The sequence below is a fragment of the Heterodontus francisci genome, chromosome 33, assembly GCF_036365525.1.
Source record: "Heterodontus francisci isolate sHetFra1 chromosome 33, sHetFra1.hap1, whole genome shotgun sequence".
Lineage (NCBI taxonomy): Eukaryota > Metazoa > Chordata > Chondrichthyes > Heterodontiformes > Heterodontidae > Heterodontus > Heterodontus francisci.
Window position 1 is genome coordinate 17100786 of NC_090403.1, and position 212537 is coordinate 17313322.

Genomic DNA, 212537 nt, shown 5'->3' on the forward strand with positions numbered 1-212537 from the left:
ACCCACCCCCAAAATACCCAAACTCCACATCACCCACCCCAAAAATACCCAAACTCCAAAAATACCCAAGCTCCAAAACACCCACCCACAAAATACCCAAACTCCAAACCACCCACCCCCAAAATACCCAAACTCCAAAAATACCCACCCCCAAAAATACCCAAACTCCAAAACACCCAAACCACCCACCCCCAAAATACCCAAACTCCAAAAATACCCAAACTCCAAAACACCCACCCCCAAAATACCCAAACTCCAAAACACCCACCCCCAAAATACCCAAACTCCAAAACACCCACCCCCAAAATACCCAAACTCCAAAACGCGCAACCCCAAAAATACCCAAACTCCAAAAATACCCAAGCTCCAAAACACCCACCCACAAAATACCCAAACTCCAAACCACCCACCCCCAAAATACCCAAACTCCAAAAATACCCACCCCCAAAAATACCCAAACTCCAAAACACCCAAACCACCCACCCCCAAAATACCCAAACTCCAAAAATACCCAAACTCCAAAAATACCCAAACTCCAAAAATACCCACCCCCAAAAATACCCAAACTCAAAACACCCAAACCACCCACCCCCAAAATACCCAAACTCCAAAAATACCCAAACTCCAAAACACCCACCCCCAAAATACCCAAACTCCAAAACACCCACCCCCAAAATACCCAAACTCCAAAACACCCACCCCCAAAATACCCAAACTCCACATCACCCACCCCCAAAATACCCAAACTCCACATCACCCACCCCCAAAATACCCAAACTCCAAAACGCGCACCCCCAAAAATACCCAAACTCCAAAAATACCCAAGCTCCAAAACACCCACCCACAAAATACCCAAACTCCAAACCACCCACCCCCAAAATACCCAAACTCCAAAAATACCCACCCCAAAAATACCCAAACTCCAAAACACCCAAACCACCCACCCCCAAAATACCCAAACTCCAAAAATACCCAAACTCCAAAACACCCACCCCCAAAATACCCAAACTCCAAAACACCCACCCCCAAAATACCCAAACTCCAAAACACCCACCCCCAAAATACCCAAACTCCCAAAACACCCACCCCCAAAATACCCAAACTCCAAAACACCCACCCCCAAAAATACCCAAACTCCAAAAATACCCACCCCCAATACACCCACCCCCAAAAATACCCAAACTCCAAAACACCCAAACCACCCACCCCCAAAATACCCAAACTCCAAAACACCCACCCCCAAAAATACCCAAACTCCAAAACACCCACCCCGAAAAATACCCAAACTCCAAAACACCCAAACCACCCACCCCAAAAATACCCAAACTCCAAAACACCCAAACCACCCACCCCCAAAATACCCAAACTCCAAAAATACCCACCCCGAAAAAATACCCAAACTCCAAAACACCCAAACCACCCACCCCAAAAATACCCAAACTCCAAAACACCCAAAACACCCACCCCCAAAATACCCAAACTCCAAAAATACCCACCCCCAAAAATACCCAAACTCCAAAACACCCAAACCACCCACCCCAAAAATACCCAAACTCCAAAACACCCAAACCACCCACCCCCAAAATACCCAAACTCCAAAAATACCCACCCCGAAAAAATACCCAAACTCCAAAACACCCAAACCACCCACCCCAAAAATACCCAAACTCCAAAACACCCAAACCACCCACCCCCAAAATACCCAAACTCCAAAAATACCCACCCCCAAAAATACCCAAACTCCAAACACCCAAACCACCCACCCCAAAAATACCCAAACTCCAAAACACCCAAACCCCCAAAATACCCAAACCCCCAAAATACCCAAACCCCCAAAATACCCACACTCCCAAAATACCCAAACCCCCAAAATACCCACACTCCAAAATACCCACACTCCAAAATACCCACACTCCAAAATACCCACACTCCAAAATACCCACACTCCAAAATACCCACACTCCAAAATACCCACACTCCAAAATACCCACACTCCAAAATACCCACACTCCAAAATACCCACACTCCAAAATACCCACACTCCAAAATACCCACACTCCAAAATACCCACACTCCAAAATACCCACACTCCAAAATACCCACACTCCAAAATACCCACACTCCAAAATACCCACACTCCAAAATACCCACACTCCAAAATACCCACACTCCAAAATACCCACACTCCAAAATACCCACACTCCAAAATACCCACACTCCAAAATACCCACACTCCAAAATACCCACACTCCAAAATACCCACACTCCAAAATACCCACACTCCAAAATACCCACACTCCAAAATACCCACACTCCAAAATACCCACACTCCAAAATACCCACACTCCAAAATACCCACACTCCAAAATACCCACACTCCAAAATACCCACACTCCAAAATACCCACACTCCAAAATACCCACACTCCAAAATACCCACACTCCAAAATACCCACACTCCAAAATACCCACACTCCAAAATACCCACACTCCAAAATACCCACACTCCAAAATACCCACACTCCAAAATACCCACACTCCAAAATACCCACACTCCAAAATACCCACACTCCAAAATACCCACACTCCAAAATACCCACACTCCAAAATACCCACACTCCAAAATACCCACACTCCAAAATACCCACACTCCAAAATACCCACACTCCAAAATACCCACACTCCAAAATACCCACACTCCAAAATACCCACACTCCAAAATACCCACACTCCAAAATACCCACACTCCAAAATACCCACACTCCAAAATACCCACACTCCAAAATACCCACACTCCAAAATACCCACACTCCAAAATACCCACACTCCAAAATACCCACACTCCAAAATACCCACACTCCAAAATACCCACACTCCAAAATACCCACACTCCAAAATACCCACACTCCAAAATACCCACACTCCAAAATACCCACACTCCAAAATACCCACACTCCAAAATACCCACACTCCAAAATACCCACACTCCAAAATACCCACACTCCAAAATACCCACACTCCAAAATACCCACACTCCAAAATACCCACACTCCAAAATACCCACACTCCAAAATACCCACACTCCAAAATACCCACACTCCAAAATACCCACACTCCAAAATACCCACACTCCAAAATACCCACACTCCAAAATACCCACACTCCAAAATACCCACACTCCAAAATACCCACACTCCAAAATACCCACACTCCAAAATACCCACACTCCAAAATACCCACACTCCAAAATACCCACACTCCAAAATACCCACACTCCAAAAATACCCAAGCTCCAAAACACCCACCCACAAAATACCCAAACTCCAAAACACCCACCCCCAAAAATACCCAAACTCCAAAAATACCCAAGCTCCAAAACACCCACCCCCAAAATACCCAAACTCCAAAACACCCACCCCCAAAATACCCAAACTCCAAAACACCCACCCCCAAAAATACCCAAACTCCAAAAATACCCAAACTCCACAACACCCACCCCCAAAATATCCAAACCCCAAAACACCCACCCCCACAATAACCAGACCCAAAAACACCCACCCCCACAATGCCCAAACCCCAAAAACACCCCCACAATACCCAAACCCCAAAAACACCCACCCCCAAAATACCCAAACCCCAAAACACCCACCCCCAAAATACCCAACCCCACAATAACCAGACCCAAAAACACCCACCCCCACAATGCCCAAACCCCAAAAACACCCCCACAATACCCAAACCCCAAAAACACCACAATACCCAAACCCCAAAAACACCCACCCCCAAAATACCCAAACCCCAAAAACACCCACCCCCAAAATACCCAAACCCCAAAAACACCCACCCCCAAAATACCCAAACCCCAAAAACACTCACCCCCAAAATACCCAAACTCCAAAAATACCCAAACTCCAAAACACCCACCCACAAAATATCCAAACCCCAAAACACCCACCCCCAAAACACCCAATCCCCAAAATACATTATGCTTCTCCATAGTGAACACAGATGACAAGTAATCATTTAAAACTTCACATGCGTCCTCTGGCTCCACACATAGATTGCCACTTTGGTCCTTAATGGGCCCTACTCTTTCCCTGGTTATCCTCTTGCCCTTAATATACTTATAAAACGTCTTGGGATTTTCCTCTATCTTTCCTGCCAGTGTTTTTTCATGCCCCCTCTTCGCTCTCCTAATTCCTTTTTTAAGTACCCCCTTACTTTTTCTATACTCGTTGAGGGCCTCTGCTGTTCTCAGCCCTCTGAATCTGCCATAAGCCTCCTTTTTCCCCCCGTATCCAATCCTCTATATCCCTTGACATCCAGGGTTCCCTGGACTTATTGGTCCTACCCTTCATCTTTATGGGAACATGTTGGCCCTGGTAAGGTGGGCAGAGCAGTGGCAACTGGAATTTAATCCTGAAAAGTGTGAGGTAAAGCATTTTGAGAGGACTAACAAGGCAAGGGAATACACAATGGATGGTAGGACCCTAGGAAGTACAGAAAGTCAGAAGGACCTTGGTGTACTTGTCCATAGATCACTGAAGGCAAGGCATATGGGATACTTGCCTTTATTAGCAGAGGCACAGAATGTAAGAACAGGGAGGTTATGATGGAGCTGTATAAAACACTAGTTAGGCCACAGCTGGAGTACTGTGTACAATTCTGGGCACCACACTCTAGGAAGGATGTGATTGCACTGGAGAGGGTGCAGAGGAGATTCACCAGGATGTTGCCTGGGCTGGAGCATTTCAGCTATGAAGAGAGAGTGAAAAGGCTGTAGTTGTTTTCCTTGGAGCAGAGAAGGCTGAGGGGGGACATGATTGATGTGTACAAGGTTATGAGGGGCATTGATAGGTTCGATAGGAGGAAACTTTTTCCCTTAGCGGAGGGTTCAAGAACCAGGCGGCATAGATTTAGGGTAAGGGGCAGGAGGTTTAGGGGAGAGTTAAAGAAACATTTTTTCACCCAGAGGGTGGTTGGAATCTGGAACGCACTGCCTGAAGGAGTGATGGAGGCAGGAACCCTCACAACATTTAAGAAGTATTTAGATGAGCACTTGAAATGCCATAGCATACAGGACTACGGGCCAAGTGCAGTAATATGGGATTAGAATAGTTAGGTGCTGTATGGCCGGCACAGACACGATGGGCCGAAGGGCCTCTTTCTGTGCTGTATAACTCTATAGCTATAACGTAAAATACCCACCCTCCAAAATACCCCCACCCAAATACCCACTGCACCAAAAATAATCGCCCCACCAAAAATACCCACCCGCAATATTTACCCCGCAATAATAACCCTCCATCCCAAAAATATAGATCCCCCAAAATACCAAATACAACCCCTCAAAAATACCCACCTCCAGATATTAACCCCCAAAATACCCACTCCCCAAAAATACTCACCCTGATACCCCTAAAATACTCAACCCCAAAAATACCTATCTCCAGATACTGAACCCCTAAAACACCCACCCCCAGATACTCACACCTCCAAAATATACTCCCTTCCCCCAATACAATGGATACAGTTGAAACTGACCAGGAATGCAATTCGCAGGGCCGAACGAGAGGTGCAAAAAACTTTAATTCCACCAGTAAGTAATTCATAACTCACTGAAGTTGTCCTGATAACTAATGGTAATACTGGTAACACTCAGATTTCCGTTAGAACCAACAATACTGAAACAGTTCTGATCAAAGTCACAATCTATGTGACTATGACCGTGGTAAACTATCCCTCCGTCCTTCTCGATGCATCTACAGCCTTTGACACGATTGACCACACAGTCCTCCAACACCTCTCCACTGTCATCTAGCTAGTTAGGACTGCTCTCGCATGGTTCCATTTTTATCTGTCGACACGTTGCCAGAGAATCACCTGCAATGGTTTCTCTTCTCTTGGACAGTTGCCTCTGGAGTCCCCAAGGATCTATCCTTGGCCCCTTCCTATTTCTCTTCTGCATGCTGCTCTTGCCAAGATCATCTGAAAACATGTCAGTTTCCACATGTACACTGGCGACACCTGGCTCTACCTCACCATCACCTCTCTTGACTCTCCACTGTCTCCGATTTGTCACACTGCTTTTCTGACATCCAGTACTGGATGGGAAATTTCCTCCAACTGAATAGGAGAAAGCCCAAAGCCACTGTCTTTTGTCCCTGGCACAAACTCCATTTCCTCACCTTTGTTTTCATCCCTCTCCTTGGCAAATTGCTGAAGCTGAGCCAGACAGTTCGCAACCTTGGTGTCATATTTGACCTCAAGATAAGCTTGCGACCACATATCCACTCCATCACCAAGATTGCCTGCTTCCTCCTCCATAACATCACCCAGCTCTGACTCTACCTCACCTCATCTGCTGCTGAAACCTTCATTCACACCACTCTCTAGACTTCAGTGCTTTTCTGGCTGGCCTCCCGTCTTTCACTCCACATAAACATACGCTCATCCAAAACTCTCCCCATATCATAACTCACACTAATTCCTGTTCACCATCAACCTGTGCTTGCTGACCTACACTGGTTTCCAGACCAACACCTCAATTTTGAAATTATCGTCTTTGTTTTCAAATCCCTCCCTAGCCTTGACCCTATCTCTGTAACCTCCTCCAGGCCTCCAAGCCTTCGAGATTTCTGCACTCCTCTAATTCTGGTCCTTTGCACATCCTGATTTTAATCACTCCACTATTAGTGACCATGTCTCCAGCTACCCAAGCCTTAAGTTCTGGAATTCCTTCCCTGTCCTCCTTTAAGATACTACTTGAAAACTACCTCCTTGGCCCAGCTATTGGTCATCAGTCCTGATATCTCCATCTGGACTAGTTGTCAAATGTTTATTAATAATGCTATTGTAAGCATTTTGGAATGTTTTGCTAAATTAAAGGAGCTACATAAGAAAGACTTGCATTTATGTTGCGTGTCTCATGACCAGACGCCCTAAAGTGTTTTATAGCTAATAAAGTACTTTTGATCTGTAATCACTGTTGGTTCCGTGCGAATGTGACAGCTCTCAACTGGGTGCCTCAGTCAGCGCCAATCTGTACTTCATACGTAAAAACCGAGTGGCACAGACTGACCTGAACCAAACCGGAAGATCGCACAAAGGGCAGTGGGCTTGATGTTTGGAACAGTTTGCACAAAGCACATTGTCCTAAACTCAACTCAGCATCAAAATTTCTAAACCTAGGGCGCAGACTCAATAAAGGAGAGTTTCCATAGAATGGTAGAAACTACAGCTTAGGCGGAGGACACTCAGCCCCCTGGTACTGGTGCTGTCTCCTGTAACCCAAGTCTCTTATTCTGTCCGAACCCATCCCCTGCTCAAGCCTCAATTGCCCCGGCTCCATCTCCCTCTCTACCCCCAGCGCCCCCATTCCCCTTCTCTACCACACCCACCCCCCACCCCCCCCCAAGCCCCTACTCCCTAGTTTCCCTCTCTCCTCCAAGCCCCCAGTCTCTCTCTCTCCCTCCGTCTACATCTCAGTTGGAAGCTATATTCATCTTCACAATTAGGCTTTCCCTGACATCTTCAGGATAACTCCATTAAGAGTGGTCTAAATGCAGAGGAGTGCCTCAACAATGTTGGTCATTAAGAGGATCATCATTTTCACTGCTTGGACATGTTCGAAGGAGTCCACAGTGTGCTTCAGATCGTGTATTGTCATATGGTGCAGTGCCCTTCACAACATGGCCATATAACAAAAGGGCTGACCTTTGACGCTGGCGTGGAGGCCTCTGGATGCATTGCAGCCAGCACTGCATTGGGGGTGCGGAGGGGCTGCATCACAATGATCCGCACTCCGAAGGCTCTTCAGTGACAGCTGCAAGGGGCATTAGATCCTCAGCACTGATATTTACAGTGTACCTTTGATACCACAGCCTCACCTCCTCCCTTCCATCCCCACTTTAAAACAAAGACAGATTCTGACAAATAAGAATCATCCATTGCTCAGTGGTAGCATTGCCATCTTGGAGTTAGAAATTGTCAGTTGAAATCCCACTGCAGAGACTTGAGTACACAATCTCTGCTGCTGGTCCAGTGCAGTACTGAGGGAGTCCTGCACTATTGCAAGTGCTGTCTTTTAGAAGAGGCATTAAACCAAAGTGGTTGGCTACTCATATTCTGTAAAAGCAGTAGGAGTTGCCCTTCCTGTTTTGATATCTGGTTCTTGACAGGGAGCTGTTCCTGGCTGCATCTCTGCAGTTTGTTCCAAGGCAGCTTGGTGTTGCCTGCTATGTGCTATTGTTGTACTGCTCGGAGGGTGAAGGCCAGAGGCCTGAATCTGTTGCCAAGACATGGCATTATCAGATAGGTGTACTCAAACTGTCACTGTTTCACTGGGCCTTGTATCTTGCCCCTCTGATCAACAGAATAGATGGCCTACTAGCATTGATCAGATTTGAAAGCCCCAGGAGACAGCCAACATGGTCTGGAAGATACAATGCAAAGTTCTGTGTATTCTCTCCCCTGATGCTACTAGAGCTACAGTTTGTGCCTCCATGGAGGTGGAATCACCGATCGATTCCAGGCCATTTCTTAGGTTATGATCTGCTGCAGATTCCAATGAAGGTGCCATGCACTCTATCCTTTGAAGAAAAAGCTTCCCTGATGTTGGCACAAATAAGAGTTGTGGACTATTTAACTCCTCCCAATTGAAAGTATCTGAGCTGGTGCATGGGACTGTGAAAGCAAGCAAACCAGCAGGCAACATTGAAGAGGCTGGGGCAGAGGAACACAGGCAGGATTATGCTCCATAGGGTCTTGTGTGACCAGGTCTTCTTCAGTCTGATCATTATACTCAATGAGGAAGAAATTTAAGGCCTGCTGCTCAACATTATCTTCCTTCTTTTCTCCTGCTGTGGTGGATCTGCAGGAAAGGATATAAACCAAGAAGCAATGAACATTACCTTGTTGGCATTAACAGGACAGAGGGTGTGGATGCTTGTTCCTGTGTGGTTCACAGCTGCAGTAACAGTGTAAGTAGTCAATCACTAACTTGGTGCTGGCAACAAGCCCCCCCCTTACCACACCATCTCCCACAGCAAAAGGGGGAGGGGGGAGGGGGTGGAGAAAGGAATGTGATATTGGTGGGAGCTAGTATAGTCAGGTGAATAATGTTCTCTGCAGCTGTGACCACAAGTTCCAAAGGTTGTGTTGCCTGTTCAGTGCCATGGTTATGTATATCTTGTTGCAGTTGGAGAACTTGGAGAGGGTGGGGAAGATCCACTTGTCGTGGTCCATGTAGGAATTAATGACATAGGTAGAACATGGACTCCAAAGGAATCAAGGGATATGGGGGAATCAGCTGAGAAAGCAGAGTTGAGATCAAAACCCTGCCATGATCTTATTAAATAGCAGAGCAGGCTTGACAGGCCTTACGGCTCACCCCTACTCCGTTCCTTTCTTACAATATCACCAAAAGCCTGCATTTCATTAAGTTTAATTAAGGCTGAGCCAACAGATGCAGTGTCAACTTCTCTTTGAAGGATGGATGTTTGGGCATTCCTTTTAAAACTGGAATCTTCTTCAAATTATAATAGGGAATTAATTAAAATATACCTGCATTGTGTTTTGAGCTTAGCACCTTTGCAGGCTAGCAGTGCTCATAAAAGCACAATAGTGGCAGATTAACTTTAAGGAAGATTTGCATTTATATCATAACTTGTTTCACTTCAACCACAATCTGTAACCTCATGGCCTGGCATATCCCCCACTCTACCATTACCATCAAGCCAGGTGACCAGCCCTGGTTCAATGAAGAGTGCAGGAGGGCATACCAGGAGCAGCATCAGATTTACCTCAAAATGAGGTGTCAACCTGGTGAAGCTACAACACAGGACTACTTGCATGCCAAGCAGCATGCAATAGATAGAGCTAAGCGATCTCATAACCAATGGATCAGATATAAGCTCTGCAGTCCTGCCACATCCAGTCGTGAATGGTGGTGGACAATTAAACAACTAACTGGAGGAGGTGGCTCCACAAATATCCCCATTATCAATGATGGGGGAGCCCAGCACATCAGTGCGAAAGATAAGGCAGAAGCATTTGCAACAATCTTCAGCCAGAAGCGCCGAGTTGATGATCCGTCACGGCCCCCTCCTGAAGTCCCCGGCATTACAGATGCCAGAGTTCAGCCAATTCGATTCACTCCGCGTGATATCAAGAAACGACTGAAGGCACTGGATACTGCAAAGGCTATGGGTCCTGACAATATTCCGGCAATAGTACTGAAGACCTGTGCTCCAGAACTTGCCGCACCCCTAGCCAAGCTGTTCCAGTGCAGCTACAACACTGGCATCTACCCGGCAATGTGGAAAATTGCCCAGGTATGTCCTGTACACAAAAAGCAGGACAAGTCCAACCCGGCTGAATTACCGCCCCATCAGCCTACTCTCAATCATCAGTAAAGTGATGGAAGGTGTCATCAACAGTGCCATCAAGCAGCACTTGCTTAGCAATAACCTGCTCAGTTCCACCAGGGCCACTCAGCCCCTGACCTCATTACAGCCTTGGTTCAAACATGGACAAAAGAGCAGAACTCAAGAGGTGAGGTGAGAGTGACTGCCCTTGACATCAAGGCAGCATTTGACCGAGTATGGCATCAAGGAGCCCTAGCAAAACTGGAGTCAATGGGAATCAGAGGGAAAACTCTCTGCTGGTTGGAGTCATACCTAGCACAAAGGAAGATGATTGTGGTTGTTGGAGGTCTAACAGCTCAGCTCCAGGACATCACTGCAGGAGTTCCTCAGGGTAGTGTCCTAGGCCCAACCATCTTCAGCTGCTTCATCAATGACCTTCCTTCAATCATAAGGTCAGAAGTGGGGATGTTCGCTGATGATTGCACAATGTTCTGCACCATTCGCAACTCCTCAAATACTGAAGCAGTCCGTGTAGAAATGCAGCAAGACATGGACAATATCCAGGCTTGGGCTGATAAGTGGCAAGTAACAGTTGCGCCACACAAGTGCCAGGCAATGACCATCTCCAACAAGTGAGAATCTAACCATCTCCCCTTGACATTCAATGGCATTACCATCGCTGAATCCCCCACTATCAACATCCTAGGGGCTACCATTGACCAGAAACTGAACTGGAGTATTCATATAAATACCGTGGCTACAAGAGCAGGTCAGAGGCTAGGAATCCTGCAGCGAGTATCTCACCTCCTGACTCCCCAAAGCCTGTCCACCATCTACAAGGCACAAGTCAGGAGTGTGATGGAATACTCTCCACTTGCCTGAATGGGTGCAGCTCCACCAACATTCAAGAAACTCGACACCATTCAGAACAAAGCAGCCCGCTTGATTGTCACACCATCCACAAACATTCACTCCCTCCACCACCAACGCACAGTGGCAGCAGTGTGTACCATCTGCAGGATGCACTGCAGCAATGCACCAAGGCTCCTTAGACACCACCTAGAAGGACAAGAGGAGCAGATGCATGGGATCACCACCTGCAAGTTCCCCTCCAAGTCACACACCATCCTGACTTGGAACGATATCGCCGTTCCTTCACTGTCGCTGGGTCAAAATCCTGGAACTCCCTTCCTAACAGCACTGTGGGTCTACCTACCCCACATGGACTGCAGCGGTTCGAGAAGGCAGCTCACCACCACCTTCTCAAGGGCAATTAGGGATGGGCAATAAATGCTGGCGTAGCCAGTGACGCCCACATCCCATGAATGAATTAAAAAAAAATCACCAGATCGTCCCAAAGCACTTCACAGCCAATGAAGTACTTTTGTTTTTAAATTTTAATTCTTTCATGGGACGGAGCATCACTGGCAAGGCCAGCATTTGTGGTGGTGAGCCATCTTCTTGAATCACTGCCGTCCATCTGGTGTAGGTACACCCATTGTGCTGTTAGCAAGAGTGTTCCAGGTTTTTTGACCCAGCCACAGTTAAAGAACAGCGATATAGTTCCAAGTTGGAGGAGAGATGCAGTCTTGTTGTCATGTAGGAAACACATTTTAGATTGTAAGCTCAGTGTTACGGCCAGGTGAGGAGGGGCTCTCAAGCTCCCCTTCCTCTTGTTTGACTGCAACAGGTTTTATTCCTTTTTAAAACAGTGGTTGTGCTTACCACCTCAGTGAATGCGTTACCCTTATTCCTCGAAGGTGATTGCAAAAGAACCAATTGGACAGGTTTTCTTGAGTTTAACCAAGAAAGAAAGAAATTTATTATACTTAACGCTCTAATCTGATTTAAAAGTACTAAAAAAATGCTACCCATTCATGCACACATTTACAGGACAGTCACACACACACACATATAGATTACAGAGGGAAACAGATTTGGTGGTTGGATTAAAGCCCAGAATAAACGGAATTTAAATACAGTCTGTAAATCCAGCAGTCCTCGGTTGGAGCTCTAATCTTGAAGTTCTTGCTGGTCCAAGTGTACTGTGGTTGGCTTGCTTTGCTCAGAGTTCCTGAAGGCAGAATTAGTAGTTGATTCTCTTCCCCTAGTTGCTGGCTGTAGCGGTCTGTGGGCTTGGGGGTGAGGAGTCTTGACGCAGCTTGACAATTTCTGGGGAGGAGGAAGGAGACACACACAGGGGGAAGCAACTGCCATCTTCACTGCTGTACCCTCAGTTACTGCCTGTCTGCTGTCTGTGTCACAAAACTTTAGTTTCTTCAGAGAAGAGCCAGCAGTCAGATGGTTCTATCAATCCCCTTTGTTTCTAATGAGGTTTTTTTCTGGAATATTCTAATGAAATTCAAGGTGCTACATGCCCCAGGGTGTCCATCCACACTTGGAGGGGATTGGCTCTTTCAAAGTCAATGGGTGGAAATGGCCTTGACGGCTCTGCTAATAAACCCATTCTAAGTAATGCAAATCACTTCGAGCAAACCTGTTGTCCTGCCTGAGCTTCTGTTAGATTTTTTTGTCTCCAATCCAATCTCCTGGTATTTCAAATGTAAATTTCAGTAGCCATCTTGGCTGCTAGTTTTTTTTTTAAAGTTAGCTTGTAGGATTATTTTCCATTAACAGTCTCTGCTAAATTTCCAGCTGATGAAATTAATATGTCCCATTTGGTATATTGGGTTTTCCTGACATCAAGAAAAGCAAAGAAGCCAGCTGCTCCTTTCCTTAAGGATCTGCAATAGAATGAATTGAGTAGCAAACAGTGCAGTGAATCTGGATTTCAATGGTGTGTTCATGGAGAGAAGAGGAAGAGCATGTAGGATGGCATGATTGGAGCTTGGTAGTGTCAAGCTTGGTAGTAAATGACAGAGCAGGCTCGAGGGGTCAAGTGGCCTACTCCTGCTCCTAATGTGTATGTATGTTCGTAAGAAAACATGCTATGCCAAATGAGCATTTTTAATTCATCGGTTGGAAACTTACATTAAACTTAAAAAAAGGAAAGCCGGAATATTACAGACAGCTTTTACAAAGACTTTGCACAGCTAAAAATGGCTGTCATTATTTGCATTTGAAAACCTTGCACATTTCAAGGCATCAAAAGTGGAGGCACATGTCTGATTAGCCTTTACCCAAAACAATGGCTCGCCCTATTGATTGAACTACAAATAATTGTTTGGTAATACAGAACTTAAATATTGCTGAGAATAAAGTCATGTTGTCGAAGCTTTTCGTCTTGCATTCATCAGGACAATTTGTAAGAATACCAATGTAAGGAAAAGCAACCACTTTATACTGTACGAGAAGAGAAAGATTAAACTACCTGAGATTGCTTTCATTAGCAAGACATTCAAAGCCATCCTGAGACATGAACATTGAAAAGGCAAACCCTCCAGGGGAATTCATTAGCACCATGAGGCTTGAGAGACAGAAATTCCTGAATTTGAATCTCATTAGAAGGTACCAGAGAAGAGATTGAGACAGTCGTGTGACTGTCTGCCCATCTCTGTGAAAGCGAGGATTTCCCTCAGACAAGCAGACAAGCCAGAAACTCAATCCATACAGAAGCCAGAAGGGCTGTCTGTCTCTCTCTCCAGAAGTCCTGATGCGGCACACGAAGCCTAGCTGCCAGCTGCTAGATCCAAGACAAAGACACCAAGAAGGAAGCCCTCTGCTCAACTGTCTCTAAGGACAACTATCAATGCAGAACCTCAGGGCCACGAATTTAACCAGATGGCCACTAAAGTTACCAGACCACAGACTATTATTTTTATTTGTTCTGGACTCTAATCAAACACAAATCTATTCCTCAATACTCTGTAATCTATTTGTCTATGATTCTCGAGTGTGTGTGTACGTGCGTTGAAGTGTAGTGTAATTTTATCCTATTTATCTAGATCGTGATTAGATTTTTAAGTATAATAAATTCACCTCTCTCTGGTTCAAACTCAAGAAAACCTGTCCGATTGGTTCTTTACAATCACAACAAAGGTAAAAGGTAAAACATTCACTGAAGTGGTAAGCACAACCACCGTTTAAAAAGGAATAAAACCCTTTTTTTTATTCGTTTGGGGGATGTGGGCATCGTTGGCTATGCCAGCATTTATTGCCCATCCCAAATTGCCCTTGATAAGGTGTTGGTGAGCTGCCTTCTTGAACCTCTGCAGTCCTTGGGGTGTAGGTACAATAATAGTGCTGTTAGGAAGAGAATTCCAGGATTTTGACCCAGCAAGTGAAGGAACAGCGATATAGCTCCAAATCAGGATGGTGTGCAACTTGGAGAGGAACTTGCAGGTGGTGGTATTCCCATGCATCTGCTGTCCTTGAACTTCTAGGTGGTAGAGGTTGTGGGTTTGGAAGATGCTGTTGAAGCAGCCTTGGTAAATTGCTGTAGTGCATCTTGTAGATGGCATACACTGCTGCCACTGGAGTGAAAGTTGAAGGTGGTGGATGGGGTCCTAATCAAGTGGACTGTTTTGTCCTGGATGGTGTCAAGCTTCTTGAGTGTTGTTGGAGCTGCACCCATCCAGGCAAGTGGAGAGTATTCCAGCACACTCCTGCCTTGTAGATGGTGGCCAGGCATTGGCGAGTCAGGAGGTGAGTTACTCGCTGCAGAATTCCCAGCCTCTGACCTGATCTTGTAGCCATAGCATTTATGTGGCTGGTCCAATTCAGTTTCTGGTCAATGGTGATCCCCAAGATTTGATAGTGGGGTTTCAGCGATGGTAATGCCATTGAACATCAAGGGGAGATGGTTAGATTCTCTCTTGTTTGATATGGTCATTGCCTGGCACTTGTGTGGCACGAATGTTACTTGCCACTTATCAGCCTAAGCATGTTACATTCAAATAAGATAAAGGACAAGAAGGGAGCCTTGTGATCCCTCCTCACCTGATCATAATGGTAGCAAGAAAGAAAGGAAAGAAAGTCGGAGAGGCGAAAATAGAGACAACGCAAGGGACACCCAGAAAAGCATGGGGGAGTGGAACAGACAGATTGAGACACTAAGATAGGCAGAGATGGAGGGAGAGGCAGAAGACAGAGGAGGAGGGTGACTAAAAGACAGACAGAAAGGAGAATAACTAGATTGTTGCAGAACGAGCAGTTTTGTACCAACACGGAACCGGGTTGAAGTTCATTTCATATGGCCAGAGAGGCAAGTTTCACCTCACCAACATGAGCTAAGGTTGAACCCAGGTTTCAGAGGTGGAATGGACAGTGTGACTGATCCCAGAGTTACAGATTTCCATAAAGTGCAAAATTGAGAAGTTGATTGATGATAGGTGTGTGCTGAGTTGACCAAGCTTGTAATGGAACACTGCTTTTCCATTAGGAACAATACATCATTATTAGATAGGCCTAAAGATTTGAGTTAGGTGGAAAAAACACTTTCACTTGCTGTATTAAACCTGGGATAACCATGCTTCCTAATAAAATTTCGTTGCCTTCTCTTGCTGCACAGAACATATCATTGAACCCTCAGCTTGATGGGCTCTGTGCAGCAGGGCTGGAAATGACTCATCATGAGTGCCACTGTACAAGAAAAGGGAGAAAAAGAGACAAAGCTAAGCTGCAAAAAAACTCTAAACAAAGAACAGCAGGATAACTTTTTTCCTATATTTGTAAAACTTTTAAAAACATATGTAGTGCTACGTACAAGCATCAATAAACAATTGTATAAAATACTGTAATCAGGGAATAGAACATGAAAAACTATATTACACCAATACAGAATACTGTTTAATTTATACAGTCATTTAAATGCTGAATGTAAGAGCTTATCAAAATAAACTGCATTAGTGTATGTAGTGCATATATTAGTACGCAGAAAGCATTTAAAAAAATACAAGCATTAAACATACATTTGCTGTAATGTGGGTCACACTTACAAAATACATCAAATACTTCACAACATGGCATTCCCCAAATAGGAGTTATCGCTCTTCATTCTCACCTCAACCTGCATCGTGCAGTTCAGTGCGGCTACAGATGGTAATCACCTGACCTGTCTGCAATCATATTCTGGTAGTTCGGCGTTAGTGGTCTGGGGTGCTTTGGTGTTAAAGAAAGAGAAATGCTGCAAGTCCATTGGGTTAGTGCCTCAGAGTGGAGACCCTTGATCTGACTGTTAGTGATCCTTCCTCAGATCCTAATAGAAGATCTCCGGCTTCCCTCTTACAGAAGCCGAAGGGACCTGCCCCTGGCTGTTCTATGCATTATCATACTCTCATTTGTATAAATGTTGAACCGAACTTAAACCTGGGATTGGATAAACAGACAGTTTGGCGTCAGTTTCAATCCAAGGGGAGGGTCACACTTTTGGTTCCTTTCAGCTTTGAAGCTTTAGGTGGGCTTCGTACTGAAGCTTAACTTGCCCCCGATTGGAATGGGTAACAATTCATTCTCAGTAAGTGGATAATGTTGGCGAGACTGGCATTTATGTGCAGAGGAGATGGAAGGAGGAGGAATAAGACTAGGCCAGTATGAGGAGAAGTTCCTGCAAATACCCCAGAGATTCAGCAGCTGCAGTGACGTTCACACTGTGGATGGAAAGCCCAATCTGCTCCTCGCCACACCCTCACTGATGTTTCATAGATTAAGCCTTCCCTGTACTTGGCTGCAAGTTTGAGTTAGCAGACACTACTGGACCTTCTACAAATGCAGCATGCTCACTCACCTCCTTCCAGCTTATGCCGCAGAGACACAAAGGTTAATGTGGGGGTGGGGGTGTGGAAGAAAGCTGAGGTAGGATGTATGTGGGTACAGCAGAGATAGACTGCAGCAGACTGGTGACTGTTGAGCATTACTGCTACTGTTGCTTGGGCTTTCTTAAAGCCTTAGCGAAAATAGCTAAAGAGCAGTAAAAATGTGAGCGATTGGGGTTTTCTTTCGTTATGTGGTTTGCACTCCCCAGTTAAACAATGAGAAGCACAAACACTTTCAGAACACACAAGTCCCCACTGTAATAGGATAGGATATGAGCATCCTACCCATCCCAATGGAAAGGGACACTACTCAAATGACCCACAATCCGGACTGTTGTCTGAATGACTGTAATGATTCCTTCAGCCGGTAAGAGGCCGAGAGTCTAGACGGTAAAAGCTGCAGCAAATCACTGCATTGTGGCACTTCATAGTACAAATATATAGAACTGTACAAGCATATATTCTGCAAAACATATAAAATTATATACACCAAAGTGTCAAACTATGGCAATCTTTCTCCAGCCTGGGAGTCTGCAATATGCAAAGGTTCTCTTTCTGACAAACAATACTCAGTTTGTAACATTTGCGAATAGTATTAAATAGATAATTGACAGTGTTCACTTTTTCATTTCTGCAACCAAGAGTTCAAGCTGTTTGAACAGAGTGCATCACGGAGCAGTTTTCCCCAAGAAGGGTTTGTACAACACACAACTTGGTTTCCCCCTCTTGAAAGCAATAAAAAGCATATACAAGTTTGCTATATGGTGTGCATATACTTTTAACACTTAAAAGAAAAATATTCCTGGGTCACTGAAGTGCACCAAAACCATGGCATATTTTAGGAGGTCTCCCTCCCATCCATTTCCTACAAATCAGCCTGATGATACAAGCATACCCAGATGTTCTGTCCAAATACTTTTCAGTTTCAGGTGGGGATTCACACTTGGGTTAAAAATTTTGGCAAATTACGCTGAAACAATCTGGGCACTCTGATCTTGGCCTGGATCATCAAGTGCAGACTCTTCCCCACAGGCTGTACAGAAGACAACTGGGAGGATGGCCCATTTGAATCAGTCTCTCAACCTTCTCCAGTGGGCAGTCTGCACTTTTAATGGGTAGTGGTGTGTGGGGGAGGGGTGAGGGGTTGAAGGCAAGAAAGGACACACAGCACATGATTCAATATGTTCCAGGCTCACCAATGTAATAATGTCTTTGGCTACGCAATTGTACATTTGGGCATTAGCTTAGAGTGTGATAGTGTGCAGGGCACCATCTGCTGTTGCTTCTCCTACTTGATGGAGACCAGCGCACTTTTGGCATTAAAACATTCAGTGGGTAATTCACACAACCGTTAGACAGATATGGGCCTTTGAAGACGCAGGATCTCTTACATTTGCAAATGTACAATAATCTGCATTGTGATATTTAGGTATTTTGATTATTTTGCATGAGAAGTAAATGTTTATATCTGGAGGTTAGCATTTATATTCTGTTTTCCCAGGTCAGGTAATGTACCCTGACTGTGAAGGCAAGTTTGATGCCCCTCATTTACACCTCTGCAAAGTCTTTGTTAAGCTAGGTGTGCAAGAGATTCTGGAGGTGATTCTGCCCCACTCCGCACTCGCAAAGTCTGTGTAGAAGTGGTTTGCTCCTGCTCAGCCCGTTCCCATTGACACGCACTCGATGGGGAATTGTGCGTCCTGGACCTCCCCCAGGCCAGCTTTCCAGTGCACTGCAGCATCCACAGAAACAGTTGAAGTGGTTCAGCAGGTTCGCCTTTCAGACTTTGCTGCTGCATGAACAAATGCTGCAATTAACAACTGTCCAACAGTAATTGAAGCAAATAAAAACGGAGATGGAAATTTAACTCAGATATTGCAACACCAACTGAGCAGCTCCTAGTGTAAGCATTTTGCTTCCACCTCTGGTCTCTACGGGTGAACGGGGGGTTTGGATGGGAGGGGGGACATCCGGGTACGTGAATCTCTGGGTATCCCAGCATTGACAAACTTCCTTGCACTCTGGCCTGCAGACCGATATTTTTACAATAGGCCTTCACCCTGTGACTTGTCGGTCTAAGCCAGTCCTAAAGCTCCCATCTGCAGCTTGTGTTGTCTCTGGAACAGGAATAAGACAGGTGGAGTCCACAAGTTTTGCCAGATGATTACAATGGTGTTCAGTAGTTGCTGGACCCGATGCGGTGCGAGGGTTCAAAGAACTTGGGAGAGGTTGTTGTTCACTGGGCTCCCTCAGAGGCAGATTCTAAAGTCCAACTGAAGGAAGTGCTAGGACCGTTGAACAAATGTCTCACTTAATAGACAAACACTATGGAACAGTTATACTAGAGCGGAATTGGAGCCAACAGGTTAAAGGAAAGTAGACCAACCTTGGCTGCCTTTCATTTCAAAGAAAACATTCAAGTACTCTGAAAAATAGTCATCTGAAAAAAATCTGTATAAATGTATTTTCCCTTTTTAAAAATATGGAAAAATGATCCGGCTTTAGTTTAAAAACACAATCTATTGGAGTGGCTCTGCACTGCAAGCCTTTAGCGCTTCTTTGGGTCTGACAGGGGGCTCCCTGCCATGCCTACGTGATTGAAGACTTTGTGCAGACGTTCTGTGCAGCCCAGAGCCAGGAATGAATCATTTCCCCCTTCCTGCCAACAGCTGTTGAGCATTACAAGGAACAAAATACTCAAGACTGTTCAAAAGCCCAGATATATCAGTAATGTTCCCAATTCCAATTTCTTTTTTAAGGAAAATAAATGGAAGAACCTGGAAACAGTGGTTTTTGCTAGTCTACGGGAAGATACAGTAAACAGTTTGCTACAATACAATGGGCTATTCTCTACCCACCATCTGATTCAGTATTTAACCATCACTGGTCTAAATTGTGCACCTGGAGGGTGTCCTAAATGTTGTGAAATACTTACTGGTGAATTTTATGGGGGAGTCGGGGTGCAGCAAATAAAGAGCAGGAGTTGGGAGAATAGGCGTGAAGTGATCGCAGGTGCTTTTGGACAAAGGGTTTGAGGAGCTTTGTGAAGGTGGGAAAATATGTGTTAAAGAGGAGAGGGTTAGGAGAGAAAACTGCAAAGTGTGGGGGTGAGGTGGCAAAACAAACAGTAACTGAAGGAAATGGAAGATGGAGGAGAGTTGCATAACTTGTCTAAAACAAAACATCAGAATAGTCAGTTTGACAAAGTGATGAACAGGACAAGAGAATCTTCCCTCATGCTGCTTACAACAGTTATATCAAGGCCAGCATCATCTTCAGCTGATCCCTCAAAACAACAGTAAAAGAAAAGGGCTTGCACCTATATCTTGAATAAAGAACGTTCCCTGGTATCTGTTCCAAGTATATGTTTCTCTCATTTCCATTCTTCTGGGACAACGGTTTCTAAGTAAGCCACATCTGACAGCAGGTGCTTGCTGCTCTGACAAGCCTTGCAGAGCTAAGACAAGACTACCAGGAACTTCTGCCATGACCACAAAAGCCTGGCTTCCCTCTATTCTTTGGTGAAAATAAAGATGGTTGAATGCATCCATCACTGCATGATATGCTGGGCAGCACAGAACTGTACTCAAAGTCTTCCGCCTACTCCTGCAAAACCAGCTGCTTTTTCTTAAAGGCACCATACTTGCATTAGATTTATGCAACAGTCTCAAGTCTTATATATAAATATATATATATATAAAACCAAATAGCATCTCTCGTATAAATAAAAAAATAAAATAAAAGTATAAAGAGGCATAAATTACATCAGCAAAGAGGAAGTTAAAAAATAAGTTCAGTACAAAATACATTCAAGAAAGTGCATCTTGACAGAGCTGAGAGCAGTTGGCATAAGTCTTATACAGAAAGTGGGATACAGTTCTTTGTCCCTTTGTCTCAGTCTTAGTACTGGTTCTTATGATGGGCAATACCTCCAGTGCAATCATTTTGGGGATATTTGGGATTGCCTGCACTTTAAGGGTCATGTGTTAAGGAGTGTTGATTTTTTTGGGAAGGTTGGGGTGGCAACAGTTCACAAAACTGGCTTAAAGTAGTCCCAGCCATATTCCACGGCAGACTAACTGGTCCCTGAATGTGCAGATAAAGCCTCTGATAAAGTATGGCTACCTGACCCGAACCTGACCAGACCAGAGTACGTGTCGGGTCTCTCTTCCGGGTCCAGCATTCGGGCTCAGGTCGGGTCGGGCTACACGTGGACAGTGCTGCCCTGCTCTGGGAAGTAATCTTCAATTGAATTTTCAGGATGTCAGAGCAGGAGACGTGCATTCTGCAGTAAAACCTGGCTACCTGACCAAACCCGACTACGTGTCGGGTTCAAGCATTTAAAAAAATTCAAGGACTCGGGCCTGGGTCAGGTTCGGGTTGGCTGTTGTCTGGCCGGGCCTGGGTCGGGTTTTAATTTTATACCTGAGCCAGGCTTTAGCCTCTGATGGTGTTACTGAATCCACTGCTGCTTACAATTTCACAACAAAGGGAGAATACAGAACAAATGTTGGCCAGGTGGAGCTCTTCTCATGATCAGTTCTTGATTCAAGAATACAACACTGATCAGAGCTGGAACTTGTTAGGTAGAACAGAAGATATTGACGCTGTCTGCAGGGGTCCCCCTAAGGCCCAGCCACTCAGCTGTCACATGTTGGGGTTCCCCTAAAGCCCAGGTATTCAATTGCAACACACATGGGTTCCCCTAAAGCCTGGTCACTCAGTTGCCACATGTAGGGCCCCTTTCCCTCCACCAAAAAATTGGCCACTTGCCCAAGTGCAGGGGTCTCCCCCATACAAGTCGATATCCAGCAATTTGATCACATCCCACATTGAATGCAGAGGGTCTCCTAAAATAAAAAGTTTAAAAAAAAAAGTTAACTAAGGACTGTCAATCTCAGGTAAAAGTAGCTTTTGCCCTGATGTGATTGCCACTCTAAATGGAAATCATAAAACAACAATGAGCGACATCAACAGTCATCATGGCTCCCGTTCTTCTTGACTGCGATATTTGGCTCAAGTTGTCAATAGGGTTTTGTTTTTACAAATAATGGCATTTATAATCGAAAACCATCAACAGTATCAAATGAGGACACTGTAAGCATGATAGCAACAGAGACCAGACACTCATTCACAGCACAATAGGTATGGAGAGGAAGTGACTCTTGCCATTAAGTAATACTTTGAACAAGTGCTGCAGCAAGAAGCACTGTGAAATACTTTTCTGCAACACACATGCAGGGGTCTAGCAGCCTCGACTAAAATTGGCGCAATAACCGGTCACCACCCGAAGCACTTGTGTGATTGGAAGAGCATTGCAAAATGTTGTTTGTGCGATTTCTTGGGCACTGTGTTCAATTCCACTGTGGAAAAGTCTGTAAAACTGTAACACTAATTCAACTGCACAAAGATGTGTTGCCCATCACTAACTGCAGATATCAAAGAATCGCCAAAACCCTGGCTACTACAAAGCCAATGCTGTGACTCAGTCACATGAAAAGGCAATAATACTGAATGAGGTTCTCTCTACAGATGCATGCCTTATTCAACCGTCTCAAACAAGATCTAGAGTTAATTTCAGCGTCATCACTTTGTTCAACTGAAGGAATCACTGGCAGAACACCATAACACTTAGAAAATAAGAAACTTGCATTAAATTAGTTTTTTTTATATATAACAAACCTAAAGGCACAAAGTTTCAAATGGGAGAGAACACCTGTTTCAGTTCTAAGAATTAGCACCTTTTAAGAAATGAAACAAATAAAAAGTGACATTCGTCTCCCTCCTGCCAGCCCCCAAAATATGGAGACTGGATGCCTTGTTAAAAGCACATTGGTTTTGGCGATTGCTGAATTCTGCAGGTCCAACCAGTTACCAGACACTTAACTAGGTTAACGGTAGTTTGCCTTGATATGGATCTTGTCTCATCAAGTAGGACATTCAAGGTTGGGTAAAATAAAGGAAAAAAATGATCAGACTTTGGTATACAATATATGTATGTGTATATGCACACACACATATATATAATAAAAATATATCACTCCTGACTGAAGCATGAGTGACAGGTGAGGTGGATTTCCAGCAGGCTGAAGCCCAGACCTCACCAGAACACCTTAAGTACGGCTCCAGGTATAAGGCTCTGCCTACAATGTACATGAAACTAGATGGAGATAGCTGGACGGAGAGTTGACAAGGCGCTTTTGTAATATACTCCCAAGTTCTATTCCTCAGAAAAGCTGCACTACTTCCACTTTGCACAAGAAGCTATCATATTTTGCACGATATTTGTAACCTCTAGTTCTGTGTAACACTACTAGAGGTTTTAATGAGGCATTCCACGCACTGTTGAAATGCTACTCTCTGTCCAGCTTTTCGTTGGTGGCACACAGTGCTGAGATGAGACCCTCTGCTGAAGAGCCTGTCAATGGTGTCCGCAGTTGCATCGGGAATCACGCAGTTGTCCAGGACTAAACTGCTGCCTTGGGTACAGACACTTGTGTTGTGATCTGTGTTACTGAGTATACTGACTGAATGGAACGCTAGGCATAATAACCTTTAGACAGTTTAGAAAATATACTATTAAAAAAATCCCAGCTCCAGAGCCAGCTACCTCCATCAGTGAGTGATCTGGACAAATGGGTTTCTGAACAGCTCCTCTGCTGATGGTCTTTGCTTTGCATCCACAAATATTTTCTTCAGAAAGTCTCTGCAATGATCTGAAATGTGAGGAGGCAGCTGGGGGTTTGTCGGCTGAGTGGCGATTTTGAAAATGGCAGCCATAGCTTCGTACTCGGCCCAGGGAGGTTTCTCTGTGAGCATCTCCACTACCGTACAGCCCAGACTCCTAAAGAAAGGCAAACAAAATGACAAATGGTAATCAAGTTGGAATCACAGGCTTTTCAGTGAAGAAAGCACCAACTAAAGAAAGACAGAAAATGCTGGAAATACTGAGCAGCTCAGGTAGCATTTGTGCAGAGAAACAGAGTTAACATTTGAGGTCGATGACCTTTCGACAGAACTGGGAAAAAATTAGAGATGTTGGAACTTTTTCCAGCTCTGATGAAAGGTCAATGACTTAAAACGTTAACAGTTTCTCTCTCCACAAATGCTCCCTGACCTGCTTTGTATTTCTAGCATTTTGTTTTTATTTCAGATTTCCAGCTTTTGCAATACTTTGCTTTTGAAAGGAAAGAATGTATTTACATTTCTATAGCACCTTTCACAAGGTCAGGATGTCCCAAAGCTTGTTGCAGCCAATTAAGCACTTTTGAATTTTAGTCACTGTTGTAATGTAGAAAACGTAGCAGCCAACTTGTGCATAGTAAGGTCCCACAAACAGCAATGAAATAAATGACCAGATAATCTGCATTAGTAATTTTGGTTGAGGGATAAATATTGGCCACGATACTGGGGACAGCTCCCCTGTACCCCTTTGAATGGCGGCAAGGGATCTTTTATGCCCACCCGAGAAGGCAGAAGGGTGTATGGTTTAAACTCTCATCCAAAAGACAGCACCTTTATAGTGCAGCACTCCTTCAGTACTGCACTGGAATGTCTGCCAAGAGTTTGTGCTCAAGTCTCTGGAGTGAGACTTAAATCTGTAATCTTCTGATTCAGAGGTGAGTGTGCTACCAACTGAGCCATGGCTGTCACCTGTCAACAGGGATGAGAGTGGGCCTGAATCACAGACTTGTTCCGACACTGAGGCGAACAGATGTGGTCAAAAACTGGCCAATTCCACAAATGGCAGACCTTCAAACATGTAAGCATCACAATTGTTCCAGCATGGTGACCACAGAGTCAATGCAGTCAAACCTAGACAACAAAAAGGACATTCAAGCCTTCAGTGCTCAGGCGCACATCCAACAAATTAACCACCCCCCACCCCATGGACTGTAACAACCCTCCCCACCACATCCATCCCTGCTCAGATATCCAACTGACTCTACACACACCACTTCCAACCAGCCCACCAACCTCCCTCGCTGACTCCTCCCAGCCTCAATCAAGTACAACTAATAAACTGACCCCACCCTGTAAGTATTCAATCTCCCCCAGCAACCAACTGCTTCCAGCCTCTAACTAGCCAACCTGCTTGAGCCTCTAACCAACCAACCATGCCCAGTCCACATCAACGCCAACCAACCGTCCCCATTGACTCCAATAAACCAATGTCATCTCCAGCCTCCAATTAACCAACTGCCCGTCAGCTCCTGCCACTCCAACCACTGGAAATCTCTACGTAAATTACTTTGACGTGGGAAAGAATAGTTTTGTGTGCAATGCCTTAAAATTAATACCCGCCACAAAGTTTCAAGTACGCCTCAATGACTTGAGCTTCCAACCTGCCGCCTGCAGCCGTTGGGAATTCCGGCAGTACCCAACAAACCAGTTGAAATTCGGATCAGTTGAGAGACAATTTGACAACAATTTGCATGCAGCATTGCAATAATACAATGCTAGCTGCAAGTCTATGTACAGTAAGGACACCATCATGTACTAGGTGAACTGACTTTCCGATTGTGTGCGATTACAAACATGCCATAACCATTTTAAAAAGTCCAGTCCGACATTCTATCAGACGTAACTTATAACATAAAATAGTAGGTAGTAGCTGTGGACGACAGGTGGGAAACCTGCCTGACGTGTTGGAACACTGGACCAGTGTTCTTCAAGTGGAAAATTCCTTTTAATAATGCAGCAAAAACACCAACATATTGATGTCACTTGGAATAACAGAATCATTTGGCACTGTGTCCAATTCCCTGCCAGGTTTGCCTTTATCTTTACTGTACTCCCAGGACTGGAACATGTGAAAGCGGAAAATTCCACCCTATAAATAGCCAGCACACCACTTACTCCTGGCTGACTGCCAGTCCTCAGATCTCCTGATGGGAACCTATCAATCCACCAAGACATTACACAAGGAACAATATCAAAGTAAGCTGACCAAATGTGCAGACCAATCACTTTCTGTGAAATGATTCTAGACTGCACTAGCTCCTGGGGCTGGGCCTCTCTTGAACTACACTTCTATATTCTTTAGGCTCAGTTCAATAAAAGCACACAACAGGAATAGATTACGAAATCCTTAGTCACCAGTCTTGCACTGAGATCAGAAATGGTCATGACATTCACTTGTGCAATTAAGCCAGGGAAAAGTGCAAAAGGTCTGTATGGGATGGTATGCATCAATGTAATTTAATTTATACTGGCCAGCAAGCATCTGCTTAGTGTTGAATTTGGGAATGTGCTGGATTTGTACTCCAGTGCGGCATTGCAAAGTTGGAACATGGGAGTGATGCTATGGTGACATGCACAGATGGGGTGCAAGTCAAAATCAAAACAGAAAGCCTGGATATGTTTAAACTTCACACTAAACCATACAGCCTCTCAAACTCTAGTACATGGACCATATATACAAGTACCGTCAATTTCTGATTTCATTAAAAATGTATCTACAAGGCGCAGGTCAGGAGTGTGATGGAATACTCGCCATTTGCCTAGATGGGTGCAGCCTCAACAACACTCAAGAAGCTCGACACCATTCAGGACAAAGCAGCCCGTTGGATTGGCACCTCGTCCACCACCTTCAACATTCACTTCCTCCACAACCGACACACAGTGGCAGCAGTGTGTACCATTTACAAGATGCACTGCAGCAACTCACCAAGGCTCCTGCGTCCTGCACCTTCCAAACCCGCGACCTCTACTACCTAGAAGGACAAGGGCAACAAAGGCATGGAAACACCACCACCTGCACGTTCCCCTCCAAGTCACACACCATCCTGACTTGGAACTATGTCACCATTCCTTCACTGTGGCTGGGTCAAAATCCTGGAAATCCCTTCCGCACAGCAATGTGGGTGTACCTACACCACAAGGACCGCAGCGGGTCAAGAAGGCAGCTCATCACCACCTTCTCAAAGGCAATTAGGGATGGGCAATAAGTGCTGGCCTAGCCAGCGACACACACGTCCCACGAATGAATAAAAAAGTCACAGTTATAATGTAGGCAATGCAGCAGCCATTTTGTGCACAGCAAGTTCCCACAAACAGCAACTGACAATGACCAGATAATCTGTTTTCGTGATGTTGAGGAATAAATATTGTCCATGACACTGGGGATAACTCCCCTGCTCTTCTCTGAAATAGTGTTGTGGGATCTTTTACATTCATCTGAGAGGGTAGACAATGCCTTGGTTTCACTTCTCCTTTGAAAGACAGCACCTCTGACAGAGCAGCACTCTCTCAGTACTGCACTGGAGTGTCAGTCTTGATTTCTGTGCTCAAGACTGGAGTGGAACTTGAACCAACAACTTTCTGACTCCAACTGAGCCACAGAAAACAGAAATAATGTGCTGCTAAGCTAAAGCAGATACTGGGAGCAGGATCCAATACTTAGCCGGACAATACTTACAACTAAATAAATAAAATAAATAAAAACAAAGTGCTGGAAATACTCAGGAGGTCTGGCAGCATCTGTGGAGAGAGAAGCAGAGCTAACGTTTCAGGTCTGTGACCTTTCATCAGAACTGGCAAAGGTTAGAAATGCAACAGGTTTTAAGCAAGTGGGGGGGAGGGGGGGGGGGGTGGAGAGAGAGGAAGAGAACAAAAGGGAAGGTGTGTGATAGGACAGAGGGCCAGAAAGATTAACTGACAAGGAGATCATGAGGCAAAGGCAAAGAGAGTGTGCTAATGGTGTGGTGAAAGATAAAGCATTAGTGCAGTGAGAGTGTTATTGACAGAATAATGAACAGCCCTAGCCAAAAGCACAAACATGAGAAACCCAGTACATATTTATATTCAAAACTATTTTGTGCACCATATATATTGTATACACTAAATACAAATGTCATGCCAATGTGCTTTGTTGAATGCTAATTTTCTTTAATCCACTGACTGGAGATCTGAATTAATATCTTTTTTTTTTATAAAAGAACAGTAAAAGGATGACTTTGCTGGCAGCTTAGGATGGCCACCTAATTTGCAACACTATCCTACACTGCAAGGCCTGTGAGGAGGGAGACGAAATGTCTGCTCATTTCCTAGCAAGAACCAAGACCCAGGAGGTTTAAGGGAACTACCTGTTCTTTCAGCATGAAGAAATACTGCTAACTGCTATGTTTGAATCACTGAGTGACTGTCATGTGACAAGACCGTCCCCATCTGTGATTTTAAGTTTGTGTTTCTCTGCAGCCGAAAGGAGAAGCAACTGGACTCTGACACGTGCAGACCCAAGTTGGGCCCCCACCCTCTCTCTCTCTCTCCATTTCAGTTTGTAAGCTTTGAACTCTGCCTGTTGACTGACCAGCTTTGCATACTCCAGCTACAATCAGAAGCCCTGCTGGAGGAAGTCATGCGCATCAGTGTCCAAGAAACCCACTGAACCAGTCATCTACCGCTTCAAACTAAAACCCTCAGGACCACTGAATGCAGCTAGAAGCCAGCCAAATCACCAAACCCCTTTTTCTACAGACTCTGACTCAACCAATCTACCTTGCTCCACTCTGTAACCTATTTGTATGTGTATGTAAACCTCTAGTGCGCGTGTATGTACTTGCGAGTGAAAGTTGGCGTGTAGTTTATTATTTTCATTAGTTCAGTTTAGGTACAATAAAGTTAACCTCTTTCTTTGTTAAACTGAAGAAAACCAGTCCTATTACTTACTTGCTATGATCATAACAAGAACCAATCAAACACCTACTGAATTGGCCAGTACATCCACTTTAAGAAAGAAGTAAACCTGTTGTGGTCAAACATGGCGAGGGAAAAGATGGAGCCCTTCAACCCCTCCTCACTTGACTGTAACACAAGGAAGAACTTTAGATTACGAATCCAAACAGCTGAGCTGCTGCTTGACTGCATTTTGACCAGACTCCCCTTTAGATGGCGCTTTAACACTGGAAAGTTGAAATGCACATTAACCAGGATAGACCAACAAGATTAAAATTTTGTATGTTCCACAAAACTCCTGGTACCTTGTATCGCCGCCGCATCAATCCTTGCTCAGCATCCACACGCTTGCACATTCTAGTAGGGATCTCAGAATAATTAGCAACAGCAGGCTGCACAGCTGATTTTTGTTCCCTTCCCTAGCCCAGGTGCTTTGAGGACTATTGATCTGGTTTGTATGATGTCTGTTTGTATGGTGTAACCAGATGATGCCTTTATTCACAGGGTTCAGTTTTTGATATTTGATTAAATTAATCCAAAGCCTACATGCTGCACATTTTGTAAAATATATCGAAAAACTAAAATACCTGTTGCAAATTATTGACTTAAATAAACAGCTCTTCCATCAGGAGAGTTGGACAATATTAACCAAAGATCTGAAGGACTTCAAAAATTCTTATGGCTTTTACATGAGCCTCCTCTCTCAATCTCTGGTCCAGTGAAATGGACAGTTTGAAAAACACAAGGAAATTAGTGGTATGAAGCAATGTGTGTGCACCATTCAGCTTAGCTATACTCTTTCACCATAGCCTGTAACTTTGCCTTTGCAGACACATTCTTTATCTGTTTAGACGGTTAAATTAAAAATAGAAATGGAGGTTTTGCGAAAGGAAATCTCAACCAATTTTTTGTTGTAAATTAAATAGCCTGGAGAACTGGAGAGCCCCTCTACTCTTCAAATGTTGTCATGTGAGAACAACCAGACAGAGTTTCGGCTTAATGTCTCACCTTAAGTTGGCACCTCCGACAGTGCATCACTCCCTCAGTACAGCACTGGAGTGTCAGCCTAGATTGTGCGATCAAGTGGGGCTTGAGCCCACAACCTTCTGACTCAGGTGAGAGCGCTACCATTGAGCCAAGGTTGCCAAGTCGGAGAGTACAAGTTACAGACAGATGTCAGGGCTGGGTGAGGTGGAATACTAGAGGGAATTTCAGATGGCCAAAATGCCTTTTCACGTTCTTGACTTTTTATGCTTCTATATTTTATTAGTAAAATAATATATAATACATGGATTCCTGGCTATGTGGTACAGTGAAGGATAGGATTACACATATTTACTGCCCAGAAATAGTTGAAATAATGGCCAACAACAGTGCACTGTTAGATTAATATTGTGTCTGGTTTCTGTAACAGGCAGGCAACTAGACCATTTATCCTTACCAAACATCTGCTTTCCTTCCGTAGCCTTCACCGCTGATGACCTCTGGGCTCATCCAATACGGTGTCCCAGTGACTGAGCGGATCCCAGTCCCCGACATGCATATCGTCTGCAATCGTTTGCTTGCTCCGAAGTCGCCCAGCTTCACATTCCCTGCAGAGTCTCGTAAGATGTTGGCTCCTGGAACCAGATTGAACACATTTGTAAGACCAAAGGATGCCACAGGCAGAGAGCAAACTCTACAACTATTCGACATAAACAGAGCAGCACCTTGGCAGACAAAGGCAGAGCTATACAATGGACTGATGTAGGCTTGCTGTCTTATCAACTCCCTAACTCAGCTCTGTTACCCAGGAGGAGACATCAAGCCAAGGGCAGGCACCTCTTCATGGAGGAGGAAAGGGAAACCCAAAGGAAATCACCATGCGTGATGTAACTGACCAGCCCCCAGGAAAGAGGGGTGGGCGCGGTGTGAATCTGCCTGTATCTTGGAGCTTCTCCATTTATTTAATGGAGAGGGAGATGGATCACAGCGTCAGATTGGCTGGGGAGTCACCAGGTCAGGAACAAACAAGCTGACAGGCTTTCCCTGACCTATAGAATACTGCTTCACTTCAGTAGCTGAGCACATTATCCAGCATATTTCAGTGTAGTACGGTATTCTCCTCGTGTCCTGGCCAACATTCCTTCCTTAACCAACACCAATAGCAACTAGAATATATGGATAGATGTATGCACAACTGACATTCATACTGCAACTTTAACATAAAAAAAAAATCCAAGGTGCGTCACACTGCAAACAATTGACTCCAAATCAAAGGAGATATTAGAAGGTCAAGAGCTCGGTCTTAAAATGAGAAAAAGGATGCTGAGAGGAGTGCAGTGTTGCACAAAGAACCAGTTACAGGAACTGTGAATTATGGGGGACGTGGGGTGCATCACTGGAGGAGATATAGAAAGAAAAAGGTGAGATCATGGGAGCAGAACCAAGCGAGGGCAGACCCACTGAGTTGAATAATGGAGGGAAGGCATGAGAGGAGCTGCCAGTAGCTGCAAAGAGAATAAGGTAGGTTAATCCACCATGCTAACAGTCTCATAGAATGGTTTTTGTGTCTTTGGTCAGTGCGGTGGGAGAAGCAGATATCTGTTTGGAGACATAAATAAGGATCTGGGAGGCACCATGATCATGGAATTGGAAATGGGAACGCTTTCAGAGACAGAGGCGTTGCAGGGGCAGCTTTGAAGAGGAAGTGCTGACCTCGTTTTTGAAAGCAAGGGGACAATGCCTGAGGAAAGGGAACCATTTACAACGTCAGTTAACAGAGGGGCCAACAAGGGAAGTTAGGTGGTCCGAAGTTTAGTAGGAACGAGGTCACAGGAGCTGGAGATATTTCTTATGTCTGATGAGCTTGAAGAGGACATGGAGAAGTAGAGAAACTAGAGAGAGATGGAGGTTCAGGTTCGGTAACGGAGAGCCTGAGGCTAATTTTGGCACGGTAGAGGAAGAGGGAAGCAGCAGAGACAGCCGAAGGGATGATTTCTAACTTGGTAAGTGCTCCTCACACTTTTTTTTTTAAAAAGAGGCGAGGGCAGAGGAGGCAGGAGAGAGGGCTTCAAGGAGTGGTTTTAGTAGAGAAGAGAAGCTGGGAATTATCTTTGCTTTCTAGGAGGATCCTGAAATTATGAGAGATTTTGGCAAAAGAGAGTGAGGCTGAGTAGATCTTGAGGTGGTCTAGCCAGATGACTAAGCTTGTTGTGCGTCAGATACTGACAAGTGCGTCTCTTGAGGAAGTGAAGATGTGGACCAAACCAGAGAGAACGATCAAGATGGGAGGCAGTGACGATTTTATGATGGGCAAGAACAAAGATGAGGGAATGGTTGAGTAAAATGACAACTGCAGAGGTATTACAGCGAATGGAAAGCCAAAGGTTAGGCAGTTGAGAGTTTGACAGTTCTGTTGTAAGTGACTCAGAGTCATAGAGAGATACAGCACCAAAACAGGCCCTTCAGCCCAACGAGTCCGACCATCAACCACCAGTTTATACTAATTCTACATTAATCCCATTTTCCCTCTCACATTCCCACCTTCCCTCAATTCTCCTACCACCTACCTACACACTAGGGGCAATTTTTACAATAGCCAATTTACCTATCAACCCGCAAGTTTTTGGCATGTGGGAGGAAACCAGAGCACTCGGAGGAAACCCACACGGTCACAGGGAGAACTTGCAAACTCCGCACAGGCAGTACCCAGAACCGAACCCGGGTCACTGGAGCTGTGAGGCTGCGGTGCTAGCCACTGTGCCGCCCAGACTCATGGGGAAGGTTTTATTTCCCCAAGAGTGGACACAAACAGAAGTGGGCTCGGATAGTCCTAGGGATTGCAGGTGTGAGAGATACAAGGAAGTGGTTGAAGATGGCCTCGTCAAGTGATCTGAATCACGAGACACCATGGGAAATGGCATGTTTGAGCTGTGGCTGTGAATATGGGTTGAAGAATCTATACACAGGGATAGATTAAGGCAGGATAGGACAGTGAATTCTGAACAGAGGGAGTAACAGGTGTTTGACAACAAGCATTTTAAAGGAGAAGTGAAAGATGTAGGATAAGGTGAGATGCCCAAAGGAGAAGGAAGCTAGAGGAGTAGGGGTAAAGGCCAAGGTGTGATGGGTGATTTGGACCAAAGCAACATCACGTAAGGAGGATTCAGTAAGGGGCAAGATGATGCCATCCAGAAGCCAAGTTGCAGTAGAAGCCAGGCTCTCAATGCAATTTATCCACAAATATTGTGGATGGCAAGGGCTTTGTTCATGAGCGAGAAATGCAGACAGGATGGTGATTATTGATTCATTGACAGGGTCTATGGGAACAGTAGTGGCTGGGTTGAGCGGGACAGGTAGATGGCTGATGTTAGCCCCAATGGTAAGGTTGGCCAGAGAGAAGGATGGGGCAGTTGGGGTTGCTGCCTGTAAGAGGCAGCATTGGGAGCCTTGCTGAGCCCTTTGAAAAATGCTAAGAGGAACACTGAGGATAGCCATGGGCCTATTCAAGGGGGATTTTGAGCCTGGAATTGCAACAGGAGAATTGGAAGGCAGAGGGATAGTGATAAGGGGGTGGGGGCAAAGTAGCCAAGAGGGGAGAGATGAAACATGTCTTGCCCAGGTAACAGGAAGGAGGAAAGAGCTCAAGATGCGAAGGCAAAAAAGGACAGAAATGATGGACTGGAATCTGGAGCTGCAGTCAAAATGCTCATGCTAATGGATAGTGTATTTGGGTTATATAGGCTTGGCAGAGAACAGGAGAGATTGGTTTTGTTTGTAACCAGAGGTCGAGATATGAAATAGTTCAAAGGTAAAGTCCATGGCACTGCGGGCATATGAATTCAGTCTATAGACTGGAGTGTTCATTAACTGATATTCAGACTCAAGTAAATACAAAATACTGCAGATGCTGGAAATCTGAAATAAAAACAAGAAATGCTGGAAATAGTCAGCAGGTCTGGCAACATCAGTGGAGAGAGAAGCAGAGTTAACGTTTCAGGTCAGTGACCCTTCATCAGACTCAAAATTAGTTCTAAAGAGGGATAGATCCAGGTGCCGTTCAAGGGCTAGAGCATCAGTTGAGGGCCTGGTTGGCTTAACCCAGTGCAACCCGAGGACATCACTCAAAGGACCTTGCTGAGAGAAATCTGGCTGCTGCATTTGCCTAAATACCATTGACTACACTTCAAAATTAACTCATTGGGACATTCCGAGGTAACGAAAGGTGCTAAATAAATACAAGTATGTTCTTCAGGTACTCAGCAGTTCGTGCCTAAAATACGGTAAAGGAAATGAGTGGTGCCCTCATGCTGGTCCTGTACAGCAACACTTAAAATCAATGGGTTTGTTGTGCTGGTTGAGATTAACAATGAGCACAGTGGCAGGGTGTTAGCAGTGACACTGCTGTGTGCTGCATGGCCTTATATTTAAACAGTCAGCAACACTGCGGCACGACCCCTACTTCCTCCACACTAACAGGTCATGAGGTCAGGAGTTCTCTGTGCAGATATCTTTCAATTCATCAGTGTTGAGGGTTGATGAGTTTCGTTTCATTAGTCAAGACTTCCAAGTCAGGAAATGCACAATACCTCAGGAATTAAGCTTGCTGCTGCACTTTGCCTGCTTCCCAAAGCCTTTTTGCACAGGGCTTGGGGCTGTGATAGACTCCTTCTCGAGCCAATTCACCACTATCTTTACAAATAGCTTCAAACTTACCCTAACTGTTTCTCCCTGCCAAGTCCACTGCCAAATTTAAAACACTACCCCAGGATCTCACCCCCTCGCAAATCACACGCCATCATTGTTCCTTGTAGATTTGAAAATGAAACCTTCCTCTGCCTCCCTTCCCTCCACCCTCCCAAAATCCTCTTGCGGCACAGTGGCGCAGTGGTTAGCACCGCAGCCTCACAGCTGCAGCGACCCGGGTTCGATTCTGGGTACTGCCTGTGTGGAGTTCGTAAGTTCTCCCTCTGACCGCGTGGGTTTTCGCCGGGTGCTCCGGTTTCCTCCCACAGCCAAAGACTTGCAGGTTGATAGGTAAATTGGCCATTATAAATTGCCCCTAGTATAGGTAGGTTGTAGGGGAATTGAGGGAAGGTGGGGATGTGAGAGGGTAATGGGATTAATGTAGGATTAGTATAAATGGGTGGTTGATGGTCAGCACTCAGTGGGCTGAAGGGCCTGTTTCAGTGCTGTATCTCTAAATAAACAAACAAACACAGAGAGGCAGCAATGCAGAGTAAGCGCTTTTATCTTGCAGCAGTCCAGCTATACCTCAATGCAGCACATCATCAGTTTTTTAAAAATAAAAGGCTACTTGTTAAGATTGGTTGCCTCCTCTAGAAATTTGCACTTATCACCAGAAGGGCAAGATGGGTCGAGCGCACTTACAACTCTCCCAAGACAGTGTATCCATGGCCTCTGCAACTTAGACAATCATTTTGCTCTGCATTTCCTCCAGCTGGATTGTCTGCATTATTCTGTTCCACGCCCCCCTCTGGTTGGAATGATCTACACTTATTCACTGCCCTGCATCCTCCTCCAGCTGGGAGGGTCTCCAAACCAGACAGTCTCTGCCTCCTCTGACACATGCTCCACCAAATGAGATCCTCTGCATCTCCTCATCTCCCCACAACCTTCTGCAGACTGAGACACAGTAAGTGGCTACTGATGTGACCTTGATTCACAGAAGTCCAGCTGGCTAATGTGACTGCTGTATATTTGTTCCAACTAATGCGCAATGTAGCTCACCAAATTGAATAATTCAGCATTACAAACAATAAATCCCATTAAAACACTGCAGAAGGCATCTCAGTGCATTGTCTTTAGGGCGGCACAGTGGTTAGCACCGCAGCCTCACAGCTCCAGCGACCTGGGTTCGGTTCTGGGTACTGCCTGCGCGGAGTTTGCAAGTTTTCCCTGTGACCACGTGGGTTTCCGCTGGGTAATCCGGTTTCCTCCCTTAGCCAAACACTTGTAGGTTGGTAGGTAAATTGGCCATTGTAAATTGTCCCTAGTGTAGGTAGGTGGTAGGAGAATTGAGGGAAGGTGGGGATGTGGTAGGGAATATGGGGTTAATGTAGGATTAGCATAAATGGGTGGTTGTTGGTTGGCACAGACTCGGTGGGCCAAAGGGCCTGTTTCAGTGCTGTATCTCTCTATGACCCTTATCAAGGCATCGCCACCATCACATGTAAAACCTCAAATGTTCCAGATCATATTCATATACTTCATTCCAATCTTGGTTATAAAACAGGCTGTTTAATGTGGCCTATTCTTGCCTCGATTACATGCCGGCAAAAAGAATACGCACCACCTAAATAAGACTGTCAACTGATCTTGGCTGCACTTCAGATTTTTGTTTAATCCATTTACTTCTCTCCTGAAGGTGCTGACTCATGCTGAGCCAAGGTTCCACTGATGTCTGCGAGTCCTCTGATTACTCATCTAAGGGCCCATTCCTCAATGTTGGAAGCTGAACAAGCAGCGGGGAAGAATATTCAACAAGGGTGAGGGCATGCTGAAGAGGGAAGTCTCAACCGAAGCCAGTCACGTCCTCCTAAGAAGGGCACATTTTCTAAGTAGTAGGCACTGAATAGTGAGCAAGAGCACAAACACTGAATGATTTTGCGCTCCACAATGCAAGGGGTTTAAAATTATACATAGCACTCTATCACTGTCAATCTGAGGTCAACAAACTCACTAGGGGACCTTTTGATCTCTACAGTTCAGTACTCTACTGGGTGGTAATCCTCATCAACAGCATTGGAGCAGCACTATCATATATTTTAATAATAACCTGCAGCCAGATTCCAAGAAAGTCTTTCCTGGAAGCCAAGCTCGCCAAATAACCTGCGTCACAGTAAAACACAAAGCAAAGCACGGTAGCATTGCAGTATCACTTCCAAATGATTAAACACTTCCTGACTGGCTCCCAGTCAGGTTGCAAGGGGAAGGAGACAGAGAATCGCAACACTTAATATAAAATTTAAATCACCATTTATTGAACGACTTGAATAGATCACAAACAATTAAACAGTTCCTTCTCAGTTGAGTTTTTATCAAACCTGATTTGTAATAACAATGGGATCTTGCAGTATTTTCTTTCTATTGCCTCCCTTTTGTACCCTTCACACAATGTGTCAGGGAGCTGTTGCAATAAATTGGGTGGACCACTCACTTATTGTAAGGAAAAATATTACGGATCTTCAACGAAATCCAGACAATTTCATCAACTAACAGCAATAACTGAAAATAATGGAGTGAGTTTATTGTAGGTTGCTTTAGAATAGTACTTTTCTCAGTAATTTAGTCTCAGTCTGTGGTCGGAGAAGTTCTGCTATTCAATGGTCACAGTTAAGATCCATCATCTAGTCTACTGTTGCCTCAATAAGATCTGATCTGTAAAACCAGCACTGACTGAAAGTATAAGGATTTATCTACTTCAGACTAGAGCAGTTGATCAGCTGTTTAACCAAATATTTATTTTATGGAGGATGTGAACAGGTTTAAAAGAAATGGTTAAACAGTGGAAAGTAGAGGAATAAATAAAAGCAAAATACTGCAGATGCTGGAAATCTGAAATAAAAACAAGAAATGCTGGAAATACTCAGCAGGTCTGGCAACATCTGTAGAGAGAGAAGCAGAGTTAACGTTTCAGGTCAGCGACCCTTCACCAGAAAGTAGAGGAAAGTTGGTGGCTGTGCTGGCAAAGTACAGGGCTTCCATTTAGCAATGTTCCTTTATAGAAAGGTTCACTGCCTTTTAGTTCTATAAGCTCCCCAGCATGATGGAGGTAGCAGGGACGGAGGAAAAAGGGCTGCTGACTGGTCACAGACGGATCTTCTTCTTTGGCCTCCTTATCTTGAGAGACAACGGGTAAGCGCCTGGAGGTGGTCAGTGATGTGTGGAGCAGCGCCTGGAGTGGCTATAAAGGTCAATTCTAGAGTGACAGGTTCTTCCACAGGTGCGGCAGAACAATTTGTTTGTCGGGGCTGTTACACAGTTGGCTCTCCCCTTGCGCTTCTGTCTTTTTTCCTGCCAACTGCTAAGTCTCTTCGACTCACCACACGTTAGCCCCGCCTTTATGGCTTCCCGCCAGCCGTAAAGACGGATAACAGCTACAAAACAGTCCATAAGTTAAATATTAGGGATAATTGGTAATGGTAACACGTTTGCTTGGTGATGGATATTATCATATCTGTGCCATCATCAGACCATGCTCATTAACAAAGACCAACAACCTAGAGAAAGGAGCAATTGGTAAAGTAAGCTCTGAGCAAAGCTCATAATAAAATATTCTAACATGTTAAATATAATAAATATTCAGGGACATGGAGGTGGTGCTATGCTCTGTGACAATGTAACATGTGCAGCACATAACAGACCATGGCAGCATGATAATTTGAATTTACTTTAACAAAGAAATGGAAATAAGTAGTTTCATGGTCACCATTACTGATACTCACATTTTGTTCCAGGTTTAATTAAGTAATTAAAATTAAATTTCCAGCTGCTATGGTGGGATTTGAACTCATGTCTCCAGGTGTTTAGTCCAGGCATCTGGATTACTAGCCCAGTGACATAATCACTATGTTAATGTACCCCTATATATGTGCAGTTGTACCCAGGAGAGACTTGAGACACAGCTGAGGTGTACTACCTGCCATTTCCTGGGAGCTGCTGCCAAGCTTGGCTATGACCAAATGTTGGCGACATTCACCAGTAAAATCTGAGTGTGTGAAAATCATTTGATCTTTTAAAAGTACTTTTTATCCAGGCCCTAGGTGAGAAGAAAAATGCCTATTTTTGCTTTAAATCTCAATGTGACACTAGTGCAATTTAATCGGAAAATTATTTGTAGACAAAAAAGAAATTGAGGATGCAAATGCACATCGCTATTTCCAATACTCTGAAGCCTGGTGTTCGGCAAGTTTTCTCCTGGTACCCAGTTAGAGTTCACCTGAACAATACCTACAAAAGCAGCCAGTGGGTTCTGACCTGGTTATTCTTTGATTTAATATCCAGTTCAATCGAGGCACTCAAGAGGGAATTGGATTATCTGAAAAGGGAGAATGTGCAGGGCTACAGGGAGAAGGCCAGGCAGTGGCACTAGATAAACTGTTGTTTCGGAGAGCCAGTGCAGACACAATGGGCCAAATGGCCTCCTTCTGTGCTGCAAAAATTCTGTAATTCTGTGAAAAAGCTGGTCTCAGTAGCTGTCAGATTGTTGTGAAAAACCTAATGGTTTACTCATATCATTTAGGGAAGGAAACTGGTCACCCTTACCTGGTCTGGCCTCTATGTGACGCCAGTCTCTCACCAATGTGCTTGACTCTTATAACGGGAAAAAAATCCCAGTGACACACTCACCCTTTATGTCCCGATGTACAATCATGTTACTGTGCAGGTAGGACACTCCCTCCAGAATCTGCCTGGTGTATTTGCGGGTTACATTCTCCGTCAGGGCTCCATATGCTTTCAGTTGGTCCTTCACTGAGCCCTAGAGAGAACAGGAACATGGTTAGCGGAACAGGATTAAGGATTTTTGGATTTGGGAGGATCCTTCCAAACTCACTATAGAACACGGTAATACCAGCTGCAGCGATATCGACTAGTAGCTAGTAATGTTACAGAGGCCAAGTCCAACACAACCAGTTAATATTAAATACAACACTCATTTAAGTTTTCTTCCCAAACTTTGCAGTGTCATCTCTGTACATTTTCATTGGGGTCAATTCCATGGAAAAGGTAAGTGGAGCAAAAGTTAACTGGGCAAATAAGAGAAAGACAAATTAGTAAATTTAAAGAATAAGACCATTATTAAACTGGCAGATTTCTTCTGTATCAAAATGGGGGTTGGTGTTGTGAAAAGAAAGGCTTGTGTAGACCACCTTTCACAACCTTAGGATGACCCAAAGCACTTTACAGCAAACAAGTGCAGTTACTGTCATAATGTATGAAACTTGGCAGCCAACTTGCACATAGCAAGCTCCCAAAATCAGCAATGAAGTAATCAGATAATATAGTATTAGTGACTTTAGTTGACGGATAAATAGGGCGGCACAGTGGCACTCACTGCAGCCTCACAGCTCCAGCGACCCGGGTTCAATTCTGGGTACTGCCTGTGCGGAGTTTGCAAGTTCTCCCTGTGACCACGTGGGTTTTCACCAGGTGCTCCGGTTTCCTCCCACAGCCAAAGACTTGCAGGTTGATAGGTAAATTGGCCATTATAAATTGCCCCTAGTATAGGTAGGTGGTAGGGGAATTGAGGGAAAGTGGGGATGTGGTAGGAATATGGGATTAATGTAGCATTAGTATAAATGGGTGGTTGATGGTCGGCACAGATTTGGTGGGCCGAAGGGCCTGCTTCAGTGCTGTATCTCTAAATATAAATAAAAATAGATAAATATTGGTCAGGACACCGGGGATAATGGTGCTCTTCTTCAACATAGTCCCATATGATATTTTACATCCAAGTGAGACAGCAGATGGAGTCTTGGTTTAATGTCCCAATGGAAATGTCTCACTCTTTTCTACAGTGCAGAACTCCCTCAATATTACGGTGGAGTGGAATGCAATACTTTTACATGTTAGGCACTCAATGCCAGCAATGAAAAGCTCCTTTCACAATAGTGATGTCTAAGACACAGCCTGCAGGCGACCTGGCTAGCTAGCTCCCACTATCAGGCCTTTGAGATCATGTTCTGGTTGCTTTCTATTTGCTCACTTCTGAGTGTAAACCTCTTCTGCAGTTGGTTTCAGCTCTTTTGAGCTTTTCAGAACTGGAGAACTGCAAAAATAAAACAAAGAGTACAACCTCATTGAGACCAAATCTGGGACCAGCTTGCTCCAATTCTTTGGGCTGGGAAGGTTCAAAAAGCTTCTTCATTTCATTGCAAACTTCGGAGAGTGGACAGTGGTGGAGCAGATTGCAGGGGTGGAAACAGCAGTGGAGTTGAAAGAAACTGGACTAAACCAGACCAGGAGGAAGAGAGCAAGCAACAGCTGGAACTGAGATATAGGGCAAGGAGCACCAGCCAGCAAAAAAAAACTCCAAGGATTTTTTACCTATGGGTAATTGACTTCCTACAAGTCATTGATTTATTTTGAATATCAACAGGAAGCTGTTCCATTAAATGCTTGGAGTTAGATGTCAGTAAACGTGGAAATATTTTATTGAAAAAGTGATTCTTTTGAACTGCCTTACCCAAAAGTATTTTGATCATACACAGCCCCCAGTCACTACTTGTGGCACAGTGATCTGGTTTTCTGTTCCAAAAGGTTGAAGATCCCCTGTCTATTAAGCCCCAACAACTGCCCTAATCTCACCCTCAAACCAGCACCTTCTACTGCAGAGTGATTCCTTCCTCCATTATTTCCCACCTCTTGTGCTTTCAATGAAATTTCCAGTTCAGTGCTAAATCCTGCAGGATAACTGACAGTTCTACCCCTTGAGCACATCCAGGAACTGAGAAAAGACTGCCCAAATTCACTTTACACCTGCAGTCAACAGAAAGAGGAAATTGTCAGACACTGGCTTTGGCTGGATTCAAACCCAGGTCCCAGAGGTAAATGACAATGTGCTGATATATTACCACCTATTCCTCAACAATAGAAGATCTCTACGAGAATCACTCAGGTATTAAGCTAGAGCAATCAATTAGGTTAACTGAATTGCAGAAGTGCAGCTGACTAGGCATATAAAAACAATATAAATAAAAAATATTGACGAGAAATGGCAGGGGGATGGGAACCTTTGCAATGAGTCAGAGGAGGGGGGAATCAAAGACAAGAATAAAAGACAGTAAGGAGAATAAGAAAATTGATAGGCAGAGAAATCAAGGGCCAGAATCAAACAGGGCCGCAGTGAAAAATAGTGGGAAGGGGACAAGTAATGTCAAAAAGACAAGCCTTAAGGTTTTGTGCCTTAACGCGTGGAGCATTCGCAATAAAGTGGATGAATTAATCGCACAAATATATGTAAATGGGTATGAAGAAGTCGGGAGACATGGCTGCAAGGTGACTAGGGAGGGGAAATGAACATCCAGAGGTATTCAGTGTTTAGGAAGGACAGAAAAAAAAGCAAAAGGTGGTGGAGTTGCATTGCTGGTTAAAGAGGAAATTAACGCAATAGTGAGGAAAGATATTAGTTCTGACGATGTGGAATCTGTATGGGTAGAGCTGAGAAACAATAAGGGGCAAAAAACATTAGTGGGGGTTGTATATAGACTCCCAAACTGTAGTGGTGATGTTGGGAATGGCATTAAACAGGAAATTAGAGGCGCATGCGATAAAGGAACATCTGTAATAATGGGGGACTTAAATCTGCATATAACACTTCCTTTTTTTTTTACATTCTTTTTTACATTTTTTACAATCTTTTTTTGCATTTATTTCATTTCATCTTAGTTTGTTCAGTTTGCTTACCCACTGTTTTTTTCAGGTTTGCACTTGCTGCTGTTCAATATTCAGTGTATTCACACCTAATCTGTACTAATGCTTTGTCTTTCAACACACCATTAACATATTGTTTGCCTTTGCTCCGTGACCTTTTGGTCAGCTATGTGGCCTGGTCCAATCTGCACCTTCTCCTTTGTTATCTCTTGCCCCACCCCCACCTCACTTGTTTATAATCTGTGACTTTTCTAATATTTGTCAGTTCCGAAGAAGGGTCACTGACCCGAAACGTTAACTCTGTTTCTCTTTCCACAGATGCTGCCAGACCTGCTGAGTGATTCCAGCATTTCTTGTTTTTGTTTCAGATTTCCAGCATCCGCAGTATTTTGATTTTATATTAATCTGCATATAGATTGGGCAAATCAAATTATAATACCGTAGAGGAGGAATTCTTGGATTGTATACAGGATGGTTTTCTGGACCAATACATTGAGGAACCAACTGGAGAACAGGTCATCCTAGACTGTGTACTGTGTAATGAGAGAGGAATAATTGACAATCTAGTTGTGCGAGACCCCTTGGGGATGAGTGACCATAATATGATAGAATTCTTCATCAAGCTGGAGAGTGACGTAGTTGATTCTGAGACTAGGGTCCTGAATCTTAGTAAAGGAAACTATGAAGGTATGAGGTGCGAGTTGGCTATGATGGATTGGGAAACGTTACTTAAAGGGATGATGGTGGAAAGGTAATGGCAAACATTCAAAGAGTGCATGGATGAACTGCAACAATTGTTTATTCCTGTCTGGCGCAAAAGTAAAACAGGAAAAGTAGCCAAACCGTGGCTTACAAGGGAAATTAGAAATAGCATTAGATCCAAAGAAGAGGCATATAAATTCACCAGAAAAAACAACAGACCTGAGGATTGGGCGCAATTTAGAGTTCAATAAAGGAGGACCAAGGGATTGATTAAGGGGAAAATAGAGTACGAGAGCAAGTTTGCGGGGAACATAAAAACTGACTGTAAAAGTTTCTATAGGTATGTGAAGAGAAAAAGATTGGTGAATACAAACGTAGGTCCCTTACAGTCAGAAACAGGGGAATTTATTTATGGGGAACAAAGAAATGGCTGACCAACTAAATGCATACTTTGGTTCTGTCAAAGGAGGACACAAATATCATACCAGAAATGTTGGGGAACACAGGGTTTAGTGAGAGAGAGGAACTGAAGGAAATCAGTATGAGTAGAGAAATGGTGTTGGGGAAATTGATGAGATTGAAGGCCGATAAATCCCCAGAGCCCGATGGTCTGCATCCCAGAGTACTTAAGGAAGTGGCCCTAGAATTAGTGGATGCATTGGTGGTCATCTTCCAATATTCTACAGACCCTACAGATTGGAGGGTAGCTAATGTAACCCCAACTACTTAAAATGGGAGGTAGAGAGAAAGCAGGGAATGATAGACCAGTCAGCCTGACGTCGGTAGTGGGGAAAATTCTCGAGTCCATTATCAAAGATTTTCTAGCAAAGCACTTGGAGAACAGTGGTCGAATCAGACAGAGTCAGCATGGATTTACGAAAGGGAAATCATACTTGACAAATCTACTAGGATGTAACTAGTGGAGTTGATGAGGGGGAGCCAGTGGATGTGGTTTATTTGGACTTTCAGATGACTTTCGACAAAGTCCCACATAAGAGATTAGTGTGTAAAATTAATGTGCATGGGATTGGGGGTAGTGCATTGCGATGGATAGAAAATTGGTTGGCAGGCAGGAAACAAAGAGTAGGGATAAATGGGTCTTTTTACGAATGGCAGGCAGTGACTAGCTGGGTACTGCAGGGATCGGTGCTAGGTCCCCAGCTATTCACAATATATATTAATGATTGAGATGAGGGAACTAAATGTAATATCTCCAAATTTGCAAATGACACAAAACTGGGTGGGAGGGTGAGTTGCAAGGAGGTTGCAGAGAGACTTCAGGGTGATTTGGACAAGTTGAGTGAGTGGGCAAATGCATGGCAGATGCAGTATAATGTGGATAAATGTGAGGTTATACTTTGGTAGAAAAAAAGGAAGATTATCTGAACGGCTATAAACTGAGAGAGGGGAATATGCAACGAGAGCTGGGTGTTCTCGTACACCAGTTGCTGAAGGTAAATATACAGGTCCAACAGGCGGTAAAAAAAGGCAAATGGTATGTTGGCCTTTACAGCGAGAGGATTTGAGTACAGAAGCAGGGATGTCTTGCTGCAATTATATTGGGCGTTGGTGAGGCCACACCTGGAATATTGTGTGCAGTTTTGGTCTCCTTATCTGTGGAAGGATGTGCTTCCTCCAGAAGGAGTAAAGCGAAGGTTTACCAGACTGATTCCTGGGATGGCAGGACTGACATATGAGGACAGATTGAGTCGGTTAGGATTATATTCACTGGAGTTCAGACGAGTGAGGAGGCATCTCATAGAAACCTAGAAAATTCTAACAGGACTTGACCGGGTAGATGCAGGAAGGATGTACCTGATGGTGGGGGTGTCCAGAACCAGGGGTCATAGTCTAAGGACACGGGGTAAACCATTCAGGACTCAGATGAGGAGAAATTTCTTCACCCACATAGGTGAACCTATGGAATTTGCTACCACAGAAAGCAGTTGAGGCCAAAACATTGTATGCTTTCAAGAAGGAGTTAGATATAGCTCTTGGGTTTAAAGGGATCAAAGGATATGGGGCGAAAGCAGGAACAGGTTACTGAGTTGGATGATCAGCCATGATGATAATTAATGGCGAAGCAGGCTCGAAGGGCCGAATGTCTACTCCTGCTCCTATTATCTATGTTTCTATGAGTCTATTAACACAACGGTATGACTATTATAAGCTTTTATGGATTGGACAGCAGCATGTTAAAATATAATACATCCACGGTTTAAGCTGTCTGCTAACAACCAGGTGTATTAATTACTGTAAACTGGATTACTACATTTATTATAGAGCCATGTACATACTATGTACAGGCACATTTAACTCGGTGTAATATCTCTATAAGACACTCTTCCTCTCAACTGAGTCCACTCACTACGAGATTGTAAACAGCATCCTGTCATATGACATGCAATTATAATGGCGAAACTTGGCAGTCGTAATGGTACCAGCAGTGGAACACACAAACTATTGCAGGACAAAGCCAAAGCTCCAATTAGGACTGGAAAAACACTATCCTTCTAGAAAGTAAACAATGATTTTCAGAGCATTAAAGAAGCACTCAGGGGCTTAGATGACCAGGCAAACTGATCACGCTTCATTCTCCAGCATCCAAGTTACTCGGCCTCATTACACACCTCCAGTCATCATTCACTCTGTGTATACATGCCCCTAATCACCAGTAATGGTGAGTAAATCATAATGAGGGGCTATTACACTGTTCGAAGTTTGTAAATTGCTTGTTATCTTCTATGCAGACCAGCAGCTCATAACTCCCCTCTCCTCTATATTTCACACGCTGGATTGCCCTAGCCTCCTTCAGAACAAAACAAGGAAGGATAATTAAGTAGCTCCTTGGGGTTGCTTATATAAACTTACTTGCAGGATCAAACAGAAATTAGCAAACTATTATTTAAAAGTTTTGGAGTAGATAAAACAACAAAGTAGAGTGCGATGTTATCAGTATTTGACTCTACCACCAGACAGCAAATAAACATCAAAGCTAATCTAGAAATTACAACTCCATGTAACATTTTAGTGAGTTTAAAGGACCATTTACACCATATTTAAACAAATACAAAATTCTAGTTCTTTGAAAGTGCAGCAATTGCATTCTACTTGAAAACAACCAACAGTGGCAATGATTCAGACAGTGACATTACCAGGCAAGGCACACAGAGTTGCCACCAATCCGCATTTTGACTGGTCAGTCTGGTTTTGATTCAAGCGTCCTGACATTTCTGAACTATAAGCCAGACAGCAAAGATTCAAGAATTTCAATGAACTTGGGATTTTTTTCCTCCATTACAGGTGTTATAGAAATGCAAATCATTGTTTCAGAAAACACCAGAACTCATCCACAATCTCACCTCTACCCTGTTCTCTGCCCATATTTAGACTTGGGCAAAGTTAGAAAGCAGAGAGACTTGGCTATTTGTTGCAGCTACTTAGAATTGTTACTACCACTGCCATGTGGCAGAGTAACACCATCTGCAACTGCTCTCATTTTTATGCTCATTTCCTGTTGTCCAAAATCACTCCACATTCACTTTTTATGTAAGAGCAGCCCGGCATTACTAATTGCCCCTCTCTATGGAGAAATACCTGCCTTCCCCCTCACCCAAAACTTGGATGCGATTAGCTCATTGTGGGGAATAGCAATAAGCATCCTACCTCTCTGCACCACATCACCACAGCTGCTATTGTGGAGAACCAAAAAATGGAAATTACAGTGGGATTGATTGGCATGTTTATAGGCAGTTTAACCCCAAGCCCCCTTAAGAAGCTAATACAGCATACCCAACATCACTGCCACTACTTGATTATTTACTTGGTTGGCAAGTTAGAAAGGACAACAGATCGTTACTGTACTAATGCAGCAGTAACAACTTCAAAATACTAATTACATATAGTCACAGATGCCATAAACTGAAGATACCATTTACTCTGCTGGACATGACCCAAGACCATGCCACAACAGTAAGCATTTTACATTCACTCAATGGAACAAAATTTACCGTACAATAAAAAGCCAGCTCACTACAGACACCCAAATATAAAAAAACGGCAACCCAATAGGCTGAAGTAGTTCAGCAAGTGGCTACGCACAGAGCTGGCTCATTTGGGCAAAGTTTGCAAGTTCTGGGGCTTGGGCCACTTGACTCCACAAGCGCATGGGACACATGGGCGACTGGATAAAGGGTATTTTAAAAAAAAGACAGCACTGCCACAGAACTGTAGGATGCATATCAGCTAGACTAAATTAAATGGAAAATGATTTATCTCTTTAAATCTGAGGTCCACTTCTCCTTTAGTTCTGTGCACTTAATTCAAGTGTCAAGGCTCAACAGTTAAGGTCAGGTTAATATTGCCACTTAACATGCGGGTATTCATGCCAGGATCCAACAAACTGTGTTGATTACAAGGCAGTATCAGTTCCCACGCTCTGCTGCTAAAGTACTGGGTGCTAACTAAATGCTGTCAAGCGTGAGACACAAAATCTCATGATGCAAGCTATTTCTCAAGATTTGTCTGCTAGTTACTTACTCCACCAGAAGACATATCTGGCCCATATGATGGAGGGGAAAGAGTGAGTGAGTGACAGGGGGAATGAGGAAGGGAATAAAGGAGCATGGGAGAAGGGAAGACCAAAAGAATAGAGGGGAGACAAAGAACAGAGGTGGTAGGGAAGAGGGATTATGAGGGGAGAGCACACAGTTGGTAGAACAAAGAAAAGAACAAGGGGAATAGAGGAAGAAATGGGAAATAGCATTAGAATTTCCAAATTTATAGAACTTTTCATTAAATAGAAAGATACTCCATTCATGTCAAGTACTTGGGATATCCCAAAGCACTTTACAATCAATGGGATTCCTTATAAATTATGGTCACTGTTGTTACATAGACAAACATGGCAGTCAGTTTGCACACAGACTAATCCCACAAACATTAAATGCCCAGATAATTTTCTTTTGGCCGTATTGGGCAAGCAAGTATAACAAAAGAAGAACAAAGAACAGTACAGCACAGGAACAGGCCATTCGGCCCTCCAAGCCTGCGCCGATCTTGATGTCTGCCTAAACTAACACCTTCTGCACTTCCGGGGCCCATATCCCTCTATTCCCTTCCTATTCATATATTTGTCAAGATGTCTCTTAAACGTCGCTATCGTATTTGCTTCCACCACCTCCCCTGGCAGCAAGTTCCAGGCACTCGCCACCCTCTGTGTAAAAAACTTGCCTCGCACATCCCCTCTAAACTTTGCCCCTCACACTTTAAACCTATGTCCCCTAGTAACTGACTCTTCCACCCTGGGAAGAAGCTTTTGACTATCCACTCTGTCCATGCCGCTCATAACTTTGTAAACCTCTATCATGTCGGCCCTCCACCTCCGCTGTTCCAGTGAAAACAATCCGAGTTTTTCCAACCTCTCCTCATAGCTAATGCCCTCCAGACCAGGCAACATCCTGGTAAACCTCCTCTGTACCCTCTCCAAAGCCTCCACGTCCTTCTGGTAGTGTGGCGACCAGATTTGCACGCAATATTCAAAGTGTGGCCTAACTAAGGTTCTGTACAGCTGCAGCATGACTTGTCAATTTTTATACTCTATGCCCCGACCGATAAAGGCAAGCATGCTGTATGCTTGAATAATGTAATGCTTTAATAATTTAATAATAATGCAATAAGTAATGCTTGAAAGGAGTCCAAAGAATTTTTTAAAAATGTATTTGTTCATGGGATGTGGGCATTGCTGACTATGCCAGCATTTAGTGCCCATCCCTAACTACCCTTGAGAAGGTGGTGGTGAGCTACTTCTTCAACCGCTGCAGTCCATGTGGGATATGTACACCCACAGTGCTGTTAGGAAGGGAGTTCCAGGATTGTGGCCCAGCGACAGTGAAGGAACGGCGATATAGTTCCAAGTCAGGATGGTGCGTAACTTGGAGGGGAACTTGCAGGTGGTGGTGTTCCCACGCAACTGCTGCCCTTGTCCTTCTAGGTGGTAGAGGTTGTGGGTTTGGAAGGTGCTTTCGAAGGAGCTTTGGCGCGTTGCTGTAGTGCATCTTGTAGATGGTACACATGGCTGCCACTGTGTGTCAGTGGTGGAGGAAGTGAATGTTTGTGGATGGGATGCTAATCATGCGGGCTGCTTTGTCCTGGATGTTATCGAGCTTCTTGAGTGTTGTTGGAGCTGCACCCATTCAGGAAAGTGGCGAGTATTCCGTCACACTCGATTTGTGCCTTGGAGATGGTGGATAAGCTTTGGGGAGTCAGGATGTGAGTTACTCACTGCAAGATTCACAGCTTCTGACCCGCTCTTGTAGCCATGGTATTTATATGGCTACTCCAGTTCAGCTTCTGGTCAATGGTAACCCCCAGGATGTTGATAGTGGGGGATTCAGCAATCGTAATGCCATTGAATGTCAAGGGGAGATGGTTAGATTCTCTCTTGTTTGAGACAGACATTGCCTGGCACTTGTGTGGCGCGAATGTTACTTGCCACTTATCAGCCCAAGCCTGGATATTGTCCAGGTCTTGCTGCATTTCTACACGGAATGCTTCAGTATCTGAGGAGTTGCGAATGGTGCTGAACATTGTGCAATCAGCAGCGAACATCCCCACTTCTGACCTTATGATTGAAGGAAGGTCATTGGTGAAGCAGCTGAAGATGGTTGGGCCAAGGACACTATCCTGAGGAACTCTTGCAGTGATGTCCTGGAGCGGAGATGACTGACCTCCAATAACCACAACCATCTTCCTTTGCACTAGGTATGACTCCAGCCAGCAGAGTCTTTTCCCCGATTCCCATTGACTTCAGTTTTGCTCGGGCTCCTTGATGCCATACTCGGTCAAATGCTGCCTTGATGTCAAGGGCAGTCACTCTCACTTCACCTCTCGAGTTCAGCTCTTTTGTCCATGTTTGAACAAAGGCTGTAATGAGGTTAAGAGCTGAATGGCCCTAGCTGAACCTAAACTGAGAGTCACTGAGCAGATTATTGCTGAGTAAGTGCCGCTTGGCAGCACTGTCTACGACACCTGCCATCACTTTGCCGATGATCAAGAGTGGTCTGATACGGTGGTAATTGTCTGGGTTGGATTTGTCCTGCTTTTTGTGTACAAGACATACCTGGGCAATTTTCCATACTGCCAGGTAGATGCCAGTGTTGTAGTTGTACTGGAACAGCTTGGCTAGGGGCGCAGCAAGTTCTAGAGCATAGGTCTTCAGTACTGCGGCACAGTGGCGCAGTGGTTAGCACTGCAGCCTCACTGCTCCAGGGACCCGGGTTCAATTCTGGGTACTGCCTGTGCGGAGTTTGCAAGTTCTCCCTGTGACCGCGTGGGTTTTGGCCGGGTGCTCCAGTTTCCTCCCACAGTCCATCAGTATTGCACTGAAGTGCCAGTCTAGATTATACGTTCAAGTCCTAGAGTGGAACTTGAATCCACAACCTTCTAGCAGAAGGACAGCAGAAGGGCGGTGCAGTGGTTAGCACCGCAGCCTCACAGCTCCAGGAACCCGGGTTTGATTCTGGGTACTGCCTGTGTGGAGTTTGCAAGTTCTCCCTGTGACTGCGTGGGTTTTCACTGGGTGCTCCGGTTTCCTCCCACAGCCAAAGACTTGCAGGTGATAGGTACATTGGCCATTGTAAATTGCCCCTAGTGTAGGTAGGTGGTAGGGAATATGGGATTACTGTAGGGTTAGTATAAATGGGTGGTTGTTGGTTGGCACAGACTCGGTGGGCCGAAGGGCCTGTTTCAGTGCTGTATCTCTAAATAAAAAAATAAAATAAAATACTATTGCCGGAATGTTGTCATGGCTCATAGCCTTTGCAGTATCCAGTCCCTTCAGCTATTTCTTGATATCACGTGGAGTGAATCGAATTGGCTGAAGACTGGCATCTGTGATGCTGGGGACTGCAGGAGGAGGCTGAGATGGATCATTCACTCGGCACTTCTGCCTTATCTTTTGCACTGGTTTGCTGGGCTCCCCCATCATAGAGGATGGGGATATTTGTGGAGCCTCCTCGTCCTGTCAGTTCTTTAATTTAACCACCATTCATGACTGGATGTAGCAGGATTGGAGAGCTCAGATCTGATCCGTTGATTGTGGGATCGCTTAGCTCTGTCTATTGCATGCTGCTTATGCTGTTTGGCATGGAAGTTGTCCTGGGTTGTAGCTTCAACAGGTCGACATCTCATTTTGAGGTATGCCTGGTGCTGCCCGTGGCATGCCCTCCTGCATTCTTCATTTAAATAGGGTTGATCCCCCGCTTGATAGTAATGGTTGAGTGAGGGATACCCTGCACCGTGAGGTTACAGATTGTGGTTGAATACAATTCTGCTGCTGCTGATGGCCCACGGCATCTCATGGATGCCCAGTTGAGTTGCTAGATCCGTTCGAAGTCTATCCCATTGTGCAGTGGGAGTGCCACACAACATGATGGAGGGTATCCTCAATTTGAAGATGGGACTTCGTTTCCACAAGGACTGAGCGGTGGTCACTCCTATCAATACTATCATGGACAGATGCATCAGCGACGGGCAGATGGGTGAGGACAAGGTCAAGTATGTTTTTCCCTCTTGTTGGGCCTCTCACCATCTGCCGCAGACCCAGTCGAGCAACTATGTCCTTTAGGACTTGGCCATCTCAGTCAATAATGGTGCTACCGAGCCACTCTTGGTGATGGACACTGAAGTCCCCCACCCAGAGTACATTCTGTGCCCTTGCCACCCTCAGTGCTTCCTCCAAGTGGTGTTCAACATGAGGGAGGGCAGTAGGTGGTAATCAGCAGGAGGTTTCCTTGCCCATGTTTGACCTGATGCCATGAGACTTCATGGGGTCTGGAGTCAATGTTAAGGACTCCCAGGGCAACTCCTCCCTACTGTATACCATTGTGCCGCCACCTCTGCTGGGTCTGTCCTGCTGATGGGACAGGACATACCCGGGGATGGTGATGGCGGTGTCTGGGACATTGTAAGGTATGATTCGGTGAGTATGACTATGACTGTGGGACAGCTCTCAACTTTGTCACCAGACCCCAGATGTTAGTAAGGAGGACTTTGCAGGGTCGACAGGGCTGGGTTTGTCGTCGTTTCTGGTGCCTAGGTCAATGTCGGGTGATCCATCCAGTGTCCCGTTTTATTCCTCATTGACTTTGTAGTAGTTTGATACAACTGAGTGGCTTGCTAGGCCATCTCAGACGGTATTAAGAGTCAACCACATCTGGTCACATGCAGATTGCCTTCCCTAAAGGACCGCAGTGAGCCAGACACTTGAGTTTTGACAACAATCAACAATGATTTCATGGCCATCATTAGACCAGTTTTTAATTCCAGATTTGTTAATTGAATTCAAATTCCACCTTCTGCCACGGTCGGATTCGAACCCATGTCCCCAGAGCAATACTCTAGGTCTCTAGGTTACTAGTCCAGTGACAATACCACTACTCCACTGCCTCCCCTTAATGTCCTTTTCTTCAAATAGTGTCACGGGACCTTACATTCTCCTGAACAGGCAGTCAGGGCTTTGGTTTGATGTCTCATCTGAAAGACATCAGCACTAAGTACTGCACTCAAGTGTCAGTTTGGATAATGTGAACAGTTCCGAAGAAGGGTCACTGACCCGAAACGTTAACTCTGCTTCTCTTTCCACAGATGCTGCCAGACCTGCTGAGTATTTCCAGCATTTCTTGTTTTTATTTCAGATTTCTAGCATCCGCAGTATTTTGCTTTTATTTGGATAATGTGAAGTTTGTCGTGGGGCTTGAAATAATTTTCTGTCTCAGAAGTTACAGTGTTACCAAATGAACTAAAGGTGTGTACAACAATGCTACAGTTGTGACAGGAATAGACTGCACCAAGTTAAAAACACCGACATCATACGTTGTCATGTGAACTTGTGATTCAAAGATGTATTGGAATCTTAAAATGGACCACTGCCGACGAAGACATCCTTTGCCTTGGAAGCATGCAGGTAGAGTGAATATTCAAGAGTGGGTGGAACTTGTTTCATATGGATCAGATCAAAATTCTGCAGTCCTGCCACATCTAGTTGTGAATGGTGGTGGACATTAAAACAACTAACCGGAGGAGGAGGCTCCACGAATATCCCCATCCTCAATGATGAAGGAGCCGCACATCAGCTCAAAAGAAAAAGCATCACAGATACCAGTCTTTAGCTAAGTCGATTAATTCTATGTGACATCAAGAAACGGCTGAAGGCATTGGATACTGCAAAGACTATGGGCCCTGACAATATCCCGGCTGTAGCAGTGAAGATTTGTGCTGCAGAAATATCTGCGCCCCTAGCCAAGGGGTTCCAGTACAGCTACAACACTGGCATCAACAAGACAACCTGGAAAATTTCCCAGGTATGTCCTGTCCACAAAAAGGACAAATCCAATCCAGCCAATTAACACCCCATCAATCTGCTTGCAATCATCAGCAAAGAAATGGAAGGTGTTGTCAACAGTGCTATCACGCGCCACTTAAACAAGCTGCTCACTGATGCTGAGTTTGAGTTCTGCCAGGGCCACTTGACTCCTGACCTCATTACAGCCTTGGTTCAAACATGAGCAAAAGGGCTGAACTCAAGAGGCGAGGTGAGAGTTTCTGCCCTTGACATCAAGGCAGCATTTGTCCGAGTATCGCATCAAGGAGCTCAAGCCAAATTGAAGTTAATGGGAAAAATCTCCATTGGTTAGAGTCATACCTAGCACAAAGGAAGATGGTTGTGGTTGTTGGAGGCCAATCGTCCCACTTCCAGAACACTGCTGCATGAGTTTCTCAGGGTAGTGTCCTAGGCCCAACCATCTTCAGCTGCTTCATCAATGACCTTCCCTCCATCAGAAGGTCACAAGTGGGGATGTTCACTGTTCAGTACCATTCGCAACTCCTCAGATACAGAAGCATTCTATGTCCATATGCAGCAAAACCTGGACAGCATTCAGGCTTGGGATAAGTGGCAAGTAACATTCACATCACTCAGGTACCAGGCCAACAAGAGAGAATCTAAATCTCCCCATGACATTCAACGGCATTACCATCGCTCAATTCCTCATTAACAACATCCTGGGGGGTTACCACTGACCAGAAACTGAACTACAGCAGCCACATAAATACTGTCGCTACAAGAGCAGGTCAGATGCTGGGAAGTCTGGGGTTGGTAATCCACCTCCTGATTCCCCAAAACCTGTCCACCATCTACAAGGTACAAGACATGATTGTGATGGAATACTCTCCACTTGCCTGGATGTGTGCGGCTCCAACAACACTCAAGAAGCTTGACACCATCCAGGACAAAGCAACCACTTGATTGGCACTCCATCCAGCACGTTTAACATTCACTTCCTCCACCACCGACGCACAGTGGCAGCAATGCCTACCATATACAAGATGCACCACAGCAACTCACCATGCTTCCTTCGACAGCACCTACCAAACCCGTGACCTCTTCCAACTAGAAGGACAAGGGCAGCGGATGCGTGGGAACACCGCCATCTGCAAGTTCCCTTCCAAGCCACACACCATCCTGACTTGGAAATATGTCATAATTTCTTCACTGTTGTTGGATCAAAATCCTGGAACTCCCTCCCGAACAGCACTGTGGGTGTACCTACACCAGATGGACTGCAGCTGTTCAAGAAGGCGGTTCACCACCACCTTAAGGGTAATTAGGGATGGGCAATGTCCACATCCCATGAAACAAATTAAAAATAAAACTTGAGCTGAATAGTGGGGATGTTCCCTCGAAGGGGAAATGTAGGGCAAACAAATCCAGAGCTCCCTGGATGACAAAAGAGGGAGAGATTAAGATAAAGAAGAAAAAAATGTGCTTATGACAGATGCCAGATGGAAAATACTATTGAGAACCAGGCTGAATATAGAAGGTCCAGAGGGGAAGTGAAAAAGCAAATAAGAAAAGCAAAGAGAGAGCATGAGAAGAGACTGACAGCTAACATTAAAGGAAATCCCAAAGTTTTCTATAGGCATATAAACAGTAAAACGGTGGTAAAAGGATGAGTGGGGCCGATTAGGGGCCAGAAAGGGGATTTACACATGGAAGCAGAGGGCATAGCTGAGGTATTCAATGAATACTCTGCATCTGTCTTTACCAAGGAAGAAGATGCAACCCAGGCAATGGTGAAACAGGAGATAAGTCAGATGCTAGGGGCGGTTTAAAATTGATAAGGAGGAAGTATTGGATAGGCTGTCTGTATTTAAAGTGAATAAAGCACCAGGACCAGATGAGATGCATCCAAGGGAAGTGAGAGTGGAAAACGCAAAGGAGCTGGCCATAATTTTTCAGTCTTCCTTAGACTCAGGGTAGTACCAGAGGACTGGAGAATTTCAAACGTCACACCCTTGTTCAAAAAAGGGTGTAAAGATAAGCCCAGCAACTACAGGCCAGTCAGTTTAACTTTGGTGGTGGGAAAACTTTTAGAAAAAATAATTTGGGACAAAATCAATAGTCACATGGACAAAGGAGAGTTAATTAAGGAAAGCCAAAATGGATTTCTTAAGGGAAAATCATGTTTAACTAACTTGCTGGAGTTTTTTGAGGAGGTAACAGACAGGATTGATGAGGGCAATGCTATTGATGTGCTGTACTTGGACTTTTCAAAAGCCATTTGATACAGTGCCACACAACAGACCTGTGAGCAAACTTGTAGCTCATGGAATAAAAGGGACGGTAGCAACATGGATAAGGAATGGGCTGAGTGACAGGAAACAAAGAGTAGTGATTAATGGATGTTTCCCGGGCTGGAGGAAGGTTTGTAGTGGAGGTCCCCAGAGATTAGTGTTGGGACTTACTTTTCCTGATATATATTAATACCTAGACCTTGGAGTACAGGGCACAATTTTAAAGTTTGCAAATTATACGAAACTTGGTAGCACTGTGAACTGTGAAGAGGATAGTGTAGAACTTCAAAAAGACATCGACAAATTGGTGGAAAGGGCAGACAGGTAAAGATGAAGTTCAATGCAGAGAAATGTGAAGTGATTCATTTTGGTAGGAAGAACATGGGCAGACAATATCAAATAAAGGGTACAATTTTAAAGAGGGTGCAGGATCAGAGGGACCTCGGTGTATATGTGCATAAGTCATTTAAGGTGGCAGGACAGGTTGAGAGAGCGGTTAATAAAGCATACAACATCCTGGGTTTTATTAACAGGGGCATAGAGTACAAGAGCAAGGAAGTTATGTTGAACTTGTATAAGACCCTAGGTTGTCCTCAGCTGGAGTATTGCATCCAGTTCTGGGCGCCGCACTTGAGGAAAGACGCGAGGGCATTGGAGAGAGCACAGAAAAGATTCACGAAAATGATTCCAGGGATGAGGAATTTCAGTTATGAAGATAGATTAGAGAAGTTGGGACTGGTTTCCTTGGAGAAGAGAAGGCTGAGAAGTGATTTGATAGAGGTATTCAAAACCATGAGGGGTCTTGACAGAGTAGATAGAGAGAAACTGTTCCCACTCGTGAAAAGATCGAGAATGAGAGGGCACAGATTTAAAGTATTTGGTAAGAGAAGCAAAAGTGACATGAGGAAAAACTTTTTCACGCAGCGAGTGGTTAAGGTCTGGAATGTGGTGGAGGCAGATTCAATTGAAGCATTCAAAAGGGAATTAGACAGTTATATCAAAAGGAAGCATGTATAGGGTTATGGGGAGAGGATAAGGAAACCAAACTGAGGGAATTGCTCTTTCACAGAGCCAGTGTGGACATGATGGGCCAAATGGTCTCCTTCTGCACTGCAACGATTCTGTGAATAACGTAGATGCACTTAAGGGGAAGCTAGTTCAGTACATAAAGGTTAAAGGAATAGGATATGTTGATGGGGTTAGATGAAGGAGGAGGAGGCTTGCGTGATGCGTAAACACCAGCTAGACCAGTTGTGCTGAATGGCCTGTTTTTGTGCTACAAATACTATGTATTGTAGTTAGGGGCAGAAAATAAAACGAAGTGCCGATGATTGCTAGATAGACATTGCAGTTACGCCACCAAAACCACCTATTTCCCTAACCTCCCGCCCCATAACATTACCCTAAGACCCTGCCTCAGCTCATGTGCTGCTAAAACCCTCATCCATGCCTGTTACCTCTAGACTTGAGTATTCCAATGCTCTCCTTGCACCCTCCATAAAGTTGAACTTGTCTAAAACTCTGCTGCCTGGCTCAGAAAATCAAGAAGTAGAATCAGTTTGGGTGGAGCTAGGAAACAGCAAGGGGCAGAAAACATTGGTGAGTTGTTTACAGGCAGGCCCCCTAACGGTAAATGCAGTATCGGGAAGAGTATAAATCAGGAAATCAGAGGCATATGAAATAAGGTTTATACAATAGTCATGGGGATTTTACTCTTCATAAAGACTGAGCAAAGCAAATTTGCAGTAATAGTATGGAGGAAGAGTTCATGGAATGTATGGATGCTAACTTTCCGGACAGTATGTCGAGGAACCAACTCTGCAACAGGCTATTTTGGACAGAGTACTGTGCAATCAGAAAGGGTTAATTAATAACTTTGTTGTAAAGGGGCCTCTTGGGAACAGTGATTTAGTTAAGTCTGAAACTAGGGTCTTAAATCTCAACAAAGCAAATTATGCAGGAGTGAGGGGCGAGTTGGCTAAGGTAGATTGGGAAACTACATTAAAAGATATGACAGTAAACATATAAACATAGACAAGCCATGGCTAGTATTTAAAGAATTAATATGTAATTTGCAACAATATACATTGCTTTAAGGCACAAATCTCACAGAAAATGAGCCAGCCATGGTTAATAAGACAGACAGTATCAGATGAAAGGAAGAGGCTTATAATGTTGCCAAAAAGAGTAGTAAGCCTGAGGATTTTAGAATTCAGCGAAGGAGGAACAAGTAACTGAAGAGAAAAGAGGATATGAGAGCAGACGAGCAAAAGACAAAAACAGACTATAAATGCTTCTATAGCTATGTAAATAGGAAGAGTCGTGAAAGTAAAGGTAGACCCATTAGAGGCAGAGACAGGGGAAATTATAATGGGAAATAAGGAAAGGGCGGCACAGTGGTTAGCACCGCAGCCTCACAGCTCCAGCGACCCGGGTTCAATTCTGGGTACTGCCTGTGTGGAGTTTGCAAGTTCTCCCTGTGTCTGCGTGGGTTTCCTCCGGGTGCTCCGATTTCCTCCCACATGCCAAAGACTTGCAGGTTGATAGGTAAATTGGCCATTATAAATTACCCCTAGTATAGGTAGGTGGTAGGGAAATATATAGGGACAGGTGGGGATGTGGTAGGAATATGGAATTAGTGTAGGATTAGTATAAATGGGTGGTTGATGGTCGGCACAGATTCGTTGGGCCGAAGGGCCTGTTTCAGTGCTGTATCTCTAAACTAAACTAAAAAAAAACTAAGAAATGCCAGACACATTAAACAAATACTTAGTATCTGTCTTCAAGATTTTTTTTTTATTCATTTGGGGGATGTGGACATCGCTGTCTAGGCCAGCATTTATTGCCCATCTCGAATTGCCTTTGAGAAGGTGGTGGTGAGCTGCCTTCTTGAACTACTGCAGACTGTGGGGTGTAGGTACAGCTGCAGTGCCGTTAGGAAGGGAGTTCCAGGATTTTAACCCAGCGACAGTGAAGGAATGGCGATATAGTTTCAAGTCAGGATGGTGTGTGACTTGGAGGGGAACTTGCAGGTGGTGGTGTTCCCATGCATCTGCTGCCCTTGTCCGTCTAGGTGGTAGAAGTCATGGGTTTGGAAGGTGCTGTCGAAGGAGCCGTGGTGAGTTGTTGCAGTGCATCTTGTAGATGGTACACACTGCTGCCACTGTGTGTCGGTGGTGAAGGGAGTGAATGTTGAAGGTGGTAGATGGGGTGCCAATCATGCAGGCTGCTTTGTCCTGGATGGTGCTGAGCTGCTTGAGTGTTGTTGGAGCTGCACTTGTTCAGGCAAGTGGAGAGTATTCCATCACACTCCAGATTTGTGCCTTGTAGATGGTGGACAGGCATTGGGGAGCCAGGAGGGGAGTTACTCGCCCCAGAATTCCCAGCCTCTGACCTGCCCTTGCAGCTACAGCATTTATGTGGCTGGTCCAGTTCAGCTTCTGGTCAATGGCGACCCCAAGGATGCTAATATTGGGAGATTCAGCGATGGTAATTGCCTGGCACTTGTGTGGCGCCAATGTTACTTTTTGCCACTCATCAACCCAAGCCTGGATGTTGTCCAGGTCTGGCTGCATTTGGACAGGGGCTGCTTCAGTATCTGAGGAGTTGCGAATGGTGCTGAACATTGTGCGATCATCCCCACTTCTGACCTTATGATAGTAACGTCATTGATGAAGCAGCTGAATGAGGTTGGGCCTTGGACACTACCGTGAGGAACTCCTGCAGTAATGTCCTGGAACTGATGTTTGACCTCCAACAACCACAACCATCTTCCTTTATGCTAGGTATGACTCCAATCAGCAGGGAGCTTTCCCCCTTATTCCCATTGACTCCAGTTTTGCTAGGGCTTCTTGATGCCATCCTTGGTCAAATGCTGCCTTGATATCAAGGGCAGTCACTGTCACCTCACCTCTTGAGTTCAGCTTTTTTGTCCATGTTTGGACCAAGGCTGTAATGAGGTCAGGAGCTGTGTGACTCTGGTGGACCCCAAACTGAGCTTCAGTGAGCAGGTTATTGCTGAGCAAGTGCCACCTGAGAGCACTGTCGACGACCCCTTCCATCACTTTGCTGATGATCAGGATTAGACCGATAGGGTAATAATTGGCCTGGTCTGATTTGTCCTGCTTTTTGTGCACAGGACATACCTGGGCAAATTTCCACGTTGCCGGGTAGATGCCAGTGTTGTAGCTGCACTGGACAACTTGGCTCGGGCTCGGTTAGTTCTGGAGCACAAGTCTTCAGTACTATTGCTGGAATGTTGTCATGGCCCACAGCCTTTGCATTATCCAGTGCCTTCAGCCATTTCTTGATATCACGTGGAGTGAATCAGATTGGCTGAAGACTGGCATCAGTGATGCTGGGGACCTTGGGAGGAGGTAGAGATGGATGATCCACTTGGTACTTCTGGCTGAAGATGGATGAAAATGCTTCAGTCTTGTCTTTTGCAATGATGTGCTGGGCTCCCTCATCATTGAGGATGGGGATGTTTTGGAGTCTCCTCCTCCTGACAGTTGCTTAATTGTCCACCCCCATTCATGACTGGATATGGCAGGGCTGCAGAGATTATATCTGATCCGTTGGTCGTGGGCCCACAGTGCCTAATGGATGCCCAGTTTTGAGCAGCTGGATCTGTTCTGAATCTATCCCATTTAGCATGGTGGTAGTGCCACACAACACGATGGTGGGTACTCTCAGCATGAATACAGGACTTCATCTCTACAAGGACTGTGTGCTGGTCACTCCTACCACTGCTGTCATGCACAGATGTATCTGCGACAGGTAGATTGGTGAGGACGAGGTCAAGGAGGTTTCTTCCCTCTTGTTGGTCCCCTCATCACCTGCCGCAGACCCAGTTAGCAGCTATGTCCTTTAGGACTCGGCCAGCTCAGTCAGTGGTGGTGATACCGAGCCACTCGGTGATGGTTCCCCACCCAGAGTACATTTTGCACCTTTGCAACCCTCAGTGCTTCCTCCAAGTGGTGATCAACATGGCGGAGTACTGATTCATCAGCTGAGAGGGGGGCTGTGGTAGTGGTAATCAGCAGGAGGTTTCCTTGCCCATGTTTGACCTGATACCATGAGACTTCATGGGATCCGGAGTCAATGTTGAGGACTCCCAGGGCAACTCCTTCCCGACTGTATACCACTGTGTCGCCATCTTTTATGGGTCTGTCCTGTTGGTGGGACAGGAATACCAGGGATGGTGATGGTAGTGTCTCTGACATTGTCTGCAAGGTATGATTCCGTGAGTATGACTATGTCAGGCTGCTGCTTGACTAGTCTGTGGGACACCTCTCCCAATTTTGGCACAAGCCCCCAGATGTTAGTAAGGAGGACTTTGCAGGGTTGACAGGGCTGGGTTTGCCGTTGTCCTTTCTGGTGCCTAGGTCAACGCCACGAGGTCCGTCCGGTTTCATTCCTCTTCTTAGACTTTGCAGTGGTTTGATCCAACTGAGTAGCTTGCTAGGCCATTTCAGAGCCAACTGCTGTCGGTCTGGAGTCACATGTAGACCAGACCAGGTAAGGACAGCAGATTTCTTTCCCTAAATGACATTAGTGAACCAGATGGGTGTTTCCAGCAATCGACAATGGTTTCATGATCACAAGACTACTTAGATAATCTCAAGGGAGAAGAAACAATAAACCTTCCAAAAATAATGGGGAATCAAGGGCAAGCAAGAATGACGTATTTAAAGAAATCAGTGTTAGTTAAGAAATAGTACTGGAGAAATTAATGGGACGAAGTGGTGACAAATCCCCTGGACCTGACAATCTGCATCCTAGGGTTTTAAAAAAGGTAGCTGCAAAAGACAGTGGATGCATTGGTTTTGATCTTCCAGAATTCCTTAGATTCTAGAACAATTTCCATGGATTGGAAGGTAACAAGTGTAATCACATTATTTAAGAAAGGGGGAAGAGAGAAAACAGGCCAACTGGCCCATAGTTCCCCAATATCAGTAGTAGGCAAAATGCTACAATCTATTATTAGGGATGTGGTAACAGGGTACTTAGAAAATCATAATATGATTAAGCAGAGTCAACACGGATTTATGAAAGGGAAATGGCGTTTGAGAAATCTGTTGTGTTTCTGAGGATGTAACTAGGAGGACGGAGAAGGGGGAACAAATGGATGTAATGCATTTAGATTTTCAAAAAGCATTCGATTAAGGTACCACACAAGAGGTTATTGCAAAAAATTAGAACTTATAAGATTGGGAGTAATATATTAGCAAGCATTGATCATTTATTAACGGATAGAAAGCAGACAGTCGGAATGAATGGGACATTTTTGGGTTGGATGCTGTAACTAGCGGGATACCGCAAGGACCAATACTTGGGCATCAGCTATTTACCCTCTCTATTAATGAGTTAGATAAGGGACTGAGTGCATATCCAAGTTTGCTGACGATACAAAGTTGGGTGGGAAAGTAAGTGGTGAGCAGGATGCAGAGGCTGCAAAAGGACATAGACAGGTTGGGTGAGTGGGCAACACAGCAGATGAATACAATGTAGCAAAGTATGAAGTTATCCACTTTGGCAGGAAAAATAGAGCAGAATTATTTTTTGAATGGTGAAGACTGGGAAATGTTTGCATTCAGAGGGACCTGAGAGTCCTTGTACATGAATCACAGAAAGTTAACATGAAGGTACAGCAAACAATTAGGAAGGCAAATGGCATGTTATAAAGGGATTTGTCACAAAGGGTTTGGAGTATAAGAACATAAGAAATAGGAGGAGTAGGCCATTCAGCCCCTCAAGCCTGCCCCGCCATTCAATAAGATCATGGCTGATCTGTCCTAGGCCTCAACTCCTCTTTCAGGCCTGCTCCGAATACCCCTCGACTCACCGAGATTTCAAAAATCGATCTACCTCCTCCTTAAATACATTTAGTGACCTAGCCTGCACAATTCTCTGCGGTAGAGAATTCCACAGATCCACCACCCTCAGAGGAGAAATTCCTTCGCATCTCAGTTTTAAATGTGTGCCTCCTAATTCTGTAACTATGTCCTAGTTCGAGATTCCCCCACCAGTGGAAACATATTCTCAACATCTACCCTGTCAAGTCACCTTAAAATCTTATATGTTTCAATAAGATCATCTCTCATTCTTCTAAACTCCAATGAATAAAGGCCTAACCGGTTTAGCCGTTCTTGATAAGACAACCCCTTCATCCCAGATATCAGCCTAGTTAACCTTTTCAGAACTGCCTCCAATGCTAGTGTATCCTTCCTTAAATACGGAGACCAAAACTGTATGCAGTACTCCAGGTGTGGCCTCACCAACACCCTGTACAGTTGTAACAAGACTTCCCTATTTTTAAACTCTAACCCCCTAGCAATAAAGGCCAAGGGTAAAGAAGTCTTACTGCAATTATACACCTGGTCACACCTGGAGTAGTGTGTGCAGTTTTGGTCTCCTTACTTATGGAAGGACATACCTGCCCTTGAGGAAATGCAACGAAGATTCACTACACTGGCTCCTAAGAGGACAGACTGAGTAGACTAGGCTTATATTTCCTGGAGTTTAAAAGAATGAGAGGTGATCTAATTGAAACATATAAAAGTCTTAAGGAGGGTAGATGCTGAGAAAATGTTTCTCCTGACTGGGGAATCTAGAACACTGAGTCACAGTCTCAGAATAAGGGATATGTCATTTAGGGCTGAGATGGGGAGAATTTCTTCACTCAAAGGATGTAAAATCTTTTGAATTCTGCACACCAGAACACTGTGGATGCTCAACCATTGTGTACATTCAAGACTGAGGTCGGTAGATTTTGGGTACTGTCAAGCAAACCTCCCACTTGTCAAGAGTGAGGCACACATAATTTCGCCACATTAACATTAAAACTTAAAACTGCAAGCCCCTGGCTGCAAGGACATTTGCATAGTACCAGACAGTGTTGAAACAAAGGACCCAGTCCCTGCCCCAATTCACAGAAGAGACCTGTTCAAAGCAATCAGTCATGTGACCATCTGCTGGCCAACTAGGGGTGTTTTAAATTGGAAAAACAGAATCTGAACTCAAAGCTGTGCGCTCCTGGAACTGAAGCAAGAATTACCTCCTCTCCTGTCTGCTTGCCTTCATCTCTTTTCCACAGAACTGAATCTTGTGAAAACACGTGAACCTCAGAGGGAGAAAAGTCTCCTATGTGAACAAGGTTTAAAAGGAACACTGGGCCCCAATGAACAGCAAGACTACCTACAATCAAGTGAGCTCGAAGCACAGTAAACAAGAGACTCTTCTGATATTGCCTCAAACCCTTCTCTACTATATTTTCCTCCTCTCTTTTCTGTTCCTATTTGCATGTGTATATCGTGTGTGCATGCTAGCGTGGGCGCGTCGTATATCCATAGGCGTGAACTGTATTAGAGTTTATGTTTAAGCTTAAGGTTTAATTAATTTCATCTTTCTCTTTTAAACCTGAGAAAACCTGGTATGTTGGTTTCTTTGCCTTATAATTGGAAAGTTGTGAACAAGGATTCACAAAAGGGAGGAGTTCAAAACAGTGTGTTAAAAAATAAAACCCTGTTACAATAAGACCAGGTAAAGACCACAAAAGACCCTTAGACACATTTCTCACTTGGTTGTAACAGTACTGAGGGAATTAAGGGAAACGGGGAGAGTGCAGGAAGGTGGAATTGAGGCAGAAGATCAGCCATGATCTTGTTGAATGGCAGAACAGGCTCAAAGGGCCAAATGCCCTATTCCAGCTCCTATTTCTTCTGTAACCTAACTCACACCAATTCCCATTCACCCATCATCCCTGTGCTCGCATATCCTGCACTGGTTCCTGGTCTGAAAGTCGATTTGAAAATTCTCATCCTTTGTTTTCCAATCGCTCCATGGCTTCACACCCCCCTCCCTATCTCTGTAACCTCCCCCGGCCCTACAACCCTCAGATATCTCTGCACTCTTCCAATACTGGCACCTTGAGCACACCTGATTTTAAAACTGCTCTACCATTGGTGGCTGTACTTTCAGTTGCCTCGTCCCTAAACTCTGGAATTCCTTCTCTGAATTTTTCTGCCTCTCTCTTCCTTTAAGGTGCTGCCTAAAATGTACCTCTTTGACCAAGCTTTTGGTCGCCTATCACAATATCTCATGTGGTTTGATGTCAAATTATGTTTGATATAGAGCCTGTGAAGCACCATGGGATATTCTATGTTAAAGATGCTGTATAAATGCAAGTTTTTACTAATTCAGATCTGAACTAACAGGTCGTAAGGCACTGATAAGGGTGCTTTCCTCTTTCCATCCACTAGTATTGATTAGCTACCAGTCGGGAAAGTGCTTGGATTTCGTCAAGATCATTGATCTACTTTGAATGATCTTCTTTGATCTGCTCTTTGATGAACTGCCTTAAAACATAGGCTGTAAATATGACACCACAAGTCCCTGCCAGAATGGAGATGATTGGGTAATTCCTCCATCAATCACACCTGGAGACTGTATTGCTGTAAATGACTGGGATTATTTTATGATGTAACTATCCTCCAATCACTGCGTTTTGCCAGAGAAATAATCCTGCTGTACTCTTGAGACTGTGTTTGCTGCAGTTTTGGTCACGAGTGCGGAGCCTCTGCTTGCTATAGTTCCGGTCAAGAGTGCAGAGACTCTATTTGAGGTAGTGATGAGTAAACTAAAACTACAAGTCTTGCACTACTGCAACTCATTGGCACACACAGCGGTATCAATATTCACTCCGTAAATGATATGGAAATGAGCTCTCAGTTCTTTAGTCTAATCCACCCATATGACACTAGTGCTGTGGTGCTAATGTTACAGGTTTCACTTGGAAAAACTCTAGAAAAGGACTACAAATGTAAAAACTCCCATCAGTCTAAGAAAATGGTTCACAGTCAGTCTATGTTATATGTAGGGTTGCTTTTTATTTGCTGTTTAATTTTCCTTCTATATGGCTTATGCCTTGCAGTAAATTGAATTTGTAGTTTTAGCCTGAATTATATGGTCCACAGCATGGTGCTTTCCCTGCATACTGAAGAAATCGCAAGTGTGCACAGAAAAACCTTAGCTAAAGCAGGCCATTTGGCTCAGCCAGTCTATGTCAGGTACGCTAGAAACACTGTACTAATTGCCTGTGTGTAAAAAAAGTAATTGTTGAACCTGCAACAAACCTGGGAGCTAATGGATGCCGACAGCCGACATAGGTTGTCTGAAATGGAAAGTGCCTCATCATCCCACCAATAAGATCACTTGGAATGACTAGCACATTTCACAGAAAAAAGTTGCACGCCATGGATTTTAAATAGTAATGCAAGTTTTCCTGGTTTTTCTCTACTCACCCCAGGCATATACTCCATGAAGATCGAAAGAGTCTTCTCTGCTTTCTCACGTAGGCAGCCGTAGTACTGCACTATCCGCTCGTGCTGCAGGTTCTTCAGTAACTGAATCTCACACTCCAAAGCGCTTACCTCCTAATGAGGAGATCCAAACAGAAGTCATGTCAATGTTGCTTGTGCTTCCCTACACCAGTGCTTTCCTGATGCTGTCAATAGAATGTCACTAAGTGTGCTACTGGTGGATGTGCGAAACATATCCATACAAACAGTGGAAAAACATCCACCAGTACAGGCAGCCTGGAAATTTCATAATGTGTCTGAACAGAACATGGTCACCTATGTATGCCTAGAATGAATTTCTGGTTACAGGTGACTACAGGTCTGTCAGTGATAGTGGGGCATTTGAGGGGAATAATTTATGAGTAACATGTGGGAAGGGTACACGACGAGTATTTTAGCTCCAGTGCAATTTTGCCTTCAGTCAAACAACTCTTTATACATTTCTAGTTCTTTTCAATAATGCAGTCTGGAGCAATGTCAAAAGTAAAGAAAACTGAACAGCACAGCTTTATTATTACTGAAGACTTCTTAAATCGGATTTACATTTCGATACTCAAAGTGGTAATTCGTTAGAATTCAATATAAACATGTCTGTTTTGCCAACTTTTAATCTATGTAGACCATCACCACATAAAGTAACTGTAGTATCCTTGCTAGAATGATCCAAAAATAACATTGAAATGTCTCTCCCAGTTTGTTAAGTTAGTTGATCTCAGTCAGGGAAATGCAACTACCTTGGTGAGGGTACAGGAAAAAGTACAGCCAGGATTCTCACTCCTGGCGGATCATTTTGACTTTTGGCAATCATGTCAAATGAGTGATATCAATTCAGCCACCCATCATACATCTCCCAATTTTCATTTTGATTAACGTCAATGGAAATGAGAATCGGGAGAAATATACAAGGTGCGTGTGAATCAACCAACGTTCCCTCAAATTTTTTTTGTACTGCATGCGTGATTTATTTAATTGCATGGCCCCTTTAAATTTTTTTGCACTCTCAGGAACTTAAAAGTATCAGGAGGTTATTTGGCTTGGGGTTGCATCACAGACTAGCCGGATTGTCATCACCTGACATTCTCTACTGGGCAGTGATCAAGGGTGTAGTTTTGATTATGCAATATATAAAATGGGTCATATCAATTCCAGCGTTCCCTGTAACCTGCGCGGCTGTGGAGGGGGCTGTGCAGCTTAGAGCGAACCACTGGAATCGACACGACCCATATTAGACTACCGCAAAAATCAAAATTACCCCCTGAATCACTGTCCAGTGGAGAATGTCAGGTGATGACAATCAGGCTTGTCTGGTGCAACCCAAAGTCAAACAACCTCCTGATACTCTGTCACCTGGGAATGGGCTTTTGGGCGAGCTACCAGAGGGTGCCGGACATTGGTAGTGAGGGGAATCCTAGAGTCCATTATCAAAGATTTCCTAGCAGAGCGCTTGGAGAACAGTGGTAGAATCCGACAGAGTCAGTATGGATTTACGAAAGGGAAAACATGCTTGACAAATCTACTAGAAGTCTTCGAGGATGTAATTATTAGAGTTGATGAGAGGGAGTCAGTGGTTTATTTGGACTTGCAGAAGGCTTTCAACAAAGTCCCACATAAGAGATTAGCGTGGGGGTAGTGTATTGCGGACCACCTCCAGGCGCCTACCCATTGTCTCTCGAGACAAGGAAGCCAAAGAAGAAGAAGTGTATTGTGATGGATAGAAAATTACTTGGCAGACAGGAAACAAAGAGTAGGAATAAACGGGTCTTTTTCCGAAAGGCAGGCCGTGACTAGTGGGGTACTGCAGGGATCGGTGCTAGGACCCCAGCTATTCACAATATACATTAATGATTTAGATGAGGAAACTAAATGTAATATCTCAAAATTTACAGATGAGACAAAACTGGGCGAGGGCGAGTTGTGAGGAGGATACAGAGGGGCTTCAGGGTGAACACTGCTGAACAACAACTGAACGGTAATTGCTTGCACAAACCCAATTTTTTAATGAACTTTCTCTCTTGGTATACTTGACATGTAGGCCCACATGTATGGGAAGCACCAAGGTTAAAACTAAAAAGAGTTAAATTAGGAGGCAGTGGTTAGATGGCAACAAGCTTGTGTTTTAAGTCTGAAAGCTGTCGGAAGTAAAGACTGAAGGAGATAAGAAGTTTCACAGTTGGAGTTATGGGGAAGGAGGAATCAAGAGGACACAATGTTGTGAGTCTTGATTCAAGACAGTGAGGTCGCAAACTGGAGGACAGTTCAGAGAGGGAGGTTCAGAGCAGCAGTAGTCATGACAGCAGCGATAAAATAGAGACAAAAAAGGTTTTGACAGAAAGTGAAACTGGAGCCTAGATTATAAGACGAGATATTGCTCGACCATGGGGGCGAAAATTCCACCCAAATTCCACCCTCATAATATTGCCCCAAACACACGCACTTCCTGACAGACTGGATTGTGATCAGGAACGGAGCTCTGACTGATTTTCTCACCTCTACACCAAGAGAGGGAGAGATGCTAATTCTAGCATTCCTAACGTCACCCTGGTTGAGATTATCTAACTTGGCACAGATGGAGATTGAGCCTTTGTTGTGTGATCCAGTTGAGTTGTCAGTGGAGTTACACGGCACCAGTTTAATTAATATCCTACACTACTGTACCTGAGAACTGGAGATCACGGCACTTACCTTGCTGGTCTCGAGGCTGTCAGGGTCAAACTGGACTTGTTTTGCAGCAAGTTCTCTTCCTGTGTCTACGTCATAACAGAGGTAGACACGTCCAAAAGCCCCCTGTCCCAGCAGCTTGCCTCTCCTCCAGTTGGTAGGTGCACTTGGAGCTGTAAATTGAACAGATAAATGAAACCAATTAAATGTTGCTCTTAATAATAAAATTAATTGTTATTAAGCCATTAAAACCTGCTCTGCAATCCTGAACATAAGAAATAGGAACAGGAGTTGGCCATCTGACCCCTCAAGCCTACTCCGCCATTAAATAAGATCATGGCTGATTTGATCGTGGCCTCAAGTTCACTTTCCTGCCTGCCCCCCATAACTCTGGACTCACTTGTAGATCAAAAATCTGTTTAATTCAGGCTTGAATATATTCAGACCAAGCTGCCACTTCTCTCTGGGGGAAAGAATTCCAAAGATTAACAACCATCAGAGAAGAAATTCCTCATCTCCGTCTTAAATGGCAGACCCCTGAAACTGTGTCTCCTAGTTCTAGATTCCCCCATGAGGGGAAATATCCTCTCAGCATCTACCCTGTCAAGCCCCCTCAAAATCTTATATATTTAATATGTTTCTAAACTCCAATGAGTATAGATCCAGCCTGCTCAACCTTTCCTCATAAGACAACCCCTTCATCCCAGGTATCAGCCTAGTGAATCATCTCTGAACTGCTTCCAATGCAAGTATATCCCTCCTTTAATAAGGAGACCAATATTGTACACAGTACTCTAGGTGTGGTCCCATCAATGCTCTGTACAGTTGTAGCAAGATTTCCCTACTTTTATACTCCATCCCCCTTGCAATAAAGGCCACATTCACCTTCCTAATTACTTGCTATACCCGCATGCTAACATTTTGTGATACATGTACGAGGACACCAGATCCCTCTGTACTGCAGCATTCTGTAGTCTGTCCATTTATATAATATTCTGCTTTTCGAGTCTTCCCACATTATACTCCATCTGCCAAATTTATGCCCTCTCACTTAACCTATCTATATCCATTTGTAGACTTTGTGTCCTCCTCATAACTTGCTTTCCTACCTTTGTATTGTTAACATATTTGGCTACATTATACTAGGTACCTTCATCCAAGTCATTAATCTAGATTATAACTAGTTGCAATCCCAGCACTGATCCCTGTGGCACTCCACGAGTTAGTTTGCCAACCTGAAAATGACCCATTTATCCCGACTCTGTTACCTGTTCGCTAGCCAATCCTCTATCCATGCTAAAATATTACCCCATGAGCACCTAACCTTTTATGGGGCACCTTATTGAATATCTTTTGGAAATCCAAGTACACTACATTTACTGGTTCCCCTTTATCCACCCAACTTGTTACATCCGCAAAGAACTCTAATAAATTTATCAAACACAATTTCCCTTTTATAAAACTATGTTGAATCTGCTTGAGTGTATTATAATTTTCTAAATGTCCTGCCACTATTTCCTTAATAATGGATTCCAGCATTTTCCCAATGACTGACGTGAGGCTAACATGCCTACAGTTTCCTGCTTCCTGTCTCCCTCCTTTCTTCAATAGGAGCATCACATTTGTGGTTTTCCAATCCGCTGGGACCTTTCCAGAATCTAGGGAACTTTGGAAGTTTACAAACAATGCATCCACTATTTCTACAGTCACTTCTTTTAAGACTCTAGGGTGCAGCCATCAGGTCCAGGGGACTTGTCAGCCTTTAGCCCATTAGCTTTCCTAGTACTTCTTCTCCAGTGAAGACGATTGTCTCAAGTTGCTCCCTCCCTTTTTCCCCTTGATTTTCTACTATTCTTGGGATGCTTTTAGTAACATCTACCATGAAGACAGATACAAAATACTTGTTCAAAGTCTGCCATATCCTTGTTTTGATTTTGAATTTGATATCATCCTTAACTTCCTCAGTTAGCCACCTTTGAGGAATTATGTCCGTTCTAGACAAGACTGACAGGTAAGCAGCATTTCTGTAACACAGTTCTGTACTGGGAGTGCAGAATTAAGATATTGGCAGAGGGATCTGATAAGGGTAGGCCCTGTTAAAGGCTTTTTCCACTTAAGCTCAGGTTCCCGGCCAAGTCACACACCATCCTGACTTGGAACTATATTGCCGTTCCTTCACTGTCGCTGGGTCAAAGTCCTGGAACTCCCTTCTTAACAGCACTGTGGGTGTACCTACTCCAAATGGACTGCAGCGGTTCAAGAAGGCAGCTCACCACCACCTTCTCAAGGGCAATTAGGGATGGGCAATAAATGTTGGCCTGGCCAGTGACGCCTATATCCCATGAATGAATTAAAAAAAGAAATCACAGCACTGACACCTGAAAGGAACCCCTAAATGTTGGCCGGGACCATATTTTCCAGGAGGTGGTGAGTGATGGTGATCACTGGGAGATATATGCTCAGTCAGAGTAACGGAGGTTTCTTGGAACCATTTTGTCACATAACTGAATGACTGTGTTGCAAATATTAATTTTATGTTGAGAGTTTGCACTGGAGAAACTTTATGTTTAACATTTTGATAACAGCAAAGTTTGTAACTAATGTAAATAACCTGTTTTACTGAATGGCATTCGTTGAGTTGTTCAATTAATACATTTGCCCTAGTCTTATTGCGTGCATTCTTCCGAAGTCAAAGAGACCACGTTGCAGCACGCTACATTTGATTAAATTGGAGAAGTGGCAAGAGTCCTCTGCTAACTTCCAAACCTGCGACCTCTACCACCTAGAACGACAAGGGCAGCAGATGCATGGGAACACCACCACCTGCAAGTTCTCCTCCAAGCCACACACCATCCTGACTTGGGACTATAATCGCTGTTCTTTCACTGTCACTGGGTCAAAATCCTGGAACTCCCTTCCTAATAGCACTGTGGCTGTAGCTACCCCACATGCACTGCAGCGGTTCAAGGCGGCAGCTCACCACCATCTTCTCATAGGCAATTAGGGATAGGCAATAAATGCTGGCATAGCCAGCGACACCCACATCCCATGAAACAAATTTAAAAAAAAACTCCTGGGTTCGCTATTTACACAGATATTGGCCAGGTAAAAACAACACTAGTTCACAAGGGACTCCAGGTGGATTTATGGGCGTGGTCACTGATGCGGAACTCAGGAATACCCAGTGCAAAACCCTTAAAACCCAACAGAAGTTCTGATGAAGGCTCATCGACCTCAAACATTAACTGTTTCTCTCTCCACAGATGCTGCCTGACCTGCTGAGTATTTCCAGAATTTTCTGTTTTATTCTAAAGACACGTTTACAGTGCAGGTCATGGGATATGTAGACTGTGCATTGTCTCTCCATATTTCTACACTTGAAACTGGTGCCTTTCTCTTGATCGCAGAAATTTTTTTGTTTAAAAAGAGTGCACAATGTTACATTGCAGGCTCTCCAAGTTTAATGCAGGCATTGCTTCTGTATGATCCAAACTCAGTAAGCAAATGCAAAAATGGCCAAAGGAAGGTCTGCCCCAACATAAGCTCACTGATTGGGCTAGGAACCTGTTCCACCATTCAATGAGATCATGGCTGATCTGCAACCTAACTCCACGTACCCGCCTTTGCCCCATATCCCTTAATACCACTGCATAACAAAATTTTAAATCTGAGATTGATAGATTTAACAACTGATGTTGCATTAATTGCTGATTGGGGAAGAGAGTTCCAAACTTCTACTACCCTTTGTGTGTTCAAGTGTTTCCTAATTTCACTTCTGAAATGACTGATTCTAAGTTTTAGACTATGCCCCCTAGTCCTAGACTCCTGAAGCAGCGGAAATAGTTTCACTGTATTTACTCAATCTGTTACCTTTGATATCTTGAAAACTTCGATCAAATCAACTCTTAACCTTTTAAGTTCCAGGGAATACAACCCTAGTTTGTGCAATTTCTCCTTGTAATTTAACCCTTGGATTCCAGGTATCATTCTGATAAATCTGCATTGGATTCCCTCACAGGCCAATATATCCTTCCTAAGTTGTGGTGCCCAGAACGGCTGAGTCTCCAGGTGTGGTCTAGTCAGCGCTTTATATAGCTGAAGCATGACTTCTACCCCGTGTATTCTAGTCCTTTAGATATAAAGGCCAGCATTCCATTAGCCTTTTTGATTACTTTCTGCACCTGTTCATGATATTTTAATGACCTACGTACCTGGACCCCCAAGTCTCTTTGGACCTCCACTGTTTCTAGCCTTTCACTATTTAGAAAGTACCCCGTTCTATACTGTTTAGGTCTAAAGTGGATGACCTCACACTTGTCCACACTGAAATCCATTTGCCATAGTTTTGCTAATTTCACTGAATCTATTAACTTCATTTTGTAATTTTATGCTTCCATCTACACTGCTTACAATGTCATCTATATTTGTGTCATCAGCAAACTTGAATAGGGGCTTTCTATCCCATCATCTCAGTCATTAATAAACACAGCGAATCGCTCAGACCCAACACAGATCCTAGCAGGTCACCATGAGTCGCATCCTACCAATTAGAGTACTTTCCCATTACTCCTATTCTCTGTCTCCTGCTGCTCAGCCAATTTCCTAACCAAGTCAATAACTTGCCTTCAATTCCATAAGATATGCTGGTATGTTATCTGCATTTTCTTTTAACAGCTTACATCATTGATGCACTGAAAATGACAAGTTCACCATTGCTCTCAGGCCACTTCATAGATCTCTCTCTGCCATTTCAATCATTGCATGATTATGATGCCCAACCATTCCACTATTTGGGAATGCTTTGCATTTCTCATTTTGAATTTAATTTAGACTGCCCAACAGAATAGTTCATCAAATTCTTCTGCACGTTTTTTGTTGCATTTTGTTACACTTGGTTTGTAGATGTCAATATAAACAGGTGCCAATTAGGGACTGCTCGATGCCCCCATTCCAGAATTCCCTCAAGTATAGTGTTACACCTTTCATCAGTATTCCTTTTTCCTACTTAACTTCATATTCAACACTAAATTCTACCAGACATTCTTGTAGCTTTTAGTTTCACTGCAATTACTTCACCTCTTTTAAATTGTCAGATAGTCCAAACAAACAATATTGTATAGTGTTCCATTAAGGTGCAACTGCTAAGGCGCAGGTCACAGCTTGATGCCTTCACACGAGTACCACTCTGTGTAGGAGTCTAGACAGTAGAATGTTGGTAGGCAGAGCATCACCTTTCCCAATCAGTTCGTACCTGGTGCAACCCCAATAAGTGTCACTGAACAGCGATCAGGAGACTTACTCCAGCTCCCCTGAGCTGATTTCTAGCACAGGTGCAACAAGACCATTTCCAGTTCCCCTAATGCTTCTAACCCAACTGAGATCAACTAATCAGCAAAGACTGAGATCAAACTGGAGTCTTCTGGTCAACAAAACTCTTAAAAATGGGCATTGCCCTCATGATTTCCATGGCACCTGTGCATACGTGGAAGATAAGAAAAATGAACAGTCTGTTAAATCTCAGGTACAGAAAATGTACCGTGAAGAAAATGCTTCTGTATGAATGCTGCATACTTTGAACAGAGAAATCTCAGTCATTAGGACACTGATCGACATCTGTACAGCTATTTGGTAAATAGCTATCATAAGGTCAGAAGTGGGGACGTTCGCTGACAATTACAAAGCATTCCGTACCATTCGCAACTCCTCAGATACTGAAGTAGTCTGTGTCTACATACAGCAAGACCTGGACAACATTCAGGCTTAGGCTGATAAGTGGCAAAGAACATTCGCACCACACAATTGCCAAGCAATGACTATTTCCAATAAGAGGAGAATCTAAACATCTCCCCATGACATTCAATGGCATTACCATCGCTGAATCCCCCACCATCAAACCATTGACCAGAAACTTAACTGGACCAGCCCATATAAATACTGTGGCTACAAGAGCAGGTCAGAGGCTGGAAATTCTGCAGCGAGTAACTCACCTCCTGACTCCCCAAAGCCTGTCCACCATCTACAACGCACAAGTCAGGAGTGCGATGGAATACTCTCCAGTTGCCTGGATGAGTGCAGCTCCAACAACATTCAAGAAGCTAGAGACCAACCAGGACAAAGCAGCCCGCTTAATCGGCAACCTTCAACATTCACTCCCTCCACCACTGGCGCACAGAGGCAGCTGTGTGTACCATATACAAATCGGCAAGCCTTCTTCGTCAGCACCTTCCAAACCTGCAAGTTCCCCTCTAAGCCACAAACCATCCTGACTTGTAACTATTTTGCTGTTCTTTCGCTGTGGCTTGTTTAAAAATCTGGAACTACCTCCCTAACAGCACTGTGGGTATAGCTACACCCCAAGGACTGCAGTGGATCAAGGCAGCGGCTCATCACCACCTTCTCAAGGGCAATAAATGTGGGTTTTGTCAGAAACGTTCACATCCCACGAAAGGGGTAGGGGTTACTTTTACAGTACTTTTAGTTCCTTCGAACACTGCATGGTGTACATGTGAGTGAGAGTTAGATGTTTTACTATTGCTGTAAAACAGACTGTAATATATATTCTGTCCTTGACTCCACACAAGCTGGTGTCAGGAAAGAGAAAATTATGCTGACTGGATTGATAAGTGACTTTTCACTTCATCTACAATATCTAACCAGGGTGGGTCTGTTCTTCTGGCTGTACTAGTCATATATAACGTGGAGTGATAATGTCAGCAGGTACTGGGCTGACATCTTGGTGGACTACGCTGTGTAATTATTTTCCTGTACACTGACTAACAAATGAGGAATGTGCTGGGAGGTCAGGAGTCATTTCCAGGTCTTAGCAAATCTGTATAATGTAAGAGTCAGCTGCTCCTTGTAGCCAGTTATATCAGATTCAATAAATTTCTACAACACAAATTATATCTGGACTAAGGAAGTAGAAATATTTTAAAAATAACTGGCTTTCCCCTGCCACCCACCCCCACCCAACCCTAAATGCCACCCTTCTCTCCTTAAGGTATGGATTCTAGGCCAGGATACAGTTGCATAGACATCAGTCCCTTATTTACGTTCAAATCTTGAAGGCAAGTAACAACTGGCTATTCAATGGTTGGGAGGGAGGTGGGGGGAATGAGGCAGGGACAGGGATGGATAGGGAAGAGGATTGCCCCAGGGAAGAATCTGTTCCTCATGTCCATGCCACATTACCAGGACTAGGTGATGTTCAGGAGTTCAAATCCCACCATGACTTTTGGTTTGATTAATTTATAAATCTGGAATTTAAAAGCTAGGCTCAGAATTGACCATGAAACTACTGGATTGTCGTAAAAACTCATCTGGTTTACTAATCTCCATTAAGGAAGGAAATCTGCCATCCTTACCCGGTCTGGCCTACACATGACTCCAGACCCAAAGCAATGTGTTTGGAGTCTTAACTGCCCTCTCAGTTGTAACAAAATATTACAGAAAAGTCGAAGAATAAAACCTGACAGACCATCCGGCAGCAACATAGGCATATGCATAGGCACCCTTCCAGTCGACTTTGAAATGCCCTCCTCACTAACATCTGGGTGCTTGTGTCAACATTGGGAGAGCTGTCAGATAGACTAGTCAAGCAACAGCCTGACAGTCATACTCACCAAATCATACCATACTCCTCCATCACCATCCCTGAGCATGTCCTGTCTCACCAGCAGGGCAGACCCACTAGTGGTGAAGGTACAGTGGTACACAGTCAGGAGGGAGTAGCTCTGGGAGTCCTCAATGTTGAATCTGGACAACATGAAGTCAGTCTCATGGCATCAGGTCAAACATATGCAAGGAAACCTCCTGTTGATGAGTCAGTACTCTTCCATGTTGAACACCACTTGGAAAGAGCACTCAAATTAGCAAGGGCACAGAATGTACTTTGGTGGGAATCTTCAATGTCTATTACCAAGAGTTGTTCAGTAGCACTACTACTGACCAAACTAGCTGAATCCTGAAGAACATGGACCTGGGTAGGTGGTGAGACAACCAACAAGAGGGAAAAACCCATTTGTCCTCATTTTCACCAATCTACCTGTTACAGATGCATCTGTCCATTACAGTAATGGTAGAAGCAACCACGGTACAGTTCTTCTGAAGAGGAAGTCCCATCTTCACACAGAGGATACATCCATTGTGTTGTGTGGCACCACCACCGTACTAATGCAATAGATTCAAAATAAGTCAAGCAGCTCAAAACTGGCCACCAAAAGCAGAATTGTATTTAACTACAATTTTTTAATATTATTTCACGGGATTTGAGCATTGCTGGCAAGGCCAGCATTTGTTCCTCATCCTAAACTGCAGTCAATCTGATGTAGGTACACCCACAGTGCTGTCAGGGAGTTCCAGGTTTTTGACCCAGTGACAGCAAAGGAATGGAGATATAATTGCAAGTCAGAAAGGTGTGTGACTTGGAGGAGTACTTGCAGATGATGGTGTTCCTACGTGTTTGCTATCCTTGTCCTTCTAGGAGGTAGAGGTAGTGGGTTTGGAAGGTGCTGTCAAAGGAGGCTTGACGAATTGCTGCAGTGCAATTTGTATAATCTACACACAGCTGGTACTGTGCCAGTGGTGGAGAGAATGAATGTTTAAGATGGTGGATGGGGTGCCAATCAAGCTGGCTGCTTTGTCTTGGATGGTGTCGACCTTCTTGAGTGTTGTTGGAGTTGCACTCATCCAGGCAAGTGGAGAGTATTCCATCACATTCCTGACTTGTGCCTTGTAGACGGTGGACAAGCTTTGGGGAGTCAGGAGGTGAGTTACTCGTCGCAGAATTCCCAGCCTCTGACCTGTTCTTTGACAGCATTTTCCAAACCTGCGACCTCTATCACCTGGAAGAACAAGGGTAGCAGACACATAGGAACACCTCTACTTGCAAGCTCCACTCCAAGCCAAACAATATTCTGATTTGGAACTATATCGCTGTTCCTTTATGTCGCTGGAACTCTCTAACAGCACCGTCAGTGTACCTACACCACATGGACTGCAGCGGTTCAAGAAAGCAGCTCAACACCACCTTCTCAAGGGCAATTAGGGTTGAGGAATAAATGCTGGCATTGCCAACGATGCTCACATCCCATGATTTTAAAAAAATTCATCCGTTTACGAGTGAGAGTGTAGTGTAAATTAGACTGACTTGTAATATAGTTTCTTTCTGTAACTTCACACAAGCAAATCTGCTGGAAGGAACCGCCACTTATCATCCCAGCCAGTTTGATTTTCTCTTGCCTGATTGGATACCCACATAAATGAGTAGAGATTGCTTCAAAATACATTTATCAGAATGCTTTAGGGCTGGAAGGGGCATTAGAAGTTGCTCTTCAGCTGGTCCACATGAGGTGCTAAATAGTGTGGAGAAAAACACACTTCAATTTTTAGAACATTTCAAAAATTGACACCTTGCGATTGCAAGGGTGGGACAGAGATCGTGTTGCCTGATACAGCATGGACTTCAATCTAAATCCAATTGTTCTTTAGAGAAGGGTCACAGCATCCAATAGCAAACATCCAATTCCAGTCATCATTCCAGGTCATACCTCACAAAATAGGTTTGACTGAAAAATGCCCTCCAACTTACCTCTCAGAATTGTTACAGCACAGAAGGTGGCCATTCGGCCCAGTGTGTGTGCTGGCTCTCCGAAAGAGCAATTTACTTAGTGCCACTCCCCTGCCTTCTCCTTGTAGCCTTGCACATTCTTCCTTTTCAGACAACAATCCAATTTCCTCTTGAATGCCTCGATTGAACCTGCCTCCACTACACTCACAGGCAGTGCATTCCAGATCCCAACCATTCGCTGACTGAAATTTTTTTTTCTCATGTCTCTATTGTTTCTTTTGCCCATTACCTTAAATCTGTGCCCTCTTGCTCTCAATCCCTCCATCAATGGAACAGTTTCTCCCTATCTATCCTGCCCATAACTCATGATTTTGAATAACTATCAAATCTCCTCCCAGCCTTCTTTTCTCCAAAAAAAAAACAGTCCCAACTTCTAAAATCTATCCACATAACTGAAGTTCCTCATCCTGGAACCATTCTCGTGAACCTTTTCTGTACTCTCTTCAATGTCTTCACATCTTTCCTAAAGCGCGGCACCCAGAACTGGACACAATACTCCAGTTGAGGCCGAACCAGTATTCTATAAAAGTTTAACAGAACTTGCTTGCTTTTGTACTCGATGCCCCTATTAATGAAGCCTAGGATACAGTACGCTCTATTAATCGCGCTCTCAACCTGTCCTGCCACCTCCAATGATTTATGAACATATACACACCTTGGCTCCTGCACTCTCTTTAGAATTGACCCGTTATTTTATATTGTCTCTCCTCGCTCTTCCTACCAAAATGAATCACTTCACTTTTCTTTGCATTAAATTTCATCTGCCACATTTCTGTCCATTCCACCAACCTGCCTATGCCCTTTTGAAATTCTACACTACTCTCCTCACAGTTCACAATGTTTCCAAGTTTTGTATCCTCTGCAAATTTTGAAATTGTGCCCTGTACACCAAGGTCTAGGTCATTAATATATCAGGAACAGCAAGGGTCCTAACACTGACACTTGGGGAATTCCACTACAAACCTTCCTCCAGTCCAAAAAACATGCATGAACCATTACTCTGTTTCCTGTCACTCAGCCAATTTCTCATCCATGTTGCCACTGTCCCTTTTATTCCATGAACTATAACTATGCTCATAAGCTTTTTGGAAGTCCATGTACACCACATCAACAGCATTGGCCTGATCAACCTTCTCCGTTACCTCATCAAAAAACTCCAGCAAGTTAGTTAAATACAATTTGCCCTTACCAAATCCGTACTGGCTTTCCCTAATTCACCTGCATTTCCCCAAACGACAATCAATTTTGTCCCGAATTATTGTTTCAAGAAGCTTGCCCAACACCGAGGTTAAACTGATTGGCCTGTAGTTGCTGGGCTTATCCTTACATCCTTTTTTGAACAAATTTCCAGTTCTCTGGCACCACTCCTGAATCTAAGGAAGACTGGAAAATTATGGCCAGTGCCTCCACAATTTCTACTCTCACTTCCCTCAGTATCTTTGGATACATCTCATCTAGTCCCGGTGCCTTATTAACTTGAAATACAGCTAGGCCATCCAATACCTCCTCCTTATTAATTTTAAATCCTTCAAGTGTCTGAATTTCCTCCTCTTTCACCATGACCTGCGCAGCATCTTCTCCCTTGGTAAAGACAGACGCCTCCATATGTAAGTCTCCTTTTTGGTCCCTAATCGGCCCCACTCCTCCTTTCACCACCCTTTCGTTATTAATATGCCCACAGAGGACTTTTGGATTCCCTTTTATACTCTCTCTTTGCTCCTCTTATTTACTTTTTCACTTCCTCTCTGAACCTTCTATATTCCGCCTGGTTCTTGGTTGTATTATTCACCTGACAGCTGGCATACGCATACTTTTTCTTCGCCTTAATCTCAATCTCTTTTGCCATCCAGGGAGCTCTGGATTTGTTAGTCCTACCTTTCCTTTTTGTGGGAATATACTGTGCCCAAACTATTGCTTCTTTAAAGGCAGCCCATTGTTCAGTTACCGGTTTGCCTACCAACCTTTGATTCCAATTTATCCAGGCCAGATCCATTCTTATCCCACTGAAGTTGGCTTTCCCCCGGTTCATTACTCTTACTCTGGATTGTTCCTTATCCTTTTCCATAGCTAATCTAAACCTTATGATACAATAATCACTGATCCCTAAATGGTCCCCTACTGATGCGTGATCCACTTGGCCCACTTCACTTCCAAGAACCATGTCCAGCAGTGCCTCCTTTCTTGTTGGACTGGAAATATACTGCTATAGAAAATGCTCCTGAACACACGCTAGGAACTCTTGGCCCTCTCTGCCCTTTGCACTACTATCCCAGGCTATATTAGGATAATTAAAGTCCCCAACTATAACCACTCTATAATTCTTGTACCTCTTTCATTTCCTCGCAAATTTGTTCCTCTGCTTCTTTCCCGCTAGTTGGTAGCCCATATACTACATCGTGCAATGTAACTGCACCATTTTTTGTTCCTCAGCTCCAGCCAAACAGATTTGTCCTTGAACCTTCTGGGGTATCCTCTCTCCAGCACTGCAATGTTCTCCTTAATCAAAACTGCCACCCCTCCCCCTTTCCTTCCTATCCTGAACAGCTTGTGAGGAATATTTAGTACATAGTCCTGTCCTTCTTTGAGCCAGGTCTCCATTATCATCACAACATCAGACTTCCACATGGCAATTTGTGCCTGCAGATAACCAACATTATTTACCATACACCACACATTCATGCACAGTAACACTAATTTAGACTTTATTACTTTCCCCCTTACTCTGACCCCACCTAATACTTTACTATTTCCCACTCTGGTGCTATTTGTCTCTCCCAATTCTCTGTGCACCTTGGTGTTGCTCTCTTGTACTATCTCCTAGTTCCCACACCCCTGCCAAGTTAGTTTAAGACCTGCCCAATAGCACTAGCAAATCACCCCACAAGGAAATTTTTCCCAGCTCTGTTCAGATGCAACCCATCCAGCCTGTACTGGTCCCATCCCAGGAATCTAAAGCCTGCACCATCTTTCCAGCCACACATTCATCTGCTCTATCCTCCTATTTCTATACTCATTTGCACATGGTACTGGGAGTAATCTGGTGATGACTAATTTTGAGGTGCTGCTTGCTAATTTCTTACCTAGTTCCCTAAACTCTTCCTGCAGGACCACATCCCACTTCCTAACTATGTCATTGATACCAATATAGGCCACAACTGCTGGCTGTTCCCTCTCACCCCTCAGGGTGCTCTGCAGCTGTTCAGTGACATCCTTGACCCTGGCACCAGAGAGACAACATCCTGGATTCATGTCTGCGACTGCAGAAACGCCTGTCTATTCTCCCAACTATTGCTCTTTCCAGTCTTCTTCTGCCCCCTGTGCGGCTGAGCCATCTGTGCTGCCATGGCCCTGGATGCACTCCCCAGATGAACCATCACTTTCCTCAGTATTCAGAACTGAATACCGGTTGGAGAGTGAGACGCACTCAGGGGTCTCCTGCACTACCTGCCTGTTGATTCTTGGTTACCTGGTGGTCACCCATTCCCTCACTCCCTGCATACACCTAAGCTGCAGGGTGGCCACAGCTATAAATGCGCTATCCATGAAGCTCTCAATCCCATGGATGCGCCACAGGGACTCCAGCTGCTGCTCAAGTTCCAAAACCTGATCTCATCCTTCTTGAATACTAACCCTAGTGTCTTTCATTACAGAATCTAGTTATTTGTTAAATGGCTTTAGTCACCCTTCCTTCCCTAACTCAATGGCAATGGCCACATCGTAGAATGCTGAGAAAATACCAGAAACTCTGACCATAATCTTCCAAACATCATTAAATGTGAGGGGCGGCACAGTGGCGCAGTGGTTAGCACCGCAGCCTCACAGCTCCAGTGACCCGGGTTCAATTCTGGGTACTGCCTGTGTGGAGTTTGCAAGTTCTCCCTGTGTCTGCGTGGGTTTCTTCCGGGTGCTCCGGTTTCCTCCCACATGCCAAAAGACTTGCAGGTTAATAGGTAAATTGGTCATTATAAATTGTCCCTACTATAGGTAGGTGGTAGGGAAATATAGGGACAGGTGGGGATGTGGTAGGAATATGGAATTAGTGTAGGATTAGTATAAATGGGTGGTTGATGGTCGGCACAGACTCGGTGGGCCGAAGGGCCTGTTTCAGTGCTGTATCTCTAAACTAAACTAAATATGGAAGCTGTGCCAGAGGACAAGATGTTAGTCAATAAAGCACCTCTGCTTAAAAAGGGAAAGCCAGGTAACTAAAGGCCAGCAAGCCTAATACAAGCAGTAAAGTTCTAGACACCAGAGTTACAGGCTTAAATTAACACACTTAGAAAAGCATGGGTTAACAACAGCCATGCACTGATTTGCAAAATGCAGGTCACACATAACAAATGTAATGAACCTCTTTGATAAAGAAAATGCACTGAATGCTGTGTATATGGCTTTTCAAAGGTGCTACATAGGAAGCTTGTTGATAAAATAAAAGCACACAGTATTTAAAGAAGTGTGGTCACATAAGTAAGAAGTTGATTCAAGGACAGAAAGTAAAGAGCAGTGGCTAATGTGTGGTTTCCAGATTGGTGTTGCCCAGGATTCAGTGTTCAGATTATTGCTCTTCATACAACTAAAAATGACCTGGACTTGGGCTGAGGGGCACCACATTAAAATCAGCAGACAATAAGTATGGTTAACTGTAAAGAGGACTGTGACTTTAGGAGGACAGACAGATTAATAGATTGGGCAGATATATGTCAAATTAAATATGGAGCAATGTGAGCCAATAGACTTTGGGAGGACAAACCGAGGAAATACACACTAAATGGTAAAACTCTAAATGGAGTGGAGGAACAGAGACTCATAGGGGTTCAGATATACAAACTTTGAAAAGTGAAAGGATAAGTTACTAAAGTTTTAAAAATAAAAAAGATATGTTTTATAAATAGGGACATAAAAAGCAAAAGCAAAGAGATAATACTTTAACAATGATTGGCGAGGCTACAGTTAGAATGCTATGCCCAATTTTGGATGCCCCATTTTAGGAAGGATGTCAAGGCCATGAACAGGATACAGAAGGGACTCACCATGTACCAGGGTTACAGAGCCTTGGTTATGAGGAGAGACTACAGAAACAGAGGCTCTTCTAATCAGAACAAAGATGATTAACAGGCAACTTGATAGGGTCGTAAGGCAAGTAGGGGAAATTATGTCCCACTGCTTGGTACCAGTGGGTAAAGGCCTGCTCAGGTCAGGAAAAGCCCGACCCGAACCCAACAGAACCACATCGGACCCGACCTCGACCCAGCCAGAGTTCTTCCATTTTTTTTTCCTGCGCCCGACCTGACCACCGGAATGTTCACGTTACCTACTTTCCGATTCTGAATCTGATTTTCACTTTTTCAGTTTGTGCAGTTGAGCAAAAAAACTAATTGGTCTTGAAAGGTTGTTTATAAAATGATCACGACTGATCATACTACTAGAAAATGTTACAGTACTGTACTGTATGTGTGTAGACTACAGTCCTGACAGTGATCATTTTATATTTTTTATATACTGTATATTTTATAATAATCACTCAGAACCTTCCTGGTCTCTGCATCTCAGCTGTTCACTGGATATGCATGCAGCAAGTATTGTAAACTGTAAAGCAGGAGACTAGGTAATGTATAATGATATTTTCTGAGCCTTCGGGCAATTGCTGTGTTTATTTTAAGCAATACAGATACTGGTACAGTGTGGCACAACCTGTCTGGGCACAACTCCATAGTGGCGCAGTGGTTAGCACCGCAGCCTCACAGCTCCAGGGACCCGGGTTCGATTCTGGGTACTGCCTGTGCGAAGTTTGCAAGTTCTCCCTGTGACCGCGTGGGTTTTCGCCGGGTGCTCTGGTTTCCTCCCACCGCCAAAGACTTGCAGGTGACAGGTAAATTGGCTGTTGTAAATTTGCCCCTAGTGTAGGTAGGTGGCAGGGAATATGGGATCACTGTAGGGTTAGTATAGACGGGTGGTTGTTGGTTGGCACAGACTCGGTGGGCCGAAGGGCCTGTTTCAGTGCTGTATATATAAAAAAAACAACTCCATAGGTTTCTGTTTAACTCGTGATCAAACAATCACTGACTTCGTGGCTCCAATTTAATCTTTTTAAACAATCTTTCAAGTCCAATTAACACTGTGTGGGTCCAACCCTGACCCGGCCGGCCCAAGCCAAGCCCGAAAGCCGGACCCGGAAGAGCGATGCAACCCGAGCCGAACCCGACATGTCGGCGGGCCCCGTCGGGTTCGGGTCAGGTAGCAGGCCTTTACCAGTGGACATAAGTTTGTCGATAAAAAGGAGGGCGATGTTAAAACATGTTTTTATGCTAAGGGTTCTTGGGACATAGAATGTCCCACCAGAAACAGTGGTGGAATTAAATACAAAGTAGCTTTTAAAATAATAGTGGATAAATATTAGAAAAAGAAAACTTGAAAGGGTATGGAGAAAAGGAGTAAGTAGACAGTTCTTTCAGAGGGTGATACATTCCTTAACTTTCCTTAGTTAGCCACAGATGGTACAACCTTCTCGTACAGTCTGTCTTCCTCAATGATCGACCTTTGTTTCGTACCCTCAAATTGAATGTGAAATTCTACTATGTTATCATTCTTGCCAAAAAGATCCCATACTGAGATCATTAGTTAATCCTGTCTGAGTACACATTATCAGGTCTAAAACAGCCTGTTTTCTGGTTGGTTCCAGAACTTATTCTAAGAAACTGTCCCACATACAGGCACAAACATAAGAAATCGGAGCAGGAGTGGGCTATTTGGCCCCTCAAGCCTGCTCCGCCATTCAATAAGATCATGGCTGATCTGATTGTGGCCTACCTGCCCCCATAATCCTTTCCTCCCTTGTACATCAAAATCTGTCTCGCTCAGCATTGAATATATTCAATGACCCAGGCTCCATTGCTCTCTGGGATAGAGAACTCTGAAGATTAATGACCCTCAGAGAAGAAATTATCTCCGTCCTTACTACTCTTGGGATATTTTTAGCGTCTTCTTCTATGAAGACAGATACAAAATACTTGTTCAAAGTTTCTGCCATTTCCTTATTTCCCATTAGTACTTCCCCAGTCTCATCCTCTAAGGGACCAACATTTACTTTGGCTACTCTCTTCGTTTTTATATACTTGTAGAAGCTCTTACTGTCCGTTTTTACATTTCTTGCTATTTTACTTTCATATCCTAATTTCTCCCTCTTTTTTCTTTAGTCAACCTTTGCTGGTTTCTAAAATTTTCCCAATCTTCTGGCCTACTACGAAGCTTCACAAAATTGTACGCCTTTTCTTTCAATTTGATACATTCCTTAACTTTCCTTAGTTAGCCACAGATGGTGCATCCTTCTCTTACAGTCTGTCTTAATGATATATCTTTGTTTCATACCCTCAAACTGAATGTGAAATTCTATTATGTTATGATCACTCTCGCCGAGAAGAACCCATATTGAAATCATTAATTAATCCTGTCTCAGTACACATTACCAGGTCTAAAATAGCCTGTTCTCTGGTTGATTCCAGAGCTTATTCTTCTAAGAAACTGACCCGATTACACTCTATGAACTCATCCTCAAGGCTACCTTTGCCAATAGGATTTGTCCAATCGATATGATTAAAATCGTCCACGATTATTGCAGTACCTTTATCACCAGCCCCCATTAATTCTTGATTTATACTCTTTCTTACAGTGTGGCTACTGTTAGGTGGCCTAAAACTACCCCCACCACTGACTTACTTTCCTTGCCATTTCTTAACTCCACCCAAACTGATTATACATCTTGAGCATCTGAGCCATCATCATTTCTCAATATTGCACTGATCTCATCCTTTATCGACAGAGCTACCCACCTCATTTTCCTTTCTTCCTACCCTTCCAAAATGTCAAATACTCTTGAATACTCAGTGTTGGTCACTCTGCAACCAAGGGGCTGAATGTGCTCTTCCAATAGTGTAAGATTTGTTGATTCTATTCCGTTTCCAGCTTCTACTCACCCTTTGTGGAAAGAAATACTTAGATATGTTCAAAATACGACCTTCACAAACCCTGCTGTACCCTCGTGCAACTGCCCTAATGCATCTGATAGTGCTCTGAGTGTGATGAAATGCCCATTGAAGATACTGAAAATGAATCAGACTTGATCACACTCAGTGCTGGTAATGCACTTTCAAAGGGTTCAAAATTCTTGTTCAAAAAGTATTGTAAACTAAAGGACGACCTACATTTAGTGGAAACATTCCTCTCTTGCACTGAGAGCGTGTTTTCAATGTCTCCGCTGCGGATTCTCCCCCTACTGTCCATGTACTGAGCAGCCAAACCCATGTTCTCCCCGTTTGTACTCAGCGACCTGCTGGATGGAACAAGAGTGAAGAGGTTCCCCTGCTGTCGGCGAATCCTTGGGAAAGTTCTCCGCCCTGAAGAATAAAATGAACAATTGTCAACACAGCCACTGATGTGTGAACACTGGCATTTAATTTCTAAAACCAATAGCAGGCAAGAATCACCACAGACTTCAGCTCAAATTTCATGGAGTGCTCTGTTCACATACTGGGCTTAAGCATCTTTTTTATTCCCCATTGCTAATTCTCTCCGCTCCTAGAGTTTGGAGTTTGCAATTTCTCCCTGTGTCTGCGTGGGTTTCCGCCGGATGCTCCGGTTTCCTCCCACCTCCAAAAGACTTGCAGGTTGATAGGTAAATTGGCCGTTGTAAATTGCCCCTAGTGTAGGTAAGTGGCAGGAGAATGGTGGGGATGTGGTAGAGAATATGGGATTAATGTAGGATTAATGGGCCGAAGGGCCTGTTTCAGTGCTGTATCTCTAAATAAATAAAATAAAATAAAATAGAGGCATTTGAATCCTCACTGTTACCACATGAGCCAGGTGCTCTCTGGGACCTCGTCCAAGTGATTATTAGACACGAGTGACAGTGTTGGCAGGCTATTCACCCAAATAGAACATCACAGCCAAGCCTGATCCTGTTCTCATCCAGTGCCCCCATATGCTGATTTTTCAGTGGAGTTACTGGATGGCGATCGAGAGCAGGAACTCTGGTCAGCTGTAGTACCTGAACTGCTGCCTCAGCTGGAATCTACTAACTCAGTAATACACAGTAATTAAACTTGGGATCTTCTTGGATTGTGTGGCGTAGGTACTGACTGGACAAACCTCCTGATACTGGAAGTTCAGATCAGCAGTAATGTTACAATTGGCCTCAGCACCCTTAGAACATTGAGCAAATAATTGAGGTTCTAGTTTATGATCACTGTCCATTAACCTCATGCTGGAAAGCAATTTTATCTCATGGGGAAGTGAAAATAAAACAAATAAGTGAAGCAAAGACAGTATGAAAAGAGACTGGCAGCTAACATAAAAGGGAATGTAAAAGTCTCTATAGACATATAAATAGTAAAAGGGTGGTAAAAGGAGGAATGGGGCCAATTAGGGACCTAAAAGGGGATTTACGCATGGAGGCAGGAGGCATGGCTGAAGTACTAAATGAGTATGTTGCATCTGTCTTCACCAAGGAAGAAGATGCTGCCCAAGTCACGGTGAAAGAGGAGGTATTAGATAGGCTGGCTGTACTTAAATTTGATAAGTCACCAGGGCCGGCTGAGATGCATCCAAGGATACTGAGGGAAGTAAAGGGGCAAACTGTGGAGACACTGGCCATAATCTTCCAATCCTTCTTAGATACAGGGGTGGACTGGAGAATTGAAAATGCTACACCCTTGCCAAAAAAGGGGTGCAAGGACAAGCCCATCAACTGGAGGCCAGTCAATTTAACTTCGGTGGTGGTAAAAGCTTTTAGAAATAATAATTTGGGACAAAACTGATCATCACTTGGACAAATGTGGATTAAATAAGGAAAGCCAGCATGGCTTTGTTATGGGAAAATCATATTTAACTAACTAACCTGAGACTTTTTGATGAGCTAACAGAGAGGGCTGATGAGGGCAATGTGGTTGATGTGGTGTACACGGACTGCCAAACAGCATTTGATAAAGTGCCAAATAACAGGCTTGTCAGCAAAGTTAAAGCCCATGGAATAAAAGGGACAGTAGCAGCATGAATAAGAAATTGGCAGAGAGACAGAAAACAGAGTAGTGAGGAAAGGCTGTTTTTCAGAATGCAGGGAGGTATCTAGTGGAGATCCCCAGCAGTCAGTGTTAGGACATTGCTTTCCTTGATTATATATTAATGACTTGAGACTTAGGTGCACATGGCACAAAATTTGGAAGTATTGTGAACTGTGAGGAGGATAGTGATCAAATTCATGAGGACATAGTTAGGATGGTGTAATGAGCAGACAAGTGGTAGATGAAATTTAATGCAGATAAGTGAGAAGTGATTAATTTTGGGAGAAAGAACGAGGAGAGGCAAAATAAATTAAAGGACACAATTCTAAACAGGGTGCAGAAGCAGAGGGACTTGGTGGTATATGTACACAAATCATTGAAGGTTGCAGGGCAGGTTGAGAAAGTGGTTAATAAACAATTCAAGATCCTGGGGTTTAATAATAGAGGCATAAAGTACAAGAACAAGGAAGTTATAATAAACTTGTATAAAACACTGGTTTAGCCTCAACTGCAGTACTGTGTCCAGTTTCGGGCACCACACTTTAGAAAGAATGTGAAGTCATTAGAGAGGGTGCAGAAAAGATTCACGAGAATGATTCCAGCGATGAGAGACTTCAATTACGTGGATAGGTTGGAGAAACTGGGGCTGTTCTCCTTGGAGTAGAGAAGATTTGATAAAGGTGTTCAAAATCATGATGGCTCTGGACAAAGTCAATAGGGAGAAACTGCTCCCATTGGCGGAAGGATCCAGAGCCAGAGCACAATGATTTAAGGCGATTGGCAAAGAAGCAACAGTGACATGAAGAAAAACTTTTTTTTGCAGCAAGTGGTCAGGATCTGGAACGCACTGCCTGAGAGTGTGGTGGAGGCAGATTCAAATGAGCCTGTCAAAAGAGAATTGGTTAATCGCCTGCAGAGAAAAAATTTGCAGGCCTATGGGAAAAAGCAGGGAAATGGAACTAGATGAGTTGTTCTTGCAGAGAACCATTCTATGATTGTACAACTATGGCAGAAATTGGGCAGTTGCAATTCCAAATGCAAATTAACAATGGAAAATTTGGCATTTTAAGCTATATAGAAGGTTCAGCAGGTAACTGGCCAATGTTGTATAGCCCCATTCCACAAAGAGGAGAGGCGACCGAGGTGTGATCCCGAGTCTGTCCTGCATCAGCTGATTTCAACCAGGGGGCAGTGGTGCTGTTGCAATTGCTTTCACCTGGGTGACAGAGGGGAAGTGCATAATTCCTGACAGTTATCTCATGACCTTACTGAAAGAGTGTCTGCGGGTGGGAACTCTGGCTAAGTAGTGCACCCACACTCAATGCAAAGCTGCATGCATCAAGAACGTGCTGAGTTAATGAGAAAGAAAAAAGGCAAAGAAAGACTTGCATTTATATAGCACCTTTCATGACCTCAGAACGTCCCAAAGTGCTTTACAGCCAATTAAGTACTTTTGAAGTGTAGTCACAGTTGTAATGTAGGAAATGCAGCAGTTAATTTGTACACAGCAAGCTCCCACAAACAGCAGTGTGATAATAACCAGACAATCTGCTTTTGTGATGTTGATTGAGAGATAAATGTTGGCCAGGACACCAGGGAGAACTCCCCTGCTCTTATTCAAAATGATGCCATGGGATCTTTTACGTTTACAAGACAGAGAGACAAGGCCGCGGTTTAACATCTCATCCGAAAGATGGCGCCTCCGCCAGTGCAGCACTGGAGTGCCAGCCTTGATTTTTGTGCTCAAGTCCTGGAGTGGGACTTGACCCCACAACATTCTGACTCAGAGGTGACAGTGCTAACAACTGAGCCACAGTTGAATAGGAGAGCTAAGCACACACATGAAAACAAATTCTAGCATAATCCAGCAGTGAGGAGGGCAAGGACAGAGAGTAATCAAATACTATGTTTTTGTTCTCTTCTTTCCCCTTTGTGATCTCCCTCTGGGCATTCCCAACCAGGAGGGTGCCTTCTCCCAGGCTAGGCCACTAGGAGTTATACGCAACCAGCCTAGGCTATTCTTCTCACCTCCAGAGGGTGACTTGGCCACTGGTTGGCACCTACTTGTAGCTCACTAAGTGGGGAAATCACAAATGTAAGTTTAATATTAATTATTTGTGATGCCAGAAAACCAGTGTTCTGTAACTGTGATACATCAGGGCAACTCCAATCGCCTCCTGTCCCCGTTCTTCCGAGCATCATTCTGTGCCACTTCGGCACGTCCCCGGGCAGTTGAGTCCGAATGCAGCTGAGATTTGGATCCAAGGAGAATTGAAGGGATAGGTGCTGCTGATATTTCATACTCACTTGATCTTTTTTAGATTGTAGACAGCCAGAAGCCAAACTTTACCAGTATTAAAACCCAGCTGTTGTAGCAGTGAGATTATGTACCGGCGATACAAAACCTAAAGATCATTCTGCAATTGCGATCACAATTCTGCCAGGAGGCTGGGATTTTATCACTTGTATTTCAACATTTATAGATGAACCTTCAGTCCAGTTCATCTTTGAACAATCTCCTTTTCATAAGAAAATGGATGCAAGTTCATGGACCTGAAATGATAACTATATTGTTCTCCACAGATGCTGCCTAACCTGCTGAGTGTTTCCATTTTATTGCAGATTTCCAGCATCTGCAATATTTTGATAATTGTATGACGCTTAACATGGGGAGACCTAGAAGGGAAGCAAGAAGTGTAGTTTACCCACTACTCTAGCAGTATGATCGTAGGGCTGCCAGACACCATTCGGAATGATATTTGTTAATGCTTTCTTTAACTAAATGGAACAGCTCAGCTGAGAGACACACTTCATCTGGAGGGGTGCAGCACAGCAGCATATCCAGCAGCAGCTTATTTCACCGTGAGCAGCGATGAAAGGAGGGAAACCAAGGATTTTGGGGGGGGAAGAAAGAAACTTCATTAGGACCCTCATGTTAAATCTTGAAGCACAGGGACTGCTGCAGTTGGACTCTTTCAGAGTTAATCTTGCACTTGCAACTTGTTATAAGACAGTTCAGTTTTTGGCATTTGGACTCAGTGGCGTGCCTTCGTTAAAGCTGTCACTGTTCCAGTGACAGCTTCTCAGTATGTGTGTTGCTTCATACTCACCGTCACCATAATCCTTCTGGTGGACAGACATGTGGAACTGTCGGGGATAGGTCCCCCCTTTTCCAGCCTTATCATAGACGTGGTTCTCACGATCTGAAAAAGAAACATGCAAGGACACTTAGCAAAATGTTAAGATTGTAAATAAATTCGCAGAGAAAGCCAAATCTCTTGCAAATCCAGTCACATATAATTTTATGCATGCAATATATTGGATAGATAGAATAAATGCAGGAGCCCAATGACTCAATTTCAACGCAGTGCCAAGGTCTCTCCCATTTGCCCATTTTCTCCCAACTTATTGTGAAGGCACTGACTCATGCTGCAGCTTGGCTCCTAACATACATGCCCTCCAGTATCACATACAAATGCTCTACACAGTGACGTTCAGACTATTGGTTGTGGAGAACATTGCACTCAATCTTATACAACCAAGCCCAATCACATGCTGTAATCTTACTTGTGTAGCCTTTTGGTGAATGCATCTCACCCAATGGGCCTGATGACACACCACCCTAACCTTTCTGAATCCTGAGTAAATCCATATATTGGCCTCTCAGCTGGGAAGTTCACTGCTAGTTTCCTTTGTGGATTTCGCTGTACGGCAGGACCTAAAGTACAAACATCAAGTCTGGAACTAATGAACTGTCCCAAGAGTCACAGCAGACCCTGCACATTCCTATTTTAATTTGAATGGGTAGAATTTGTGCATGCCCTTGATTTGAAGAGCTTGCTGCCGACCAGTGGTGGTGAACTCTCAGCACCAAGAGGCACAAAAACAATACAGATCAGAACCAGCTTAGACATTGCCAATGACTACCGAGCATCAAGTAAAGTCTAGTGCTTAGCATTGTGTTGTGAACACCTGAGCTGAATGTGCTGGGAAATGGAATACTATCCCAGGATCAAGCACTTGCAGGCCAGAAACTGCGCAGGTCAAATGTAGAGTGAAATTCCCTCAACACTTTCCCAGGAAGCACTTCAACAAAGGGTACAGCATAGGTTAGGTGTAGGAAGAACCCATGCCTTTGTTACCTCTAGACCTGACTATTCCAACACACTCTTTGCTGGCCTCCCACATTTGAACCTCCATAAACTCGGTCATCCAAAATTCTGTGGCACCAAGTCCTGTTCATCCATTGCCCCAGTGTTCACTGGCTCCTAGTTAAGCAACGCCTCAATTTTAGAATTCTCATCCTTGTTGTCAAATCTCTCCATGAATGCCCCTCCCTGCTTCTGTAATCTCCTCCAGCCCCACAATCCTCAAGATATTCGTATTAATTTTAATTCTGGCCTCTTGAACATAGTCAGTTTTAATTGTGCCACCATTGGCGGCCACATCTTCAGCTGCCAAGGCCCTAAACTCTAGAATTCCATCCCCAAATCTCTCTGCCTTTCTACTTCTCTTTTCCCTTTTAAGACACTCCTTAAAACCAAACTTTGGCCAAGCTTTTGGCCATCTGCCCAAATATCGCCTTGTGTGGCTAGGTGTCAAATTTTGTTTTATAATGCTCCTGTGAAGCGCCTTGGGACATTTTATGATGTTAAAGGTGCTCTATAAGTACAAGTTGTTGCAACTGAACTCCTCTTTAATCTGTCCCAATGTGCCTTAACCACACCTTTGCAAGAACAGACCCCTCCTCTCCCAGAAGTCCTTTTTCCCATACCAGCCAGCTTTGTGACTTTATTGGAGTGGACTCAAATCAAGGTCTCAGAAGCAAAAAGGACATTGTAAAAATCCATCATACTAACCTGAAACAGCTTTCATTTAATCTGTGAACCTTTCCTACTCTATCCATAGCACTAACCTTTTGAAGTGGGAATGAAAAACAGTGAAAAGATGTTTTATACTTTTTCTGAAAAATCAGAAAGTAGCAAGTTCATGAGACAACTTTTAAACCTACCCAAGTACAGCTGTCTGTTGTCAGGGTAACTCTGTGCTCTAGACATACGAGACTTCCGATATGATGGGCTGAAAATTTAAGAAGAAATAAGTTGTCAGCCATAGAACCTCAGTGGCTTACCTCTGATTGTTGCTATTGCTCAATAAAGCATTGACGCCAATGCATAATCCTAGCTGATCTTTGCTGGAAAGCAGAATTGGGCACACATGGCAAGCACAATATTTCCTTCACCTGCGCAGAATAAGGGTGCTCCAATAACCACCTGCGGGGAGAGGGTAGGGGAGACAGCGAATTTTCCTGTTTGGACCATGCTTAGCTAAATATCGTCTGATCTCATTAGGGCAGAAAACAAACAGGGAATTAGCAGGGGTGCCAGCTTTTTGCCAACCTACTTCATAGCAAACTGTAACCATGTCTCCCCCAAGAAGGTCCAGCAATGACACCGAGAGATCTGGTGAAAAGGCTGACATTTGTTTGAGAGATGTTCTAAGGGAGGAAAGGAACACTTTTTTGATAAGCACAACACTAAAAGATATTTTTCTCCTTTGTTTCCTCCCACCTTCACCGTCCAAGCTGATGGATGTGAGACCAACTTGCAGGGCTTCAGTGGCTACTACATGTGAATGAAACACTGGCCCATAAATTAATACTCCCTGCCTAAAAGGACGGAGGTAATTGGCCAGGTATCAACTATGGCCCACCAATCCACTTTGGCTACTGACACTCCAAAAACTGGTCCAAGAATATCTTTTTAAAAAGGTTCGATGACTGGTTTGCTAGTGACCATAAGTGAGAGTCCTGGAGATGCAATAGGGCTCTCACCTTTGCAGTGGTGCCGTTGCCCAACACAATGAGCCAGTGAGACAGGCAAATGTGAAGCAGCATGGATTGGTCAAGCCCACAGTTGGGATCACCCTGCCTGCCTGCTGGTTGGCGTTAATCAGAAGGACAATTCCAACTTTTGTAAGTTGGTGAATTGAGAAATTCTACCTTCGGAAAAAGTTATGAGAGTTGTCATTTTTGAACTGCTCACAGAGAAATTCCCTGAATACATAAGAAACATGGAAAACTATGGTGCAGAAGAGGCCATTCGGTTGCGTCGGTGCCAGCTCTTGGTTCATAGCCTTGTAAGTTACGGTACTTCAAGTGCATATCCAAGTATTTACACATATTTCCCTCTGCTTTCTCGGTTAGCTTTTCTTACCATGATTGGCATAGGTACTGGCTCTTGCTAGAATAAAGTTCAGTGGTAATATTTGGCCTCTGACACTTTACCCAAATGTCTTTTCTCATATGCAAGCCTGAATAGTGAGTGTCAGGAAGGTATTCCAACACAGGAGAAAGCCAGACAAGGGTGGGTGGGGTGGTCAAGAATCACAGCTGAATTCAAACTTACCAACAGCTGAATAATAATTAGAAGGAGGAACACTAGCCGATTTTCCCTTCTCTAACTCAGAGATGCTGAGGTCCCTACAGTATCCCCACTTCCACCCCAGCTAACGCAGTGCATTCCTTGGAATGCACCCAGAACGTTATAGTCACTGTCTCAATAACAAGACTAATTACTTGATAGGCTTACAGTAATGGATAAAGAGAAGAGACCTCTGTGCCCACACTCACCTGTCTGCTCTCCTATCCAAGGACTGGCAGCTGCCCGACATGGAGTTCTCAGCACTGCTCTGAGGTTCGTAGATCTGGAGGGAACATCACAATGCCTTTAAGTTTTCTACAAACTACTGTATAAATTGTGCTTTTTAAAGTTTAAATTTCAGTTTCATCTCCACTGATAGCAGTGGCACAGGCTGGGCATGTAGGGAAATCCAAGATAGGCCAGGGTTCAGATCATAAACTTTGTTTGGGGAATCGTTGGCTTTTCAGCGACAGCGGTTTAATTGCAAAGAGGCAGAAACCTCATTAAAACTGACAAATCTGAGAGATAAAGCCATCCAACCTCAGTATTAGATGCATTAACCATGATCAGCATAGCTCAGATGTGAGATACCATAAGTTACTGAGGGGCTAAAGTGTTTTTTATAAAGTTTAAAAAAAGCTAAAATTTTCAGAGGATGTGACAAAAGCTACATTTCCTTTGGATCACTTTGATGTTCAGGTAAAAGGGGCACCTTTACTCCAATTCTTCCAGGCTTTAAGACTAAGGCAAGGGAGGCTCAAACAGACCCAGCAAGAAAAACAGGGCAATTTAGAAAGCAACAGACAAAAACAGAAAATGATGGAAATATTCAGCAGGTCTGGAAGCATCTGTGGAGGGTGAAAAAGGGTTAATGTTTCAGGTTGATGACCTTTTGTCAGCACTGGAAAAAGTTACAGTTGTTTAAGCAAGTACAGAAGCAGGGGATTTGGAAAGGGGAGGAAAGAACAAAGGTGAAGGTCTATGATAGGGTGGGTCTAGAGGATGTGTAAATGGAACTAACAGAATCATTACCATCATTACAACCATTTGGTATACCTACTGGTCTTTGTTTCTGCATCCCCTTTAAAATTGTACAGTTAATTTATATTGCCTCTCCTTATTCTTCCTACTTAGATGCATCAATTCTCTGCATTAAATTAATTGGTCATATGACTGTCCAATTCATTGTCTATGTCTTCCTGATGTCTCTTACTACCCTCTTCATATTTTACTACATTTGAGTTTTGTGTCATCGCAAACATTGAAATTATGCCCTGCATACACAAGACCAGGTTATTAACATATGCCAGAAACAGCAGTGGTCCCATTGCCAACCCCTGGAGGACACCATTGTACATGTCCCTCCAGTCGGAAAATCAACCGTTCATCGCTACTCTCTGCTTTCTGTTCATTAGCCAATTTCGTTTCCATGCTGCCACTGCCCTTATATTTCCATGGGTTTCAATATTGTTAACAAGTCTATGAAGTGGCGCTATATGAAAATCCATATACATAAAATCACCTGTACCACCTTCACCAATCCTTTCTGTTATTTCAAACAACTCAAACAAGATTTGCTTTTAACAAATTCATACTGACTGCCATTTACTTACATGTATTTTCCAAATGACAATTAATTTTGCCTCAAACTGTCTCAAAGTTTGCCCACCATTGATGTTAGACTGACTGGCCTGTAGTTTAATTCCTCTCCTTATTTGAAGCAGGGGGAATGTAACAATTGCAACCCTCAAGTCCTATGGCACCACTTCCAAATCCAAGGAGGATTGGAAGATAGTGGCCACAGGCTCCACAATCTTCCTTCTTACTTTCTTCAGCACATCATTCGGACTGGGTGACTTTTCTACTTTGAGTGCTGCCAATCTTTTAAATACCTCTTTTATTTTTATCCTATTGAATTTCTCTACTACGTCCTTCTTTACTGTGACATTGGCAACATCCTCTTCTTTAGTGAAGACCAATGCAAAGTACTCATTTATTACCTCAGCCATGCCTTCTGCCTCCATAAGATCTCCTTTTTGGTCCTAAATCGACCCCAACCTTCCTTTGACTATCCTGTTACTATTCATATGTTTACACAAGACTTTTGGGTTCCCTTTTATTTTACCCACTAACTGTTCTCATACACTTTCTTTGCTCTATTTTCTCTCAGTTCTCTACTTTTCAGTTTGGTTCTCAACTGCATGGTTGCTCAATGAGGGGTCTGCGATATGTTCCATTAGTAGTCTCCCATGAGCTGTTTCTCCCATCAGTAGTCTCCCATGTTCCCCTGTATATTGAGATAACTGGAATAGTCACAGATGCAAAGTCATCACATGCGTAGGCTCTCACTCAGACACCATTAGCAATGTGGCTGGGCAAGTCCCTCTGCATATCACTGGCTTCCACAGATTTATCTCTAAGAAATATGAGGTGGAAAGAAAGACACTCTCTGGGTCTGCTGCAAGGCTGCAATAATCGGGAGCCGGTGAGATTCTCTCCTTCAATGTCTTCAGTCTGCGTTAATAGATGAAGACATTAGCATGGCTCTCCTCATACCTCAAACTCAGTTTTATATTCATAGCCACGCGCTTCTCTGAAGAAGATAGGCTTAGTCTCATGATCTTTGAGTTGATGATACCGCTATTTGTGATGGGATAGGGAGCAGGAAAAGGGGGCAGGGCTGCCTTTGTTGCTGAAGGATTTATGGAGATGGGGTTGGGTGGGTAAAGTCACTCGCCTCGTTTGTTTCTCCATTTCTCTCATATGCCATCCACCATTACTGGTGTGGTTAATTCGAATCACTGGTTTTCACCACCATGTAGTCTGCATGTGCAGCAAGCAATTAAAAATGCAAATGGTATGTTGGCCTTCATTGCAAGGGGATTTGATTATAGGAGTAAAGATGTATTGCTTCAATTGTATGAAGTATTGGTGAGACCACACCTGGAGTATTGTGTAGTTTTGGTCTCCTAAGGAAGGATATACTTGCCATAGAGGAAGTGCAATGGAGATTCACTAATCCCTGGGATGGCGGGAATATGAGATGAGATTGAGAAAACTGTAGAGAGTACAGACCAAGTTTCGAAGAATGAGAGGTGATCTCATTGAAACTTACAAAATTCTTACAGGGCATGACAGGGTGGACATGGATAGGATGTATCCTCTGGCTGGTGAGTCTAGAACAAGGGGACACAGTCTCAGAATAAGGGGTAGACCATTTAAGACTGAGATGAGGAGGAATTTCTTTACTCAGGGGTTGGTGAATCTGTGGAATTCTCTACCCCAGAGGGCTGCGAAGCTCAATCATTGAGCATGTTCAAGACAGAAATTTATAGATTTCTGAATACTAATGACATCAAGGGATATGGGGATAGTGGAAAAAAAATGGCATAGAGGTAGATGATCAGCCATGAATTTGAATGGTGGAGCAGGCTTGACGGGCCAAATGGCGTACTCCTGCTCCTATTTCCTATGTTGAGGTTTGGTATTGAAGTGTTTTATTTCTGAAATGGAGGTCGTGCACCTGGTATTTTAATCCAGTCTGACTGAGTGTGCACAAAATGATCCTGTAATGAGCAGTGCGTTTTTTGTTCCAGGTTGATTTCCTGTTAAGCAAATGGTTGATAGGGTGGAGCAGACCCTAGGCAGTAAGTAGACACATAATGTAAATTTAGGGCTTAATAAAATCCTCTTTACCCAAGGTACTATTCCAGCAGGAGCAAGAAAAATTATAACGAACAGGAAAAATCATGAACACATAATAAATACCAGATAAATGGATACATTTTTAATGCGACCATCAGCTGCAAAACAGCAAAATCCAGAGTGATGATACAGAGCTTCCTTCATCACATTCAACCCTAAGAGCAGAAGCACTTTTCAATGAAGGGGTGAGTAAAAAACAAAGCCACTGAAATATGAAGACAGCTACTTGAATTTTGGTTTTATTTGAACTGGAAGTGGGGATATACTTCAACTGCAGTGTGGAATTTTTGCACAAGTACTGTCCAATGAATCTTTGAAACCCTTCAAACTAGAGACATTAAATTACCAAGCATGAAATGTAAGAGGACAAGCAACATCATTATTTGAGCAAAAGGCTAAGAACTGCTCGGGACTGATGCAGTAATGAAATCTAGAACTACTGCTGATAACAAGCTTATAGTCTTATCCTACATAGTGACGCAGAAGATTGCTAAAGCAAAAAAAAAAACACATATGATTGCTGAGGCATTGATAATGCCCTGTGCCAGTGAAATTGTAAGGGAAATGTTTGGAGCGCAAAAGGCCAACTGGGAAAAAAGTATTTGTGCCATTTGACACTGTCAAATGACCAACTGCTCTAATGTCAGAAGACATAATTTTGCAGTACATTGATTCACTGCATGAGAATGATTTTGCCATACAACTTGATGACTTCACAGACATTCCTAAAATATCCCATTTACTCGCTTATGTTCAGTAATCAGGAAATAAAAGAATTTTTTGTTTTGCAAAGGGCTCAAGACAACACCATATTTTCGAATTGTTGGATGATTTCATGACTTCAACAGAAATCAACTGGGCCAACTGCCTTGGGTCTGCAGTGATGGGGCTGCAGCATTCTGGTGTTGTGAAAAAAGAGCAGCTGCACCTTGCGCTATTAGAACATATTTTACACCGAGATGCACTTGCTGCAAAAAGATACTGAACCAGGTCTTTGCTGTGTTCGCAACACAGTGGTAACACTTACTATTATATTAAATCCAAAGCAACAACTTCAGGTATTCTATTGCATTTTGTGAGGAAGTGGATGCAGAGCACAATTCCAAGCTCATGCACAGAGAAGTGAGACGGTTCTCTTGAGGCAGAATGCTTGCCCCTATATTTTATTTCAAGGGGTAGGCTGATAAAAAAAACTCAACTTGCCTTGGTGTGGATTAATGCCATGTGGCTGGCTAAACTGGTTTAATTCAAAGACACATTCAGTGAAATGAATAAGCTGAATAAAGCTATGCAAGGCGGGAGGACTCCTTTTTTGCCCAGCGTGAAAGAATTGATGCATTCAAAAGGAAACTGCAAGTCTGAAAAGTTCTTGCTTGTGGGGATATCACAGATATGTTTGAGCTCCTACATTCTTTCATTCAAGAAAAAGAATGTTGACTGTGACGTAATCACAGCTGGTAGCGTATCTTTCAAATCCATGCAATAAATTTAAATACTTATTTTCTAGAACCCACGATGAAATAATCTGCTACACACCTGTGGGCTACGAACCCAGTTAGTGAAAATTCTACAACTAAATTGCCACCCTCTGTCCCAAAGCTATTAGAAGAGGTCAATGACATTGCCTGCTCCTAATTCCTATGTTCAGTAAAATGTCGCTGGAAACATTTTAGTGTGAATGTTCCATTGAGTACAGCACTGCTTCTACTGCAACAATGAAAGTGTTGGTCCCATTTAGTATAACCTACTTATGCGAAGCTCTATTTTCAGCAATGACATCAATGAAAACAAAGTGCCGAACCAGGATGAATATTGACCATGACATGTGCATGTGCTGGTCAAAGCTACCTCCATGTCTTGACAGATTTGTTGCACAGCACTAGCAATAAGTTTCACATTAAGTAAGTTAAAAAAAGTAATAAATAAAAACAGAAAATGTTGGAAATACTCAGCAGGACTGGCAGCAACTGTGAAGAGAGAAACAGAGTTAACGTTTCAGGTCAATTACTCTTCATGCTGAGTATTTCCAGCATTTCTGTTTTTATTTCAGATTTTATTTCAGATTTCCAGCATCCACAGTATTTTGCTTCTGTAAAAATAATACTTATATGATTAATTGTATAACTATTTTTATACAGAAAAAAACACTCATTGTACTACAGGGGGGGACCCTGGATTTTTTTTTATATAAGACGGAAGGTGGCTTCAGAAGTAAAAAGGTTAAAAACCTGTGCTCGACTGTATTATGAGCCTGACATTTATCATAAGCCATCTTTTGAGGTTTCATTTTGATCTCTCAATATTTGTTCATCCAGAAAGCTTTAGATTTGGATACCTTTCCCTTCCCCCTCATCGGAATGTGTTTAGTTTGTACCCAAACTATCTCCTCTTTCAAGACCTCCCATTGGCCATTTACTGCTTTACCTACCAATCTTTGATTCCATTCCACCTGGTCCAGATTCCCCCATCAACTCACTGAAATTGGCTCTGCTCAAGTTGAGTATTTTCCCTTTTGATTGTTCCTTGTTCTTTTTCATAACTACATTACTCCAACGATATTGTGATCACTGTTTCCCAAATGCTCCACTTTATTACAGAGAACCAAATCCTTTCACGCTGGGCTGGAAATAAACTAATGAAGGAAATACTCTTGAATACATTTCAAGAATTCCTCTCCCTCTTTGTCCTTTAGTCAAGAAGTAGTCACGGGGCAGTGCCAAGTTGGATTTTAAAAGTTTCTACAGTGTTGGTGGAAAGACAGCGAGGAAACAGAGTTCTATATTTTAAGTCTGGGAAGTAAACAGAATGTAATGTACCAGTTTGTACTAAATCAGCAGGAGGGATGGATTCAATATCCAGGTGACTTGGACTGACCGTCACTTTAGTTTTCCGGAATTTTCTTGGTGTTGGGAGCTCTGAATATTTTCCCTCATAATGGGACAGAACTCTGCACAGGCCACAGATTCACCAGGTGGATGCAACTGAATGTATAGCTGACTATATGTCAACAAAATAGGGACAAAATTTGAAATACATTTCCATCTTTCCAATGCCTCAGCAGTTCTTTATTACAGTCTGCAACTCATCGAACCCAAAAACTTCCTCTCTGCAGTATCTTTTCTTCCATCCTCAATCTCCCCAACTTTACTAAAATTATGATTAGTGTTCAGTTCTGAAGAGGGGTTATACCTGAAACATTAACCTGAGTGCTCTCTTTGCAGAAGATGATTGTTATGTATTTCCAGCCACTGCTGTTTTTGTTTTAAGTTCAAAATGGCGCTCAAACAAATGAATTGTTTCAGTAGTGTTAAGCATGTGCAATAAACTCTTCATGTCAGCTGATGTCAGCACTGGCAATGTAACACACATTTAGTATTCCATGCACTCCCAGAACAGTACTCCTAATATCCTACTCAATAACCTTCCTTCAATCAATGCCAGCAAAAAAAAAGTCTGATTTGCTGTTTCTGGTAAAGTCATACATTTTGGTGGGAAGAATGAGGAGAGGCAATATAAAATAAAGGATACAATTCTAAAACAGTACACGTGCAGAGGGACCTGGGGGCAAATCATTTAAGGTGGCAGGATGGTTTGGGATCCTGGACTTTATAAGTAGAAGCAGAGTGTACAAAAACAACGAACCTTTATATGGTGAACCTCTATAAAGCATTCATTTAGCCTCAACTGGAGTATTGTCTCCAATTCTGGGCACCACACTTAAGGAACGATGTGAAGGCATTAGTGAGGGTGTAAAAAGAAATTTACGAGAATGGTTCCTGGGATGAAGGACTTCAGTTACGTGGATAGATTGGAAAAGCTGGGGCTGTTCTCCTTGGGAAAGAGAAGATTAAGGGGAGATTTAATAGAGGTGTTCAAAATCATGAGGGTCCTAGACAGAGTAGATAGAGAGAAAGTGTTCCATTGGCAGAAGGGTCAGGAACCAGAGAATACCGATTTAAGGTGAATGGCCAGCAGTTAGGATCTGGAATGCACTGTTTGAGAGTGTGGTGGAGGAAAATTCAATCATGGTCTTAAAAAGGGAATTGGATAATGATCTGAAGAGAAAAGATTTGCAGGGCTACAGGGAAAGAGTGGGGAGTGGGACTAATGGAGTTGCTCTTGCACAGAGCTGGCATGGACATGAAGGGCCAAATGGTCTCTTCTGTGCTGTAACAATTCTTTGATTCCATGTTTGATCATTACCAATTCCACCAGGTTTAGGTTGGTTGCCAGTAGCTGCATGAGACCTGCCCATCAGGACCCAGTTCAAAGAAACAGTCGATGAAATCACTTTCTGGCAGTTTTTTTATTCAGAGAAATTTTTTTATTCTTTCATCGGATGTAGGCGTCACTGGCAAGGCCAGCATTTGTTGCCCATCCCTAATTGCCCTTGACATCTGAGTGGCCTACTAGGCCATGTCAGAGGGCAGTTAAGAGTCAACCACATTTCTGTGGGTCTGGAGTCACATGGAGGCCAGACCAGGTAAGGACAGCAGATTTCCTTCCCTAAAGGACACTAGTGAACCTGATGGCTTTTTATAACAATCTATGATGGTGCCATGAAACTGTTACTGAGATTAGCTTTCAATTCCAGATTTGTATGAGTTAATTGAATTTATGAATTGAATTTAAACTCCACCAGCGGCCGTGGTAGCATTTGAACCCGTGTCCCTGGGACATGGGACTCTGGGTTACTGATCCATTGGCATTACCACTACACCACTATCTCATCCTAGGAGCTTGGTCCAAAAGGTAGAAAAGCCATTGAAAATATGGATAGTTATTGAAGAAGGTTGGCAACTGGATGCATCAAAGGAGACGAGGCGGGGGGTGGGGGTGTCATGCAGGTGCTGGAGTGACAGGAAGTGATAAATGGTGTGTCCCAAGAATCTCAGTGCAAACAGATCATGATGTAGATCAATGATTTGGAAGTGGGGTTCGAGATAAAATTGTCAAAATCCACCACTGACACCATGATTGGGGAAGGAGGATGCAGTGCAATCTACACAGATTGGCAAATTGCGCTGAGAAATAGGAAACTAAATTCAATAGCAGCAAGTGAAAAGTGACAAATGAAATTTGGAAGGAGAATAAATATTGCAACTATAAATTAAATGGTGTTAGTCAACAGGATTCAATAGAAAAGGATTAGGGACACTGGTGGACAGATCAATGAAACCATCTGCAGTTGTGGTAAACGAGGCAGAGAAATCAGGTTTGTATAGAAAATCACAGGATGGGATATCGAGCCTATTCAGGGCATTAGTTCTTCCCTCCTCCTGGCACAGTGTAGACCTGGTCACCACATTACAAGACAAGTTATAGGAGGAGGTGCAGCTGTGGGCCACCTGTCTGATAACTGGCATCAGACACCAAAGTTACAAGGAGAGGCTACTGAAGCTGAGATTGTTCAGATTGGAGAAGAGGAGATGGGAAGGGGATCTGATTAAGGGATTCAATGGCTCAATTCTTGCTAGAACGGAGATATTATTGCAGTATGCACCGTTAGTTAAAGACTTCAGCTCAAAATTAATTATACTGTAACTTGCTAGAGGTGTGAGTGAATGTGCAGCATGGGCAATGGGGGATCTGGGATCACAGTGAACGATGGCACCAATAGTCTATTTCCTTAACCAATGAAATTTACCGATTGAAAAAGAAAGAAACAGAGGAATGACTGAGGGTAAATTAGAGTCAAGAGCAGAAAGTAAAATAATAGAGGGAAACAAAGTCTGGATTGAGAGTAAAAAAAGACAAAGGAAGGGAAAGAAAAACCCCTCAAATTTGGCAATTTAAAATTTCAACAATTCACTATCCAAATGACTGAGACTCAACAGTTAAAACTGCTCTCTTTCTGGGCCAGAAAGATCGACTGGCATTGCATTAACAGTTATTATGTTGTTAAAAGGGTACTAATGCTATTAATTACAAGCCCTAACTTTCTGCAACAAGTTTAATGGGCACTTAATGTGCAAATCCAGCAGGTGCTTAAAAATAAGAGGGAGGCAAAGGGTGAGATGTGCAACGCAAACAGAGTGGCATAAATTCATCAGCAATTGGTTGAATTGTGCATCATAATGTCAAGCAACGTTAACCCACCATTATCTTTCCAGGAAGATTTGGCCTATTATTCTTACAGGTTATGACAATTTGAACCCAGGAAACTGTTTACCATGGACTTGAGGACAATAAGGGGCATGGGATGGAGCTCACAATCAGACAGATCACACACTGTCTGAGAATGACTGCAGCGCAGGCTGGTGATCGAACCTAAAACACACCTCTCTTATTAGGCTCAGTGTCACCCCACACTACTCACACCCCCCACCCCCACCTTGCTTTACGTGTGCAGAAATTTGTTGGTACAGGTGTGACCTCCCAAGCCATGCCCTCCATCAGACCTTTACCGTTAACCTTTGTGATCAAGTTTTGTCTTGCTGCTATCACTCGTCAACAGAGATGAATTTGGTTTAAGAAAATGAGAAGACATAACTATACTCAGCTGGGGAAAAAATGTGCAGCCAGTGATTGTAGCATTATAGTCTGGCAGAGCTGCCAACACCCGTCTCTTTCCTGTAGTCATGGATATGTACATCAAAACTCCAATTTAACCCAAACACCAAGAAGAACTGGCAGTTTGGCACTGGATAAAGTATACACAGCCAGAATCCCTGGATGAAGGTGCTCCAAAGTAACCTCTTCCAAGGGGGAGGGACAAAACCTTTGCTGTGCTCATTTGCTCATTTAAAATCCTGATGTTTGTTTTGTATATTTTAGGGCACATTACTGAGCAAAATCTTTACTTACACATTGTTCCATATTCTCAGGGATGAATTCCCCCTCACTGTGAATGCTGGTGTAGGATCCTTGGCGAGCGATCCGCTGTTGTCGCTCCGGTACGTATCCTGGGGGTGGGGAGCTTCGACCTGTGTTCTGAGAACCTGCATAGAGAACAGTTTCACTGAGTAGTGCAGAAGACTGCTTTTTAATATATTGCTTAGCAGTTATCCGACATTCAAATGCTTGTGCAAAACCAACAATTTGTATTTATATAGCATGTTTTAATGCAACAAAATGTCTCATCGTGCTTCACAGAAGCATTATAAAACAAAGTTTATCACCGAGCCACATAAGGAGATATATGGGCAGATGACCAAATGCTTGGTCAAAGAGATAAGTTTTAAGAAGTGTCTTAAAGGAGGAAAGCGAGGTAGAGAGGTGGAGAGGTATCGGGCGGGTAGTCCAGAGCTTAGGGTCTTGGCAGCTGAAGGCATGGTTGCCAAGGGTGGAGCAATTAAAATCAGGATGCTCAAGGGGCCAGAATTAGAGCAGCACAGATATCTCAGAGGGTTGTGCAGCTGGAGGGGTAAGGCTGGGGAAAAACACCAGGAGGATCAACAGCTGTTGTTCTGGTTGAAATCAGTAGTATAGAGCAGGTATTGAACTTGCCACCTTCTGGTGTATGTCTGTCTTTTATATCTGGTGGCACCTTTACCAATAAATAAACAGGCACGTGCAATGTGTGATGGTGGGGGAAGAAAGAGCGCACCAATGCCTGCCCCAGAAATACTAAAAAAGCTGTGGCGTTGATCTCTTCGTTTAAAATATGCTCTCCAATTTATCCCTACAAATGCAGCTGCAGACAACCGACATGTCAAGTATCAAAAAAAAAGACTTGGATCCATGCAGCACCTTGTCATGTCTCAAACATCTCAACCATTTCACACACAATTAAGTACTTTTGACCTGCAGCTGCTGTCACTATGTCAGCAAACAGCAGCATTTGGGTACTGCAAGATCCTACAAACAGCAGTGAGGTTAGTGACCTATTAATGTTTTAGGTGTTGTTTGAGGAATGAATGTTGGCCAGGACATCATGAGAACTCCCCTGCTCTTCTTTGAATAGTGCAGCGGGACCTTGAGCATTTCAACTGACAGTACTGCACTCACAAATACTTAGGTGTCAGTCTGGCTGATTAGTACACCACCTAGGTCAGGAGCTTCAAGTTCCATCCCAGCACTTGAGAACATAATCTGGCAGAGTAGATACTGAAGGAGTGTTACATCTCCAGAGGTGCTGTCCTTCAGATCAGACAGTAACCTGTCACCTGTTTTGATGGCTCAGGCTGTTAAAGATCACATGGCACTATTTGACAAGCAGGGATCTCTCCTGGTATCCTGGCCAACATACCTTCCTCAATCAAAAGCAACATTACACAACAATTGACCATTTCTCTCATTACTACTTCTGAGATCTTGCTGAGCACAAAGTGACTGCTACATTCAACTACATAATCAGCATTGCACTTCAAAAGCAATTCACTGTACTCAGAGTCTTGGGATATTTGAAAGGCACGATTTATAAATCTGCCTTTCTTTATCACATTGGCCTAGGTTATGTGCTGAAGCTTCTGAAGCCAAATTTGAAACAACAGCCATTTTTTACTATTAATCTGGTGACTGCAACCTGTTGCTTGCAATTCCTGCACCATGTGTCTTGGGCGACCACGTGTGTAGAAAGTGTCTCCAGCTGCTTCAGCTCAAGAGGCAGCTGCAGTCACTGAGGAGCATCAGGGAGCAGGAGAGTTTCCTGGACCGTACTTCCTAGGAGCTGGTCACCCCACAGGCAGTAAGAGTTCAGGATAGTACGTGGGTGACATCGGAAGAGGGAGATGGTATAAGATCTTCAGGGTGTGTGCCACTCTCAAACAGGTACTCAGCATCAGAGACTGCTGGGAGTGATGATACCCTGAAGGAGTGCAGTCGAGACCATGGTACCAATGGGCAAGGGACTGTACCTGAGGAAGCAAACTGTCGAAATGCACTTGTTACAGGAGATTCCATAATCGGGGGACAGACAGGCATTTCTGCAACTGTCATTGTGAGCCCCGCATGGTATGTTGCCGCCGTGGCACCAGGGTAAAGGACATCACAAAAAGGGTACAGAATATTATGTAGGGGGAAGGGAGTGAGCCAGAAATTATGGTACACATTGGTACCAACAACATAGAGAGGGCAAGTATTGAGGTCCTATGGTCAGATTTTCCAGAGCTAGGGAGGAAGTTAAAGAGTAGGGTTTTGAAGGCAGTAATCTCCAGATCACTCCCAGTGCCATACGCTAGCAAGTAGACATAGGAAGATAGGGAGTGTTGGCCAGGGGCTGCAAGAAGTACAGAGTCTGTTACAAACTGTTGCATAGCTCATGAACTAAAGTAACCTGAGCTCAGACACTGTTGGATTGCTTGTGAACTAAAGTAACCTGAGCTCAGATACTGGCCTGTGCTGGTAAAAACCAGTTTGAACTAATTAATTTATGTGAAAGACAAGGGAGAGATCACAGGAATAGAGCCTTATTTGGACACGGTGATACACCGGGGTCTTTGGGCCTGGGCCAATAAGGAGAAAACACGAACGAGGTGAGCAGGCCTAAACCAACAGGAAAGAGACAGCACAGTTTTGAAGAGATAAGAAAGAGGATAAGTATGGAGAATCTCAGGCATAGAGCCAGCAAGAAACTCCGGAGACCAACCATCGCGGAAGTGGAAGACCCTGCGTGAGCAACGCGGCGACGAGGTAAAAGAGAGAGAACGGAATGCCTGGCCAGCGTCAGCTCTCCCCTTTTTCGGGTATTATCCTTTGTTTTCTGTGACTAGGTGAGGGATAGGTCAGAGGAACCTAGTGGGTGTGCTTATCGATTCTAGCTAGCTTTGTTATTAACTGTATAACCCAGTTTGAGTTGCATGCTTTTGTCTAACCAAGTGTATGAACCTTATTCTTACATTGTACAACAACGTGAATGAAGTAAATTGATAGTTAAAGAAAGGACTGAGTTTCCTCCTCTTTGTACTAAGCCATTAACCATAGCCGGTGGATTAGGTGGAGGGTGGCTCTCCTGTAACCCCGATATCCCAAACACCCAGCCTGAGCCTGAATTAAGAGGACTTAGTCCCATGTGACGGCCAGGATAAAGTGGGCGAAGGGAATAAAGGGGCCAAGGGGGAGTTGACTCCGCGCCATGGTTTACAGGAGAAACAATGCCAGGCTTGAAGCACAGTGCAGGAGGGTGGGCTTCAGATTCTTGGGACATTGGGACCAGTTCTGGGGCAGAAGGCACCTAATCAAAGGGAAGGGTCACACCTCAACAGGATTGGGACCAATGATCTCATGGGGAGGTTCACTAGTGTGGTTGGAAGGGATTTTAACTAAATTGGCAGGGGGATGGGAACTAGCATATAGAAGTAAAAAAGAGTAATAAGCAGCATAATAAGGGTGTTGGACAGTACTAGAGAAGGGAGTAGTTGCATATTAGATAGGAGCGGACTGCATGTATGTAAATGCACAAAGAGTGGTGAATAAGGTTGTTGAGCTCCAAGCACAAATAGCAGTATGGGAATATGATGTAGTGGCAATAATGCAAATGTGGCTTAAAAATGAGGACTGGACGCTTAATATACAAGGATATAAAGTGTTCAGAAAAGAGAGAGAAGGGGAAAAAGGGAGGTGGGTGGCAGTATTGATTAGGGAACACATTGTAGTGTTGGAAAGCGAGGATGTGCTTGAGGGGGCAAGGACAGAACTCATCTGGTTAGAGTCGAGAAGCAAAAAGCATATGAATAGGCTACTGGGGGTATTCCATAGGTCTCCAAATAGTGAGAGACAGAGGAGCAAATCAGCAGGGAAATCAGAGATGTGCAAAAAATATACAATGGAGATACTGGGGGACTTTTAATTACCCAAATATCGACTGGGATAATGCTAGAGTAAAGGGTAAGGAGGGGGAGGAATTTCTGAAATGTGCTCAGGAGAACTTCCTTGATCAGTATGTTTTTCGGCCCAACTAGAAAAGAGGCATTACTGGTTTGCTGCTGGGAAATGAGTTTAGATTTGTAATGCAGAAAAGCAAAGAATGTTATAGGGTAGAATGTATAGATTGGAAGAGGGCTAATTTCAATGTGATGAGAAAGGATCTAGCCAGGGTAAAATGGAACCGAAGATTGACAGGAAAAATTGTAACAGAACTGTGGGTTATCTTTAAGGAAGCGATGCTTCAGGTATAAGCTAGGTACACATTCCAACAAGGGTGAAATGTAGGGGAACCAAAAACAGGGCTCCTTGGATGAAGAGGAAGATAGAGATTATGATGAAGTAAAAAAAGTGCATGACGCATGTCAGGTGAATTCTTCAAGTGAGAACCAGGCCAAATACAATAAGTTGAGAGGGGAAGTGAAGAGGAAAATAAGACCAGCAAAGAGTGAATGAGAACAGAATGACGTTTAACATAAAGGGAATGCAAAAATCTTTTACCAGCATGCAAGTAGTAAGTGGGTAGCAAGAGGTGGGGTTGGGCCTTTTAAGGGCAAAGAGTGTAATATATGTTTTGAGACACAGGACAAGGCTAGAATGCTTAATGCGTACTTTGTATCAGTGTTTCCTAAGAAAGAGGAATCTGACAAAATATTGGTAGAAGCAGAGAGAGTAAAGGCTATGGATAGGTAAAAATTGAGGTGGGAGGTGATACTGGAAAGGCTGGCTATGCTTAGGGTAGATAAGTCATCTGGTCCAGATGGCTTGCACCCCAGGTTGCTAAATAAAGTGGGGGTGGAGATAGCTGAAGGGCTTGCCAAAACCTTCCAATCTTTCTTATATATGGGGTAGGTGCCAGAGGATTGCAGAGCAGCAAATGTGACACCCTTATTCAAGAAAGCGTGCAAGGACAGTCCTAGCAACTACAGGCTAGTTAGTTTAACATAAGTGGTGAGTAAGGTACTAGAAACAATAATCAGGGGAAAAAAAATCAACAGACACATGGAGAGTTTTGAGTTAATTAAGGATAGCCAGCACGGATGTGTCAAAGGCAGATCGTGCTGGACTAATCTAATTGAAATTTTTGACTAAGTAACAGAGAAGGTTGATGGAGAGAATGCAATGAATGTTGTCTATACAGATTTTAAGAAAGCGTTTGATAGAGTGCCACACAAAAGGCTGGTTCACAAAATTGAGGCTTTTGGAATAGGAGGGTCAGTGTCCAACTGGATAACAAACTGGCCTAAGGACAGAAAGTGAGTTGTGATAAATGATTGTTTTTCAGACTGGAGGATGATAGACAGTGGTGTTCCCCAAGGGTCAGTGCTAGGACCACTGCTTTTTTTGCAATATATAAATGACTTGGATCTTGGAATACAGAGTAGAATTTCAAAATTTGCTGGAGACCAAACTTGTAGGAGTGGCAAACAGTGAGGATGATATGCCTGCAGCAGGACATAGATAGGCTAGCAGAATGGGCAGACAACTGGCAGATGGAATTTAATACAGACAAGTGTGAGGTGATTCATTTTTGGAGAAGGAATAGGGTGAGGCAATATAGACTTAATGGCACAGTTCTAAAGACTGTGAAGGAACAGAAAGACCTGGGACTGCATGTTGAAGGTGGCAGGGTACATTGTGAAAGTGGTTAGCAAAGTATATGGGACCTTGGGCTTCATAAATAAAGACACAGAGTACAAAAGCAGGGTAGATATGCTGAACCTTTATAAAGCTCTGGTTAGGCCCCAACTGGAGAATTGCATTCAGTTCTGGTCACCACACTTTAGGAAGGATGCAAGGGTCCTTGAGAGGGTGCAGAGGCGATTTACCAGAATGGTTCCAGGGATGAGGGATTTTAGCTAGAAGGCTAGATTGGAAAAGTTGGGCTGCTCTCCCTGGAGCAAAGGAGACTGAGGAGAGATTTGATAAAGGTGTACAAGATTATCTTAGGCTTAGATAAGTTAGACAAGGAAAAACTGTTCCCATTAACTGATGGGATAAGGACTAAGGGACATAGATTGAAGGCTTTGGGCAAGAGATGCAGGGGGAATGTGAGGAAGAACTTTTTTTATGCAGTGAGTGATAGTGACCTCCAACTCACTGCCCATTAGTGTGGTGGAAGCAGAGACAATCAACGATTTCAAAATGAAATTGGATGGGCACTTGAAGGAAATAAACTTGCAGAGCTATGGGGATCGAGCAATGAAGTGGGACTGACTGGAATATTCTGCAGAGAGCTGACATGGACTCAATGGGCTGAATTGTCTCCTTCTGTTTCTAAGTGACTCTATAACAAATAAAAACGTGCATAACTTTACCTTGGGTGCACAATCCTAAATGTAGCTTGGGTCAATTATAGCACAATACTGCTTTGGACTCAATGCCATGAGATCATTGGGAATAACCACAGTCCAGAAAAAGAAAAGATTTAACTTTTAGCTCTCAGTTTTCTCCAAGTGAAAGAAACCAACAAGGTAAATTATATTTGGGTTCAAATGCATTACTACCTCCCCCTCAACTTTCACTTTTTCCAACACATCCCCAGCACTCCTTCACACAATACTAAAAGCAATCGTTATCTGATTGGCCAGCCTCCAAATGCTATTGTGAAAACAACATCTTGCTAACAGGAAGGGGAAGTCGCGCAAAGCAGTGTATATCAAAGGAAGTGAATGGAAAAACAAGAGCATTGAGTTCTGGACCATTTTCATCCTGCCCGATCGTTATCTCACCCCACAAGCACAAACGCGGCTAAACTCACACTATGTCGAAGATAAACACACAGCAGAGAGACAAGTAAAACACTCCTGCTGCATCACAAATCTTCAGAGATCAATTCTGTCCTCACCAGAGGGCTATGTAAACGTGTGCGATATCCACACACCCTGACTCTGCACAGGAAACTTTTCGGGGATCAATCACTGGCAGTGCCAAGCATTCAGTCTAAAAGCTGCTTGCTCACACTGCAGCAAATGCAATACAAACCACAACAAGTAGCTTTCAAAGTCCAGAGATACAAGAAACATGTGTAAAATCAGAAAGGTGATGCAACAGTATTATTGTTTGCTGACAACATTCCATCTTTTAAAACCTGGCAAGGCATTGGGTAACATCTCAAAAGGTGAGAATATCCTTGTGAGCAGGATGTGACTGCATCATGTATCCACTCCAGCAGAGTGACCCAAGTGTTCCAGCACTGCCCTTGCTTTCTTCTATCACCCTGCCAAAACCAGGCAATCCATCTACCTCTCTGACAAAAAAGCAATCTTATTTTAGTCTAGCCAGCTGATCCCAGCAACAGCTGGAAATGCAAATGTCCAGCAGTCTGGAATACACAGTGTCTGTGTAAAAGGGAATGTAGAGCGCCTGATCAGCCCGGGAGTCAATCCATAGCCTGGAGCTGGGAAACCAAATCACTGACTGGGGATTGAGAGCATCCAGCTGATAGCTAGGATATCTGGAGTTAATTCATTGAGACAAAAATTTGTTTGAAAAAAGTAAATCACCAAATTTGAATGGAAAGTAGTCTCTGCCAGCCCCCACCCCCAAGCTTCCTTCCCCATTAACTCTGCTATTTCTACACAATTTGTTCTTTCCACAAGTTACACGAATGGACTAGGACTTGTGCAACACTTGCCAATAAATAGGAAACTGGTTTGGTTGCATCACAACTTGAGTCTCTGGTAGAAGATGGCAAGATGCTTCTCTCCAACACTTGATGTACTCCTTACAGGAAATCACAGAATCACATAACTGCTACAGCACAAAAAGAGGCCATTCGGCCCATTGTGTCTGCACCAGCTCTCCAAACGAAAAATTTACCTAATGCCACTCCCTGGCCTTCTCCCTGTAGCCCTGCACATTCTTCCTTTTCAGGTAACAATCCAATTCCCTTTTGAATGCCTTGATTGAACTGGATAGTAAATCAAATAATAACCAGGTCAGAGCTCACTCACTGGCTGTTTTTGAAGGTATTTTTCAGGTGAACTCTGGCTGGGTACCAAGATAAAACTTGCCGAACACCAGGCTTCGGAGAAATAGCGATGTGCATTTGAATCCTCAATTTCTTTTTTGTCACAAATAATTTTCCGATTAAATTGCACTAGTGTCACATTGAGCTTCAAAGCAAAAATAGGCATTTTTCTTCTCACCTAGGGCCTGGATAAAAAGTAGTTTTAAAAGATCAAATGATTTTCACACACTCACAGATTTTACTGGTGCATGTCGCTAACATTTGGGCATAGCCAAGCTTGGCAGCAGCTCCCAGGAATTGGCAGGTAGTACACCTCACCTGTTTCAGTGCTGTATCTCCACACTAAACTAAACTGTACCTCAAGTCTCTCCCGGGCATAACTGCACATATATCAGGGTACAGTAGCATAGTGATTATTGAGTTCCGAAGAAGGGTCACTGACCCGAAACATTAACTCTGCTTCTCTCGCCACAGATGCTGCCAGACCTGCTGAGTATTTCCAGCATTTCTTGTTTTTATTTTATATTATATTAGTGATTATGTCACTGGGTTAGTAATCCAGATGCCTGGACTAAACATATGGAGACATGAATTCAAATCCCACCATAGCAGCTGGAAATTTAAATTTAATTAATTAATTAAATCTGGAATAAAAAGCAAGCATCATGGTGACCATGAAACTACTGGATTGTCATAAAAGCCCATCCAGTTCACTAATGTCCTTTAGGGAAGGAAAGCTGCTGCCCTTAGTCAGCATATAGTCATAGAGTCGTGCAGCATAGAAACAGGCCTTTCGGCCCACCGCGTCCATGCCGACCATAATGCCTATCTATACTAATCCCACCTGCCTGCATTAATTCCATATCCCTCTATGACTTGCTCATTCAAGTACCTGTCTAGATGCCTCTTAAATGTCGCTACTGTTCCTGCCTCCACCACCTCCTCAGGCAGCTCATTCCAGATACCCACTATTCTTTGTGTGAAAAATTTACCCCTTTGATCCCCTTTAAACCTCCTCCCGCTCACCTTAAATCTATGCCCTCTAGTTTTAGTCACCCCTACCATGGGAAACAGACTCTGGCTATCTACCCTATCTATGCCTCTCATAATTTTATATACCGCTATCATGTCCCCTCTCAGCCTCCTTCGCTCCAGGGAAAACAGACCCAGTCTATCCAATCTCTCTTTATAACTCAAGCCCTCCAAACCAGGCAACATCCTTGTGAATCTTTTCTGCACCCTCTCTAGCTTAATCACATCTGTCCTGTAGTGCGGCAACCAGAACTGCACACAGTACTCCAAATGCAGCCAAACCAACGTTATGTCCAACTGTAACATGACGTCCCAACTCTTGTACTCAATGCCTCGGCCGATGAAGGAAAGCATGCCATATGCCTTCTTCACCACCCTGTCTACCTGTGTTGCCACTTTCAGGGAACTATGTACTTGCACCCCAAGGTCTCTGCTCAACAACACTCCCCAGGGCTCTGCCATTCACTGTATATGTCCTGCCCTGGTTTAACTTCCCAAACATCACTTCACACTTGTCTGCATTAAATTCCATTTGCCAATCCCTTGCCCACTTTCCCAGTTGATCTATATCCTGTTGTAACCTTAGACAACCTTCTTTACTGTTCACTATACCACCAATTTTGGTGTCATCTGCAAACTTACTAATCATGCCCCCTACATTCACATCCAAGTCATTAATGTATATGACAAACAACAGAGGGCCCAGCACCAATCCCTGAGGCACACCACTGGTAACCAGCCTCCAATCTGAAAAACAACCCTCCACTGCCACCCTCTGCCTCTCATCACCAAGCCAATTTTGTATCCAATTTGCTAGCTCACCCTGGATCCCATGTGTTCAAAATGTGAGACTGTAGACCTACTGCAAAGTGACTGACTCTTAACTGCCTTCTGAAATAGTCTCTAGCAACCCATTCAGTTCTATTCAAGAAGGCGGCTAACCACCACCTTCTCAAGGGCAAATTGGGACGGGCAATGAACACTGACCTTGCCAGCAATGCTCACATCTTGTGAATGAGTACAAAACAAAAAGAGAAAAGCAACTCTGCCCACAAAGGGAGGCTTTATCAATGTTCACACAACAAAGGCATAAAATTAAACAGGTGTTTAGAAAATAAAAGGAATTTTATTACTGCTTCTCTGACATCTTAGTGGGTAAAAGCATCAACTGGGATGTTGCTTGACCAAGCAATCTAGAAAGTCCCCAAGTCTGAGCAGAGCTAGCTGCCCTCAGCTGTAGCAACAGAATGCATGAACTGGCTCAGTGCCCCAGGTCAGGGAAGAGAAAAACATATCCAACTGGATTCCCACTCTAATGCCATGCAGCAACCCAATCTGGAATTTGCAAAGGCAAGGACTGTTCGGGCTCAGCCTTTATGCCCTCTCCAGGCTTAACATTTAAGAGTAGGTTAGATCGGTGGCTGAAGGAAAGGGGGAATAAAGAGTTATGGGAACAAGGTCGGCACATGGGGTTAGGATAAACACCAACATGAACTGGTTAGGCAGAATGTTTCAATGGTAGCGCTCCCGCCCGAGCCAGGAGGTTGTGGGTTCCAGCCCCACTCCAGAGACTTAGGTGTAAAAGACTAGGCTGACATTCCTGGACTGTGCTGAAATCTTCCAACAGAAACATCTACTCCACATCTAAAGCTGCTGCACTGCTCATTTTTGGTCTCTGTAAAGTCTTATGTAAACCGTACTTTCATAGAATGTGCATGCAATGTAAATGTACCCTCCTTTCGTTTCACACCCCCTGAAAAATAAGACACATTTTTCATTTATTCATGGGATGCGAGCATCGCTGGCAAGGTCAGCATTTATTGCCCATCCCTAACTTTCCTTGAGCAGGTGATTGTGAGCCGCCTTTTTGAACCATTGCAGTCCACGTCCTGTAGGTATACCCACAGTGCTGTTAGGAAGTTCCAGGAATTTGACCCTGCAACAGTGAAGGAACGGTGATAGTGCTCCAAGTTCTTACAATGTTATATTTCTACTTTCCAAGTACATTTTGTTCAAAGCCTAATCTAAGTACAATCAATAAACCCTTGCAACCCTTCACATTCGGGAAATGACCATTTCACACTTCACTTTCACCAGCTCAACTACATTCCTTTTAAATACCCAGTGTGTCCTAGAATCAAACAATTTAATCAAGTGTTCAAACGCCTTTTATATTCTGTAACTGGAAAGTGAGTTACCCCGGCTCAAAATGGTCCAGGCTTGGACTTGCTGAGCACCAAAGAGGAAACCTGTTTTTGAACAGGGTGGTCTTCTTTTGCCCAGTCCAAAACCAGACAGGGACCAAACATTGTATTAAAGAAAAAGTATGCAGGCATGAAAAGCCTTCTCTTATCCAAGTTTTAAAGGGAGCACATGAAAACTGAAAGTCTGAATTTTGCATATGAGTATTTCCAGGCATTCATGCTCGAGACTGGACTGCCTGGTTCACAACCAGAAGTGTGACCACTATAGCTTTGAAATAACCACATCAATACAGCCCCATTGAAGCATATGCCAGAAGTAAAATTTAAGATTTTAACACTTTGATTCCCAGACACCTGCAGTTTTAGAACATTTTAGAACTTACTTCAAACGTAAGTTTTTTTAAAAAATCTCCTAATCCAGTCTTGCTCAAACATTGGCAGGGTCAGTAAATGGAATCAGGACTCCAAGCAGTTAGCCTATTCCCATAATGCACCATAGCAATTCTGCTTAATTTTTAGAAAAGAAAACAGATCTAAAATGGTTAAATAAATAGATTCTGGTGCTCGATGGGAAACATTCCAGCAAATCCTCTTCTTAGAAAGCCTAACTCAGATCTCATTACTTTTACTGTAACAGCTACTTGAACATCCTTTCAAATTGCTGAAGACCAGGTACTCACCAACAGAGAGGTGCCTGCCCCGTGACTCTGGTGGCTGGTAGATGGTGCTGAGAATGTCCCCCACTGACTGAGAAGCCTTAATGCGGACCTGTTTTGTAACGGCTGAAGAAGTTGGTGATGTCTACGAATTGGAGAAAAGGAATTAGATATGCACAGCCAAAGTTCATCAGTTCTACCTTATAACTATGGCAACAGTGTCAAATTCCTGACAGAACCCAGTCTTATTACTGGGGGAGGGCACAGCACCTGGGATAGACGCTCTTCCAGAAGGAAAAGTTGAAAAGCCATCTCTCAGCTACTCTGGCTGCTGGAGTTCCAGCAGGAGGACAGGCAGCAATGATGTGTGCTATGAAACACCAGGACAAACCAACTTGGAGAAGTCCTGCCCTCATTCCCCTCCTCTCACCCATGAGAGAGAGCAGGAAAAGCCCAACACTTGTTATTTCAGAGAGCTTGGCGGGGTGGTCTGGGGGCTGGTCAGAAATTACCAAAATGAATTAAGACAAAAACTATTAATGAATTAGTTGAGCTTTTATGACAAACTGACAGTTTCAGGGACACTTTTACTGATGTCTGCTTTTTATTCCCAGATTTTAAAAATGGATTTCAAACTCTGAAGCTGCCAGGGTTGGATCTGAGCTCACAACCTCAGCATATTATTTCAGTAACATATCCACTACACTACCATATCGCATGATGTCCCATAGTTGAATAGCCTGCTGATGATAATCATTGAGGCACACACGTGAAGAGCAGTGAAATAGCAGAGCTCAGCTGGTACCTGTGGAACTACAAAGAGAAGGGGAGAAGGGAAGCAGATTGGAAAAACAAAGCAAAATGCTGTTCAGACAGATGTGGAAACACCGTATGTATTTTTAAGTTGTTCATATTATTAGCATGTCTTTGCTGGAAAAGTTGATTTGAATGAATTGAGACACAATTACCATGACACCCTAATATCTGCAGAGCTGTTGAATGCCATGTTTAAACTGGAAAGTTATTTCTGTGATAGTTTAAAATTTGTTGCTGAAGATTCCTTTTGTGTATTTAGTCCAGCTCTAGCTAGTACATTGAACACTCGTGTTTTACTGACACTAACAAATCCAACCTTAAACCTGTTAACATGAGAGAAAGTGACAATAGACAGTAAGGGATTCAAAACTACTGTGCACTCATTCCCGCTACCCATTATTTCCTGAACTTGTTTTTACTCCAGGGCTAAAACTAGGACGATATATTTTTTTTAAATGTAATTAGTCAGCAGCTGTTAGTGATGTTATGCAGGGGCTGGCACAGTTTGCCAACGGCACAGCATTTAGAGAGAAGCTTAAAATAAAAAGCACATCACAGTGTCCCAGCAAATTTCTGTGCTGAACAGGAAGTGGAAGCTCACAGCAAAACAGTGATTTCTGTGCAAACCTGCCGTGAGTTTCTACATTACTCACAACACAAGGACAAAAACAGCTAGCAATCTGAAACAAAAAAGCCTCTCACATCTGGCATAGACCAACCTGAAAGTTCTGAAGGAAAACAAGATCAGGCAACAAACTCTTGGCCATAGCTCACCAAAACGAACTTCATTTTGATAGAAAGACAAACATTTACTGGGCTTCGACTTGGACATAGTGGAAATGTAAACATCGCCTGTGTAATTTAGTCAGTAACATGAGCATGTGTAACACTTGGCAATAGAGCAATTCGGATGCAACAGAGTGGGAGAAAAGGACGGTGGTGGGGGCGGGGGTGGTGGTGTTTCCAAGTCTTCAGGGCCTACTTGATACTCATCCCCACTGGAGCACCTGGCATGTACTTTATGCATTTTCAACCTGGGCCCTCAGTGAAATTAGTGCCGCCTCAACAAGAGGAAAGAGATGGGGGAAGCTGAGGAAGAAAGTGTGTTGGAATGCATCCTACCTGTCACACAAAACTAATTTTACACACTACAAAGAATTTACAGCACAATAACAGGTCATTCAGCCCAACTGGTCCCTGCTGGTGCATATGCTCCACACAAGCCCATTCCCACTGATTTATTTAATTGTCAACAAAACCTTCCATTTCTTTCTCCCTCAATTACTTATCTAACTTCCCCTTATATATATCTATGCTATTTACCTCAACAACTACATGTAGTAACAAGTTCCACAACCTCACCACTCTCTGGGTAAAGAAGTTTCTCCTGAATTCCTCACTGGATTTGAGTGACTATATTTGCGACATTTCCTCAGTGCAAGGAAGGTGCTGTATGACACACTGTGGAGGCATGGACTTAATCCAAATGAACAATGCAACAATGAGGGATTTCAGTTTTGTGGAGACCAGAAGTTGAGATTTTTTTCCTTAGAGCAGAGGTGGTTAAGAGGAGATTTATTGGAGTTATTCAAAATCATGAAACGTTTTGGTGGAAAAATTTTCCACCGTTGATAACCAGAGAACACAGATTTAAGATAATTGGCAAAAGAATTTGGAGGAAAATAGTTTTTTTTAAACACAGCAAGTTGTTATGGTCTGGAATGTACTGCCTGAAAGAGTGATGAAATCAGATTCAATAACAGAAGAAAATTGGATATAAACTTGAAAAGAATGAATTTGCAAAACTATGGGTAACACTGATGGATAGCTCTTTCAAACAGCCAGCACAGGCACAGTGAACCAAATGTCCCCATCTATGCTGTATGATTCTATCCCAAAATATTCTTTCGCAACAGTCTATCCACCAATACAGCAGCGCATAAAATTAGCAGTGGTCTGGTTTGCAGGTCATTCTTCAAACAGACGATCTGTCCACAAAGCAGCCCGATGGCTTGATCACTCACTTAACATCAGCGCAAAAGGTCGATTGCGTGCAGCTGAGCACTCATCGTCACCAGCATGCATAGTGCTTTTGGGGAATGAACTTTCACTAGGAAAGGCTTTCTACGGAGTTACTCCAAATATGGACGAACTGGTAAATATAGGCTGCCCTAAGGAGGCGGTCAGTGATTTGGCCAGGTTACAATCAATGCAATGTAGCTCAGGAGATAGTCCACAAATCTTCTGCACTCATCTGTGGCAATGTTCTACAATAATGAGTGCTTGCTGGCAGCAACAAAGGCATTACAATGGGTTTCAAATTTACTTAAAATACCCTGAATTGACTGGGATCTTTGGAATACGTGGTGAACTTTTAAAAAATGGTACAAAGTTACCACAGGGCTTTCCAAGATCCCTCAAATAAACTCTAACTGTAATTGGTCTCCAGTGCAGTTTAATTCTGCAAGCCAAACACATAAAATACAGCATGGCTTTAAATTAAAAACTGTGCTGTCCTTTGTCCTAGTGAATAAAGGCACTGCTCTCCACTAGCAGCAAATAAAAAACAAAGGGTCCCAAGTCTGCGCTAAGATAGCCGTTCTCAACTAGACAAACAAGACAGCACAAGTAGTCTCAGCCACCCTGAGCTAGGAAGGAAGAAAGCTCATCAGTCAGTGCTCCTTCTCGAAAGCAAGGGTGCTTGTGTGTATTTGTGTGAGCTTGTGTATGGCTAGACAGGCAGATACGTGCACATGCACAAACATATGGGACAAGGGATGGTAGCTGTGCGAAGGCAAGGTCAGGTGAATCTTTCCCAATTGAATAGACTACTGACATTTGTTGTCCTGTACTCATTGACCTACACTGGCTCCTAGTTTGGCAATGCCTTAATTAACAATTCTAATCTGTATGTTCAAATCCCTCCAAGGCCTCGCCTCTCCCTGTCTCTAACCTTCTCCAGTCCTCAGAGATCACTGTGCTCCTCTAATTCTGGCCTCTTGCACATCCCCAATTTTAATCACTCCATCATCGGAAGTTGTGCCTTCAGCCACCTAGGCCCAAAGCTCTGGAATTACCCGTTTACACCCCTCCACCTCCATTTAGATGCTCCTTACATAACCTACCTCTTTGATCACCTATCCGTGTATTTGTGGCTCAGTGTCAATTTTTTCCTGATTACTCTGTGAAGTACCTTTGGGTGTTTTACTACATTAAGGGCATTTTATGCAAGTTGGTGTTGAAGTCTAAACTCTCATATGAACTATGGGCACTTGGATGTGGTATTGGAGGGCTCGTTCTTTCCAGAATGTATTTGTCAGTAACTGGGATATTTGGAGGAACATGGATACAGTAAACACTGTTTTTATTGCTGCTGGTAATTGAACATAACATAAGAACGAGGAGCAGTAGGCAATTCAGGCCCTCAAACCTGCTCTGCCATTCAATACGATCATGGCTGATCTCATCTTGGCCTCAACTCCACTTTCCTGCCCGTTCTCCATAACCCTTCAACACATTACTAATTAAAAATATGTCCATCTCCGCCTTAAATTTACTCAATGTCCCGGCATCCACTGCACTCTGGGGTAGTGAATTCCACAGACTCACGACCCTTTGAGAGAAGTAATTTCTCCTCATCTCTGTTTTAAATCTGTTACCCCTTATCCTAAAACTATGACCTCTCATTCTAGATTGCCCCACAAGAGGAAACATCCTCTCTACGCCTACTTTGTCAATCCCCTTAATCATCTTATATACCTCAATTAGATCTCTCTCATTCTTCTAAACTCAAGAGAGTAAAGGCCCAAACTGCTCAATCTCTCGTCATAAGACAAACCCCTCATCTCTGGAATCAATCTGGTGAACCTCTTCTGAACTGCCTCCAATGCAACTACATCCCTCCTCAAGTAAGGGGACCAAAACTATACGCAATACTCCAGGTGCGGTCTCACTAATGCCTTGCACGGTTGCAGCAACACTTCCCTACTTTTATACTCTATTCCTTTAGCAATAAATGCCAAAATTCCATCTGCCTTCCTTATTACCTGCTGTACCTGCATACTAGTTTTCTGCGATTCATGCACGAGGACGCCCAGATCCCTCTGCACCAAAGCACTCTGAAGCTTCTCTCCATTTAGATAATAATTTGCCTTTCTTCTTCCGACCAAAATGGATAACCTCACTTATCCATGTTAAACTCCATCTGTCAAATTTTGGCCCATTCACCTAACCTATCCATCTGTAAATTTCTTATTTCTTTATTGCAACTTACTATCCCACCTATTTTAGTGTCATCTGCAAATTTGGCTATAGTAGCTTCTATCCCTGCATCCAAGTCACTAATATAGATTGTAAATAGTTAGGGCCCAAGGACCGAACCCTGTGGCACCCCACTAGTTACATTTACAGGTTACAACATAGGTAACAGAATGCAATTTTAGCAGGTTAGAGATGTGGGTAGAGATTGCAAACACATTTGTAATTACAAGAGATGTAAAACATAAGTAACTTTTCCAAACCTTGTAAAATTCCAGCTACATGTTTATTTTGAAGGAAATTCTCCAGGATTAAGCCCTACAATGCAGTGCTTTCAGTGAGTACTGTGGGGGTTCTGGGAGCCAAGGTGAGACTGCAGCATGTCACGTTTGTTGCCTTTAAACAATTCCCACAGGACCTTCCTTGGATCTAGATAGCCTGCACAATGCTTTTATTTAATAAAAAGAAAAAGCTTACAGTGTATATTATTCTTTTGCACTTTTCATCAACATAGTTCTATAATGTTTCTGTTTAAAGTTCTTGAGAACTATGCGAGGAGGAGACACATCCAATGCAAAAATCACTTGAAGAGCAGCCAGGACAGAGTTGAGAGGGCAGACATGTGTGCCATGGCCTGGTTATTTTTCATGGCAAATTGAAGCATGGAGCCAATCAGCACCGATACTAGTTGAAACTTCAAACTTGAAAGGCTAAAGAAAAATAAAATCCACCAATGAGGTGGGTAGTTCTTGGGAGTAATGTTAACTTCACCTGTCCTTCCAGGAGGATGTGCATATAGCAGCACTGCTGCACTAGCGGCATAACAGCTATAGATGGCACTCACATCAATAAGCAATGCAAAGCACTTTAGGCTGAGTTCACACTTAGTACCATATGGTGTGATTCTACGTGGTACGTGTCTGCACGCTAGCCTCTGTCTGTCAGCACACCCTCCAGCCTGACTGAGCATGCTTGGTGGTGAGAGTGCGACAGTGAATTTGAAGGTACAAGAGAACACTGAATCATTCTTTTCCAGCTACAGCACAGATCAATGAAGAGAAAGGGAGACAAAATAGCATGTGAATTTTCCTTCATCTCGAATGACCTGTGAAAGGGAAGCTAGAAATCTACACGCATTTGTTTGTTCACTTGCTCAGCAGAAAGGCCACACAAATTAGTGAATGGATTGAACTGAACCAAGCTCAAGGAAATTAAGTAGCTGTGCTGTAAAGATTCCGCCACATCACTTCCTCCACAAATAACTGTGGTTGCCTGGTTCTGCCAGTCTGCTACATTCCCTGCTCCTTCTCTCTCCATGAGGCCCTAAGAGATGCACAACGAAGAATTTTATAACACCGACCTGGGATGGTTACCCAAAGTTATAAAAGATATGCTTTATTAAAAGAATGTTTTAAAGAGTAAACTGCCTGCTACTCAAGTTACTGCCCAACATTCCAGATTTCTGACTCCCACTATTGTTTTCCTGCTTTTATTTATTTAAGGAGCCAGGTTCTCCCAAGACAAACTGCTCACCTTGAGTACTGGGGAATGTTAACACTTACGTGGTTTTTCTCCTGAGCTACAAGCAAAATTTTCAGGCTCTTCATGTTAAAGCTTCGATCCAGCAGGTCAACGGCTTTGTCCAGATCATCCTGGCTTCGTAATGGAATGAGTAGCTGAGGGCAGGAGGGAGGACAGAACCGAACCAAACCAAATCAGTGCAAAATGTATGTAGTCAAACAAAGGGGAACAAAAGTCAGCCAGGCAACCAGCAAGAAAATGGAAAATTGCTACAAACTCAGGAGTCAAAATGCAGTAGAACTTTGCTTATCCACAATCTCGTTATCTGCACCCTCATTTATTCACTAGAACGTTTGTGTAAGTCTGGTTTACATAAACCAGTTGAGTGCTTGAAATTGATTTTCCCCCCAGCCCTCGAGTTCGTTATCCAGCAACAAGTTATCCCTGTGTGTAGTAAACATAGAATTTACAGCACAGCTCAAAGATTTAGCTTTGGCACAGGCAGTGAAGGTTTCTGGCTTGTGAGACCAGACACAGGCGGGACTGCCAGCATTTCTTTTCCCCCAAGAGTATCTCATTTTAAAAAATGGAAAAATATTGGTTTTATCTGCACATGCTTGAAGAGATAATCTAAACACAGCAATCAGAAGCTAAAACCTCATACATTAGACTAAGTATAGGGGCATTTTCCACAATCTAATTTCTATTCACCTGGTGGATAATCAAGATTCTACTGCACAAGAAAAACTCAAGACCAAGAAAACCAAAAATAAAGAGCAGACGCTACATGACAGCCCAGACAAATCTTTATAAATTCTAGTTTGCTGAGATGACACTTGCGCAATTGGTTACTTTTAATATTTCAGTCCATTTAATTAGTCATTCTAAAACTGAACAAAAACCTATGGATTATGTATATTTTATTTGACATGCAGGTGTGCAACATATCTGTTTCCATGCACCATGCCACCCACAGAACAAAGACCCAGGTGACTGTGTTCCATGAATCAATCGATGCCATCTGCCCCGATGCTACTTTAATTTCTGCTATAGCACCCTCAGGAACAGAATTGGTCCATGCGTTCTTGTCAGCAACTTCAGCTCACCAGTCACTATTCTTACTACAAGGTGTTTAACTCTTAACTCAGACACTGTGTGCTAGAGGGCCCTTGCTTGAAAGTGCTGAGTTAACTCTTAGGCAACCGTGGAAGTATTAAGCCTTGATGACCGAGAAGACGTGGGGCCAAAAGCTCAAATCAGGTTCAAACAGAGATTGTACTCTAGTAGGTTAAGCCTAAGCGAGGAGCCAGGGAGGCTAATGAAGTCAGTGCCAAGAGGTATATAGGTAGTACAAGAGCCAAAGTTGAGCTGCAGGAAGTTATGATTCATCCAGGACTTCTTGTTGACAGGAAGTCTGGTAATATAGCAGCAGTCTGTAGTTAAGAATTATGAGGAGAGATAAAGTTGAGTGTCTGACATTCATATGGAAGAAGATCCCACAACTGCAGAAAACATTGAAGGGGAAGCATGCAGTTGATGAAGAGGAAGGGCCCAAGGATGGAGAGATGAACATATAGGAGATATAGTGACGGTGCTGCGATAGGAAGGAGTGTACAATAAGGGAATGGTGTGCTGCAGAGGGAGTGTGGAGGAATGGCAGTTGAGAATAGTGTGGTCAACAGTGTCAAAGCACAGTGGCGAAGTTCAGGATGACTAGGAAAGCAGTGACTTGAGGCTGAAGCCACACAGGGCGTCAGGAGAACTTTGACCAGAATGATGTTGATACTATAATAAAAGCAAAATACTGCGGATGCTGGAAATCTGAAATAAAAACAAGAAATGCTGGAACCACTCAGCAGGTCTGGCAGCATCTGTGAAAAGAGAAGCAGAGTTAACGTTTCGGGTCAGTGACCCTTCTTCGGAACTGCTGATACTGATGGTTAGTCATAAACGAGACTGCAAGGATTCAGATGGAGCTCAGGTGAGATGAGCACATATTCAGGCGGGGATGACTGATTCAAGAACCTTGGGAAGAGAAGCAAAAGTGGTAGGACTGTGGCTTGGCGAGATTAAGAAATCAAGGGTTGGCTTTTTAAAGGTGTCTGGGGGCAGGGGTAGAAGTGGGTAATGGCAACTTCAAAAAATGCATGACTGAAGGGACAGGCTAATGAGGAGAACCTGGGTGCTAAGATGTTAGATTGAAAGGAAGCTGAGAAAGCAAGTGGCCAAGTTCATCAAGGAAACGATTCTTAAGAACCTGGGCAAAAGGGGGAAAATTTCAGAAGGTGGAGGACACAGGAGGAACGGTAACGAGGGGACAGAGGCAGCCAAGCAGACAGGCTCAATTCTGGAAATAAAGTAAGGTAATTAAGAGCCTTGAACGCTGGGGATTACCTCATTGTTTGTGTAGTTTAAATCCATTAGCTGACCAAACACGGTCTTGACTTTCTGGTGCAGTTCTTCATATTTAACTGGACGGCTGAACTGTATGATTCTGACAATGGGACAAAGAACACAAACAAATCAACACAAATCATATGCAAACTTGGGTTGTTTCACATTCAGCAGCAACAGACAGCTATGAAGCATGATCAAGAGTTCTGTAGGCACCAGCTGCAGAGCTCCCACTGAACCACCATTTCGCAACACGGGGAACCTGAATGACATGAAATAATCCAACAAGACAATCTGCGCTTCTGTATTTAATATGCTTTTTATTTAAAAACATTTACTTATTGACAGATGAACTGAAACTGTACAAAACCTCCAATAGAAAATACCAAAATGGTGACCATAAACTAATTCAGTTTGGAATGCTCTCCGCACCTCAGAGAATATTTGTTTTACAAGCCAGAAATGTGGACACCAAGGAGAAAAAGGAAGATATGGGGTGCGAGGAGAAAGGAATTTGAACAGGGGTATGAGGCAACAAGACATTTTAGGACATTTGAGCGGAAACAGAGGAAATACAGACAGACACCGTCTTTTTAAATAGTCGGACCAGTTATATAGTGTAACTGCTTATTTTACAGTGGAGTACTTTCGGCTTTTTATTTTTTATTTTATTTAGAGATACAGCACTGAAACAGGCCCTTCGGCCCATCGAGTCTGTGCCATCCATCAACCACCCATTTATACTAGCCCTGCAGTAATCCCATATTCCCTACCACCTACCTACACTAGGGGCAATTTACAATGGCCAATTTACCTATCAACCCGCAAGTCTTTGGCTGTGGGAGGAAACCGGAGCACCCGGCGAAAACCCACGCGGTCACAGGGAGAACTTGCATACTCCGCACAGGCAGTACCCAGAATTGAACCCGGGTCCCTGGAGCTGTGAGGCTGCGGTGCTAACCACTGCGCCACTGTGCCGTCCCACTGCGCCACTGTGCCGCCCTTTTGTACATTACTTCTATTTTGGACAGTAGTCATTGCCTGTACTGTCTTGCACTGTAGTAATCTCCCACATGCGGGCATCCCAATATCCTCCAGTAGATCCTCTCCATGATTAGGATTGATCATTAGCCACAGGCTACACTAACAGTAGGTTTCAGGTTATAGGTGATTTTGTAAAGGCGAGGACTCAACTCTTAACAGTAAGTTCTTTACCAAGATCATTGATGGGAAAAAGATTTCATTCACAAATTTACAGCTCTTTCTTTAGGAGACCTAGCACCTACACCACTGGAGGAGTGGAACTGAAGAGTCACAGGATTATTTTGGGAGAAATATAAGAAAATACAACGCTGCTGAATTAGATGTTAAGAGTAGAATTTCCTCTGGTGGGGGAGTCTAGAACAAGGGAGAATAGACTGGTACGTCAAAAGGGTGATAACTGCTCAAGCTGGATGTGACCTAAACTAGCAGACAGGATTGGAAAGGAAATGCCACTTTGCAACCCGACACCTGATTTTATTACATAGAAACATAGACAATAGGAGCAGGAGTAGGCCATTCGGACTTCAGGCCTGCTCCATCGTTCAAAAAAGATCATGGCTGATCATCTAATTCAGTAAGTACCCTGCTCCTGCTTTCTCCCCATATCCCTTGATGCCTTTGGCATTAATATATCTATCTCCTTCTTGAATATATTTAATGATTTAGCCTCCACTGCCTTCTGCGGTAGCGAATTCCACAGGTTCACCATGCTCTGAGTGAAGAAATTTCTCATCTCGGTTCTAAATGGCATAACCCGTATCCTGAGAATGTGACCCCTGGTTCTGGACTCCCCAGCCCCACTAATATTGCATGTTCCTCTCTTTTCATATCAAGTAAATTATCAGACTAATAATCATATTACAGAATGATAAAAAGATGCAAAAAGATAGGTGAATTTTATAGGAAGGAACCTCACCAGAAATGGCACAATCAGGAAGCAGAATCCATTACATGGGGAGGTGAGAACTTGTGAAGATTGGGACTATCTATAGTCATGCTGATGATTAATTACCCCAGTGTTCCATGCTGAGTGCACCACTGCACTTTCTCTTCTTCCCCGCAGCACCCCCTCCCCCCCACCAATAAAAACATATTGCCTGAAGCATCTGTCATGCTGTTTTCTGTGATTCATCCTGCAATTATGAGCTTTTTATTCAGGTGCAGTGCAAGTGCCTCTCAGCCCCATCCTCTGCTGAAGGTATAATTACTGTGGATTGTGCTCACAAAGTTCAGAAGAAAAACACCAATGATCACGTTGGTATGCACCACCTGTGCCAACCTCAGCCACTAAAACCTCTAGTTATTACTGGCTTTTTGTAAAAATGCTCCTAGCAGAACCTGCACAAAGCTAGTGCTTCTGCAGTTCAAACACATGATCTGCAGAGCTGGTAGACAGCACAAGAAATAAAAACAAGAAATGCTGGGAATACTCAGCAGGTCTGGCAGCATCTGTGAAGAGAAAAGCAGAGTTAATGTTTCAGGTCACTGACCTGAATGTTAACCCTGCTTCTCTCTCCACAGATGCTGCCAGACTGCTGAGCATTTCCAGCATTTCTTGTTTTTATTTCAGATTTCCAGCATCTGCAGTATTTTGCTTTTATTTACGACAGTACAAGAAAACTGGCAGGTTTTACTATATCTTTATTTATATCCCCTCACCCCATCCTACTAATTTTCATTCTTCCTTCCGGAAGGCACCTGCTGGTTTTAAGATGTGTTTTCACAAGCTACATAGCACCTTAACCAAGAATCCAGAATGCTGGAAACTGTAATACCTTGGAGGCATTGCAGCCAGGCCTGATCCTATACTTATCCAATGTGAATGCACGTGCAAGCACACACACCATGATCTGTAGGGAAAAGTTGGGGGCCAACATACAACCAGTCATAAACTGTAACCGGTAAGTTAGTTGCACTGAAAATTTACAGGGGAGTCCTTCAAACAGAAGATTACTTTTTTGAATGAGAAACTCTGTTCCATTAACATTCCAATTCTATTTTTCTCCCCATCCCTCCTGTAAGCATAAATCTTTACTGCGGTATGGTTCAACAGGGATTGAGCGCCCTCAGTACATTAGCCCAGTGATGCCCAGGCTGGGGTACGGTTCAATGGGGACTGCCAACTCTCCAGTACCTGACCCAAGCTGACACTTTGAACGTTTTGAGTCCACACAGTGAGCATCAGCTGGTTATTCAAACCAAAGATAATAGCTCAATCTGATTCTATCCTCACCCAACATTTGCGAATCTTGTCCCCTTCCCAGTCCAAAGCCACTGAAGCCAATTGTAATGGTCCTATCATTCGGGGTGGAATCAGCTAACACGTCAAATTGTATTTATATAGCATCTTTAACATAATAAACATTATGGTGCTTCACAGGAGAGTTATCAGACAAACTCTGACACGGGCAAGAGGAGGATACATTAGGACAGGTGACCAAAAGCTTAGACAAAGAGGTATGCGTTAAGGAGCATCTTAGGAGGAGAGAGAGGCAGAGAGATTTAGGGAGGAAATTCAATAGCTTAGGGTCTAGACAGTTGAAGGTAGGGCAGCCAATGGTGGGCTGACGGAATTCGAGCATGTGCAAGAGGCCTGAATTGGAGGAACAGAGAATTCTCTAAGGGTTGAAGGACTGGAGGAGATTACAGAAATACGAAGGGGCAAAGCCATGGAGGGATCCGAACATATGAGATTTTAAATTTGAGGCATTGCTAGACCGGGAGCTAATGTAGGTCAGTGAATACAGGGGTGATGGGTGAACAAAGGAGTCAAATCTTCTGATCTATGAGGCTCGATATCACCACGTAGCTCAATCAACTGACCAGAGATTTAATCCTAGTTATTTTTGCCTTTAAAAAAGGTATATTTTGAAGCATATGTCCAAATTAGCACAAACATTCCAATGTCCTTTCATCTGTTCTTTCCTGGCAATTTGCTTTTGACGTTTCCAAATGATAATTAATGCTTTGCAGAGTTTGCAATTAACCGGTGTAATTGTTTTCAGTATGCAAGGACTGAAAGTCAGGGAATTATTACATGCTTCAGACTTAGCCCTGAACTCCTGCACACAGATCATGTGCTACTCAATGCTGAGCTTTGTTTTCAAATTCATGTTTTTTTCTTATGTTCCTGAGCCCCAGCTACTTCCATCTACCTTACATTTCTGTGGTCAGATACTGGCAGCCTTACACAAACCATAATGCCTTTTCCAAACTTATCACAATGATTGCCACAATCAGACTCATCTGGACAGTCACCAGCCACTGGCAATCTGTGTGCTAATATCCAATTTTTTTTTTCGCTAAATGATCTGATCAGTCCTATAATTACATACAAAGAAACTGAGCAAAATACTCAGACTATTTTCTGACCAAGGTATTTCACAGACTTGGCACAGAGTCACATTGAATCAAGCCCCTGAAAAACTGCAAACTACACATTCTTTCATATAAAAACATTTGCAGTATTGGTCTATAAATTATAGCAAAACTTAATGCTGAATTACAAAACAAATACTCAGGGAGAACATACACAACTTTTTCTAACTAAACTCTGAACATTCAAGTTAGGTTATACATGTTTTGTTTATTGCAAACAGGACAGAGTACCTGACTTTAATGCTCCTTCCACCCCTCAATTCTGGGAGGCATTCAGCTTCTCAAAGGGGTATGTATCCACAGGGACTGACCACTCACTGGCCATCCTACTGTCAGTGTTGGTTGGCTCTTAAATTATGGAGGAACATCAAAGACAATCACAATCCCATTTTCATCCAACAACCAAGCACTTTACAACAAGACTTGTGCTCCATCACCAGCCCCAAATCAGGGCAGCAGTGAGATACATTGTAACATCCCAAATGCTCCCATGATCAAGATCTGCCAACTTATCAGAGGTGAAATTGAACCTGGGATCTTCTAGTCTGTATGACTCAATAGGACATTATGCAGTGCACTCGCTCACTAAATCATCAGGGAGATCAGTATTTTACAATAACAATAGTCAATATGGTTGAAACTACGTAATGCAATAGCACTGCAAGTCTGTAATTAGCAAGGTGCTGGAACGATGTAAGCTAACAAGCCAAAACAAAATAACAATGCAGTCTACATTACTTTGGCATCAATCTTTCTGCCCCCAGACAGTGAAAATATCACTAATTGCAGTGAAACCTGCTACTATGATTATGACTGAGCACCACAGCACACTAGACAGGGCCCCATATCATGTCGTTACTGTTGCTGCATTAAAGAGGATAAGTTGGGGGGGGTGGCGGGGAGGAGGGAACAAAAGTCATGAATCAATAGCATCTGCAGCAATCCTGACTTAAAATGTCGATCATACGCTTGAAAATTTCCTGCCTTAGCAGAAAATGCCAAAGCTGGTGCAGAAAGATTCTGCATCCTTGAAGGATTGGCAAAAAAAAAGGCTCATGGTTCTCAGAAAATGCCGGAAATACTCAGCAGGGCAGGCAACATTTGTGGAAAAACACAGATAATGTTTCAGGTTGGTGATCTTTCATCAGAACACATCCACCTGAAATATTAACTTGGTTTCTCTCTCAACAGATGGTGCCAGACCTGCTGAGCATTTCCAGTATTTTCTGTTTTATTTCAGATTTCCAGAATCCGCAGTATTTTGCTTTTTCCTCATAATTCTTCTCCGTGATCTCATCCCACTGCTCTAGATACACCTGTCCATTCTAGGCCCCATATTATTGTCTGCCCATTTCTTCTGATTTTTATCAAGTGAGATGCCCACTTCCCTGCCCCAAATAATTCTCGCCTCTTGTTGCCCTGATCTTTCTAAGCACCAAGAATTATAAGATAAATATGAATGAATTAGGCCACTCAGCACAGAGTGTATCCACTGAGAAAGATGTGGTGTCCCAACCCCTCATCACAGCATTTAACTCCAGGGTTTGTCCTTTCATTACCCTAACCCAAAATCCATTCCAGACGCTAATCATTTTTTGTGTGAAAAACCTCCTGACATCAGTCTTTTACTAGTTTGAATTTCAGTCCCCGCCACAAACTCCATTCCCTAACCACCAACTCCATCCTTTTCCCAAGCAACTGTCTGAGGCTAAACCAGGCTGCTTACAACCTTGCTTCAGTATTTAATCCGAAGATGAGCTTCAGACCACATACTCTCACCATGACTAAGACTGCCTATTTTCATAGCATCCACTGATGCCACCTTTGCCTCAGTTCATCTGCTGCCGAAACCTTCACCCATTCCTTTGTTACCCTGAGTCTTGACTATTCCAACACACTGTTGGCCGGCCTCCCATCTTCCACCCTTCATAAATGTACCATCCAAGACCCTGCTGCCCGCATCTCAACTCACGCCAAATCCTGTTCCGTACAAACATTAGGAGCAGGAATAGGCCACTCGGCCCCTCGAGCCTGCTCAGTCATTCAACAAGATCATGGCTGATCTGACTATAACCTCACCTCCACATTCCCGTCCACCCCCAATAATCTTTCACCCCCTTGCTTACCAAGAATTTACCTACCTCTGCCTTAAAGATACTCAAAGACTCTGCTTCCACTGCCTTTTGAGGAAGAGAGTTCCAAAGACACACGACCCTTAGCGAACGTATTTCTCATTTGTGTCTTAAATGGGCGACCCCTTTATTTTTAAACAGTGACCCCTAGTTCTAGATTCTTCCACAAGAGGAAACATCCTGAACACATCCACCCAATCAAGACCCCTCAAGATCTTATATATTTCAATCACGTCGCCTCTTACATTCCTAAACTCCAGCAGATACAAGCCTAGCCTGTCCAACCTTTCCTCATAAGATAACCCGCCCATTCCAGGCATTAGACTAGTAAACCTTCTCTGAACTGCTTCCAAAGCATTTACATCCTTCCTTAAACAAGACCAATATTGTACACAGTACTCCAGATATGGTCTCACCAATGTCCTGTATAACTGAAGCATAACCTCCCAACTTTTGTATTCAATTCCCCTCACAATAAATAACATTCTATTAGCCTTCTTAATTACTTGCTGTACCTGCATACGACCCATTTGCCATTCATGCACGAGGATACCCAGATCCCTCTGCATCTCAGAGCTCTGCAATCTCTCACCATTTACATAATATGCTTCTTTTTTATTCTTCCTGCCAAAATGGACAATTTCACATTTTCCCACATTATACTCCATTTGCCAGATTTTTGCCCACTCACTTAACCTATCTATAACCCTTTGTAGCCTCTTTATATGTCCTCTTCACAACTTACTTTCCTACCCATCTTTGTGTCATCAGCAATTTTAGCAACCATACCTTCAGTCCCTTCATCCAAGTCATGAATATAAATTGTAAAAAGTTGAGGCCCCAGCACTGATCCTTGTGGCACACCACTCGTTACATCTTGCCAACCAGAAAATGACCCATTTATGTCTACTCTGCTTCCTGTTAGCTAGCTAATCTTCTATCCATGAGCTTTTATTTTCTGCAATAACCTTTGATGTGGCACCTTATCAAATGCCTTCTGGAAATTTAAGTACAGTACATCCACCACTACCTGTTTATCCACTGCACATGTTACTTCTTCAAAGAACAAAGAACAGTACAGCACAGGAACAGGCCATTCGGCCCTCCAAGCCTGCGCCGATCTTGATGCCTGCCTAAACTAAAACCTTCTGCTCTTCCGGGGATCGTATCCCTCGATTCCCATCCTATTCATATATTTGTCAAGATGCCTCTTAAACGTCGCTATCGTACCTGCTTCCACCACCTCCCCCGGCAGCAAGTTCCAGGCACTCACCACCCTCTATGTAAAGAACTTGCCTCGCACATCGCCTCTAAACTTTGCCCCTCGCACCTTAAACCTATGTCCCCTAGCAACTGACTCTTCCATCCTGGGAAAAAGCTTCTGACTATTCACTCGGTCTATGCCGCTCAAAACTTTGTAAACCTCTATCATGTCGCTCCTCCACCTCCGTCATCCCAGTGAAAACAATCGGAGTTTATCCAACCTCTCCTCATAGCTAATGCCCTCCAGACCAGGCAACATCCTGGTAAACCTCTTCTGTACCCTCTCCAAAGCCTCTACGTCCTTCTGGTAGTGTGGCGACCAGAATTGCACGCAATATTCTAAGTGTGGCCTAACTAAAGTTCTGTACAGCTGCAGCACGATTGCCAATTTTTATACTCTATGCCCCGACCGATGAAGACAAGCATGCCGTATGCCTTCTTGACTACCTTATCCACCTGCGTTGCCACTTTCAGTGACCTGCGGACCAGTATGCCCAGATCTCTCTGCTTGTCAATATTCCTAAGGGCTCTGCCAGTCACTGTATACTTCCCACCTGCATTAGACCTTCCAAAATGCATTACCTCACACTTGTCCGGATTAAACTCCATCTGCCATTTCTCCGCCCAAGTCTCCAACCGATCTATATCCTGCTGTATCCTCTGACAATCCTCATCACTATCCGCAGCTTCACCGACCTTTGTGTCGAACTCCAATTTATTTATTTAGAGATACAGCACTGAAACAGGCCCTTCGGCCCACCGAGTCTGTGCCGACCATCAACCACCCATTTATTTTAATCCTACATTTATCCCACATTCCTACACATCCCCACCTTCCCTTACCACCTACCTATACTAGGGGCAATTTATAATGGCCATTTACCTATCAACCTGAAAGTCTTTGGCTGTGGGAGGAAACCGGAGCACCCGGCGAAAACGCACGCGGTCACAGGGAGAACTTGCAAACTCCGCACAGGCAGTACCCAGAATCAAACCCGGGTCGCTGGAGCTGTGAGGCTGCGGTGCTAACCACTGCGCCACTGTGCTGCCCAATAAATTGGTTAAACATGTTTTTCCTTTCACAAAACCATGTTGACTCTGCCTGATGACCTTGAATTTTTTGAAGTGTCCTGATAGAACGTCTTTAATCATAGTTTCTAAAACTTTCCCTGACAGATGTTAAGCTAATTGGCCTGTAGTTTCCTGCTTTCTGTCTCCCTACCTTTTTGAATAAAGGAGTTACATTCATTATTCTCCAATCTAATAAAACCATCCCCAAATTTAGGGAATTTTGAAAATTTAAAACCAACACATCAAATATCTCACTAGCCACTTCTTTTAAGACCACTCTTCTCTCCCTGAAACTGAATGTAATAGTCAATCATAATGTGGTCGCTGCTGCCTAGGGGCGCCTCCACTATGAGGTCATTAATTAATCCTATCTTGTTGCACAACCTGCTCTCTGGTTGGCTGCAGAGTGTGCTGTTCTAAGAAACTATCCCGAAAACATCTATGTTCACCCATCACTCCTGTGCTCACTGACCTACACTGGCTCCCAGGTAAGCAATGCCTTGATTTTAAAACTCATCTTTGTTTTCAAATCCCTCCATAGCCTCGCCCCTCCCTAATTCTAACCTCTTCAGCCCTACAACCTTCTGAGATACCTGCATTTCTCCAATTCTGGCCCGAGCATCCCCGATTTAAATCGCGCCACCATTGGCGGCTGTGCCTTCAGCCGCCAAGGCCTAAGCTCTGGAATTCCTTCCCTAAACCTCTAAGCCTCTCAACCTCTCTTCCCTCCCTTAAGACACTCTGTAAAGCCTATCTCTTTGACCAATCATTTGGCCATTGGCCCTCATATTTCCTTATGTGGCTCAGTGTCAAATTTTGTTCAATAACGCTCCTGTGAAGTGCCTTGGAACATTTTACTACCTTAAAGAGCTATATAAATGCAGTTGTTGCTGTTGAACTTGTACTACTCTCATGCTTTAGTAGGAAGCAGTTTTCAAGATCTATTTTCACATATCCTTTAATCATCTATAAGGTCACCCCTACAAGGGGGAATATTCCAGTTCTTCTGACACTGGAATCAATTTCTGGATTTTCTCTGAACAACCCCAAGTTTCCAAAAGTCTCCTTGTGATCAGAAGTGGGCACATTTGTCAAGGTGTAATGGGTCCAGCGCACTGTATAGTTTGAGCACGACTTCCTCTGACTCAACCCCTACAGCTCTGGCTATATGCAGGGTGTTTATAAAGCCTTTGAGCAACTTCAAACGTTAACAACTTTAGATGTGTACATAAAAGCAACTTTTTCATCCTATTGTTGACTGAGTTCCTATGTGGTGCATTTTTCTTCTAAGGAGCTGTGAATTTTCTTCTCATAGCTGTTATAGACTTCAGTTCTGCCAACTATAACACACAGTTCACCTTTTCTTCTACCGCCACCATTTTCACAGCATTAACAACATTAACATTAAATTCTATGAATTATGCTTTCATACGCCATTTACAGTTTGTTTCTATCATGTGCACTTCCAAAGTTATTAAAGTTCAAAGTTGCACTTTATAAACACCCTTCTATTTCTGCATTCTTTATTCCTCAATGTCAAGCCTACAAAAGAAAAGAAAAAAGACTTGCATTTATATAGCACCTTTCATGACCACCAGATGTCTCAAAGCACTTGACAGTCAATTAAATACTTTTGAAGTGTAGTCACTGTTGTCATGCAAGAAACACAGCAGCCAATCTGCACACAGCAAGCTCCCACAGACATGTGATAAAGACTAGATAATCTGTTTTAGTTATATTAACTGAGGGATAAATATTGGTTGGGACACTGGGGATAACTCCCCTGCTCTTCTCTGAAATGGTGCCATGGATCTTTTATGGTCCATCTGAGAGGACAGACAGAGCTTCAGTTTAATGCCTCATCCGAAAGACAGCACCTTCGGCACCTCCCAATGGAGTACAGCCTTGATTTTTGTGCTCAAGTCCTGGAGTAAGACTTGAACCTACAACGTTCTGACTCAGAGGCAAGAGTGCTACCAACAAGGCCACGGCTTCCCTCATATTGGTGTTTGCTAGTTCAATACCATTCATTGAGCAGTTACTTTTTTTTCTCAATGCATACAATTTTACACTTGCACATATTAAATTTTATTTGCCATCGTTCAGCAACTTATACATTTTGCCCAACTCAGGTTGTAGTTGAGCTGCCTCTTCAGAATCAACTGCTACTCCTACTTTAGCATGGTCTCCAAATTTAACCAATCCACTATATTTCTTCATACAAATCATTAGTGTAAAATAGGAACAGAGGTCCCAACATCAACCAAACCAAACCAAACGTTTCACTTAGTGTAAATTCCATGACATGGTCTGCTAACCCCGAGCTTGAATAGGCCTCTTAGGATTGATTCTTGGTCTGGTACTTGTTGAGACTCTCTAACTTATCTGGCCTTTCAAGATTAGACTTGCTAAGATTAATTTCATCATAAGTGCAACAGACTATTCAGCCAACCGGTATGGTATGGAACCCAAAACTGCAGAGTCTCCAACGATGCTATTACTAAGACTTTCTATCGATTTCTCATTACATGTCAACTCGTCATAAAAGCCAGTATTGAATTTGCACTTAAAGGCCTTAACCATTTGATGCTTTAACTGCGTTGTTATTCTGAACCCACAAATCTCTCTGCTGCACATAATCCAACCTTCCCCAAAGTATAATTATAATTATAAAATGTACCATCTCACCTTTACTGACATTGAATTCCATTTGCCACTTTTCACCCTCTTAAAAATTCGCTTTTAACTTCCTTTGGTCCTCAAAATGATTTACAATGCCTCCAAATTTAGCATCACCTGCCAATTTGGACACCGCTCTCACCAGATCTACATCATGCTCATTGATGTAAAATGAACAAAAGCAGTTTTGAACTTATGTGCATTGTGTTATTGATGCAGTGCTATGTTTCTCGCTTCTTTTTGTGTCTTTATTTTTCTTTATACACTCTTGCCTTTGCAGGCTGTAATTAATTTTACATACTTCAAAAATGAATCCATAATAACACTCGGTTTTGTCTGCCGGACGGCTTTGGTTGGTCGGTGGACTGATTTGGTGGACGAAGCTTGGCACACGTGGAGTGCTCAGAGGACTGGAGTGTGTGACGCACATGCAGCTGCCTACTGTTGGTGGTGGCAGCAGCAAAAACAGCAAAACGTAAGGGTGTGACATGAGATGCTTAATAGTATTCCATTACACAGACAGGGATATAATTGGTATCTGGGGGTGTAGTATCTCTAGACCAATTTAACATACTGGGATCAATGCAATCTTGCTTATAGCTCTTGAAACCCAAACTGCTTCAATACTGTGTCTGAATATTACACCACTTTAAATTATTCCCACTACATTATATAATCAGTGAGAGACGTATACACATCCATCCTTCACAGTTTCTCCAGACTGAACCTAAGTGTGGAAGGACAAAATCTGTAATTGTACTACTAGCTTTCACTATTCAAGTGAATAGACTTTTATGTGCCCATTGTCAGGCTATGTTGAAATACCAGTGACAAACATTTGTATGAGGTTTTATAGCCATCCTGAGTTATGGTTTGTGGCAACCCTGGCTACAGGGAATGTTTAAGGGATGGGACGGGATTGATGGGAGGGATGGGTATGAAAGGGTGGAATGGGATGGGGATGGCATGAGAAGGATGTGGGCATGTGACACACAGGCAGCTGCCAACAGTTGGTGGTGGCAGTGACAAAAACAGCGCAAATGTTTTGTGGGTCTCTGCTAGTTTGAAATAAATGCTCGGTTTGCCTCTGCACCGTTACAACACAGACCCTACCCCTACTTAGACAGAGAACTAAACAAGCAGCTTCATACCTTGCCCAAGAAAGCTATAAACTAAGGACTAAGTGGTAAAAAAAAAATCACCGCTAGCATATACACAATGACCGTCTGGGGTCAGTACACCAAGCAACAGATCTGTTTTTTGGCAGGCATCAGTTAAGAAGATCTCTCGTTTCAACTGCAGATAAGAAATTCCACAATTAGCTTTATCTGATCTTACCGGCAAATGGCCATAATCATCAACTCCGCAGAATAGGCTGGAAAATCGATTTGGTCGACCCAGATGCAAACTTTTCAAAGAAAGCAATGCTATCAGCCTTTTGTAAATCACAGTTGTAAATAGAAGATTTATTAGGCGAATACCTGGAATGGGCGGATTGTCTTATGAGGAAAAGTTGGACAGGCTAGGTTTGTATCTGCTGGAATTTAGAAGAGTAAGAGGGAACTTGATTGAAACATATAAGATCCTGAGGGGTCCTCACAGGGTGGGTGTGGAAAAGATGTTTCTCCTTGTGGGAGAATCTAGAACTGAGGGGTCACTATTTAAAAATGAGTCACCCATTTAAGACAGAGATGAGGAGAAATTTTTTCTGTCAGAGGGTCGTGAGTCTTTGGAACTCTCTTCCTCAAAGGCAGTGGAAGCAGAGTCTTTAAATATTTTTAAGGCAGAGGTAGATAGATTCTTGATAAGCAAAGTGGTGAAAGGTTATCGAGGGTAGGCAGGAATGTGGAGTCGAGGTTACAGTCAGATCAGCCATGATCTTATTGAATGACGGAGCCTGTTCGAGGGGCCAAATGGCCTACTCCTGTTCATTTGTATGTTCCTATGACGCAAAACAGTAAGCGTGGGAGTGCATTGTTGCAACACTTTGCATCCTGTCATTGAAAATTTACAACAAAGGAGGCTATTCGGCCCACTGTGTCCGTACACGTCGACGAACAGCTACCCAGCCTAATCCCACTTTCCTGTACTTGGTCCATAGACCTGCAGCTCACAGCTCTTCGAGTCAACGCCCAAGTACTTTTTAAATATGCTGAGCGTTTCTGCATCTACCACCCTTTCAGACAGAGTGTTCCAGGTCCCGACCACCCAAAGGGTGAAAAAGTGTTTCCTCATCACCCCTCTAACCTTCTACCAATTACCTTAAATCTATGCCCCCTGGTTTTGACCCCTCAGCTAAGGTAAATAGCTCATCCCTATTTATTCTATTGAGGCACCTAATAATTTTTAACACCTCAATTAAGTCAGCCCATAGCCTCCTCAGTTCCAAGGAAAACAAGCCCAGACTATCCAAGCTTTCTTCACAGCTAAAAATTTTCCAGTCCTGGCAACATCCCCACAAATGTCCTCTGCACCCTCTCTAGCGCAATCACACCTTTCCTATAATGTATAATAGTGACCAGTACTGTACCAGAAAGTTTACGGCACAGAAAGAGGCCACTTGGCTCATCGCATCTGCGCCAGCCAAAAAACGAGCCACCTCGTTGAATTCCACCTTCCAGCATTTGGTCCGCAGCCCTGCAGGTTACGGCACTTGAGGTGCTTATCCGGACTCCTTTTGAATGAGTTGAGGGTTTCTGCTTCTACTACCCTTTCAGGCAGAGAGTTCCAGATCCCCACCACCCTCTGGGTGAAAAATCTTTTCCTCATCTCCTCTCTAATCTTTCTACCAATCACATTAATTGTATGCCCCCTAGTCACTGACCTCTCTGCTAATGTAAATAGGCCCTTCACATCAACTCTATCCAGGCCCATCACAATTTTGTATATTTCAATCAGTTCGCCCCTCAGCCTTCTCTATTCCAAGGAGAACAGCCCCAATCTATCCAATCTTTCCTCATAGCTGCATTTTTTTCCAGTCCCAACAACATCCTTGTAAATCTCCTCTAGTACAATTACCTCAGGCTGAATTCTATAACTGAGTATTCAAGCTCTGGTCTAACTTGTGCTATATACAGTTCTAGCATAACCTCTCTGCTCTTATACTCTATGCCTCAGCTAATAAAGGAAAGCATACCATATTCCTTCTTAACCACCTTAGAGTCATAGAGAGATACAGTATTAAAACAGGCCCTTTGGCCCACTGAGACTGTGCTGACCAACAACCACCCATTTATACTAATCCTACATTAATCCCATATTCCCTGCCACATCCCCACCATTCTCCTACCACCTACCTACATCAGGGGCAATTTACAATGGCCAATTTACCTATCAACCTGCAAGTCTTTGGCTGTGGGAGGAAACCGGAGCGCCCGGCGGAAACCCACGCGGTCACAGGGAGAACTTGCAAACTCCACACAGGCAGTACCCAGAACCGAACCCGGGTCGCTGGAGCTGTGAGGCTGCGGTGCTAACCACTGTGCCGCCCCTCATCAACATGTCCTGCTACCTTTAAGGATCTGTGTACAAGATTCCTTTGTTCCTCCATACTATTCAGCATTCTGCAGTTTATTGTGTGTTCCCTTACCTTGTTGCACCTCCCAAAATACACTACCTCACACTTCTCTGGATTGAATTGCATTTCCCACTTTTCTGCCCAACTGACCAGACCATCCATATCTTCCTCCAGTCTAATGCCTTCCTCCTCACTGTCAATCACACAGCCAATTTTTGTATCCTCTGCAAACTTCTTTATCATGTCACCTATATTTGAGTCTAAATCATTAACATAAACTACAAAAACTCAAGGGACCAAGAACCAAACCCTGCAGAAACCCAATGGTAACAACCTTCTAGTCGCAAAAGCACCCATCAACCATTACCCTTTGCTTCCTGCCACTAAGGATCACAGCCTCTGCAATTTCCTTCCTTGTTTCTTTCAACACCCTGAGATATATTTCATCCACGCCTGATGATTTATCTACTTTCAAAGACATCAAAGCCTTTAATACTTCCTCTCTTACAATGTTTATTGCATCCAATATTTCAGACTCCTCAATTATAACTTCATCAGCTGCAAAATATTCATTAAGAACCTTACCCATATCCTCTGCCGCCACACATATATTATCCTTTTAGCCCCTGATCAGCCCTACTCTTTCCTTAGTTATCCTCTTGCTCTCTATGTACTTATAAAACATCTGACACTGCCTCGCTGTGGTTGCTTTTATCCTTCTCTTTCCATCGTTCTTGGTTTTGCCTCCTGACTATCGTTAAACAGAGACCTTGGCAACAAACTGGGTCCCTAAATTAATAGTTACTAGAATATCTCCCATGGCACTGCTCACAGATAATGCAGGCATCAACTAACTTGGCAGACGTAGATTAAAATAGAGAGTGTTCCTGGTCTATAAACCTCAGCTACTCATCAAGTTAACTGAGCTTTTTTTAAAAATTCTTTTCATGGAATGTGGGTGTCGCTGGCAAGGCCAGCATTTGTTGCCCATCCCTAATTGCCCTTGACAACTGAATGGCTTACCAGTTAAGAGTCAAACACACATCAATGGAGTTTTAAATTTTAAAAAAACAGGGTTTTAGGATTAAATGTGTATGTATAATAAATTTTATACACTCTTGAAAGCAAACCAGACACACTGCAAAAGAAAAGAAAAACATGCATTTATATAGCACCTTTCAGGACCTCAAGACATTCCAAAGTGCTCTGCAGCTGATGGAGTACTTTTTGAAGTGTGGTCACTGTCTTAATATAGGAAATGCAGCAGCCAACTTGCAACAGGAAACACTCACAAACAGCAATTAAATAAATGTCCAGACAATTTGCTTTAGGTGTTAATTGAGGGATAAATGTTGGGCAGGACATCGGGAGAGCTCCCTTGATCTTCTGAGTAATGTTGTATGATCTTTTACTTTCACCTGAGAGGACAGTTTAACATCTCATCTGAAATAGGGCATCTCCACAGTGCACCAGTTCCTGAGTATGGCACTACAGTGCTGCCCTGAATTACATGCTCAAGTCTATACAGTGGGTCTTGAACCCACAACCTTCTGACTCAGAGGTGGGAATGCTACCACTGATTCATGGCTGACAAGAACACTGCAGCACTGTGGAAATATAATTTTCAGTTGCTGTCAATAGAACAGCGTGTTAAGTATCTTTAGTGATCAGCAGAACTATAAGCATCTAGAAAGCTAAACTAATGCTTTGGTCCTTCACAAAACAGAGGGACTAAAGAGATTCGGACTACCCCACTTTAAAAATGTATAGTAGCTTCAATTCCAGAGTACCACATTTATAATGAAAGCACACTTGATTTCAAATAAAAGTAAAATACTGCAGATGCTGAAAATCTGAAATAAAAACAAGAAATGCTGGAAATACTCAGCAGGTCTGGGAGCATCTGTGGAGAGAGAAGCAGAGCTAACGTTTCAGGTCAGTGACCCTCCTTCAGAACTGACAAATATTAGAAATGTAAAAGGTTTTAAGCAAGTAAAGCGGGGGGTGGGACAAGAGATAACAAAAGAGGTGTTGATAGGACAAGGTCACAGAGAATAACTGACCAGAAGGAGACTGAGTGAGACCAGCGGAGTTTAAAAAGAGCAGCGACAGCGGGAAAGAAGGAGACTGAGTGAGACCGGTGGCGTTTAAAAAGAGCAGAGACAGCGCACCTGAGTTTTGAAAAAAAAAAGCCAGTGACATCACAGGAGAGCTGCAAGGTGATTGGTTGGTGAGTAGCAGCTGTTAGAATATCTTAAAAAAAGGGTACTTTTTTTGTTGAAAATAAAACCTCTGGTGATAAGGCGAGTACCACTAAAGTGCTTTTTTTTTTAAAGACTTTAAATTGGAGTGGGTAGAACAAGGCCCATAGTATAATTAGTATTTTTTAATTAAGGGAGTAACTAATTAACCTAAGGGTAAGTCATGGCAGGAAAGCTCAGCCCTGTGATATGCTCCTCCTGCGCTATGTGGGAAATCAGGGATGCTTCCAGTGTCCCTGATGACCATGTGTGCAGGAAGTGTATCCAGCTGCAGCTACTGGCACCCCGCATTATGGAGCTGGAGCTGCAGGTGGATTCACTGTGCATCATCCACGATGCTGAGGAAGTTGTGGATAGCACGTTTAGTGAGGTGGTCACGCCACAGGTAATGGCTGCACAGGCAGAAAAGAGATTTGGGTGACCACCAGACGGAGTAGTAGGCGCAGGCAGGTAGTGCTGGAGTCCCCTGTGGCCACCCCCCTCTCAAACAGATATACCGCTTTGGATACTGTTGAGGGGGGTGGGGGGGGAATGACCTCCCAGGGGAAAGTAGCAACAGCCAAGTTTGTGGCATCACGGAGGGCTCTGCTGCACAGCAGGGAAGGAAAAGGGTTGGAAGAGCTATAGTAATAGGGGATTCTATCATAAGGGCGTTTTCTGTGGCCACAAACGAGATTCCAGGATGGTATGTTGCCTCCCTGGTGCTAGGGTCAAGGGGTGGCACAGTGGTTAGCACCACAGCCTCACAGCTCCAGCGACCCGGGTTCGATTCTGGGTACTGCCTGTGCGGAGTTTGCAGGTTCTCCCGGTGACCGCGTGGGTTTTCGCCGGGTGCTCCGGTTTCCTCCCACAGCCAAAGACTTGCAGGTGATAGGTAAATTGGCCATTGTAAATTGCCTCTAGTGTAGGTAGGTGGTAGGGAATATGGGATTACTGTAGGGTTAGTATAAGTGGGTGGTTGTTGGTTGGCACAGACTCGGTGGGCCGAAGGGCCTGTTTCAGTGCTGTATCTCTCTTAAAAAAAAATAAAACTGTTCCCACAAGGTACCTTGGCAGAAGCAAGAGATGCTGCCTGATCTTACCAGCTGTTTAGGTTGAGGTGCTGAGAGTGTTTATAATGTAATTGTTGACTGTTATAGCAAGCTCCCATTCACAGTTTAGCAATGGGCCACACAAGGGAGCAAAAATGGGACAATCTTTTAGAAAAGAAACCGTAAAAATGAGAGCAAACTACTGCAGATGGAGGAAATCAGGAATAAAGGCAGAAAATGCTGGAAATACTCAGCAGCATCTGTGGAGAGAGACAGAGTTAACATTTCAGGTCAATAACCTTTCATCAGATAGGTATCAGAACATCGACTCAGCTTTATAAATTTATCCCAGAGTCACAGGGTGGTGACAGACTAAACCAAACAACTGGAAAGGAATAGTTTGTGGAAATTCAAAATTCAGAGAAAGATGGAAGTGAAAAAGGTGTCTCTGTTTTGCAGAAATCATCACCATGTAAAAGGTCCCTAAATCAAGCCAACTGTAAGTCTATGTCCACATGTGGGTTTCTGGATGCCCTATTTGGAGTACACACATTTTTCCCATGGGGCGTACATACACTCAGACGTAGGCACAGGTTAGCACAGGGAAGTCATGGGGAACCCCTCCCCCACCCCAACCAAGTCTTTGCAAGGAGGATGCTGGTGAAGGCCTATTTAAACCAGGCAGTCGATCAATGTGGAGCTCCAATAAGTTTCCCAACTGCTTGTTCAGCTCGGGCCACCTTAACTGCTGCAGCACTGACTTGCAGGGTTACCTGGAGTCAAACAGAAAGAATCTTAGCCCCAGTAATAAATTTACCACTTCAGCTTTCATTGGCAAATCAGACCGACTGGGCAATCATTTACAGTGCCTGAAGAACTGTGGATCTGCCTGGTTCAGGTATTGGTTTCCCAAAATTACAATGAAGGATTGACTTGGTTCCAAGTTTCTCAGGAAATAAAGGTGAATTTTCAGCAACGGCATTCAATGGCAAAGTACGATCTGCGAATTGGGCCTAGACTTCCTGCAGATTTACTACCTGGTTTACTGGATGATCTAGGTGGGAGCAGGAAATGAAGTGGGGAGCTGTTCCATAATTGCCCAGACTCTTCTGTTACTTCTGGGATTTTCCCCACTGGAAGTGAAGCTGGCCATTCCCAGAGATTAACTGTTAATGGAAGACACATTGGATGATATATTCCACCATCATTAATGCATAAGTAATGCCAGGCACCAAGAATACGGTTGCACTCCTCGCGTCCAGCATTGCTAAGACTGCAGTAGGGGCCAGGGAGGGTGTTTTTAAAAAGATCAAGGTGCTGTATTGCCATTGCTATCAAGCACACTAGGCAAAATGGGGTATTTTAAAAAGAAAAATCAGGCTTATTTTCTTCAGAAAGCATTGATGAGCACACTACACAGAGGGAGGTGCCACAGTGATTAACCGCTCTGCCTCCCTACCCCCGTGCAAGGAAGGTGACCTAGCTGGACTGTACATACCACCAGAGCTGTAACAAAGATTAAAATGAGCACAAGGGTCAGAGCACTTGCAAAAGCTGCACTGCTAACGGCATTACTCTAGATCAGAAAATCTGTGCCTCACTCCCAAAAGTGAGCAGTAAACAGACTGCCCCCAAGACTCCAACAAAGTGCAGTAAACAGTGAACTGTAATCAATAGTAAACTAGGAAACAGAAAACAGCTGCCTAACCTCAGTAACACAATAGATCTGTGTTAAAGATTGGCAAAGTGAAATCACTGCTGCAGAACTGCACAAGTCAGCCCTTTTTAATCAATGAGAAAATTTCAATTTCTGTCAACAGTACATGCACTGGTTGAGTGTTACTCCAAATCATTGGTCTTTCACATATCATTGGACACAGCCTGACTTCAAAGCAGAATACATCTTCAAATTCCTAAACAAAATAGTAAAACTGGGAACATGCAAACTCCAGCTTTGCAATCTCTCATTCAAAATTATACACAATACATCCTGGGCATTTGAAAGTTACAGACAGAAAGTGTTTTTGGTTTAGTTGACTGGCATTGCAAATTCACGTACCTTCTTTCACCATTATGTTCAAACTTTATTCGAACATCATTCTGCAATGGAAGGGAAATGTTTTGCATTAATGAGGGTATGATTTTTCGAAGTCATCTAAAGATGCTACTTCAATTCAAACATTTAACAACTGGTCCATTTCAGTGAGCTCCTCTTACCTGCTTGTTGCCGTGGACACTAGCTTTGCTCTTCACGCTGTCATAGCCACTCATTCGGCTCTTTCGTCCCATTTGCAGGGCAACCAGGTCCTTCATAATGGACTTTAAAGCTTCCTGCTCATCTGCGAAGTAAAATGCAAAATCAGTTTTAATGCAATCCACAGCTGTGAATTATTATTGTATCTTACAGTACAGAAGGCCATTCAGCCCACCATGTCTGTGCCGACTCTTTGAAAGAGCTTTCCAATCAGTCTCACTCCCCAACATTTCCCCATTTCAAATGTATAATCAAATTCCCTTTTGTAAGTTAATATTGAATCTGCTTTCACCACCTTCTCAAGCAGTGCATTCTTGATCATAACTCACTGCATAAAGAAAAAAAAAATTATCTCCCCTTTGGTTCTTTTGCCTGTTATTGCAAATCTGTGTCAACTGGTTACCAATCCACCTGCCAGTTTCTTCAAAACGCTTCATAATTTCGAACACCTCTATTAAATCTCTCCTTCACCTTTTCAGCTCATAGGACAGAAATTCAAGCTTCTCCAGTCTCTCAATATAAATGAAGTCCCTCTACCATTCTCATAAATCTCCTCTGCACCCTCTCCGTGGTCTGAAATTCTTCCTGAAATGTATTGCCCATAATTTGACATTCTATAAATTAACTCTGCTCTTTGGTATTTGGCCATCTGGCCCACCAGCTCTTTGCCAGTGTTTATGCTTTACAAAAGCCTCCTCCCACCTTACTCAATCTCACCCCATCAACATATCCTATTCCTTTCTCCCTCATGTACGTATCTAGCTTCCCCTTAAATACATCTATACTAATTGCCTCAACCACTCCACTTGATAGTAACTTCCACATTCTCACCACTCAGTGATTTCTCCCTAATTCTTTATTGGATTTATTAGTGACTATCATATTTACAATACCTAATTTTAGACTCTCCCACAAGTGCTAATATCTCCTGTACATCTATCCTATCAAACCCTTTCATAATTTTAAAACACCTCTATCAGGTCACCTCTCAGTCTTCTCTTCTAGAGAAAAGAGCCCCAGCTTGTTCAATCTTTTCTGATATTTAGAGCAGTTATCAGTAGTGCACTTCACATATAGATGCAGCTAGAATTCACAAAAATGATTTGCAGCAGTACAAAGATGATATTATGACTATTCTGGCAGTCAGCACAGAGATAGCATTATTTGAACACTTCAGCAGAATACCATTCTGAAGTTACACATGAAACTGCTCGTGTGTTGCTGAACTCAAATGCGTGCATGGATTTAAAAATAACATGACAGAAAAGAATGGCCAGGTCCATTGCAGCATCAGCACACAGTGAGAGTGTGCTGCTTCTATCCTCTGTTCAGTCAGTCTCAGCAATGCTGTTGCTCAGAGAAACTCAAGGGTCTTTCACTGGATTGAGGGGGAACAGCCACCGGGCAACACTTGCAAGTCTCCTGCTGCTAGCTGGACAGCAAGATGGTTGCTGGGACAGTGCAGAAAGAGCTTTATTCAGTATCCAAGACATGCTGTTCCTGCCCTGAGAGGGTTTGATGGGACTGTGTAGAGGGAGCTTTACTCCGCATTTAACCTGCATTACAGGTGGAAGTGCGTTTTTGGTGTACAGGAAGCTGCTGCTCAGGTTATATTTTCCCTACCAGCTCAGAGACAGAGCATGAAAGGGGGAAATACTCAAAGTATGAAGATGATTTTTTTTTAAAACTAGTCCGTGCCCTGATCAATGTTATCTGGCTTGAGTATTAGATGCAGCTTTGAGGTCATTTGCATGTGTCAGCATACACACGGCTGTGTTTCCGTCAGCCAGGATGTGCCTTTGTTTGAATCTTTCAGTCCTGCCACCTCACTTGTCAGTAATTCTGTTGATATCTTGCACTGTCATGCCTTCCCATCAAGGCTCAAAGTGGCCCAAGAGGGGATCAATGTGTACAGCTGCTACAGAAATCTTTTCTGATCAAATGAGGAGATAGGATGTTTTAAACACTGCACTTAGGATGTTCAAAATCCTGTATTAAACATCAAAAATACTGAAGCAAAAATGAGTATTTATTCTGTAAATATTGGACAGTGTATTTCCCAAGGAATAGTGAATGCTTTAAATAAGGCATTTCAGCAGAAAACTACTAAATAATGAAGGGAACATTTGAGTACTAAAATATACTAGCAGATTGCCCATTGCGCTGCTAACAAGAGATCTGTGGAAATAGTCTTTATAACAGCATATGACATATCAAATCTAAATCAGGGGACATAATCACTGACCAACGCAAACAAATGGACCGCTGGATGGAGCACTACCTAGAACTGTACTCCAGGAAGAATGTTGTCACTGAGACTGCCCTCAACGCAGCCCAGCCTCTACCAGTCATGGATGAGCTGGACATACAGCCAACAAAATCGGAACTCAGTGATGCCATTGATTCTCTAGCCAGCGGAAAAGCCCCTGGGAAGGACAGCATTACCCCTGAAATAATCAAGAGTGCCAAGCCTCCTATACTCTCAGCACTACATGAACTGCTATGCCTGTGCTGGGACGAGGGAGCAGTACCTCAGGACATGCGCGATGCCAATATCATCACCCTCTATAAAAACAAAGGTGACCGCGGTGACTGCAACAACTACCATGGAATCTCCCTGCTCAGCATAGTGGGGAAAGTCTTTGCTCGAGTCGCTCTAAACAGGCTCCAGAAGCTGGCCGAGCGTGTCTACCCTGAGGCACAGTGTGGCTTTCGTGCAGAGAGATCGACCGTTGACATGCTGTTCTCCCTTCGTCAGATACAGAAGAAATGCCGCGAACAACAGATGCCCCTCTACATTGCTTTCATTGATCTCACCAAAGCCTTTGACCTCGTCAGCAGACGTGGTCTCTTCAGACTACTAGAAAAGATTGGAAGTCCACCAAAGCTACTAAGTATCACCACCTCATTCCATGACAATATGAAAGGCACAATTCAACATGGTGGCTCATCAGAACCCTTTCCTATCCTGAGTGGCATGAAACAGGGCTGTGTTCTCGCACCCACACTTTTTGGGATTTTCTTCTCCCTGCTGCTTTCACATGCGTTCAAGTCCTCTGAAGGAGGAATTTTCCTCCACACGAGATCAGGGGGCAGGTTGTTCAACCTTGCCCGTCTAAGAGCGAAGTCCAAAGTACGGAAAGTCCTCATCAGGGAACTCCTCTTTGCTGACGATGCCGCTTTAACATCTCACACTGAAGAGTGCCTGCAGAGTCTCATCGACAGGTTTGCGGCTGCCTGTAATGAATTTGGCCTAACCATCAGCCTCAAGAAAATGAACATCATGGGACAGGACGTCAGAAATGCTCCATCCATCAATATCGGCTACCATGCTCTAGAAGTGGTTCAAGAGTTCACCTACCTAGGCTCAACTATCACCAGTAACCTGTCTCTAGATGCAGAAATCAACAGGCGCATGGGAAAGGCTTCTACTGCCATGTCCAGACTGGCCAAGAGAGTGTGGGAAAATGGCGCACTGACATGGAACACAAAAGTCCGAATGTATCAAGCCTGTGTCCTCAATACCTTGCTCGATGGCAGCGAGGCCTGGACAACGTATGTCAGCCAAGAGCGACGTCTCAATTCATTCCATCTTCGCTGCCTCCGGAGAATACTTGGCATCAGGTGGCAGGACCGTATCTCCAACACAGAAGTCCTTGAGGCGGCCAACACCCCCAGCTTATACACACTACTGAGTCAGCAGCGCTTGAGATGGCTTGGCCATGTGAGCCGCATGGAAGATGGCAGGATCCCCAAAGACACATTGTACAGCGAGCTCGCCACTGGTATCAGACCCACCGGCCGTCCATGTCTCCGCTTTAAAGACATCTGCAAACGCGACATGAAGTCCTGTGACATTGATCACAAGTCGTGGGAGTCAGTTGCCAGCGTTCGCCAGAGCTGGCGGGCAGCCATAAAGGTGGGGCTAAAGTGTGGCGAGTCGAAGAGACTTAGCAGTTGGCAGGAAAAAAGACAGAGGTGCAAGGAGAGAGCCAACTGTGTAACAGCCCCGACAAACAAATTTTTCTGCAGCACCTGTGGAAGAGTCTGTCACTCTAGAATTGGCCTTTATAGCCACTCCAGGCGCTGCTCCACACACCACTGACCACCTCCAGGCGCTTACCCATTGTCTCTCGAGACAATGAGGCCAAAGAAGAAAGAAGATGACATAGTGATCATATGAAATAAGAGAATTAATGAATGATTGGCTATCCTACTGTATGAAGCCCAGTTTCATCTGTCAGGGCACATTTATTTAATTGATTAATTTGCAATAGCCTGCTTGCTTTGAAGCCTGAACGAGTTGTATTGGGTCACATTTTTTTTTTATTCGTTCATGGGATGTGGGCGTCGCTGGCCAGGCCAGCATTTATTGCCCATTCCCAATTGCCCTTAAGAAGGTGGTGGTACAACTGAGTGGCTTGCTAGGCCATTTCAGAGGGCATGTAAGAGTCAACCACATTGCTGTGGGTCTGGAGTCACATGTAGGCCAGACCAGGTAAGGACAGCAGATTTCCTTCCCCAAAGGACATTAGTGAAACAGATGGGTTTTTACAACAATCGACAGTGGTTTCATGGCCATCATTAGGCTTTTAATTCCAGATTTATTAATTGAATTCAAATTCCACCTTCTGCTGTGGTGGGATTTGAACCCATGTCCCCAGATAAATACCCTGGGTCTCTGGTTACTAGTCCAGTGACAATACCACTACGCCACTGCCTCCCCGTTTATTCATGTATCAGTGGAGCGCTCCCCTCTGAGGCCCAATTACATTTATTCTGCCACGTGCATTTCTTACCACTTGCTACAAGTGGAAGTGTAAAGCGTACGCTGGCCTGTTCCCCACAAAGTACGATTCAGACAACAGTATTTCTATAACTAATTGCTGGCTTCCTAAAGCCTGATCCTGTCTGTTGGACCACATGCCCAAAGATTATGTTGCTTCCTTTCTTCAAACATTACAAATGACATACGTTTAGAAGCAGGAGGGCGAGTTATGTACTATTAATACAAGTTCTTGTTGCTGCTACTGTGAATACCCTAAACTGTACAGTCAGGTGAATACGGATTTGCCTTTGCAAGCAAGACAGACCAGGAAAATAAAAAGGTAAATTGACTGGCATGAAGTGAAAATGTGCCCTTTGCCAATTCCTCTAATTCCTAATTTTGTCTACATTATCTGCCAGCAGAAAAGTCAGGCCAAATCACTTGCACACCCCTAAAGAGTCAAACACTGACACCTTGAAAGGGCTCAGAGGCGTCCAATTAGCCCTCTTGCCAAGGAAGTGATTTGGAGGTTGGAAGAGAGGAACATGCAATGCAAAACGTGAGGACAAGCATACATGACTGTACCACAGCTTAAATAGTCCATTTCTACCTATGTTCCTTAATTCAGTACAACACAAGAGCATAAAATGGATTTCATGAAGGCACCCCTTCATTCCATTTAATGTTACCTTCCCAGAATAGTCACCGTACAATTTTCTACTGCAGCATTGAGCTCATTTGGCTTCAACACCTCAGTGAGGAGACCACAAGAGAAAGGATTCCCATTCCTAATTGTTCAGGGTCTCCGGCTCGAAGGTAGGCAGGTGTAGACATCAGGTGACCTGGCTCACTTGCTGACACTCAATGACCCCTCTTATGCAAGACAACAGGTCACTTACGCACTGAGTAACTGCTGGTGATTTGTGTAACTAGACCTCGTCAATGCTTTCAAGTCGGTGGGGGTGGGGGCGGGGAGAAGAGGAATTTTTTTTTCAGAACAGCACAAGGGCGAGGATACTGCATTTGCAACATGATGGCATGACTTGCTAAACCATCCTGGCAGGATAAGCTAGTCTCCTGGTCATGTCAGTTCCATGTATAAATAAATGGCCCTAACAAGGCATTAAATTGTTTCTGAAAGAACAGTCAGCTGCAGAAAAAGGAGGAGAAACACTTACCCATGTTTGCAGCAGGCAAGGTTGTCAATTCAGTTCAAGTTTGGGCAGAACTTCCTCTGCTCAACAGGCATCTATGGCAACTGTGAAAAAGAGCAGACAAGATATTCAGTTAAACAACAGTAAACTTACATTTCAAAACACCAACAAGGCTTGTTTCAGTTGATTATTGGGGATATAGAAATTCAATTAATTTATTTGGATTTAATCCGCTCAAAAAATTAACAGCCATCTGAAATAGTATTTCTGGATTCAGGGTCTTTATGCATATTTTTCTCCAACCCCAATCGAGTTATTTTTAAAATACAAAATTTGGACTGGTCAGTTTCTTGCCAGGTTATGCCACCTCTACAGTCTGTCAAAGTGGAGAGCCAACATTCGTTAACCAGAAAACATTAAATAGCAAAACAAGCTTTTAATTCTGCTGTTTGTTAACAGCGTACTAACAAAACATACATCTTTACTCTTTAGAGTTCCTTTGTTTGTCTGGTGTTCCAGTCCCAGAGACAGCTTCACGGTCTTTGGAGGCCACTGCTTAAAAGCAACCTCCTTAACCACATTGTGAAACTTTCTGTACTATCAGCTGAGTATTAGAAAACCCAAGGTAGTTGCTGCATTCAATAGCTAATAAAATGAGTGTCACTAAAAGAATGAATAAGTGAATCTGTTGCTATTCGGGATTCCCAAATAGGCCTCTAAGCCCTCGGATAAACTGTAAAGGATCCTCAAAGTGGCAATATATTTTGTACAGGGCTGACATATCTAGTTAAATTATCCCCAAAGGGATTCTTTATACATTGAATCCAGGCTGAGTAAGCAAATCTGCATGGGCGGATTGCATGAAGCTGACCCCACTTCGCTGTCGACTCAGATTCACAGCTTTTCTAGCTTATCTTCCAAGAAGATGGGGGAAGCAGGAGTTCCACACGTTCTTGTACGCTACAGCATATTCAAACACACACAAACACTCCCTCACCTAATTATAAACAGAGAGTGGAACAAAGTGTGTGCACCAAGCAGAATGGAGTGGACATTGTCTGGCAACTGTCTGTGCAGCAGTCTCGTCGAACTAGCCCCAGCATGAAATTAACTTCAGAGAGGCACTACTTTACAATTCACAGAAGATTCCATGACACAATGATCTCCAAATACAGCCAGCAACAAACCTACCAGAACAGCAGCAGACCACATTGTAATTTAGGGAGAGAAGTGCATGACGGCTGCAGTTGTCCATTGAGTGCTGTCCAATTTGTATCAAAGCACCAAGGGAAAGTGCCTCATGACACCATGGACACAACACTTGAAGCAGGCCTAAAGATTCCATGTACTACTAAACATCAGACCCAGGACACTGTATGTATACACCTTATACAAGTCTACGGTTACATATGAGACCCGAGTCAGTACTTATTTCCTCTGGTTGGAGAATCAGTGTTGCGGGGTAATCAATTTAAAATCACTGGGAGTAAAGAGAGAGATTCAGAGAAAATTGCTTTACTCAGACGGTTACTGAAGCTTTGCCTCAGGGCTTGGTTGAGGCACAGACCCTGCATCTTTTAAGCGAAATGGATAAATATCTGAAGCAGAGAGACTGCATAAGGTGACAGGAGTATTTCTGGATTGCACTGACACAGACATGATGGGCCAAATGGCAGATATATATATATATATATATACACACACACACACACACCCACACAACACACACACCCTTATACATTTCAAACTCAAGACACTATATACAAACCTTATGCAGGCCTACTGCTACTCATCATACCTGGAGCACTGTAAATATACCATATGCAGCCCATACCACTCATAGTGGGCATGTTGATGTCAAAGTGATTAGCCTGCAATATACCGTGGATGCTATAACCAAAGCTCGTGAGAAAGCATTGGGGTCAGGTCCATGAGGAGTTCAACATGTTTGGGTCAGGTGTGGACCAAGCTGTTCCGATTACAGTCAGAGGGTGAGTTGAGCGGGCCATGCCCAGTTTCTCATGTTTGCTACAGAAAAGTGCGTAATATGTTCACTTAAATTTGTGACGGAAAATACTGCAGGGGACAACTGGGATGGTAAAGAGAAAGAATGTGCGAACAGCTGCTCAAACTGCCTGAAATAGCTGGCATGTTTAATGCAAAATAAGTCATGCCTTTGAAATTAACACCTATAGAATAGCAAATGGCCAGCGCCATGTGCCTGATATAAGTGGCTGCTGAGGATGTGATGGGCACTGTACCAAAGAAAAAACTTCTTGCATTTTTATAATGTTTTTCACATTCTCAGGACAACTCAGAGCACTTTACAGTTCATAGATTGATTTGGAAGTGCAGTCACTGTTGTTCTGTCGGCCTAAATGCATAAAGTAATATTCCCCAAACAGCACGTGAATGACCAATCTGTGTTTGGTTGTGGGCTGAATGCTGGTGAGGAAACTGGGAGAATTCCTTGCTCTTCTTTGAATAATGCCAAAGGACCTTTGACACTACTTAAACAGGTACAGGGGGTCTCAGTTTAATATTTAATCCAAAGCACAGCTTCCCGACAACACAGCAGTGGGCTTAGCTAGCATGTTAATACTAAAACACTGCATGTGGGGTGGTGGTGATGGGGAATATCACATTCAAGCAATGTGATTCTTGCACGATGCTCTTAATTTGCCATCTTAAACTATTCAACACCAGAGACACATCTGTAAACACCAACATTATACAAATTAGGCAGCCCTCTCCAAGCACAATCCATCTTTAGGAGCATCAACTCTATAATGTGATCTAACTAGCTGTTTGTTCCAGTTGAAATGGACAGACAACATTAAAATGTCAATTGCACATAATCAAAATTGGATTCGGGGGAGAAAGCCTACAATGCAGTTGCATGAAGATTATACAAGCTCACCAAGCTTTGCTATTCTTGTAGTGACAGCACTGCTGTACTTGCATTGCAAAGCAGGGTTGATGCTTCATAGAATTGTATAGCACAAAGGGAAGCCATTCAGCCCATTGCGCTGGCTCTATGAAAGAGCCATCCAATTAGTCCCACTCCCCTGCTCCTTCCCGATATACATGCAAATAATTTCTTTTCAGGAATAAATCTAATTCTCGTTTGAAAGTTTTAATGAATCTGCTCCAGAGTAGCATGGTTAGCATTTTGGCCACCCTCTTTTTCTACACAGCTAGCAAGTACATTGTACCTGTTGGAAAGGACCAGAGACTGCAGGACCTCCTCTACCCTTCCTGCTAACTAATAATCACACACTTCCCTTCCTGCAGTTTGCCTTCCTCTGAAGTGAGACACTACCCCGAAGAAATTTTTAAGCAGTGCATGCTGGATCATAACTCGCTGTGGAAAGAATACTTCCCATCTTGCCTCTGGTTCATTTGCCGATTATCTTATGTGCCCTCTGGTTACCAACTCAACTGCCAGTGGAAAGTTTGATCACTACCTACTCTATCAAAAAACATTATTTTGAACACCTTTATTAAATCTGTCCTTAATCTTCCTGTTCTAAAAGAATGATCCCAGATTCTCTGATCTCCCCATATAACTGAGATCCCTCATCATTTGCACGGCTCATCTGAATTAAGTCCACATTTCTGTGCTTCATTACCCACCTTACACTTAGAAAATTGGTTGTGAAAGACAGGTAGGATGCATTCCATCACATTTTTTTCCCTCAGCTTCCCCACCCTCCCCATTGCTGAGGTGACACTAAAGGCCCAGGTTGAAAACTGTTAAAAGTTCATGCCAGGTGCTCCAAGAGCGTCAAGAAAGCACCTAGCACTTGAATCCCCGATCCCCCACCAATCCCCTCCTCCTACACTATGTTGCATCTGAACTGCTCCGTTGCCAAGTTTTACATGTGCTAATGTTACTGACAAATTTACACAGCAGGTATCTATATTTCAACTGGTGTCCAAGTCAAAATCCAGTAAATATTTATCTTTCATCCCTGGTACTATTGTACTAAATTACCATTTTAATAATTAATAAATTGAACCATGAAGTATACAATCATTTTTACTGTTTGTGCTGTAAATATTATGCAATACCACATATGTATAGGTAATATATCCTTCTCACATGGTCCAGTTTTGCTACAAAAATATTAAACTGGTCTGACGCATAAGCCATCATTATGCTGTGCTTTCAGGAAACAAAGGCAGCATGGATCAAGAGAGATGGCTACTCAGGAGGCTACAGAACTGAATTATTTTAAACATTGGCTTTTTCAGCAATAATAATGCTGTTTAAGTCCAAAGTATAAATTAATCAACATTCATAAGTACCTGGTAATAGAAGGGTAACAATGGTGGCTGAGGATAGACGGGAGCTCAAAGGCTATTGTCAGAGTCTGGGATGCTACGCTGGACCAGAGTCCTCGAGGAATGAAAATAGAGGGCATGTTACCTTCTTATGGTCAGTTTAAGAGGTCGCATTTTGGGAGGAAAGTAAGATGCCGATCTTAGTTAGGAGATGGTATAGGGATGACACTGTACTAAGAGGAAAGCATGCTTAAGTAAAGAATGAGAATTGGCCTATATTACCACTGTAGCAAGACTAACATGCATGGAGTCTCCAGATGCAGGAAGTACCTTCATACTGATGCAATGCCAGTTACTTGTTCAAGGCCAGAAATGCTTAATCAATATAAGACCAATGGAAACCTGGCAGATCACAGGACACTAGAATAAGTGGAATACAGCACAGCTTTCGTAAAAAAATCAAACTTAATTACAGTAGTATGTATGAAAACTAACAAGGAGTCATTCTGCCCTCGAGGACTCACCTCATGTTCTCCTTCAGATGACAATACAATGTTTGGAGGGAATAAGGAAAGTGTGTAACGGACGTTTTGCTGCCTTCTCAGCACTCACTGGGTAAAAGTCCTGCACTGGTTAGCAAAGGGCTTTGGGACCAGGAGGTCCGAACCCAGTCCTCACCAGCATCCTCCACCATTTCTGCCACTTCCAGCATGATGCCACCAACAAACATCTTCCCCTCCACTCCCAGCATTCCGAAGTGACTGTTGCCTCTGCGACACCCTGGTCTACTCCTCAGTCACTCATACCACCTGTTAGTAGGTCCCTAAGATCATGATCGTACTGAACGGCAGAGCAGGCTGGATGGGTCATAATATCTACCCCTGCTTCTATTTCTTGTGTTCTCCCCCCTTTTCCAACTGCATCTTTCCATGCAAGCACAAGAGATGAAACACCTGTCCTTTTACAGAGTCATCGAGAGATACAGCACTGAAACAGGCCCTTCGGCCCACCAAGTCTGTGCCAACCAACAACCACCCATTTATACTAATCTTACATTAACCACATATTCCCTACCACATCCACACCATTCTCCTACCACCTACCTACATTAGGGGCAATTTACAATGGCCAATTCACCCATCAACCCACAAGTCTTTGGCTGTGGGAGGAAACCGGAGCACCAGGTGGAAACCCATGCGGTCACAGGGAGAACTTGCAAACTCCGCACAGGCAGTACCCAGAATCGAACCCGGGTCGCTGGAGCTGTGAGGCTGCGGTGCTAACCACTGCGCCAATGTGCCAATGGGCCGCAAGAGGATTTTGGGAGGGTGGAGGGAAGGGAGGCAGAGGAAGGTTTCATTTTCAAATCTACAAAGAACAATGATGGCGCGTGATTTGCGAGGGGGTGAGATCCTGGGGTAGTGTTTGTTCATTTACTTATTTAGAGATACAGCACTGAAACGGGCCCTTCGGACCACCGAGTCTGTGCTGACCATCAACCATCCATTTATACTAATCCTACATTAATCCCATTACTCTCTCACATCCCTCAATTCTCCTACCACCTACCTACACACGGGGCAATTTACAATGGAAAATTTACCTATCAATCTGCAAGTCTTCGGCTGTGGGAGGAAACTGGAGCACCCGGCGGAAACCCACGTGGTCACAGGGAGAACTTGCAAACTCTGCACAGGCAGTACCCAGAACCGAACCTGGGTCGCTGGAGCTGTGAGGCTGTGGTGCTAACCACTGTGCCACTGTGTTACCTCTTCCCTTCACACCGTTCAGGGATCCAAACACTCCTCCCAAGTGAAACAGCAATTTACTTGTACTTCTTTTAATTTAGTATTCTGTATTCGCTGCTCACAATGTGGTGACCTCCATATTGGGGAGACTAAACGCAGACTGGGTGACCGCTTTGCAGAATACCTCCATTCAGTCTGCAAGTGCGACCCCGAGCTTCCTGTTGCTTGTCATTTCAATTCTCCACCTTGCTCCCACTCTGACCTCTCAGTCCTTGGCCTGGAACAGTGTTCCAATGAAGCTCAACGCAAGTTCGAGGAACAGCACCTCATCTTTCGACTAAACACTTTACAATCTTCCAGAGTCAACACGGAGTTCAACAATTTAAGATCGCAACCTCTGCTCCCATTTTTTTCTTTCTCCTGCCTTTTTTCCGCTGGTCTGTTTCTCCCCCCCCCCACAAATCACTCCTCCCCCCTTGTTTCTTTCTTAATCCCTTTACTTTGTGTTTGGACTGTGCTACCCTGCCATTTACACCTCATCCAAACACACGTGTTGTTTCTTTACGTGTCCCATTACCACTCCCTTTGGCTTTGCACCACAAAAACTTTTGTCATAGGAACATAGGAGCAAAAGGAGGTCATTTAGCCCATCGAGCCTGCTCCGCCATTCGATATAATCATAGCTGATCATCCACTTCAATGCCTTTTTCCCACGCTATCCTCATATCCCCTTATACAATTTGTATTTAGAAATCTATTGATCTCTGCTTTAAACATACTCAATGATTGAACTTCCACAGCTCTCTGGGTTAGAGAATTCCAAAGATTAACAAGCCTCTGAGTAAAGAAATTTCTCCACATCTCTGTCCTAAGTGGTTTCACCCTTATTTTGAAATTGTGCCCCCTAGTTCTAGATTCCCCAACCAGGGGAAATATCTTAGCTGCATCTGCCCTGTCTATCCCTTTCAGCATTTTGTAAGTTTCAATGAGATCACCTCTCATTCTTCGAAACTCTAGAGAATACAGGCCCAGTTTCCCCAATCTCTCTTCATTAGGACAGTCCCGCCATCCCAGGGACAAGTCTGGTAAACCTTCGTTGCACTCCCTCTATGACAATAACATCCTTCCTAAGGTAAGGGGACCAAAACTGCACACAGTACTCCAAGTGCGGTATAACCAAGGTTCTATACAACTGAAGTAAGACTTCACTACTCTAGTACTCAAATCCTCTTGCCTTCCTAATTGCTTGCTGCACCTGTATGTTAGCTTTCAATAACTTACTGACAAGGATACCCAGGTCCCTTTATACATCTGCACTTTCTAATCTCTTACCATTTAAGAAATACTCTGCACATCTGTTCCTCCTCCCTAAGTGGATAACCTCACATTTTTCCACATTCCATCTGCCATTTCCCTGCCCACTCACTAAGTCTGTCCAAATCCCCTTGAAGCCACTTTGCATCTTCCTCACAACACACATTCCCACCTAGTTTTGTGTCATCCGCGAACTTGGAAATACTACATTTGGTCCCCACATCCAAATCATTGATATATACTATAAACAGCTGAGGCCCAAACACTGATCCCTGTGGTACCCCACTAGTCACAGCCTGCCAACACGAGAATGAACCGTTTATTCCTACTCTCTGCTTTCTGCCTGTTAACGAATCTCCTGTGGGGGACTATCAAAAGCCTTCTGAAAATACAAGTATACCACATCCACCGACTCCCCTTTATCAGTTCTGTTAGTAACATCTTCAAAAAACCCCAAGAGGTACGTCAAACATGATTTCCCATTCATAAATCCATGCTGACAATGCCCAATCAGATCATTATCCAAGTGTCCTTTTATCACAGCCTTTAGAATAGATTCTAGCATTTTCCCAACGACTGATGCAAGGCTAACAGGTCTGTAATTCCCGGTTTTCTCTCTCCCTCCCTTCTTAAATAGTGGGGTGACATTTGCGACCTTCCAATCTGCAGGAACCTCTCCAGAATCTATAGAATTTTGGAAGATGATCACCAATGCATCCACTATCTCCATAGCTACCTCTTTCAACACTCTGGGATGTAGAATATCAGGTCTTGGGGACTTATCAACCTTGAGGCCAATTAACTTCTCCAATACAACCTTATTACTAATATTAATTTCCTTCAATTCCTCATTCCCCCTAATCCCTTGGATCTCTAACTTGGGGAGATTTCTTGTATCTTCCTGCCATTTACACCTCATCCAAACACATGTTTTGTTTCTTTACGTATCCCATTACCACTCCCTTTGGCTTTGTACCACAAAATTTTTTGTCATTTAATTTCCTGCCCTCTACCCTATTGCAGACCTTCTCTTTTGTTGTTCTTCCCACCCTCCTCCACCACCACCACACCCACACCCCCCCACCATCCCTTTCACTTGCTTAAAACTGATTACATTCCTAACCTTTGACAGTTCTGATGAAAGGTCTCAGACCTGAAAAGTTAACTGCTTTTCTCTCCACAGATGCAGCCTGACCTGCTGAGTATTTCCAGTATTTTCTGTTTTGGTTCCAATCTATGCAGAGTTAGCTGATCACAACCAAAGTAGCATCGCTATCCTCTAACTCCTGCGAGAAAGCACATGTGAAAATGAGACTAGGAGGCTTTTTTTTGTCAGAATGTGGGCGACACCTGCATTTATTGCCCATCCCTCACTTTCCTGACATGCTGGTAGATCTCCTTTTTAGAGATCATTTTACAACCAGGTGCTGGAAGGTGGGATTAGATTGGGCAGCTAGTTTGTTCAGACAGCACAGACACAATGGGCTGAATGGCCTCTTTCTGTGCTGTAACATTTCTATGGTTTATGTGCTTCTAACTGAGTGGCTTGCTGGGTCACTTCAGAGGCCTTAAGAGTCACCTTCATAGTGTGGTCTTGAGTCACAGGTAGGCTAGATGAGGTAGGACTGGCAGATGTTAATACATAAATCCTCGTGCGCCATGTCGGAAGCCGGGACTATTTCCAGTGCCCGGGACCAGCATGTGTGCAGGAAGCATCTCCAGTTGCAGCTCCTGGAAGCCCAGGTTTCGGAGCTGGAGTGGCAGCTGAGGACACTGTGGGGCATCCATGAGGTGGAGAGTATCGTGGATAACACCTAGAGAGAAGTGGTCACACCACAGGCTCAGACTCCACAGGCAGGAAAGTGACCACCAGGCAGAGCAAGAGGACTAGGCAGGCAGTTCAGGAATCTCCTGTGGCTATTCCCCTGCAAAACAGATATACTGCTTTGGATACTGTTGGGGGGAATGGCCTCTCAGGGGAAAGCAGCAACAGCCCAATTCGTTGCACCACGGTTGGCTCTGCTGCACAGGGGAGGAGTAAAAAGTGTGGGAATGCAATAGTTATAGGGGATAGATAGGCGTTTCTGTGGCTGCAAAAGAGACTCCAGGATGGTATGTTGCCTCCCTGGTGCTAGGGTCAAGGATGTCTCAGAGCAGTTACAGGACATTCTGAAGGGCGAGGGTGAACAGCCAGTGGTCGTGGTACACATTGGTACAAACAACATAGGTTAAAAAAAAGGTTGAGGTCCTAAAAGCAGAATATAGGGAGCTAGGAAGTAAGTTGAAAAACAAGACCTCAAAAGGTAGTGATTTCAGGATTACTACCAGTGCCACGTGCTAGTCAGAGTAGAAATAGCAGGATATATCGGATGATATAGAGATTCCTGGGACATTGGGACCAGTTCTGGGGGAGGTGGGGCCAGTACAAACTAGACGGGTTACACCTAGGCAGGACCGGGACTGATGTCCTGGGGGAGTATTTGCTAAAGTGGTTATGGAGGCTTTAAACTAAAATGGCAGGGGGGATGGGAACCTTTGCAAGGAGTCAGAGGAGGGGGGATCAAAGACAAGCACAAAAGACAGTAAGGGGAATAAGAAAAGTGATAGGCAGAGAAATCAAGGGCCAAAATCAAACAGGGCCACAGTGCAAAATAGTGGGAAGGGGACAAGTAATGTCAAAAAGACAAGCCTTAAAGCTTTGTGCCTTAACGCACGGAGCATTCGCAATAAAGTGGATGAATTAATCGCACAAATAGATGTAAACAGGTATGATACAGTCGGGATTACGAAGACATGGCTGCAAGGTGACCAGGGATGGGAAATGACCATCCAAGGGTATTCAGTATTTAGGAAGGACAGACAAAAAGCAAAAGGAGGTGGAGTTGCATTGCCGCTTAAAGAGGAAATTAACACAATATTGAGGAAAGGTATTAGCTCTGACGATGTGAAATCTGTATGGGTAGAGCTGAGAAACACTAAGGAGCAAAAAACGTTAGTGGGGGTTGTATATAGACCCCCAAACTGTAGAGTTGAGGTTGGGAATGGCATTAAACAGGAAATTAGAGACGCATGCAATAAAGGAACATCTGTAATTATGGGTGAATTGAATCTGCATTTAGATTGGGCAAATCAAATTAGTCACAATACCGTGGAGGAGGAATTCGTGGAGTGTATAAGAGATGGATTTCTGGACCAATATGTTGAGGAACCAACTACAGAACAGGCCATCCTAGACTGGGTATTGTGTAATGAGAGGGGAATAACTGACAATCTAGTGGTGCGAGACCCTTTGGGGATGAGAGACCATAATGATAGAATTCTTCATCAAGATGGAGAGTGATGTAGTTGATTCTGAGACTAGGGTCCTGAATCTTAGTAAAGGTATGAGGCGTGAGTTGGCTAAGACGGATTGGGAAATGTTACTTAAAGGGATGACGGTGGATAGGCAATAGCAAACATTTAAAGAGCGCGTGGATGAACTGCAACAATTGTTTATTCCTGTCTGACACCAAAGTAAAACAGGAAAGGTAGCCAAACCATGGCTTACAAGGGAAATTAGAGAAAGCATTAGATCCAAGGAAGAGGCATATAAATTTGCCAGAAAAAACAACAGACCTGAGGATTGGGAGCAGTTTAGAATTCAACAAAGGAGGACCAAGGGATTGATTAAGAAGGGGAAAATAGAGTACGAGAGCAAGCTTGCGGGGAACATAAAAACTGACTGTAAAAGTTTCTATAGGTATGTGAAGAGAAAAAGATTGGTAAAGACAAATGTAGGTCCCTTACAGTCAGAAACAGGGGAAAATTATTATGGGGAACAAAGAAATGGCTGACCAACTAAATGCATACTTTGGTTCTGTCTTCACAAAGGAGGACACAAATATCATCCCAGAAATGTTGAAGAACACATGGCTGAGTGAGAGAGAGAGGAACTGAAAGAAATCAGTATGAGTAGAGAAATGGTGTTGGGGAAATTGATGGGATTGAAGTCCGATAAATCCCCAGGGCCTGATGGTATGCATTCCAGATACTTAAGGAAGTGGCCCTAGAAATAGTGGATGCATTGGTGGTCATCTTCCAAGATTCTACAGACTCTGGAACAGTTCCTACAGACTGGAGGGTAGCTAATGTAACCCCACTATTTAAAAAGGGAGGTAGAGAGAAAGCAGGAAATTATAGACCAGTCAGCCTGACGTTGGTAGTGGAGAAAATTCTAGAGTCCATTATCAATGATTTTATAGCACAGCACTTGAAGAACAGTGGTAGAATCCGGCAGAGTCAGCATGGATTTACGAAAGGGAAATCATGCTTGACAAATCTACTAGAATTCTTCGAGGATGTAACTAGTAGAGTTGATGAGGGGGAGCCAGTGGATGTGGTTTATTTGGACTTTCAGAAAGCTTTCAACAAAGGTCCGCATAAGAGATTCGCGTGTAAAATTAAAGCACATGGGATTGGGGGTAGTGCATTGCGATGGACAGAAAATTGGTTGGCGGACAGGAAACAAAGAATAGGGATAAACGGGTCTTTTTCCGAATGGCAGGCAGTGACTAGTAGGGTACCGTAGGGATCAGTGCTAGGACCCAAGCTATTCACAATATATATTAGTGATTTAGATGAGGGAACCAAATGTAATATTTCCAAATTTGCAGATGACACAAAACTGGGTGGGAGGGTGAGTTGTGAGGAGGATGCAGAGAGGCTTCAGGGTGATTTGGACAAGTTAAGCGAGTGGGCTAATGCATGGCAGATGCAGTATGTGGATAAATGTGAGGTTATCCACTTTGGTAGCAAAAACAGGAAGGCAAGCTATTATCTGAAAGGCTAGAAACTGAGGGGAATATGCAGCGAGACCTGGGTGTTCTCGTGCACCAGTCGCTGAAGGTAAGCATGCAGGTGCAACAGGCGATAAAAAAGGCAAATGGTATGTTGGCCTTCATAGCGAGAGATTTCGAGTTTAGGAGCAGGGATGTCTTCCTGCAATTCTACAGGGCCTTGGTGAGACCACACCTAGAATATTGTGCACAGTTTTGGTCTCCTTATCTGAAGAAGGATATTCTTACTATAGACGGAGTGCAGCGAAGGTTTACCAGACTGATTCCTGGGATGGCGGGTCTGACGTATGAGGAGACATCGAGTCAGCTGGGCTTATATTCGCTGGAGTTCAGAAGAGTGAGGGGGGATCTCATAGAAACCTATAAAATTCTAACAGGACTTGACAGGGTAGATGCAGGAAAGATGTTTTCGAAGGTGAGGGAGTCCAGAACCAGGGGTCATAGTCTAAGGATATGGGGTAAACCATTCAGGACTCAGATGAGGAGAAATTTCTTCACCCAGAGAGTGATGAGCCTATGGAATTCACTACCACAGAAAGCAGTTGAGGCCAAAACATTGTATGTTTTCAAGAAGGAGTTAGATATAGCTCTTGGGTCTAAAGGGATCAAAGGATATGGGGAGGAAAGCGGGAATAGGTTACTGAGTTGGATGATCAGCCATGATCATAATGAATGGCGGAGCAATCTCGAAGGGCCGAATGGCCTACTCCTGCTCCTATTTTCTATGTAAATTGGGTTTTCAAAACAATCCAAAAGATTCCATGGTCTTTTTTTTTCTGATGCGAGCTCCCATATGACCAGATTTATTGAAACCAGTTTTGCAACTTGTCATTATGAGACTTAAGGCTGTAGGTTGCTCATTCTGTATCTGGTTTGACTTGCGACGGAACCCTTGGTAAAATAATGTGCTGACATTCACACTCGGAGCTTACACACACAAAACAGTAATTTAGGTGAGATACCAGAAAGTAACTGGCAACCTAGCAAGAATCAGAGCCTCCGAGAGAGGAAGGGACAATATTGGAATGGGTGACGAAAGATTTGTGACCATGGATTGCACAACACTAAGTGTGATGTTCTGAAGCACTCCTGTCAAGAAAACATGCCATGCCAAATAAGGATTTTTAATTCATCAGTTGGAAACTTACATTAAACTTAAAAAAAGGAAAGCTGGCATATTACAGACAACTTTTACAAAGACTTTGCCACAGCTAAAAAATGGCCGACACTATTTGCAGTTGAAAACCTTGCACATTCCAAGGCAAAGTGGAGACACATGTCTGATTAGCCAGTACCCAAAACAATGGCTGCCCAATTAGTTGAACTACCTGAGATTGCTTTCATTAGCAAGACATTCAAAGCTATCCAGGGACATTAACATTGAACCCCTCCTGGGGGAAACATTGGCACCATGAGGCTTGAGAGATGGAAATTCCTAAACTTGAATCTCATTAGAAGGTACCAGAGAATATACAGTCATGTGACCGTCTGCCCATCGCTGTGAAAGCGGGGAGTTTCCCTTGGACAAGAAGACAATCCAGTGACTCAATCTGTGCAGAAGGCAGAAGGGCTGTCTCTCTCTCCAGAAGTCCTGATGGGGCACGCGAAGCCTAGCTGCCAGCTGCTAGATCCAAGGCAAAGACACCGAGAAGGAAGCCCTCTGCTCAATTGTCTCCAAGGACAACTGTCAAAGCAGAACTTCAGGACCACAAATTCAACCAGAAGACTACTAAAGCTACCAGACCACAAAATGTATTTTTTTATATATTTGTTCTGGACTCTAATCCAACACAAATCTATTTCTCATTACTCTGTAATCTATTTGAGAGAGAGATTCTCGGGGTCGGGGTGGGGGGGGGGGGGGTCTGTGAAAGTGTAGCTGTGATTTTATTATTTTTATTTAGATCGGGTTTAGATTTTTTAAGTATAATAAACCCTCACCTCTTGTTTAAACTCAAGAAAACCTGTCCGGTTGGTTCTTTTACAATCACAACAAAAGTAAAACACACGCTGAAGTAGTAGGCACATCCACTGGTTAAAAAAGGAATAAATCCTGTTATGGTCAATTAAGAGGGAGGACAAGAGGGGAGCCTTGTGACCCCTCCTCACCTGATTGTAACAACACTTTTAATAAGAAATCTGTTAACTGACAGACCTGGAATTTATTTCACAGCCAGAAACGCCAATAAATTTGTAACTTCCTAGACAACTCCTATAATGAAAGGCCAGAGTTAAATTATAGGTGGGACTGTACAGAATATAACAGGAGACAGGCCTTTTCTTTCCAAGAAAGTGCCACCAAATCTAAAGTAAATATATTTTGTGCACTTGATTACAAGACTTATATGACAAAAGGCTCATATCTAATCATTGACTACAATGAGGGTCATAACTTCAGGCTAGTCTGAAAGTTGATCCAGACTTCCAGAGGCTAATTATTAGCTGAGGATGCACAGTGCTCTGCCTGTGGCAGGTTTTCCCAGGGCCAAGAGGACTCCAGATCAGTTCTCCAGCCAGGGTGACGTTGCAACCTCACGATCAAAGTCAAAGGAGTCACTTTGGAAAACGCATCATGCAAAGCACAAAGCAACATAGCCAATCTGGTGACGACCCCTTGGAGGTGAACTTCTGATGTTTTCAAAAAGGCTTGCAAAATATGTAGTCTTTTTTAAAAATTACTTGGGGGGAAAACAGGGTAAAAGATAAACTCTCGTACATTACGACAGTGGCTACAAAAGTACTTCATTGGCTGTAAAACGCTTTAGGATGTCCTGAGGCCGCGAAAGGCACTATAAAAATACAACTCTTCCTTTTCTCTAGATTTTGCTTCCCCTTGGCATGCCCATAACAAAGTTGTCACGTCCAGTGCATAGCCAGATACACAAGTCTCCAACACTTGCAGGCAGAAGGCTCAACCAAGTGTTGCTTCCTCTGTATCCTCTGCCTTGCCTAGCTATTGTGTTAACTTGATCTTGGCTCAGAACATCCCTCCTCTGCCTGCTGGTATTCTTGGAACAGTCGCAATTGTCAGGAATTCTGAAGTCCAAGATGGTTGATTCTAGTAATACCAACATCAGATGGCAGCCAGCACATTGGGCATCAGCTGCATTAACCACCTGGGTCAAGTCATGGACCTGTAGCCTCCCTCAACCCATCTGAAAGCAACTGCCCGGTCAGTTCCTGATTGGATATGAACCACATACCTTAAATACTTCTGCTAGTCGATGAGCATTTGGCCCAAGGATGAGTGGGTTTCAGGCTTCCCTCACTACGAGGAAGTACAAGCAGATTTACAAAAAGAGACATGTAGAGCAAAATACAATTCCAAAACTTCTTTTATGAAAGGAGGACTTTGCAGGTTGGTAAATTGCTGTACATTTTGCATCAGGCATGTATTGAAGGTAAAATTGAGCTTTGTATTTTCATACTAGTGTCTTCAGTCAGGTTTGCCATCTTTATAAAGGTAACAGGGCTTCAGTGTTTTCAAGTTTAATGTGAGGTTATCCACTTTGATCGGAAGAACAGATGTGCAGAGTATTTAGAGTCATAGAGAGATACAGCACCGAAACAGGCCCTTCGGCCCACCGAGTCCATGCCGACCATCAACCACCCATTTATACTAATCCTGTATTAATCCCATTTTTCCCTCTCACATCCCCACCTTCCCCCAATTCTCCTACCACTTACCTACACTGGGGACAATCTTTTACAATGGCCAATTTATCTATCAACCCACAAGTCTTTGGCATGTGGGAGGAAACCGGAGCACCCGGAGGAAACCCACGCGGTCACAGGGAGAACTTGCAAACTCCACACAGGCAGTACCCAGAACCGAACCCAGGTTGCTGGAGCTGTAAGGCTGACGGTGCTAGCCACTGTGCCGCCCATGTCTTAAATGGTAAGAGATCAGAAAGTGCAGATGTACAAAGGGACCTGGGTGTCCTCATCAATAAGTCACTGAAAGCTAAAATGCAGGTGCAGCAAGCAATTCAGAAAGGCCAATGGTATGTTAGTCTTTATTGCAAAGAGAATTTGAGTATATGAGTAGTGAAGTCTTGCTTCAATTGTACAGAATCTTGGTTAAACCACACCTGGAGTACTGTGTGCAGTTTTGGTCCCCTTACCTTAGGAAGGATATTATTGTCATAGATGGAGTGCAACGAAGGTTCACCAGACTTGTTCCTGGGATGGCGGGACTGTCCGATGAAGAGAGATTGGGGAAACTGGGCCTGCATTTTCTAGAGTTTCGAAGAATGAGGTGCAATCTCATTGAAACCTACAAAATGCTGAAAGGGATAGACAGGGTAGATGCAGCTAAGATGTTTCCCCTGGTTGGGGAGTCCAGAACCAGGGGACAATTTCAAAATAAGGGTGAAGCCACTTAGGACCGAGATGAGGAAATATTTCTTTACTCACAGGGTTATGAATCTTTGAAATTCTCTACCCCAGAGGGCTGTGGAAGCTCAGTCCATTGAATATCTTTAAAGCATAGATTGACAGATTTCTAAATACCAATGACAAAGGGATCGAGGGATAGTGTGGGAAAAAGGCATTGAAGTGGATGATCAGCTATGATCACACTGAATGGCGGAGCAGGCTCGATGGGCTGAATGGCCTATTCCTGCTCCTATATTTAGCCTGGCTTTGACGCCCAGATGACATGTTCAACTGGCCCTAGTTCCCTGCCTCCTTCTACTGCTCCGTTCTAACTGATCTGACAATTTACAGGAGCCCAAAACGTACTTTTACTGTACAACACGTACAAACCCCACGTCCCTTTCCAAAATACATTACTTATTGCACTTCAGTCTTAATCTTCAATACAGCCTAGATACATTTTCAAACAGGGTCACAGGGCTATAACTGGAAGTTAGAAACACTGCTATTGATTTGTCATGAAGAAGCACTAGAAAACTTAGCACAGCATAATGGATCCCTGAAATAGGAGAACACAGCAAGCTAGGCCACAAATCAGCACAGGGAAAGGGAAACAGGTGAAGCTGGAATTCTAAATACCCGTGCCTTTTCGACCCCTTCTACTCTAGATATTCTGATTTCTGTATTTTACATTACTCTATTAAGTACAGTGAGAGCATCTTTAATGGCCTGATCTCTGGATAAATTTTTAATATTGCTCAGAAAACCATTCTGCAAATTACTTCAGCTACTGAATCAAACCCTTACCTCCAAAGAACCTCTTTCACATTTTGAACACCACACCAGACCTTGCCCCAGTCCTTAACCATCAAATGTATTTTAAAGATAAACAACTGAGTATACACCAGTAATTTAATACATACATTTACCTTAGATATACTTAACAACTCCTTGAAAGGAAAACAGTAAATGGTCACAATCGATGTGCTAAGCTATTATTTTATAATTAACTGTTATACATGAGGTACTGTTTCCTTAATGTAGTCTTGCAAACTACAGAAATGAAACTGGCCGAATTCATCTATTGGCAGATTTCAACCAACTTTACTTGGCTCAACTCAACTTGATGAACAGTTCGAACTTATTACATACCCGTGAACATTAGCCTGAGCTTCCTGGATTTTAGTAACAGTCAGCCACACGCAAAAATAAGTCGCCAGTCATATACATAACTGATCAAGTTACAACGTATATTTTTGTTTGAACATGGAGATCCTTCCTCAAACGCAGACTGCATGATTGCAACACCTCAGTTCTGTCTGTAAATATGACCTTCCTGATGTTACTTACTGTATCAATTAGCCCTCCCACTCCAACGTCCAAGTCCAGGTCTTTGACCTGCTGCATTGTTCCAGCTAAGTTCATTGTAAGCTTGAAGGACTGCATTTAATATTTCTTCTGTGCACTTTGCACACTCCTGTTCTAAACAATGACTTTAGCAATTTCAGAACTTAGTTATTTTACAACTTTTGGAGAAATGGGATGGAGATGCACAACGGATCTGGTAGCAGCTGGGGAGGAGAGAGGTTGCCATTGTGGGGGTAAACTGCAACAATAACTTGGATTTATATCACACTTAAATGTAGTAAAAGGTCCCTAGTTGCTTCATAGGAGTATTATAAAAACAATTATTTGCTAACTAACCATACAAGATATTAAGACAGGTGATCAAAATCATGGTCAAAGGTAAGTTTTAAGAGTGTTTTAAAGGAGGAGAGAGAGGTAGAGGGAGAGGGGTTTAGTGGGGGAATTACAAATCTAGACAACTGAAGGCAAGGGTATCAATGGTAGAGCAATGAAAATCAGGAATGAGCAAGAGGCCAGAGTTGGAGGGGCACAGACATCTGGGGGAAGTAGGGCAGCAGGAGGTTACAGAGATAGAGAGGGGAAAGGCCATGGAGGAATTTGAGAAAAAGGATAAGAATATTTAAACTGATGCATTTCCAGGCCAGCGGATCGGCAAGCACAGGGCGATGGATGAATGAGTCTTGGTGCAAGTTAGAATGTGGGCAGAACAGCCAATAGAAGTCATATCAAGAATGCTAATGCCTATCATAGAAGCTACACAAGTACATAGAAACTGCAACATGGAAATAGGTTAGTGACCCAAGCAGCCCACATGATCAGCTGCGGCTCAGTTGGTAGCACACTCACCCGAGTGAGAAGGTTGTGGATTCAAGACCCATTCCAGGACTTGAGCACATAAATTAAAGCTGACACCCCAGTGCAATACTGAGGGAATGCTGCAATGTCGGAGACGACGTTAAACTGAGGCCCCTTTCAGGTGGATGTAAAAGAACCCATGGCATCATTTTGAATGGCAGCAGGGGAGTTATCCCCAGTGTCCTGGCCAATATTTATCCCTCAATCAAAAAAAACCAGATTATCTGTGGTCATTATCACACTGCTGTTTGTGGGAGCTTGCTGTGCACAACTTGGCTGCAACGTCTCCTACAACAATGACAATAGTTCAAAAGTACTTCATTTGCTGTAAAGCACTTTGGGACGTGCTGTGTAAAGGCTTGCTACCCAACCCGAACCCGACGGGACCTGACGTGTCGGGTTGGGCCGTTCTTCCGGGTCGGGCCAGGTCCAGGTCGGGGACACACAACAAAGTAAGTGTTAAAAGTTAAAAACTCACCTGAGCTGCGAGTCCGGGATGTCAAGCAGGAAAACTGAGTTTGCATAGTGAGCGTCTCTATGACGTCATCACGCTCATGCTGCAGCTTCCGGCAGATTGGGAGTCGGAAGGTATGTAAAGGGAACATTGCGGTGGTTGGGTCGGGCTCGGCTCGGGCTTTTTTTGTCACTTGAGCAGGCCTTTAGTGTTGTGATCATTAAAGCTGCTATATAAATGCAAGTCTGTCTTTCTTTCTTGGTGTTTGTTGTCCATAGTCACCCCATGTCCCTGTTCTGCTCCCCCTCTCCTTCAACCCATCCAACTGATTCTTAACTCGTGGTATGGTCTCTGCTTCTATCACTAATGGTGCATTTCGCACCTCACACCGTTGATTAAAAAGATTTCTGCTGTCTCTGATTGAAATCTCTTCCATTTAATCTTCCACCTATGTCCCCTTCGCTCTCTGCTCCTTAAACGCTAGCCTCTTCTGCACCAATGGTGACCGTGCCTTCAACTGCCGAGGCCTCAAGCTCTGGAATTTCCTCTCTAAACCTCTCTGCCTCTCTCCTCCTCCAAGACATTCCTTAAAACCTACTTCTGTTTAAGTTTCCGGTCATCTGCCCTAATATCTCATACATCGTGGGAAAATGTGAAGTTGTTCACTTTGGCAGGAGGAATAAAAAAGTACAGTATTACTTCAATGGAGAATGACTGCAGAATTCCAAGATGCAGAGGGATCTAGTTGTTGTAGTGCATAAGTAAAGGTTAGTATGCAGGTACAGCAAGTAATAAAGAAGGCTAATGGAATGCTATCCTTTATTACGAGAGGAATTAAAAATAAAAGTAAGGATGTTATGCCTCAGTTATACAGGGCATTGGTGAGACCACATCTCGAATACTGTGTGCAGTTTTGGTCTCCTTATTTAAGGAAAGATATAAATGTATTGGAGGCGGTTCAGAGGTGGTTTACTGGATTGATACCTGGTATGAGTGGGTTGTCTTATGAGGAAAGGTTTGACAGACTGGGCTTGTTTTCACTGGAATTTAGAAGAGTGAGGGGAGACTTGATTGAAGTATACAAGATCCTGAATGGTCTTGACAAGGTGGATGTGGAAATGATGTTTTCTTTTGTGGGTGAGGTCAGAACTAGGGGGCACCGGGCACTGTTTTAAAATTAGGAGTCGTCCTTTTAGGACAGAGATGAGGGGAAATTTTTTCTCTCAGAGCGTTGTGCGACTTTGGAACTCGCTGCCTCAGAAGGTGATGGAGCGGGGGCGGTCACTGAATATTTTTAAGGCGGAAGTTAATAAATTCTTGTTAGGCAAGAGAATCAACGGTTATCGGGGGTAGTTGGGAGGGTGCAATTCAAGACACAAACACATCAGCCATGATCTTATTGAATGGCGGAGCAGACTCAAGGGGCCGAATGGCCTACGTCTGCTCCTAATTTGTATATTTGTATGTATGATAAATCACCTGGACCAGATGAGCTTCGGAGGTGGCTATAGGGATCGTGGATGCATTGGTGGTTATCTTTCAAAATTCTATAGATTCTGGAAAGGGTTCTTGCAGACCGGAAAGTAGCAAATATTACCCCACTATTTAACAATGGAGCGAGAGAGAAAATGGAGAACTACAGACCTGGTACTTTGACATCAGTAGTCGGGAAAATGTTAGAATCTGTTATAAAGGATGTGATAACTAGACACTTTAAAAAAATATATGATTGGGCAGAGTCAACATGGATTTATGAAAGGGAAATCATGTTTGACAAACCTGTTGGAGTTTTTTTTGAGGATGTTACTTGCAACATAGATAAAGGAGAACCAGTGGATGTGGTGTATTTGGATTTTCAGAAGGCTTTTGATAAGGTTCCACACAGGAGGTTAGAGCACATAGAATTGGGGATAAAATACTGGTATGGACTGAGAATTGGTTAACAGACAGAAAACAGAGAGTTGGAATAAACGAGTCATTCTCAGGATGGCAGGCTGTTTCTAGTGGGGTACCGCAAGGATCAGTGGTGGGGCCACAGCTGTTCACAATCCATATAAATGATTTGGATATGGGGACCAAATGTAATATTTCCAAATTTGCTGATGACACAAAACTAGGTGGGAATGTAAATTGTGAGGAGGATGCAGGAGACTTCAAGGGAATCTGGACAGGCTAAGTGAATGGGCAAGAACATGGCAGATGGAATAGAACATGAATAAGTGAGAAGTTATCCACTTCGGTAGAAAAAAAAAACGAAAGACAGAGTATTTCTTAAACAGTGAGAGGTTGGGCAGTGTTAATGTCCAAAGGGACTTGGAAGTGTCACTAAAAGCTAGCATGCAGGTGCAGCAGACAATTAGGATGGCAAATGGTATGTTGGCCTTCATCGCAAGGTGCTTTGTGTACAGGAGTAAAGAAGTCTCGCTGCAATTGTATAGAGCCTTGGTGAGACCACACCTGGGGTATTGTGTACAGTTTTAGTCTTCTCATCTAAGGAAGGATATACTTACCATAAAGCGAGTGCAAGAGAGGTTCACCAGACTTATCCCTGGGATGGTAGGATTGTCTTATGAGGAGATATTGAGGAAACTGGGCCTGAATTCTCTAGAGTTTCGAAGAATGCGGTAGGGAATATGGGATTAATGTTGGTTAGTATCAATGGGTGGTTGATGGTCGGCACAGACTTGGTGGGCCAAAGGGCCTGTTTCAGTTCTGTATCTCTCTATCTCTCTCTATGTGCCGAAGTGTTAGTTATTGTTTGACAATGCTCCTGTGAAGCTTTTGGATGCTTTTACTACATTTGGGGTGCTATATAAATGCAAGTTGTTGCTGCTTGCTCCTACTCACTCTTGTTTTGTTCAGTCTTATAAAGTGCTCATATCTTCCAGTTCTGATGAAAGGGTCACACCTGAAACCTTAATCAGTCTTTTCCAAGACTCTAACAATTTAAATAAAAGTCTGACAACTACCACACAGCACACCTGTCCTTGGTGAATTTAGCATCAGTGTCACATTTACACAGCAACAGTTTAGTTTGGATTTTGAGACGTCAATGTCCACGAGCCAGCTGCTGGCATTTAATTGACTTAAAAATTTCCTTATCCCAACTACAAAGCCATAGGCCCAGTTGTTCATGGGTCTACAAGTCCGTCACCAGAATTGCAGAGATGGATTTAACAATAGAAACACTGGAGCCGGCTCACAAACGCTGGTCATCTGCAGTATGAACTAAAACAACAGCAACAGTATAAAAGCAGCTTCAGAGGTATTTGTGATACTAGCCTAGATGAACCTGGAAGATTTACTACATATTTGAATGTCAAAGATCTGGTCCCCCTTCCCAAGACAGCAAAGAGTTCACTGGGTCCAGTGTGGTCAGGTGCAGCACTACCACCAAAGGAGGCTGTTCAACCCATCTTCTCTGTCACCTCTTTGCTAGAAGAATCCAAATAATTTTATGGCTCAGCTCTCTCTCCATAGTCCTGTATCATTTTCTGCTTTAAATAAATATTTACACACTCCTCCCTTAAAAGCTGCAATGGGGTCATCATAGCTGAGTTCTTACCTGACGTGCACACACACTTCAAAGCAGGGCTTGCCGAACGATAATCAAAAGCTGGAATCCTGGCTGTTTCTTCCCTTCCCTATCTCAGATGACAGCATCATTGTCCTGGCTGAGATCAGTTAACTCAACAACCTAAACCCTCACTTAAAATTCAGCCAGTAACTAACTCCAAAGAATCTATCATTCTGCATATAAGCCAACAAACCTCCTTGATTAGACACTCCAGTTTTTCATTTCCAGGGATATATCCTTCTACATCCAAACTCTGTGCCAGTTAATTAACTACATGTTTTCCTAATATACTTGCATGAATAACACATGGGATAAAGTATTTTTAAACCTACGAAAATTATTAGATAAAGCGTTCCATTGAAATAATCTCAGTACACACAGCATGGGCCACAAGGCTACTGAAAGGGAAGCCAGGAAGAAGCCAACACAACTCCCAACCAGGACCCTGAAATTCCTCAAAATAAAACTGAAGAATGTGTTTTTCTCCGCAGCTAACCTTATGCAATCACATTCCGCCAATTTCATTAACACTGTTTTAAAGTACAGGGAGAAACAGTAATTTTCCAAGTTCATTAAAAGAGGAATTTTGGGCCTCTTCCCTCAGTTGAGCTTCAAATAATTAGGAAGGGGGTGAGAGAGAATGGCATTCTCAGATTATTCCTGGATTTGCCACTGGCCAATCTGAGTAAGGATGAGGATGGTCTCACTCCCTACCTCTGCTCTATTGGCTGGTGGGCAAAATGGCACAGAAGGAACCTGCAAGTCGACGGACTGTGGAAAAACAAATTCAAATGGGAAATGACAACTGTGACTGGCAGATCACAGCCGATATTCTCAGCACACACAGAATCCATTACCCCAGCCTGGCTCTCGTGAAATACCCTGATTTTTCTCACCCTCCACTTCATTTTCTGTCTCTGTGCATCTTTTCAGCCCTGCTATCTCTCCACTCTGTTGCTCAATATGAATACATTTCCCTTCCATATCACTCCTTCTTGTCACGTCACTGTCTCTCAGCCCCTGGCTGCTCCCAGCTGTTTACAGATTCTGCACACTTCTAAAAGCATGTCTCCCCTCTTCGCCCTTAGCTGCTCACAATTCCAAATTCTAACTGCTGTTATGACTGGTGCTCTCCTCCTCCTCTCAGGCACAATCCTCTCCTTTCCAACACTTCCTCACTCTTCACCCTCCCCTTCAGTTCTTGCAGACAACTCAGCAATCAATAATATATCAAATACTTAAAAACCTCCTCACCACTGTGCGTTCTCTCTCCCAAATACTATCCAACACCAGACCTTCTCAAATCTCAAACTTTACCTCTTCCAAGCCTTCAGCCTTAAGTTATCCAAAGCTATACCACCTTTCCTTCCCACTCTAGTGGTTACATACATTCCCGATTCTGCTATCCTACCCAACTACATCCCAAGTGCTTGCAGACCACAGACCCTCCCCATAACCATTTTCTACTTCCTGCCGGAATCACTAACCAAAAGAGGATACGCTTTAACAGAAGGGATCATCAGACCTCCCCCTCCCATAGTAGTGTTGTGCTGTTACCTCACCTATTTAAGAGAATGACTCTACTTTCCACATACATATCTTAGTACATCAATTCACCCTTCTGCACCAGCACTGTATTCCTAGATTAATTTATGTTTTCTACTTCTGCACTGACTCTGAAACATCCCAGTATATTCAGCACTACCGTCATTACATCCTATCTAATTCTGCACTAACTCTGGATAGCTGCATCAGGACATACCACCATATTCCATGCCTGCTTTGTATACCCACACTGAATATCTTTGTATATTATACAGCATTTCTGGATACTTTAGCATATCCTACACTAACTCAATACTTTATATAATTTGGAAAATTCTGCACTGCTTCTGTAAAGTTGCATCAGAATAGCTTGATTTATCTTTTTCCTTTCCCAGGAGATTGCATGACTGAGGTAGAGAGTGGACTGATGGTGCATGCACATGTTGCATAAATCAGCTGGCCTTTTCCTGCCTTTTTTTAACTTATGCTTATATATTCCAAACTGTCAACTCTGCCATGGTTTTGCATATGTGCATTGATAATGTCTTGGAATATCCTACATAATGCTTTGTATGCATTATTATATCTCAACATATTCTGCTCAGCTCTGTAAATCTGCAATTAAACATACTGTCCAATATATTATATATATATATATATATATATATATATATATAGTACATTATCTCCATATCACATTAAAATATCTAAGTATATTCTGCACCCTTTGCGACACCTGTATTACCATTCAAAGCCAAAATCTGATACAGTTGTATTTAGTTCTCTCAGCATATCCTGGTGTATCAGTTCTGTATCCTGCACAGTTATATCTCATTGTATGATGGTTCTTCCTAGCTAATTTAGTATTTCCTGGCATATTCTGCACTGGTCCAGTTTTTTTTAAATATTACTATAATATGCAAAATCCCATATACTTGCATTGCTATAGTCTGCACCAGTACTTGCAACAGCTTTATATAACTCCATAATTACATGTAGGCATTTGTGCCTTATCTGCTTCAGTTTAACAACATAACGTGCCAGCTCACTAAACCTGCATTAAACTCTCAAATTTCTGCATCAGTATTAGTATATCCCATTGTATTTAACATCAGCTCTGGATATCTTCATTAGTACATCTCAGTATATTCAGTATACTATATACTAATACATTCTGTGCAACCTCTCCATAAATGCATTAATATATCCCCATGTATTCTGTACATTGCATTAATATACATGCAGTATACTTTGTGCAGGCACTGTGTATATGGATTAGTATATCACAGTGCATTTGATGATAGCTGTCAGTGTATAGAAGTGTAACCCAGGATATTCTGCACCAATTCTAAATACCAGCTCTTGTACATCCCAGTATATTTTATGCTTATACTTAGATATTCTGCAAAAATTCAGCATACTTGCATTTGCATATCCCAATATATTTTGCTTGGTGTAGCTAAATTTATATATCCCAGCATATTCTACACCAACTCTGCAAATTGTATTATGATCCCATCAACTCTGCATCAGTTCAACCTACATATAATGGGAAAACCCAGAATTATACATATGTATTAGCAAGTCCCAGAATATTCGGCACCAGCTCAATAAAGCAGCATTAACATATCCCGCTATATTGTGCATCATCTCAGTATACCTGCATTTGTGTATGGTGGTCAGTTTGTTCCCGGTTTTGATATATCCCGGTACACTTCGGCCTGCCTCAGTCCCCTGCCGTGGGCCGCCTTCTGCCTGCTCCAGGCTCCGGTTTGTCCCGGAGCACTGGGCCCGCGCCCCTCACTCTCTTCCTGCAGGATTTAGCCCCGACGCTGCGCAGCTCCCACCGTCTCCATGGCGGCTCCAAGTCGGAGGGGCCCCAGCCCCCAGATGTGCGCGGACAGGCTGCACTGGGCCGCACGGCGACAGCACTCTTCCGGACCAACAGCTCTAAGCTCAGAGCCGCCAAACCGCTCAGCGTCACACCGCGCACGCGCAAACGATCTGCGCCAGCGGCCGGCAGCATTCGCTGGTGCGCTTGCGCAGGACGCAGCTCTGCCCTGCTGCACGCGCTGACTCGTCCTCGGAGGGCGCATGCGCATGACGGGTTCCCTGGTTGTGGGCGCATGCGCGGCGCGGGAACAGTTGGCGTCAGATGACAGAAAAATAAACTTGTTCGTCCTCCAAGATACAGATATTCCAAGTATAGAAGCCATGATAATCTTACATCAGCTGAGATGGACGGGACATGTGGTTAGAATAAAATAAAAGCAAAATGTGGTTAGAAACTTCAAGTTGTGACTGCCCAAACAGGTGCTCTCCTCAGCTAAGCCAGGGAGCCAAAGCAAACGTTTCAAAGACAATCTCAAAGCCTCAATTGAAGGTCTGCTCTATTGACATCAACACATGGAAAGCAGATGCCCAATCGCAATCAAAATGGCAACTTATCATCAAAAAAGTGTCAAGACCTTCCAGTCAACAAGAGCAGTCACTGAAAGAGAACCAGAGAGATGGAAAGAGAGAGAGCAGCTGCTTGAGCTGACAATCTTTTTTTATTCATTCATGGGGTGTGGGTGTCGCTGGCCAGGCCAGCATTTATTGCCCATCCCGAATTGCCCTTGAGAAGGTGGTGGTGAGCTGCCTTCTTGAACTGCTGCAGTCCATGTGAGGTAGGTACACCCACAGTGAGTTCCAGGATTTTGCCCCAGCGACGGTCAAGGAACGGCGATATAGTTCCAAGTCAGGATGGTGTGTGACTTGGAGGGGAACATACAGGTGGTGATGTTCCCATGTATTTGCTGCCCTTGTCCTTCTAGTTGGTAGAGGTCACGGGTTTGGAAGGTGCTGTCAAAGGAGCCTTGGTGCGTTGTTGCAGTGCATCTTGTAGATGGTAATCACTGCTGCCACTGTGCGTCGGTGGTGGAGGGAGTGAATGTTTGTGGATGGGGGTTCCAATCAAGCGGGCTGTTTTGTCCTGGATGGTGTCGAGCTTCTTGAGTGTTGTTGGAGCTGCACCCATCCAGGCAAGTGGAGAGTATTCCATCACACTCCTGACTTTTGCACAGTAGATGGTGGACAGGCTTTGAGGAGTCAGGAGGTGAGTTACTCGCCACAGGAATCCTAGCCTCTGACCTGCCCTTGTAGCCATGGTATTTATATGGCTTCTCCAGTTCAGTTTCTGGTCAATGGTAGCCCCCAGGATATTGATAGTGGGGGTTTCAGCGATGGTAATGCCATTGAATGTCAAGGGGAGATGGTTAGATTCTCTCTTGTTGGAGATGATCATTGCCTGGCACTTTTGTGGCATGAATGTTACTTGCCACTTATCAGCTCAAGCCTGCCACCACTTCTACCGGCCAACAACCAATGTACCCACTGTGGGAGAGCCTGCAAGGCTCATAAGCTATCTGTGAACCCACAGCCAACACTGACATCTCACTTCCACCATCTCCAGCCATCCACAAGGAAGAATCATGCTTGACACGAGGGATTGCTGATAATGGTGTTGGGTGTGACAGAGCAGGCGCCAAGCAGCCTCATCGTGCAGTCTAGGCCTTCTTTGAGTTTGCTGAGTAAATTCATGATTTAACATTGAAGAGGCTTAAAAAGGGTCTGAGGGGAAAGGTATGAGGGGAAGGGTGTAAAGGGGGAAGGATGTAAGGGGGAACAGGGAAGATGGGGGAGGGGCAATGGTGTGACAGAGTGGGAGCAAGGCTGTAATGGGAAGGAGCAAGAGGGGAGAGTGTGGGGGGAGGGATGTGGGTGAGGGGGAGGATGTAGGCAGGAAGGTGGGGAGCGTGAGGGGGTAGAGTGTGGGGTGGAGAGGGGGAGAATGTAAGGTGTGGAACGTGTGGACGGGAGGGGGTGGGGTATGAGTTGGAGAGGGTGTCGGGATTGAGTGTGAGGTGGATTGTGTGGAAGGGGCTGTAGAGTGTGTTGGGGAGGGGAGAGTGCCCAGTCGTATAGAATGGGCAGGGTAGGAGATTTCCCAGTTACATAGAGTGTATAACACAGAAAGAGACCATTCCAGCCAACTGCAGTTTATACTCCACAGAGCTTCCTGCTACCCCTCTTAATCTATCTCGTTCCACTCTATTTCTTTCTCCCTCATGAATTTATCTAGCTTCCCCTTAAATAGATATATGCTATTCACCTCAACTACTCCATATGCTAGCAAGTTCCACATTCTCACCCCTCTCTGGTTAAAAAAGTTTCTCGAATTCCGTATTGAATTTATGTAGTGATTATTTTATATTTATGGTGTTACTTTGAATTCTCCCACAGTAACATAGTAGTTATGTTACACAGCTAGTAATCTAGAGGCGTAGATTAATGTTTTGGAGATATGGAAATTTAAATTCAGTTAGTTAAGTAAAACTGGAATTTAAGAAAATAAGCTAGTATTAGTAATGGTGACGATGAAATGACCAGATTGGCATAAAACCCATCTGGTCCACCAATGTCCTTCAGGGAAGGAATTCTACTCCCAGTCTGGCTTAATTTATGTAATTCCAGATCCACAGAAATGTGTTGACTTTTAACTGCCCACTGAAATGGCCAAGCAAGCCTCTCTGTTGTCAAGAAGGTGGCTCACCACCAACTTCACTTTGCCAGCAATGCCCGCATCCCATGACTGAATAACTATCAAACCCTTTCGTAATTAAAGATGTCTATCAAGTCATTCTTCAGCCAAATCTTTTCTAAAGAAAAGAGCCTGTTTTTCTATTTCCAAAATATACTTTATTCATAAAAATCTGTAAAAAATACATTACCAAACAGTTTCAAACAGCACCAAGTCAAAAAATACAAACAGTGCAAAGGTGATCAGTTTCCTTCAATACAATCGTGAGTTGCCTCACAACCCTTCCATTTCATTTGTCATGCCATATACATTTTTACATTTTACAGCACACAAAATTTTCCGGATATAGTTCGAGGGGTTTCCCATGGATCCAGCCCCTCAGTTCATCTTGGTGGGGAAACCTTACACAGTGGTCTTTCCCCATTGAGCCTTTGCTGCGGCTGCCCCAAGCTTTAGTGCGTCCCTCAGCACGTAGTCCTGGACCTTGGAATGTGCCAGTCTGCAACATTCGATCGTGTACAACTCTTTGCGCTGGAAGACCAGCAAGTTTTGGGCAGACCAAAGGGCGTCTTTCACCGAATTGATAGTCCTCCAGCAGCAGTTGATGCTTATCTCAGTGTGCGTCCCTGGGAACAGCCCATAGAGCACAGACTCCTGTGTTACAAAGCTGCTTGGGATGAACCTCGACAAAAACCACTGCATCTCTTTCCACACCTGCTTTGCAAAGTCACATTCCAGAAGGAGTTGGGCAACCGTCTCTTCCCCACCACAGCCACCGCGAGGGCATTGTGCGGAGGGGGTGAGACTTCGGGCGTGCAGGAAGGATCTGATGGGGAGGGCTCTTCTCACCACCAGCCAAGCTACATCTTGGTGCTTGTTTGAAAGTTCTGGTGATGAAGCATTCTGCCAAATGACTTTGGCGGTCTGCTCGGGGAACCATCCGACAGGATCCATCCTCTCCTTTTCCCGTAGGGCCTTGAGAACATTCCGTGCAGACCACTGCCTGATGGATCGGTGGTCAAAGGTGTTTTTCCGCAGAAACTGTTCCACGAAGGATAGGTGGTATGGCACGGTCCAACTGGATGGAGCGTTCCGCGGCAATGTGACCAGGCCCATCCTTCGCAACACCGGGGACAGATAGAACCTCAGCACGTAGTGACACTTGGAATTTGCGTACTGGGGATCTACACACAGCTTGATGCAGCTGCACACGAAGGTGGTCATCAGGCTGAGGGCGACGTTGGGTACATTTCTCCCGCCCTTATCCAGAGGTTTGAACATCGTGTCCCTCAGGACCCGGTCCATTTTGGATCCCCAGATGAAGCGGAAAATGGCTCGGGTGACCACCACAGCGCATGAGTGGGGTATGGGCCAGACCTGCGCCACGTACAGCAACAACGTGAGCGCCTCGCACCCGATGACCAGGTTCTTACCCACAATGGAGAGAGATCGCTGCCCCCTAAAGAAAAGAGCCTTTGCCTGTTCAATCTTTCCTGATAGTTTAATCCTTCAGCTTTGGTGTCATGTTTGTAAATCCTTTTTGTACCTTCTCCAGATCCCCTACACCCTTTTTATAGTTATGGTAACTGGAACTATGCACAATACTCCATGTGTGGTTTAACCAAGAATCTGGACAAGTTCTAATGCTCTAGAAATGAATCCTGGTGCTTTGTTTGCTTTTGTTTCTATATCTCATTTACATGCTGGCCCTCTGTGACATCTTCCACAAACAATGTCAAGTTCCACATGTGCACTGACGATACCAAGCTCTACCTCAAAACCACCTCTCCTGACCCCTTCACTGCCTCTGATTTGCCATGCTGCTTGTCCAGCAGCCAGTACCAGGTGAGCAGCCATTTCCTCCAGCTAAATATTGGAAACACTGAAGACTTTGTCTGTGGTTCTCTCCACAAACACTGTTCCCTAGCCACTAAGTTCATCCCTCTCCCTGGCAATTGTCTGAAGCTGAATTACACTGTTTGCAACATTAGTGTCCTATTTGACCCTGAGATGAGTTTCTGGCGACATATCCATTCTATCACCAAGACTGCCTACTTTTACTTCTGTAAAGTCATCTGCCTCCAATCCTGCTTCAGCTCATCTGCTGCTGACACCCGCATCCATGGCTTTGTTATCTCTAGACTTGACTATTCCAATGCTCTCCTCACCGGCCTCCCATTTTCCACCCTCCATAAATGTGATTCAAAACTCTGCTGCCGCTATTCTAACTTGCATTCACCCATCGCCCCTGTGCTTACTGACCAACATTGGCTCCTGGTCTGGCAATGCCTCGATTTTACAAGTATTCAAATCCCTCCAAGACCTGTTCCTTCCATGACCTCACCCCCTTCCTATCTTTGTTACCTCCTTTAGCTGTATGACGCTCCAAGATATCTCTGCTCCTCCAATTCTGCCTCTCCTGCATCCCCAGTTTCCTTTGCCCACCATTGCTGGCTGTGCTTTCAACTGCCTTGGCCTTAGCTCTGGAATTCCTTCTATAAAGCTCTCTGCCTCTCCCTTATTTAAGAAACTCATTAAAAGCTCCCTCTTTGAGCTTTTAGAAACATAGAAAAATAGGAGCAGGAGTAGGCCATTTGGCCCTTTGAGCCTGCACCTCCATTCAATACGATCATGGCTGATCATCCAAACTCAGTTCCCGCTTTTTCCCCGTATCCCTTGATCCCATTAGCCCGAAGAACTATATCTAACTCTTTCTTGAATATATTTAATGATTTGGCCTTGACTGATTTCTGTGGTAGAGAATTCCACAGGTTCACCACTCTCTGGGTGAAGAAATACCTCCTCATCTCAATCCTAAATGGCTTACCCCTTATCCTTAGACTGTGACCCCCTGGTCCTGAACTCCCCCGCCATCGGGAACATCCTTCCTGCATCTTGTCTGTCCAGTCCTGTTAGAATTTTGTAGGTTTCTATGAGATCCCCTCTCATTCTTTGAAACTCTAGCGAATACAAGCCTAATGGACCCAATCTCTCTTCATATGTCAGTCCTGCCATCCCAGGAATCGGTCTGGTGAACCTTCGCTGCACTCCCTCCATAGCAAGAACATCCTTACTCAGATTAGGAGACCAAAACTGCACACAAGATGTGGTCTCACCAAGGCCTTGTATAATTGCAGCAAGACATCCTTGCTCCTGTACTCAAATCCTCTCCCTATGAAGGCCAACATACTATTTGCTTTTTTAACTGCCTGCTGCACCTGCATGTTTACTTTCAGCGACTGGTGCACAAGGACGCCCAGGTCTCGCTGCACCTCCCCCTTTCCCAATCTATCACTGTTCAGATAATAATCTGCCTTTCTATCCACCAAAGTGGATAGCCTCACATTTATCCACATTATACTGCATCTGCCATGTATTTGCCCACTCACTCAACCTGTCCAAATCACACTGAAGCTTCTCTGCATCCTCCTCACAGCTCACACTCCCACCCAGCTTTGTGTCATCTGCAAACCTGGATATATTACATTTAATTCCCTCATCAATATATATTGTGGATAGCTGCGGTCCTAGCATTGATCCCTGCGGTACCCCACTAGTCACTGCCTGCCACTCGGAAAAAGACCCGTTTGTTCCTACTCTTTGTTTCCTGTCTGCCAACCAGTTCTCTATCCATGCCAGTACCTTACCCCCAATCCCATGTGCTTTAATTTTGTACGCTAATCTCTTAAGTGGAACCTTATCGAAAGCCTTCTGAAAGTCCAAATACACCACATCCACTGGTTCTCCCTTATCTGTTCTACTAGTTATATCCTCAAAAAATTCCAGTAGATTTGTTAAGCATGATTTCCCTTTCGTAAATCCATGTTGACTTTGTCCGATCCTATCATTGTTTTCCAAGTGCTCTGCTATTACATCTTTTATAATGGGCTCTAGCATTTTCCCCACTACTGATGTCAGGCTAACCGGTCTATAATTCCCTGTTTTCTCTCTACTTCCTTTTTTAAATAGTGGAGTTACATTAGCTACTGTCCAATCCGTTGGAACTGTTCCAGAGTCTATAGAATTTGGAAAATGACCAGCAATGCATCTACTATTTCTAGGGCCACTTCCTTAAGTACTCTGGGATGTAGATTATCAGGCCCGGGGGATTTATCGGCCTTCAATCCCATCAATTTCCCCAACACCATTTCCCTACTAATACTGATTTCATACAGTTTCTCCTTCTCACTAGACCCTTTGTTCCCCAACATTTCTGGGAGTTAATTTGTGTCCTCCTTTGTGAAGACAGAACCAAAGTATGTATTTACTTGTTCCCCATTATAAATTCCCCTGTTTCTGACTATAACGGACCCACATTTGTTTTCACTAATCTTTTTCTCTTCACATAGCTATAGAAACTTTTACAGTCAGTTTTTATGTTCTCTGCAAGCTTACTCTCATATTTTGTTTTCCCCTTCTTAATCAATCCCTTTGTCCTCCTTTGCTGAATTCTAAACTGCTCCCAATCCTCTGGTTTGCTGCTTGTTCTGGCCATTTTATATTTCTCCTCCTTGGATCTAATACTATCCCTAACTTCTTTTGTAAGCCACAGTTGAACCACCCTTCCTGTTTTATTTTTGCGCCAGACATGAATGAATTACAAAAATTCATTCATGTGCTCTTTAAATGCTGGCCATTGCCTATCCACTGTCAACCCTTTAAGTAACGTTCCCCAATCTATCATAGTCAACTCGTGCCTCATACCTTCATAGTTTCCTTTATTTAGATTCAGGACTCTAGACTCGGAATCAACTCTCTCACTCTCCATCTTAATGAAGAATCTACTGAAGGACACAATAACACAAGAAATAGGAACAGAAGTAGACCATATGGCCCATCGAGCCTGCTCCGCCATTCAATACGATCATGGCTGATCTTGGGCTTCAATTCCACTTTCCTGCCCACTCCCCATATCCCTTGATTCCCTGCAAGACCAAAAATATATCTATCCCAGCCAGAAATGCATTCAATGAGGGAGCATCCTCACCCTCTAGGGTAGAGAATTCCAGAGATTCACAACCCTTTGAGTGATGAAATTTCTCCTCATCTCAGTCCTGAATGATCTGCCCCTTATCCTGAGACTGTGCCCCTGCGTTCAAGATTTCCCGACCAGTGTAAACAATCTCTCAGCTTCTACCCTATCAAGCCCTTTCAGAATCTTGTATGTCTCAATTAGATCACCTCTCATTCTTCTAAACTCCACAGAATTTAGGCCCAATTTACTCAGCCTATCATCACAGGACAACCCCCTCATCCCAGGGTCCAATTTAGTAAATCTTCACTGCACCGCCTCCAGTGCAAGTATATCCTTTCTTAAATGTGGAGACCAAAACTGCACAGTATTCCAGTTGCGGTCTCACCAAAGCCCTGTACAATTTTAGTAAGGCTTCTTTATTCCTGTACTCCAATCCCCTTGCAATAAAGGCCAACATATCATTTGCCTTCCTAGTAGCCTGTTGAACCTACATGTTAACTTTGTGCATTCCTTGTACGAGGACACCCAAGTCTCTCTGAACATCAACACTTACCAGTTTCACACCTTTTAAAAAATATTCTGCTTTTCTATTTTTATGACCAAAGTGAACAACTTCACACTTCCCTTTATTAGACTCCATTTGCCATCTTGTTGCCCACTCATTCACCCTGCCTATATCTCTTTGCAGCTTCTCTATGTCCTCCCCGCAGCTTACCTTACACTGAGCTTTGTATCATCAGCAAACTTAGATACTTTACTCTCTGTCTCTTCATCCAAGTCATTAATATAGAATGTAAATAGCTGAGGCCCCAGCACTGATCCTTGTAGCACCCCACTATTCACTGCCTGCCAACTTAAAAATGTCCTATTTATGCTGACTCTCTGCTTCCTGTCTGTTAACCAATCCTCTACCCATGCTAATATATTACCCCCAACACCATGAGCCCTTATCTTTCCTATTAATCTTTTATGTGGCACCTTATTGAATGCCTTTTAGAAATCCAGTTATTCTACATCTACTGGTTCCCCTTTATCTACCCGACTAGTTACATCCTCAAAGAATTCTAATAAATTTGTCAAACAAGTGCAGGTGAGGGGGCAATTGGATGCCAGCGAAGAAGGGGTTATTATGCAGGTGTGTCAAAGTAAAGTCTGTAGACTTGTGATAATAAGGAGTTTGCATGCAATGGAGCTTTGGAGTTCAGCAAGGAAGGCAATGAATGTTGATGGGCTGCTCAGCATTGGAGCCACCACACCCCAATTCCATCCTCACTCGATATTAATGCAAACCAAGTTTTGATATGGGCGTCATCAGATAGCAATGAGGATGAAAAAACTGGGTGATTTTAAACTTGAGTGCATATAAAACGCTACTCCTCATATCCAAACTCATCCGTCACCCCTGTTCTTCCTGACCTACATTGGCTCCCACTCTGGCAACGCCTCAATTTTAAAATTTTCATCCTAGTGTTCAATTCTCTCCATGGCCTTGACCCTCCCTATCTCTGTAACCTCCAGCACTACAACTTTCTAAGATCTCTGTGCTCCTGCAATTCTGATCTCTTACCATCCCCAATAGGGCCCTAATCTCTAAAAGCCACATCCCAGACTTCCTTGCCTCTTTAAAATAAAAGCAAAATACTGCAGATGCTGGAAATCTGAAATAAAAACAAGAAATTCTGGAAGTACTGAGCAGGTCGAGCAGCATCTGTGAAGAGAGAAGCAGAGTTACCGTTTCTGGTCAGTGACCCATCATCAGAACAGGCAAATATTAGAAATGTAAAAGGTTTTCAGCAAGTAAAGCTGGGGGTGGGGCAAGAGGTAACAAAAGTGAAGGTGTTGATAGGACATAGGGTCACAGAGAATAACTGACCAGAAGGTCATAGAACATAGGCAAACAGTCTGTTAATGGTGTGCTGAAAGACAAAGAGTTAGTACAGAGAGGGTGTGAATAGACTGTAAAGCACAAAGCACTGCAAGCACAACATTTAAAAAAACAGAAACAATGGGTAGGCATAGTAGAAACAAACTAAAATAAATAAAATAAAATAACCAAATAAAAAAGAAAAGAAAAAATAACTAAACATAAAAAGGGGGGGCTATTTTTATGTTTAGTTATTTTTTCTTTTTTCTTTGGTTATTTTATTTCTATTATTTACTATTTATTTACTATTATTTATTATTTGCTGTTTGCCTTTGTTCCATGACCTTCTGGTCAGTTATTCTCTGTGACCCTCTGTCCTATCATCACCTTCTCCTTTATTATCTCTCGCCCCACCCCCCGCTTTACTTGCTTAAAACCTTTTACATTTCTAATATCTGCCAGTTCTGATGATGGGTCACTGACCTGAAATGTTAACTCTGCTTCTCTCTCCACAGATGCTGCCAGACCTGCTGGGTATTTCCAGCATTTCTTGTTTTTATTCCTTGCTCTCTACTTTTCTGATGATGGGTCACTGACCTGAAACATTAACTCTGCTTCTCTCTCCACAGATGCTGCCAGACCTGCTGAGTATTTCCGGCATTTCTTGTTTTTATTTCAGATTTCCAGCATCTGCAGTATTTTGCTTTTATCATATTACTCGCTACTTTTCTGTTCTCTTTACAGATATTGCTTAAAACCTAACTCTTTGACCAAGTTTTTGGTCACCTGACCTAATATCCTTCTTTGTTTCGGTGTCAGTTTTTGTCTGATAATGCTCCTGTGAAATGTCTTGGGACATTTTATCATTTGAAAGGTATTGTATCAATGCAGGGTTTTACTGTTGAAGATTAAATTTGTCAACCATGTTAGTTTTCCTCTCTGCCAGATAAGTAATGAGCTTGTTACAATTTTAATTGTTTTTATTTCAAAGGTGTTATGGACTTTTCTGTCTTTTTATTTTGCCATTACCTACAAATATAATAAGCTCCTGCAGCCCAATATCTTCTTGCTGAGGCCTTGACTCCCACTATGACTAATATCCTGCATCCTCTTCCCAATCCATTGCCTGCACCTCCACAGCTCCACCATCAATTTTTTAAATAGTTTCAGCCACTATGTCTCAATGTGGCCTTCAGGGACAATACACTGAGCACCATTTCCTTGGGTCCCTGGCAGCGGCCTCAGTTTCTGCTCTCATCTGCCAGCCATCTCTTCGTTCCAGCCAGGATTCCAAATTAAAATGTTAAAAGTGAGACCAGGGAATTAAAATGGTCGAGGTCTCCCCAGCACAACTATGTGAGCTTGTCCTGATTTAAAATTGGGGCCAGGCTGTCACACGAAGAATGGTTTTGAAGCTCATTATTAGAAGTGAATTGGGGAATAGGGCTAATGTGTTCAGAAATGCACCCTCTGTTCTCCTGACAGATAGTGGTATAGAAAGAAAGCAAAGCAGTACGGCATCCAAGATCATCAGTTACACTACGGGCCAGCCCATTCTCGCATTACAGAAAGTGAGGAGCAGAAGGAAGCACTGGATATGGATCAGCACAATGGTGAGGAAGGCACAGAAAACATGTGGTTGTGATGATAAATTGCAGTCAAATGTTGGACTGGCATTTCCTCTGTAAAGGAATAAATTAAAGAGTCAGGTGATTGACATTGGAATATTTACAGTTTACTCAGTAGTTGTTAGATTCTCTGTGAGATTATCTGCTGTGATAGTGTTTTTTGGGGGATAATTCTGTGATCCCATGCTCCCAGTTGGAGAATCAGGACTAGACTTCCCTGCAAGCACAACTTCACTGAGCGCTTGGAATTACCCTATAGATGAAGAAAAGCTTTCCTTTATCTGCAGAATACTGAGGTTATTCAGCATGTCTAAATTCAATCCACTGATTTCAGCCAGCATATAAAGTTTTCACATTTCAAGAGACAAGTTTGAGAAAGAGACTTTGTACAGATTTACAGTCTTATTTATGGTCATTGTACATACAATAAACCGGATGAGCTATATATTCCAGGATTGGCTGTATCTCCTGCAGCATTCCTTTTTTCTCACCCTCACCTGGGATTGTACCTAATTCTGAAATCTGCCAGCAGGAAGTGATTTCAGTTTATTTTCTGTTTGTCGGGTTTCCGATGTCATTTCCATCCCAGGATCTTTTACCATTAAGAGAGAGATGTTCTGATCGTAGAATTGCTAGGTTGGAGACCTTCAATGGCCAAGGTGTTTGCTGTCGGACCAGAATGTCTGGCGGATCCCAGCCCAATTGGTGGTCATTAAAGTCTTGCGGACCCTTTTCTGAGAATATCACCCTCCATGTGCTGCAGCTGCTAATGCTGGAAGTGTTGGGGGGCATGGGTAGGCAGTTGTTAGCAGCTCATTAGTACCTGACTTACTGATGGATTAGGGTTGCCGATTCTGGTGAAGGCTTGCTCAGGTGATGATCTGACCATGTGACATCCGATCACATGACCTCTACACGTTATTGTATTTACCTCCCAAAGGTTGGGTCCCCTGTCGTTGAGAATCTTTTGTGTGTTTCTCGTCAGCAGCTGTGTGTGAGACCAGGAAGTCACTTGAGAGCAGAAGAAGCAGGGAAACTGAGGGCGGGGTAATCATTCTCTCCATCCTCCCCCAGCCCTCAGTCTTCCTCTCTCGCCAACCCTTAAGCCTCCCACCTCCAATTTCTGGTCACTCTGCTGTGCGATGATTCCTGACTCTTCCCCCTCCCTCCACAAGTTGTTGCAGGCTTTAATGTAATGAATATCTCTTTACCCAGCATCCACAGCAGCAAATTCCCACTATCCCTATGATAGAGCTGTACAAACATTCAATCAGAGATAGAGAGGTGTCTCTGCCACTGTGCATGCAGGTAAAGAGATCTCCATTTCACAAAAGCCTTTTTTTTAACCTGCTGTTGCCTTGCATTTACTTGGGTGTCTAGTATTTTATGTTATAAATGGATTGGTGCATTAAAAACTGTCTGTAGTTTGTAATTTGCTCATGTTAATATGTTATTTGGGACTGTTAGTAAGTATCCCTATTTTGCAGGTGTTCATTTGTACAGGTTTCATTGTATTCTCAGTTGCAAGCCACTGAATAATGTAGTGATGCCTCCAGAACTAACCAGCAAGGGAAAGCAAGCCACCATTATAGAATCATAGAATGGTTACAGCACAGAAGGAGGCCATTCGGCCCATCGTGCCTGTGCCAGCACTCTGCAACAGCAACTCTACCTAGTTCCAATTCCCACACTTTTCCCCATAGCCCTGCAAATTCTTCTCTTCAGATAATTATCCAATTTACTTTCGAAGGCTTCGATTGAAACTGCCTCCACCACACTCTCAAGCAGTGCATTCTAGTTCCTAACTGAGTAAAAAAGTTTTTCCTCATGTTGCTGTCGCTTCTTTTGCCGATCACCTTAAATCGGTGTCCTCTGGTTCTGGATCTTTCTGTCAATGCATTTGCAAAATGTTCCTTTTTATTTCTTAATACTAATTGCTGACAAAAAAAATCAGTAATCAAGTGACTTAATGCACAAAAATATGTTCAAAGGCTCTTCAGATGATGAATAGAAAACAGATGACAAGGCAGGAACAATTAGGAGGGGTTGACCAAATTCTGGGTTGAAGAGATGGGTTTTGAGAAGACATTTAAAGGGGGTGGGATGGGGCAAGAGCATTAAGAAGGAAAATCTAAAGGAAGATGTGCAAGGTTAGAGGGAGACGGCGGGGGAATGGTATTAGGTGAATTGCTCATTTGGAGAGTTGGTGCAGACACGATGGGCCGAATGGCCTCCTGTGCTGTAACAATTCTGTGCTTTTGTAAAGCTTAGGACTCAGGTGGCTGAAGACGCCCATCAATAATAGGGCAAAGGGGATATGCGGGAGGTGCAAAAAGTCGGTGTTAGAAGAACAGAGCATTCAAAGGGGAGGACATAGGGGCTGGAAGAGATTACAAAGCCATCGGGGGATTTAAAAGTGAGGATAAGGATTTTTGAATTTGTGGTGATGGTGGGGGGGGGAGGCGGGGGTGACAGAGAACCAACATTGGTCAGTGAGGACTGGTGAGGGAGGACAGAATATGGGTAGCAGAATTTTGGACAAGTGGCAGTTCAAAATGAAAGAAAGCGGAGAATGGGAAAACAGCAAGAAGAATTTTAGAGTAGTCAAATCTGAAGGTTTCAGTGACAGACTAACGTAAAGGGGCGGTAGAGTCATAGAGTCGTACAGCATGAAAACAGGCCCTTCAGCCCACCGCCTATAATGCCGACATTATTCAGTGGCTTGCAACTGAGAATACAATGAAACCTGTACAAATGAACACCTGCAAGATAGGGATACTTATTAACAGTCCCAAATAACATATTAACATGAGCAAATTACAAACTACAGACAGTTTTCAATGCACTAATCCATTTATAACATAATAGTCCATGCTGACTATAATGCCTATCGATACTAATCCCATCTGCCTACATTAATTCCATATCCTTCTATGCCTTTCTCATTCAAGTACCTGTCCAGATGACTCTTAAATGTTGCTACCTTCACCACCTCCTCAGACAGCTCATTCCAGCTACCCACTATTCTTTGTGTGAATAAATTTACCGCTTTGATCTCCTTAAAACCTCCTCCCTCTCACCTTAAATCTATGCCCTCTAGTTTTAGTTACCCCTACCATGGGAAACAGACTCTGGCTATCTACCCTATCTATGCCTCTCATAATTTTATATACCTCTATCATGTCCCCTCTCAGCCTCCTTCACTCCAGGGAAAACAGACCCAGCCTATCCAATCACTCTTTATAACTCAAGCCCTCCAAACCAGGCAACATCCTTGTGAATCTTTTCTGCACCCTCTCTAGCTGAATCACATCTTTCCTGTAGTGCGGCAACCAGAACTGCACACAGTACTCCAAATGCGGCCTAACTAACATTATGTATAACTGTAACATGATGTCCCAACTCTTGTACTCAATGCCTCAGCCGATGAAGGCAAGCAAGCCATACGCCTTCTTCACCACCCTGTCCACCTGTGTTGCCACTTTCAGGGAACTATGTACTTGCACCCCAAGGTCTCTCTGCTCAACAACACTCCCCAGGGCCCTGCCATTCACTGTATATGTCCTGCCCTGGTTTAACTTCCCAAAATGCATCACTTCACCCTTGTCTGCGTTAAATTCCATTTGCCAATCCCTTGCCCACTTTCCCAGTTGATCTATATCCTGTTGTAACCTTAGACAACCTTCTTAACTGTCCACAATGCCACCAATTTTGGTGTCATCTGCAAACTTACTAATCATGCCCCTTACATTCACATCCAAGTCATTAATATATATGACAAACAACAGAGGGCCCAGCACCGATCCCTGCGGCACACCACTGGTCACCGGCCTCCAATCTGAAAAACAACCCTCCACTACCACCCTCTGCCTCCTATCACCAAGCCAATTTTGTATCCAATTTGCTAGCTCACTCTGGATCCCATGTGTTCGAACTTTCTGGACCAGCCTACCGTGCGGGACCTTGTTAAAGGCCTTGCTAAAGTCCATGTAGACAACATCCATCACCGTTCCCTCGCCAATCCTCTTGGTCACCTCCTCGAAAAACTCAATCAAATTCGTGAGACATGATTTCCAACGCACAAAGCCATGCTGACTATCCCTAATCAGACCATGCCTTTCAAAATGCATATAAATCCTGTCTCTCAGAATTCCTTCCAATAACCTTCCCACCACTGATGTAAGGCTCACCGGCCTGTAGTTCAAGAGTACAAAGAACAAGAACAAAGAACAGTACAGCACAGGAACAGGCCATTCAGCCCTGCAAGCCTGCACCGATCTTGATGCCTGTCTAAACTAAAACCTTCTGCACTTCCGGGGACTGTATCCCTCTATTCCCATCCTATTCATGTATTTGTCAAGATGCCTCTTAAACGTTGCTATCGTACCTGCTTCCACCACCTCCCCCAGCAGCAAGTTCCAGGCACTCACCACCCTCTGTGTAAAGAACTTGCCTCACACATCCCCTCTAAACTTTGCCCCTCACACCTTAAACCTATGTCCCCTAGTAACTGACTCTTTCACCCTGGGAAAAAGCTTCTGACTATCCACTCTGTCCATGCCACTCATAACTTTGTAAACCTCTAACATGTTGCCCCTCCACCTCCGTCGTTCCAGTGAAAACAATCCAAGTTTATCCAACCTCTCCTCATAGCTAATGCCCTCCAGACTAGGCAACATCCTGGTAAACCTCTTCTGTACCCTCTCCAAAGCCTCCACATCCTTCTGGTAGTGTGGCAACCAGAATTGCATGCAATATTCTAAGTGTGGCCTAACTAAGGTTCTGTACAGCTGCAGCATGACTTGCCAATTTTTATACTCAATGACCCGACCGATAAAGGCAAGCATGCCGTATGCCTTCTTGACTACCTTATCCACCTGCATTGCCACTTTCAGTGACCTGAGTAGTTCTGTAGTACTAGACCTAATCCGAGGGAATGAAGCTGGACAAGTGGTAGAAGTGTCAGTGGGGAGCATTTCAGGGATAGTGACCATAACTAGGTCACTAGTGGCGGCACAGTGGCGCAGTGGTTAGCACCGCAGCCTCACAGCTCCAGCGACCCGGGTTCAATTCTGGGTACTGCCTGTGTGGAGTTTGCAAGTTCTCCCTGTGTCTGCGTGGGTTTCCTCCGGGTGCTCCGGTTTCCTCCCACATGCCAAAGACTTGCAGGTTGATAGGTAAATTGGCCATTATCAATTGCCCCTAGTGTAGGTAGGTGGTAGGGAAATATAGGGACAGGTGGGGATGTGGTAGGAATATGGGATTAGTGTAGGATTAATATATATGGGTGGTTGATGGTCGGCACAGACTCAGTGGGCCGAAGGGCCTGTTTCAGTGCTGTATCTCTAAACTAAACTAACTCTGTAAGATTTAAGGTAGTTATGGAAAAGGACAAAGGTGGACCAGAAATAAAGGTACTGAAATGGGGGAAGTCCGATTTCAATGTGATAAAACAGGATCTGGTCAAAGTGGACTGGGAGCAGCTACTTGTAGGAAAGTCTACATCAGACCAGTGGGAGTCATTCAAAGGGTAAATAGTGAGAGTTCAGAGCCAACGTGTACCCGTTAAGGTGAAGGGCAGGACCAACAAGTCCAGGGAACCCTGGATATCAAGGGATATAGAGGATTGGCTCAGGAAAAAAAAGGAGGCTTATGGCAGATTCAGAGCGCTGAAAACAGCAGAGGCACTAGAGGAGTATAGAAAGTGTAGGGGAGTACTTAAAAAAGTAATTAGGAGAGCGAAGAGGAGACATGAAAAAACACTGGCGGGTAAGATAAAGGAAAATCCTAAGGCGTTTTATAAGTATATTAAGGGCAAGAGGATAACCAGGGAAAGAGTAGGGCCCATTAGGGATGAAAGTGGCAATGTGTGTGTGGAGCCGGAGGACATAGGTGAGGTTTTAAATAATTACTTTTTTCTGTGTTCACTATGGAGAAGGACGATGTAGGTGTGGAGATCAGGGAGGGGGATTGTGATATACTTGAACATATTAGCATTTGAAAGGGAGGAAGTATTAGCTGTTTTAGCGGGCTTAAAAGTGGATAAATCCCCAGGCCCAGATGAGATGTATCCCAGACTGTTATGTGAGGCAAGGGAGGAGATAGCAGGGGCTCTGACAAATTTTCAAATCCTCTCTGGCCACAGGAGAGGTACAAGAGGATTGGAGGACAGCGAATGTGGTACCTTTATTCAAGAAGGGTAGCAGGGATAAACCAGGTAATTACAGGCCGGTGAGTCTAATATCTTCTTCTTTGGCCTCCTTATCTCGAGAGACAATGGATACGCGCCTGGAGGTGGTCAGTGGTTTGTGAAGCAGCACCTGGAGTGGCTATAAAGGCCAATTCTAGAGTGACAGGCTCTTCCAAGGGTGCTGCAGAGAAATTTGTTTGTCGGGGCTGTTGCACAGTTGGCTCTCCCCTTGCGCCTCTGTCTTTTTTCCTGCCAACTACTAAGTCTCTTCGACTCGCCACATTTTAGCCCCGTCTTTATGGCTGCCCGCCAGCTCTGGCGAACGCTGGCAACTGACTCCCACGACTTGTGATCAATGTCACAGAATTTCATGTCGCGTTTGCAGACGTCTTTAAAGCGGAGACATGGACGGCCGGTGGGTCTGATACCAGTGGCGAGCTCGCTGTACAATGTGTCTTTGGGGATCCTGCCATCTTCCATGCGGCTCACATGGCCAAGCCAGTGATATCAGTGGTGGGGAAACTATTGGAAAAAATTCTGAGGGACAGGATTCATCTCCACTTGGAGAGGCAGGGATTAATCATGGATAATCAGCATGGCTTTGTCAGGGGGAGATCATGTCTAAGTAACTTGATTGAATTTTTTGAGGCGGTGACTAGATGTGTAGATGAGGGTAAAGCAGTTGATGCAGTCTACATGGACTTCAGTAAGGCTTTTGATAAGGTCCCGCATGGGAGATTGGTTAAGATGGTAAGAGCCCATGGGATCCAGGACAATTTGGCAAATTGGATCCAAAATTGGCTTAGTGGCACAAGGCAGAGGGTGATGGTCGAGGGTTGTTTTTGCGAATGGAAGCCTGTGACCAGTGGTGTACCACAGGGATCGGTGCTGGGACCCTTGCTGTTTGTAGTGTACATTAATGATTTAGATGTGAATATAAGAGGTATGATCAGCAAGTTCACAGGTGACACGAAAATTGGTGGTGTCATAAATAGTGAGGAGCAAGGCCTTAGATTACAGGACGATATAGATGGGCTGGTAAGATGGGCGGAGCTGTGGCAAATGGGATTTAATCCTGAAAAGTGTGAGGTGATGCATTTTGGGAGGATTAACAAGGCATGGGAATATACAATTGATGGTAGGACCTTAGTAAGTACAGAGGGTCAGAGGGACCTTGGTGTACTTGTCCATAGATCACTGAAGGCAGCAGCACAGGTCGATAAGGTGGTTCGGAAGGCATATTGGATACTTGCCTTTATTAGCTGAGGCATAGAATATAAGAGCAGGGAGGTTATGATGGAGCTGTATAAAATGCTAGTTAGGCCACAGCTGGAGTACTGTGTACAGTTCTGGACACCACACTATAGGAAGGATGTGATTGCACTGGAGAGGGTGCAGAGGAGATTCACCAGGATGTTGCCTGGGCTGGAGCATTTCAAGTATGAAGAGAGACGGAAAAGGCTAGGGTTGTTTTCCTTTGAGCAGAGAAGGCTGAGGGGGGACATGATTGAGGTATACAAAATTATGAGGGGCATTGATAGATTAGATAGGAAGAAACTTTTTTCCCTTAGCGGAGGGGTCAATAACTAGGGGGCATAGATTTAAGCTAACGGGCAGGAGGTTTAGAGGAGATTTGAGGAAATATTTTTTCACTCAGAGGGTGGTTGGAATCTGGAACGCACTGCCTGAAGAGGTGGTAGAGGCAGGAACCCTCACAACATTTCAGAAGTATTTAGATGAGCACTTGAAATGCCATAGCATACAAAGCTACGAGTCAAGTGCTGGAAAACGGGATTAGAATAGTTAGGTGTGTAATGGCCGGCACAGACATGATGAGCCGAAGGGCCTGTTTCTGTGCTGTAATACTCTATGACTCTAAAGGCTCAGGGCAGGCAATATTGTGGAGATGGAAGTATGCAGTCAGAATGGAGAGGATACAGAGTCTGAATTGAGCTAAAGGTTGAAAATGTCCAAAACAATCTGGCTGAACCAGTAATCGTGGTCTGGAAGAGTAGCAATTGAGTAAAGTTTGTGGCAAGACCCAAAGATGATAGCTTTGTTCTTCCCAAAGTTAAACTAAAGGTATTTAAGATTCATCCAAGACTGAATATTGGACAGGTAGTCTGACAACAGTTGAGAGATCAGGAGAGGTAGAGCTGGAGGTCATCTGAATAATGTGGAAACTGATCCCACATATAGAGTCAAAGTCATTTATGACATAGAAGGAAGCCATTCAGCCCATCGAGTCCATGCCGACTCTCGGCGGAGCTATCCAGTCAGTCCCACTCTCCTACTTGATCCCCGTAACCCTGCAAGTTTATTTCCTTCAAGTGCCGATCCAATTTCGTTTGGAAATCATTGATTACCTCCATTTCCACCACCCTCGTGGGCAGCGAGTTCCAGGTCATTACCACTCACTGCGTAAAAAAGTTCTTCATCACATTCGCCCTGCATCTCTTGCCCAAAACCTTTAATCTGTGTCCCCTCGTCCTTTTATACTTCTATCAAATCTCCCCTCAATCTCCTTTGCTCCAGGAAGAACAACCCCAGCTTTTCTAACCTGACCTTGCAACTAAAATCCCCCATCCCTGGAACCATTCTGGTAAATCGTGTCTGCACCCTCACATCCTTCCTAAAGTGTGGTGACCAGAACTGAATGCAATTTTCCAGTTGGGGCCTAACCAGAGCTTTATAAAGGTTCAGCATAACTTCTCTGCTTTTGTACTCTTTGCCTCTATTTATGAAGCCCAAGATCCCATATGCTTCACTAACCACTCTCTCAATATTGTTACGACCAAGGTGGGAGGAATGCACTGTTAATTCAGTCCTCCCTCTCCATGGGTCATAGCATATCAATGAAATTTCCCACCGACTGAAGAATAGCCAGTTAATATTCAATTTGTCCCACAAAATAAAGCACACCAACCAGGTTTCTTTAAACAACAACATTAACTAATTATTAGAAAAAAAAGTCTTCACCACTAATGAAATAAATATATATATATGAAAGCTCCTTATTTTCCTAGCCCTCATTCACACACACATACATTTTAAAAAATGGTTAACCGAAGAATAAAAGGATTCTGGTTTACAGCTGTTTCATATGAATAAAAGGAATAATAAAATAATTCAGTTTGTCACGTTCTGGTTGGAAATTCTTTAGTTGGGTGAGATGTCGAATAGTCAGATGCCACTCAAAGTCTCTCCAGGCAAGGTTGATGAACAGTCTGTGATGGGTAGGCATTCAAGGCAATTTGACTACAGCAGGCGTCACATCGGTCTTTCAGCAGGGGTGTAGCAACAGGTCTGCTTAGGACTCACAGCAGCAGTATAGCAGTAAAAGCTTTCTTCAGGTTCCAGGATTTCCCAAAATACAGGAGGAAACAGGAACCACACTGGAGGCAGGAATTCTTCAGAGACAGGAGGCAATAGGAATCTGCCACCTTTCAGATATAGGGTTTCGTTCAAGAGATGCAAGGCAAGTTTCCTTTACAGAGAGAGCTCTTTTTCTGGGTCTTCCACTTTGATCTCCAAGCAGGTCAGAAACCAGATTTCAAAATGCTTGCTCTTTGTCCAACTCACTGGTTTTTATAAGGGTCCAAAGTGAAAGTAAGCCTGCCTGAGCTGATCACATGACCAGACACAGAGTCTCCCCTGTCATTCAAAGTGTTGCTCTGAGGAGGTCAAAACCTCTGGCTGGCTTCATTGAAACTGCTTGCTTTCCTATTCTTGTATATAAAGTCAACATGCAAAAGATTCAGCTATTTGCAGGCATCCATGTCCACTGAAAAACTCCTTTTTCAGTTTTTTAAAGGACAGAATTCTAAGATTTTAGTACAAAAATAAAACCTCTTGTAACAATATGTCCTGTCACCTTCAAAGATCGATGCACATGCAACCCCAGGTCCCTCTGTTCCTGCACAGCCTTTAGAACGGCGCTATTAAGCCTATTTTGCCTGACCCTTTCCCTTTTGCCAAAATGCATCACCTGACTCTTATCTGTATTAAATTCCATCTACCACTGTATTCCCATTCTGCTAGCCTATCTGTGTCTTTGTGGGCAGTTCATATCATTCTCACTGTTTGCCACTCCTCTAAGTTTGGTATCATCAGCAAATTTTGAAATTCACTCTGTATTCCAAGATCCAAGTCATTTATATATAGCAAAAAAAGCAGTGGTCCGAGCACTGATCCTTGGGACACTCCACTGTCTACCATCCTCCAGTCTGAAAAACACGCATTTACCATGACTCGCTGTCTTCTGTCCTTAAGCCAATTTTTTTTTATCCAATTGGAAACTGACCCTCCTATTCCATGAGCCTCAATTTTGTTAACCAGCCTTTTATAGAAAAGTTAGTTAGTAGAACCATAGAAAGGTTATGGCACAGAAAGTGGCCATTCAGCCCATCATGTCTGCGCCAGCTGAAAAAACTAGCTGCCCAATCTAATCCCACCTTCCAGCACCTGGTCTGTACTCTTGCAGGTTACAGCACTTTAGGTGCAGGTCCAGGTACCTTTTAAATGAGTTGAGGGTTTCAGTCTCCACCACCGTTCCTGGCAGTGATCACCCTCTGGGTGAAAAGGTTTTTCCTCATGTCCCCTCTAATCCTTCTACCAATCACCTTAAATCTGTGCCTCAGGTAATTGACCTCTCCGCTAGAGGAAACAGGTACTTCCTGTCTACTCTATCTAGGCCCCTCATAATTTTGTACACCTCAATTCTCCTCTGTTCTAAGGAAAACAACCCTAGCTTATCTAATCATTCCTCATAGCTGCAACTTTCAAACCCTGGCAACAATCTAGTAAATCTCTTCTGTACTCTCTCCAGTGCAATTATGTCCTTCCTCTAATGTAGTGACCAGAACTGTACGCAATACTCCAGCTGTGGCCTAACCAGTGTTTTATACAGTTCCAGCATTACATATGTAGTACTTTATCAAATGCTTTCTTAAAATCCATATAGACAACATCCACCACATTCCCTCCATCAACCTTCTCTGTTACTTCATCAAAAAATTCAGTTGGAGTACATCCAAAGTGACCATGTTGGGAGAAAGGCAGGGGCAAGAAGAGAGCCACGTGAGGAGTTGTGTTGGCCTGATTTGGCAGCAGGAGAGTAGAATCAGTGCAACGGATGTGAACCATTGAGTAGAGATGATGGAGGAGGATGGTGTGGCCACAGAGAGGTCAAGCAGAATGAGAAGGTTGAAAATTGCTGATGACATTGTAAAGGACAGTCATTGTATTGTAGCTACCTGGATTGAAGGAATGTGTAAAGGGAATTGTGGGAGAGATGAGCATTGAGCTGGATTGCAAAATGTTTAAGGATTGCCACAAGCATTTTTTTTTTGTTTTCCCCTCCTTGAGGGATTGAATTTTGCTATGTTACAGTTCCACAGATGTCGGTTGCCTTCTGGTACTATGCCCAAATGGGCAGTACTCATGTGAACCTTGAGTGAGTGTCGGCACTATTCACCCGTAGGCAGCAACACAGCTGAGTCCAATTATACACTCATTCAATGAATACACATCCTCCCTAACACAACAGCATCAAGACCAGTTGTAGCTTCTCTACCACCCATTCTGACTAAGACATGGTTAAGTCAGCAGACTGTGAATTGAACTTGAGGTTTGCATGAACTAGATTGCTCAAAGATTCACTGGATGAACTTGGGGGCCTATCAGACAACTCTTTCTGATTGGCACATGATTGCTGACATAGTGAGTTCCAAATTTTGATTCTGCATGAAGAGGAACCACACAGTACAGATGGAAGGAAGATCAAGAAGTAAATTTCCCCAGTCCATATACATAAAGGTTATATGACCATAAGTCTGCATACATGCCCAAAACCGAAAAGGAACATTCCGTCTATTATGAATCCACCTTCTCAATTATCCATTGGCCTATAATTTGCTGTCAGTGGCGAAGTAACAGCGATCGCCGCAGACCTTGAAGAAAGCTGTGTTGAGAGATCTAACGATCTCTGTGGTGAGAACTTTACCTCTCTTGATGTGAAATTGATTGTAGAGTTGTTTAATAGGGAGTTCCAGCTTGAAACTGCAGTGATGTCATCAAGTTGTCTAAGTTAATCACATTAAAGAATTTTCAAAGACAGCAAAGCAGGAAATGAAAAGCACTAATAATTAATCTACTTTTTAAAAATGTTACAGCGAGCAAAATAAAGAATGGGACATACACAATGGAGTTAAGGTGGAAACTGAAATATCATGAACAAACTTTTTATTTTAAAAAATGTAGTTTAAAAAAATCTAGTAATTATTCATAATGAAGAAATTTTTCAGGCCAGATTGATTGTTGGGCAGTTGTGTCTCAGATTACTGTTAAAAACCCATTTACACCTTATTGAAGAAGGTTTTATTTTTTGTAGGGTTTCTGACAACGGTATTAGAGTGCAAAAGGGGAAGTTTGTCATAAATCAATTGATTTCACTGATTGCCTTCTCTGCTTGGGGGGGATGTAGTGAATGAAAGACGCAACTTCAGGGTTTCTGTATTAATCTGTGCTTGCACTAAATCCTGAAATTGCAGTCAGATTCAGAGAGATAATGAACACTGACAGTTTGCTGTCAAAGCTCACAAATTCCAGTCATAATTTTAGATTAGAGATACAGCACTGAAACAGGCCCTTCGGCCCACCGAGTCTGTGCCGAACATCAACCACCCATTTATCCTAATCCTACACTAATCCCATGTTCCTACCAAACATCCCCACCTGTCCCTATATTTCCCTACCACCTACCTATACTAGTGACAATTTATAATGGCCAATTTTACCTATCAACCTGCAAGTCTTTGGGCTTGTGGGAGGAAACCAGAGCACCCGGAGAAAACCCACGCAGACACAGGGAGAACTTGCAAACTCCACACAGGCAGTACCCGGAATCGAACCCGGGTCCCTGGAGCTGTGAGGCTGCGGTGCTAACCACTGCGCCACTGTGCCGCCCTAGTTAAGCCTCAGTATTTTTTTTTGCCTCCTTGAAAACTGACTGAGACAGCATGAAAATGAGGTTACAACACAGGTTGACACTTGTGTAATGGCAAACGGAGGTGGCTTCATGGGTGTCTTGGATTGCACCTTGGACCAGGAGCGTGGTGACCACTAGTGGCAGCAACAGCCTGCTGTGAAGAAACCTGCAGGTGGTCAGGAGATACTGGGGTCGCGGGAGGCACTACCAGCATCACAGTGTGAAGGCAGAGCCTTAGCTTCCTTGACCTCACAGAACAGTCCTCGAGGCTGAGGATGTTGCGTCAGGTGGTAGCATAAGTCTGCATACATGCCCAAAACCAAAAAGGAACATTCTGTCTATTATGAATCCACCTTCTCAATTATCCATTGGCCTATAATTTGCGGTCAGTGGCGAAGTAACAGCGATCGCCGCTGACCTTGAAGAAAGCTGTGTTGAGAGATCTAATGATCTCTGTGGTGAGAACTTTAGCTCTCCTAATGGCACAGTGGTGCAGTGGTTAGCACTGCAGCCTCACAGCTCCGGCGATCTGGGTTTGGTTCTGGGTACTGCCTGTGCGGAGTTTGCAAGTTTTCCCTGTGACCGTGTGGGTTTCCACCGGGTGCTCCAGTTTCCTTCCACAGCCAAAGACTTGCAGGTTGATAGGTAAATTGGCCATTGTAAATTGCCCCTAACGTAGGTAGGTGGTAGGAGAATGGTGGGGATGTGGTAGGGAATATGGGATTAATGTAGGATTAGTATAAATGGTATAGACTCAGTGGGCCGAAGGGCTTGTTTCAGTGCTGTATCACTCTATGACATGAAATTGATTGTAGGGTTGTTTAATAGGGAATTCCAGTGTCAAACTGCAGTGATATCATCAAGTAGCCTCTTAGAAGAAGACGTGCATTCTGCTGGACCTGGCTGTGCAAGTGACCGCTGTCCTCAACTATTTTGCCTCCGGATACTTTCAGGATGCCATGGCAGATATAAGAAGGATCTCCCAGTGGCTGCTCATAAATATATAAGCTGATGGCTTGTTTTCCAGGACCGGCAATTGTGTCAAAAAAGACTTTGATTCAGAATGAAAAAGCACTTGAATTGCATTTCTGGATGGTTTCCCGCAGGTGTGTGGCATCACCGATTAACACGTGTTCAATCAGTACACACCCCCCCGCCCCCCCCCCCCGATTAACCAGGAGTATTTGTAAACCACAAGGGATTCCATTCCATCAACGTTCAACTGATATGAAACCACAAGAAAAGTTTTATGCAGGGAGCTGCCATGATACTTACATCCCCTGGCAGTCCAAGTTCCCTGAGCACTTTGGACCTACAAGCTGAATTGAGGGGTGTTTGCTAGGAGGCTTAGGTGATGCCCCCCATAAGAAACCCAACTGAAGAGTGATACACGGAAAGCCATATGGCAACCAGATGTGTTACTGAGCAAATGATCGGCATATTTAAGATGCGCTTCAGTTGCCTGGACAAATCTGGAGGCACCCTTCACTATGCACCAGCCAGGGTCTCCAGAATGATTGCAGTGGTCTGTGCTCTGCACATCGCGATGATGGAGGAGGAATAAGAAATATGACTAAGTGTTGTATGTCATGTGGTATTTTAATTCTGTCACCAGGTAGCTGGAAGATCCCAATCTCTCCATTTCCGATGGTCAGGGATGTTCAAACACCACTGATCTCCAGCACTTTTTCCTCTGCAGCTGTCAGCTGGGAAATCTGTGGAGACCCACCTTTGGTTCTTTCCCTTGCCCTTGTTTTGTGCTCTCTTCTGCAACAGGGGAAAGAACAGTCCTATGAGTAACTAATGACACATGTTCGTGCACTGGATGCAGTGCATTTCATAAAACTAGCTAGTCTCAGTCATCTCATTATCAAAAAGGAGGAGGTGTTGGGTGTCTTGCAAAGCATTAAGGTAGATAAGTTCCCAGGGCCTGATGGGATCTACCCCAGAATACTGAGGTGGCAAGGGAAGAAATTGCTGGGACCTTGACAGAAATCTTTGCATCCTCATTGGCTACAGGTGAGGTCCCAGAGGACTGGAGAATACCCAATGTTGTTCCTTTGTTTAAGAAGGGTAGCAAGGATAATCCAGGAAATTATAGGCCGATGAGCCTTACGTCAGTGGTAGGGAAATTATTAGAGAGGATTCTTCGGGACAGGATTTACTCCCATTTGAAAACAAACGGACTTATTAGCGAGAGGCAGCATGGTTTTGTGAAGGGGAGGTTGTGTCTCACTAATTTGATTGAGTTTTTTGAGGAAGTGACAAAGATGATTGATGAAGGAAGGGCAGTGGATGTTATCTATATGGACTTCAGTAAAGCCTTTGACAAGGTCCCTCGTGGCAGACTGATACAAAAGGTGAAGTCACATGGGATCAGAGGGGAGCTGGCAAGATGGATAAAGAACTGGCTCAGTCATAGAAGACAGAGGGTAGCAGTGGAAGGGTGCTTTTCTGAATGGAGGGATGTGACTAGTGGTGTTCCGCAGGGATCAGTGCTGGGACCTTTGCTGTTTGTAGTATATATAAATGATTTGGAGGAAAATGTAGCTGGTCTGATTAGTAAGTTTGCGGACGACACAAAGGTTGGTGGAGTTGCGGTCAGTGATGAGGATTGTCAGAGGATACAGCAGGATATAGATCGGTTGGAGACTTGGGCGGAGAAATGGCAGATGGAGTTTAATTTGGACAAATGTGAGGTAATGCATTTTGGAAGATCTAATGCAGGTGGGAAGTATACAGTAAATGGCAGAACCCTTAGGAGTATTGACAGGCAGAGAGATCTGGGCGTACAGGTCCACAGGTCACTGAAAGTGGCAACGCAGGTGGATAAGGTAGTCAAGAAGGCATACGACATGCTTGCCTTCATCGGTCGGGGCATAGAGTATAAAAATAGGCAAGTCATGCTGCAGCTGTACAGAACTTTAGTTAGGCCACACTTAGAATATTGCGTGCAATTCTGGTCGCCACACTACCAGAAGGACGTGGAGGCTTTGGAGAGGGTACAGAAGAGGTTTACCAGGATGTTGCCTGGTCTGGAGGGCATTAGCTATGAGGAGAGGTTGGATAAACTCGGATTGTTTTCACTGGAACGACGGAGGTGGAGGGGCGACATGATAGAGGTTTACAAAGTTATAAGCGGCATGGACAGAGTGGATAGTCAGAAGCTTTTTCCCAGGGGGAAAAAGTTACTAGGGGACATAGGTTTAAGGTGAAAGGGGCAAAGCTTAGAGGGGATGTGCGAGGCAAGTTCTTTACACAGAGGGTGGTGAGTGCCTGGAACTTGTTGCCGGGGGCGGTGGTGGAAGCAGGTACCATAGAGACGTTTAAGAGGCATCTTGACAAATACATGAATAGGATGGGAATAGAGGGATATGGACCCCGGAAGTGCAGAAGGTTTTAGTTTAGACAGGCATCAAGATCGGCGCAGGCTTGGAGGGCCAAATGGCCTGTTCCTGTGCTGTACTGTTCTTTGTTCTTTGTTCAGGGACAGGCATGAAATTGCATAAAGATGAGGGTGAGTGGCAGTGGTGAATGGATAGATCGGGTCATGAGGAATTGCATGGAAAGAGAATGATGGGTGCACTTCATTAAAGTGCATCTTGTACTGAAGCTAGGGGAGTGGCGCAATGCTCCTGCTGCTGACGACCTTGACCACCTCCAATAATGCCTTCTTTGTGGCAGTAGTATTTTTCTTCTAATTGTTGCTGGGGAAAAGTATTTCTTTCTGACTCCTTACTACCCTCCAGCACTACATCAAGCAACGTGTCATTAAAACACAGTGCAGCCTTTGAGTGTCCCCAGTCTCTCTTGTACAATTGCCATCCACATGCCGAAACTCCCAACTATTCCAAATTCCCTCTTTGGATTGGCCCTTTAAATGCACCAATTGAAATCATGTCATGTGAGTCTGTACCACACCTGCTGTCATGCATTCAATGTCAAACCTGGATGTAGTACCTGTACGATGAGAAGAATTGGAGCAAGCTATGGAACATTTCAAATATTGTTTGCTCCCCAAAGATTATAATAGTATTAGCAAAGACATAGCTTGGGAAAGGGCAAGAATCTGGGAGCTTAATATTCCTGAAGGGAGAGAATCAGGAAAAGGGGAGGAAGAGTTAATCAAAGATTTAATTGCAGCACTGGAACATACAGATGATATAACGATAGTGAAATATCAAAATCTGTTTGGTTGAAGTTCAGGAATAGAAAAGAGATGACAATAGAAAAATATGGAGTGCAAAACAGGCTAACAATTCATTATCCTCCATTTCACACTACGGGACAAGATGAATTTATATCCCACTGTTTCTACATTACAGTATGTTATAGATTGCAGTGGAAAGGAGATAAAAGAGATGTAGACAAATTAGAGAAAGATTTAGGATCAGGAGTAGACCGTTCAGCCTTTCGGGTCTGCTATACCATTCAATTAGGTCATGGCTGATCTGCATCTTAACTCCATTTTCCCACATTTTGATCCATATCCCTTGAAACCTTTGCATGACAAAAAATTGTCAATCTCAGTTTTGAAAACTCTAATTGTCCCAGCATCCACAGCATTTTAGGGGAGAGTGTCCTAATAATGGATGACTAATTGAAGTAGACTGGGGTAAAAGTAATTTTAGTAGAAAAGGGGCAGGATTTCTACATTGTGGCCAGGACTATTTCCCTGATCAATGTATTTAGTCTGACAGGGGAGCGGCAAAATTCAGTTGGTTAAATCTGTGATGTGATGTTAGGGAAATATTTAGGGAACAGTAACGAGACGATAATTAGTTTCAATACAAAAATTGAAAGCGAGACAACAGTCAAAGATACTTGATGGGGATGGGTGCGGCGTAGGGAAGAAAAATGTCCAAAATGATGGTTTTGTCTGCCTGTCAAGATGGACAAAAAAGATCCCATGACATTGGTTAAAGAGGAGAAGGGAATTCTTCTGATGTACCCATCATTACTACTTCCTTCCTGACACCAACAAGCAGAGATTAGCCGTTAATTAATTTTATTTGCTGTTTGGACAATCTTGCTATGTGCAACATTGGTTGCTGCTACATAATGAGTGACAATGCTTCATAATTCATTCAACAACAAAAACAACATGCATTTGTGTGGCCCCTTTAAGGTAAAGAACATCTCAAGATGCTTCACAGATAGAAGTGGGTGTAGAAAATGGACACTGAGTCAGCCAAGGAGGGATTACTGAAAGTTTGGCTTCAGAGATGAGATTTGAGGATGTTTTTAAGAGGGAGGCTTAAGGAGTAGATGCCAGAAGATGGGACGTTTGTGTCTGAAGACTGTACCAAAAATAATGGGACAAAGGGTGGGGCAGAGGTACAGACAGTTAGTGAAGGGTATAGGGATGGTGGAAGGTCAGAAATAAGGTAGTTTGAGGCCATGATGGGGTTTAAAGACAATGATTTTAAACTTGCAGGGGAATTTTAACTCCCCAAAATGGGCATCTGAAAAAAAAATCTAAAATCTGCTCCAGCCTACCCACTTCCAGTTTTAACAGGGGGTGGTGGTGGCAGGGTTGCAGGCAACCAACCTGCTCGCAGAAGGCAGGCTGTTTGTTTAAATGTTATAATGTGACTGCATGCCTAAGCATTAACCATCATTTTAAATCTAACCCTGGCTAGTCAGTTTCCTGGCCTTGGGATACCCATCAGCTAAAGGGAGGCAAGGACTTCTGGATTCAGGAAGTACGTTCCTTTCCACTCACCTGCTTCAGCCACCCACTGCGATCATCACACCACCACCCGCCCCCCACTTCCCCGTCGAACCCTTCTGATCTCCCTTTGATACCTCCCTCCTCTCCACTTCCTGGCTATGATCTGATATGGAAGGTCCACCTGCCCAACAGCCAACCAGCCTCTCAATCTGGCTGGCTGCAGCTCAGAAAGGAGACATACTGTGTTAATCAGGTCCAGCCGTTTAAATTTGACAGGACCTGAGCGAAACCCATTCTTCCAGGCTTTCCAACTTCTAAACAGTGACCCCTGGCTCCCGCCCCCCCTGAGCTAATATCTAGCCTAAAGTGCTGGTGACAGGGAAACAATGTTTGACTGCAGGGATACTGGGTTCACAGGATTTATTGCACTTTAGTGACAGTAGGGACACAAGATTTAATGTGGGATAGGATGTGTGCAGCAGAGTTATGTACCAGTTGTAGTTAATGGAGAGGTAAAGAGGAAGAGAGGCCAATAAAAAGACAATTGTAATAGTTGAGTCTAAAGGGAATGAAGGCATGTATAAACTGAGTTTACATACAGAGATCTTTGACAGGACAAGTGAAGAAGGCTGTTTAAAAAGACATACAGGATCCTTGACTTTATAAGTAGAGGGAGTGAAAAGCAAGGAAGTTAGCTAAACCTTTATAAAACACTGGTTAACAATCAACTGGAGTTTTCGTGCAATTCTGGGCACAATATTTTAGGAAGGATGTCAAAGACTTGGAGAGAGTACAGAGGAGATTTATTAGAATGATAGCAGGGATGAGGGACTTCAGTTGCACACAGAAACTAGTGAAGCTGGGATTGTTCTCCTTCGAGCAGAGAAGGTTAAGCGGAGACTAAATACAAACATTCGAAATCATGAAGAGTTTTGATAGAGTAAATAATGAGAAACTGTTTCCACTGTCAGGTAGGTCAGTAACCAAAAGACATAAATTTAAGGTAAGTGACAAAAGAACCAAGGTGAGAGAAGGAGAATTTTTATTTTACGCAGCGAGTTCTTATGCTCTGGAATGCACTGCCTGAAAGGATGGTGGAAGCAAATTCAATATTAAAGGAATAAGATAAATAGCGAAGGAGAAAAAAAATGCAGGAATATGGGGAAAGAGCAAAGGAGTGGGACTAATTTGATAGCTGTTTCAAAGAGCTGGCATAGGCACAATGGGCTGAATGGCCACCTTCTGCACTGTAAGAGTCTATGAGTTTTTCAGCAGTGAAATGGGCAGATGTAAAGGTGGAGGTGGAGCTGTTATGGAAGTGGAAGCAAGCTGTCTGTGAGATGGAAACAATGTGGAGTTTGAAGCTCAGCTTGGAGTTAAATGGGATGCCAAGATCAGGTTGAGTCTGAGACAGTGACTGGGGATGAGAAAGAATTGATGGTAAGAGTGTGCAGTTTGTGGTGAGGACTGAAGATGATGGATTTATTCTTCCTGATGTTGAACTGGAGGAAGTTATGACTCACCCTAGGCTGGAGTAGCATTCTTGCTACAGAAGTGGTTGATGAGTCAAGGGAGGTGGTGGAGGTAGAGCGGGATGTCATTGGCATACATGTGGAATTTTTCTTTTCCTAAACTACATACTTGTGAATGATGGCACCGGGATCGCAAGTAGGTGAGGAAGAGGAGGGTGTCATGATCCTGTTTTTTTTCCCCTCGGTAAATATGCGGTGTGCCTTTGAGGCTGTAAGAGATCAGTACTTCTTTAAAGCAGCCAGCTTCAGAAGTTACCAAGTGAAGGTGCATCATGGTTGCCTGGATACAACCATACAGAGAGGGACAACAGGACATACAATGTTACCGTTTGACTTTGAAAAACTGGCTTTGCAGAGACAGTTGACAAAGCTGTGTGTTAGCACCTGAAAGGAGAGCTCTCAGACCATTTAAACTGAATGAAGCGAATTTAGTCTATTTATTTACCCCTCAAAATTCTAAAAGTTAATCCAGATTGATTCTTTTGAAAGTGGTAGCAAATTGTTAATCTGCTGTGTTCATCGCTGGAAAAAGAGTAATACTTCAACTGCTGAACTAGACTCCTGAATTTCCTGTCGTTGAAGAATTTTTTTTCCCATCGGACTTCAAGCAACCTTGGACAGTGTCTACATTTAAGATTCCATTTCGTAAGGAATGTAGATCAAAAAAGACTTTATTGTTATTTCTATTTATTTTGGGCAGCTACTTAAACTGCAAACTACCATTAGTTTCGGTATATGTATGTGAATGTGGGAGTTAGATTCTTTAAATAAGTTATAAGGTCTTTAGATATTGGTTTATCTTAGTAGTGTTTAAGATTGTAGTCTTTTTTTAATAAACAGTTAATTTGTTGATATCTAAAGATACTTGGTTTGTTTCACCTCATTCGGGGTTACTAGATTGTTCAGTTTGGCTGCTGCCTTCTTTGATTTGGGAAAGCTTAAAGAAAGCTTAAAGATATGTATGGTGCGACCTGTGGAGTGATGGGACTGAATTGACAGTGCGTTGCTCCCACCGCAATCAGAATCATATATTTTGATTGGGGGCTTTGTTTTGAGCAGTCATGCCATAACAAGGGTGCCAAGGGTATATCCTTGGGGGATTCCAGAAGTGCAGTGTTGGGGAAGAAAAAGAAATCATTGTTAGAGATGTGTTGGCCAGGTTCAAATTGGTATGAATAGAACCTTGTGAGGACAGTCTCAGGAAGCTGGATGAGTGAGGAGAGGTGCTGGAAGAGGATGATGTGATTAACTGTGTTCAGTGCTGTGCAGAGGTCAGCCAGGATGAGAAGGGATAAAGCATCATAGGCACAGAGATTGTCCTGCATGACTTTAGTTTGGCTGTTGGAAGTAGATGTGGAGGGATTTATGCAGGAAGTCACGGAAAAGATGGGCATGTAGCTGGGAGGTGGCAACAAATGTAAAGGCCTTGGAGATGGGACCAAAATGGACAAGGACGAAGAAGTCTTTGGACTTTTTGGGAAGAGGGATACAATGCGCAAGGAGAAGGAACCATTGACAATGTCATCTAGAATTAGGGCCAAGAAGGGAAGTTGGGTGGTGAGAAGTTGAGAGAGGTGATTGATGGACGAGGAGGTAGATTTCATCAATGCGATTTGAAGGTAGATGAACGAAATGTATTGATCTTGATGATGAAGGAATCCAAGAGCTGCTAACACTCTGCAGTGATAGTGGAGGGAGCAAGGAAAGTGTTTAAGGAGGTGGCTGGTTGTAAAGAAGAGGAGTTTTGGGTTATCCTTGCTCTTCAGGATGATAGTGGAATAGTGGGTTGTTTTGGCTAAAGAGAGTGAAGTATGATGGTGCTTGATGTGGTCAAGCCAGACCTTCCCTCCAGTATAAGGTCAGAAATGGAGATGTTCGCTGATGATTGTACGATGTTCAGTACCATTTGCAACTCCTCAGATGCTGAAGCAGTCCGTGTCCATATGCAGCAAAACCGGGACAATATTAAGGCTTGGGCTGATAAGTGACAAACAATATTCAAGCCACACAAGTGCCAGGCAATGATGATCTCCAGCAAGAGAGAATCTAACCATTTTCCCATGACATTCAACGGCATTACCATCACTGAATCCTGCACTAACATCATCCTGTGGGTTATCATTGACCAAAAACTGAACTGGAGCAGCCACATAAATACTGTGGCTACAAGAGCAGATCCGAGGCTGGGAATTCTGCGGCAAGTAACCCACCTTCTGACTTCCCAAAGCATGTCCACCATCTAC

General features: G+C 43.7%; 1 protein-coding gene across 2 annotated transcripts; it reads right to left on the bottom strand.

Moving 5' to 3' along the window:
- Positions 1 to 16000: 16000 nt before the first annotated feature.
- On the bottom strand, positions 16001 to 178844 carry map3k3 (mitogen-activated protein kinase kinase kinase 3). 2 transcript variants are annotated; one of them, XM_068013134.1, is made up of 18 exons: positions 178522 to 178844; positions 152526 to 152605; positions 146543 to 146664; positions 146385 to 146425; positions 125950 to 126049; positions 123597 to 123710; positions 116986 to 117106; positions 105101 to 105234; positions 94798 to 94871; positions 93178 to 93245; positions 91277 to 91369; positions 86313 to 86504; positions 68511 to 68659; positions 65772 to 65903; positions 39109 to 39238; positions 30197 to 30374; positions 23690 to 23923; positions 16001 to 18871 (listed from the first exon to the last, which is right to left on the bottom strand). In XM_068013134.1, the coding sequence occupies exons 2-17, from the start codon at positions 152527 to 152529 to the stop codon at positions 23695 to 23697; spliced, it is 1881 nt and encodes a 626-aa protein (XP_067869235.1). In that variant the 5' UTR covers positions 152530 to 152605; positions 178522 to 178844; the 3' UTR covers positions 16001 to 18871; positions 23690 to 23694. The 2 variants fall into 2 exon arrangements, with proteins under 2 accessions (XP_067869235.1, XP_067869234.1); XM_068013133.1 differs by lacking the exon at positions 16001 to 18871 and having other exon boundaries at positions 22437 to 23923.
- Between the last annotated feature and the right edge of the window lie 33693 nt (positions 178845 to 212537).

What these genes read in the sequence shown, in the direction of transcription:
- map3k3 (XM_068013134.1), bottom strand. An exon ending in GTGTCCACGGCAACAAGCAG is followed by an intron (nt 146,426 to 146,542) that starts GTAAGAGGAGCT and finishes CTTCCATTGCAG; the next exon opens with AATGATGTTCGAATAAAGTT. An exon ending in TAGCTCAGGAGAAAAACCAC is followed by an intron (nt 117,107 to 123,596) that starts GTAAGTGTTAAC and finishes TCCAATTCGTAG; the next exon opens with ACATCACCAACTTCTTCAGC.